The sequence below is a fragment of the Aythya marila genome (assembly GCF_965140915.1).
Source record: "Aythya marila genome assembly, chromosome: 3".
NCBI lineage: Eukaryota > Metazoa > Chordata > Aves > Anseriformes > Anatidae > Aythya > Aythya marila.
Genome location: NC_139044.1, coordinates 36,358,300 through 36,643,089, shown reverse-complemented (window position 1 = coordinate 36,643,089; position 284,790 = coordinate 36,358,300). Strand labels below are relative to the sequence as shown.

Here is a 284,790-nt window from a genome sequence, read left to right as displayed (position 1 = left end):
CAAGAGCAGCCAAATGCTTCACCACCTCTTCCAAAACTGGGGGGAGGAAAGGAAGACCTGCCTGTCCTGGGCCAGCAGCGCTGCCCCACACAGGGAGGAGCCCTCTCCTCCCAGCTCCTTGGCGCTCCTCACTGATTCAGAGTCAACATAATGGGGCCGAGATGGCGCCATTGATCCTGCTGGGCAGGCGGATCCGCTGCACGGGAGGGATTACTGACGGCTTCTTCCCCAATGGCACCAGGTCACAGGATTCGGCCCCTTGTACGGCCCTGTGGTGGAAATGGTTCTCCACCACCACCACCAGGAACATGTCCATGGAGCAACAGTGGAAGCGGCACTGGGAAATTAAGAGTTGGTGTCAAGTGAAAAAAAAAAACAAAAAAAAAAAAAACACAAAAACAAACAGGGACAGCCACCACAGGTAGAGGACAGACCTACCCAGCCACAGCAGCCAACCATACTCTCCAAAGCCATGTTCTGGGAGGGTCCATGCCGCCACAGACCTCCTACATTCATGCTGTGTCTTGGGGTCTGTGGGCTGCCAAAACCCTTACTGCACAGCTCCTTCTGCTCCGTGCCCCCACTGCACAACCTCGACCCCTGCAGCAATCAGTGGAAGGCTTGGATAGGGGTGATGGCTGCTGCAGCAAACCTTTTTCATCAGGGTGACAGGAGCAGGGAGGAGGAAGAGCACCGCTGCAGGGTGAGCACTCATCCCAGCTGCAGGTGCCAGCTGAAGAACACGCGCAGAGCCAGGGGAAGCACCTGAAGCCGATGTTTTGAAGGCGTCACTCTCCTTTCCTATTCCTTCCCTTTCACCACAGACAGTGTCACAGACAGATCTTCATTTCCTCAGCTGCCAGAAGTGCAGAAGGTAATTAGATACCAGTATGGCCTCAGAACATTGCTCAGAGTAGAGATTTAATCACAGTCCTCGTGGCTCATAAACACAACACTGAATTGGAGACTAGAAAAGGCAGCTAACATCTCCCATCACCCCCATGACCTGTAGCAGGCAGGGAGGAGCAGAGGATTGCAGCTCAGTTCTCATCAGCCCAGGACGAAGGCTACGGAGGCCAGCTCCTGCTGCGAGAGGCATTGCCTATGACTGGTGCCCTAAGCCCTGGCTTTGAGAGGTCGGAGCAGGGCTGTGCTTTACGAACTTGGTAAAATGTACCTTTCTGCCCATGTTAGAGCATCCAGCACTTGAATAACCAGAGCTCCTCAAAGGAAAAACCCTGACTTATTTCTTCCTTCTGCCCAAAACAAACATTGTGTCCTGCCGCGGATGCTCACATCAATAACCCCCAGCAGCAGTGTGTGTCATCTCTGGGAGACGCTGATGAATGCTGCTGAGCCTGGGAGCCCAGTTAGGGTTACAGAAAGGGGGCGAGGAGACCAGAGGGAGCGTGCACACTCAGCTGATGGAGTCTGCCTGACCCACGCACCCACCTAAGCTCACCGGTTGTAGATCCAAGTTTACCTTTCCAGGAAACTTGAAAAACTTATTCCTGAGAGAGGAAAAAAAGTATGAGAGCCCACAAAAGGCAAATAGGCAACGGGTACTGGCACTGCCTATGAGCTTGCAGAGTTGTACAGTCATTTGTGGGATGCAGGCTGTAGATTACAGCCATGTAAGGCCTGTCTCCCTCTCTTCCCCCACACTAGTCTGTGGAACAGAGCATGCAAAATAAAAAGAGAAATCTGAGACTCACACTGTGGCATGCCGAACAGTTTACATTCTTGTCTGCCATGATATCCTCCTCCCAGCCTAGTTCTTATCTGTTTGACCTCACATAACCAGTATCAGTAAAGCTGATATTTAGTACAGAGGAATTCTATAGTTCAAATGCGATAATGCTGCAGAAGGGAAAAGAAATATGCTTGCAATACAGAACTTCTGGGCTACATCAAGGCAAAAGCAGAAACGCAGAATGCTTGAGGATGGCGGGCACCTCTGGAGATTTGTCTAGTCCAGCCCTCTGCTCATGCAGGGCCACCTACAGCAGGTTGCTCAGAGCCACGTCCACCTACGTTTTGAGTATCTCTGAGGAGGGAGACTCCGTGACCTCCCTGGGAGCTTTGTCCTTTCTTCTTCGAGGAAAATCTTCCTGAGGTGTCTTAGATCTCACTGCACTGGAACACACATTAAAAACCTTCTTTTAAACCTCAGCCTTATGAGAGCGTGCCAGCAGCTTCCACACAGGTTGATACCCTATCTCCTGATGCTAACAGTGGCCAAACACAGCTGGATGGGGGCCTCTCATGCCACATGAGGCAGAGCAGAAAACACTGCACTGTTGCAATGGAACTCGAGAACTTGTTATGACGAAATGAAACTTCAGGAGGATCAGGTCACAGTCATCAGTAGGAGTAGGACCATAAGGTATTTTTTTCCTTTTTCTTTTCTTTAAAAAAAAAAAAAAGAAGTATCATTTGTTCCACTTCAGTGTATCTGATGCAATAACCATGTCACAGTTTTCCTCTGTCACATCCTTCCCACATGACAGTGGAAACATCACTTCAAACCAGCATTCTGGATGTTCTCCTTTCCCCCACACTCCCACTCCAGCTCCACTTGCCATTAAGCTTTCTTAAAGTTTAGCACAGACTTATTCTTTCCATTGGCTGCAGAATTTCTGCAGTGTTCCTGTAGCTGCTCATGCAGATTCTAGACCAAATTAAAGAAGAGGATGGAAAAAAAATAAAAAATAAAATAAAACCACCACCAAAAAACCTTCCTGTGACACCTTGCTGCCTCTGGTGTAATACATTCAGGTCACACTTCTGGGATTGTTTTTGCCACAAAAGACCTAACCCAGATAGGGTCTCCCCTCCATCAGAGAGCAGCAGAAAGCACAAGGTTAACTACGCTAGAGCTGTGGAAAGAAACTTCTGAATGTGCAAGAAGACCAGGCTGCCCTCACGTGCTGCCCAGGGAGATGAAACGCTTCTTGGAACTTCACTAAGAAATGTGACCGTGAGGAAAAATCAGGGATGAGTCTAGCATGTTAGGGAATGGACAGGTAAAAGAGAACAGGGAGCCTCTCTTAATTCACATACTCCTTAAAAATGCCATCCGGGCACCAACTGATCACAACCCAGCTGTTGGCACAGATGGTTTTGCATCCTTTCCTTGCAAAAGGAACAGGCAACCTCCCCTCCAGCACGACTCCGCTGGGGAGCAAACACTCTCCCCGTGATAACAACCAGATCCCTCACTTGCACAACAAGATCTGAGCATGGCAGGGTGGGGGGAGGCGAGCCTGTTTAAGAGGGAGGGGGAATTCCCTACATGAAGTGGAGATCTAAACCAAGATGGGGATGTCGGGAAAAACACAATTTCCATGTCAATGTGGTAGAATTCAGCCTCCCACAGCTAGAAGACTGGTGGGAAGCAGTTTGCTCAGCTGTGTAATTTCATCTTTCAAAACCAAATGATGGTAACCGGTGCGGACATTCCAGCACCTGTGAGCTAATGGTGACAAAAGACAGTCGCGACCAGTCGGTGCTGGAAGGAAATCAGGTGGGAGGCCCGGCCTTGCAACCAGCATTTGCAGTCAAACATCGTTAACCCCTTTTTTCAAAGGGCTCTGCCAGCTTTCGGGAGCTCAGGGAGCACTTGAGGGTGGCAGCAGGCACACAAGGACATATCCTTCTGTTAGCCATTTTTTGGGAGGGGGTGGGAAAGGGGAGATGCTGCCAGAGGAGCTGGTTTTACAGACTTGGGGCTGGACGCCTCTGTGCATCAGTGTGATGGGAAAGCCCTTAGTGAGGCAGGAAACCCTTGAGGCACTCCCCTTCAGGAAAGGTTACGTGTAGTAGGAGATAAAATGGAGACTCCCCCATGCCTGAGGCTCTGAGGAGATAGACATTAAAAGATGGATCCTTCAGCATATTTCCTTCTAATTGCCACTCCCCCAAGAATAACTTCAGCCCTACCAGGACAAGTATATTTGGAAAAAGCCTCCCAAAGGCTGTCCTTCACTGCATCATCCTCAGCACCATGGGGCACCCCAAAGCTGGCTCCAGCTCTACAGCCTGCACCGACCCATGCCAGCTTCATCTCAGCTTTCCTACAACATGGATTCCTGACTGCTGAGCTCACTTCACGCAGGCGTGTGCACGTATTCCCCATTCTGGTGACTGATACCTTCAGCATTCCCCATGACTTCACAGGTATTTTCAAGCACAAGCCACATAAGTCACACCGACATCTCTCATCACCTTCCCCTATGGCACTGTGAGAACACAGGGGTTAAAAAAAAAAAAAAGAGAGAGAGAGAGAGAGAGAGAGGACAGGGACAGGGACCAGCAGGAAGCCAAAGTAGACATTACTGCTAAGGAAACCCATGAGTAACAAGCAGCTTGGCCTGACGCCAGCTTGGCTAACCATGACTCACCTACCATCTCCTCCCCACCACTGTATTTTTACTTGAATACGACATCGTCCACTCCTAACCTGGCGTGTCTGGGTTCCTTCCACTCCAGAGGCTGCAGCTTTTCCCAGGAGAGCCAGGCAATTGCATATTAACTTCCTGCTCACTGCCAGTGAAGCAGCCGTGGTGTCCACCCCACCCCAAGCTTTCAGAGCAGAAGCTTTGACTCCTTCTGGCTGAAGCAGTGGATTAAAAAAAAATAATAATTAAAATAATAAGGTCACCTCAGCATGCATTTTCTAGTTCTATCCCTTTCTTTTTGAAGCAAAGATGAAAGGATTAATGCATTATTTGCCTTTTAGCCCAGGTGGTCTGTTCTGCTAGCCTCTGCCCCATTTACCATTGTTGCCACTAACAGCTGTCTGGATTGCAGCTGCTCTAATGAAAGAAGCCCTGAAATGTGCTACAGTCGGGCACCTGGCAATGCTGTACCCATTTGTTCATATTGAAGGAACATGCAAGCTTTTAATTGTTCATGGCAAAGGGAGCTTTTTAATGACTTCAATTAACAGAGAGAGAAGAACTCCAGTTAGCTCTTGCTATACAAAAGAGTGTCCACAATGTCATTAAAACAAGATTTACAAGTGTCATAACTCTCAGCAGCATAGTCAACAATACAGCCAATCATTACAACTGAGCACCAAAGGAGAAGGGGAGGGGGGAAACCATCACACCACCTAGGGACGGGAAAGAAAGAAAGGAGTATGGGGGAGGGAGTGCAGAGGAAAAAAGAAAAGTCATTTTTCTTTTCAATCTAAATCGATTTTATTCTACAAAATGCTACTCAGTTAAAATTGTAAAAGCAAAACCATTTTAATATGTTCTTTCTTTCATAGCAGCAAGCTTTCTCTAACAAGCTTTTTGTTTTAGTGCAAATACTGTAGGCCTGTATTACAGTAAAATAACAAGAACAGAGAAGAGACAACACCAGAGAGAACACCTCAGAGCTGAGATTCTCCAGGACTGCAAGAACGATACCAAGATCACAACGAGCAAAGAAGGGTCCCAATTCAGCAGTCACCTTTAAGAACCTCCTTGGCAGAAACTATTTCACTGCAGACAAAAAAAGAAAAACCATGAGCTAAAACTTTTGAGGAAAAAAAGATAATGGTGCCCCCAAACCTTCAATTATCCTCATGGTCAGATACTAATCGCTGAGGCTTGATTCCACCTCTGACACTCGCTTTGCAGCAGCGAAATGCTGCTGATGCTTTCAGCTTCCACAGGAAAGTGGAATCAGAATCAGGCCCTTTCTATATCTGAGGATCTTAAAGTAGACTTTAGTGACACTAGTAACTTATCGCTCTAATAAAGATGCACTATCCCTTATTGATGTTACTTTGAACTACACAGTATATCAAGATATATACAACATTTTATCCTCTCACTGAGCAAAAACAATTGGATACCTATTTTCTACACATTTTAATATGGTTTTAATATCAAGTAACCACAAACAAGAAAGTGGAATAACCCTTTAATCATACAGGATAGGAGGGGAACAATTAAGTAAAACAGGATGGGATTTTATTATTATCTTGTATTCTGAGATTTGTCCTCAACTCCACCTACTGTTCACAGAGGAATGATAATGCATCTTTAGAAACATATCTCTTTTTACATTTTATACAGACAACAAAACCCAGAATCTTTTATTTAAAGAATAGGAAAAAAATATTATCCTAAAAAAAAGAAGAAGATGGGAGTACTTTTAATGCTTTCTTTATTATATCCAAGTCTCGAACAGAAAAAAAAAAAAAAGATGTAAACATGATAAATAAATAAGAAATAAAAGTAGATTGTTCCCCCCACCTCTTAAAATGTTTGACTTGGCCTTCCTAATGAAAATGAACTTGTAAGTGTCAAAATAATAAGGTTTCTTACATTTCAGAAGTCTGTTTTAGAATGAGAAAAAAAAATCAACAACAAAAAAGCAAAAAAGCAACAACCAAACACCAGGAATGTGAGTCGGGAGGATGTTAAATTAATGGCGGGCAGATCTGCTGGAGCAGGCACAAAATGGCTGCCTGCCAATAAATAATAAGATACCAGGGAGGGGGGGTGTCTTAGGTTTGTTTTTGTTTTTGTTATTCATTTAGGATGAAGGCCAGGTGGATCCTACATACAGTAAGCAGCAAAATTAAAGGTTCAGATGAACTAAATAGATCATTTAAATAATAATTATAAAAACACAACAGAGAGCTACTGTCCCCAGCAGGTTGGTCCCAAATCCCGTCACACCACAAGCAGTTTGAGACTTACCCAGTCTCCACACCTACAAGAAAGGAATAGATGAAAGCAATGCCACAACCAGGGAGGGGGAAGGAACAACGAGGGCAAAACTGGAATGGCAAATATCACCTAGAAGCTGAATGTTTCCTTCAGTGCGGCTGCTACTGCTCCTCCCAGTTGGGCATTGATTAACTTCAGGTGTCGTTAGATGCTTCACTGGGCCAGTCTCTAGAGGGTCAGCCTAACACCAGCTGAAATTCCCTGGGCCTTTTGCTATTGACTTCAACAACTTTTGGTTAGATGCTGGTTACAACAGCTCCCGCATCCCCAGAGCATGCAGAAGAACGTGGAGGCACATTTAGGAAATTCCTGTACGTTTAGGAAGCGTCAGGTAAGGTACTCAAGGAAAATACCATTTCAAGGGTGGGGAAGATTCCCAAAAGCACACCAGCAAACCTGAAGAGAAGTGTGCAGAGCCAGATCAAAACAGCAGGAGACTTCAAGCTGTACCTGTCTGCCAACAGCTAAAAAAAGTTAAGGCTGATCCACAAAATACAGAAGGCAGGAGACCAGCGGTCCTGACACAGACATCCTCAAAGAGGCTTGAGGGAGAAAACGGGGAGGCACAAGGTGTTCAGGGCTCTTTCAGACAGCACAGTGATTCCCTTTTCTCGGCAGTTTGAAATCACTCCCATCAGTCTCACGGGACAGGAAAGGGGATGCTCCTGTCCCATCTCTGAGAAGGTCCATGACAAGTCAACAGGGAGTGGGCAAGGGCCAGCAGCAGCTCCTTTTGGCAACAATTCAGTGAGCAGAAGCAAAGGTAGGAATCACAGCCTTCCTTGGGATGCACGCCTCTCTCAAAGGGGTGAGGAGAGGGTATGGGTGAGTGGCAAGGCCCTTTATTTGAAACCTTCCTGTCTAGGATGAGAACTTTCTATCTGGGGAGGGAAAAAAAAAAAAAAAAAAGCTGAAGAAACTTGTAGAGACCAATCTGGGGCTATCACAGAGGACTGGGCCAAATGTGAAAACAAACATCTCTGCCGGGATGGCGTTTGGAGGCTGGCAGATACGGGGCTTGCGTGCAGGGAAGGCCACACCTATGGATTTTTTCAGAAATGCAATTGGATTATGCCACCTGCCTACTTGTCAGAGCTAGATAAACCTTTTCCTTTCCAAGAAACTTGCAATCACACCTCTAAAAGTGCTTGTTTGCCCAGCAGACAGATACGCAGCTGACAAGATGGTCAACACACCTGAACTGCAAGCAAAAAGGGGACAAGCAGTATATTAAAAGATATTTGTTACGGAGGATCAACGGTATTTCAGAAGATGTTTTCATTGTCCCCCTAGGAGTTAGGCTTACCTAGGTCTGAGGAGGCAGCTGACTTCCTAAAGCCCCTAGCAGGAATGCTCCTGACCTGCCAGCAGTCCTGATCAGCTGGCCTCAAAAATGTCTGTGTCACTTTAGGATTCACCATTTGTCTGTGCTGCTTTCTGCCCACAATGGGTGGAAATGACATGTAGAGACATTTTATTGAAACACATTCCCAATGCAGACTGGCCCAAACAAGCACCTGGCAGAACGGAGACAATTAGAGAAACAGTGGCTTCACCTAAAGTGACATCATCTACATAAAACCCCGTGAGAACTGGATCCTCTGTGCTAACTACTGAAATTTTAATGTCTACTTTATTTAAAAAAAAAAAAAAAAAAAAAGCTTTGATTATCATTTAAGGACAAACAGACTCCTGTATCAATTTTACTTATTAAGCTCAATTTGAAACCTCTAGCACTGGTTTAAAGATGGAAATGTTTAAGCGAGAAAGGAAAAGCCTGAATTACTGAATAAGTTTTACAAAGGAAAAAGATCGCTCATATCTTTATATTTCTGGCAGCTCTGGCAAATACCTGGGTTTAAAATTAATAATAATTTGGGGGGGGAGGGGTGGAAGAAAAAGAAAACAAAGTCTACCTTTACAGCCAAAGTAGTGTCACTTTGAAATGACTCAAGGAATAGGCATTGGCCAGGGTTTGAGGGAATCCAGCCCTGCTGAGCAAAGGTCTTGCTCTGCAAGACTGAGCCCTATTAATTCCCAGCGGAGTTGGCAGGGACTGCAGCAGTTTAGCATCTCACAGCACTGGCCCTGTCATTGCATATTGCATTTCTCCAGGTCCAGCCTGACCAAGAAATACCCAAGTTTCAGCCAATTAAAAAAACGGAAAAGAAATAAAGAAAAAAAGAAAAGCTCACATCAGAATAAATAGCTGCCACCACAGCTTCAACAGCCTCGACTAAAGAGCTATCCCGTAAGCAGCTTAGCTGGCAAGCTGAGCAGTCCTCGTGTGCACAAGGTCATGGTTCATCAGTGCCTTGACATCGCCAGGGCCTGAGCTTGGCTCCAGGCAGGAACAGGTCACGCACGGGACCGCTCTCAGTAGCAAACATCAGCGCTAAGCCCAGAGGTGGCTGGAGAAGACAGGGACCCAAAGCTGAAGGAAGAGCCCCCTGGTTGGCTTCGGACCTTCAGGCCAGTCAACCCCAACAAAACCAGATCAATTACATGGCAAAACAGAAAAGAGGCCAATGACCGAGGTGCAAATAATGGTAATTGATTTCCTTCCAGTGTCAATTTGCCAGTCGCACCAGATGTTATCAGAAGCTCTGGTTTTGCTTGAGCAGGCCATCGGATCAGCTATGCCACCGCTGCCTGGTCAGGAGCTCCTTGAGGCCCGTGCTGGAGGCTGGACCCCTGCCTTCGCCCCAGCTTCAGAGACTGAGGAGCTCTGAGCAAACACCACCCGCCCGTACCAGCTGTGTGGATCTGCGCCGCCTTGTTTCCCAACGAGGAAAAACTCAGTGAGGGCACAACCAGGTGGTTTCACCTCCTTATCCGCTGCCAGTCTCCTGGATTTCAGCACATGGTGCCACTTTTTTGGTAGCATGGTCTGCGAATATGGCCAAGGGGAGGCGAGGATTTTACTGACAGAAAGAGATCAGCATCTGAGTCAGGAGCCCTGACGGGGAGAAAGATGCAATGCTCTCGAGAGAGCAGGCAGCCCAGGAAAAGTAAACAATGAGTCCAGCAGCAGATTTGGTATCTACCAAGTTGGGGTTAAAACCCTGCCAAAGACACTGGTAAGTGCCAACCCAGCAGCTTTTCTGGTGCTACTTTGGCCCTGAGATGCTAACTTGGTTTTTGAGGAGCCCAGGGGACAGATATATCTACTTTTTAAGAAAAAAAGGCTTCCACACGAGCCTCCTGCTCTCTCTGTTCACTGTGTCTGTGCCACAGGGCACAGTTATGAGCTCTGCCCTTGCCGCTGAGCCCTTGGGCTCCTCTTGGTCCCCCCACCAGCTCCTGGCCATCCCCCTCCCGCCCGGGCAAAGTTTCCCACAGCCTGTCCCAAGAGGAAAGATCCTAACAAGCCTTTAGACTTCAAAGCAACTGGATGAAATGTCATGGGATCGACAACATTGGAAATGATAAGCAGAGAGAGAGAGAGAGAGGGGGAAAGAAGAACTTGTAAGGTCAACTAACCAGAATGATCTAAGCACAGAGCATAACCGATCAGATCAATTCACAAAGGAAAGGGACGACTAGCAACTGTCTGCAGCTCGCCTTCCGTCCTGGCCAGGAGTGTTCCCCAAGTCCATTACGGTTGAGAAGAGGTTTCCATAGGCAGTCCCTACAGAGGGGACGTCGCCCTCTCCAAACAGTCCCGGTGCGTCAGTCCCACCCTTGCCGTTTCCTGCCTCCAGGGAGCTGACGTTGGTCCTCACTCTCCTTCCTGGAGCTGCAGCATTTCCCCATCCTTGTTCTTGCTGCCCTTGTGCTTGAACGATCCTGTGCCTGTCTCTAATCCCATGGAGAGGGGCTCCCCCCATGGAGCTGGGCGGGGGGTGTAACACACTGGCAATGGGGGGCCACGGGGGGATTACAATGCCAGCAAGGTGGGAGAGTTCAAGGAATCCGAGGACTGGTCACCGCTGCTGCTGCTCCTCCGGTGAGCTTTGGAGCAGGACTCGGACGGGGAGAGAGGAGACTCCTGATCCAAGACGTTGGGGTAGGTGAACACCAAGTTGGAGGAGCCAGGAGTGATGGCTGGTGTCGAGGTCACCACGATGGGAGTGTTGAGTGCCTCCTCCCCATAAAAACCTCCAGCAATGCTGATGGGCTTAATGACAGACCTCTGGGCTTTGTCAAGGACCAAAGAGGAAGATGGGATCTCTTCCTCCACGGGCTCCTGCTTCACCACCACCGCTCCGCTCGCTCCAGTCCGAACGCTCTGGAGGCTGCTGGAGGGTGGGCTCCGGCGCTCCTCAGGGCTGATTTTGCACACAGGGCTGTGAGCCACCAGCATGAACTCCAGTTTCTCCTTCTCCTTCTGGAGCTCAGCGATCTCTTTTTGCAGCACTGACTTCTCCTCCTCCAGCACCTCAGTTTCCTGCAGACAAAAGGGGAAATAAGTCAGTATCAGAGGCTCTGGCACCGTTCCTCACCTAGAACAGGGCCACCAAGCCCAGTTCCCAGCTGGCATGGGCAGATACGCCCCAGCCTTGTCATGAACCAAGCAAGCACCAGGTCATTGCTAGCTGAGTATTTTGAATTTCCTCTGTCTACCAGGAGGCTATTCCCAAGCTTCACCAATCTAAGGGTTACAAATGGTCTTCTCAAGAGCCCGCCCTAGTTTTCTCACAGCCAGCCTCTACAACTCTGTCTTGTTCTGTGGCTTAAACACTGCTTTGCCCTTGCTGTCTGCCTGCCAGACACTTTAGCAGAGAGGACTCAGATCCCTTCTCATCATATTTTGTTAGAGTTAGGTCATGTTCTTCTCATTTCCTAGACAGAGGTAGTATACAGTAATCTCTAAACTGTTTCCATTTTTCTTTCTGTAGCTCGTATTCCAGATGAGGTCTTGCCTGCGACTCGTACAAAGGACTAAAACTTTCATTTCTGCTGCATCATCATCCCTCGATGCATCCTAGGATTATTCTATTTACCTTTCCCACGGTCACATCCCACTGGTGGCTCATCGTCAATCTGTGAGCAATTAGTATCTTCCTGTGTGAGGAGCTCACAGAAATACTCACCCTCGGTCCTTCAGGATATGACCTCCCAGTTCGTACTCCTCTCACTTGCATTAGTTTAGTCATGAGAATCCTTAAATTCTTACTATACGCTGTCCTGCCTCCTCTACACAGAGAGGACCTCCCAGATTTGAGTCAGCAGCACAGCTGAGTGCTGTGCTTTCACTCCTGTGATTCTTAATACCATCATCAAACACAACCAACCCTGGGCTGCTTCTCAGAGGAGTACTGGAGTCTTCCCTACCGACTCTTTCAACACAACCCATCCTTGCCTCCTCTTCAGTCAGTCCATTACCCGTGCCACAGTTCTCGCAGTCATCCCCACCTCCTCTAGCATAATAAGTTATTCCCCTACGGCACCAAGCCATACATCTCTGCAGAGCTTCCTTTGGGCAGAAGATCAATTACCCCCTCCAGAGAGAGGTTAGCCTAAATGACACGGCTTTGAGAGGTGCACATAACACTGCCTCCTTTCACTCTGCTTTCAGATGATCCTGAAGTCTTGTGTGCTTTTGTCCTCAAGGCTTTCATCTGAGGCATGCAGCGTCTATATTTTCACATACAGAGGGAGACCAGAGGTAGGAAGATGCGTGCTAAATGGCAGGCTACACAGCAAGAGAGTTCCTGAGATGCTCTGGGCAGCCAGCAGTAGGAATTTAGGCTGCTGAGCCCTCACCACCACTGCTGTATAGGAGCAACATCACTAGGCAGCCTTGGAAGGGGAAGGCAGCGTGAGTTTTGCAGCATCTTCCCCAAACAGGCTAGAAGAGGGAGAGCAAAGCCCTGCGAGCTGGTCCGAAGGGCGAGCGACAAGGAGGGAGAAATGCATGCAGAGCACGTACCGCCTGGAGTTTCTCTGTTAGCTCTCGACGCCTGTTACGACACTTAGCAGCTGCCAGCTTGTTCCTCTCTCTCCGGATCCTTCGCTTCTCTTCTTCCTCGGGCGACAGCTGTGGGCAAGTGCCAAGAAAACCCACAATCAGATCTGAGCAAGGCATTCCTTGAAGTTTGTGAGGATTTAACCGCACCACACAGAAAAAAGGCCTGATCCAGCAGGATGCTCAGCACTCCCCCTCTGCACTGGTGTCAGCAGAAGATGAAAGCGCACGGTATCTCTGCGAGCACCGGGTCTCAGCAGAAGGGTGAGGAGATGGCAGAGCGGGGAGCAGGGGGAAGATTGTGTAAGAGGACAGTGAATCTGCACCAAGGCCAAACAGATAAAAGATGCTCTGATTGTTTCACAACTTGGGTGGTACATTAAGCAAAACCAGAGCGCGATGTTGTAAGTGCCTCGTTCTTGAAAGAAAATATCTGCTGCTTCCCACACAAAAATAGTTGTTAGCTTGAAGGTCGGGGATGGGGTGGGGGAAGAGGGAGAGAGAGAGATCAGCAGAACTCTCAAGAAGTCAGTGAAGCAACAATTATTTGTACCACCCCAAAATCTGACCTCAGATTTTGGAGCACTCAGTGAGATAACAGGCTGCGCTTCTCACATCAGCAGGCAAGGCTCCAGCGATACCAAGGGCTTCCTGAGGCCAGCTGACATCCTCTCTGATGTAAATCGGGAGCAATTCCACAGAAACCCATAGAGTTACATTCTTGCGACACCAGAGGAAGTGAGCAGGAGCCCACAAGACCTAGTGAGGTCAGGCCTAGCTTCTGGGCCTGGAGACAAGGTCTGATAAATCCCAGCAGCAGCAAGCAGCGTGCCCCACGCCACGGCCTCCTCTGACCGGGGCCGGCCCCTTCAGCCTCCTCAGGCAGGCCAGCAGAGCATTTGTCAATAGAGAAGGGGAAGAAAACACCTCTTTTCATAAAAGCTTTCTGTTTTAGTATCTTCGGGGATGTCAAAATTGCAAGAAGATATTCAACCCTTTCTACCGTCTTTTCTTTTCAGTGTTAGTTTTACTCTAACTCTGGTTTGTTTTGGTTTGCTTCATTTCCCTCATTTCAATCTTTGCAGTTTCAGGGAGTTTACTTCAGCCCCTGGGCATTCCCCTCACTCTGTTCTGCTTTTTTTTCCTGGGCCCCTGTGCACGGTGGCAATGATTTCACCGGCAGGTACCCCTGCACGGCTCTGTGCACCCGATTCCCTGTAGGTGTGTGGGGTTAGAGCGTATTTGTGCACCAGTATGTGCAGGGAAAAATATTAGGCATACACACACAGACTCTGGGCTGACTTGAAGCCTCTTCTGCAGACAGTTTTCAGGAGTGTTTTCGTGGTTTAGAAGCACAGGTCTCACTGAAATACAGTGGGACCAAAATTAGCCCTCACGGGGCCTTCAGTCATTTCCAAGTTACCTATCTCAGAGGCTCTGCTGTTTAAAGATGGGGCTGAAGACGCTAATTTGGTCATGCAGAACAGCATGAATGTGTCTAAAAGGGAATATTGTGGAAGTGGTGCTGGATTTGTTTGCAAGCAGCTCGCTGTGGCACTGCCGGTGCCCCTGCTGCACGCGCTGGCTGTAGCTTGTCCCAGCCCCACGCGTGCAGCCGCTGGCAGGAGCGTTCGTCAAGATGGGCCCTTTTCCTACAAGGCCTTCCAAAAAGGCACTCGGGCTCGGCACTCACGAGCACCAGCAGTGGAAACCTGAGCCAAGGCGTCACGGTGAAGCGCCCAGGTCCTGCCGTAGCACGTGTCTGATCAAAAGGACTTGGATGTGAATGACCCGCAATGAGCGGCTTGCAAACAAGCCACAGGCCAGGAATTGCTTGGCAGGCATCCTCCCGCAAATAACTCCCAACAACAAATAAACCCGAGAATATGGTGATCTCTTCACAGCCAATTTGTGAGCACAGAAGCAGCATTTGTCAAACAAATTAGCCGTTGCTAATTATTCCCCCAGTTCTCATGAGAGCTTCCCCGGCCTTGGACACCGGCCCTGGAAGGCCGGCACCTCACCCAGCCCTCGTGGGGCTCAGGCTTGTCCTGCCTGGCACAAGCAGGACTTCAGGGGACCTCTAGGTGCCCTACATACAACAGAATCGGGCTGTGGATCAAAACAGACCTAAAAACCTAAAAGTAGGGCCAACGTCTCATTAGGAACAGGCCTCACGCAGCAGCTTGTTCGTGCACAGAGCGTGCGTGGCACGTCCTGTTACATTCCTCTGTGGTGACCCACATAACTGCTGCTTGGGGATGATTTGGGGAGATCTAAATCACTCAGAGTTTCTTTGAAAGGGCACGGGCAGCAGTGGGAGCAGCCACCCCACCCAGCTCTGAGAACACTACCAGGATGGCAGCGCCTGTGGGCTGCCCGCATCACTGCTGTAAAGAGGTCAGGAGATCGCATGCTTGTGGTGGGAGGCTGGATGTAGATCCTGGACATCCTGGAGGCTTTCTGTGAGACTGGAAGGGCTCTGGGGGAGCTGTTTGATGCTGGTTGGCACTGGTGGTTGGCGCTGGGGGAGCTGCACGATGCTGGTTGGCACCCAAAGCGGGACTGGAGCAGCACAGGTGGCCAGAGCTCTGACACAAAACACCGTCTGATGTAATTCGGGCATTGGTTTTGTAAGTGACCTAAGTAAAGCTCAGGGGTTTCCTTCTGCCTGGAGCGGCAGAGACACTCAAACTGAAACCCAAGGCTCGACTTGAGAGTTTCACCTGCTTTTGAAACCGAGCCGCAACGCGGCCCCGCGGTGTGAAGCCTTTGATGGAGATTGGTGAAGTCGTGCCGCACGCTGAGGAAGCAGTGAGAAAGCCACCCTCCAGCTCACGCCGTGCATCACCCTGAGAAACCCTCACGCACGTACAGAGCAGGGGACAGACCTTGGCTCTCCCCATGGGGCCGGGAGATGCTGTGAGAAGGCAGCAGGGGACTCCCCTGGCGCAGAGGGGAATCTTCACGCCTGCTGCTGACGTGCCCTGTGTCATCCTCCCCGTTGTGCTTACCTGCTCGTCCCTTCGTCTCCGTCCCACGGTGGTGCCGATGGTTTTAATCACGCCTGGCCGCTGCAGGGCCGTGTGCCCGGCCACCGAGGACAGCGGGGGCAGCGGGTGGCTGTAGGGGTGCGAGCGGGAGTAGGGGCTGGACATGGAGGTGATGACGGTGGGCTGCACCATCCACTGCAGGTCTTGGCTGGTCGTGATGGCGTTGATCGTGGGGATGAAAGCACTGCCTGAGCCTGGCATATCTACCCGAAATTTCTAGGAGGAAAGGCAGGGGAGAGAGAAAAGAAGAAACCGTCAGAGAAAGCAGAACATGGCACGTACTCAGAAACCAGACAGGCCCTCAGGAGCAGCACCGGTGAGGGTCAGAGCACTGCCTGAAGCAAAGGCACCGCTGCTGGTGCCTGTGCAGCACCCCGAGCTGCCCCCACCACAGCCCTCAGGCCGTTGACCTCCCCCAGCCCCATCCTTGTCTCCCCCAGCATCCCCAAAGCTGCCTCCCGTGCGGGCCCACCGCTCCTTCCGGCGTGGGGCGAAAGGGGAATTAAGGAGTTTCTAGAAAAACACTTCTCTGCCAGTCCAAAGAAAAGGAAGAGAAACTTGGGCTCCAAAATGCTGTTACCCAGCGGAGAGCAAAGCCTTCCACCCAAGGATTCCCCCAAAATTCGGGCTTGGTATGGGCAGTGGGGCCGCTTGCTTCTCGCTTGGTGGCTCCGTGCTCACCGCGAGGAAGCCAGCCCGGGGATGGTTACGTGCAGGGATATGTATTTTAATAGCAGCCTATAAAATAGGTCTCGGGATGGAGATCGGACAAGTTCCCTGCAGCTCTCTGCACTGTCTAGACAAAACAAGGCAGCAGTAAAACCAAGGCAGTAGGTAATGATCGCCTCCCAAATATGCGTACACCTTGTTTCAGACAGAGGTAAATCCATCTGGATAATGTGCTGGCACTGCACTGCCAGGAAAACAATTGCTTGTCCCCGGAGGGGGAAGCAGGGGAGCAGGAATGCTTTTGTCTGCGAAGAACTCCCTTCAGGAGACTTCCAATGGTTAGAGTAGGCTTTACAGCCAGCCATGCCTCGCTCGCCCTGCGAGGGATGGGACTCGTAGGGCCCGCAGCGTGTGAGCCCTGCCGCGATCCCGTGAGGAACGCGCGCTCTGGGGTCAGCACAGCGGCTTCCCGGGGACGCGAGGGGCCTTGCATCAGCCTGACCTCAGCCCAGGTAAGCGTCCCCGATAAGGGACAGCTCTCCCAACACAGATTTCCTTTTCAGGGTGTGCCTGGCCAAGCACCTTGCCCAAGCGCTTTGTTAAAGCGAGGCTACGGCAAACAGAGCTCCACGCGCTGATAGCCACAGCGCCGGGGCCAGCCTCAGCCACAAGTCCAGCTGCCAAGGCCCAGAGAAGAGCAGATCCAGTCTGCACGCAGACAGATGCCAGTTCACAGCTTTGGACAGCCCTAAACCTAGACAGGAAGGACAAGAGAAGGCAGGGATGCACCCAGCGAGGTGGGAGGGGGGAAGGATGCAGGCAGGGTGGCAGCGGCACCAAGACCGTGGCAGAAACCCCACCAGAACCTGAGGTTCACCTGGAGCTGGACTCTGGCACGGCCTCAGCTCACCCCATGCCTCTGTAAATGCCATCCTTGGGCCTCTCCCAGCTGGCTCTGGAGGCCTGGGGCCGCCAGCTGTAAACACCGCAGAGGAATTTCCTGGTGAAAACCCCCTTCTTTGCGCTGCCCAGCGTTGGCCGTGCCCCCATGGCACAGGAGAGGGAGCCCCGGTGCCTCCACAGCCACGACACCCTTGCAGAGGGACCTGAGCCTCGCAGGAGGAAGGAAACACGCAGCTAGTTAAACCACAGGTGCTCAAGTCGAGAGATGCAAGTTCTGCTTCCAGCTCCACGAGTCACTTTTTTTTTTCTTCTTCTTTTTTTTTCAAACCTACCTGCGCCATCAGCCCTCCTGCACCCAAAAAGCAGAGAAGGGCGAGCCCTGCCTTCTTGGCAGCGACACCCGAGAGCTGTGGCTGGCTGCACAACGCACCCAGGTGCTTTGCTGGGCACAGACACGGCTCCAGAGGAGCCCTCCATGGCGGCACCACCTCACCGGAGCCTCCAGCACCCTGCTGCAAATTCCCAGCAGGGGCCAGGCGAGTCAGCCCCATCACCGAGGCAGGCACACGAGACAAATGTCTGACACAAACACCAGGCTCCACGCTCTTAATAAAGCGGCTACTCCACAGGCAATCACTCCTGCGTTTGACCTGGGACTCTCCTACCCCTAGCACAAGTCTCCAGCCACATCCCTCTGCAGCTCCGCGGGCTTGCTTTCAGGCCCGGGGCTGAGAGCAGGGCAGGATGCAGCCCCTGCCTGTGCCATGCCCCATCGCTGCCACCAGCTTCCTTCCTAATCCCTCAAAATATCCCACGGAGTTCCCCCAAACACTCCAAGGGCCGTATTTTTCCCTGATAACTATAGGGCACGCTGCTGTGACGGGTTAAGTCTTCAGATGCAGGCACTTTGGGCTACAGCTGGATTTTCCCCGCACCGCTCCCTGACCGGCCAGGCTTTCCCCACACAGCTGCCCTGCAAGGACACCACGCCGCCACCCCAAAAGGCTGCTGCCCTCAGCTTTTCCTGCTCTGGCACAGGAGAGGCTGCCAGAGGCACGGCTCCGCTCTCCGTGTCAACAGCGCCACGGGACAGACGCAGCACACAGACGGAAGAAGGAATCCTTAAAAAAAAGCAGCAGCTGGACGAAGACCGAGGAGGAGTCCTGTTGATAAGGGGGCAAGAGCCTGAGCTCAGCCCCAGCTCTGCATCAGGACGTGGGGCTGGAGAGGAGCCGACCCCGAGGAGGCTCCAGCGAGGCAGGGCAGGGCCAGGCGGCAGGGGCACGTCCCAGCTCAGAAGCAGCCAAGGGAAAAAAAAAAAAAAAAAAAAAAAAAAAACACCCCAAAAATACCAGAAAAGTCCACCCAGAGGGACTTCAACAAACACTCGATGATCAAATCCGGAGCGTATGGGACATATCCCATAACAAATAAAAGGCCCCCCAACAGCCCGCCCGTGTTGACCGTCTCCTGGAAGGAGAACCGGACACCACACGGGGGTATTTCAGGGGAAAGTCGGCCCGTCTGGAAAAGCACACCAATTATTCCTATTCAAGTCTATGTTTAGCACACGGCAAGTCGGCGATTAGGGATACAGCATGACACGCAACTTGAAAGCAAAATGTTCCAGCGCTGCGTTTTATGGGAAAAATAATTAAAAAGCATCAAAGTTTTGGCTCCGAGTCACAGTTTCCACTCAGACATGTCACTGATGCATCTCTCCTTGCTTTGGGGAAAAAAAAAAAAAAAAGAAAAAAAGAGAGAGACAAGAAAAAAATTTCTACAATGCATATTTTCTGTGGCGATAAAGTCCTGCAGATCCCCCTAGCCCAGGATCAGCAGAGCAGCCCGGTTCCTAGGGTAAAGGCAACGCTCGCATTTGATCCTAATCTACAACATCTGCAGGGATCAGGGGAAAGACGGGGGCCTTGAGAAACTGCCCAGGCTCTTAGGGAAAGCAGCGCTGAGCCGGTGTCCCGCGCCGAGCCCCGGAGTGGGCAGCAACCCTGGAAACTGGGCTCTGGTGCCCACACTCCAGCTGCCTGGAGAGGACGCGCAGCACCAGAAAATAAGAGGGAAAAGCAAAAAGAAGTAAAATAAAATTAAAATAAAATCAACTAACAGCCGTCAGTGCCTTTGGCCGGCTCGGGGCTGGGTGCCTCCAGCCTCTCCAAGCCTCCTGGAGCAAGTGCCGGACCCCGGTGCCGGGGCTGAGCGGGCAGAGGGGAAAGCGAGCCCCGACTTTCCAGCTTTTTTCGGCTTTTTCCTCCCCGCTCGCCCACCTCGTCCCGGAGCCGGCGGGGAAGAGCTGGGGGCAGCCCCTGGAAGCCGCCATCCTCGGCGCAGCCCGCAGAGGGCACCCACGAGATGCGCTGGGAGGCGGCTGGGAACGGCGGCGAGTCATTTCTGGTAAAACTTCTTTAATGCGAGGAATGTCACGGGCTGGTACGGTTGGCAAACTTTAGTGCCGGAGTTTTTTTTTTTTTATTATTATTTTTTATTTATTTTTTATTTTTATTTTTTAACCGATCCTATGACTTGTGGATACGGATGCGGAGCCGCGCCGGGGCTGCTCGCACAGCAACAGCACCGGGAGAAATGGGGTATGGGGGGGGGGGGAGAGCAACTCTTCCCCCCCCCCCAAAAAAAAAAAAGAGCCCCGGAGTGGGGATAGGCCGGCTGATGTAAACAAGTTATGAAATGGGCCGCGTTTGTATAACCGGCCCCGTTGTGTAACGCCTGTGAGGCACAGCCAGCCGCTTTTGGGGCGTTTTCGGCGAAAACACCCCAAAAAGCGGCTGGGTAAAGGAGAGGGAGGGGAGGCAGAGAGAGTGGAGCCGCGCCTCGCAGCCCTGCTCCGCCTGGGGCACAGCGCAGCCCCCCGGCCGGGATTTGGGGCGGCGAGGGCGAAAATCGGGGTCCCCCCCGCCCCAGCCCCTAACCCTAACCCTAACCCCAGCCCCGGCCCTACCTGTTGGGCTGCGCCGCCGGAGTAGGTCTCGGGGTGTCCCGGGGAGCCGCTGCTGCCTCTGGAGGAGGTGTCGAAGTTGCCGGGGTAGTCCTGGTACATGGTCCGAGGTCGGGCCGGGGGGAGCCGCGTCCCCGCCTTCCCGCACCGCCAGCCGCCGCTCCCTCCGCCGTCTCCCCGCCCCCTGGCCGCGGGTTTGGCGTGGCTGGGTGCGAGTGTGCGAGTGAGTGCGTGTGCCCCTGATGGGGAACGGGGCTGGAAAGGGCTTCTTTTGGGGCGGGAGGCGGAAAAAAAAAAAAAAAAAAAAAAAAAAAAGGGAAAGGGAAAAAACAAAAAAAAAAGTGGGAAAAGGGAATAAAGGGGAAAGGAAGGGGGGAAAGGGGAAAAAAAAGGGGAAAAAGGAAAGGAAAAGAAAAAGAAAAGAAAAAGAAGGAAAATTAAAAGAAAAAGGAAAAAAGAAATAAAAGGAAAAAATAAAAAATTAAAAGAAAAAAATAAAAGGAAAAAAAAAAGAAAAAATTTAAAAAGAGATTAAAGGGAAGAAAATAAAAGGGCAAAAAAAAAAGAAAAGAGAGGTGAAAAGGCGAGAAAAAATAGGAAAACGAGAGAAGTTCAAAAACGACAAGAAGAAGGGGGAACCGACGAGGGGCGAAGGGAGAAAAAAGGCAAAACCCCCAAAATCAAGCGCTCTGCGGAGCGGCTCCCCGGAGCGGCGCGGGGAGGAGGCGGCAGGGGAGCGCCGTGCCGCTGCTGCCGGAGCGCTGCCGAGCCGAGCCGAGCCGAGCCGAGCCCCCTATGTCCCGCTCCCTGCGCGCCGCCCGGCCACTGCCGCCCCTCCGGCGGCGCGGCGCGGCCCCGGGCGGAGCGGGCGGAGCGGGCGGAGCGAGCTGCCCGCCCCCGGCCGCCCCTTTATAACCGCGGCCGCTCCGCTCTGCCCCGCTCCGCTCCGCTCCAGCGGCGCGGCCCCGCTCCGTCCCCTATTATCCGGCCGCGCCGCGCCGCCGCCGCCGCACCATGTGCACCGCGCACGTCAAACCCGCGGCGCTGCCGCCCCGCCCCGCCCCGCCCGCGCGGAGCCTCCCACCGCGCCCCGCTGAGGGGGGGGGGGAGGAATAAACGCTGAGGTGCCGCGGGGTGGCGGCGGCTCGGGGAAGGGTTTCGCGCTGCTCTCCCCCCCCCCCCGCTGGAGGTGCGGCTTGGTACGCGCCGCTGTCGCACGTTGCCAAAAATGGGCATTTGCGTCGCGCTACGCCAGCGCGGGGTTCCGTGCCGCGGGTGACGCGCGCCGAGAGGGATTCCCTGGCTCCGCGCGGCCGGGATTTAAAGGGGCCGCGCCCGCGCGGGGAGAAAGAGGGGGGGGAAGGTGGAAGGGGGTGGTCCCGGGGGGGGGTGTCCCGGCACCCCAAAACCACACCGCTGCCCCAACGTCCTGCCCCACGCGGAGCCTGATCCCCGAACGGCCTGGCGAGGAGTGACCGCCTGGCGCTGCCCGGTGTGGGAGCGGCTGGGGGATTTTGGGGTATTTGGGGGGTATTGGGGACATTTAGGGACGCTTGGAGGACGTTTAGGGGCGTTTGGGACATTTGGAGGCACTTGGGGCGTTTGGGACATTTTGGGGCACTTGAGACATTTGGGGACACCTGGGGGCATTTGGGGCTATTTGAGGGCGTTTGGGACATCTGGGGACATCTGGGGCTATATGGGGACACCTGGGGGCATTTGGGTCCATTTAGGGGCATTTGGAAGCATTTGAGGCCATTTGGGGCCATCTGGGACATCTGGGGGCATTTGGGATATTTGGGGATATCTGGGGGCATGTGGGGCTGTTTAGAGGCATTTGGGGACTTTGAGGACATCTGGCGCCATTTGGGGGCATTTGGGACACTTGGGGCCATTTAGGGAAATTTGGGGGCATTTGGTGCCATTTGGAGACATTTGGGGGACTTTGGGGCCATTTGGGATATTTAGGGGCATTCAGGACATTTGGGGGCATTTGGGACATTCGGAGGCACTTGGGGCATTTGGGCCATTTAGGGGGAGGGGGACTTTGGGACCATTTGGGGCCATTTGAGACTTTGGGGCCATTTTGGACTTTGGGGCCATTTGGGGGTATTTGGGACCCCCCGTAACACCTTCCCCGGGCTCGGGGCGCCCCGACACGCGCGTGTCCAACCCGCGCAGCCCCAGCCGCGTTGCACAACGCGCGCCCTGCTCCCGGAGCAAGAGGCAACACGCTCGCCGGCCCCGTCCGTTCTTGCCCGAGCCGTAGACGAACGGAGCCCAGCCCAGGTGCCAGGGCAGGCCGGGATGGTTGCGAGGCAAACGAGGCTCTGGCTGCTTGGATTCCGGCAGCAATTAGGAGGCTGAAAGCCCCAGCTGGGAATGCTCTCCGCGGTGTTTTTCCAGGAGCAGGGGGTAAGGGAGCCTCCCGGCCCGGCGTTAGGGGGTCACCGTCGGCCGCCCCCCGCCGCCTGCCCGAGGGGCAGGAGCAGACGTGAGGCTGGAAGGGAAACTCATCTCCCCCCGGCCTGGCCTTCGTTAAAAGCGCTGTAATTGCATAAGCGGCCGTGACACTTCCCGAGACCTTTCTCCTCCTGAAGGGCCAGCGCGCACGTTTCCAGGGCTCGTCGGCACTTCCCGACACCTGCACTTCCATCAAGTTTGCTTTCCTACCGTCTCCCCAAGTGCTAAGAGCAAGTGTTTCGATGTTAACTTCTGGGAACGGGCTCCCGAGCTACCACCTCACGCTTAATTACGGCTATTTATTAAGTACCCCAGCGTATCCCAGCCAGAGCGGAGGCTTTCTGCTCCACAGCGGCTCCGGACACAGCCGGGCACGCACCTCTCACCGGCTGGTGCTGTCCCAGCCATGTGGCCGGCGGTCCTGCTGTGCCCTGCTGGCCCTTTACGGCCTGGCGTAGCCAGAAGGACCCCATCCCCAGTCCCTCAGGCAGCGTGGGCACTCCTTGAGGTGACCCCAGGCAAAGCCAAGCTCTGCTTCAAAGCAGAAGCAGCCTCAGCCCTCGGAGTGCTCCAGAGCAAAGGTGCTCCCAGCCACAGGTGCAAGAAGCAGATTGGGACCGAGGGGTCAGTAAGAGCGGCCAGCAGCGCTCCCAGGGCTCAAACAGCCGGAGGCGCGCAGAGCATCGGCTCCAGCCCCGGCAGCTTGACCTTTCTGCGGGTGAGCCTCCCTCCAGCTGACGTGAGCGAGGTTGACACGAGCACTCAGGGCACTGTGTGGCCGAGGAGTGAGACTTCCTTTCTCGAGCGAGCAATATCGATCAGCGCATCGCCCCGGCCGTGCCTCGCAGTGGTGGCAGGGTTTCGGTGCAGCCCGATCGGGAAGCGAGCAGAAGAGGCGGCTGAACACAAAGGTAAAACTAACCTGTTGGCTGACCCCGTGCAGTGTCCCTTCTGCCTCTTCCTGCAGAGGCCCTTGCGCTGCTGGCAGCGCTGGAGGGAGGCGAAGCCGTGCGGCGTGTGCCGGGAGCTGGCTGTGCCCTAGGTGGGTGTCCCGGTGCCATCACCCCGCCAGCTGCCCCCGGACAGCTCACACCGCAGAGGGGCTGCCTGAATCCATGAGCGGGGCTATTTGCTTCCTTTTAAACACCCTGCTCCTTGTTTTCTACGCTTACAGAGCACGAGCTGTGCAGGAGGCAGGGCGATGCTCTTTGCCCGTGCCCAGGGGCAGCCCTGGAGTGTCAGAGCAGCAACATGTGAGCCAGCCCCATCTGCTTGGCGCTGCGTTTATCCTGATGACACATAAGTAGCAGAGATGCCGGCCACATTGTCTGGGACACGAGGCGGAGACTGTTATTATGTACTATTTCTTAAATGCCCCGGTCTGAACACCTCCCATAATAAACTCCTGGTGTGCTCACCGTGAGCACAGACGGGCATTTTTGAACGCAGCAGTGACCTAGAAGCACAGGTTACACCTCATCTACACGCAAAAGCAGTCCAAGTTCTTTCAAAGCGGTGCAGAGCATTACACCAGCACAAACACGGGCAGCAGCAAAACATCCCGAGTGCTTCCACTGCCGGGCAAGCTTTGAGAGGGCTACGAGGATGCTCTCGCCGGGATGTTGTTGCATCTTTGCACCACGGCCTGCGCTTCTCTGTCCCCCGCCTTCTCTCCCTTGCTGCTATGTTTGGAAACAGGAAGAGAGCAGAGCTGTCTGTCTGTGGTCTGAGGGGATGTCCAGGAGGTGGCTGCTCCAGACAAGGGCAGTCCCTGTCCAGCGGGTGCATGCTGGCGTTTGTGGCACCGCTGTTTACCCACCTGCCTTCCCACTGCCCAGGAGCTGTTCCAGAAAAAAAAAAAAAAAAAAAAAAAAAAAAAAAAAAAAAAAAAAAAAAAAAACTTGTTGCTTTTTCCTTTTCCACAGCAGGTTTCCCATTTGGCTCCTCCTTGGCCCAGTGGCAACAGAACTGTCTGGAGGCACAGGCTCCGTGCTGCCTGCCTCCCTGCCTAAATCCTGCCTAAATTCCACCTGCATCCCTGCCTGCATCCTGCCTGCAGTCCTGGCTGCAGCAAACCCACCCCGCAGCTCAGCCCGCCCGCTTCCCACGCGGGTTTAATAACACGCATTAAAATACCAGGAGGATTCACAGCGAGAGACGGTGTTTGTGGGTGCAAGTCGGTCTGAAGAGAAATAATACGCGGTAACCTGCACCGGCAGGCCCCGGGTCTTGGCAGACACCTGCTGCCTTGCCGCGGGGGAGCGCCGGGGGGAGGCCGCCCACCGTCTCACCAGCTCTTCTGCTGTCACTCCGAGTGGGGATTTGGGGGCCCCACGCTCCTGGGCTCCCCGGGTCCAGGCCGGCCCCGTCGGGCACATCCAGCCCTTGGGGTGCTGAGGCTCCGCCAAGCCCCCCAGGAGCGAGGGCTCCTGCTCTCTGCCGTGCCGCCGTCTGCTAGATCGTGCTGTGCTGGCAGTTTGCAAAGCTGTCTATTATCAACACGTTAATAACCTTTCACAATGTTTAATTACTTGGAAAGGTAATCAGTCCTGTGGTAGCTATTTGAAAAGCATGCCCATTTCACTTGCTCTTGGCAAAGACTTGTGTTTTTTTGTCTTTCATTCTCGCAATAAATATGTTACAACTGATCCTGCTTCAAAAGGCTATACCTATTTGTAAAACAAAGAGGAAGATTGCTCAGTGGCCTTCTGGCTCGGCAGCGGAGTGGCGTGCCACAGATCTCTGCTGCTGACATCGTTGTGTATGGATTACAGGAGACTACCTGTTTTTGGTTTATTGGTTTTTTTAATGGCTTCTCACTTAAGGGGCCTGGTTTGACACCCACGGACAGGTATTCAGGGGTAGGCTCTTAAACCTGCAAGAGCAAAGAGGTCCAAGCAGGGGAGGTGGCTCCTGCCACTGACTGCTTAGAAATAAATAGCCAGGAAGCCATAAACACATAGCCCAGCCCCACAGAAGCACCCCCACTTACTCTGTCACCGACACTGACGGAGGTGCAGGTTGGGACAAGTGACAGCCACGATGCTGGGGACAAGAGGAGGGAGCAGGAGGACTTGGTGGCTGCAGGAAGGGGACAGGCCACCAGGCTGAGTGCCACCAACCTCTCCTGAGGACAGCCAGCCACGGCACCCCACAGAGGTGGCAGGTCACTCTCCTTCCACACAAGGATGCTGCCACTCATGACACGAGTGGGCTCATACACGTCACCCGTGGGCTCATGACCCATGCATATGTGCAGCCCGTGGGGACCTGCTGCGACCCCCATGCTGGGGCAGGGTGGGCACGAGAGGTATTAAGAACAGGGTGACTAAAGTTGTCCTTTTCCACTGATGAGCCGTGTCCTACCAGCCAGCACGTTCCACTTCAGTCAGCGAGGTGCTCACTTTGGGGAGAAAAACATGAAACACTTTCAGAGCAAAACATTATTCACGGTGGCAGCGAAAGCCTCTGGCAATTTTTCCTCCTTTTTCCGTAAGTACAAGCATGTCCAAAAAAAAACAAAAAAAAAAAACCAAAACGCCAACAACCAACAACAACAGCAACAAAAACCCACAGCGAAAAGCCCCCAGCAGCTTTCAAAGGACTGAGCTTTCAGCCTGCAGCTTTCCCCTCGTGTAGGCACATTCAGAAATCTGGTCCGAGTCCTGAAAAAAAAAAAAAAAAAAAAAAAAAAAAAAAAAAAAAAAGCTTTTAACAGCCCTGGGGCAAAAGGCTCTCACTTGCTAAATCACAAGGTTTGCCACATTGAAATGTAGGGACGTGCCCACAAATGAGAACTGGCTGTCTTAGCTCTTGTTCTTGAACATTTGCCAGAACCCTTCCAACAACACGAGTAGGTTCAGCCACCTAAGCATCCCCGGGCTCGGGGAGCCTACTGACATGCCCAGGAACACACCGGGGGACCGTCGGTGCATTTGGCAGCCGTGTGGGCTGCCCTACCACATGGGGCTGGGTGGTCGCAGCTCGAGGAGGGGGTGCAGCCAGGCTGGGGGTGCTGGCAGGGAGTGAAGGGCAGGGAACGGGACGTGGGTGAGGTTTTGAAGCCCCTCGGCACCACAGCAAAGGTCCTGCCACTCGGGAAGGGTGTTTGTGAACCTGCTGTGGAGTGTGGACTTTGCCTCCGATGGCCAGGACGCCAAAACTACATTTATCCTCGCCTTTAGGCACAGGCAAATGACAGTCCCCACACTGCCCCACCAGGAAGCTGCTGAGAAGAATCGGAGTCGTATCCACAAGATGAGTGACCACTTCTCTTTTTCCCCCCCCAGCTTGCTTAAAGAGCGGTGGTCAGAAGGGCAGTGAGGGGCCAGCACTCACGGAGCTGAAGAGAGGAGTAGGAAAACGCCGCCCTGACAGATCCTAAAAGCAACCTACAGCACAGCCAACAGCAATAGGTGCTTCCTCAGCGCAGGCCTGCCAGCGAGCAGGAGACCCAGCCCAGAGCTCTCCACGCCATTCCCGGGCTGTGTATCCTTATTTAACTTGGACAGCACAGCTCAGTCCTCAACTGCAGATATATTTAGACTTTTATTTCAGTCACAGACTTGGAGAGAGACCAGATGTACACCTCAGACCTTGCCTGTAGTCATTCCTTGGCCACCTCGCTCTTCTGCTAATGTTTATTTAAACAGATGAGGGGTGGAGCCTGACCTGGTAAGGGGTTGAGAAGCTCTCTGAAGGCCTGTCCCTGTCCCGGGCTCTGGTCGGCCACCGCATGGCGATGGTTTGACCTGGGAGGTCTGGAGCGGCACTGTGTCCCTGTCCTGCCTCTCCTCAGGGAGCTCACAGCCTCCATTTCCCTTCTGCTGCCCCTGTCCCTTCCTTCCCATCCTGAGGGGCCAGATCTCATACCTCAGAGGGGTCTGGCGTTTCAACCAGGTGTTCTTCTCACCCCAAGCTCCAGCAGGTGTGGACCCTACAGCAAGGCTGCCCCAGCCTTTACCTGCAGCTCCTGGTACCAGCTTTCCCTCTGGCTCTCCTCCACAGGGCAGCTGTGAACCACAAGCCCATCTCTCTTGTTGGGAACTACATGTTATCCTTTCTGTGGGTTTTAAATCCCATTTAGGTCTCTCTCAGCAAAGTGGCTGTGCTGGAGCTCAGCTCCCACAGCACCTAGACCCTTCCTCTGCTCTCCCTGACCATTTCCTCCTGACCTTCCTCCCTCCCCTGGCAGCTGAAGGCCTTCATGTGCCTGCTGTGCCCTTCCCCAGGAGGACATCCCTGCTCTGGAGGAGGCTCCTCGCTCTGCATCACCTGAGCCTCATCACTGCCCCAAGTCCCACCACCTGGGGAACACCAAGGAAGAAGCACAGGTGGGCTGGGACACCCCAGGAGCTCCTCCGAGGCTCGGCCCACCCCGTGACAACCTCCGAGGTACATCCCGAGTTTCCAGGTCAAAGTCCCGGAGAGGAGCGGGCTCTTCCCTCCCGACGTCATGGCGCTGGGTTACGAAGTTCAGCGTGCAAGTAACAGTCCCACCCACGGCTTCTTTCCACATAATTATGGTTCACTAGATACCAGGAAAAGGAGAGCCCCTGCCTGGGCTGCTGACGTCTTTTTCCTTTCAGGTTCAATGGCTGCTTTATTGTGGTTGAGTTTTCTTCCTTTCTGCTGCCCGGTCTTTCTCTGACTGGAATCGTTCCCCTCTGAAAAACTTGGTGACTTTTGCTGAAAAGCAGTTCTGCCACTTCTGTGGAGAGGCAGCTCGTACAAACGACGCAGTGGTAGTTACGGGATGTGTGGTTTACCTCAAGACGTCACATCTCCTCCCCCAGAGAAATCAGGAGGGTTATTGCTCAAATTCGGCTTCGATTGTATAAAGGAAAAAAGCCCTGTGACTTTCACTACTACTTTTAATGTTCTAAGAAACCCTCATGCTCCTTCCCCGGGCTACTTCAAAGGGCAGCTAGCTGGGGCACGAGATGCTGCCCTTTGGCAAACCTAGGCACACAAAGTGTGGTATAAAACCCCATGAGTCAGATTTCAGTATTTCCTACCTGGGGAAAGGAGCTATTGATTTTGGTGGGGTTTTTTCCTGATCAAAGGCTGGACAGAAAACACGCAGCCCTCTGAGAACAAGGTTTGCCCTTTTCTGTCTTGCTGTTGGGCAGTTTTGGGGACCAGAAATACCACGATGTGTCTCTCTTGGAGGTGCAGCGCTGCTGGGCTTGGAGAGCGAGTTCTGCACAGCGAAGGAGGCTGCGAGGGCTGGGGCTGCCGAGCAGATCCCCGTGCTCTGCCACAGCAAGAACCAGCACGGCAAAACCCCGGGATCAGCTCTGCGATGGGATTGCTGCAAAGTGAGGGGTAGGCAGGCCGGCCGTGCCGGACACGCACACACAGCGCAGAGTCAGATAGAGAGCTGGGAGAGGAAGCTGGCAAACCAGATCTCCCCGTCCGGCTGAAAAAACACACGCTCAGAAGGTAAACAAATATTACAGCCAGTGGGAACACGCTCACTGCCACCTTCCTCACACAGGCAGCGTCCCTGTCGCCAGACCGACAGGCCACCGGCATGCGGGGACGGGCACCCAATGCAGCGATGTGCCCCGGGATGCTCCTCTCGCCCCTTCTGCTGGCAAGGACAGCAGCTCCTGCCTCAGAAGCCACCCCCCAGGTTTTAACAAATTTTACCCTCTGCAGACCCGTGCCAAGATGAACTGGTATGAGCACAGCGCTGTGAAAACCCGAGGTGCAAGGTTTTACTCATCAGTTGGATGGTGCGCTCTCTGTGGGCTGTTGTAGCCCCAGCAAGCGTTGCCCTTGGCCGCTGTGATCTGGAGGAGGGTAAAGGGTGAAAAACTGTGCTGTGGCCTTTTGCTCATGCCAGTTCTGAGAGTAAACCCCTAGCATTTGACCAAAACCATGACCGAGTTCCCCTTAGACAAAGCCGTCGGTTCTGATTTCCAGCGCAAGTGTCTGAGGGTGGGGTCCCCAGGCGAGGGGCAGACTTCCCTTAGGTTGATACAAGGAGGCTGTGTTGCGTACGATGAGCGCAGGGTTTGCTCAGCAGTGTCTTCCCCCCCCACATGAAGTATGAAGTATGGTGCTCTGGACCTGCCCAGGAAACGCAGCTGGTTTCCTGTCGGCAAGCCCGGCAGGGCTGCGTTAGCTGAAGACCTCCCTCACCTGCAGGTCGCTCCAGTGCAATAACATCTAGTGTTGGCACAGCAAACGTCCAGCGGTCCCCACTGGCCACAGTGCAGATACTGCAGCTGGGTGCGGTGCCGGCGGGCAGGGGAGGTGGGAAACGCACGGGGGAAAAGGAAACCATTGCGACACAGCCAGACGGAAGAGGCAGGCGTGTAAGTGTGATGCAAGGACATCGTCTCGTAATGCTGAGGTGTGAGCGTGGAAGGAGTTCCCCTTTCCGGGGACGGGCTCTGCGGCCCAGCATGCTCACCCCAGGCGCCCTGTGCTGCTGGGGCTGGCAGGCTCCACCGGTTGGCTCCCTAAACCTTCCCTCGCTGAGGAAGTGCAGGGGACACCAATTTGACAGTCACGGTGGAAATATTCTGTCTGTCAACATTGCCTTTCATCCGAGCATCTCAAAGGCCTCTCCAAGTATTAATTAAGCTCACCTCCCCCCTGCCCCCAAGGTAAGTATGAATAATTATCGTCATGAGTAGGATGGAAAGCTGAGGTCACGCTTGCCCAAGAGCATGCAGCCGGCCACAGAAGAAGAGCCATTTCAAGCGGCAGTCACCAGACAGCAAACCCTCCTTGGGCACCAGCCTCTGCCTGCAAACCAGCCCAGCCTGGCAGGCTCGGCTCAAGGGCTTCTTCCCCTTGAAGGTCATGGAAAAGCAAAAGGTTATTTTCATTCTAGGATGCAATGAGATCAATCGTACCGTACAGAATTTAGGTTAAAATGGCATGAAAATATGAACCCCTCATATTCATGTGAAAGCTTTCTGCACAACGGGAAAGGCATATTGTCTCATGTACCCCATCTGCTGTGTTCAGCTCTTCTGCTGTTTTCTGCGAGATCAATAGCTTCTCAGAGGAATGAATAGTAAATCAGGTGTCAAGGAATTAGGGGCAGAACTTCAGGAATATTTTAAACCAAAAGTGATCAAAACCGCGGTTATACAACTGTGCTTATGAGTTATTTTACTATTACCAACTTCAGGGCTTGGGGTGCTTTCATTTTCCTATGCCTCCAACCATTCTGTATCAAGGCGTCCCAGGTCAGGACTGCTTAGGTTGCAAGTTGAGGTTTACTTTAAAGTGATAAAAACTCACTGTCATCATCTAGCCTGAACTCTTGCATGGCCCAGCCCAGAGGAACTGAGGTAGTTGCCCTGTAGATAGCCCAACCACTTCCATCACATTATTTGGTTAATTTCCCTGGATGTATCTGTAGCTGCTGAAGGGACTCTGAAGTTTCTCCGCCTTCCAAACGCTGCTCCACGCGGCACGGAGAGGCTCCGATATTGGGCTTCTTGTTTGCAAATTCCTTACCTACAGGAATGTTGTGGGAATGAATATACAAATATTGTGAGATTCAAAGATATCGGAGTAATGTGGAGGGGAGTCATAAATATACCTCATGCAGATAATAGGAGCTATAAATTCTGCTGCCTTGATCTGGCTTGGCATCGCTGCTTTGCAGAACTACTTGCTGTGCTAGTTCCTCCATCCGTGGCAAGCTTCACTGTTTATTACTGATACATGGCCATATCATTATGGTCTTCTTGGGGACGGTTCGGGATAAAAGCAGCCTTTAGAGTTTGAGTTAGGCCCTTTCCAAAGCAATGGCAGCTGGGCAGAAGAACACGTGTACGAGGCCTGTCAGCAAGTTAAATTCACCATCTGTCTTGTGCCAGCCCTGCTTTCCGGGAAGTATCTTTTAGGCAGCTGTGTGGCCTCCGAGTCCAAACCACACTTGACACCTTAGCCACCACAGATAGGGCCCCGAGGAACAAACGCTAACGAGAGTGAAGAAACCCAGTAACTGACTCTTTGTCGAGGAGGACGAAGCGATGGGGGGGGAGGTTCTGGGGCCCCTCTCCCTTCCTCTGCCTCCCCTCGCAGAGCTCCCCCAGCCTGGGTGCTGCAGGCTTTCAGCTGTGGGGCCGCCAGGTGGGACATGAAAACCCCAACTCCAAGCCTCTTTGTCAAGCCTCTGGTCACTCGAGCATGGCCAGAGCCATGCAAAAAGCCATGTACACCCCACTTGCCATCAGGTGGACATGGCCAAGCTCTGTTCTCCTGGCCGGTCCCTCGCACCTGCCGGGGCAGGGACTGTCCCTCCTGGCTCCTCACGAACATTACGTGCTGCAGAGCTGCCAGCTGGGTAATGGGGAGGGGGGGCCCTGGGGACCTCCTCGCCCCAGCCATCACCGGCCCAGCTCCGTGAAGTGTTTCAGATCGGTGCTGTCTGTTTCCAATTACGTCCAAGAGTGTTGATGTACTGAAAAGCCAAAGCTTTGATTTACGGGCTCTTGGACAAGGGAATGCAGTGTTTTCTATTATCTTTATCTCTAGATCTGCTCTTGTTGCTTGCAACGAACTTGCAGAGTCTAACACGAAGGTCTTTCACTAGGTTTTCCTATACACTCGGATGCTGAAATCCCGCATTAAGAAGCGGGACAATTGCTTCTGCATCAGATGGAGAGGTCTGCTTGGCGCACCCTTGGGAGGAGGACGCACCCACAGAAATGTCAGGATGGTTTCCCCTCAGAGGATGGCCAGAGCCAGCCCCCGGCCCGCTGTACCCAGCTGTGCCACTGCTCAGCCCAGTCCTCAGCGAGGGCCTCGCTGGCGGCTGTGCCGAAGGTGGGACCGGGAGCCAGCCCGCTCCCGCGTCACTCTGCACCAGACATTCCTCTGGCTGAAGTTTTTGCTGCATTGGCTTCCCACATATTTATCCTGACATCACATGGGCTGGGGCCCTTCCCGCTTCTGCCCAGTGTGAGCTTACTGTACAAAAATCGCTTTTAGAAAACGATGCCTTCCGTGGAAGGAAAAGGCTCAGATGCCGTGGAGAGGACTTTTATGAGCTTTGCCTCAATACTCGTTGTGCAACATCCTTGCAGGATTTCATTATTTATGATTTTATCTAGCTACGTTCTATGCCTAATAGCTCGGAGGTGCTGTTGATTAATTTTTTCCAGCCCTTTGATGTACCGGCAATAACTTGTCCACATTGCCCTGTGTCAGTAAAGTGGAAATTGCCACGGCAGAGTTGAGGTGTGGTGTCATGCGGTGGCCAGAGCTGGAACCACTGCCCGCTCCCGCTGCGGGATGAGGCTCCCCCGGCCGCGCTTCTGCCACTTGCGTTGCTCCAGTGCTTGGCTGATGGCACTGCATGCTGAGTCAACTCCTTGAAATGGGAAAAACCAAACCCAAACAAAAAAAAAACCCTTTGGTTTCTCATTTCTTTTTTTGCTAGGCTAGTGAGTTGAACTCGCTTTCCATGCACGCAGGTATGTACCAGAGCTGGTGCCGAGGGAGACGCAAGGGATCAGGCAGTGAGGAGTGGCGGGAGGAAGAAAAGGGAGAAGCAAGAGGAAGAGGAGGGAGCAGGGCAAGCGGGGGCAGGCTGCGAGATCTTCTCTCTGAGCCACACCCTGCGTATGGACACTGCCAGTCTCATTCCTACTGTACTGGTTCCGACCTCGATGTTGTAACCCATTTCTGTGAATCTTTTCAATTAGGCAGTGATTTATTGGTTAGTGGGGTGTGTTTGGACAACCTCCAACGACAGACACGAAATGCATTACCATGCTGAGCTCTGTCCTACTGCTTGCAAACTAAGGCATGAATTTTTTACTCCAGGAAATGAATCTTTTTCAAAATGATTATAAGATTATATGACTAGGCTATCAAGTGATATAAACCTGTCCATTTCCAAGAGCTTCACTGCAGTTACACCGCTTACAAAAGGATTTGCTTCAACATTTTTAGCTACCCCAGCACATTAGTTGCTGATGAACTGGAGGTCTTCCTGAAAAGAGTGCATTTATCAGCATAAATGGACCTCTTTGTTCCCTTATGTAGAGGTTTTCAGCCTGCTCAAACTAAAGTGTTTGCCAGTTCAAAATTTATTATTTCTTGTCATCACTTCTCTTACAGTCATCACCTCTCTGGTATCGGTCCAATTCTGTGGATTTGTCAATCACCACCACAAAGAAACCCTGAGCCAAAATAAACCTGGCATGACTTGATTTCTGTATTACAGATGTACTGGCACAACTGTTGTCCACAAAATCTCCCATTTCAGCAAAGTGCTTGAAATCCCATTGACTTCAATTAATAAGTTAAGCAAGTGTTTAAACACTGTGTTTGAACTTGGGCCTGATGACCATACCTTGGCCAACTGCACTCACTGTGTTTTCTTTTTTTCTTTTCTTTCCTTCTTTTTTTTTTTTTTTTTTTTTTTTTTTTTTTTTTAATAGTTACACAGCTTTTAGAGGAATTTCCACATTTCACTTCTGTCAAGACATCAAAAAATTTGGTGAGATCAAGGAGAAATGAAACCAGATACTATATTATCTTCTGACATTTTTTCCTTGAGCAGCTGACTGTAGTAGATTAAGCATTAAGGATCCAAGGACAGTGAATGAAACAGTGAGGTCGCCTTCTAGGACACTTCCCTCTTCTTCAAGTTTTGGGGTCAAATCTTGAACAAAAAATATTACTCAAGCAAAACTACCCGAGGAAGGGAATTTCAGATGAGGAAAAAACCTGCAGATTCTGGACCACTACGAATATACTTTACTTCATGGTTGTTGGTGATGTCTGGCACTTTTATATTACATGCTACTCCTGTTTTCCCTGTATGCAATTACATAGGCATATCAGTGTAATGCATGGTTATTACAAAATAACCACAACATGCTGGGAACAGCAATTTATGCCTCTCAGTTGGACAAGGCTCATCTGGCCTTAATCTGATCTTTTTTTTCTCTTTCTTAAGGAACATCTTCTATTTTAAGGCCTTCTCTGTTTAACCAGTGGAATCTATGTTAATTTGACCCATATTAAATCAAATATTTTTCCATTATTCTCTTGCTGATCAAAGAGCTTTCAGGCAGTTTCCTGAGACACCGGCATACCTTACGGCTCCAGCAGGAAGCCAGCGTACCGGCATGCAAATGCTCCCCCGCCTTCCTCCTCTTGTGAAAGTGGCTGCGAGCCCCAGCCCCGCTGCCTCCCAAGCGGGGCTCAGCTGCTTCCCTCTCCCCTTCCTTCCCGTCTCAGGCACACACGAGGGCACTGCCGGGAAATTTCGCAGTGTGGGAGGAAAAGCCATTTGGTGCTGCTCCTTATGGGTGCTGGGCACTAGGCTAGGTCCTGCTGCAGCTCCTAACTTTGGGAATACGTTCCCTGCAGTACAAGCCGTAGAGCTAAGTGAGGTGCGGGTTATGGTGTGTGGGGTGGGCTGGTGCCCTGGGAAGGGGTCACAGCAGGCTCCCCACCAAGCAGGGAACCAGCATGACGACTCAAGAGAATAACGGAGGAGTGTGCCTCACATCTCTATTTTTTTCTCTTTTTCCATTAGGCTTGGTCCCTTTGCCCACTGTTGATGGAAAACACTTGCTTTCATCCCCCAGACCCACCACAGGGACCCCTCTCCTGCGCTGTGTGCCCAGCCTCTCACCCCGCAGCCCAGGGAATGCTCGCCGTCCCTGCTGGCACTGTGCTGGAGGCGATGGGCCCCGCGGTGCCCAGCCCTGGCGTAACTGCGCAGCTACTGAACAAAAGGGAGGCGGCACCACCTCCTCCTCCTCCTCCTCCTCTTTGTTTCCAAGCAGGCTGCCCTGGAGGAGCTGGCTCCCGCAGGCGAGAGCTGTTGGCTCTGCCTTATCAGACCTCGCCTCTCAGGAGGCTGGCGGTCCCGGCAGGTGGCGGGTGATGCCGGGCGTGCCCGCGAGCAGCCCCGCAGGCCCTGGGGAAGCTCAGGCACTTCCCCGTGAGCGATGGAGGCCTCAGGTCTTGAGCCTCGGTGGCTGAGGCCTGGGGATGGGCATGGCCTCCAGCCTGGCCTCACCTGCACGAGGACGAGGCCTGGTCCGGCTCGCATGGCCGTGGCCGGGGCTACCTCAGAAGGGCGCGGGGAAACCTGATGAGCTAGCGCCTGCAGCGCACTTTGATGTCCTCGGATGAAAAGTGCTACGCCAACTACAAAGCCTTTTTAATGTTATAAAGCCAGAACTTCTTGCTACCTTGACTTGGCAAAGACGCCGATTAGATGTTATCGGTCTCGCTGTTTACACTTAGAGAAGCTGCTGCAGTCGGCTGTGGTCGTGTTTTGTTTTTAGAGTACCCGGGTGAAATGACAGAACAGTTAATTTGGGGGGCTGTTCCTTCTAACTTCAGGGAGCGGACAGAAGTGACCTTATATTTACTGTCAGTGAAGTGTGTAATAAACAAAACAGTCCTTCAGCAACAACAACAAAAAAATAAAGAAACAAACCCAAACAACAAGCTAATCTATTTGGGCATACCAGTGTGTCCTGACTACACCTGCAGTAACTGCACGGAAAGGCTTTCCTGCCCGGGCCCGAGGAAAAAGCATTACAACAGCCTGTGCTTAAATAACTGAGCATGGCTTACGTTTCATAGACACCAGCCGACTCCCAAATTAGAGCCTGTTTGGGCCGGGTCTCGTTAACTGCTGTTGTCTCACCCGCCACTAAGCCTTTCCCCACACAGCTTCGCTTGATGAAGCAGCAAAGCCCACCTTGCAGCCGGGCTGAGGAGCGCGGTGGTGTCACACCAGTGGGCATGACACCGAGCCCATGCTCCAGCCTACAGCCATCCGACGACTGATGCCGAAATACAGGATGAAAATGTGCTTCAGGGCCACTCACACCGTGGGCACAGCGATGTGCATGGCGGAGTGAGGCAGGCACAGTTTGGCCCCCTGCCTTCAGATGTTAAATCTCCCCAGCAGGCCTACCCAGCGCTGTGTCTACAGAGACACTAGTAAGTTAATTGCAAAACACAAATTACTCCTGTAATTTAGGAAACTGGAGCCAAAGGAGGTTCCATAACTCAGCTGTTCTCTCCCAGTTAACACCGTTTGCTCTCTGCGTTTCCTTGCCCCTGCAGCCCCACCTCGCTTCCACCTTCAGTCTCTCAAGTGCAAACACAGCACTCAGGAGGCATGCTGCTCCAGCTGTCTCACACTTGGTTTGCGTTGGATTATAAAACTAGAAAAGGCTTCGTATAAACATTTGCTCCACATTTACAAGCCGTATTTTGCAGTCAGCCTCCCAGGATGGGAGAGTTTCACCACACTCAGCAGTATCGCTTCCCGGCCAACAGCAGCACAGCTGCCCCCCCTTCTCCTTCCAGCTGCCATGGCTTGCCTGCTTTCTCTTCCTTCAAATCCAGATTTGGCCACGAACTTGGACATGATCACCTTGATAGCAGGAATAAGCAGATGCACACATAAAGCACTCTACAGAGTGCTCGTCGGGCTCTTTGCATGCTGTCATCATTCCTGCAGCTGCCTCCAAGTTTGGGGATGCCCTGAATTGCCTGCTGGCAACAACCAATTGCTTGTAAGCACATTTTGGGTCTTTCTCACTGACAGCTTCTCCCCATGCTCACCTGGATGATGTTCAGAGGGCTTCAGGAGCCTGTGTGTGTGGCACCAGGCACCCTCAGCCTCTCTGGGCTGAGCAGGAGTGGGGAGAGCTGCAGCCGTGCTCAGGTGCAAGCAGCTGAAGGCAGGACTCTGCACAATGAAAGGAAACTGGGTACAGTGCCTTTGCAAAACCAAATAAACAACACATTTGGAGAAAAAAAAAAAAAAGGTGCTCGAGAAACAGCTCGCAGCAAAATGGACAAAATCCTTCCCTTCCCCCAGCAATAGTGGGTTGTACAGGCTGGAGTGTTTTCACACTGAAAGCATGGCAGCGTTTGGGAGATTTCTCTACAGTCTACAAATAAACAAAACCCAGGGAGTGTTTTGCATTCAATAGTTAATCACAGTTGGCTGAGTGTTTATATTTTTCTTCACTGTAAAGGCATTCTTGGTCCGCCTCCCAAACAGCTTGTTTTGTCTGCGAGATTTAATCTTGAGTGGCAGGACCAGGCGCAAAGACAAACCTCAAAACAATCCTTATTTTTCTATAGCAAGATGTCAGACGTAAAATGCAAACTTCCCTGCAAACAGGCCCCTCAGGTGTGCGCGTGTACAGACTCCTGCTGGCTTCCAGTCAGAGCCTGATCCTGCGGCCCACCAAGCCGCTCATTGCACTCAGTTTTAACTCGTCCCTGCTTGTGAAATGCTCTTTAAACAGAACAAAAGACCCCAAACAATAAGAATTCAATGCATATTGGACCAGTTTCCAGCCTGAGACCCTTGCTGAAGAAGTGGCTTGTTTGTTTGTACCCAGAGCATTGGCTCCAAATGCCCAGCTGACTTTCAAATCCAAGCACAGCTTTTTTTCAAGGCAACATCAAGGTACCTTTCATAAAGTTAAAAAAGAAGGGATGATGCAATATGACCATAGCACTTAAGTACTCAAGCTACTCTGCTCAGAACCAGCTCAGGCAGTTATTTAGAGCACCGCATTATAGACACCAGCTACGTTTTTGCAGTGGTCCCTACTGACACCGAACAAGCGACTGAAAAAGTACTGAATGTATGTCTTTGCACTTCTAAGATCTGAATGAAAATGGTAAGAAACAGTGAACTTCTGAAATCTCACTTTTTTTTTTTTTTTCTTGTTTCCTTTTCCATTTGCCATTGACTCTGAACTAGCTTTTAAGTTAGATAATATCATGTTGTGCTTAGATCTCTATCTGAGGTTTTAAAAAAGATCACATGGAAGTTGCCTGAGACACGTCTGCAGGTCATTTAGTCCAGCCTTTCCCTTGAAGCAGGGCTACCCCCAGCACCAGGACTGCCACGGGTTTGCCTGCTTATATCTCAAAATTCCCCAAGAAGATTCCCCAAGCTCTTGGGGGAAATGCTCTCTTACCCCAGGCTGGATATCCTGGAGATTTTTAGCTATGATGATGTTGCTTTTGGAAGAAGGATTTTTGACAAGACTTCCCTGTAAACATAACCTGACAGAGCCTGATATAAGGAGCCATGAAACTCCCTGTGAATTCATTTTAGCAGCTTCTTGCAGCTCCTCATAGCCTGTGAATACAGCACTAGACGTGTGTATACCCTTGTTACTTCTTTCCTGCAAACGCTTTAAAATCGGTAGTTGTTGTTGTTAGCAAAGATCAGGTCTGTACAAATAATGCTTGAGGTGATGCTGCTGATCTCCAGTGTTCTCACATTTTTTCTTCTGTGCTGCCTTCAAGTATATGGGCTGCTTCTTGAGTCTCCTTCACAGCACCTCTGGAGCAGAGAGAATGAATAACACTTCATACAATGGAGGGAGTGTGCGGACCTTGCTGCCAGAGTATGCCACAGGGATGAGTACACTGCTTAATATTATAAAGGGCCAAATACGTGATCCATTTCTAAAGCATCACAATAAAAAACATGCTAAATGCAACAAAATGGCCATTACAAACACAGACGAAGCACTCCATGAAACCAGTCCAATGGATTATTGAAGCCCCCAGCTCCAGCTGATACCATAGGCAGAGAATGAGGCTCGCATGAGCCACGTCCCGACAGACAAAGCCCCCTCTTCCAACCAGGCACCCACGGGAGGTTTGGAGCCTGTCTTTGCACAGCCCCTTCCCCACGAGCAGGCATTTATTTGCCCAGCTTTCAGTGAGCAATCCACCTCGGTGCCGAGTCCCCAGCCAGGGGAAGCGAGGCCGGCAGGGTCAGGCTTGGGGGGTTTAACGCAACTTGCCCATAATTAGCCTCAAGCAGCGGCTGAGTCACTCCTGTACAAGAGTCCAGGGCGCTATTAGAAGCCGACACGCCACGGCCCAGCGTATAATTATGCAGCCAGCACCGTGCGGATACTGCTCCATTAAGCTATCTGACCCCATTAGACAGGAGCTGTTATTTCTTCTTGGCTACAAGTGCTGCTGGTGCTCAGAAGATGAGTTCAGCTCTCACAGCACAAACTCGTTCGCCCAAGCTCCCCTCTTTCTTGCTGAAAGCAGAAAACGCCATCCTGTTCCCTGCTTCACCCCTGGGCCACCTCAGCTCACGTCCACAGCCCTGAGGGAAGCGGAGGTGCTGGGATGCAGCACCTGCTGCACACAGGGGATGGAGGGATGTGTGCAGCAAATGCCGTGTACTACGGTGTCCTTTTCACTAGAAAGCAATACCAAAACAACAGTGGAAGCAAACCAAGGGGCTAAGAAATGCCCGAAACAAACTCTTTCTGCAACACAGGTTTTCATTTCAACATTTTGCTTCCCCTTCTCACAGTGAGGATAGAAGAGTTCAGCTGGGAAGCTGATTGTGAACAGCTCCGAGCCTTTTATGTTCCTCTAGGGCTGGAGATGCAAGGAGAAAGTCTTTTGCCCCATCTGCCCTCCGGAGGCATTAAGGCAGCAGAAGACAGAGCAGTCTCAGTAGGCCAAAACACACAAGAAATCACCATTAGCTGGAAGGGCTGTTCTTGAGCTGCCGCTGAATTCTGCAGCTGCCTTTTCCTATCAAGGCTCAAGAGGCAATGCCCTGCTTCAGCAGTGGCAGCGGGGCGCAATTCCCCTCTGGCACAGCTTCCCTGTTGGGTGCAGAAACTAGGACTCCAGTAACCCAAGCAGTAACCCAAGCAGGGCACCTTACAGTCAGCACCTCTCCAACAGGGGTCCTGTCCCTGGTAGCAGATGAAGCTACGTACAGCAACCAGATGAGCACCGGGCGTTTCGTGAGCAGTCTGAGGAGCAGCAAAAGTTTTGTTTTGTGCTTTTTTTTTTTTTTCCACTCCTGGCTGTCCTCCCGTCAGAAGAAGCTCACGTGAGGTTTGCCGGGAGGGGTGCGCGATGCTCCTGCTGTTGCTGCTGACTGCGCAGTTCAGAGAACGAACTGAAGGCTCCAACCTCGAGCTGCTGCTCCGGCACCAGCGCTAAATTCCCTTTGAAAGGCACAAATAACCTCGACGGCTCTGATTTCTAAAGAAATACTAAAAACAAAATATCCTTTGCTGTGAGGGGGGACAGTGGGGTAAAGGAAATAAGATGTCAAATTATAATCAGCTTGAAGCATTTTGAATAAACACCGAGGAAATAAAATGTACCCTGCTTGCTGGCAGGCTAGATGGCTTACAAAGTGCTCGCTCCACCCAAATCAAGCGCTTGAGATGGGGTAGCGGTGGAATAGAAACCCCTGATAGCCTAAGATTTGCTTTTCACTGGTACGGTGTTGCCATCCTTGGGGACAGAAAAAGCATCATTAGCGTTTAAATAGAGTTTGATGAAAACATGTAGCACCCCAAGGATCAATTTTCACCACAGGCAGCTGTAGCAAGAAGCATTAATCCTTCACCCTCTCTGGTGACAAGAGAAATCCAGGGAGCTGTAGGAACAAATAACATTAGGCTTCTAGTGTGAATTTTGCTTTTCATGCCCGCAATTAAATGCTTGCTTTACTTCCTGTTGTTTAATATTGTATTTATTCTTTATCACTGCAAGAAAAAAAAATAGCATTTTTTTTTTCTAATTTGCACTGGGGACACATTTGAAGGCCCATATTGTAGACTCAGCAAGTGGCAGGGCAGCGGCCAAACCTCGCTTCCTTTGTTGATTTCTTGATGATTTAAGACCTATTTTCAGCAGCCGATCCCAGTCTCCCCCCTGCCTTTTTTTGCTTGGTAACTACCACTTTAGCAGAATGGTGTTTGTGCAGTGCCTTGGAACCAAGAACCGTGCTTTTCAATGTAAGACGGGAAACAGAATAGGAAAAGCAGGACTAAAATCACCCACACGCCATGATTTTTTTCAGGCCATGTGCTTCAAAATATTATTCTGCAAGAATTCAACAATCCTACAGTATATTAGACAGCTAGCCTTTTATTTCATTTATTTCATACAAAGCTAAAATTGCTTGCATGTTTCTGATATTTGCATTGCTTTCCCCCAGTACAAAGTTTGAAATTACGCTCTGAATCTACACGAGTCAGTGGAAAAAAATGAGAACCCCCCTGTACTGATGATGTGCATTGTTCAGACTGCTACTGGCTTTGCCCACCAACGGGACAAAATCTATTGTTTCAAAGTGCAAACAGGAAAAGATACAACCCGATCAATGGTTTACGGCGGTGCAGGCTTCCTTCGGAATACCCTTTCCCCCTGCTGCCGCTAAGATGTGCATTAAACTAAGATTCAGTGCAAAAAATGCATGCGATGCCATCAACGTGACTGTCGGCTCCTTCCTGGCAAGCACTGGAGTGTTTCCTCACAATGATTCTGTTGTGGAGAATACAATGCTAAGCTTAATAAATAAAAACACTCCCTACAGTCAGGCTGATGTTTTTTACAGCAAACCATCCCACATTTCATGTAGGCCCAGAAGACACTGGCAAACACCAGCGTGCTTTGTTAAAAAGAAAAACCCTGCGCTTGCTAAAAATAGCAGCAACTAGGAAGAAGAAAACAAGACTGTCCCGGAACATCAGACACCGGGAGATGGAAACTGCAAAGGAGATGACTTAAGGGATTTTCAGCACCATTTAAGACATTCAAAACAGTGTTACCTTCGGGTTAACGAGCATTACACTACACCCGCTGCAGAGAGGTAAGTAATTTAAGGGAAGAGCATTCACCTGCCGTCTGTTCTGTCACAGATTTCATTTGCTTCACAGGGCAAGGACGGCAGCCTGTAATTAAGCCGTGGCCAGGAGCTGTGTCCGAAGCTTGGTACCTTCCTGCAGCACGCCTGTCTCACAAAGCTGGAAGGGCAAGAAATTAGATAGAGGGCTCCACGCAGCGCTGCCCTTTCATCTTCACTTACGGCTGCCACTCAGACTCGGTATTAGAAATGGATTTCGGTCCAGCAGGAGCGGCCGTCATGTGCTCCTGCAGGTTCCTACCACCTCCCCTCGCTCAGGCTGCTGATGCAGACAGAGCTGGCTAAGCAGCAGCCCCTACTTACTACCTGAGCAGGTTTTTGACCTCTGTTAAAAGCCCAGTCCTGTAGCAGGGAGCTCTGCTGGAGGGAGACTGACCAGCCCCATTCCATCCCTTCCTGCATGAGAAGTCTCCTCGTGTGAAATCACCTGAAGAAGGACTCATGGCACCGCGCTTCAGCGCAGACTTCAGTCTCCTGACTGATTCACCAGGGATGCTGATTGCCGTAAGTGCCAGACAGGATGAGAGCAAGAAAATACACAGAAAAAAACATGCTTAGTAAGGCTTTAACAATGCGTAGGAGATCTCTGCTAATTCTAGCAATGATTTTTTTTTTTCTGAAAAACTGAGTCAAGTTTACTCCATATATGAATGGGATGATGTTCAAGGATGCAGATGATGCTGGAAATGTTGCTGAATCAGCAAACAAAGCATGCTGATCAACAAAGCAATGACCAGCGCGACAGAAAGATCAATGAAGGCCAAACCACACACAATATTGTTAACTTTTATTTATTCTTCCAGCTGCTTGTCCAGTCTTTTCAGCAAGTTCACAAAAAAAAAACTAACTCAGAATCCAAAAGTTTTGGTATTACCTCTAGCACAGTGGATGCAATGCATACAGAGGAATAAAGGCTCGACCCTTACATCTACACTTTGAAAGACTGTCAGAAAGTTGTACACTGATGGGGAAGAGTAAATACAGGCTTACTGCATTTTATCAATTAAAACCATGGCAGAGTAGAAATGAGGCTTTCCATATGCTCGTAACATTGCTATTTTTCTCCTGTTTTGTTGTCCTAAGAAACCACAGGAATCAGTTCAGGTCCAACTGCTCCTTTTAATTGCATATATCACATTATAGGAGAGAAAGAGCTGAAAGTTTCATCTCCGTTAGAGTGGCCATCATGGCTATTATCAGAAAACAGAATGTAACAGAGTTAACTCCACCTTATCAGATTACAGCTCCTGTGGCTAACTTAAATTGCTTCAACCCATATTTGATTTGGTATGAAATTATTCAGACTAACTCTCCTTTCTGATTTAGCATTTATACATAATCTTCCTTCTGAAGAGAAGAGCTCACTCGTTTCCATGTCCTTCCTCCTAACGCCCCACGTATCTTGGTCTAACACCCACAAACCAACCTGAGAACGATCAGGAAGGGCTCCATACACTACTACTGGATGTGTCAAAGAGTGCAGGTTGGTTTTGAAATAAATAAAATGTTCATTCAGAGCAAGCAAAATGCCTTTTTTTTCTAACCTGAAAATTGTTAGGCTTGCAGACTTTATCTCAAACACAAACAGACCAGTTTCTCAACCCTTCTACCTCATTTTTTTTTGGCCAAATAGTACCAGTTGCAAGAGGCAAAATTAAAACTGAAACCATTGGCTCATTTCCATACATGCTAGTGAAAAGTTGGTATCACGCTATTGAATAACATGAGGAATCATTGATTTAGGCTTTTTATATCCTCAAAGTCCCCTCTTACGTGGCTTTTGGAACATGCAGACCTCAGTACTAAAGTAGTCTGGAATTCTGAGGATTGAGGTGAAGGATGCATTTTTGGTTGAAAATGTGCACTCACTCTGAAGAGTGCAACTCCTTTTGCATCATTTTGGAACTGCTAGCCTTTGAAAGATATAGAGGAAACACCATGTTCATGGGGCAGTCTGAATCCAAGAAAGTGCAGTAAAACGTAAGGTTCCAGGGATCTACTGATGCAACTTAAGTTTGTTTTTTGTTTTTGTTTTTGTTTTTTTTTCCTTTTGAAGGTACTAGAGATTGTTACTATAAGACTGTGAATGCTTTTCCTTAGCTGTCCTCCTTTTCCCTCCCAATTCACAAGAGTTAGCTTATTCTTGAGTGAGAGGCTTTGATTTTTACCTGAAGAAATGCAGATTTGAGATTGTCCCAATACACTAAACAATGCCAGTTTTCAGTCATTTGAGGTTGTTCAGCTATGTCTTTGCTCAACACACGAAGCCATTACCCTCCACATCTGCTGTAAGACTTGGTTTGCATGCAAAAGCCTAATGCAATGCCTCCACAGGGAGAATTCAGCCTCAGACCTTTGGTGCTGTTTATAGCCCTCAGATAATGCAGCAGCAGTCACATGGAGATGGGTCACAGGACAGAACATGAACATGTCCCCTTTCTCAGTAGATTTGCAGAAACAACTCTGATTTTTTTTTGCAGCTTAATTTCCAGCCAAGAAGTTCAGTATTAAACATATACTACAATTTTGCCTATAAACTAGCTAAAAAAACCTGTAGTTTCTAGAGGCAACTAATTTGCATAATTTTTAATTATTAAGCTTCACTGCTCAAGACCCTTCCATATCCCCTAGGTGGACATTCCACTGGAAAACACTAATTCTGATGTGAAATAACAAGTTTTAGAAAGGGTAGAACACTGCCAATCAATTAATTTGATGAGATTTCATTACATGAGCAGATAGCAGTGATATGGTGAATAATTTCAAATTAAATGTTTTTCAGTGCCACTGTATCATCTGCATCCTATTCGTGTAGTTCCTTATATTTAGCAGAAGTGGGGCACATTTTCCATGTGCCATTTATAAGCAATGCAGACCGTTAACTTCATTCCTTACTGGAAAGTCCCCTGGTCTATTTACAAATTAATTCGGGAAAGTGACACCGTGACCGTTAGCCCTAACTGGTGCGCCTGACACAAGCATGAAAGAAAGGATGAATAGGTGGAATTTTGCTTTTGGCATTTCAGAAATAGGGAAGGTAATGTTTCCAGTTATATACACTTAAAGTTATTTCTGAGAAGACATGCTGAACTTAAGCATTAAGCTAAATATCTGTAACCCTACATTATTTCATTAGTTATTTTCCAAGACATCATTCACTCGTTTGTTGAAAGTTTTCTTCTTAGCAGTATTTATCTTACTTGGAAAAATTATAGGTCTATGAAAGCATTATTTTGTTATACCAATTTATATAACCAGCTCTATGAGCATTTGTACTAGAGCACTAAAACTTTTTCATAAAAGCAATGGGAGTTCATTAGTAAAACACTGAAAGTGTGCAACTGGAAATAAAAACAAAGCATAAAAGCACAGCATTTAATATAAGATGAGCTTTCAACTGAAATAATAATAATAAAAAAAAAACCAGCTCCAAACCCGTGCCATATTAATATCAGACTAACTTGAAAGGCACTGAAAATTGAACTGTGCAACTCGTATTCATACCTGTGAGAGTAACAACCACAGTGAGATGCCAACATCCAAGGCAGAATACGGCACTGTACAGTCCATTAGGCATTTCTGGTACATACGGCAGTTTTAGATTTTCTCAGGATAAGCTGGAAATGTTAACTAAATATACAAATTTCACAAATTTCTGTGAAAAAAAAGTAATAATCCAATTAATACCCTCTGAAGACAAGCAAACAAGGCATGACATACAGGACACTGTTGGCACCAGAAAATGTTATCACATCAAAACACGTGCTTTTAAATTTAATCCAGTAGATACATGAAGGAATGGCAGTGGCAGAGGCAAAGGGATGGGATGAATATCAAACACTCAGTTTTGAGCGTGCTAGCTGAGGTCATCAATTCATAAATCTGACAAAAACTGAAGCCAGCAAATCCATTTCAGAGGCTAGAAAGTAGCAAGCCAGTCCAGCCCGTTTCCAGGAATTCTTCTTGTGTGCTGATACGTGTAGACTGAAGAGCTCTGTCCAGTATCATCTCAATGCCCGAGGCTACCTAAAGCTTTCCATTAGCGAACGCTGCCTCCTGGAACTGAGGGACAAATGTCTTGAAATAGGCCCTAGTGAGAAAAAAAAAAAAAAAAAAAGAGAGAAAATTCATGGTTAGGAGGGAGTGTATGGTGTATGTAGGTAGCCAAAGTTTTAACAAAGAGAAGCATGAAGTTGCAGTGTTCAGCCCGTTATTAGAACTCATAAACAGGTAGCGCTTTTCTCACAAGTGTTCAGCTCAGAGCAGACCCATATACTGCAGCTTTCTCCATCCAACAGTACTTTGTTCTTCAGTGGCCTCACCACAAACAACACATCACACCTCTTAGTGTGGTCGCCATCGCAACTTTAGGCTGCCAGGACAGCCTGATCCAGCGCCCATAGTTCATCCAGTGCAAAGTTCCAGAAATAAACTCTGCTATGCACTGGAAAATATACCTTTGAAAGGCTGTAGAGGTGAGAAATTCTTGGAGAAGTCCTAAGTGTGGTTATGCCTGCAGCATTTTATATCAGCTTTTTTGATACAGTTGATGTTTATCATGCTTCTAGGATAATAATGTCATTTTCTGTGTTAAAAAGAAAGCTTCACATATGGCAACAAAGGCCCAAAGACAGCCAAGTCAGAGGAGCAGCAGAAACATGAGGAAAAGTCAGAATACATACAGAAGATAAGCTCTTCATCTGTCTCCGTACAGCAACCTCGACGCAATACAGAGTCATCGCTGATGCCAGTAGTTTATATAAGATGTAGAGAATAAATACTAACACTTTGGAGGAACTCTAATTCCTTTCAGTAGACACTGAAATTCAGAACATTACTCTAAAAATTAAGATGTGCTTTGTATGCTTTGGATCTCGGTCTATCTTCTTTACTAATAATTGAGTGACTCATAAGCCCATAAAATGAGCTGATCTGAAGTATCCAAAATTGAGTTTGAATTGTACTTTTGAGTTTATTGCACTGAAGTACTCAGCTGTGTACTGAACATATTTGTATGCCTCCACGATGCCCTTTACTTGCACGTTGTATTAGAAGCTGCTTCACCTTGCTGCCTTTGCTTTTAGCCTACTGCTTCTGCACTGAACTTTCACTTTCTCTATTTTTTTCTCATTTGGTTTTCTGTTCATATCACTGATCTTTATAAATTTCTGCACAAGAAGAACCTCCTCCCATTCACCCCACCAAAAAAGAAACATCTGAAGCGAGGATAGCTGCAGCCATTCAGCTGCATGTTCATTATGTTACTGATTTTTCTGCTTTCATACCTCCTGAAGCAAACATACGCTGATCATCTTCACTATCAATCACAATCTGCATTTCATAATCTGGGTAAAGTTCTGGCAAATCACTGAACACCAGTCATACCTCCTCACATCTCAAAATGTTGCAAGATCACAAAAGAGAACGCTTCCCTCTCTTTGTGATGTTGTGCCTCACAAATTAATTTAAAAAAATAGCTACAGTCAGCTTTTGTACAAAAGCTGTAAACACACAAGAAATGCCGTCCAAAGGTTAAAGAGCAATATAAAGTAAAAGCAATTCTGGACTGAGGAGTTGAGACTGGAAATGGAAAAGGAAAGAGGGACAACCAGTACACAAATTTTATAGCATACCCAGATTGTTATGTGTATTTATAGAATACACTTTGATTTATGGAATCAAAGTTCAGAAAGCAGCCCTCGTAAATTATGCCCACAGAAGTGATTGTTCATACAGGCACACGCATACATAAACCAGTTAAGATGGTAATCTGATCTTAACAATTGAATGCAAAATCTGTATTTGTGTTCTTACAGCATACGTTTGAAACTGTAGCCTTTGTATGGCCCGGTCAGCTCTACATCATTTTGCCAGCTCAAGGAGCATCGCTTGCGCAACGTCAACCACAGGATCTATCATCCTTTTATTTCTCCTTGCATTATCTGTCCTAGCATTTAATTATATTTCCTCTGCTTGCTTATTTTAACTAGCTTCTTCCTTCCCCTTTGAGTGCTTCTTTGCAGACTCTTCTTCCATGCACATGTTCTTCTCACTGCCTCAGTAAATGTTACTTAAATCTTCCCTCTTACATTTTCCTAAACTGTAAAAATTCTTAATCATTAAATGGGATATTAGCTGGAGTATTTGCCTACCTTTTCTTTCTTCTCTGAAACACATCATTTATAGCATTTTGGTGCTTTGCATTAATTTACTGTGTTGTATTTCAATCACCTTTCTCTTAGATAAATTCCAAAAATGAATACCACATCATACACACTCCCACACCATCATTATCTATACCAATATCCTCTCTGTTCACTGGTTCCTGCAGTAGAGCTTGTATCCTTTGCTGCAATACTAAATCAAACACCTCCTTACATTCTGATCAAATGTACTATTTCAAGGAGAGTGTTACTTCACTGGTAGTTTGTATGAACTTCTTGGAGATGTTATATATACTGCAAAAATTACTTCAGTACTTCATAATTTGTAAATGTCTACTTTTTTCTTTCCATACTCTAAAGTATATGCTTGAGTTTCTCTTATTTGTGGTCTTTTCCAGACTGAAACAAGTGTAGTATCAAATGCTTAGCTGGGATATGTTCCTCCACTTCTGCCCCTCTCGAGTGCTGCCCAGGTATCTGAGATTAAAGAAATTTTGGAAAAAAAACATTTGGATAATTATAGTTCATCACGCACACAAAGAAAAAAGAAGAAGAACCTGTAAAGAGATCCAAAAGAACAAAATACTTCATAGAATTGTATTAGCTATGGCATATTTAATCAGCTGAAGGGGAAAGAAGGGGAAGTACGAGAAAGGAGGTTAAACTGCTTTGGTATTAACGATGGCTGTATACAGGGAAGGAACGGCAAATGTTGCAGCGTATAAAAGTAACAAGACTTATTTTGAGTACATACGATGGAGTGGAACAGGCAACAGGGACATTACTTACTATTAGAGTTCACTGGGATTTTCTTTAAATCACATGGCTTTTTCAATGGAAAATTGCATTTTTGCCCAGTTGAGAGCATTTTTGTGGAAATGCTACTGACATTTCATCAGGAGAAGAAAGAAAAGAATGAGGTACTTCGGTTTGGGTTGACCTGAGAAGAGATATCCTGGTTTGTAGAACTAAGCCTAAACATTGAATCAGTTTGATGTTAACCTGCTTATCTGCAATTCAGCATCTCACAGATGATGCACCTAGTCACACAGACAAGGCCCCCGTGCATCAGAAGAGACAGAAGTATGAAGATATTAGCAGAAGTAATCTCTTCAAAGGACCCAGTCCACGGCAAGAATGATGGGATAAATCATCAGTATTTCCGCTTCCAGGAGGCATTGTGCTAGTGCTAGGAGATGAAGTAGTGTCACAACTGCATTTTCTTTACATGTTCCAGGCAATTTTTTATTATTTTTTTTTTTTAAGAACTTTTTCCTTTCATCTTAAGTTTGGCAGAAATATATACTAAAACATTATAATTTCCAGTAAAATGGAAACGCTGACTGCAGAAATTCCTAGTAAATAGGACCAGAACAAACACCTCTTACTTCCTGACAATGGCCAAGTTTCATTTGCCAATCAACTGGTTCTGAGGTCAAAGCGTACACATTTCCACACAAACGTGAACTTATTATTTCACACAGCCACGGACATATTATTTCACAGTTGATTACGAAATATCATTTTAAAAAACATTTTCAAAAGGACAATACACTAACAGACTGTATGACAAGGGCCTCTCTCACATGGACTACTGTTCCTTTTATAAAGGTTTATGCTTTAAAATGGTAAGAACATTTATACTCTAGCATCCTGTGGATATAGGCAAAGAGAAACTGGGAATGTAAATGCAAACTTTGGAAAAAGATTCATTTCTCATATCCTACTCACACAAATTTATACCCTCAGTAACTTTCATCTGTGCCATATCACAGGAATTTACATACAAATCTCTTATTTATTTATTTATTTTGTTTCAGACACATTGCTACAAGATACTTTCAAGTACTTCAGAAGTGTTTCAAAATTATTATTTTTACATCCGCTAGTACAGTTTGCCATTTCTAGACAAGAGCTATTAAAAATAATTCAGTAATTTGTGTACCTGTTGAATCACACTGGAGATGGAGAAAGCAAGCTTTGCTTCATGATCTATGGTTCCTCTGGGCTGTCTCATATGGCAGAAAACAGCTTTTGATCAATGCTTTTTCTCCTTTTCAGGAAACACTGAGCTCCTTGTTTCTCCTACTTTACTCTACCATATTCTCAGTGGGTCTGCATCGCAATGACCTTACACCAAGCTAAGAACAACTGCATAAAATGCTCCTTCAAGTACAGAGAAACTGATTTGCACTAAACCCACAGGTATTTTATACACAAGTGTTGAGTACAATGGTTCTGTATCCCTCTCATAATGGTTTAGATCTTAGCTTAAACAGTGTTTAAAGTGTTGTTTTCTTTTCAGCTTAAAGTGGGTGCCAATCTTCATACGCATACAGGCACACGTCTAACTCTTTGTCGAATGTCTTACTGTAAGAAGCCATTGTTTTTTGTCTATTTGTTTCTGTTCCCTCAAATGGTCATTTTCCAAGTTCAAGGTAGTAAGTTATGGGGTTTCTATGGAAATTTCTCTTTGGCACTCCAGAAAACAACACGTTTTGCTGTAGTTAACCACTATATACACTTGATACGGTACGTTGAATTTCAGGTGCTATGCTCAAGGACATCTGCTGAGAGTAAAGCACTTATCTTTTCTTCACCTTATTATCCAGTAGAAAGAAAGTCTTGCTATTGTAAATGGTAAGTATCTAAAAGAGGCGAGAATTGGATCACTTGTTGTTTACTTGTTTCTAGTGATATAAAACACTGACTGTGGTGCAAGGTCTCCAGAAGCCCATGTGTATGTCTAAATCTAAGGGTAAGGGCTTGCAGTGCTTAAGACATACTTGACTCAGAATTCACATTGCTTTTGTGAAATTTCCCTCTAATTGTAATGTTTTTCCAGCATAACTTAGTGCTGGATTTTTAAAATTTAGTTGGTAGTTTTTTAGTTCATTGACCATTTGATAATACTTTTTGCCTTCAGATTCCTGAAGAAAATCTTCCTTTAAGATTTTTAAGTTATGCAGTTGTGATCTTCTACCAAACACATCCCTTTATTGTGAAAGCGTTGTACCACGGTAATGCACTGCTTTCCTTCTGCTACTGTTTTTGTTTGACTGGTGTTATATAACAATAGAAAAGTTGTCTGTGTGTTTCTGTTTCTCTTAAAACCGTCAGGTGGGAAATTCTGAGTCGATTCAAACACAGATTCAAACTCAGTGAGGGAAAAATAGCACACAAAATGCCATACCAATGAGATTTCTGCCTTTTTTTTTTTTTTTTTTGGTCTAGGAAGGATGTTCATCATGGGGCGATGAATCATCTTCCTAAGTCATTCACAAAATAGACTCCCCTTAAACTCCCCGTTTTAAGTGTGCCAAATTTTCCAAGCAAGCTGGTTTCAAATTCATCCATGCTAGCACTACTGACTCTCATATGTCTTATATATTTCGGCTCAGGATGTGGGAGTTTCAAGTGCCTTTTCCACCAAGGGATGATTTGAGGAAAAGGAGGAGGGTGAAGTAATCCTGATGGTCCATATCAAGTACAGACTCAGTTGTAAAGCAACATCTACTACCGGCACAACGTATTCCGTCCTTGCACATTCTTCACTGGCAAGTGAAAACCCTTGAGCCAAAATCTTGGGTCTTTTCACAAAGACACATGGGCTGCTATTACTTTGTCTCACCATATCAAGTGTATGCATTGCATTCCTTCTCATCAGAAGAGAGCCTCAAGTTGTTATACTTGGGAGTTGTCCAATTATTGTTTTTGAGAACAAACTTTATTCTTAAATACTATCCATTATTTCAATATTTTAATTCATTCTTGTACAATGTTTTAGTGTCTCCTGTGACTATGGTTTAATTCTGAAAGCATTAGGCTCTGCTTACAGTACAACCTTAGTATACTTAAAAATCATCATAGCCATTACATTTAATAAATACATCACCTTTCTCCTACTCTAAGCAAGGAATACAGGAAAAAAGTGAGATTCTTCTCCTTAACCTCTTCAAGATTCTGTATCTGATTGGGGCAGCTACTCCATAGTCAGGCGGATCTTGGAGTAGTTGTACATAACCCTTTTGGGTCTTCTTCAGGTCTGTAGTGAGGACACCCTTCTCCTCAGCAATCCTCTGCTGTCTGAGTTGTTCAGTAAGGTTAACAGTGAATTTATGTTAGAATATTCTGCAAAAGCAATTATTTGCCCTGGGACTGAGGCGAGGACTAAATTGTAACCCTCTCAGCTGTAGTAGATACAGTTGAGACTCCCAGGCATTTACCTCAGCTATTGCCCATTTCTTTTGGAGGAGTTGCAACTCCATGATTTGCATCATTTTGCATCTCGTATTTCTTTCCTTCTGCACCGTAAAGGAACTGCTGCAAGACATCTGCAAGTTTCTTCAAAGCCACAGAACCCTGACAGAAGAACAATCCAGTCCAAAGACAACTGATCTCCATAAATTAGTTAGAACAGCATCGTTCTACCCTCTTCCAACTGAACTGGGTGAAAACAGGAACTAAGAAGGGCGTAGGTCAGAGTAAGGGACAGCCTGAGGCACACCGATGTCTTTGACCTATTCCTCCCAGACTAGTATTATTATGCTGACACTTTGCAATAAAATCTTGTTATATAAATTATTTCTACAGCACAGCCATATTAGAATTATAAAAGAGCTTCTCCAGGCTTTATCGTCGTCACCTGATTATTCACTTTTTGAAGTACAAAGTGTTTGCACAGAGTACACATGCATATGTAGCGTGCCTTTGTATTTTTATGTTCCTGTTGCAACTTGTTTTGACACAATGAAAACTTGTTTTGAAAATACTGAACACCTACAACAATCCCTTCTGGGTGCCAGACAACAGGATTTCTTCTCCCGTGACTACACAGGCACAGCCAGCTGGTTTGTTTCATGGAACCTCTAATAATTAATCTCCCGTGTAGAAGACGTTTCCTACAGCTCACCAAATACTAGGATTTGCTGTTTGTTTATAATAGAACAAAGTCAGAGTTGCTAACATTTTTTTTTTTCATCTATTTAGAATGCTCTCCTTTAAAATTCCATTTGTCAGGAGCTACCTAATTCAACATCTTTAGTACTAATTAACAAAAGGAACTTAAATTAATAAATTGCTACCTTAATTCCACCAGTGGGTTTGTATTTAGGTCATATTTCATTTGAGTGCTTATTAGATCCTCAACAGGTGGTTATATTCCTCCTCCTGCATCTCTGTGCCTTGCGTTTAACACTGACTGGAAACCAGTGTTGAAATCTTCTGCAAGACCATTCTTTTAAAAGGCCTCGTACCAATATCATGGCGTAGTTTTGTCTCCTATAAAACTCAGATGCGAGATGTTTAAGCATCTCTGCTGTTTTTACTTTACATAATGCATTAAAAACACATTTTTATTGGGTGAAGCATGTTATGTTGTCTGTTTATTCATGGGTTCTTCCACAGCATTCCTCACAAGGCTAAAGATACATCAGCACTCACAACAGATCAGCACAACGCAAGTCTCCTTGCTCTCTTATGACAGTGGGATAACAGATGATTAATTCTATGCTAGACACTTTATGACACAATCATTACAAGAAAATGGTTGTTCAAACAAATGATCTGACTCTGCAGATCTAAGATACTAAAACAATTTAAGCGGCAGATACTTCTCAGCACAATACCTTTTGGTTGCGTAGTTTGAATCACGCTGTAACAGCCAGACCCACACAATGGATACTCTCCAAGTGGCAAAGGCTCAGGAACTAATCAAAGCCAGGCCTATCGTGGCATGCAGTAGACATCCAAAAAGCAACCGAAATCCTAAATCATCATTTGAATATGAACATCACAAAAATTTATCCAAGCAGAGCCGCAGAACAATAAAGATACCTTCCAGGATTTCTTTATCACTCCAAATGTACATAACGATACTTGGCCTGGGTTCATATTTCATATTGAACAAAGCTTCTCGATGCCGTGCTCTTTGGGTTGTGGTTTATAATTTCCTTACTAGGCAGCTTTATCTATAGCAAATATTTTGCTTTTATGTGAAACAATGTTTACAGTTCTCCATTTTATACATCTCCAAAACTGGCGATGCCAAGCAAACATCTGAAGTGTTTATACAACAGCAAAACAATAGCTCAAATTACTGCTACTGGGACTGGCTAAACTCACAAATGCACAAAGGATTCAGCACAGTGCCATTACGCTGCTAGCAATTCTTTCCTGGGTGCCAAAAAAATCATCAAATAATCTCTCTTCCTCTTACAATATTTCCATATTTCTGCCTTTTTTTTTTTTTTTTTTTTTTTTTTTCCCCCAGTCTACTTCCTTTTCCTGTGATTTACCTACACAGACTTTAGTAAACATCTGTGGCCACTTCTACCTGGCAGTCTACACAAAGGCACTGACCATGCATGTAGTTTGAAGGACTGGGCAGTAATCAAGAGCCAACAGAGCTGGAGATCTGCAGTGGGCAGCTGTCAAAACACTGATTTTTAAAGAAATACTGTTGCCTTCAGCTTGGTTCGTAGTACTATATGACAGAAATTTGTCTGCAAAACTGCAAACAAAACAAAACATGTGTGACTAAAACCATAACAGGAAATCGAAGTAGTAGAACTAGTGAAACTAAATGCGTACCTAAACTTCAAGCATTAAACTTCACTCCAGAAAGCTGTTTTTCTGTGTTTTACTAACAATGCCTATTGCCACTAGAATTTCTTGGGGTTACTGGCATTTTTAATTCAAGTAGCACAGAAAGGTGCAGGAAATAGTTATATTTAGACATATTTTTCAATGGTTTGCTGATTACAGAAATAACAGGTGGGTTTACTCCATATGAAGCAAACAGAAATAAAAATTAAACATTAATTTGGTTGTACATTCCATTTGTGTCTCTGTTCCAAAAAACTATATTGATTTCATAAATAAAGTCAAGAATTCAACATAGCTCTGCTATAAAAATTAAGATGACTCTGCTGCCTAACTTAGCATAAAGCAAAATGAATCTTGACAATCTGTTCGAATAACAAAATCACCATAAATATAACAACCTGACTAAAGGCAAAATATAAAGGAAGGGAGTTTTAGGGAACTGCTGTGGAGCCAGGACTGTAGACCATTATGTAGGCTGGCAATTAATGTTTAGCTTAAAGAAACAGCCTAAGTAGGGCTGCCATTTAGCAAAAGATAACTTTAGTTCCAAGAATGTACATGTTCCTGAAGGCATGAAACCCTACTGGCAATTACAGATGAAAATTAAGGCTACTGGACATAATCAACTGAATTCGTTAACAAAACTAGCAATTTTCTGAATCATCTGGAAATCAAGATTTTGGGGTTTATTCCCTTACTGGTTTCTGACAGATATATATTTGGGAATTTACAGAAACGTATGGCATAGAATCATCCCACAGACAGAGTCCCGAGCCACATACAGCAAAACAAATCTCTGCTTTAAACCAGTTTTATCAATGCCTTCTGCTTGCCAGTTCAAGAGATAAACATTTCACTTCCTTCACCTTCTCCACAATGTATATAAATAGCCTTGCTTCAGTCAGATGAAGGCTCGTGGTCTTAGATCATAGCAACTTTGCTTCTGCTTTCTCAACTTCCATTTTCCCTGCGGGGATTACTCAGTGCTTGGGGTACCAAGTGTCTGTGGAGATGGGAGATGCTGGAATCTTTCTGTCACAGACAGCCCAGTCACCCCGTTTCCTTGCCTGTGGATCATGAGAACAATATTCCAAGGACATCATGGAAAAATTCAATCTTTGTAGAGTCTTTCTAAACATAGTGCAAATTCATGTGAAATTTCCAGTCCTATGAGCTACTATGTGATAAGCCTGCTCTATTTTTCCTATTTGCTGAAGAGCCATAGGCTTATTGTTCCGTTCCAGGTAAAGGTTAACTTCTTACTGAAACACTGTTTAAGACACCTCCTATTTCCTCCTATATAGGTTACATAAATGCACACGGAGCAACACTGCTGCAGAACAATTATTTAGTAAATTATTTAGTGTTGATGCCAGACCGTGCAACTAAGAACCTCTTCTAAATATAAAAGGCAGGGTGAAGAACAAGATGGAAAAAGGAGGGTGAAAAGCAGGGAAAGTGTTAGTAGCAGCAGAGAGCAGAAAAGACTGGGCAAAACCCCCACTCAGGAGTGAGGCTTGTAAGGCAAGACAACAAATAGAAAGATTCAAGAAGTGAGGAGGTCACAGAAATAATAAGAGAACTTGAATGATCCGTAAGAGGATCCCTCACTTTTAATTCAGCAGCAGAAATGAAGGGTTACACCACAGATGTATCTGTAAGGAGTCTGACAACTAGCATCCCTGAAAACAAAGTTTGCTGGCAGGTGAAAGTTGCGATTTCATCATGCTATGCACTTTGCTTTGCCAGATCGCTTATCAAAAGGGGCCGAAGGCAACATACCAAAACATAAAAGAATCCTCCCTGGATATTCATTAGGACAAACCAGTCAGAAGGAAAGGGAGATGCCGAACAGCTGTGATTATAAAAAATATATTTAAAATAAAAGCTATTTCTGTTCTTCGCTTAAAAGACACACACTTGACTATTAGAAGTCAGAGAAAACTATCAAAAGGTCAGAGATCTCTCTGAATTGGGAAAACAGGCAGGAAAAAACTCTTAACACTTGTATATAAAAGTAGAATAATGCCAACCAAAAATGAAGTTGAAGGACAAATTAGCTGAGCCCCCTCCAAATAAAAAATAGTCAAATACTACAAAAGTCATTCAGGAAAAAAAAAATGCTCAGAAGAAATGAAGTCACAAAGAATAAATGAAACTATTTTTGCATCTAAGTTCACCACAGAGGCGCTTAAAGAGTTTACCACACTAGAATCCTTCTTTACAAGGGACATACTGAAAGATTTGACTCATGCAGAAATGTCAGCCAAAAAGGTAAAGAACAAAGCAACAAAATACACACACGGAAATCAGCAGACCCAGATGATATTCACACCCAACAGTTCTAAAGAAATTCAAGTGTGAGAAAGTTAAACTCTCAAATAGCTTAAAACCTCCTGCTTAAAACAGCTTGGTACCAGAGAAGTGTGATGTCAATTAAAAATAAGGTCTGAGATAAGGAGTTGCCTTATGAATTAGTAGAAAATATTTTAAAGAAACTATAAAATTATAAGAAGTCGAGAATTAGTGGACTTAAATAAATATGATACATTGGATAGGAGTCAAATTCATACTTCACAAATCTCTGATCTTCTTAAGGTATGAAAAACACGTGGACAAGTGATATACACTGCTTGGCTTTCCAACAGGCATGTGGGAAGGTTTTTCAATGTTTTTTAAAAAAGTGAATTGCTGCAGCAGGAGAAAAGATCCATGAGTGGATAAACAGCAGGCCAAGATAAGGAAAAAAAAGATAGGAATGAATGATGAGTTCTCTCAGGGTAAAGTCACCTGAGAACTACACCAGAAAGGGGTGTTTTCACCTGTGTTGTTCAACATATTCCTAGCATGACCTGCAAAATTGAGCAAAAGAAGATGGCAAAGTTTGCTAATGGTAACAATTCCATCAGGGAAGGAAAAATGAGAGCTAATTATGAGGAGCTACAGATGGTTCACACAATAATGGGAGACTGGGCGATAAAATACCAGGCAAAAAGTGAATACTTACAAACATTACAGGCAGATATGTGAGGAAAAAACCTTAGTTTTACATACACAAAAACCAGAGTCTCTCAAATACAGATAATAAGGAGATCTTGGTGTTAAAATGTCAGCATAATGCTCTGTGCACAGAAAAGCAAGGCAAACATTAGAACTGGGATAAATAGTAAACCAGCCAATACCACTACATCATCATATAAATGTATGGTGAACATACCATGAGTCACATGCAGTCCTCTATCTCAGACAGAATACAACAAAGAGTAAAGTTATAAGGATGTAGAACAAGGGCAATCAGAAATATGGGGAAAAGTGAACAGATTAGGAGAAATGACAACACAAAAGATGTGAAAAGGCTCATAAAACATAAACAGTATGAAGGGGATCAGTGGAGATTAATTTTTTGCTGCCTCTTTTGGTACAAGAGCTAAGGGTTAACAACTGGGCCTACCAGGAGGCAGGAACATAAGAAGCTGACAAAGCTAGTCCTTCACACAATACCTTGCTTGCCTGTTCCAACAGAGTTTTATGACGATAAAAACTCACTTGGGCTCAAAAAGCTGTTAGACAAACAGAAGACAAATTAGGCAGGGCTGTTAAAACAAACAAACAAACAAAAAACAACAACTCTGGATGTAGAAATCCTAGAGTATGGTAGAATATGCAATAAAAATATCACTACATGCTTTTCCACACACTTTCACGGGCATCTTCCACCAACTGTTGATAGAAACATGGTACTAGGTTAAATAAATATTGAGTTTGACTCAGTACGACTGTTCTTTGTGTTTAACAGAGCAATTACAAATATTACTCAAAAGACAAGACAATAAGGCTCACCTGCTATTTCTACTTAGTTGTTTACTTTGTAGTTGATCAAATAACAGTATTTATCTGGGCTATAAAACCTCTGCTCCTTTTCAAAACCACATATTTCTTTCTACCCATTTCTCTAAAGCAAGGAAGGACTTTTTTTTTTTTTTTTTTTTTTGTATCAGGTCCTAACTATAATTCCAGGATCTGATACAGATTTAGTAGCTTTTCTAAATGTATAAAGGAGCTCTCTAAAGAAGCCAAAGCAGTCAGCTGATCATAGTTGTAGAACAACTCCCAACCCTGGTTATCTAAGAACCACCTACATTAAATTCTGGCCTTTAATTCCTACAGAGCAGTTGTCTTCCAACAAGATGCTGATATTTTCTACTTCTGTCAAGCAAACTCCTCCAATCTATTCTGTGCACTTCTCTTGTCAATATAGGAGAGGTTTATTTTTTTCATACTTAGTTTGTATCAAAACACACATACGTACAGTTCACGTGCACATATACATAATGTCTATATGAAAACAGAAAAATGAGTTGCCTAACAGATTTAATTTCTATGCATTCCCTATAGTACCTATACTTTTCAACTTCAAATAGTTATTTGTCTTCTCCCACAGCCAAGGCTTTAATGAGAAGTGACCAGAAACAAATACCCAGGCCCTTCTGTCTTGGCGGAAATCCACATAATGCATGACAGCACTGAAGATCCCTGGCAGGCACCTGTCAGAAACTAACATACCATATCTTAAGAGTCAGACTTAATTATCCAAGGAGACATTTAAAGAAAAGTACATGAAAAATATGACTCAATAAGTGTGACTATCATGTACACGCACTATACAGTGTAGTGTATGCAGAAGAACAATGTAAAAATAAAACAATATCCCGGAAAAAAATCTAATTAAAAACTCTAGTAATTTTGCCTTTATATCTTGCAATCAAAATCATGTTATTATTGAGGTTTGCTGGTAAATCAGCTGGGAACATGTCACAAGGACAACTGCAACCATTAAATATTTTAACACAACAGTTTTCTGCATTTGCCTTTACGCTTTTCATTTATAATTCTGATGAACTGACACTGCCACAGAAAATAAGAGTTTTGATTTAATGGTCTATAAAATCAAATTAACTTCTTTGTAAACTTCACATGGCTGGGTCACCACATCTCTTCTCGCTGTGGCTGTCACAGCATATTGGCCCTTTTGCATTCTGAGAAAGAGTCCACCTGAGGCAACAAAATCTCTGCCCTATTGGATTTCAGGCGAGGAAATCACTTTTGTACTGTTTCCGATGCAAGACTCTATCGAAAACCAAAGAGTTAAACAAGTGACCCAGCTCAGTACCTGCTCCATTCATTTGTACCCCACTAGTCTTCTCTGTAAAGAACCCTCTGAACCGTTCAAACATTCAGACACGAACACACACACGCACAGAGCAAAGGATAGGTCCCAATGTTTTGCGCTTCTTTCGCCTACTTCCTTATTTTTTTCCTGATTTTTTTTTTCTAAGTTGAAGGTAAAGCAGAACAGAGACAAGGAAAAAGCTTTCTGAGGAGCATATACATGAATGCAAACAAGTCAATTTTTAGAAATCTGCTCTTTCAAGATCCCTACTGTGTATGAAACAATCATGTAATACATGCAAATAAAATGTGTTACTTTTACAAATAACGAGGGAATATACTGAAATGCCAAACAAATAACAACAAATGATTTATTACCTTAATTACACCTATCAAGCAGAGATTACAAAAACGCTGCAGTATTTACATGTAAACTTTAGAGTGAGATCCAAGGCATCATAGGTGGAAAACAAAAATTTAAAGGAAAGAGAGAAACCTCTTACCTTAACAGAATGCAAAATGTATCAGAAGATATTCTACCCAAAATGCGTAAGAACTTTCAGCTAATAGAAAATGGATGAATTGAAAACTGGGTTAATGTCAATACAAAAAAAATCATTAGGGCACTCAAAATACAATGAATGCAACAGCAAGCCCTTGAAATATTACAATTTGAGATTGTCTAAACAGCTATATGATGACGGGTCCCAAGGCCCCCAAACTGTCCCCCTTTTTTTTAAATATCCTTTTGTTTGACCAAAAGATATATTTCTGTCTCCATACAAGGCAAGTTTAATGCTTAAAGCAACCATTCCAGCCCAACAACCACTGGCACCTTCACGTGACGCACATCTCACTTCACGATATTCAAGGAAAGCGTATTGGTGAGGCTGAAAATGCTACGGCCCAGTGCACCAGCCTGACACGTTCAGATCATAGCACGGTTGTGCTGAGCACAAACCATAGCTCCAGCAGTGCTGAGGATGCATATGAAGCTCGCACAAGATGCGCCTGCATATAATCTTAAGCTGCACTTGACCTTATGGCACAGCAAAAGCCAATATACAGTTGAGAGCACTTGAGCCCTTTTAAGCTTTTACCCTGCCAGAGCACTGAGTGAGATGTAAAATTAACACCACAATCAGCAAACATCAGTGAATGGCCAGTGACAACAGTCATTCAGCAAGTAGTTTTAGCAGCCAAGCTGGAAAAAAGAATACGAACCCTTGGGATGACTTTTTATTTTGATACCAGCTTTCTGCCTCCTGCTATGTTTAATGATGAGTAGGTAGATTTATGTAGGATAAAACAGTAAACTGAGTCCTAACTTGCTCTCCCTGAAGTGTAACCTAAGTCTCCAGAGCAGCACTGGATCAGACAGGAATTGGGCCTGAGTGCATCTACGGACTGAACTTAATTTGTATAAACAAACGAGCTTTATTTACAGTATCCCTTCATAAAATCCCAGACTCGGAGTCTGCATGCTCTTTAAAGACTCCATTTATGTACTCCTGAATGCCTATTTAAGCAAAAAACAAGAGAGCTTTCCCATGGAAACTGCACAGAGATGGTTTACTTCACACGTACACCACAAACAAGGCTGCTAACTTTCTATAATTCACTGTATTTTCTTAGGCTTGCCATTGTACTTCAGGACAAAATCTTTTGGAGAAACTGCTTCCACAGGAGGCCACAGCCAGAAAAATAAATGACCTACAAGAGGCAGAGCCTGAGATGGGAACTGAGAAGAAAGAGTCTCTTGTCAGCTTGTAGGAGAATTTTAATATTTTTGGGATTGCTGCTTCTAGCTGGAGGAACAGGTTAAATTTTTGTGTTAAGTTGAGAAATGAGAAATCTGGAGGCATCTGGAACCACATTATTTAAACAGTTCTTGATTCATCCTTTAGGATTAAATCAAGCCAGAGGGCAATCCTTTGGCTAAGACAATAGCAAAATTCAGTCACCAGATGCTATCTCTCAGTGAGGAATACAAGCCAGTGGGCATCAAAGGAGACAGCTGATGTTAAAAGCTGCTTACTAGGAGACAGAAAGAGAAACCCAAATACATGAAGTTTATCAGACAAGCACAAATTGGTCCAATTATTTCAGAAAAGAAAACAAGCAGTTTTTCCCTGTGAATGAAAAAGATTCTGCTAAACTGATACTCTGAGCATTTGCCTTTCAGATTTAGGTGATGTGTGTCTAAGTGTGAATGCATACAATCTACATCTATATGTATATATTTTAGGGGAGTAATTTTGCTCCTACTTGTAATTACTACTGATTGTCTCAAGGCTACAACAAAGGGTTAAGTCCCAACTTCAAAAGAGATGCCTACATCTGCTCAGGGGCCAGAGAGATAAGCAAGGATACCAAGAATTTCGAGTTTGGCCCTCGAGTTGAAGGAATTGCATGGGCTCACCTGTTTGAAAAAAACTGAGAAGGCTGGCCACAGAATCAAAGTCCCTTTGGCGTGAACTTATGACAGCTGTGCCCATGGACAAGCAGGCTGCATGCAGTTGCTGAAAAGAGGGGCTGCCAACTGAGGACAAGGAAATCTCTGAGAGATTGGTGGTGCTCCTGCATCCTGCAAAGCGGTGTGGTACGCATGCTTCAGTACATGACTGGACAGCTAATGAACTCAGGACAAGAGCAACTAAAACTAATCCTTGACGGTGTCTTAGGCTGTGGTGAGGAATACAGTGTAAACCGACCCCTCAAGTGTCTGAGAATAAGGGTGGAGAATTTGGTCAGATACCAGAACATCAAGTGGTATATCCTGTGGACCTAGAACAGTAGGGCCAGAAAAATAAACAGAGATCTTTTTCTGTCTCAAATGATGCCAAGCACTTGGGAAACCATTTGGCTAAGAGGAAAAAAGACTACATGTATGCAGAACGTAATGGACAGCATTTATAAACACAAGAAAGACGTCCCTGATATATCCAGGGCTAAATTTACTTCAGTTGAGCAGAGTTACATTACATTGATTCTAGAGGCTGCGTCACATATCCTTCTTTTCTTTTTTACTGGGGATGAATTGAGTTGGTGTTGGAACTAATGTGTTTAATTAGAACACTATCCTATACACGCCTACATATATTCCCATATACTTGGTCTGTAATGTGGCTATGGTAAAAATAAAATAGAATGAAAAATTATTTGGTTGTGTTGAAACATGCTAGCCTATTCTAAGAAGCCCTAGAAAATATTTTAAACAATATTTACATAAGTACTCAATTGTGTTAAAAATACTCCTTAAAATATGCTAACATGCATCATAACATCATAGTTTTCTTGCTGTATATTTATTTCTGGTACCTGCTCAGGATTCACTAGCTGTTCCTGCAAGCAAAGCGCTTTTAACTAGAGCAGCCTCTCTGTCTCTTTGCAGCTCAATGATAGTTATTTCAGACACTGCAGCATGCTTTCTTCCCCCGCTTCTCATCATCTTTCTCATATTACGTATCCAGTGTAAAACTTAGATGCAAAGGCTCAAACATAAGAGTGAATAACCTCAAAAAACGTACATGTGATAGTAAGTGTACACATTTACTGCTTTTAAAAGTACTGTTATAATACTTCTAAATTTCAAGTGCAGGGCACAGAAGTCCATTTGTATACACCCACTCATAAATGAATGCACTTAGCAGACAGAACATAGGTACTTGTAAGCTTCCAGCTGCAAAATAAGTGCATTTTTTTTGACTACACAAATATTTTTTTGCAATACAGTTATATAAAAAAAAAAAAAAAACAACACACAGTGATGCTTTTAGTTATTGTTTCATTTCAAGACAAAAAAAAAGTCATCAACAACAACAACAAACCAAAATACATATACTGCTCTGCTAGAAAAAAAAGAAACAAGTCCACAAAACCAAATCATACTTGATCAGGAAATATCTCCCCTGAACACTACAGTATTAAAACCAAATGCTAGCAGAAAAAAAAAAAAAAAAGCTACTACAATGCATCAAAATCCAAAATCAAATGTTACTTGATGTTCTCCATACTATTTATTATAAAATCTGCAAATGCTTCAATCATTTACTGTCTGCTTCCATCACTTCCAAATTAGAATCAGACTCTGACCTTGCCATTCATTTGATTTACTCAGCTTCAACTATTTTCATTTGACTCTTATTTATGCATCTTTGCTAATTTGATTTAATGTTCCGATTGTCATTCAAAATGTTAATTCCAATATGCCTTATTATTTATGCACTTTGAGGCCTTATGTGATGAACGACTGATAATCAGTGTGCTTAGATTTGTTGCCGTTCTTACATTTTTATATTTTGCAAAAGCCAAATACAGAAGCAAGGCCACTACCCTTACTGCTCCATCCAGGTGAAATCTGTTCTGCTTCATTAGAAGACAGGGATAGCACACAGTATACAAAAGGAGCACCACTGCCCATGCTAGCTTACCCTTGCAACACAATCACTCTGGGAAGGCTGTCCTGTCAACTTAAATTAAAGGGGATACTAGGACTGAAGTGATATTTACCCATGCTGAAATCAAGGCTTGCAGAAAAACTGCAGAGGAAACAGTCAGAGATTCTCTGTTTCAGCCAACATAGAAAGCAGTTAAAAAGAAAGAAAAAAAAAAGAGAGCTCTTCAGACTTTCAGATAACTTTCTCAAGCTCTGGTAGGACTACCTACTCTGCTGGATTAGGGGTTTGCTCTACCTCCTCCTGTACTTTCGTGCCTTTTTATTACAGCATTATTCCATATCTTTCAGGTTTTTCTTCCTATTTTTTTTCCAACTCACATGTTTCCCTTCAGGGTCCCCCATACACCCACACAAAACCAAGGAATTACTTTGACTGACTGCTATTATGCAGATTACTCCTGCTGGGGGCTATCTCGTCTATTTGGTTTGGAAGCTTCTTGCAGCAGAGACTGTCACTACTCTGTATCATGCCTTGCAGAAATGCTCTTGTTTTGATCACTCCTCTGGCACTAGTGTTACAGGCATGATTAATACGGTATGTCTGTACCCATACAGGGGAATACTAAGACTCTATGAGAACACAAACAGTTTTAGCTTGCAGAACATTGGAAAGGTACAGTTACATCTGTGAAGCTTCTAGCACCGGAATACCGTGTAACAAATAGCAGGCTGACTTACTTTGCTCTCTTGGCCATTTCATTGCCATCCCAGCGTGGGCTGTAAGGGTAATTCTTCTGGGCCTGGGAGTACAGCTGTCCACTGTTAGTGAAGTGGTAGACTGACTGAAATGTTAGGGTTGGCTGGTCTCGAGGAAAGTACAGGGGAAGGTCAACTGAAATAAATAAAAAAAAAAAAGTAGTAAAATATACCATTGTGGTTTTTTTCCCTTTTTTTTTTTTTTTTTTCAGGTAATAAATCATTCTTTTCTGTTGATTCAAAGGTGATAGGAAAGCAGCAATTGATGATTACTTCTAACATATACTTCTACATTTCTTAACAATAATGAATCCATCATATTGCTTAATCTATACAATTTTGTAAAATATTGTTAAAAAATTGCTTAGCTACTGTATTTCTATGTTAATCATAACACTTACATCATGATATTGTTCCAGAAAAAAAAAAGCAGTACTTTATAGTGAAATTTTCCCTTTAAAAAATACAGAAAATAAATTCTGATTATGCTTTCCATTCAATAAACAAATTTCTTTTTATCAGCTCAGCTGTAGCCAATTCATTCTAGTGCCCTCATGGACATCAAAAGCATCATAATTCTCATTTTTAAAGTGGTTAAGTGATTTGATAAAGGATGTAAGAAGGTTCGATCACATGAGTTAAAATAAATCTCAATTAGCAGTCATCTGTTAGACAAAAAAAAAAACCACAAAACCAAGAACACACTGCAAAGTCATTAATACCAAAAATACCTCACTAAAAATAAAAATCAGAACCTCTTAGTTCCCTTTGCTTCACTGTCTCATGATCAGCTAGCTCTGGCAGAACAATAAAATAGTCTGCAACAGTTAATAATATGGTCAGAAATGTTTCTTTAGCTTAACTTCTGCATTGCTAGATATGTACTTAAGATTTTCTTGGTCTACTTTTAATTTCAGGAGGTTTCAGAAACCTGTAATTAAAGTGAGTTATCAAGAGACTGAAATAATTTATATTAGAGGTCTAATTTAACACCAAAATTAAGAGAAGAATGAGCATTTTTAAAGGTACATAGACTTGCTTTGCAAAGCACCTCTGACTGTACTCTTATCCTCCCCACTGCAATACTTGAAGTCAACAGGATGAAAGAATATTCCAATGGAACGGTAATTCCCTGTAAATCTTCAGTTGTTTTTCCTATTTGGCATAGAGATGAGTTAAATAAATTCATAATGTTATAATTCATGCAAATAAGCCTGGTTACTCAGTTTTCTCTATTTGCCTCTTCATAGTCCTGCTTAAAGAGAAGGGAAGAACCCTGAGTTAATAATAAGTAGGTTGTAACAACCCAAGTAGGAACAAAAAAGGGTGTCAAAAATCACTATAAACAACAGATTTTAAGAAAAAGAAAGGAACATTACAGGACTGAACCCATCCACATCCACAACAAGATCTCCTCTCCAATGCATTTGGTAATTCATTACATTTTCTCCTCCTAAATACGTCATGGAACAGAGATCCCAACACTTCTTTCGAAATTGCTGCTCATGGATTGAGATATCAGTGCAAGAAAGATTTTTTTTTTTTTAATTCCATGCTATCATCTTACTAGGTTCTTTATTTTTCTATTATTTTTCTAATCATGTCTGCATATTTGGATGTGCATCAGCAAAACCAGAACTCCCTTTCCTCTAGATTTCCGTCCAAGCTCAACAAGTAAATACGTTCGTAGTAATGAAGTACACGAAAGTGAATGTGGTATCCCAGCTGTAGTCTCAAAATAAAACAAATCACTTAAGATCACAGTGTTTGCTCAGTTCGTGACCTGGTGTCTGAGCTACACGTGATAACTCCCCAAGTCCTGGTGATTCAGCTCACACAGCAGCTTCCAGCAGACATTTAAATGGTAATGACATGGGCAGAGCTCTGCTAAATTGAGGGCAGATCACTGATGTAACAAAGGTTAGACGCCACGATTCCTTTGTCAAATTCCTCTTTATAACATGATTATTAAGTTGTATCACTGAAAAATATTGGCATATCGAGGCCATCTACCAGAAGGCAAGCTGTCTCCTCCCCTCACAGATGGGATGTGCATGCCTCAGAGTCTCAAGGACTTCACTGCAGAAAGAAATATGAAGCAAGGCTCTCTGTTTCCACATGATAAATATGCTGCTTTAGCTCGGAGTGCTTAAACTCTGTACCTCCAGTGCCTCTTCTCTTTCTTAAGCACCAGCTCCTTAAAGGAAAACTACTCTGTATATTGGTGTTTTATTCCTGTGTAAAAGGAATAAAGGAATAACAATATTTAGTAACACACTCAAGTAATAATTTAAGCCTTTTTTTTTTTTTTTTTTTTTTTTTTTTGAGAATTTCTGAATTCATTGTCTTTCCTCTGAAAATCTCTGTCCACATGAAGGGGGACAAGTAGAAGCATTTTTGTCCCTGTTAATTAAAATATAAGGTTTGCACTTAAGAGAAAGCATCTAGCATTAGAAACACTGTTTAAATGGATAATCGAGACATTGATACCATTAGTTTCTTTGCTTCCATTTGTTATGACAAGCCTTTCATTTTTACAAATATTTTTTCAACAACAGTATCACCAAAACGCAGAAGAAAACATTTTATTCTTTTATTAACCAAAAGCTGTATAGGAGTTTTCAGGACTCAACTACATTATAAGCTGTTAAATCATACAATCATATTAGAATTAAAATTGTGCATCCCACACCTGGCCAACAGCAGTATTATTCTGAACTGCAAGGAGAGTTTTGAATAATTTGATCTGCCTTTGATTTCTACAACTGCTGTTCACCTAAAATTGCCAAACTCCTGTTTTTCTAACTCAAGTGTTTCTTTAATACAAGGTGTGAGCGGAGTTCAGACCAAGCAAAAAAACCTGTCCCTAATTTTGGAACACAACCACACCTAAAAGACGAGTAAACAGGAAATAGCCTTGAGCTGTAAAGCATTATACGTATCTCAAGGTAGCCAGCTATTATTTCAGAAGTAGGAAATAAAGGCAAGAACTTACTTCTAGCACAGTGGATGCAAGTGCATTGACATTGCAAGAGTACAAAATGCTTGGATTTGGTGTTGTTTTACTTATATATGAAAAATAAGCAAATAACATTAATAATCAACATTAGCAAGGTGCATTGAAGATGAGAGGTCAAATTCTACACATAGTCACACTTACATTTTTATGAAGTGGCACAGACTGATAAAGTTTCTTTTTATCTGGCTGCATATGCAATCTGACTCCACATCTGTGCATTAATACAAACTAAGATCTGTCTTCATGGGATACGTACGGTGGCACAGGTAAGCGTTACCATAATTACATCCCAGGCAACATTCAGACTTTATCATGAAAAACACAGCACAGTTGAAAACGACACACTACTTCTGTACATCCACACCTGAGCTACGAAAACTATAAAAGCATGCTTTGGTTTGGCATGGTAGTTACTTAAGACCTTAAGAACCACAAAAACGTATTCAACATGAATACAAGTACTATTTCCAAATAACAGCTGACTCACAAAGTACCCTGGTGATATGTCTGCAGAAAATAAGCAGATGACTCATGTCTGTAAATTCCTGAAAGTACCAATAGTCCCTTTGCTTAGTCATCTTTTGCTTGGATGCTGGGTTCACGAGCTTTGTAAACTGTAATGAGGGATCTAGCTCTTAGTAGGACTCTCTCTTTTTTTCCTCTCTTCTAAACAGTGCAAATTATCTCTCTAAAAATAACTTCATCTACGTAAGTGAGTCACTTCAGCTAGCAAGCTTACACAAGTCATGCAGTTAAGCAGTAATATTTGGTTATGAAGGTAAAAATCTTGCTGTCAAACTCAGTTTTAAAATGAAAATTATGTCAGAGGAAGTCCCATTTACCCCTTCTCTCACAGAAATAGAAACATTTCCTTTGGAAAATGTAAACAATTATCTCATTCAGGAAAGTAAAGCTTTCTAATTCAGTTTCATGCTCAAAGTAATTTAATCATTATGATTTCTTACTTTGGCTTTCCTAAGCATCACGTTATTAATATAAGAAGAGCTCAAAGAAGCAGGCTGGGGAAAGAAGCCAATACTATAGCAAAACACTTACTTTCTCCTTTGTTACAATTTACAGACCATGTTTTAAGAGTCAAGTTCTAGAGATCCATACTGTTGGGAAAATCACATCTTTATGAAAGCTCTATATGAGGGCTGTTTTGGGTAATTAAGCATTGAGTAAATTCTTCAGTGATTGAACCCTAATTTTCCCACACAGTTCATAAGAAAGCAAAAGAACAAGGATTTGCTTGTTGAGAATGAGTCATGTTGTAAAGAAACTTAATTACAGTTTATAAATAGTTGAAGTTGCTCTCTTTTTGAAACAGAAGAAACTATCGAGAGAGAGAAGACAAATTTGCTCGTCTTAGAATTCAGTGCATACGTATATTCAAAACAGAGTTATCTTAAAGTCAAAATCCTGATTCATTAATAGCTGAAAACCTGTGCAAGGAACCAGGAAGGTTTAACTGTTCATTCTCTTACAGACCAATCATACGGCGATCTGGAACAGGTTACCCAGTTTGTCAAGCTTTTGTCAACAACGACAGGGTTGATTGAGACAGACTTATTAACTCTGAAGTAATGTTTTTAGCATCTTATTTAGAGCTTTTTAAACAGCACAGGAAATGTGGAAGGGATGTCTCGGCAAAAAAATACTCCAGTGCTGCTATAGAGTTTCTGAAGGAAAAATGTTCAGAAAAAAAAAGGCAGCTTTATCCGTGTTCCCTTCTCTCCCTTCAAGTACTGCAGAGAATAGAAGGAAAAACAAATTCATGTTTGAAATGCATGCTGACCATACAAATATTTCGAAGTATTCAGATGGCAACATTTACAGACAATTTCCCGTATACAGTTCCCCTGTTCTACAGAAGCTGTTTGCCCACCCTTTGTGAGACAATGGGTAAAATCCAGACATTTGTTTTCACAGAAGTCAACATTTACTCTGGATGTTACGTACTGTTTAATGCCTGGATGATCTTACAGTGGTTATCTTATTAACCTTCTGGCTGCTTGAATCTGCTGCAGTTTATTGCACCTGTAATTTGTTTCACACCCATAAACAACGGCTGATCTGGATATTTTACTGCCGAGCTTTCTACTTCTACAGGCTCTCATTGCCTGCACAACCTTAATTCAATCTAGACTTGCTTGAGGAGACAGCCTTCAAATACTGGACAACAGACTATTCCTTCCAATTCAGTTCCTAGGCTGGCCAGAATGCACCAAACTTAATTCAGTTTTCCATCCCACTGGACAGGTTTTACCCCTGTACACAATATTGAAGCCTTGCTCTTAATGAATGTGTATTCATCTCTTCATTAGTTTTTTCATGTGATGACTCTAATCCTCATAAGATGACAGCTATGTAAAACAGTAAAAAAAATAAAATTGTTTCACAGCATCTTTGTGAGCTGAGAGGCTATTTAACAATTCCAGATGGGGAATGAAGGAACTAAGAAAGGATGGCCAGTGTGCCCACTGACTGCTGAGTGCCAACATGTGGCACCCAAACGTCTGAGACTTCCTAACAGCTCATACCTCACACAGCCAAACACAACCCTTCCTGACTGCCATAGCAGGTACATCAGAATAAACCATTAGTGGACATGTGAAAAGTTTTAAATGATTTCACCAGAAAAACAAGAAGGGTACAGGAAAGATGGGCTAAAACTAAATCTCCAGAGAACCCTGAACAGTCACAACTCTTCCTGAAATCCCCTGACTCACTCCTTGCTTATCATCCAACTTCGGCCAGAAACTGCCTCTGCATTCAAGTATTTCTGATGAAATCAGTCATGAAAACAGGAAATACATATTCCAGGCTCCAGAATTATCTCTGGATAGTACATATTCATCATCGTTTTGCTTCTTTTTTCAGTTCACTGAATTTCAACATCCTCTCTGCTAGCCCAGACCTCTGCTTGCCCAGCTCATGATGCTGGGAAGAAGCACTTGTGGATTTGAAGGAAGGGCCTCAGCCTGAGAAGTTCCCTGAACTCACACCTCTCCAGTTTTTATGAGGTGTTAATGTGGATGAGACCCACATAAATTCACAGTGCAACTTGTTGGTAACACAGATACCACGCTATATAATAATGTTCTTGATACATCTATCAAGGTCTCTGTCAAAAAGATTTTGGCTGGTGAATTTTCTGACATGGCTTCTCCTATGGGAAAGCTGGTCCAGACAGCCTGTACGCTGGGTGAAAGATCTTCCATCTAGCTTCAAGGGAGGACAGCTACCTCCATTTTTTTTAACACAGAAATTCCAGTATAGGAAGCCTTACAGGAATCATACTGGTCACTGTACCTATGGACTAACCTGAACAGGTTCAGCCATGAGCATTCTGGGGACCGTAATGGCTTAGCACAGATCTCTGCAGCAGCAGATTTCAGGCTACTTTGCCTAATGAATCTTTCCTCAACTCTTTCATGCTGAAGGCCTTTAGCCTACATTCTACTAGAAAAATAAATAAATAAAATAAAAAATGAAAGGGTCAATTTGGCTCGAAATACACACAATTACAAAATACCACAGCTATCCTGCTTTGGTGCATAATGATGTAGCCTTACAAGAATGAGAGTAAGGATGACAAATAACATAACAATGCTATTAGTGTGGAACTTTAGGTTAACAGAGCACAGTCATACAAGTTTGATTCTGTTAATAGATGAGAGCAAACATCCTTCCTGGAGAAAAACAGGTTCTTTGCAGGAAAACGCTATTTTGAAAGCAACATTTCAAAATTTCAAGTGTAAAATGAAAAGCTGTTTGTGGAATTTTAGCTGAGACACTTAGGGCACTTTGGGTGTGTTGATAATCACAGCTGTTTTCAAAATAATTAAGTCTGCCATTGCTATGTGAAATATCCTCACCATCAGCAAAGTGAACGCTTAGAGAGTAAATAAGATGACTTATATACAAAATGCTTCCAAATATGAAAATACTATGGAAAAAAAAAAGTGACAACATTTTTTCCTTAGCTGCATCGGTTATATATTAACTGAATGCACTTCAGTAAAAAAAAAAAAAAAAAGATAGATAAACATTGGAATGTGACGGGTTCTTTGTGGTTACGGAGCAAGGGCAGTATCTGGAATTATAACAATTTCGATTTCGGTGAGTACATGAAATTGACAGCTCCTTCTTTTGTACTAGGAAATGGATCTGGCAAAAGAACAGCTCACTAAGGAGCCAGTCGTGTAACAGCATTTGTATAATGATTGATCCTTGTAACTCCACAAAATTTCCTGACCCTGACAAATCAGCACAATATTTAGGAATGGGAAGGAAGTTAGGACCCCAGTGAGATGTTTAGAAGTTAACATTATTAGCTAGTCATTTGGAAGAATTCAGCTGGGATAAGGAAGGAGGAAAAGCGCTGAGGAACCTTTTCTTGAGAACTGCTTTAATGTGTTACCTCCAGAACGCAAGGCTGTTACTGGAAGTGCTGGCAAATACCCAGTTTGCAGTTACTTTGGCAATGTTCATTGTGACATCAAGGAATGCTTAAAGGAATATAATCTTCTTTTTTTCCTATTTTTTTTTTCTAGTTGGATGGGAATGACTTTCAGCTATTATCAGTCTGGGTGAGATTCGAAATAAGAATTGGTGCTTTTTTCAAAATTTTTGCACCATCAATACGTCCTATCCCCTAATGTATTTTATAATAACATAACATCTTTTACAGAAATAGCTATCTTCAGAGTTGAAAACACAGAAATCATTATTTCTAACTCCACTGCTCTTAGATAGCTCTTCAATCTTTCTGAATAATGGAGACAATGACTTGTGATGGATTAAACAGTTCTGACACATTACAGAGAGTAGATTTGTTTACTTTGTGAATTTCTATGAATCTGAAATAAATGTACCGTTTAGATTTTATTTTTTGTTTTTAAATGAAGTACAAAACCCTTTCTTATTTAAAGAGGACTGCCTAACATTGCTGTATCTATCTTGTGGTTCTCATTGCATTGATAATGGGAACTGCAATACAGTCGAGGCACCAATGGCAACCAGATTTCATTTTATGATTACTATTGTTTCTATTTTCTTTTGATATAGACAGATGATATGGTTGTACGAATATGTCATGTCTTTGTCACAACCAGTATCTCCTTTTTAAAGCACCCCATCCTTCATTCAAAAATAGCATTTTAAAAAAAATGTGACCTTGAGTTGTTTAAATACCTTAAGTTTCAGTGTCCTACAAACAAGACTATCAAATTCTTTGTTTAGTCTTACAGAGGAACTAAGTAACAGATCAAAGCAAGAGATTCTTCAAACAGTTCTCAGTTACATTTTTAGACCATGAAAAAGTGATGTAGCAACCTGAAAACTGCTTTTTAATGTCCTCTCTCTTCAGAGTGTCATCTCTCACCTCAACAAAATACTCTTGGACTTTAACAGCAAGACCGGACTACCTGCTAAAAATATCCCATGGCATATCTCATAATCCTATTCTGAGCCCAAATAAATGGCACAGTGACCTCACAGGTCTTTCCTTCTCTAATTCAAGTAACCATGATTACTTTAATTAAGACAAAGGCTTTTTATTTTTACCTCATTAGCTTCAGCCAGTGACATCTATTTTGCTTTATTTTTACCTCAAATTCTCAAAGATCTTCTTTCCCTCCCCTTCCGTTTTTATTTCCTTTTATTGTTTCTGCTGTAACAGTTTCTATAGTAACTTCTCCAAGTGGTGATGAGATTGATGCTACTAAAAGCTGCCTCTCCTCTATGTGAATTGCATGAAGATTATATTTTAAATACAGTTGCAGTTGCTATCAGTGTAAAAAGCAACCTGTGGCCTTCTCTTGGCCCTTTTCTTCCTATTCCAGGCTGGTGGTCATCGCGTGTTACTGTTGGAGAAAAGGTGAAAACTTTTCTTCTTTTTTTTCCACAGTAAAGGCATGATGCTAAATGCTGAGAAGTTCTACATTACTTTCCAACAGGGCATGAAGACTTTATACTTTTTTTTTTTTTTTACCAGAAAAGCACCTGTACAAAAACATTGGCTTCCCTCGCTAATACTTTATGAAGCTTACAAGGCTTGCAAGTAAGTTCTTTTTCCTGTTTTCAATGCTGCCTGGGATTTGAAAGGAAACTGATTTATTTCATTCTCATTTGTGATCAGCATGGTGCTATCCTGCAGGCCAAGGATAACCTTTTCTGACACACTCTCTGTCCTCTTCTTTCAAACTTAGCTCCATTCAGTCTTAGACCTTTCAAATCAGATCTGTTGTAGTGGGTTTACGTGGCAAGGTTTTGGTAGCAGGGAGCCATAGGGGTGGTTTCTGTGAGAAAGATCTAGAAGCTGCCCCATGTTTGGGAAGGGCCCCATTGTTTTCCAGATCCGAGCCAATAAGCGATGTTGTTTTGCGCCTCTGTGAGAGCATATTTAAGACAGGGAAAAAACGCTGCGCCACACAGCAGCCGGGAGAGTCAAGGGAGTGGGAGAACAGCCTTGCACCAAGGTCAGTGTAGAAGGAGGGGGAGAGGTGCTCCAGGCGCCGGAGCAGAAGTCCCCTGCGGCCTGTGGTGAGGACCATGGTGAAGCAGGATGTCCCCCTGCAGCCCATGGAGTACCACGGTGGAGCAGGGTTCCACGCTGCAGCCCGTGGAGGAGACCACGGTGGAGCAGGTGGCCCTGCACCGACGGAGGCTGCCGCCTGTGGAAGACCCCTGCCGGAGCAGATTCCGGGCCGGACCTGTAGCCCGTGGAGAGGAGCCCACGCAGGAGCAGGTGACCCGGCAGGAGCTGCTGCCCGTAGGGGAGCCAGGTTGGAGCAGTTTTCTCCTGAGGGATGGACCCCGTGGTACGGACCCATATCTGGAGCAGTTCTGGAAGAGCTGCTGCCTGTGGGAAGCCCACGCCGGATCAGTTCATCAAGGACTGCATCCCGTGGGTGGGACCCCACAGCACAGGGGACGAGAGTGACCGAGAAGGAGCGGCAGAGAAGAAGTGCTGTAGACTGACCATAACCCCCATTCCCCGTTCCCCTGCGCCGCTCGGGGGGAGGAGGTGGAAAAGGGTGGATGGGGGGGGGAAGGTGCTTTTGGTTTTTTTTCCTTTGTTTTCTCACTTCTCTCGCTTGTTAGTTGTAGGCAATAAATCTTACTATCTCCTTATGCCGAGTCTGTTTTGCCCGTTACAATAATTATTGCGTGATTTTCTCGTCCTTATCTCAATCCTTGAGCCCTTTTCACATATTTTCTCCCCATTCCTCTTTGAGGAGGGGGAGTGAGAGAGCGGCTGTGGTGGAGCTCGGCTGCCCACTCGAGCGGAACCACGACATCTGTTTAACCTGCCCAGCTTAAGTGTCTTCCTATTCCAGTCCAGAAACTTCCGTCAACTCAAGCCTGCATAGCCAATCGTCAACTTTATCTTCAGAACTTTAGTTCTGTGGAAGACAGCAAATGCATTACACAAGGTCTAGCTCTACAACAAAACATTTGAATACATAATTCCATTGCCAATGTAAAACCCAATTTGGTTTTCTAAAGGCTACAAAATAAGATTTCTGTTTTATTTCTAGAAATTTTACACCTCTAAAAATTCCATGGTGTTCTCTAGCACCTTGATTTTTTCTCTGACAGCATTGCCTACTACTAAACCCATGGAAGATCCCTGTGAAACCCATGCTGATCCTCTCCTATTTGTTTTCTACTTGCTACTATGAACAATTTTCAGTTTGCTATATCTCACTCCTTTAATGTAATTCTCACCTTAGAGAAAAATTTCCTGTATGGATGCCATGTGAGATATCAGAATGTGTAGAAACAAGACATAGGCATGGAGAAAGAAGAAAAAGTACCAAGATCTGTACTCAAGTCCCAGCTCTGTCAATGACTTTTTGTGACCTAATTATATTTTTGCCCAAAATTAAGTATATAAAAGAGGATTATATCACTTTGCTATCTCAGGTATCTCTTGTAAGACTTTATTAGTTGTCTGCCACATACTTAGATATGCAGTAGTACTCTACATAGATCTACTAGATAAGAAAAAGCAATATTTCACTTTTTAGAACAGTGCGATTTGAAAGAATTTATTACAAAACCTTTCAGTCCATTTGTTAAAGTACTTGTAGTTCCTGGGAAAACATCAATTAGTGCCTACAGCAATACACTACTGTTTGAAAGGTATGTCAGATATATGTGTCTCTCAGAAATTAAAAAGATACTATCCACAGCAAAGCGACATTTAAAAATACTTTTGCACTCCACCCACGTAACAGGCCACCATAAAATACCTGTACACCCCAGTTCAGTTGTTTCCTGTTTGCTTCTGTCATACTAATTTATGAATCATCCTTGTGACCACTTTTCCTTTTTTTTTTTTTTTTTTTAGCAGATTTTAAAATATGAACCTAAAACTAAATTATACTGATTACAAAACAAATACAGAAAAACAGGAAAAGAAGAAAATAAGACCTGTTTTCAGGTTAACTTGCTTTGATTATGAATACCCAAATACAAAAATGCTCGTTCAGCTCATGCAAAAGTAAATACCCCAGATGGAATCAAAGGAACATGATGTTTAGAGTACTCTTAATGACAAACATTAAATTATCAGCTTTCAATACAAATTTCAAACTAAAACTAGTTGGCAGTGCCCTGTAGGGAAAAAAAAAAAAAAAAAGATCAGTAAAAGGTTAATTAATTTACCAAATGCTGCAATGCAGCTCTGGGATTAGCCCCTGACTATGCCTAGTTAGGCGTAGAACTGTGTGCTCATGACTCGCGATACTGTTCCATCACTCTGCCCAATCCACAGCTCTGCAGGGGATCTGCAACTTTCTTTGAATTCAGTTAAGTGATACACACCTCACTACACAGAGAATGTCACAGAATGCTTTATTTTGTTGGCATTCGAACAATGTACAAAGTTTTGAAGAGACCCTCCCTCTGCTCAGGGAATATTTTGCTGTAGACAGAATGATGCACTCAGGAACTTTCAAGACCAGATTCAAAGAACTACTGTTATTGACTAGAAGTACTGAGAGTCACAGGAAAAAACTGTCTCATGAGAGACACGTAGCAAACAGACAAAAAATTACTCTCAAGCATAACATTAGAATGGTTCTTGACTTCTAAGAAGCCAGGTTTGCATCACTGGGACTTCGTTAATCTTCAGTTTCTCCAGTTTCATTTCATTTAAGAAAGAAATGACATTCCTATTATCTTTGCAGACTTTTGATTTATTTTTCTTTGATCAGTATTCAATTTCTCTTACCGACTCCTGAAACGTTTATTTTGTTATGCTTGACATCTCTGTTGAGCCATCTTGCTTTCCTGAAACTACCAGATGTTACCCCATTTCCCTGTATCTTATTTGTCATGTTCTCCCTTTTATCCTTTTCCCTAAGTTTTCACAGTGTCATTTTTTCACCCATGGAACAATGAGAAGAATATAATAAAAGCACTATATCGTAAACCAAAGCACTTCAATTACATAAAAGCTCACAAAGCCATCAAAACATGTAGAAGCTATTTAATGAAATATTCCACTCAACACTTTCCCCTTCCTCAGAAAACAGCTGGGGCAAACAACAGTTTATTTTCCCATACCTTTTCTTGAAGAGGCTTCTCTTTCACAATCAGACTAGCTTCCCTGAAGAAGCAGAGCCAATGCAATCTTTATTCCCTCCACAGCTTATTTTTCCTGAATTTTAAGTGTTAATTGTGATCACTGCCATGCACTGATATTGATGAAGAGGAGCAACTCTTACAGACTATCTTCCTTTCAGCTTCCAAAAGCTATGTGAGCAAGTTTTACATGACAGAAAAAAGAAAAAAATAATAATTCTCAGGAACTACCAAACCCACTCAAATGATTATTCATACTCTAGCAGCACACAGGAGTCATTGAGCATGTTCCAACTGCATTGAACTCTGTATCAAAACAACATACACTAGCTACTTTTACATTTAACATTTGTATTATTGCAGTGATATTTACATTTACATTTACCAAGACCTGTAAGTCCTACACAACGAGAGAGCTCTACGGCCAAAACTACAAGCAGATTTAGAGGAATGTTTACAGGGAACAGTCTTCGGTTCTGGGTTCCAAATTACTCAGATAAACAAGTATTTCTTGAACATTTTTATTATCTCAGTGACTGTGGAGTTACTGTGTCAGGCATGTGATTTTTCAAATAAGAATCTGCAGAAGCGATTTCAAAAAGAGGAGTAAGATCTTAGATGAAAGAAAATACTTTTGCCTTGTCACGTAAGCTCTTCTAAACCCTCATAGCAAACAGCAAGTGATCAGAAACACGCTCATTTAGGAAACATCTTTCATTTAAGACTTTATCAAACCTCCTTACTAGCCATTTACTACCACGGAATCTAACTTGTTTATTTAAACAGCTGCTGGAGGAATAGATGAAGGGGCTGATGAATGCTCATTAGCCCTGTTCTGTTGACTATCCAGGAGAGGGACCGTCTTGTTTAAAGGGCAGTATCATCTTAAACTACACCAGCTGCCTGAAAAATTAACACTTATCTAAATTCTAAGGACTATTGCTGCTCTACTGAGTGATTAAAACGGTATCTGAAGCCTACTGAGTTATTTCTGCTTTGAGAGGGAATTGATAGAATAAATTACTTACTTCTTCAATGCAATTTTGTGTATTTACAGGGAGTGGGCATACATTCTTCTTTCTCTGAACACTGCTGGAATAAATTGCACTTTTTTTGCAGTGTACTGTAAACCTGTCTTGCAACTACTAGCACTTTTTCCCTATGTTTTTTTCCTCTCCCAAGCTCCATTTGACAATGACGGCTACCAAAAATTCTTTGCCTTCACTCTTCAATCTGCCTCCTGTTTACTTTCTTAGGCTGTGGACAGATGTGCTAATCCAAATCCAAAGAAAGCTTATGTGAGGAAACCCCAGTTATTTAGCTCGGCCCATCACATAAGCTGAGCCCATTTTGTCTCAGCTGCACTGGCACAAGCTGCTCTGCTGACACACGTCTGCTGATAGCAATAACTAATCAGGAATGCATCAGAAGCTGGCACTGATGACTTCTCCCAAAACAGTGAATGCAGAACAGGGTGTCTGTCCACAGCCTGATACTCCCAGTACAACCTTCTATACCCCAATTAATGCTCTAGGCCTTAAGATGGCTTCTCCCTCCCTAGAGAAAATCCTCATTCCAGCTGAGATGCTCCCTGTTCCTGTTGTATTCTCTGACAGTGGTCACTGCAGAAGTGAACAGACAGCTAAGAGGGTATACAAAACACTACTTCAGTTGGCACTCTCATGGCAAGAAAGCTGCTTAATTAGACTTTCACCTTGCATTTGATCAGCTTTGTGAACCTAACAGGTCGCTGGTATTACCCAGCATGGAAGCTGCAATCCTTTAAAGTAAGCCAAGATCAGTGGCAGCAAGTGTTCCCACCAACTTCAGCTAGGTCTGAGGTCGCATACAAACACTGGCAGTTTCCAACATTCTCCATCCCCCACCATATTGCTCAAAGAAACAAAAACTAGTTTAATATCTGTCCTTTTCAAGACATCTTAAACAAATAACCACTAAGACAAGAAGTTTCATTTGCTATTGCAGTTGTACCAACTTCTGTCAATGCTATTTGTGCTGATAACCTAAAAATCTCCTAAGATAAAAATAAATCTTTGAAAAGCCTACATACATATTGGTTTGGAGTCTTACTCTTGTGTCCATACCAATAAGACTGCTTAATTACGCACAGATGTGACTTGTATTTAGATACAGTATAAATACACAGAATGGATGCAGGTATACGTATGAAGAAATATCTACCTCCAGAAACTAATCATAGCTGACTTATAAATAACTAGAGAAAGAAATCAGCAGTACATTGACATTTACTTACAAAGCTTCATTCTGAGGCTTACTCAAAACAGATATCAATATCAAAAGCATTAACCCTGATTAATGATTTCCTCTTCCATGTGGAGGCATGAACTTCTCTGAACATTAATTTCTCCTGTCATATATTTGAAAGCACTTGGTTCTTACAAGTAAACCACTAAAACAACAGTTCATTTCACCACTCTTTGATCTAATATACCGACTTTAGCAGCTACATTAATCTAGTGATTAAGTTAGCTGTTAGACAGTTGTGTGTTTTAATGTATAATGGCCAGACTTCACTGTTCATTCCATAATTACTGCACAAATCTGTATTTTTAGCAAGTGAAACTGTTTTAAAGTTATTGGTCTTTTTGCACTCCAGAATGATTTTCCAGTTTCTCTCCTCCTTTTCTTAAACTAGGTTTACTCAGTAAAACTACTCCGAATGATTTCATTTCTAGTGTGTTTTACTTCCTAGTTTCCAAGTACATTTGTAACTCTGAATGACCATATTGGCAAAAGTCACCAAACAAAGTTATTTTTGAAAGATCTGGTTGCATCTTCTAAAGGAAATACAACTCACTGTAGGGTTTATACATCTTAAAACCTCAATTAAACCTAAAACTTTAACAAAAAATAAGATGCCAGTAAAATTTACTATGGTTCCTTTCATTTGATTTGCCACAGTACTTGCCGTATACTGACCTATTTATTTCTCTCTGAACGCTTCCGCTACATACTACAGTAAATATAAAAGGTAGAACAGTTTTCATCTTATGGCTATCTCTCCCAGACATTTTATTAGACGCTTGCTAAATATTCAACCATAATATACATAGTTATGTCAGTGGTTAAGAGATGAAAGCCTACATTACTTCACTCAGGAAATGAAGTGCAGGTTTCAGTCCTTTCATTGCAATATCCTTTAGTGCATGGAACATAAATGTTTTTGCAGTGGATTGTTCAGCAAGCAAGTGATGCAATGACTTACACAGCTAAGCCACTGTATGATTTCTAAGGCCACAGGGTTAATGCATAGTGATAAACTATTCAGTTATAATTGTAGCTTTCATGCCAGTTAAATTGAGCACTCTGAATATTACTTCACAGTTAAAACTTACTCTGTTATTTAACAGAAATTTGAATTTTGATTACTCTGAAATCTAACTGATTCAACATTTAAGTTATATTATCCCAAGGCAAAAATCAGATCCACAGCATAGTGTGTGGTTGAAGAGTAAGTTAAGATCTTATAAGGACAATTTTTCCAACTACATCAAGTTTTATTTTGTGTTTCCCCCCATGTAAATCATATTAATATAATGGGGTTCTTTTAATTTCAGGTTTGCTGTTTCCAGACCACTTACAATCAGAATTCTTTGATGCCTAGAAATTTTATGTGATGATGAAAAAGGCATAAATGAGGCCAATAGCAATGATCTCCAATACAACACAAAGTGAAGGATTTCTCTAAACAATATCAATCCCCACTTCTTCCTTTAAAAGACCTGGATAAATTCAGATGTCTTTCAGACATCATTAGTTTTCCACATGAAAAGCTAGCCCACAATCACAACCAATGTAAACTGAAATACCGCAAAGCTAAAGTGTTAACAAACACCAACGTTGCAGCTGCTCAGAGTATGTGGTAATTAAAAAACAAAACAAAACAAAAAAGACAAGAAGCATATTAATAAAAAACAAAGTATAAGATGACTGAATTTTTCCACACGAAAATATCTTTCATACCAATGAACCCCACTTTATAAGGAAAATAATAATTTCTGGTTACCATGTATAATGCAGCAATAGAGCCACACTCACTAATTTCTCCATAAAGTAATTCCTATATATTTAATTATAAACATCTTTTTGAAAGTGATACAATCTTTATTAAAAAAATCCAAATAATAATAAATCTAACTACATACTGCATCAAACTATTGGGCATTTCATCGAGCAGAGCTTCATTCTAGGAGTAAGTTTTGGCTCTTAACCACGGTATCTTATTATTTTTCTTTTGTAATGTATTTTCACTGCACTAAAGTGTCATTACTATCACCATCATTTCAGTAATTCCTGACAGTTATACAAGATTTTAGGTATTCCCAGGTTATGTATAGTATTGGTCCTCATTACTGACATGTTATTGACATTTCGGTCAGGAGGCGTTACATCTGTGAGCTCAGCCTTGAGTCAAGTTACCAGCACATCTTCCCCGAATGCTTTTGGTGCTCTGTAAGGCCAGCAGTACACCTCATGAAAGCAGATCCTCCCTCTTTCTCCAAGTATGATCAGGACTTTGTGTTTTCAATACGCCATGGTCACATCAAAAATACATTAAGCATTGGGTAAAAATAGCTAAAACTTTTAGATTGTTTCCTGTAATTGTACTTTTTCCCTTTTGAACTCGTATCTTCAAGAGGATAGACATTTGTGCCTGAGGCAAAAAGTTACTCACTGTGAACAAGGAAGCAAAAATCTTTCCACATCAGCAACAGAGTAAGCTTTGTGAAGCCTTCTGCATCATATTCCACCACGCCACTATCAACAAGAAATACAAAAAAGAACACAATTTTTATCTAGCATTCATTCTAATACTGAGTAAGAAATATAAATCTGGAATTACAGGATTTTTTTTTTTTTTTTCATTTGTTCAGAAGGTTCCAATACTTGTTTTATTTCTTAACAATTACAAATTTCTAGATAAATTTATGCTGTGTTACTGGAGATTCTTACCCAAATAAAGGCCATATTCATAAATACATTTTAAAATAAAATAAGACCCGGTAACGCGTCTAAATTGACAATAACTGTACACACACAAAATCCCTGCATGTTATTCAGTTTAAGAGAATTTATTAATACACTATTAATGGACATGGTAAAGTTGAAACTGTACAGGCCGAGAAAAGTTTAAATTTGAAAATTAAAAAGAGTACATATAAAGCATCACAGCATGACAGTATAAAATATATGTGTGTATATATATATATGTATATATATATATATATATATATATATATATATAATGCTTGTTGTATAGACATTAAAAGTCTCAACCACCAAAAGAAGACATTTGCTAAGTCTGAAGCAGTATCAAGACTCATGAACCATGTCGCAAGTGAAATAAAATCACAGGCATAACTGGTCCATTTCTGTACTGTAGTTTGGATCAAATAATTCTCAGAAGAAAAAAAACAACACGCTTTCATATGGATTAAGCCTACATCATCTCTGTCTGCTCACATGTCCAAATCAAGTCGCTGTTATCTATCTACAGTTGTATAAAATTTGGGTGCATACTAAAAGTCACCTGTCTTCCTACCCTCACTTAAGAGACCAGAGATTTGAAAGGCTCCTAAATATCCATGTTATTTGGAATCACCACACAGAAGCAAAACTCCCCTCCTCACAATGAGGCAAAGCACTGCTGATCAGGCACTTGCTGTCACATCAGCTCCTGGACTTCTGTTCAAGCCAGAATTTAAGTGGAAGACCGAAGTGTCTACCTTTCACAGTGCTGAAACACCCCAGATTCATTGATTTATGAATCGCATGTCTCATCACATCAGTCCACGAACCTCTAAACTGCAGGAATTCAAGACGACTGAAAGCCCTTTCTCTCATGAGACACGCTACAGCTCCATGGTGGGAGCAGATGGTTTCCCAGTCTTGCCTTTATGTCAAGCAGTGGTTTCTGGCAACTGCATGGCTTGGAACCGTACCCCACTTTCCCCTTCCTCCCATTTATGTCACTGCCTATTACTGTATGACCCCCTGAGCCCTATATTCAGCAACAAGAACATTTCTTTTGCACAGGGAGAAAATCCCTACTGTCCTTTTCCCATAATCAGTTGTTTTCTGAGTAAAATCAGATTGGCAACATGCACTGAGCACTGAACTTCATTCCAGTATTTCCCTGGAGGGCAAATTTATATACATCACTATGCAGAAATGACCAGATTTCATCTGGATATCAGTTACAAAAACAAAGACCACATGCAGAGAACAACACTTTCACGATGCTCCATAAAACAACACGTCAACAGAAAACTTACGTTCCGAAGTGACTCAGGAAGGCTGCGATGTACTCTCTTCTCTTATGGTATCCCTGAATAACGTATTGTACCTCAAAAAAAAAAAGGGGGTGGGGGAAGAAATCAATAGCTAAAAAAACATTAAAAAAATTTAATGTTGCTTATTTGTCATTTATTCCTTGTTAACGAAGATTTACATGGTTCTGAATCTGAATTCCTACATTTAATTTGCATGATTTTCCTGAAGAAACCTGAAATGCCTTTAAGAGAAGAGTGGATTCTGGCACACAGAAAATCTTGTAAAGAAATTTCTTTACTCACTTCCAAGTAAAACTTAGTATTTCACAATATCCTGAAGCACTGCTCAAGTACGCAAGGTAAAGAGTGAAGAAAAATGCACGACCTTGCCTTGCTGAAGTTTAAGCACGAAGCTGCATTAGGCAAAACATAATTACTTGATGTGACAGTTGGCTAAGTGTCAAAATCAAATTCAGGTTATAAAAAAATACAAATAATTTCACATTGGATCTTGGGTGTTTTCTGAAGACTGTGCCTCAAAGAAAATCTTAACACTAAACTCTCTCAGTGGTTTCATGCTGACTCAGGGAACCACCTACTCAATTGCAAGTATCAATTTCTGAGGCATTCTAGGTTTTGAAAGGCTTCCATCCTGGCACAGACAAAATTGAACAATGCTAAACTAGGAAGACCACAGGCAAAATTCTCTTGCATCATGTACGTTTTCTTATTGATTTGAATGGCATTACTTAGCAGAACAGTGTGAACAGAGTTTGACCCATGACAGAAACAACGCTATGTTGCCAGGCTGAAAGAGCACCTGGTTTACAACTGGTTGCTTGAGTAGCTACACTGTGGTTCCATATGTGATTCCTTATGTAAAGTCAAAGGGTTGACTTCCAGAATGAAAACTAAAGCTTCATAAGTCTTTTTTTCCTTACCAAACAGGCAAAGAATAGGAAGAATACTTCTCTTGACCATGGCAATATTAGAATGGCTTGGCTGGTAAATGCTCTCCTAAATTTTTTTAAGAGACCCTGATACAATCATTGCTGTGAGCTATCTTGTACCCCTTAAACTATTTTGTTTATATTGAGACTTATTTCTTTTTATAAAAAATATGATTATTTTGAAGGCTTTGTGTGGGATCTGAAATGTTATTTTGGGAAAAGGAAAACATACAATAAGTTTGCTTAATGGAGTTTGTTTAAAAAGGAATAAAAACAGTCCTGGGTACTTGAAGATTTTAAAAACAGAATTTTAACAAACAAAAACACAACAAAAACAATTCCAAAGATAGATTACGATAAGTTAAGGAAAAATATTTTGAAGAACTTCTTCTAAAAGATAAAATTATCTTCCTCCTTTGGACAAAGGTAAAAATCATGTGGAAATATAGATAGGAAGTCTGCAATGAGCAGATTCCTACATGTTTACTGAAAATTACACACAAAAAAATGAGAAGCTTTCAAAATATTGTACTCAGTCTTTTTTGTTTAAACACTAAGCTAGCCAGAACACAACCTTTTCAGTACATGCAACCTTAAGTAGCTACTAGTGCACGAATATCCAAGTAGACAGCTAATTCTGTTCATTTGGATGAGAAGAAAAATCACTGAATCCTCTCTAAGGCATTCAAAATCTACAGCGATGACTATGGTATGAGAACTTTGATTCTTCTGACTAGAAAAATAATATGCAAACTACACGCTCGTAGTTAATAGCTAAATTGTATGTTACACTGCAATATATAATACAACAGCATTTTATCCTAAGCTGCAGAATATCACAAGAAATCCCACCCCAATATCTGATCCCAAACGCGCTCATTTATTTAACAGATTCATTATCTTCAACATGTTGCTTAGCTGCTCAACTTCTATCAAGAAGTTATCCATTGTATAGTTCATGTCAAATAGGTTCTGTTTGAACTACCTGGCAGAAGAAAAATGACATCTACAGAAACACTACAGTGTGTTACTGTAAACAGTACAACACATGAGGGAAAGGGAAGTTGAGTTCTCTTCAGTAATTTACCTTGTTTGTTAGTAGCTGGCATACTTGGGGTACGTAGTCAATAAGACAACCTCCACCAGGAAAGGCTGGGATGTGAAGGGCAGATGATCCTCCAAGTGCACTAGAAAGAGAAGTTAATTTAGAAGTACATCATACGTGCAGTTCCTGGGATTTGAAAGCGATTTTTACACTGGCCTCTTGCCCTAAATTTAAAGACAGAGGGCTATAATGAGGAAATGCATTTTATGCTGTGGTGATATAAAAAGCATTAAGCGATACCATCTATAAAACCAGGTTATACCACTAGGCATTGTAATTCAACACCTTTAATCAAGAATATCACTAACACAAAGCACTGTATAAGGAAATAGTTTTTTTTTTTTTCATCATAAACAGTTACATTTCTTAACCCTCTTCAATCAGATGCACCACATTGCAGTTAAGATATCTTGCCATAGATGGATGAGACCATTTTGGGTCTTGAAATACTGAAAAAGCCACCTTCAGTCAGAACAGCTAAGAACAAACGCAGTAATTTGGACTGACGAGTAATAGATGTCCAGACACAACGTCAGTCATGCCATTTATTCCAGTTTTTGGCCCCTCCAATACAAGACAGATGTTAAGCTAATTGAAGGCATACCAATGCCTTCAAGTATGTAATGGAAAATAAAGAGAAGACAGAAAATCTTCTCAGAAGTGCACAGTGATAGGATGAAAGGCAACGCAGACATGTAGCAACAAAGGAAGGTCTGGTTAGCTATCAGGAAATAACCAAAGAGTGGAAGAGGGGCCCTGAGGGCCTCAGGAATCTCCATCTTCAAGGTGCTCCAAAGCTCGGCTGAATGACTGCCATGAACAACCTATCTAAACTGGTCCTGCTCTGAGGAAGGAGTTGGCTCAGCTAACCTCTGTAAGTTCTCTCCGACCTAAATTGTTTTATGGCTATATTATACGATTCTATGGTTATGTTCATCCCCCAAGAGAAGCAATGGGAACAAAGATATTCTCTATTCATGCACAATATACCAACTGGAAATCTGAATGATGGAGATCCACAGAAATAAGATTATTTCAGAGATGTATTTACGCTGCTCAATTAATTGCCTTTGTCATAGGATGGAAAACTGAAGCATGCCTGCTACTGCTGAGGATCTAAGCTCCTTCAGCGTGGAAAGATCTAGCACTTTTTAGTTAACTTGGGTTGCATAAGGCAACAACCAGCTGAAGTCCATGGTACTTTCTTTTGGCAGCATTGACCTAAATCTTTCTTATAGTCTTTTACCAATCAAAAGGGATATGAATTTCCATTACGCACTGTGGCTTACATCATGCACTAAACATCCAGAACCTTGTTGGGTACAATTAAAAAGCTTCAAACGCTAAATTACTTTGTGGCCTTCTGTTTACATGCTGCTTCCATGAAAGATTAAACTGGCTGGAAACAAGGATCTTCTCTGCAAAACAAGGCTCTTGTTCTCCAGTGGGACCTGCCCTTCTATTTTCCTCAGTACTTGATAACGTATCACTTTGGTAGGTATAAAGGTCTGCAATCATACATCCCTTTGAAGGAACAGAGCCTAAATAAATAAAACTTGTAATGAGGTATATGGAAATCTGCTACTCAGGCAAAACAGTCTGGGTTCAGCAGACTGTTCACCACATGGAACAGTTCTGCAGGTCTGGATTTTGCATATGCAATGATGAAAGAAAAAAGCCTTGAGTACACCACAGCTACACGAAAAAAAAACAAACACTTTTCTAGCAGAAGTCAGACTTGAATGGGATTTTTTTTAAAAAATTCAGTTTCCTTGCTGCTATTCCCTTACAAAAAGTACTCACATGGGAATGTGATTTTGCTGCTTGCAGATGTCAAAAACAGCAAAGCATGACTACTAGATTATTAAGAAATTAGAACACATCTGAAAGGGTTGTTTGCTCTTAGGAAACTGGAAGCATAATGGGTCCATGAGTCTTTTATGTTGGAGAACGAAAGACTTGTCCCTCCTGACATATTACCAGGGGGTGAACCTTACTTTAAGATTCTGGCTTTGAGCTTATCAGGTATGTCCATGAAAGACTCTAATCTCATACTCAGAGCAAATGGTACTGTCCATTTTGCATCCTGCCTTGTTTCATTCGCAACTATGTCCAAGCTCGCCCTCTGAGCTCAGACTCCATAGGAGATGCTCAGATGACTACAGAAGAAATTACAGGCTCCTCTCTTAATTACAATAGCAGGCATGAAATTAGAAGAAATTTCTACCAGATTTCACATGCAAATAGAATCCAAACCCTCTATCACCAGTTTCCAATACATCTTCCAGACTGAATTATCGATTTGTGACTATGGGCTTCCCATTTTACCTTCACCCATATTCTGAAAGTAGTCAATTTACAAAAACATGTTGACATAAACAGGGATTCAACCCTTCCTAAATGAAAAAATAGACTGGTACTAGGTGTGGCTTCTGAGAGAGAGAACCCTACACAGAGAGAAGGCTGGAATTTCTAGTATAATTATCCTGTGAAAACAGAATAAAGCCGTACAAAATGTAATTTGTGTTCTGTAGAAATAATTATGGGTAGGGAAAATTAAGAGTGGACAGGCATCTTTGTTCCCTCTATTGGGTCAGAGAATTTGCTTATTAAATACTTTAATAAAATACTGCATTTGCACAGGACTTTGCCTCTGACAAACTCAAAACTTTCTATAAACACATAATAATTAAGCTTCAACTGCCTTATGAAGTTGATGTTTATCTTTTATTTTTGAACATGTAAGGAAGCTACTGCTCGGTATTGGATTTGACCATGTCTGTGCCATGTCAAAGGGACACACCTTCAGTACCTCAAGTGTGAGGCACAGCAAGAGGCTATCCTTCTCATGACCTTATAATAAACCTGCATCTGAAGAAAGAAGTGATTTAATGTCAAATAAGAAGCAGCTGTAAAATGTGCAAGGAAATATGTAAAACAGAGAAAACCAGGCAAGTGTAGCTCAGTATTTAACGTTCCTCAAGCCTAATCAGAAGAAAGAATATAAGAAAAAATTTTGTTAGAAGCCTTTTAGAGTCAAGGGCATTGTTTGCCAAAAGATTCCACCAGTGCACGCTAAAGATTCCTGCACTTCAGACCTACTTTTCAGATAGCAGAGCCTCTTAGAGGATAAATCTTACGTAGTCTGTGATTAAGCTTTCCTTCTTCGTATCACTGTCATACACACTTCCCACAAATAAAACACATTTTTATACCCAAGAATAAAAACAACTTCAGTATCAGGTTTCATAACATTCGTTTTATCAAGATGACTGAAAAAACATCAAGAGTTATAAAGAACAAATGATTTTGTTTTTTAACACAAGTAATTAATATTGCTCCTCTACAGCTGCCAGAGTAAGTCCAGTTTCAGAACAACCAAACAGAATTGTTTGTTATTTACACTTTTTTTTTTTTTTCCAAGTAACCTGGTACTTTTTAAAGGCCAGAATTCTGATTCTGACTTTCTCTAATTTACTATCATTTTGAAGCAACTGTCTTAGTGGATGCTATTTCATTAGGACTGGTACCGGATGAAGATAAATACATGGTAGATCTACCTATCTATGAGATAAAGATGCATAAACATGTTGGAAGGCAGAGACAAAGATCTGTTGGCCTTGTCATTTTTATAACTTGCTGCTACGCTAAACCTACTGAGCTCTGCAAACCAACTTTGTACATCTGATCTGTACATCTTTGTACATCCTCATACATCTGACAGACCAGAGACTCCACTGCAGCAAGTTCCTGCTTTCTTGGGTTTCCAGTGTCAGATGCAATGTGATTCTGATCCACCTTCAGTGAATTAAACAGGATTTTGTGATGGACTCCATACTGAATTCAACAAGAGCAGCAGTCAGCCTACATTAATAGCAGTTCTGTTCTGAGACACACTGAAATGCAAGAACAGATAGCGTAGCTGGAGTATGTTTACATTTCTGCTGTTGACTTGTGCATTCCAAGTGAATTGCTCTGTCTGTCTCTCAATGGATCTATTTATTCAAGCCCGCATTTAAAATGCAAAATTCTTTCCCATTTGTTGATAGCTTATAATTACATTAAATGGTCTTTCTCAAGAAATGATCCTTGAAAAAAAAAAAAAGATAAAAAGACATAGCATTATTTCACAGGTTTATGGAAGTGCCTGTTCTTGTTCCTGAGTATTTAGCTGTAAAGAACCATTTAGTTCCCATTCCTTAAAAAGGCCACCTACATGGGAAGACAAAAATTGCTTCTAAGTCCCAAGCTCAGAAAAGTTAATGGTTAGGCAAGGCAGACTTAAAGGCATGATGGAAGATGCTCCTACTCCCATCCCTAGCCTACCTCTTTCCCTGCAGTTCTGCCCCATTCTCTCTTGGGCCTGCTGAGCTCCCCTATACTCCTTTCCTTATCTCACCTCTTCCCTGCAATCCATTTTGCTGCCCCTTTTCTTGGAGCAGAAAAATGTATGCAAGTATTTTTCTACATCACTGGGACATTATGAGCTGAGTCTGAAAATAAGGATTATTTCAGACTATTCCTTACATCTTGCAGCGTCCTGCAAGAATACCAGTATCACAGTTTATAAAGTTATGTGCTGACACAGGTTATGGTGCTGCAGATAAGCACCCATGTGCATTTCGTACTCTCCATATGTTTTGCTCTAATGGCTTTTATCTGTTACCATTCTCTGTGCCTAAAATTCCATAAGCTTTTCTTTGAAAGACGTATCACAAACAACAGAACATCTAAGGAGATTTTTCAGGCTCTGAAAAGAAGATATCTGGCACAATGGTATTTATTTTCGCTCCAAGAGGGGACTAAAAACCATGCATTTGTGAAGGTGATCCAGAATCGTAAGAAGTATATTCCTGCATACAGTGTTAACATATTAAATAGATTTATTTCAGAACAAAGTGGTACATAATACTGATTGCATTCAATGATGCTTATAATCCAATGTATTCTTTCTACAGATAAAATAAGAAAATGACAACTTCAATGGATATGAAGTTGAAGATTTGCCTAGCTTTGAAAATATAAATACACAAAAAACTTGCCTCTGCATGGAAAGACTTTTTATACTGGTTCAAAATAACTAAGAGCTTTTCTCTCAGTGTGGCCAATGTTAAAACATGTCATATCTACTTACTAGTGATGGAAGGTAGACTTTAGACTCTATAGACTATAGCCCTTTCTTTTACAAGGATACACCCTTCTTAACTCTCTGTAAGTTTTCACCTGCTTTATTTTGAAACTGAAGTACGTTTCAGACCTACACAAGCATTTAAGGTTTTATTACTCATGATGGGTATAAGCAAGAATAGCCTGAAGCAGGTGGAAAGAAATTCCCTTCTTTTTGCTCTTTTTTCCTGATTTGAGACTCTCATATTATGGGCTTTGATCTCCTTCCCTGTTCTCTTTCTCCTTTGTTGCTAAAGTAAATAGTTCACTTTTTTTTTTTTTCTTTTGCAGCTTCATCATTTTAGTACATTACACCATTTGGCACAGGAGACACAAAGAACCACATCAAATAAAAGCACGTGACCACAAAAGCCTTAAGAACCATGATCCCAGATTCGTTGTCAGTTTACCATTTTTCAGACTTGCTCGACCATCAAATCCTCCCTATCACATTAACAACGTGGTGCTTTGCAGGAGATCTGGAATAGTGCTTCAATCAGCAATACAGAGATTAACAATAAAATAACAGAACATTACTCTTACTGCTGAGAAATCAGTCAGTCTAGACTTGTGACAGTGCTTTCTCCCCTTTCTAGTAATACTCAATTTAAAGCAAATATAATTAACATATTGTTTGTCCAGTCATATCTGCTACAAGGTAAAGTGTATCCCCCCAGAAATTCCTACCTTAATTTTACAGGAACGACTTAGAGACACAACATGCTTCTATTTTTACAGGAATACAGGAGACTTTTAAATTAACTATTAACTATTTATACTTCAACTCAGGTAAAATGAAAATGTATGTTTCCAGCTAACTTGATATAATATGACGTAATGATGTTATTGAGGGTAAAGAAAAAACACAATCACAAGTAAGTCCTGGAGGAAAAACTACACAAAAACTATTTATTTGGACAGAGAATCCTGGTCAAACACTAAAAGTCTGGCCAAGTAGAGCCAAAAGGATAAATAACATCTTTCTTTCCTTGACCTACTAAAGGTTCAGAGTAAATACTTCTGAGTTCCTCCTGACTGGTGACTGGAAAAAAATACAAAACAATCACTGTAAAAAAAGTGGATACTAAGAACAAAATGTATTTTAGCTTCACAGACTGTGCAGAAAACTGCAACTCAGGCTTTTTGAGCTCTGTTTGCACCTCTTCTGCTGACTTTGTATGTTCTAGCACGTCATTGCAAACCACTTCACTTGCCCACTTACAATGGTCGGATGCTTACACTGAAGTAGACTGAAGTTTCATAATCTTCATCAAATAGTATAAAGCTGTGGGATGAAGTCATCTTTAAGTGCTAATGAATACTGCTTTGCTTGGGTTATTCCAACTTTGGTATTCTGATATAGGTAGAAATTGTTAAAGAACAGTTTTCAGTCCTATATATTCCGTTTTAGACAAAGTGGGTATACCAACAAAAGAATTAGATTAACTGTATAGAGTTTGGGTTCTAGTAAACTTTAACAGGTTTACACACAAACCATAGCTCAGGTGATGCAGAACTGAAAGACTTAACGGGATAGGAACTCTGTCCCCAGGATTTTACTACTCCTGAGGAAAAAAAGAAACACAAAGCATGAGACGAATAGATAGTTAACCCTATAATTAAATTAGAATATGTCTCTTCCCTTCCTTTATTCAGATTCAGAGCCGGGAGGGGAAAGAACAGTATAAAGCTTTGCAGCATAAAGCTTTCCCTACTGTTGATAGTATGAAAGCCTAAAACCACCAGTATTTCCTCTGCATCAGCTAAACTGGGACTGGAGCGATTTCCTTTACTTAATGGGTTTTTATACACGGAAATCAACCCAAAGGTTCTGCATAAATAGGACCAAAAGGTTTCTGCTGGTCTGTTAAGCAACAGCAAGCCTGGGCTGAAGGCGATGGAGCTCTCCGCAGGCCTCAGCCATCACCTTCTCTGAAGACACAAACCCATGCTAGGATAACATTTATTGCCCAGCTGATCAGCCCCACATGTCACACAGCTCTAGTTGTGCACACACGCTGTATACAAAGCCTACAACATTCATAATCCCATTTTCTTCTCAGTGTAACAGGACCCACTTTTATAGATTAATGTCAAACCTACAGGAGCCCTGTCTAGGCTGAGAGTCCAGCAAATCTGACAGCCCTCTGGGAACTGCACTGTGCCTTGAAACACAAACTTTTGGACAGCTGGACAGGAGAAGTCCACCTGAATGCAACAGAAATGATCAGAAAGGCTCCAATGTGTGCAGGGGTTTAAAATACAGGCTTATTTAACGGCTGTTAACAATAGCAATCTATAAAGCAATGCTCAGTGCAAAGATTTTGGTCGCCATTCATTCTGATAATATAAATACAAAGGCACAAATAAAAAAGCAATATATTTAAGACTGAGTTAAAATATTATGAAATCCCTCATGCTTAATATGTGGAATTATTTTTCAGAATAAACAGGTGAAAAAAGAGAATATGAGAAGTTTCAGAGGCTATAAAAAGTGTGCTTGGCTCTTACAGGGCCCAAAAATTCTGACAAAAGTCACTTTTGTTTTGAAACTTACTACACTTAAGCCCCTCTCAGTTTTTCCACACACACACGCAGAAAAGCAAGGTATATTACAAATTTAACATACTTACCAATTTCACAGCAGCTTACTTTTAGAAAGGTTACAAATAAGGAGATATTCATAACAAATAATGTAAGGACTGAATTTAACGGCATTTCTTATGGTCTCAAGCAGAGTTTTTTTTTCTTTTTCTTTTTCTTTTTTTTTTTTTTTTTCCCGAAAGCATTAGTTACTAATATCAATTCTTCATCAGCACAGCATTATTCAAGCCAAATCGCTATAAGAGCACCTGAGCAAGTTGCTAGGTGCCTCAGGGTTTAACCAGGAAGGCCTGGTTCCTGTCCCAGGGAACTTGCACAGCCCGGCATTTCGCACCATGCAACGCAATAAGGAACTAAGCAGCAGGGACTCAACGGTGGGGAAGGAACAGCATGGGCTGCAATACGGAGACTTAAATATTTACAATGGAGGAAGATGTATTTCCAAAGCATTTTGCTTATTTCTTAAAGGAATCTTGGCAGAAAATTAATAGAAGTTTCAGTGAGAAGTGAAGGAAAATTAAGAGTTTCACCACAGAGAATTAAATGCAAAGAGGAAATAACAGCCAAAGCAAAAACAAACAAAAAAGCAAACAAACAAATAAATAAATAAAAACAACAAACAAAAAAAAAACACACACACACACACACAAAAAGTTGTAGGAAGAGGGCAGACAAATGAAGCAGCAGCAAAAATAACTGACCTAACAAAAACATACAGATACGATAAAAAACATGGGCAGATAAGAAAAGAAAGAGAACACTATGCAATCTTATGAAAAAAAAAAAAAAAAAAAAAAAAAAGAGAGAGAGCAGAAAATTAAGCTTAGAGAAATGATTCAAGACACCGGCAGAAAGACCCTCTAACATAACCTCCTGTGATCATATTTGGTATGGACCTCAGGAAGAAGAGTAAGCGTGCAAGAGGCTGGAGACTTGTCACACTAGTGCAGTACAAGAGTTAGACTGAAAGACAAGGTGGATGGATGTTAGCCCAGGTACAAGACTTGCTCATCCTGCATTGATTTGAAATGCCATCACAAGTGGTTTAGAATGCCACACTATCCCCATCCATTTCTCCTTTGCATGGAGAAGAGGGAAACGTCTCATCTGTAATCTGAAAATTTACTTTTGAATTCCCTACTCTCCAGAAGTATACTTTTAAAGGTATTACCTGTTTTGCAGACATATATACACCACCTTAACTGTGAATATATTGAGAGTCTTCTAAATAGCAGGAAAAAAAAAATACTGGGCATTGACTCTTTGCCTTAAGGGAAAAATGTTTCTAACTCCTAACTCAAAAGAACTAAAAATGGCTTACATGTAGCATGAAGATAGAAGCTGGAATTGTAAACTTTTGCATAAACAAGGAAAAAAAGACCAGAGCACTAGTATACTGTGAGCAGTATTCTCCTCTGGAACAGTAGAACTTAATAAATTAATGAAAGGATTGAGGATTTATTTATGGTGAGGATCACTGGAAATTCCTCTGCACTGAAACATGGGTGGTATGTTACACAATGCTTGTCATTGTTTAAAATACTGATCTGCTGTTTTATAATCCACTCTGCTTTAGTGATGGAGATCTCCCAAACAATCCCATTGAACAGAATATTTATCACAAATGTGTGTGCATCACCTATCTATCCATAAAATGGATGATATAAATGAATAACCGATCTAAGATGGGTATCAGTTATTTTTTATTTTACAAACATGTGCCCTATATACCTACTGTTTATCAATCTTTGGCCCTGCACTCAGTATCACTGAGCGCATGTACTATGTATTACGATTGTTCATATGGCAGGTGTTTTCCTAGTGCTTTTACTAAGCTCACCTAACCAGCAGTGTCTCTATCACGAAGCAGAAAAATAAGTCTCAAAGCAGTTTACAATTCCATTGCCTTTCTTACCAGCTTCACTCACCTTTTCCTGAAGAACAACATTCATTTCCTATAATTTGCAGCCTTTTTATGTTTTATGACTGCACTTGCTTATATGGTTCCTTATTTTATGTTCCCTAATCTATTAGTCAGATTACAGTAATTATCTCTTATTGTTAATCTTTTCCAGATATTGCTTAATGCCTAACGCTTTCAGGGACACAGTCATTTTGTAAGCATGCTATTTTTCTGCCTCTCTACCAAAATAGTACTGTCTGTAAACTTAAACATATTAACAAAGCTTGTGGATCTCTTCTGGAGAAACGTTTAGTGTAAGCAACATAACGTCTCCTGCATCATCAGCATCAGATTTGATTAGCTTTGACGAAGAACAAGAAATACAAAGCACTGAAAGGACAGAAAATCTTGCAGAAAATTCTCAGAAATGAAATGAAAGCAACATGCTGGAAAACTTCTGGATATGAAGTTGAGCATTTGGGTCATCTATAAGAATGCCTGAGGGAGGCAGAAAAAAGGGAAAAAAATGTTTTTCTTTCATACATCTGGCTTCTGATGCTGATTTCCATGTGTATGCAGCATGATTAAGGGGCATTCTTGCTCAGATCTTGAAATTGGCTTTATCTTATGTTCACAAATGATGTGGAATGCTACAAGTCTGGTCTGGTGTTCCAGCTACATTCTCCAAGACGTCTAGTGAATTCAGGTTTTATGTAAGCCAAATATGTTCACATGTGGACGCAAGGCAAGAGAACATAAGTTTTTCATGTAAACACAGCCACTGTGGTTTGACAAACTAATAAGAACCATGTTAAACCCTATTCATTTAACAAGATGATATGAATCTGCTTGGATGGTTTTTACAACCCCTTTCAGAATCTTTACCACAGGCATTTGTGTAAGTGTGTTTTGTTCCTATGAACATAAATAATTCAATATTCATCTTAACATACCCTCCTTCCAAACTGAGGGAAGCAGGACTATGCAGCGCATAACACAAAGGCAGCCTTTGGTAGATGGGAAGAGTGGGAATAATGCTCAGATGAAAATATTTGCAGTTTTAAACCCTGCTTTACATCAGATGTAACAAGGGCTCCTTCTGCAACAAGACCGACGTGGATCTACTTTAAAAACAAGAAAAGAAAAGGCAGAAAATAGAAACCTAGATGTTCATTGTGTTAAAATGAAGACAAGGTCCCCATTTACACACAAGAAACTGGAAACTATCTTTGTAGCTTAGAGCTGCACTTCGCTTGTCAAAAGGGGAATATCAAGGTTTTTGTTTTCATTGATGCCTCTTCTGTTCATGAAGCAGCTTCATTAATGTACATATTGCAAGACAAAGACTGGGATGAAAATCCTTTTCATGAATCTTCCCTTGTTACTAGAATACATTATGAATGCATATAGTGAATAAATCAGTCCTTAGGCAAATGTAAACACTTGCACCCCATAAACTTCCTTCAATGCATACTCTCTTTCCTTAGAAACTGGAAATACTCATACGGTCACTGAAAGACACAAATTCCAACTCTACATTAGTACACCTTAACATCTTTTAAGGGCTTGATTAACGTTACTTAAATGTTTCAGGGCTCGAGTGTCTTTCCAAATTAAGTACTGAGATAATGGAGTGGCCTAACCTGTGTCTTGAAGTAGATATATTTACAAATAAATATAGAATTTGAAAAAATTACCCTTTTTAATTGAAGAATGACATTTTCAGAAAGCTTCTCAGTTTTTAAATCATTACCATTCTGTCTTTCAATAAGAACGAAGATCCAGCTATTCTACATCTAGAATAGCTTCCTAATATAAAGCTATTCCAGAACAGGTTTTTTTTGGGGGGAAAATATATTAAGGCTTTGGAGTCCTATAGATACCGAAAAAGAATAGTTCAAATCAAACATATTGTTATATTTCCTCAACCACCAGTCAGAGAAGTTTTCAATATGAATAACAAAGAAATAGATTAAAATATGAAACAGCACAAACATTGTTCTCCTTGTCCTTCATCCTGGAACACATTTTCTGTTTTCTTTCTTTGCCAGTTCTTCCTTCCTCCTTTCCTTTCAAAAATCAAAAGCACCAAGTACTATTCATACCTGTACTAGATGCATCAACGATGACATTATAAAACCAAATCTGCTGCGAATACTCTCTAAAATAAATGAAGAATGTAAACTAAGTAACTGAATGAGGCACATTCTGTGAACTAAAATAAAAACTCACAATAGACGAGAACTACTTCAAAGAATCCATTCTGTCAATGGTGGCTTATTTCCAAGTCAAAGATCTACCACTTGCTACTAAAGATTTATTTATCAAAATGAATTATATAACATATTCCATTATCCTCACATTTTATTTACACCAACATTTTGACACCTAACAATGTAATGTTAATGTTATTGTACTGAGACTTCTAGATCATAGCCTGATAAAAACTCACTCAATCTGATGGGGACTATGATGTCTTGCCAGTATTTGTATGTGCTGTCTTTTTTCTATAAACAAATTATTTTATAAAGGAATACATATACATTTTAAAAACTTTATTGTATGCAATGATCTCCTAAACATTAGCTTTTAATTGACTAGAGTTAGGTGAACCTCAACAGAATTCTCCCTTCATTTAAATGACTTCAACAATTTAGCGACTTTTTCCCCATTACACAATATACGCAACTAAACATTATTTATTCAGTCATAAGCAGAGTGGCTGTGAACGCTGTTCTGTAAGTGCCCAAGATTAGGAAGCTGTTATAATTATCTTGCATGGCTAAACAACAGAATGTTTACCTTATTACTTAATCTAATTTTACCTATCAGCATCTTACAAAAGAAAATTTATGTCCAAAGTGAAAATATTCCAAGTTTTGGCTGAGAGTGCTTATATTCTTAACTGCTTTTGGCAGTTTTTACCAGTAATAAATATCCAGTAAATACATATCCAGTAATAAATAGACTCCAGCATTCGAGTCTTCTGTGTTATACATGCATGTGTTTCTATATCCTGTATTTTTATTTCTCCAAAGTTTTTTAAAGTTTATTTCTTTAAAGTCTTTAATGTAAGAAAGAAGATATGCCACCAAACAGCTTGATTTTGCTCACCATCTCCTTACCTGTCACTGAATGGCATAACTAGCAACCTCAGCTTGCAGGAAGAACTCTTTCAAAGTTGTGTTAATGCCATTTGATAAATCACCACAAAATAATTATGATAACATATTTATTGCAATTTATCGTGTACTAATTAAAATTAGTACCTCTTCTTTTCTACATCTCTTTCTCACATGTGCATGCTTGAAGTTTATGGTCTTCCACTTTAATATCAAGTCACTAAATACACTGCAATGGAAACTACAAATTCTGTTTTATTCCAATTCTGTCAATGGTTTCTAGAGTAAATGAAGAGAACAGCCTCAACCACTGTTTATCAGTCTTTGCAGAGTAAGATATGTACATAGAGGTCTTGGACTTACAGAGGCCATGCTAGAAAAACAACATCATCCTTGACCTCTTCAAGGCACTTATAAAACACAACAAAAAATACCTTACAACTGCCAGCACCTCATAATTTTAGTTTAACTCTGAAGGCTACATCTCTTTATGATATAACTCATAATTCAATGTTTGCTATTTCCTCCTGATGATTGAGTATGAATCTGATGTTCTTCTTCAAGCCAGGAAAGAGATGGCTAAGGGTGACAGAAAAACATGGGGGATCAGAGGACTGTTTAAAAATACAAACATCAGAGTAGTACTACGTCTCCCTAAAATACCTTTTGTCCCACAGGCTGTGAAGTGTTTTAATAATGTATAACAGAATTCATGTATAGCGCAAAGACTGCTGCAAATCCATACCTATACAATCCATAATGCAATTTATGTCAGGGAATTAATACTTTATGTTAATAAAAGTAGAACTCACACCTACTTTAGAAGTTGAGTATGACCAGAATATCACAATATGAATATCTCAGCATCTTTGAAGGTAAGCTTTACTAGTGAGTCATTTCAGCTCACCCAGAATTTTTCCTCCTAACACATTGTCAACAAAATCCCTTAGATTCGAGTTGCCATGGTAGGTTACCTGTTTTCTCACTTTAAAAAATGTAAAGAAGCCACTGCACACTGTGTACACCATTTATCTGTAATTATAGAGGCTTGTGATTTTGAACGTAGACAATTTTGCAAGGATTTTTTTTTTTTTTTACTATGAAGATTTGTCACTCAAGTTATTTTTGAATTGACTAAAGAATGTCAAAAATGAAACCTTCAGTATTATTTAAACCTATAAATAGTATTTTAAAATTCTAGTTTGTCTTCTAGGTCTGGGGCAGGAATAGCTGATTTGGGGCTTCTACATGCTGAGGTTACTATTTTGTTGTGAAGACTGAAGTTCTCAGAAACCATAGGCTCTTTGCTTTTTCTCCTGCTTCCTGTCTTCAACATACAGGCCATCATTGGACGTTTTTAAGTGAATTATAATGAATGCGTTAGCTCATGAAGATTTTAGGTCTGCTGCAAAGCTGGAGTAAAAAGGAACATAAACTGACCCTATAAGAACAACAAAATACAGTTCCGAAATTAAATCTAAACCTTCCTGTAAATAGCCTCTGTTCATTTGGCTTCTTCCAAATGCCTGTAGGTCTTGCCTTTCATGACTACTACTATAGTTAGTGTTTCTTTGGCTGCTGGTGGGTTTTCAATTTCCTTAAAAACTGCAGAGGTTACATTTGTACCAGAGCATGATTTTAACAATCTCCCACTTTCACATTTCCCATCTCTCACTGAGCTCACAGTGAAGATACAGTCCCAGGCAATTTCACTTCAGATTAAGAGTCAGCCATAGGATTAAACAAACAAAAAAAGATCAGTTGTTTGATCTTCTTCTACTCAGGCAGATTCTTATCCACCTAGATTTAAAATAAAAATTTGCTTAGAACAACAAGATTGGGAACCACTGTATGTATTATATTATTTCCTTGCATGGAAAACAAACAAACAAACAAACAAAAATATGTCTGTCCTCAGGAAGGACAGTAAATCCAAGAATTGCTCTTATTTTGTTCTTTTTCTTTAAATATGGCAGTTCAAACTTGGCCACTTGGCATGTGTGTAGTTGACAGCTTGCACTACATACAGATTTCCAGTTATTATAATCTTGAATGCAAAAGTCCTTATCTGAACGTCTATTTGAATTCAATGAAAGCAAGGGATATCACCTTCACCAATATAATCATCGGCATCCATATGAACCTCATACACGCATTCATATACGAAGTACGTAACAGTAAATCAAATATGTTGTTTCCAAAAAGTCAGAAGAATTAGGAAATTCAAAGCTTTATCTCCCACATCAGTATTAAATTCATCCTCTTCTGCACATGTGGTATAACAGTGTTATGAATATTAATGTCATAACAACATATGGAAATAACTTATGAAAGGTTGATGAATTATTGCCTTAAAATGCATGAGTTTTATGTGTCTAAATAATATCTATAATATTCCAAGGATGTAGTCCCTATATTTCATTTATTCCTGAATACCTACTTGTCAATGTTTACCTAAATAATAACATAAATAACATAAGCAGCATAAATAACAAAGTTGTTCATGGACAACACAACTAACAAAGTTTGGTTTCCAATGGACTACTGTACTGCATAAGATTGATTTTTTAACTGAGCTGTGTTAACACACAGTACGAGTTCACTCTTTATTAAACATCAGAAAAACCACACAGGAAAGATGTTCTAAATGTCTTTGCCAAAGGAAAAGCTTCAAATGGTGTTCATGCCTTGTAAGACATCAGAGAAAACATTCAGGACACAAATCTTGACTGAAGAGAGGTTTTTTCTGATGTTTAACAAGGCATGAATTCCGACTGAAGCACTTCCTGGGATTAGAATATTCATGATTTATTTCAACTATGTTGATTCTCTATTCATAAAATAGTTATACAGGAGCTTCAGCCTTTCCTTTAGGTGGCAGTAACAGAATCTGCCTCTTCTAACTGGTTATATTTAAGAAATTACAGGAACTTTGTATTTTCAAGCCTTCTATCCTCCTACTACATTCTTCTGAAATTAGCCAACAGGCTCAAGAGCAGATTGTAGGGCAGAAATAACAGAAACCTACCTGTGTGCACAGACAACATGGATCATACTAATTTACAGGAAAGAGAACTAATTTTCCTAGGAAGTCAGATTAAAAAACTACCACAGCTTCCCACCACATCAAGTATCTAGGGAGGAATTACAGTTCCATGGAAGCTCTTGGCATTCCTTGCCAACTGGACTGGAGCCAAGCTTTCACCCTCAGTCTGGGCAGAAAACTACAGCGATTCCCCCTAAAAACCCCAACCCTCAACACTAAGTAACCTGAAAACTTAAAAAACAACCAAACAAAACCCAACAACTGGTTAAACTCACATTGCACAAGCAATTCAGATAGACAAACAGTTTTTCATCAGATGCTTCCTGAATAAAAAAAAAAAACAAAACACCATAAATAACTTCATCCCATTAGGTAAATCATTTGTCAAAGCCACTGTTGCAAGAGCTTCAACAAATGCCTTCTTAACCACAGCCTCAGGACTGCTAATATAATACTAATAATCTACTTTCTTTACCATGAGAGTACACAGGTGCATACTCAAAGAAACGTTTCACAACATGTTCATTAAACCTGGGATGCCAGAGCACAGGCACAGAAAAAACACATTGATACCTCTGATGAAGGGAAATTTCCACCAGTGAGACAAATATGTCAAAACCAGTACTCGTTTTAAGCAGTTATCACATATGGAAAACCTCAAAAAAAATTCTAAATAAAAGAAACAAAAGAAAAATATTTATAATGGAAAAGATGAGGCAATTTCCAACTGCAGCAAATTTCAAAGGTTCTGAGTTCTCCCAGCTTCCAGCTTTACTGGAAAGCAGGAGTTGCTTAATAGCGCTGAAAATATCTCACAAACTCTTTTTAGTCTAAGTTTAGAGATATGACCTTTTTTTTCCAAAGATTCAAAGCAGGAATCTATTAGTCTTTTAGTACAGTTTGGGACACATTGTGTATTTATTCATCACTTCTTGGGCAGGACTCACACTGTAAAATTTAAAAGTGTCCATCAGCCACCTCTGCTCCTTTTTTTTTTTTTTTTTTTTTTGAGCTGGGAGCTTGCAATGGAGAAAAAGCTTCAGGAATTTTGTGTAGTTTCACAGTAAGTTTATTAATCTTGCTCAGTGGGTGGGAAAAGAAAGCAAATGATTCAACACAGGGACAAGAATGGCCCAAATACCAGAAGGTGGTGTGGAACTTACCCATGTCCGTTGTGTACAGTGGAAAATATGGAAGTTTTAACACCGTTTCTTAAATTAGAACAGGTTTTTGTACTTTGCCCATCTCATCCAGTTTGAACTTAGAAAAACAAATACAAAATGTGTGTCTCGCGGAAGGGTCCTGTTTTGCCAAACAACCAGCTCTCCTTATGAAAAATGCAAACCCAATGCAATATAAAAAACATCATACAAAGAAATAAAGATTGGCACATGTCCTCGCTGTTCTTGCTTCTTGCACCACATGACTCTTCAGAAAACTCTGAGCAGATTTTTCTGTAGTTCTACACTGAAGAGGGGAGGAAAAAAAAAAAAGGAAAAAAGGATCTGCTCTTGGAAATTTCTGTCCAGCAAGATTTTCTAGTAAAAGCTACTCATTATTCAATTTGCTACCTATCTACTGTAAAACAATTGCCTGTTACGCAAGGATAGTTATCTGTTACAGGACAAAAACTCTCCAACAAAGCACAAATGCTGTTGTTCACACTTACTTAGGTTTAAACTGCTACCACTTTGATGAGTCTACTGAATAGTCCTGAGAGTAGTTCTACAACTTAGGTTTTTTTTTTTGCTTGGTTTGTGGGTCTTTTGCCTTAAAAAAAAAAAAAAATCTCATTTGAATTTTTCACAGCGAGGCTCAAAAGCCTGGTCGGTCCAGTGCTGGTCATCTCCAGCACTGTGTTCCCTGTTGCAATGATGATGGGTACCACAAGGAAAAAGTCACTGGAAATTTGACATTAACAAACATTATCCTGAGAGCCACCTGTGTGGGGATTTCCACTACAGTTTTGAAGCACAGCAGAGGTAAGGTCTTCCACTCAGAGAAACCATGTTAAAGGAGTTGGCCACAAAAATGCCAAATATATGATGGAAGATGAGGCCAAAACAAGCTAGTACAAGCCAATGCACGAAGAAAACAGAGGCTAACAAATAGCTCCTTAGTAAGGACAGAAACCACAAGACTCTGGTAAGATCTCAGTGCTCACACAGCCTGACCCATAAACCATAGCCCTGACAAGTGGAAAAACAGGAACAGTTCTCTAACATTCACTTCCATCAAAATGTCTCCTTTTGGACCCAGGTCTTGGTACTAACTTTACCTACTGGTGATACTGGAGTGCCAGGGTGGGAAGGCTTACACAAAACAGGACAGGGGTCGTACTGCGTTATTCTGGAGTCTGAGAAGGTGGTTACCAAGAACTGGCTGCATGATCTGCCACCACACACACTGCATCCTCCCAGCAAAGTCCTCAGAAGTGCTTTACTCCTGTGAGGGCCTCCCTAAATTTTGGGCAAACGACTAACATCCCCATTTCAAAACCCTCCACCCAGTGTATATGGACACATACAGTATATAAAAGCTGTATTTATTTTCTCAGTAAGGGGTAACCTGTCTCAGAAATATACTGCAGGTCTTTGAAAGAGTCACTCTGAAGTCTGAGAAAATAATATGCTCAGATGGTGGTGTTAAGTCAGCTGGAGAACTCAGCAGTGACTTCTTCTGTTGTTCAAAAACATTCATAAATGACCTGGTAAACAGGTGAGCCATCAGGTGATACGCTATTTAGGGTACTGAAAACAAGTTCCAACCATGAAGAGTAATAAAAAGACTTTGAAGCAGAATGATCAGGTGATAGCAAGAAATATGAGATTTAACACAGAAGAACATGAAGTGATGCACAGAACAATCGTAACTGGAAACATAAAATGATGGTCTCCAAGCTGAACATTCAGCTGATCTTGGGACTGACAATTCAATTAAAATGTCACCTCAGCACCACATAAAAAGACAAAAGAAAAAAAAAAAGTTGGGAATTATGGGGAAAGAGAAAACAAAAGGAAGAGCCGGATTATGGCCTTCATTAAGCTGTGTTTTGTCCACACCTACACGGTGCTATGAGTTTCAGACTCCCCTCTACAAAAAATATATATATAGCCACCCGAAAAGTTTCAGAGAAGAAAACAATTAACAAAGATATGGAATGGCTTTCAGGTAAAGAATAGCTTAGAAGAGGACTCCTCAGTCTGGAAAACAGAAAACAAACACAGGAACAGGATGAGAACTATAAGATTATGAGTGATGGGGAGAATGTAAGCATTGGCTAGTTGCATCTCTTGCAACACAAGTGGAAGGGCTCTGCATTAAATCATGCTAATAGGAGCTAGGTTCAAAACCAAAAGGAGGAAGAATACTGTGTTCACTTTTCAGACCCTCCCTTCAAAGACATTGAGGTGCTGGAGTGCGTCCAAAGAAGAGCAACGAAGCTGGTGAAGGGTCTAAAGAACAAGTCTTAAGAGGAGCAGCTGAGAGAGCTGGAGTTGCTTAGCCTAGAGAAAGGGAGGCTCAGGGGAGACCTTATCACTCGCTAAAAACACCTCAGAGGAGGCTGTAGCAGAGTAGGGGTTGGTCTCTTCTCGCAAGCAACAAACAAGGACAAGAGGACATGGTCTTAAGATGTGCCAGGGGAGGTTTAGGTGGGATATGAAAAAAAATTATTCACTGAAAGGGTTGTGAAGCACTGGAACAGGCTGCCCAGGGAAGTGGTTGATACAGATGTGGTGCTTAGGTACATGGTTTAGTGGTAGATTTGGCAGTGCCAGGTTAATGGTTGGGCTTGATCTTAAAGGTCTTTTCCAGATTAAATGACTCTACGATTCTAAGATCTTCACACAAGAGGCAGTGGGGCTGTGGAATTCCCTCCTGCAGTATGTTCAAAGGGTGGAGTGGATGAGACCATGGAAGAAAAATTCATTCAGGATTACTGAATACTTATCAAAGTCCTGGAGCCACAAATGGCTGAGGGCTGGAAAATGATTATGACAAAATATTGTCTATAATAGCCCTGTTTTTATAAAATTTGCTATTATCTTCACTTGCAACTCACTGGGTTGAGAATTCAGCGTGTGCATGTGTTCTTCTATTTGGGCACCATATTGATATTTGGATGCTATTGCAAAATAATTTATGCTGATAAATTTTAATCATAAACATATATCTATATAAACAAAAAGATAAAATGATTGTCACAGTATGATTATTATATGATTAAAACAGATACTAATAATTTAACTGAGGTTTCCTTAAAAATGCAATGGAAGCGTAACCTGAATTAATTGTCGAAAAAAAAGCAAAACCAGTTCTCTCTTCTGTTCCCCCACAGATAGTTGTAAATTAACTAATTTTGTGAACAGTGAATTGAAAGGTATTATATCTTCAAAGATGTTATTGCCTTAGATTTGGTAAAAAGAATGAAATAGTGAAATAAATAAAGCTCCTCCCTTGAATACCTCAATAGCAGTGAAATAATGACCTGACTTGTCTGACATGAACTCAGGCTGGGTGGAACACCTGAAAAAGCACCCGATCTGAAGGTGCAGGACCCTGCCCTCTTCTGCAAGTACAAGTGATATGCCAGGGATCATGATGATGTTTTAAAAAAATGCACAGCTCTGCAAAATGTACTGTGCTAGCATCCCCACCCCAGCTTAAAATACAATCCCTCTAACAATATCAACAGTTGCCTAACATTACATTTCACATACCACCGTGATTTGGGTGGCATGTGCATGTTTGAAAGAGAATTTGAAACACTAACAGTTACCGTGATGAGGGAGAGAGGTGTTTCAGGAGAGTGAAGGAAGTAAGCTGAGAATCGAGGTTACAAAATGGCTCTATTCATTCCTTTGTAGGGATGAAACAGTACAAACAAAACAACCAAACCCAAAACACTATTTACTTTGGGAAACAGAGTACGTCAAAGCTTCTCGGAGTAGGTGGAGTCAAATAAGGACGCGCTTGGCCCAAAGACTGCAACAGCCAGATCCCATGCAACCCTACAGGCTGTTTGAAGCTGCTCCCCAGTCTGGCAAGGCCACTTGCTCACTGCATAACGGTATCGCTCTGCACAGGTACAGCTGGCTCTCAGAGCAGGGGAGGGGAGGGCAAGCTGATTATATCCCCGAAAGACAGTGGTTATTTAGGGATACAGTCCTACTGTAACAAATGCCAACCTACAGGCAATGCCAGAGCTGTGATGAGAAGACCAATTACAAACATTGCTGTTGAAGCCTCTTAGGTGAATATGTTTTGTAATTAGCCAGTGCTGCTGCTTGATTCTAGTTACACAGTTTGCTTTCAAACCACCGCAGTACGTAGCAGAGCTGTGGGTGATCAGAGATACAGCTAGCTCTGCTTAACATTTCTCAGAGGTGTGGGGAGAGGGAGGGAAACAAATACAAACCTTTCACTTGAGGTAACATTCTTCTCTTCTGTTTGTTCTTTGGGAGAGTTATAATGCAAACCTGAGTTGGTACTCAAGGCATTTTAAGTTAGCACCCTTCAATATTGAAACCCACAGTGTATGGGACAATTTTTGATAAGGCAAGCAGTAACAATAACATGTCCAATGTGAGCTATCCAAACTCAGGATAAAAACTCATGGAATCCTCTCCAAGCGTGGGAGATAAATTCAGTAGCTAGAGTCAAAGTCACTCCTTGGCTATTTCACCGGACGTTCAAAGAAGACTTGTGAGAATTACAGCATGGAAAAGACTAACAGACTGAAGAACTGGACACTAGAAATTAAAGACTATGACCTCACTTCCCGTTTTCCATTCAGATTATTTGCTACATTAAAATTGGATAAAAAACAATCATCTATCAGTTTCCCAGCCTTTTCTATCTTACTTGCTACCAACTTGCTACCAACTTGAACACTGTAAAAAGTTAGGGAACTGATACTGTCTTGTAAGAGACAGCAAAAGCTCCAACAGCAAGTCACCAGAAATTTCCTGCCGTGGAAGAATATAGGCTGCATATTTAAGTACAAACAACCTCATACAAAATACCAATGTAAAAAAAGAAAAAAAAAAGAAAAAAAAGGGCATTATAAGTTTACAATAAAGACAACACCTGAAGGTTGATGCTATTCTAGAGTTGCTTAAGTCAGAAGCAAGAGGATTCACCACCCATGACACCTTACATCTGCAATTACCATGAAATCCAATTCTGAAAGGTTCAAGGAACACAAGCAGAAAGTAGTGTAGAAGAATGGGACTATTTCATTCTTTTCTGAGAAGCAGGCTTCCAAAAAAATTGCTTAGCCTGTTTGAGGCACCTGAGACACACAAGCAAAGACACACTTCTCAAACATAAAGGAAGTGATGAATGATTTGCATCGCCATTCTGACTGACCTGACAGAGTAGCTTTTTGTTAGCAATCAATGATTGCAATAGTTATTACTGAAAAGACTGAAGGTCATGGTTATGCACATCAAACTTTTCAAGTACTGCATACTAACATCTAGATTATTCCTTGTAACTAACTCATAACATTATATTAAAATCTGCCAAACCTGTGACATGGAACTGTTAACTGATTTAGAGTATCCATAAGATTCAAGAATCATTAATATTTTCAGTATTTTCAGAGCATTAAAGATAAAATTGTTTGGAGGGAACACCTAATTCTCATCTTTCAACTTGATAATACAGAAAAAGAAGTGAAATGCACAAATTTAGTACCTACTTCAAATTCAATGTATTAGTTGTGGGGGAAAAAAAACGTCACCCAGGTCTTTACATGTCCAACTTTTTCTCTTTTGGTTTATGCAACACCTGTTCCAAATGTCCTATTCTTTGGAGATCTACTTTGGAAGGAGACCTATCTAAAGCAGTGGTCAATACTTGGAAAAGCTGTCTTCCCTTCAAGGAACCATGTACTTATTCAGTGTCTAATTAGTGTCAACCTGAAGAACATTTATGCAGACGAACTTGGTCACGACTAAAAATAACTAATTGCAGCTCATCTAGCCAAATGTTGGGTAAGGTTAGAATTTATGTCCAATACATGGTATGATTTTTCTAACTTTGCAAGAAGAAATAAAATGCAGAAAATGTGAAAGCAAGCCAAGTCTGGAGAATGGCTGACAGCAAACTATTATTTATCAAGAACAAAAGTCAGGGTAGACGTTTCAAGATCCCAAAGTTAAAAAATAAAATGCTTTGTTTAAAATTCAATACTTTGCCTTCAAAATCTAGTACTGTATCATCTGTCTATCAGGGAATCCTCAAAATTAATCAATTTTATTGACCGATCTTCAATATAAGGCATATTCGTCTTTCCTTCCATGTAAATCTCTGTTAAAGAGGGTGATGAAGGACAGACAACTCCAAAGGAAGGAGGAGAGGGGGAATAAAAGAGCAAAGGTTCTAGCTGGAAAAAAAAAAAAAAAAAAAAAGAGCTCTGTATTAAAAAAAAAAAGTCTACTAATTAAAAGAATTAGGAAGAGACTTCTGGACAAAGTCTGGCAAAAGGAGGAAAGTATGCTGCTTGAACAAAGTAACAGAGAAGACAATCACAAAAGCATCTTCAGAACAACAGCTATGAGAATTTGGAGTGTGAAAGGGTGGAAAACAGAGGAGGGGCAAGGAGGGAAAGAAAAGGTTGCTGGATACACTGGAGAAATTACGAGAGGACATGAATATTAAAAATATGCTCATAAAATACAAATCATGGTATTTTTCTTCATTTTTAATTTCCCTTTGAATTTTGTAAACAGACAAATAACTTTGTATTGCTCTTTTTTTTTTCTTTCAAAAGTTATCAAGATCTACATAATTCAAGAGATGTTTCTCCTCCAACAGGTAATTCACGTACGTACTATATTTTAACAACTCTTTTGGATACCTTTATACCTTCAACATAAACCAGCATTTGAAATAGCTACAGGTTGTGACATTTCAAGAATCAGTCTGGGGTACTGGTATCCTAATAGAGGTCAAAGTCTCTTTAGCAGGTACAACATCAAGCTTTCCACACACTGGAGTAATTCCAAAGGATCAAATTCATTTCCAAAAGATGTTTGCCTTTTTTCTTTCCTGAGAATTTAGGTCTCAAGCTGCATAAGAAAATTTATCAGTTGAACCTACAAAGGTCTACTTCAGCACTCAGAAGAGAACTGAAGACAAATTCATGCCATTTTTGTAGATATAAGAAGTACAAATAAACAAAAGCTTTGAACAACATCTTTTTTTTTTTTTTCTTTCTTTCCCAAATTGCCTTTCCCATATGCTCAGTATTTGCTCTCTGTGAGCTCCTAGAATGTAACTCTGCCCTCTCAAATATTAGCTATTATTATCATTTCAACACAACTACAAAGGCACAGAAAAGTAAATTTAGGTTACAGATTTTCCCATGTGTTCAATTTAATGGTACAACCCAAAATACAGATGCTACTACCATAAAGATGCTACTTAAGCTTTTTGCAAAGTTATGACAAGGGGACAATCTGAGGTCATTTCTCCTAGCAACACACAACAAACTTATAACTTTCCGTTTGAACATCAAATTTAAGATTAAAGAAATGTATCAAAAAACCTTTATTAACTTATCAGTTCTATGCTCTCACAGGTGTGAGCACAGTAATTGGAAAATGTATGCTTCCTCAAACTAATTAATTCTTTTTTTTAAAAAAAAAAAAAAAAAAAAGACATTTAGGGAGACTGGAAATGCCACACAAGCAAAAGTGATAGTGTTTAAAAAGAACTCCCCCAAACTCAGCGTAGTGGAAGCCACCTCTGAATCACTACTGCCTATCAGGTTTCCAGATACTCATTCTCACCTCCTTTAGCAGATTTCCTTTCTGCTAAGCCTGAAAACGGGAAACAGATTCTCCTTTTGTCCTTTAGGATTCAAAAGTTATTCACCTATCTATCTGCTGGTCTAATAAAATCCAAATCTGTGTTGAGAAACTTACCACAAGACCAACTTTAAAATATTCCTTCGGAGGCTAGCAACAGTTTCTATGTTATTAATCCAATCAGACAGGTTTATGCCTGTCATCTTTGCCCAGATTTGAACTCCTGTTGCCCAAGAGAACAGAAATTGGTGATGCAGGAAGAAATGCTTAACTGTACAGTATTATTTACTTGTGGCTCAGCAATCAGTTAACCACATGTGAAGCTTTGCCAAGATGTCCTCCTACAACAAAGGAACTTTAAAAAATCTACAAAAAATCAAACATAATCACCAGTAATTGACATGGTTTGGATGGAACACTATTTACCTATGATTGGTTCTTAAAATAGAATCAAGTATTTTTACAGGTTTTTAAAGACTGAATTAAATTAAAAGACTCTTCTGCTTGCCTTAACGTACAATTATAATCAGTTTGCCAATTGCAGTATCTATTTATCTTTATGTTACTGAGATATTCTGGCAGGGGTCAAGGCCTCAAGATATACCCAACTATTATGAATATATTTTTCATGGTGGAAAGAAATGTACTTCTGCTTGTATTGAATATTTTATTTCATTCTCTTTAGAGCACACTGCTTGAATGACAACAGTGGAGATGCTAGAGGAACCTGTATCACATGTCGCTGCACATAAATGAGCATAGCCTCAAGACAGCCTACATAGCTAATGTAGGGCACTGATTAATGAGGATCAATAAGCAGGAAGACATCTTAGGTATAAAATTTGATCATGAAAGAAAGACCACACTTCTAAACCTAGCCACATTTATCTGTCACAGACTAAGATTATCAAAGGGAGTCTCTATTTGGTTCTAGTTTCCCAGTAATGCAATCTTTCTGAAATACATGAATATATTCACACATGAATACATTCATATGAATACATTCACATGACAGTATTTGGTAATAAGTAGTCTCAGAGAGGTACCAAAACAAAAATTCATTACAATTTATGAAAAAGATTATATAGATACTCAGATCAAAAGACAATAAAGGGCTGCAAACCATTTTTATGAGTGGAACAGCACTAAGACAATGGTGTATATTGTATTACTTGAATCATTTCAAGTCAAGCTTGGACAAAACATGTAAAGATCTAACAAAAAATCCCTGGCGGTATAGTTGTAATTGAGACATTTGAGGGATGTCTCGTCAAAAAAAAAGAAAAAATATTTACAGTTTCAACACTCACTAGCCACAGCTAAGGATTTGACCACTTTAAACATGCAAGTTCTCCTTTACTCCCGAAAGAACAGCAACAGGTTACTGTTGTAGGAGACTTTCCCACAGGTCTTCTCAAGTTCATTCTGTTGATCAAGAAAATCATTTCATGGATCCCAGTATTAAATGACCATGCACATTCAGTACAAACGTAACTTGTCCAAGGTAGCTGAAGAAGAATATAAGAAAACACATACATATCAAAATGAAAAAAAAAAAAAACAACACAAACCAACCAACCCCCAAAGCATCTCCTTTAATGGGCCACTTGCACAAAACACACTGTTCCTACAAGGCCTTAGCACAGCGTGCCTATAAATTCTGAACACCCCTACATTCTTGACTTTAAAGGGAGTCAGCTGGAGGACCTTGTTAGATATTAATTAACAAAAAACAGGGCGTTGCCTTGGTGAAAAGTAAACAACATTCCAGTTGCACGCAGTCTGATGTAACATGGGTGGTTGCATCTAGACGCTACCATTAAACTATTAAATGAAATATGCTGAACAGGTTGGGAGATGAACAAAAATAGAACGATAGACTTTCAAAGCATTAGTATAATGAACAAACCCAAGGTAATTCTACCTTTTTTTCTACCATTTTAAGTCTGTTCTGTCGTACATAGAAAATACTCAGCAATGTGAGTTACACTGCCACAATCCTTCACTGCTCGTTACTAGTGGTCATATTTTTTTTTTTACTTTTATTTTTACTATAGTACATGAAATTTTAGAAAGGAAAATACAAATCAGTAGTTGTGTACCGAGAAGAGATTATAAGCCTTTAGTATACAGTGTTAAAAAAAAAAGATGAAGTAAAACAGATTTTCCTGTGTTGCATGCCTTGCTATGGCAAGACATAACAATATCCACAATATTGACCCAAATTATTTGATTTTTGGCCCCATAGTGCCCTATATCACTCTGAATTATGTCAAGCAGCAGCTGGTCTCAAAGGACCATGCATTGGTGACACTTTCCAGAGGGCAGCCAGTTCCTCATGCCAACACTCTTCATTGTGTCAGCAGTGAGATGGGAACTCAATTTAACTTTATACCAGCTCACCACAACCTCCAGCCAGAGCAAACCCCAGTCAGCAAGATGTCCTTAAATGTGAGCCTTCCATGTGGCTGGAGAAGCAAGACGTGACTAACTCGAGAAGCTAGAATTTATGAGAAAAGGAAGTGATGTTAAAAGAGCTTCAGCTGCTGATCTGAGTCAGAATGGATGAACGGTAGCTCACAGGTGAAGGGAAGAAAGGTTGTCGCATGACAACATCGCGGTAAATGGCCGTGTTATGACACCACATGGCACTGTGACCACAGACCCAGCCAGCTCCAAACCAGAGGGACCTGTACGGTGTTAAGGACTGGGCCAGCTGAAGCCTTGGGATGCTGAGACTGGGTTTCCGGAGGAACGTCTCCCCTGCAGAGGGCAGGCACAGCAGAGAAGGCTCCTCAGCGAGGCTGTGGGATCTCCTCTGTGGGAAGCGCTCGGGACTCGGCTAGACAAAGGCCCGGCTATTCAAAACCTGACCTAGTGCTGGCAACAGTCCCATGCCAAGCAGGAAGCTGGGCTCAATGATTCAGAGTTCATTTTAAAGAGAAATAACGTTCAAAAAAAAAAAAGAGGAAAATAAACATTTTAAAGTGTTATAAAATAATGTTACTGCTTTCAAACAAACAGAGAACAAAGGCACTGCAGTCTGAGACAACGCAACGTTACTGTTGTGACCGTGCTCTGATTCTACGTATCAGACCATTAAAAGGGCTGTTAGGTTCTCATTGATCAAAGAGTGCCTAAACTTTAGATAAGGCTTCCTTTGTCCTGAGGTACCTCCATCACTCAACTCTCTTCGCAGTTTCTCTGTCAATAGCAGGAAAAACTGCTACCTGACGTGCAAAACTACAGAGGTTTACTTCTTAAAAAAAATAATAATAAAAAATATTTTCAGAGATCTGGGTAGAGTTAAAAACAAACAGCCAGAACAGAAAACAGAATATGGAGACAGAACTTAAAGAATTAAAAAAAAATAACAAAAAAAAAACAGCAGCAAGAGAAACTTCAATAGTAGGTATGTGAACGAAAACAGAGCGTGAACTGAAAACAAAAGCATTGGAGGTGGTCGGGAATCAAGTTAAAATCTTCATTACAACTCCAAGAGGAGTACAGGCAATCTTTGAGCAGTGGAACAAATTAACAGGATCGCTATGTAATTACATGTACATGCCATCTAACCACTATGGAGCACAAGAAAAACAAAAAAATATCTGGGAAGCCAACCAAAAACATGGCCTAAAAGAATTACCTCCACAAAATATCACAGCAAGCGCTACTTTCTCTAGAAAGGCTGAAGAGCAGTGGGTTGCTACCGAGGTAAGCAACCTTCCAAGACAGACAAATGTTGCGCAGCTGTTTGGGTTATTATCAAATGCAAAAACAAAGCAAGGAAAGGAAAGAGAACAGCAGCCCCACTAAAAAGCCGAATTGCTTTGCACGCAGTACTTAACATATGGAATAAACAGTACTGAGGCAACACAAGGGAACAATTAGTATAAACGGTTTTGTAAATATCTTGGACAAATCCCAGAAGAGAATAATACCGAGGAAGACACTGACTAATTCAGAGAAGGGAAGGGGCCTAGATGGCTTTTCTGGCCTCCTTATGTCCTTATGTGCCCTGTATTTATATTTGTATGCTTGCATTACCCAGCATATAGGCTATTTAAGGTCAGAAAAGCATTGCAGTAGCACAGCTGCCTCCAGCAAGCAGAGCTTGACATCACTAAACCACACAGAAGAGCACAGCCCTTTTATTGGCTTCAACAGCAAATATCTGCAAGCAGAATTGTTTCGCTCTATTTGTACAGGTTTTTCCACAGTCGTATGGTGTATCCAACTTTGGTACTAACAGAGTCTTGTTCACTTAAACTGTTAAATGGCTGAAGTTTCCCCCTCATGTACTATCAGTGGCCCCTGACCAGAAACCAGCTCCGAGAACTTAGCTTTAATATCCAACAAAAAAGAGAAACTACATTTTCATATACTCAAGTTGCAACTCCTGCCAAAATTTAATTTGGCTTTCTCTGTAGGAAGTTTGACACATACTGCATACACATATCAAATACCACACATGAGATCTGCGACACAAATCCTACGATATTCTTTGTTGACACACATGTATGTTCTCCAAGCTATACATAAAATATTCCAGACTTTTTCCATTAACACACTGGCTACACAAATTGCCAAAGTAATGAAAGGCTGAAGTGGTTTAGAAAACCCACTGAAATGGAAGGGTTTCAAAACACTGTTACTCCACAACATGGTTGATGATTGCCTTTAAAGAAGCATTTACGGGTATTTTCCAGAATTAGGCAGACATTTCAATGACTGCACCAACCTCCCAACAACACCACCACCACATACACAAACAAACATGCAAGGAAGGTGTGCCTTGCAGCCTACACCAGAGGTTTGACTCTCACCATCCACATCAAAGGTCTGGTGGAGTACCCAAGTCCCTCCCCCTCCAAAGGCTCCAGGCTTCTTGCAGTGGAAATCAGGGTGGGATGTGGCATGTCGAACATCCAGGTCTTGCCCTGACACCAACTTTTATTTGACCAGGGTGCAGAGGTGGGCCCCATAGTGTAGCTGTAGCCTGTGACAACTCAGAGATAGCCAGAGAAGTCTCTGATATACAGTGAAAACAAGCAGGGAGTGGCTATACTATTTTTTGGTACAGAAGAGGACTACGTGTACAAGAACGTAGTATTTTTCTCCTCAATTGCTAAAGAACACTTCTCTACACGTACAAGGAGTATACAACTCTTTGGATGTAAGGTGGCCCACAGGCCACGTCTAACTACCTCTCTGTTTCTTCCACGTTGCAGATGAATTAGGTCCAGCTGGTGCCCAAGAAGTGCTGGCTGTAGAGAAAGGAAAGATAAAACGTACAGGACTCATCGCATGAAGCCCTGCTCTGCACCAGTTATGTTTTTTGCCATCTCTGCCTTCTATAAAAATCAGCTTACATGTTTTTTTTTAGAAAGTGAACCTACTAAATACAGAAACTCTACTCCATTTAAAGGACGACTATTCTGAGTTCCCTGAAATCTGAACTCTTATTTAAAGAAAGCTGAAGTTTAGGATGCCGGTGTTGGGTTTCTCACTCAATGAAGTCTTGTTACTTGATAGGGGGATTCCCCAAAGGAAAGCTCTTAGGAAAAAAGTTCTCAATATTTCTGAAGGAGGATCTGTTATATATAGGAAAAGATTATTCAACACAAAGTTTCATAGGCAGGAACACGCTTTTTATACATACTTTCCATGCAGGTCCAATGTACAAGCACAGAAAGCAATCAGAGGGCTTCTGCTAACACTCACATGAGTGGAGTAGCTCCTGTAGTTACAAGGAGGAGCAGTAGGATATACATGTATATATATATCCTATATATCTATAAAGAGAGAGAGAGAGAAGGATATAGCATGTCTAACATGCCTTAAATGTAATCAGCAATAGAATGAATCACATTCTTGACAACAACCTGGGAAAAGAAAACCCCCAGAAACCCAGTAGTCATGTTGTAAAAATCAACCACAATTTATTTTGTGGAAATGGCATCTTCCTACAACAGATAATTAAGAAGATATTAAAACTCATTTAAAGCAGACCTTAAGCTCAAAATGCCATTGATTATTGGCACAAGATAGGGACGTGGAAAGCAATGAAAACAGAGGTGGTACTTAGTGTTGCTGGGGGGTGGAGAAGTTTACAGACAAAAAGCTGGATGGGGATGGTTGGATTCTGGCGTTAGGCTGGAGCAGAACCTAAGAGAATGCAGAGGGAAAGGAGGAAGCATGACACATGAGATGCTAGTTGCATGGAAAAATGGTGTCTGAGGGAAGAGAAAAGAACAGGGAAGATGAAGATTGTGAAAACGGCTTCTCAGAGGTTCATAAATGCTCTCCTTCCTAGCCACATGTGCTGGAATATGCATTTTCATCCAAGCCAAGCTTATCGGATAGGATTAGATAGACCAACCAGGGTCCAGTACAGGAAGCTGTGGACTATGAAACAAGAGACTTGGATTCTGCTACTGCCTCCTCTATTGATTTTCTGGGTGACAGCAATTACATTGCCTATCTCACTTTTGCTCTTAAAAGTACAACGGTAATGACCTCTGCTGTAACGTATAGTATACATTATATTCATTATTAACTAGACACTCTAGCTAACTGAAGACACATTAGCTATTTAATTGCCAGGTAAGTCTCACATTGTACTCCCATACTGCCAACTGCCATGGCCCAAAACCACTCGGCACTGAAACGAGGCCTTGTGGTAATCTTGAAGGATATATTTCCTTTTTTTTTTTTTTTGATCACAGGATAAGGAGGACATGAGGCTGAGATCCCTTCACCACTGGTGTTCCTCCTTTCCCAGTTTCCTTCCTCTCAGTGCTCCTTGATCCCCACTTCCCGTGCCATCAAGTTACCCACTGAAATGGCAGCAGCTGGAATATGATCTCCAGTGGCTCCTGCCAGCTCTCCACAATTTGGGGAAAGAAAAAGACAACAGCGGCAATCAAAACTGATGTGCTTTACATATCTTAATTCTATGCTTCACGTGTTTTAGAAGTTTATGTCTGAAAACCCTTAACTCTTCAGTTCCAAGTGTTCGTAAGTTTGTCCTTACTGAACATTAGCATCTGGAAGGAAGCACTAAAAGTAGCTAACTTTTTGTTAACTGTTTCAAATAATAGAATAGGAAGAGTCTGAAGATAGAACACTATAAATGTGCAGATTGCAATTACAGTGAAGTTCTCTGAACACAAATGACTTAGTCACCATATTCAGAAAGCAAGCCACATATCCCCAATATGCAAAAATCCTGCTTCAGTGAAGCATATTCTGTTAGGAGATAATGTCACATTCTGTAGCAGTGGGTTTTGATTTACATCAAGAACTGGGAGAAATACACACATGGCAACAATAGCAGGTTTAAAAAATACTTGAGGAAACTTGAGTCCAGGAAACTGTAGAGTAAATGTACCTTTCTGTACTCAATAGCATTTGCTGCCAAGAAAAATTGTAATTAACTTATTGTAGCCCATTTCTCAGGTTTGGTCATTAATGTGCAGCTTGAACTGATACAGTTGAAAAGCAAAAGCTCAACTTTTATCTTCAAGAAAGATCCTCCACGACCTGCTCATGTGATGACATTTAAGGATAAATTGGCAAGAGCCTCTGACATGTCAGATAATTTTTAAATCTGATGCAGTCAGGAGCTAGCTTCAACTTCTAAAAGGAGAGTTATTTAATTCCAAAGAGACAGTTTGTGGAATTAAGCACACTTAACAGAGAAACTTCACTGCTTCATTGTTATTTCCCTGCAATTCCTTATTTCATTTTTTTTTCTTTTTTTTTTTTAAAGGAAATATTTTACAATCATACGCTATAACTTAGTCCTAAACAAACTCAAAGTTAAGTTTCCCTACATACAAATTTCACAAATCTTGTAAGAGCTGTTTTTTTCATCACTTTATAAAGAAACACCTAGTAAAGTACTATCTAGTGTAACATTTAACCTCAGTTAACAGACCCTCCTGTTTCCTCTGCTACTGCCATATTCACAAGCCATAAGGTAAAAAGAAATGGCACTTCTTTCAAAGTTCTCTGGTCAGCCTAACTAATTTTACAAAAATGATTTCAGGGCATTCATGCTGCCCCCAGAATTGGCCTGCACAGTTCTTTAGAACAAAAGGCCATACATAAAATAACAAACAAAATGTTCCTATTAATGTGTAGGTAAGAAAAAAAAATCCTGCCACCTGTTTCAGACATTTTAGTACTACCATGGATACGTTCTGCTCAGCAGGCTTCCTTTCTCCTATAAAAATATTTCAGGAAACGATGAATTCTGCTATGCATGCTCTAATGGGCTGGGGAAATATCTAAGAAAGACACTTAAGGAAAGACACCAAGGATGTGAGAATGGCAATGAAATACCCCCCAAATCAGAAGATCAATTTAGGCAATAGAAAAGCCACAGAATCACAGAATCACAGAATCACAGCCAAAAGCATTTGATGTTTCAAGAGAAAAATAAGTGCCTTTGTAAAACTAAAATGAATTTCAGTATCAAAGTAAAGGCCACACAATCTAAACAACACCTAGAAAATAATTTAAAAAATTATTCCAATTTTAAATACAGGTTAAGATTTCAAACCTCCAAAATACTGGCCAAGCTAGTAACTGAGACAGCAGTAATTTTCAATGTCATCGCTGAAATTAGTCTTGACTAATTAAAAGTGCTTCTGACAATCTCACTGTACAAAGCTACAAGTCTAAAGATATGGGCAACAGTAAAGAACCAGGAACACCTTTATGAATAATACTGTGTGATGCCCAAAAGAAAAATTACTTTGTTCTTTTTTCTCCCCTTCATTATCACTCTTAGTAGGAGATAAAAACACCTAGCCACAGCGATCCCACAGTAAAAATGCTGAGGAGGATATTTTAGAAGAATAGAGTTTTATAACAGTACTTAGAAATGCCTGTCTTAACAGGGATTATTACAATGAAATATGTTATAGCATATGACAATGTAACATGAAATAGAACTGTAGGTTTAATTAGAGTATCCTGAAAGAAACTATATTTATACTGGTGAAGAAAAAAAAAAAAAAAAGAAAAAAAAGGCAACATCTTAGTGGAAAGGTTTTGTATCCAAAGAAAACAAGTGTATTAATGGAAATTTCTGTAGAACGTTCCACTCTAGACAGAAGAACGTAGAAAAAGGGAGATGGGAGGGTTGTCTTAAAAACATAGTTCTGTTTTCTTCTAAAAATTCTTAATTTTTTATACATATTTTTCTGCTTTACAATTTATTTCTTTAAGATAATTAATATATCATGGAAAAACACACAGATACACACCTGTCAGGTTACAGAGCCTTATGCATAAAGGTCGACATTCCAAGAGAAACCTAACCAAACCCCTAGAATGAGAAAAACCTGTGAAAGTCTGCATAATCTGAGCCTCATTAGGGGACCTGCAATTCCACAGTTATCATATAAACAAACTAGTAGTGTAGTATTAGTACAATACTACATCGTATATTAGTATATTAATACAGGAGCCCTGTTTCATACTGCTGAAAAAAATAATTAAAAAAGTCAACCTATAACTTCAAACACATCAATGAAATATTTCTTTGAATCTTCCTCACAGCACAGAACTGAATCCTCTTCCTAACATCCATCTCCAAAGCCTTGCTCTGAGAATACTGAGCACTGGCTTGTCGTACAGCATACAACAGACCCCAAACCACCCGGTATCTCTTATTCAAAGAAACTGGGTACTTCATTACCTAGCAACAAAATCAATCCACAGAACTGCCTCAAGTATTTCATACTTCAATGATTAGGTCTAATTGCTCAGTCTCTAACTGAAAGAAAACCATCTTAAAAATCTCACTATCTGAAACGTTTAAGAACAGCATTAACATATCCAGTATTAAAGTGCCATTTAGATGATGGAAACAAAATCTTAATTCTTCTACAGTTATTTTCACTAATTGTTCTTTGTCAGCTGGTACAGCTGAACACCTGGGACAGAAGTACAACTCAATCTGTTTTGACTGTCAATCCCAGTCTACCCTGATCTCTTCTGAAATGTCAACGGGCCATCAAGGGGAGGCTGCAGCAAAACAGAAGGATTTTTAGGACACAGGAGGAGGTGCAAAGCAGAGCTAGGCAGGAAATCAAGTTGCTGTACTGGCTACAGTTAAAGAAGATTTGGATGATGGCAAAGTAGCTGGCAGGAGATCTTACTGTCTCGCTGGTCAGCCGTTACATGGAGAGGCACAACAAAGCTAGGCTTAATGGAAGATGAAGCCCTGCAAAGGCAACAGTCATTCTGGCCTCCTCTATTTGCAAAGATGCTCTGGGATTTGAAGAAGTCATGAGCTGACTGCCTTGGCTGTCTGCTACCAATTCTATAGAAATCATGAACTTGGATGAGCAAACATTTTAACATGCCAAACAGAAGATCTCGCTTCTGTCTTCTACAGACAGATAAAAACGACACAACCAATCATTTAGAGACTGTGAGTTCCTACATGTTTTAAAACAGTAGGCTTCAGCCAGCGACGTGCACTCACCCTTAGTAAGGCAAGGCACACCGGCGTTGGAGGAGAAGCCCTTCGCAGTAGCCCTACATCTCCAATGCAGCAAGGGGCAGCCCTGGGCAGCACCGTAAGTGGAGCCCACCACATGCCCTTCCTCCTCCATCCCCCAGCATCCACAGTAGAAAGGATAGCTAAGAGCTGGGAAACACTTTAAAGCAAATGCACATGCTTAATTTTCTCTTCATTTTTTTTTTCTTTCATCAGGGAAAAACAGGCAGAAATGTTCAAAGTCGAAGAGTTCAGACTAGGTTCTTGTTATTTTTCCCCGTCCGTATGAGAAGGTTAAGCGCAGTCACCGAACTTTGAATTCCAGCCTCAGTCACGAAGAAGCCTCTGGCACGGCTCCCAGACTAGTAAAAAATGACCATTTCAGCCCCTAAAGCATGGAGCCTGATCCATTAAAGCAAAACAAGTTCTCCTGACAGCTGGTTTTCTTAGCATATTCACGTCCGTGTATTTATCAGAGAAAAGCCCTCCAGGACAACAGTGTTTATTACGGGATTATTTCTGTGAATCCAGGGAACACAGAATTCACTGAGCAACACTGCTTCTACTCTGCTTTCTTTTTTTTCTTAAAACGTGAACCCAGACAAACCCATTTTTATTTTATTTTTTTAAATACGGACTAATCATGAAGAAAAAAGACATAACACAAAGAAAAAAGACATAACAAAAATCAATAAATTTGATTTTTATCAAATAAGAACCCCTGAAATCCCCTTTAATGTGTAGTACACTGACAAACATTTTAAGCATTAATATAGAAATTAGCTGTTTGATCTCTTAATGATTCCTTTGATTTAGAGTCTGGTGACTTTTAGCAAATGGAAAACAAAGATATGACAGATATTTTTTTAATCATAAATTTCCTTCCCATATGAGTCTCTAGTATGCTTTCACAGAGAAAGATGATTTTGAATGATACTTACTACTGAGAGGTTTAGAGACTTTATGACAAATGTATAGAAGTATGGCAGAGGCATAACGTGCAAATAGCCCAGCAGTTCCTCATGGTGCAGAGGAAGACTCGGTATACTCCTGTGCCTACCTAGCAGGAGGAAGAGAGGTCAAGAGGAGGCATGTGAGGGGCCTCTGGTATTGACACTGCTCAGCTCCAACCTTCTTCCCAAAGCACAGCAGCTGAGACCTGGGGATGAACAGCATCCTGCGAGTGCTTCTGCTCCCTGAGGAGGGAGGAGGAGGAGGACTGGCTGGGGACACACACTCGGGGATGCTGACAAGCACCATCCGCTCAAGTTGGGTGGCCTGTCTGTGGGGTTTCCCAGCTCACCATTTCCTCCAGAAGTGTGCAGAAACTTGTTTTTATGATGGTACAGTTGTGCTGGGAGGACTTAACAAAACGTATCATAAATATCCCTTGTTCCATTTTAACTTAATCTGATTTATGAAATTAAAAGCAACTGTTACTGGCACTGTACCTGTTTGCTGATACAGTGCAAATAAAGAGTAAGAATTCTTAAAGAAAATTATAAAATGAAAGATTCTGTAAATCTTCCCTTAATTTGGAATCATTAACAAGAAATTGCTGTTAATGCGTTTTAAAAAACTGGTAACTAAAAGAATGGTTTTGAATTTAAAAGTTTTAATGAAAGAATTAAACTGTGCACAGTTATGATCAGCTATTGTTGAGATTTTTATAAACCAACATGCTTCCCATCCCTGAGAGATGGTTTTGAGGTGGTCCTTTTGTTTGTTTTTAACTGTAAGGTCTGGACTTTATTCTCTTACAGACACACACTGCATCACAGAAGTCAACTGAACACTGATAAGGACCCGAAAATGCAACAATACTTTTTCACTGCATTGCTACCTCTTACTAATAGATGACCTTTTCTAAGCCTAGCATCTTAGCCCCAAACCATAAAAAATGGGCATTTCCCTGAATTTCCCTGATTTAGCAGATCTCTTTGAGAGTCTGACAAAGAACAGTCAGTCTTACCAGTATTATATTTACCATCCACCTAAAAATAGCACTTCACAATAGCACTTCAAAGCAAAAATACTATATTCACATTGCTAGGACTCAAATTCGCTGACAAGATCTGTGGGTAAGTATCATTTTTAGAAAATGCTATGTGGGAACACATGTTTATATGGCAGAACACAAAAGCAACGAAAGCTCTTGGGAAAGCTGGAGATAACTCACATTACACAAACAGACCCTTTACTCTTATTTCTCTCTAAAGCCGAAGCATTTATATCTGAAAATGCCTTTTTCATACATCAGGACAAAGCCATTCCTGATTGCTTGTTCTTCATAAGGTGAAGAGAGTCATTATTAACAAAATAATTGTGGGAATTTTATTTTTTTCCTGCCTTATTGAACGCTTGGGAATGTTATGTAGACAACTGTCAACTACTACTTACTCCACCTCAAAATCTGCTGCATAAAAAAAATACACCAGTAACTTGCTTACATGGTGCTTGTAGATGCAATTATTGTTAGCAGCAGGAAAGAACTTTTATAAGCAGAACACAATTCAAATGTAACATGTCATGGCCTCAAGTCATTAAAACTAATCCTCAGGGCTTGTTGAGGCTTTTTGTACTTTTGGCAAAAAGTATAAAGAAGTACGCATTGTTGCTTTAGTTCCCAAACACTGGAAAGTTAAATATCTAGACTGTCAGCCTCTGCTAAACAGAACAGAGATTGGTTTTGGGAAAGAACAAAAGACAAATACATCTTTGTTATTATAGCTCATTCAAGCAAACGCTGAAAACATACCTATACATTGTCTCATGGCACAAAACATAGCCAGAAGAGTAAAGGAAGGCGCAGCAGCTCACAACAGAGTAAACGAACTTGCATTGAAAACAAGAGACATTATGCCGTTAAACAACAAAAAACTAAGTTAACTCTGTGTTAGGTTACTCCAAAAAGTAACACAGTGAATCCAAACCATAAGCAATCCATCTCTCTCCCTCTCAACTCTTGGGTACTATGGGTATCTAGATATCATGATGAATACTTTACAAATCCACAAGGACAGACTGAGGTAGGAAGAGCTATGCTTTCTAAGTGAAGTATCTCAAGGTTGATAAAGAGATAACGTGAAGAGGTATGTCATAGAACTTAGGTTTTACTGGTATGATTTTAAAATGACTACATAAGCTATAAAAGACAAAGCAGTTACTATGTCATCAGACATGTATAGGTATGCACTAACACCATCCAAATACCCTTATGTTTTATTGCTGTACATCACATGTTTAAAATCAAGTATTTTTTATGGCACTGAAAGAAAATGCAATATTTTTAGGAAAGCAAAGTGTGCTTTTTGTATTGCTACTCTGCTTTGCTACTCAAGAGGTTAACATCTTTCTAAAGACACTTGAAAAATGAGAGAATCAGCAATGCATTCATTAGCACATGGGTCACCTACATATACCTGGGTGGCCTGCAATACACTTAAGAGTCAACATGTGACTACAGCTAAAAATACAATGGAAACTAATGACAGCCCATTTGCTTTTAACAGTAGCTGAGCAGAAGAATCCTTGGGAACACGGACGGATAATTACACGTTTGACTAGAATTATGCCCTCAACTAACGTTGATAAAAGTGAACTGATAAACTATGAAAAACTAAAAGCTGCTAAATACATTATTCATGTGTGTGTACCTTTGCATGTGCGTGTGCAACCTGCATTTTCTTAAATAAAAAAACAGGGAAGTCTTCTGTTTTTATCTTAATCAAATCTTGATCTTTGTTTTTTAAACGGCATCCACCAGATTATCCAGACCAATACTCTGTTGAGTAAAATGTCAACATACCACGTCCCTTCACACACACTAAGTTTATCACTAACTTGTACTAAACTGTGTCAGACAGCATTTCCTATCTGCTCCCTACCCAGAAGTGTTATGACCAGTTCAAAAGAAAGTCATTGCGGTACCAACCAGAAAAACAAAGCATCACTGAAACAGTGCTAGATTAGCTTGACTACTGAATAGTTGAAAAGCCTTACATTTTTACTTTTTTTGAAACAGACACTATGAAACTGAAATACTAAAGAGAAGGACGAGCATTAAGACATTCTTACTTCCAAAAACAAGAGAAAAGCAGTTTAATGAAAACAGACTCATTTCTGATCCTCACCCTTCCTTTTCAGGAGCTCCTCAGCAATCACGTTTGCCAAGTGCATTGTCCAACAACCTTAAAATTAAGTATTTAGATATTTCTCTGGAAAAAATAAAGTAGTAAAGCTGCAAATTCCTAAAACACAGTTAATAAAGCCCTTCAGCTTCTACAACTCTATATTTAGAAGTGCTATGTATATACAGAGAACTTACCTATACGCGTATGTATACACCATCGCCAAAAGAAAAAATAAGTAAATATTGCCCCACAATAATAAAAAAAAAATGGTATCTGTGTGCTGTAATGTAGGACACACTCAAAAATACACTGCTGCAGGAAAACACAACATACTTTTCATGGATTAATATGGTACTACATGTGGCCAATGATGACGTTTCTTCATCCATATGTGATCCAGCCACAGATACAGAACTAACAGAAAGAAGATCTGTCATTCCTCCACCACACACACGCTTGCAGTAATCATTATGACTTTAAGCAATTTAAAGCAATATGACCTTATCACCTAGCCAACATTTTTTACATAAATGAAGAAAAACATGAAGGGTTCAAAGATGAAGTTGAAAGAACACTGCAGAACAAACTGTTTCACTTACTGTTCAATACGTGGGGAGAGATACAGCTTAGGAAAAACCTGAGTAGCTTCTGCATCCTCAAAACTAACGGAGAGAAGTGCAACATCTTCTCCAGGATCTTCATTCACATCCTGTACATTAAAAATAATAAAGCAACACATTAAAAACTAAGTACTTACAAACTTGCAGACAAAAACTAAAAATGTTAAATACCAATTTAAGAGATGCTTAAGTGGGGAATCTAAACAGCGACCACCAAAAAATAGGGTGAAAATTAATATTCTTCATGTATTAGTACTTTGAAGACATTCTGTAGTGCTTAATTTCAGGCATCAAAATACAATTAGTGTGTTAGCAAGTGTATACTAATGTAGCTCCTCTTTGGCTGAAATACATATTTCAGTAAAGATGCAGACTTCATTTTTAACAATTCTCAGTTAAATGCTAACAACAGACATAAATGCCAAGGATTTATTTTTTACATTATAGTAGCATTGAATTACAACCACAGATTTTGTATTTGTTATTTTTCAAAGTATATGGTACAAAATTTCTGCTGTACTCAACTCCTATTTCTGTTGTAGACAAAGAAGTTTTTTGAAATTTATATCTAAAAGTCATCGTCCCTGAGTTTCCCACAAATTAGATCCCTGCATTACTTTCAGAAGGCTACACACACCGTAAAAACTACCGTAAAAAGAAGTCTTGTTAAGACCTGACATTTCTCTGATTCATGAGTCACAGACAGTACAAACAAGTGAATTTCTGCTCAACATTTGAGCTCCTGACCTCTGGTTAGGGCCATGAGTTGGCAGTACCATTGCCTTCATGTGCAACAGGTAGTAAATACTGTGCCACTTGCTGCTCAGAAACAGAAGTCCTTTAACACGTTTGTGCATATGCACACAGTGACTTGCCAAGATGCATTTGTTTTTATCCGTTCTGGAAAACTATGAGAGGAAACAGATAACCCAACAGATCTGCACTCGGAGCAGGATCACGGTGGTGCAGAGTGCCCTGGTCTGGTCTGTCACACACACATCTGGGAGGAAGGAACATGCAAACCACTTAAACATTGTTCGGAGACCCTGCCCTATCTGGGGGAAAAAAGCAGCTGCTGAGTGGTTTCAGGAAGATGATCTTGTGCCATTTGAAGCTTTGGCAGGACTGAAACTGTTAACGTCCAGAGAGACTAGCTGCGTCTTAGCTGTTACGTGCAGAACACAACATGCCAAGAAACTTAGTGATAAGCTGCAGGGAAGAATGGGTCTTAAAAAAGCCTAATTGTCTTGCATGAAAAATGAGACAGAGCTGACAGTGTTTTCTTAAATTCTGCCTTGGTGTGCTGCTCACTTCTGACAGCTGAAGGAAGAGTGTACTCCTATAAAATGGTCACAGGTGCACTTAGGCTGGGAAGGAAAACATGCTTTTAAACTGGAGTTGCAGGGTAATGCTCCACATGAGTAGTGAGGATGAGAATTAACTGCATTCCTCTTGAGGCATGATCAGGTTATGGATGGGACTATGCGACACGATGCCTGCACAAGCAATGGACAGGACCTCGCGGCCTACATTGCTCCTTTCAGCATTGTGCTTCCAGCAGCCTACAGCAGAAGAACCCCCACAGATGAGAAGGGTTTTTTCAGAAAGTGAAACAACCACCACCCAAACAGTGCAACTCCTCCCTAGTCATTTCCCTGGTGTTTCATGCATTTTCATCGTTAAGGAATTTTTTTCAATAAGGAACAGCTTTCACTCCTGAAGCTGGCTATGGCATTAATTGGCCTTTTTCTGATTAATTTGCTAATTGTCAATCAAATGAAAAGAACTATTAAGACATATTATACAGTAATGCTAATGATTAAAAATATTTTACTATAAGGGGCATTCTTCAAGAGATGACAAATATGCATACTACATTCACCTGCGTATGCATACAGCTCTGTCAAGACCACATTCCTTTGTTTCTATTTTTTTTTGTTTGTTTGTTTTTTAATACCTTGTTTTTATGTTTTTACAGAAGAGATCCTACATTACATGCTTTTGCCAAACTATATGGACAAACCCAAATGTACTTAATCTTGCATTTAGTGTTAACGCTTAAGTTGACGTGCACACCCACTTTACTATCATGCATATGACCAGTTTCTAGAATACCGCTCAGGTGCCTCCTGATCAAAGAGAATCAAAATGAGGAAACAAACAAAATCAGGTCAACACCACTACAGCATCCATTACCCTATACACCATCATTACACTCTATTCCTGCACTCACTAATGGCTACTTTAATATGGAGACTCATTCCAGAAAAATAAAAGATACATAAATAAACATGACATTTTTGCGTGTTAAGCTGCAACAAGCTAATGTGTGCATTACCAGCAATAAATTGAGGTGTAGTATTTTTCATTTACAAAAGCAATACACAAAATAAAACTACTGTTGCCAGCACAGCACTGCACTACATTCATATAGCTACTGTCCCATCTAAATAAAGAAATTAGCATTCTTCTCTAAGTGCCACTTTTCACGTCAATGTATATTTTTGGCCCACAAACCTGAAAAGTTAAAATTGTAGCTTAAAAAAAGGGTGACACAAAACCAGTAAGTGTTCCTATAGGTTTTAAAAGGATGCAATGCAGTAACACCATGAAGTTGCTTGACCTGGTTTCTGAGATGGCCACAGATTTACAATGAAATCCCTTTGTATTTGCTACGATAGAGATTATCACTTTAAGACTTTGTTCCTTTTATTTATGCAAGGATCGGCTCAGTAGAACTGCATTCAACCTTAGTACGTCTGTTACAACTGCCATTTACAGAAGTAAATTGAAAACACATGTCCCACAGATAAACTATGGAAAGCCTTTTAAATTAATAGGCCTTTTTGATGTTGTCTGTGCCAGTCACAGCTTAACTCCTTCAGCGTTATCTCTTCTGGTCATCTCTACAAACCTGCTAACGCTAGGCGAGATGATGCATCTTTGTATCAATAGGCAATGACACTGCCCCAGAACAGGGGCTGATATCCTTCCCTCAGACCAAAGAGTCCAAAGGCAAAGGCTGTTTTCACACATCATCAAATTCCAAACAGGCAGAGTCTCCCCTTTCCCATCTCTGCATGCTGATTTCTCTCAAGAAATAGGCAACGTTTCAATAAAGCAGCAAAGCAAGATTGCCCCTGTTTTATTTTTCAGTTAGCTTCAAAAGAAATAGTGACATTCAATTGCTTCTTCAAGACTAATCCCTTTTACGAAAAAAGAGGCTGTTGAACTCACGTCACAATATGTTTTTAATATTAAAGTAGCTCTATTCATTTTCATAAGTTGCATTTAACCCACAACAGTTACTGTTAAAAGATTTTTATCAAAACAACTAATTTTACATTTTTAAAGAAAAAATGATTTTATAAAAATGAAGAATGGCAATGTCATATAAAAATTAGCATTCAACACAAGAACTGCCATGTTACAGTACCAGTTCTTACTCATACATCTTTTTCCACACAAGACTTTACAGAAGGCATTATTAAATTGAACTTTCACAGAATGCAGCATACATTCTGGGCCACAGGAATTTTGAGGTTTAAAAATTGAATGTTGCTAAAAAATATATCTGAGATCATTAGCTAAGCATGTGATAATTGCACACCTATTAGATTTTCCACAACAGTCCCATGATTACCAGTAAAAAAAAATAAATCTAGCCCACTACAATATAAAAGATCCAACATTGATTTTCACAGTGTCTTTCTGCCATCTTGCTATCCCGTTTTACTAGGTAGTCCAAAATAATCTTTTCCTCATTTCAGAAGAGACCTATTCAAATCAAAGAGGAAAAAAACCTGATGCACCATTTAACATCAAAAATAAATACTTTTCTGTTTCAAGAACTGCAAGTGTTTTCCTATGTTTACACAATATTTGCACAGTGTAGGTTGATTTTTTTTAACTAAAAGTTCCTGCAAAAGTAACTGCAAAAAAGTAGTAAAGCACTGTGGGTAAGGGATCAAATAATACCAACAATAAAAAAAGACTTTCAACTCATGTTTTGTTATTTTTATTTATTTATTTCTTTATTTTGGCTATTGCAGAGAACCGTTAGCAACAACTTACAACAATAAATAGTACTTTTAACAAAGACAAATGTAAAGAGAAAAGTCATGGTATTTCATTCTAATTTACCCTTTCTCTACTCAGCCAGTGCAGGTGAAATGTTCATTAAACATAAATGTTGGCACTGCAGGACAAAAGGCCATGTGAAAATACAGATACAGAGCAAATGAAAACAGAAGTTATAAGAACTTTAGTTTTTTTTTCTTCCAGAAACTTGAGGAAAAGACTTCAGGTATCACCAGACTTGAAAATAAAACTTTTAAATCCTATTTCTAATTGTGCCAGCCCTGTCTAAAGAACCACTTTCATTCATATCAAAATGAGTTCACATTCAAAAGCCGGCTTCTTTGTTTACAGCTGCTCCCTCTGCAAAATCCTTCATCTTTTCATAAAGTTCATATGAGTCGTGTATGAAAATTATTATCAAAAACACCAAGTACAACATCTAAATGGCATTGTTTTCTCATATCCTACCTACTGTAATTGAAAACTGGGAATTTACTGGAACTGACAATTTATTATGAGTCAGATGCTTGATAGCCAGTCCAACCAAAACATCTGCTCCGCACAGTCACAACTGCTATAACCCATTTCCTCTTGTGCCTGGAGTCTAACCAACTTGTACATTAGAGTTCCTTTTCCTTAAAGATGCAGATTCTGGAAAATCAGTTATTACCTTTTTTTAGTTATCAGCAGAAAAAATCACCTTGCAACCTTTTATTAGGGCATTCTTTCAAGCAGAGGTATTTTTATTTGTGGTACGGAAGTGTGCTTGCCTGCACCAAACTGCAACGCAAAGCGGTTGGAGGCTGCATCTGCAGCAGCTCTCCCAGGGGAAGGACAACTTGCTCTTGATGGGCAAGGACAATTCACAGCCTTGGGACTTATTTTTCAATGCAAGTGTAAGACTTGAGAGCTACGGGGCATGACCCTGGGGGACAAGAGTATGCAGTGGGCTGGTGTATAAACCTAGGATTAGGAGCAATTAGGAGCATGGTGTGACCAGATCAACTCTAAAGTACAAATGAGGAAAAGAAAAAAACTGAGAATTTGGTAGAAAGAATGGGAAAGAATGTGCAGGAAGAGAGTATTGACTGGCTTTGGGAAGGACAAGCCGTTTCTGGCCCAAAGGCTGCTTAGAAATGAGGGAAGAGAGCAGGGCTTCTGGTAGGGCTGCTAAAATTGTACCTTGAGCACAAATGGTAATTGGTCTGAGGATAAAAGCAAGGTAATGAAAAGCACACCAAGTGCCCAGCCCACCGCATGTTCCCTGAGGTAAAGAGGGGCCACACAGATGGCTGATATTGCAGAAGCCTCCAGGAACAGATAAGCTAGCTAAAATCCAAACTGTATGGGTCAGGCCAAATCTGCTTCAGGAGGTTCCCAGCCCCAGCTCACGATTGCAACCTCTTCCTGGAGGTTTCTGACCTCTCAGCTCAGACAAACGCTGAATAATCATCCTTGTGGTATGACTCTAACCGAGGGGACGGAAATCTCCAGCCGATGGGGAGAGGATAGGATCGCTTAAAATAATATAAGCGAGGAATGCACTCAATTTACAACTTGTGTGATGTGATGGAGCTGGAGGAAGGTGGAATAGAAAGGCTGAATGTGGATGAGAAGGTGGAGGAGTGTGGAGCTGTTGATCCTAACATCCGCAGCCAGCTTATGACAAGCTGAAGTCTCAACTTACTTTGTGGTACCTGTCAACCCTACCATGTCAGTCAGTATCACAGAGCATGCAATTTATATACTAGGATCTCTTCTGGAGAAAAGGTCTCAAGAGGAGAAATATGTGAGAATAGAAAGATATCGCAAAGGTAATTTATCTTAACCCGTGTGATTTTGCATGGCACGTGCCTATATTGGAACCGTACTTACTAACAACTGAGAAATGAACAACAGAATTTGTTTTTGAAATCAAAATACAAATTGCATCAGAGAAGAACACATAATGCTATTTGCTTTATTAGTACCAATGGGCTACTTGCATCACACTGCTTCGCAAAGTTTGGCCTTTTCCCTCCAAATGACAGCATGTGATATGATAAAAAACAATTATCAAACAAACCACAAGCAACTTGTACCCTTAATGCGTCGTAACTTCATTAGCCAGCCTTGATACAAGTAGTTACATGTTCTCCAAACCTTTTTATGTATTTATTGTTTTTTAAAAAAATAAAACATGCTAGGGGAAAGTAGGCAAAGGAATGTGAAGTGGCAAATGAGACTTAAGAAGTCTGCTTCACTCTGGGGAAAATATGTAATTATTCCAGGAAATTCTTTCTCCTGTCTTCCAGGAAATCCACCAGGTCTGATCAAGGAGTGCTGATTCTTTAAATAGGATCTTTAATGAAAACAAAGGCAGTCACCTTGCATGCACTGTCCACTGTATTGAAATGTTCCAAAAACAGTCCCTCTCCCAAGGTAATACAACAAAACATTTGCCTAACTCAGGCAAAGAACATGTTTAAAGCCAGAGTAATTCCTGTTTTAAAAGTTACATGAAAATCATAGTCTATGAACAACACTGCAGAATCTCAAGAGATATTTCTAACACATTAGATATTTTTTTTACTGGATTTTTTTCATTAAAATGAAATCAAATAAAGATCTTCTGAACATTGAGCAATACCTCTAAGTATACCACTGGGCATCAATAACAACATGTAAATAAAAAGATTTTTCTAGAAGTGTGAGTGACATCCCAAATATTTTGTTTTGTTTGTTTGTTTGTTTTTGCTGGTGTTTTTTTGTTTGTGTTCAGACTTTTATATAAAAGTATATTGTACTCCTCTAAGACAAGAATTTGAGGTGTGTTTTGCCTATACCATTTTCTTTTATTATGGTCATGGAAATTTACCACTACTCACCATATGAATGACTGTCAGAGTTTGGTAAAGAATGCTGTTAGGAAAGGCTTAAGAAAAAACAAAGGTTAAATAGAATAACATTCTTGACCATTAAAATTCACAACTTTCAAGATTCATGCTGTTTAAGTGAATAAAAGTTAAGTTGTTTTGACAGCACAAGAAGTTGTGGTGACACTTCCATTGCAGTAGAAACTGTTCGCTTAGGTCTGAAAAACAATGTCAAAAATAACATGAATGCCTTTAAAGGTCAAAAATATGCTTTGGTAAGGGCTAGACTCAAACAGAATAAATAAAAATTGTGGCACAGTCTCAAAACAATATTGGGGTGTCCTTTCTGATGTGTAAATACCACTGATTTCAAGAGAGCAAAAAAAGTTGCTAAATATTCATTTTATAAACAAGAAACACAAACTACATGGGAGAATCATTTTATATTGGCTGAATTACATTTATTAGCTATCCTTTAATGACACTTGAGTAGCGGATACTTTTTCATTTTAGGAGAGACACAAGATGCCAGTGATCTTAAATTTCAGTTAATTCACTGAAATGTAACTACAAACACATTAGCTCTATCAGCTCTAATATCAGATATCACATTCATCTTAAAATAAGATTAAAACCAACAACATTTACACAGCTAGGAATGTCCATGCAATTAGAATGAATTAGAATAAAAATAACAAAATGGGGAGAAACAATACTAGGAATCTAGATTACTGGGACCTGACTTTTCCTACATTCATGAATCACTGCTTTTGTTTGCTAGGACTTCAATTTATCCATCATTATAGAAGGGCGCCTAACCTTCTAATTTTTGTTTTGTTTACTTCTAACCTAATTTATAAACATATTGGCCAAAACAATAGAGTATTATCATTAAAAAAGTACCTTATCCCAAAAGATCTCCCAATGACTGATGAAGTTTTATAGGCAGGATACAGATACAAACAGAACCATATCTTTCCTAAGACGTAAAGCAAAGCAATGATGCATCTCTGCCATCACCAGCTAATAATGGGCTGCACAAAGTGCTCAGAGATTCCAAAGCTCACTTTTTATAGAGGTCACCCTGCCTCCTCTTAATCGGTGCGCAGCAGTGGCAGCCACTCAGACCAAGCTCATTTTGCCACATCTTGGCAAAAAACTTTTCCTTTTAAAACCAAGAGCAGCACAAAAATGGTTCTCCGAAATGAAGATGTTATTTCTTCTACCAATAAACATACCAATAAGCTGCTTTGCTGGCATCAGTGGTGCTACTGGCAGAATAAAGAACAGCACAACCTGAGCCACAGTGTGAGAATCTGGCTGAAGGCACAAGACTGAAAATGTAAATGTGTCCTTATAAGAACATATCCTAGAAAAATAACTGTTTAAAACTTGTTGTAAATAGTTACTGACATTTTTTTACAAAAAGGTTTTATGTCTGGTAAACATGCCCTTGAATGCCTTAAAAAGCCATGTTTAGATAGAAAGTCCTGGGTAAGCATCAAACAGAGGACAAGTGGTATTAAAATTAATACTTGCACTAATAACATCTGTATCCTAAATCAGGAATCATTAGAGGATAGCAAGGTAGCAAGACAGGAACAGAAGACAGCAAGAAAGAGGAAAAGAAGCTCTACTTTGTTCCTTTGGGCACTGCGTGTTAGTGACAGACATGCTGATTTTGTGCAAGTGTTAAGTTCAGTCATATGTATTACATATGTCATCCATGTTTGTGTATGTGTTTACATCGTATGGAGGACTCATTTTCATTACTGTTTTAGATGTTATCTACTAAATCGTTCATCTGAAATGATCAATATTGAAGAGTTCGGATTTATGTAATGATACAACTAATTCCAGGACTGTCACGGTTCAGGGACTTTCTGGACTACCTTGCCACATGACAAGGCATTTCCTTGCTAAAATCAGACACTACAAAACATTTATTTCACACCTATCCTTGCATTGCAATCCCGTCTTCACACTTTGAATACCAGGGAAGAACCGTATTAGGAACCAAAAATGCAGATCTACACACACCTTTAAACTACCCTCACGTTCAAAGGCGAAGAAACAAGATGTATTACACATACATAGAGTTAGGCTGAAATACTTGGAACGACATCAGTTAAAAATAAAGTACATTTACAATATTTCTAAATGTGAAAAATACACTTTCAATGCTCTTAAGAAGCAAATAGCAACAAAAAGAATACACAAAACACTGTTCATTTAGATGACTTATAGCAGGTCACCGCCATGTGGTTTGTTTCTTTATAAATCTCCCAAAACTATCTGGCCGTTTCCTCATTATGTAGAAAGGACCCATTTTTTACCATAAACCCTGTGTTTTTAAGTTTGCTTTCAGAGATAAATATCTGGGGACATGTACAACTTGGAATTCAAATCCTTCACTAGGATTCAAATCTCTCCGGCTCAGTTCTTGAAACGACTGGACTACAACTTATTCAGCAAGCAACATTCACATTCTTGTCCCCCATACTACTGATTTCCCACCTCTTTAAAAATAGTCATGTCCCTGCAGAGGCCAAAAAGCAGTCATCTCAGGTCCCAGTGGAAAACAAGATCTGCTAATAAATGCCCGTGTACTTAACTAGAGTGCAAACAGATCATTAATTTTTGAAATAATCTTCCTGTCAAGACAACTTTCAAATTTTCCAGTACAGCCTTTCTAGACATGAACATTCATGTTTTCTCTATGTAAATTAACAAAACAAACATATTAATGGCTCTGCACAGGGCCCACGATTGAAAGAAGATTCAGACGCTCTAATCACATGGGGGAAGAATGGCATTTCTGGAACCATGTTGCGGTTCAAGGTCAGAATAAGACTTTTTGTTTTTAAAATCAATTCCTTTTAATAAAAGCTTTTTCTCGATCTCCACATATTCTTATATGTTCCTGGTTCAGTGATTTTTGCTCTGTAGAATCAGAAATACTATAGATTACATGGGTCATGACAAAAATGCCAGTGTAAAGCCATATTCTGAGACATATCTTCAGTGAACCAGGAAGTACCAAGAAGATTTCACAGATGAAAAAGTGAATAATCAAAGTGCAAGGTAAAAGCAAGCAAAGTTACACGTGCTCAATACTCTTTCACTGCTGCAGCCTAGTAATGCTGACCTGATTTAAAAATATGAAACATTTCTTTTTAAGAGAAGGTGCAAATATTAAAAATAATAACTGCTAGGAGTTGTTTGGACTATTGTTTCCTGACAAGAACAGAAATGTTTCATATTAAAATCCATAGTACTTTTAATTTGCAAGATATTTATTATGCATTCTTATTTCAAGTGTACAATATTATATTTCTTTTCATGAGAAATCTATTATCGCTTTGTCCCCATATTACTCACACGCCTACAGGATCTGAAAAGAGAGGGGTAAGGTTGGTTGGGGGGCATATTCTGCTTTGTACAAAAAAAAAGTGTAAGTTGGAGCATCCTGTTCCCTTGAGCCCGATTCGCATTCATCATTCCAGCAAACAACGTGCATGGTGTAATCATGCACACAAGGGTGTAAGTGTATGGATGTCATGAACAACATCTTGTAAGAACTAGTTACTGGAAAAAAAAAAAAAAAGTTTATCCAGTATAGAAGAGAAACACAGCTTTTTTCCTTGCATTTGTGTGAAGGTAGATCCTGTTATAGGTGATAAGCAGGATGCTTGAATGAGCAATAAAAACTGTCTTAGTAAAAAATTGTTTGTAAATTGTTAAATAACGTGAGGAAAAAAATCACAGAATTATTCTGTTATATATATAATGTCACATTCTGTTCTATATTCACAGCTTTTATACATTGCTACCTTTGTAAGCAGGTAGTACAGGATCCCATCAATGTCATGCAGAATGAGTCCTAACAGTCAGTGGGACATGGGTACCAGTCAGCTGGTAGCATGGAGCAGCAGGTACACTGCAGTATTGTCTGAGATATCCCCTACATTTGAAATGGTCTGACCTCTCTCAACAGCTGGCTATAGTCAGAAGGAACCATGGTGCTGAGGATTTGGGGTAGTAAGTGGAAATACTTTGTATAGCACAGAATCTGTAGATATATAAAAAAAGGTTCTGAAAACATCCAGCACATGCTGATTTTTTCTGTTGATCCCTAACATGCAGCCAGAAAGAAAACAGGTTCAAATGATGAGCGTGGATGGAACTTTTATATTATGGGGATGAACCTAGAATTGTATTTTGGTATCACCTTTCCCTGTAAAAGGTCATGTAAGGCAGATTACCCATTAAGTGCTAAGTATACTCTTACCTTTCTAGCTGAAGTTCTAACAGACAGAAAAAAAAAAGTTCAGATTAAGATGAAGGAAAAAAAAAATTGTAAATCTAATCCAACGTTCTCACAAAGACTGACATTATTTGCACACATGCAACAGCACAGCATCCCAACATGTGGAAATCAACAGATCAGAACCCCCCTGTTCTCGGTCAGATATTCAGCTTTCTGACCATAAATCTGAGCTTCATGTTCTTCAGTAAGGAGGATGACATGGCCGTACAAAAAGAAGAGCTGGATCACGACAACGGTTTGAACTGGAAGTTTTTTTTACCCTGTCCTATAGAAGAGAGGATTCAACACTTTTGTTTTCCTTTTGTAGTTTTGAGCAGAGAATTTCAGAAATTAAAGCCTAAACACTTCACAGAAGTTTCCAAAATTCATGCATGTTTGCTGTTCAATCTCAACAAACTAATAAGATTTGTTGGGTGATTTCCCACCCCACTGTTACAAACACAGTGGACTGACAAATCACTGTAACTGCTCTACTCACTTCTTCACAAACCTCAGTTCCCCTCCTGGCATCAGTTTCAAAACAATGTAGTCCTTAGTTTGTGTGGTGGATGTCTACCTATAGTGGGATACATTATGACATTTCCTCAGGGAAAAAAAACGTGGAGTTTAAAAAAATAGCTTAATAAAAGTGCAGATTTGGAAGTCACGTTAAAAATAAAATTGAATAAGAAAAATTCTTTGCTAGCAGAAGGACATGCCAGAAAAAAAAAAAAAAAAAAAAAGAGCCAATAAGTAAGATGTCACGGTAAAAAACAAAAACCACTAAAACCACGATGTTAAATAGCAATATTTAAATTTCTATGTACATTAGCAAGCTGCAAGTCTGAAACCATTGAGCCTTTCCTACTCGGCAGCTACTGACAGAACAGTTGTTTTTATCAGTGACAAAACTGTAGCCAACAGCATTTTAAGGATCAAGAGAAAGGGGAGATTTAAGTCACGTGCATTCTGGGATTTCTCTACAACTGCCAAATTCAGGTCAATTCTTCTAATTAATCTTTTTACCATCAGCAACTTGCTTTTTTAGAATTGCTTCTACTGTTTTAGTATCTCAAGCATAGATTTTTTTTATGTTATTTTTTTTTAATTTTATAGTGTTTATCTAGAAATAAAATATTTATCATCTTTTATTTCTGGGGTGCAAGTATGTTAGAAGCCCATACTATCTTGCTATTCTCTGCACATTAAGAACAGCTGAAATGTTGACCCGCTCTTTTAATTCTGCATGCTGCAACTCCAGGGCAGTTGCAAAAGGAAAACCATGTGGGACACGCACACATTTCCCAAACCTGTGCTGCCTTCCAATACATAAATTTCTGCTTCTATGTAAATTGAGAGAAATACTAGGGAATGAGCAGGGTTGATGATATTTTAAGTTAGACAACACATCTAGTTTCAAGTGAAAAGGTTGTGAAAAAACACTTCAGCCATAAAACATAGTTCACGTTTTGGCCATGAGATAAAGCTGTATAAAAGTCCATGCTAATTAAAAATGAATATATTCAACAATACAACTAATAGCAGCAATACATTTTTACTGTTTAAATTCTAACAGGAGGATTTCATTCTTTGTAAAGTCATAGATGAAAAAGCATACAATGAATCATCACCTATAGAATCCCAGGAACAGTCCTAAAGCAAGGTCCATTTTTGCAAAACATTATTGAATATGAAAACTTGCTAAGTAAAACTGTAAATAGTTAACAGAAATAGGTTGTGTACATCAACAAAAATTTTAGGAGCTGTCCATGGAGTATGTGAATATTGTTCATGTCATCCAAATAAAATGAACTGCTAGGCATTGATAACAAAAACCAACATCACTTAGTACTTTACTTTTCCTTTACTGCTGTGCAGACAACTGACCTTCCTTTGTATTAGCCTCACGGTGCTGCAGACTATGTAGCCATGGGATTAAACTACAGCAGTTCTGCTAGCAAAGCAATTGACATATGTTTCTGTTATGTGCAGTTCATTAGCAACGTAACAACTCATGTTTGAATGACAATTATAATAAATCTGATTTCTTCAAAAAATGTATCTATCTGCATTTTTACTGGTATCTGTAAAATCAAGGACAAACGGTCATTTTCACAATGTACTTCAAAATCTGTTATGAATTTATGGTTACTCGATACTTACCTAGGCTTCTAGATTAGATACATTTCATTGTAATCCTAGCACCACTGAAAACAATAAATCATCCCACACTTGTCTGTAAATTGGAGAGACGTGGATCTGACAGATGGACTGCTTCAGTGGATAAGGAATTGGATAGGTGGTTGCACTCAAACACTGGGCCTGTGTGAACCTCATGGTTCCACGAGGCAAAGTGCAAGGTCCTGCACCTGGGTCAGGGCAATCCCTAGCACAAATACAGGCTGGGAAGAGAATGGATTAGGATCAGCTCCAAGGAGAAGGATCTGGGGGTGTTGGTTGACAAGAAGCTCAATATGAGCTGGAGATGCAAGCCTCTCCTTTTTTTTTTTTTTTTTGCTGCTTCCTTTAGGACGTGCAATAAAATCTCACCAACTCTGACCTTGCAGCCCAGACAGTTATTCATGTCATGAACAAGAACTTCCTACTAACCACAAAACTTGAGACCCATAACAAAACTTCCTCTCCAAAGAGCAGAGCGTTTGATTGACTGGTCCACAGCAGAAACTGCTCCTTGCTCTACTTAGACTTTGTGCAAAACTCTATCTAGATCAAACCTCCAGTTCTCTTGATAGGTCCCCAGACTCTTTGAGAGCATGTTTTTAGCCCTTATGTTGTCTCCTTAAGACAACCAGTATCAAAACTTCTAGGCTCTTCCAGTTTTCCAACAGTTGTACATATACTTCTGAAATGGCTTTTCATCTGGGCACTAACGCTCTCCCAATTTTATTGATGACATAGACATGAAAAGAAGGTTTCAATATTTTCCTTCTCTTCTCTGAAGAAATTATATCATTCCCTTCTCTCCTCCTTCACACTCAATTCATCACTATTCCAAGCTAACTGAAGCAAGTTGTAATGTGTTTTATTTCTTTATTAGTTTTCATGGCATATCTGATCGTTCTGGCATCAGATATTTCCACTGTTTGAGTCTCTTCCAGGCTGAAATATAAGCTGATGTTTTAAACACATCTGTCTTGGTTTCTAACTCAGAAGAACTGCACTTGACACCAGCCTGTCTTAAAACTACCCTGTATCCAAATATATGTGCTTATGGTAAATGGTTGTCTGTCTGTTTTTAATAAATATCAAACATATCCTTTTTCACTAGGACTATTCAACATCTACAGAGTTGTATCTATTTTCCTACCCCCAATACTTTTATTTCATTCATTCTGAGAGAAGATCAACCCCCACTCCATTAATCAAGGATAGAGTGTTCCCAAATCAAGAAATACACTCTGCAGGTATTTTCCTATCTATGAAATTGGCTTCCAAGATGCTTTACATTAAAACTTTAATCTTCACAAGATTACTATAATTATTAGTTGCACTATAATAACTGGTTTTGTGGTGACCACATGTTTGATGGTCTATTGTTAAAAGAGGAGCAGTCCCTTTTAGAAGTCTTTACTATCTGGAAGGCAGATGTACAAAGATACCTGGGGAAAGTCCAGAGACAAAACTAAACATCCTTTTTTTTTTTTTTCTTTCCCTTATGTTTATTTGCTTTGGATTGTAATTAACTAATTTCTGTAGATCTCACAACAAGTTATCCTAGAACAAAAGGAGCTACCTGAAGACCGTTCTATACCATAGCCAGTTTCACTCTGGAACACACTAATATACCTGTGGTATTGTACCACCCAAATCCTAACTGTTTTGCACACACAAAGGGTTTCTCTGGGATAACAATATTTATGAAGAACTGCTTTAGGTTGTTTAGTAGAGTAGAAGATTTGGTGCTAGGATGACAGTAGTAATGAATTTAAACAGTTCAATGCAGTTATGAATTGTTGTGAATTTTAGATCTTTTAAAGATAAATCTACAAGTTGGAGGACTAAAAATGAAAGGAGGATAGATTTGAGAACATTCTGCCAAGAAGGTCTAGGACATGGAAATGAATCAACAAGGAACTGAAAGAAAAATACGAGGGGGATTCTCATTCTTGGCAGAAAGGAAGAATTTTAAAAACTGTTCCAAAGATATATAAGTAAAGTCATGAAAATTACTTCAAGAAACCACTTAACCACATACTCAAGTCTTACGGACAGCACCAGGACCAACAAGCTTCAGTACAAGGTATGGTTTTAAATCAGGACTCAGTGTTTAAAGCCTTGCCTAAATAGTGCATTTTTACTTAAAACTTTAGATATGCTGCAGCAGTCCACTAGATAGCAGAAGGATGTGTACCTTGATTCCCTGAACTCTTAGCCAGGTGACAGTGTTTCACAAAGCATCTCGTTAGTTAGACAAAAGAAACATTTCACTAACAATGTAAGAAATACACATTGCTTAGTAGCTAATACTTTCTGATATACTCCTAATGAATATACGCAATGTCAGTGCGTACATACATGTATTTGATGCACTCGAGCAAGTCCTCCCTGTTAACACCTACTGTGACAACATGCACCTTGGGTTGTTTCCCTAACATCAGACTGGATGGAGCCATACCCATGACCTATTACCACAAGTTTGTAGCAGTCAAGATTCAGTTTTAGAAAAAAAATAGGATGCATACTGTTGAATATATTGTGAATTACACATACAGCCACTATACCTCTAAGATTTTAATTATTATACATAAAAGATCCAGTCTAGATGATTTTTAACCACCAACAACTGATGGAAGATGAACAGACCTGTCCTATTTCTGATCATAACACCTCTTTGTCAAGGTTTACATCTTCTGTGGAAGGCTGGACAATAGCACAGTGTCACATGAAGAGAAACCCTCCTTAAAAAGCCTTTGCAAAAAGCCCTAGGACAGAGCAATCTTTTGGTGGGTGAACATTATTTTATTAAGTTGAACTTCAAATCAGTGTATCTGCTGATGAAATCCAAAGATGAAGATTCTCTCTAGTAAAATAGCCTCAAAGACTTTCTTTTTGTAAACCACAAACTGCCTAGATTTTTCAGCATTGCTTAATTCCATTATGATGTGTTCAACGTATACACCCAAGGACTTCAGTTTTTTTGTTCTCTTTTTTCAGACTTGCAGACAATTTGGTCTGCAGCAGCAGAACAAAAAGTCTGTTTTCCTTCTTGTGTGTTTTTTGTTCTCTAACCAAGCTATAAAGTAATCCCACTTCTTTCTAATGCTCTCAATGACACACTTTCATTGGGCGAGCGAATTACTGACTTTCACTTTTTCTTGACTGTGCTGAAGATGCATGCAACTGGCAAAAGCAGCTATGCAACCAAACCAAGTACGTGAAACAACTGGTTTTTGTTTGCTGTTAAGTGGAGGTGCTATTTTTCGTATCTCTTTCCGTAAAAGCTTGATTATTTAACACTGTATGTCTTCCAGAATTGGTTAGCCAATGGATTAAAACTTATTGGAGAAAAGGGGAGATCATAACAGACACTCAATAAAATCACTTATGTCTCATTTCCTTTGGAAACTGAGCTAAAATTACAGCTAAATAAACAAATTAAGTTATCTGAAATTCTGAAACACTGAAGGTAAACTTTTGATGTAATAATTTATGAAGAGTTCCTTTGCAGAAACGCATACAGAGTATCTATTAGTAGTCCTCTACTACTTCTAGAAGCTGCTGCCTCCAATTGAAAAGCCATTCCTGAGGAGGAAAGATGAAAATCTGCATGTCGTTGCACAGGCAGATAGATGGCTGAGATGACTATGAGGGGTACACGCAGCAAGTCCACGGTAAGTTGTTCTTGAGGTTCAGTAAGCTTAGAAAGTGGAGATTTAAGACAGATGGTGAAATGAGTGTTGTTTGTATAGCTCCACAGAAAAAGTCATTCGTTCAGTTTCCGAGATACAGCGAAAACAGTTTAAGACAAAATGTTGCCTTGATTTACAGAAAGGTTAAAAACAGAACAGGAGGTAAGTCTGAACTGTAAGGGCTCAAAGTCTGTAAACACTGCAGTCATCATGCAGGGAGGATGGGAATAAAATTCAGATAATATCATTCCTTGATTTTTAATTGCCTTTGAAAACACAAAAACGGGAGCAATTAGGGGAAGGAGAAACAGAAGAAAGATAAGAGTGGGCATAGACATTGCTAATTTTCATGAGGCTATAATATTTGTTCAATCATTTTTAATTTTTTGAACAAAGCAAGTTAGGTCTTCTCTTACTGCTTGCTGAAGAAAACTATGATGCTGCTATTGAAAATCATCCTTCATGGCTTAGTTATGTTGGTGAACACCTACCCCCTTAGAATGTACACTACCAGGCTGCAGCAAAATGTTCTGCTTTAAATAATTTTCAGAGAAAAAAATATGTTTGGTTCAAATAAAAAATATTTCAGTGCAGCGTCTGCTAACATGAATAACACAATCTTTTCTTCAATTCTGAGAAACTGTTCACTTTCACAATGTTGCTGTGAAAAGACTTTTCTATAAATGTTCATACATCGTCACCTGCTAATTTCATCATAGAAAACACACTGGTGGACTAATTGGTTGGAACATAGAAATATGTTTCCTTTGAAGATTACTGATAATGTATCAGATTAGATTTTGAGACAGACTGATAAAAAGCAATATATTCTTGAGACTTCATGCTACAGAAATTTATTTCTAATATGCATTACCAGGACAATGAATGGGACCACAACTTACATTTGTGATTTGGGAGATAACTGACATAATGCACTGACTACTAAGAGAGGCTCTTACAAAGATTTTTGGCACATTCTGTGATGCTCATGATCAATTTTTTCAGATAAAGAAAGGTTTACTCTTTGAGAAATACACACCTTACCAGTCACCTGAACACTGTTCTTTACTCTTACATAGTGATAATTACTGTATTACTATATACACTGTAAAATAATCCCACACAGTAATAATTTTACGTAGTAATAATGCAAAGTCTAATAGGAGATCCTTTTTCTTAGCTGTAATTCTTTAGGGAACTTAAGCAATAAAATGAAAAACCTGGGCTTCATAGACATGCTGACACAAACCTAGCTCCAGTAAGTAGAGCAACCTCATGCAATATGGGTACCTGGTGTCTGTTCACAAGGCTGGACTCAAATGTCTTTTTAGAAGCCTATGGCAGCTCCTCATTGTACCTTTACATTAATTCCCAGTTAATGAAGTTGGATTTAGCTAAACAGACCTAGGATGTTAGAATCCTCACCTGCAGAACTGAGACGGAATATTACTCTGACAAAGAAGTTCAGTAATACTTCCCAACCTTGACAAAATCCCTTGCTATTGACTATTGACAATAAAATGCAGTTCTTCAATTTCATGTGTTATCAATGATGCCACTTCATACATTTTGAAGCACAGCAAAAACTTCTGTCCATCTATATATATGTACGGATTTTATATCAAGCCCTAACATTTAAAACAAACAAACAAAAAACATCAAACAAACAAAAACCCAGAATGTTAGGTATTTTTCATATTTCAGCACCTGCAAACCTAATGATGATGTGGTCAAAGGTTTCGAGTTCTGTGCTGAAAAACTTTGGTGAATGCAGAAGAAATCACAACGTTTTGCAGCCTTGCCAGAGTTGATGCTGAAGCTGTCAGAAATCTACACGATGGTAACTGGCAGTTCACACAGACAATATCATTGCTCATGTACTGGATAGCTGGCATCATAACATTTCTTCAAAACTTCTTTTGAGGAGTGCTGGATTATACACAGGGCAGCTAGAGGAAGACAAAAAACTGGGGCCATTCCTACATTCAGGTTTGATTCGATCAACCTGACACCACAGCAGCTTACGCTGCCATTTCCATCTCAAGGCCTGAGTGCTTACTTGCCAACAAGGCCAAGAAAAGAAAGACAAATCTGACCACTGAAAGTCTACTTAATTTTAGTGTTGTGTGAATTTGATGCATGCCATTGCTCATGTGGAATGATGGTATAATTTCCCCTATCTTCTGCTTCATTTTGACATATCAGACTGACATTAAATGTTGTGGGTTTTTTTTTTTTGTTTTGTTTTGTTTTTTTAAGTAAAGCAGCATAAAAGCATTTGCAGAGTCCTTATCATGCAAAATGCTTATAAGTTTAAATTCACACATACACAATTTAACGGTAGCAATTCAAACGATGCTTAAAATGGGTTAAAACAGTATTTTAAAGGTATCCCTATGCTAAAAACAAACGTAATGCTTGAAACAATTCTTTTGAGTCTTTTTAGTTTGGCTGAAATGATTAAAACTGCTCAATTTCTCCCTCCCTCCAACACTGCGGCATCAAAGAATGTTACTTAAAGATTTAAAAACATCTACTGAATGACAGCTCTTTAAATTGTGGAAAGTTCAACCATGATAAACAAATACTCAAATGGACAAAGACTAGCGCACAGAACAGCCTGTACTCACCTATTAATAAGTAATGTACTAAATTTAGGTCGACAGCCACAACAAAAATTAGCAGATAAAGCAATAATTGTATCTGATACTCCATGGGTTCAAGGTCACAACGACCAACATCTATTTCTGTTCTGTCACTCGAGCAAAATTTCATTAATCAGTATTCCTACTTCAAAAAGTGGATATTAATGTATCTCATCAGTGACAGCAGTGTTATCGTGCTTAAGTCAGTATTTTTCAGCTGTTTGATCCCAAGTGCAAAGTTCTGAATCGCTGCCGAAAAGCGAAAGCACATTAATACTATTCCCTTGAACTACCAGCAACCGGTTCCCAAAAACACTCCCCCCAGACAAAATTACAAGTTGCAGAGGCATTCCCAGTATGAGCCAGCTTTCGCTGATATTTCAGCCTGATACTTTTACAGGAGTAATATAACCCTGAAAATAGGATTCATAATATTGATGCAGCAATATTGAGACAAACTGAAAACTATTAATGGTGAAAAAGACACCACTTCAAATGCTTTTACCTGTCTGAACCAGTTTTGCTGCTTTGACACACCCTCAATTTTTGTATATATTTATCCCTCTGAAACACAGAACAAGCATATAACACAAAGAAGCCTTTATATATAATGCCATATAATTACCCTTCGTATTTCAGATGGTTTGAAAATCTATGTTTATGAATATAGTTCTCTGATCATGTTCCTATTGACTTCAATGAGAGCAGAACACAGCTCTCAGAGAATAAAGAACTCAGTCATCTCTTGACTGGCCAAGCCTCCACAAACTGAGCCATTAGAACAGTTTTTCTAGAAAGGCATCTGAAATATTTGGTTTTAAAAAATTGCTTGCAACTGGTTTCATAACAGGAGTCATAATACTTCTTGCCTTGATCACTTTCCAGGACCAGAAACCTCTTCTTTTTTCTAACACAAACACAGGGAAATTAATCTACTAGCTAGTCCTTTCCCACAGCATGAAGTGTAATGAATATTTCTTTGCAAAACAAGAAGGAAAACCCACCAACCATAATGTAGACACTTGCCTGACACTCCAGACAAAATGTCATTTTAAAGCCAAAAATCAGATAACTTTTGAATCACAGATGAGCAGGGCCTCCCTCCTTATTTCCAAATTAAGGTGACCTGATTATCATTACTGAAAAAAAAAAATAATGCAAATGTCTGATTACGACTATTCTCTGTATTTGTGCAAGAAAAACTGTGGAGGTATACCCAATGAAGCCATATCATCATTCCAAAAAGTTACATGGCAATATACACGCCTTATTTTGTACTTATTTATAAGCACACTGCTTTGTAGACATTTTATTGCTCAAAATCTACATATTAGATCTCCTATTCAGACCATAGTAACTTTCTACAAAGCACATTTCTACAAATGGTAGTAAAATACAGCTGAAATAAGAAAGCTTTACTCTTGTAAAAACGACAAGCACTCTTCTGAATTCTTTCACTGCTCTTAAATTACAAGCACATATTACAAACACACTTACTGGAAAGTTGTCTAAATAAGCACGCAAATACCTCCAAATAACTGAAATGATTATACAACCAATAACATGTTCTGGGAAGAAATTTTAAAAATGCAATAAAGAAACAAAACATTACATTAATATGAAATTGTATGTCACACATTTTGCCAGTTTTTTGATTTTCTAGAAGCATGTACATGAAAATCAGAGATTATGTTATTTGTCCTGTGTACAGCATCCTGAACCTCCTTCTAATTCCCTGTGGAAATCAAAACAGAATATAAATTTTGTGCTTCTCATTGCTTCAGATTGAGCTGCAGTAGCTTCATCCCTTTGAGATATGGGAAGAGAAGACACTGACACTCACCCTGCAGTAGAGGCTTTAAAAATACTAATAGTCTTTGGGCTTCTGCAGAGGGTCTCACTAAGATCTAAGTCCTTATGGTTAATGACGCGTGATATATGTATACCATACCAACCAGCCATATCACCCATGGAAACAGAAGGGAGCAGACTTTCTTTCGTATTCACAATGCTTTTGATCCCTTAAGGATAAGCTTGAGAATTTTGTTAATGTTGATAAAATTAGAAAAGAAAGGCACTGTAAATGAAGTAAATGAAATTTAAAGACTGTAGAAGTGATTATACAGTTTTAAACTTTTTTTTTTTAAAACAATTTCATTATTTCTCAAAACAAAAATGTATTATTTTCCCACCCTAAATAACATCAATATCCAGGATTATTTTTTTAACCAACTTAAAATTTACAATTACCTCTGTCCACCACCATCGGTGGAAGCACCCTGAAAAACTCCTCTCTCCATCTGCAGATTCCAGGAAACACCCAGTGCAACGCTATGTACCTTTACTCTTTCCACTTTACAGATAAGCTGCTAACCACTTACAATTGATAGCAACCTCCAGGTATGGGGAAACAAAACAAAAAAATCATGGTGGTCACAGAAAGATTAACACAAACAGATAAAAACAAGTAACTGTCTAAAAATTAACTTTTTTTTTTTTTTTAAATCATGTTTCTGCAGTTGGCCAAACTTGAACTTTAAATATGTTCTTCACCTATGGCTAACATTCATCAGCAACAACATGTAGTTCACACTACCGCTTCCCCCTGCCAACAACATCTTTTTTCAGGCATGCTATTCCTTCATGTACTGTTTGGAGGGAAATAGTTCCCAGTAATAAAAATTCCTTCTGTATTTTTTTCCACTCCCTTCCAACTTATACAAAACAAGAAAGCATAACACACAGCCTTTTATGGTTAAAAAGATCCTGACCAAGGTTCTTAATGTTCTTGGACAAGTGATGCCCACATTACCACAACGTTTTCTTGACTTAACACAGTTTGAAGATGGGGACGAAGCCTTACATGCTCCAGGCTTAAGAGATTTGTTAGGAAGACAAGTCCTGACAGTCATGCTTAAGAGAATAAGGTCATTGATTAATCAGGGAAGGAGTCCATTAAAATCAAGGAATTAATATATTTGCAGATGGTTACTTAACAGGATGCTGCTGAGGTTTTGAAACATTCCTTTCTCAGTCAGCACTGATAAATGATTTGCTGTACATTTACAGAGCTTTGAGCATCTTAGAAGCTGGTTTGCAACTAACGGCCACATCAAAAGTGAACATTCCTTAAAAAAAAAAAAAAAAAAAAAAAACCTTAGAAATAATAAAATGAACATTTTCAGATAAATTATTCTCCATGTGATAGTTTTGTAATGATCTGAATGCATACATCCACAGGAGAAATACGTAAATATGCATAGACAATATTGTGAAAGTTTCAAACTAGTGTTTTTTAAAGTTTACATGCACTAAACCGCCACAAACTTAACCACAGTAAGAATCTCGCTGCATTTTTCAAAGACTTTAAAATTAGAATACGAACAGATAAAATTTGTTACCACTTTCTGTGATTCAGAAAGCACCCTAATGTATTTTGTGTAGCTGTAAATATTTTAATTGATAGTACCTTCCAAAATTACGCCTTAAAACGATAACACAGATTACTCATCTTTCTTTACAAATTCAGACTCTTGCTTTTTCTGTCCACCCAGTATCTTTTCCATACCAAAATGAGCTGTTAAGCTCTCTTCATGCGGAAAACACTTTGGATTCTCTTTGCTTATGTGAAGGGAGAGCCACTGCCATCGCAGTAACAGCAATGAACAACTCTGGAGGAAGGAGAGAAGGTACTTACTGCACCTTGACCTACCACAGCTGTTCTTGCTCCGATGGCCTGACTCGAGATGTGCTTTTAAGTGTGCCCTTGGATGGGCGTTCTTGAAGTGATTTAAACAAAGCTGATAGAAGAGGAGGTTGCACAAAGGGGTTTACAAACAAATTCAACCAATTTGCTCAGTGCTAATCAAGTAAATATTCTGCTTAGGCAATCATCCCACTCCAGCAACATTTTTGAGATGATGAAAAACTTTCCAATGTCAGCAAGATTTTTATTCCAATCTACGCATACTGGAACGTTTGTTGTTGTTGTTTGCCTTTTTAAAAAAAAAAAAATAAAAAATTAATTTGTTTTCAGATGCAGTGTGTGACTGCATTTTCAGATGCGCCTCCAATCACCTTCTCCACCACCTTTCCCCATCCCGTTTTCAAAGCTAAATAAAGTTGACAGAGGCTATAAGAAGATCAGCAGTCAGGTGGAGGACACAGACAAGTGCTTACCTGGACAAATACAGAGACAGCTAAGTGCAGCTTGCCGTGAATGTTGGCAACTGGGGGGCCAACCAGCTAAAACACTTATCTCACATGTCAGATGGCTACATGAGGAACAGGGGAAAACCAAAGGAGATGAGGGATTAAACCCGTATGAAATGGAGCTTCTCTATTTCTACTGCTCACAAACCAGGCCGTTTTACTTAAAACATACATCTGTGTTTGTCAGGAAACTGTACACATCACCCTGCTCTGTAAGTGTAGTCCTACTAAGCACACACTCACCTTTTTTCTTGCTGAACTATGAAGCAAAATTGTTATTTTAAAATCCTATTTATGCTTACCCTTCAAACCTATGAGACTGATTATATAAGGTTCTTCAAACCTACAAGGCTGCCGTTTTTCAGTCTTACATGCATCTTTTTTCTTACTAGGCTTCTAATGATTCTCAGTTCTTTTCTGTTGTATTAGCTTTGTAGTTTTATTCCTCTTTTTTATTCAGTAATGAAGGATTTTATTAATACATTGTTTAATACACAGTTACCTCAGTCAACATTTTTGTGTTGCTCATGTAACATTTTTCTAGGTAAGGGCTATTTAACTACTTTCAGAAGTTTTATAGATAAAGTAGCCAAGGAAAAATAACTCTGCAGACTGCAATACTGCCTTCCATGAGTCATATGATAATATATGCCTCCACATTGCTTTAACAGGTATAGTCTCCCAAATCTGATACTATCATTGCCTCAAGGCCTATAAACTGGGCTGCAGTTTGATCACACATCTTTTCAAGAAGGGACTGGCAACATGTGGTAAATAAGAAAAAGAATGTCTTAGGTTGCTGCCGTACGGTAAAACCAATGCTGCAAGAACACGATCCTGAAATGCCAGCCTTGTTTATTACATGTTCAGTTGCACAGCTTCTCATGGAACATTTGCTATTGCAACCAGAAGATTCCCTCTGGTAATTGTGCTCCGACATTTCTTTTGTTTTGGAGAGCCCATAAAGCATGCAGTTTTAGAGTCTCATGTTATTAGCACCATAGCTCTTTCAGCCTACCAAACAAGTTGCAAAAATCCTGGTCGTTCATTTTTCTTCCAAGTACACTGCCTGTTCTAAATGAGCCTTCTTTTATTACCCAGTATCCATCTACTTATTTCCCAGTCTTGAAATAACGTTTCAACAGTGGTTTCATATTTTAAATGCAAAAATAAAAATTTGCAAAAGCAGCTTAAGTTACCATTCTAGAAATGATCATTTAATGCAAGATAAACAGATATTCTGTTCATTAGCTCTTGTGAAGTTGAGGTTAATTACACAGAACGAGGTCTAAACATTACCACCTTTTCAACTGCATTTTACGTACACTGTCAAAATACATGATACGCATAAAAACAGAATGGACATACACAAAGCTATATTCTGCCTAGAAAGCAAGTGTTCTATTTGCAAGCAAAGATGAAGACTGTAAAAATCAAATTAAAAATTTATCTTAGTTACTTCTGGCTCAGAGAGGACTATCAGACAGCAAGTCAAATTTCACATACTGTCAATATTCGCTCTGTCATTTGTTTCTTTTTTTTTTTTTATCAGTAAAACATTTATTGTGTTTTTCTGGAATGCAGAACACTGCTGTGCTTTCTGAAGTTTGGAAGGAAGGTATTGTGGCAGTCCTAAGCATCATAAGAGACACGGAGCTTGATGAAATTGAATGCAACCTTAACAAGAGCCTGGTAAGATGTAATTGTTCAGTGTCACTCAGGCCAGTGGCACACAGGGAGCGAGCATCTCATCCCTTTTAGAAATTGAAACTGAATGCTTTTTATTGCTTAGACCAATAGCTAGAATGTTGAGCCCTAGTTTTTTAATGCCAAGACTTTTTGGTGTTGCTTCAATTATATAATTTGGTAGAAAGAGAAAACGCACTGTACAGTTTTGCAATGGAAAAGGTGAAAGAGTCAATATTATATCTTTTAAGTTATTGTCCAATGACAATAGGTGTCCATGATAACTAAAATCAACAAGAACTTAAGACTGTCAAGCTCCTGAAAGAACAGTAAAGAATTTTAAGGAGAGAGAAATAAAACAACTTATCAGTAGTAAAATGGCCTATGAGGAAAAACTTCAGACGACTCTCAAGTCATACAATTCTCCTTGCTGAGAGCATTAGTTTGTTTTCTTCAAGAAAAGTGTGCACAAATGCAAAGGACCTGAATCATTGCTCATTTGAATTGTGATGAATTGCTAGGTTTATGACAAGAGAGGGGAGAAGGACACCATTCCAGCTACGGCCTTGGACAAGGTCTCTATTCACAGCTCAGGATCCTGTGGTAAATTTGGGTACGTTTTGTTCCTCTGTGCTTCAAGTCCTGTCTAAAAAATAGAGTGTTTTTCCCCCCATATGTCACAATTACTGTTACAATACAGAAAATAGTCCTTTATATGTTCAGTTGCTATTTTATTCTAGCCTATGTAGATAAAGAGACAATACTTCTATGTGTGTGGCAAAATGGTAATCTGTGTAATTTGGCCTCCATTTGAAGAGCTCATCTAATCATTTTACAATATTAAGATGAAAATCAAGTAACATCTATTACTTTCAAAAAGTAATGAGTCTAAGTGAAATGAGATAGAATTAATGATTTTATCTAGGACACACTATAAATGCTAAACAATGAAAATAATAATTTGGAACAAGTGTGTTTATTCTTTGTTAACCAACACATTGTCCTTAGGGTTCTTGCAAATGAGGAGCTGATTATTTACATACCATCAGTCAGTCATCAGTTTTAGTCAAGACATCAGTCACATTCGTCTAACATTTTTTTCTAGACACAAAAAAGATGTTACAGTAAAACACAGAATATCTGCTATCTCCAAATCCATAAACAAGTTGAGATCTATAAAAAGGTACGTATTTCAGCAGTGTATTACCAAAGCTTACATGAGAAATCATTGAAAAGAAAGGTGAGCTGAAGGATTATGGTTAGTTTAACTTCATTCATTTTCCTTTAGCAGAAGTACTTCCTAACTATATTACGTGGGTATACTTAAATATTGTATGTGCACTCCATGCAGTGCGTTATGTAACTGAAAACCAACATTTAATTCATGTACATCTTTTTGCCTGAACTTTGATGTCATGGTAACTGTTAATACCTATGCAGTGCACCTAATTGCCTACAATAATGCCAAATTAATCCTCCTCCCCACTGCCCCATCTCTCCCATGGACAGGCTGCTTGCAATGATTACAGGTCCCAGCACATAAAAGACATACAAGTTCTAGCATGAAAACTTAAATTATTGAAACAAAGAAATAGAGTCAACAGGTCTGAGCTTTATTTATCTTTCTTTCACTGTCTCACTGAGAAGCTGCTGGACAAGGAAGTCTTTCCTTTAGCTTTCCCCATCAAAAGTCTCCTTCTAAACCAGAAAATATCAAAGTGTATCTTACATAAAGAAGCAACAACATTCTTAGACAGAAGTTACTGCAGAAATTGCAAAGCTTGATAGTGACATAAAGCACATTTTTCATTAGCAATTAGTGGAGAATATGCTGTACATTCTTCTGGTAACATGGAGAACAACATGATGGATTTTCTTTACCTTATGCTTCATGATATTATAATCAATTAAACGGAAATGTATGTGATGGATCATCCAACCTCAGAATGTTTACTGCTGAGAGTAAATGATTCAACAGTCAAGCTTTCATATTTTTGGCTTAATCCTTTAAACCTATGAAACCAAATAAAAGTGAGTAGTGTAATACAGTGTGCTACAGCTATTTTTCTAATACATATTAAACAACAACAAAAACGTAGACTGAGAGTCATCACAGTAGTTGGGTGTATTTTTTTGGAAAGAAGTTAACCAGTGCAAATTACGGAGGCCAAAACAAGAATGACTAAGCATCATATGAAATCATCATACATGCATATATTCATGTTAGCACTATTCTTTCTTAAGAAGACAGACATACTTTAGTAACTTGAGCCAGAAAAAAAATCACTATAGCAGTAAATAACATTTGTATGTAAAATTGACTTTAAAAACTCAAAACATGAGCTTCTGTAGGATGTAAGCTCTGATCTGAAGCTTAAGGAAGACACCTACTAGTAGAAAGAGGCTGTGGGCTCAGCACTGAAATAACATTAACACCCTACCATCGTGCTGTATGTACTTCTATATTTGCAAACGTGATTTGCCAGTTAATGTCTTCAAAAAACATTGCTATGCTCATATCCTATATTCTACAACTTCTTAAATATTTTTCCTTTAAAGAATCAGCAGCAACTGGGAACTGAAGAAAAAATTATTAATTCCAAATCCTCTATCCAGTTTCAGAACAGTGTATAGGGCTTGTTTTACATAGTATGGGTGGACCATGACAGATGAAACAAGCACCACCATTATGTAATAACCTGCAATTATTTTTATGGCTATTGAATTCCATTCTTCCTATGCAATACATATAATGCTAATGTCAAGCAATAGTATAAATTACAAGCCCTAACAAGGCAGTAAACCTGAACCAAGTCACGCAACATAACGTATCTACAAAATTTCCCACCATATGCAAAAAAGGCTTTTCAACTTCAGAAGCTTTTTTTGTAAACTTTGAAAAAAAAAAAAAAAAAAGCAAAAAACTGTTCCTACTCATCTCAAAATAGCAAATTAATAGTTTTATTACAGTAGGAAAAAAAAAACAGAAATGTATATGAACATCATAAGACTTAATGCAACAATAGATATTGTAGCCCTTGCCTTTACTACTGCATTATAAAAATAAAATGTTTAAATATAACTGTCATCAGAAATACAGTTGATTGGAGATTGTGATTCACATTAAGATCATAACCTATAAAAATCATCAGCTGTGCAGAATGAGCTGTTCCAGTTGACAGATCCTATTAGCAAAATCTGCCAATAAATTACAGAAAAAGATTTTTAAAAAATTGCTTTTGGCTTCCAACATATGGAGCTTAAGGTGCTCCTGACTCTAACACGTTTTATGTGGTTTTAGTAACTGCTTACTCCAAAACAAATCACATTGTTGTGAAAAACTTAGTAGTAATAAGATTTAGTGAGAACAAAGGGAACTGATCAGTTTATAAAAATCAAATATAACCTGTTCTGATTATAAAATATACTTTTATAGGGTTTTGCTTCCCTTGATTTGTGTGCAAAAGATATTAGAATAAATTCATTAAAGGATGACTAATTAAATTGTAGTTTCTGTAAATATTTTGGAGCTTCACTGAATTATAGCAGTAACATTTTACTTTTAACCTTCCAGTGCTAGAAATAGTCCAGAATCTGTAGATTTCGTGGCAAAGCCAAGAGGGCAGAATTATTCAGCAAAACTCTGCAAGGTTAGTAATTAGGCTGCAGTAATAAGAGTAGCAAAGAAGAATAATGCTTCTATACAGTGGAATAGGTAAGATCTTACAGTTTTACCTACAGTGAACACTGAAACTTCCCAATAAATATAAAAAGAAAAACTTTACAACTAACATATTTGATGTTTTTAAGCTACTATGAACTAACACACTTAAAAATATTTTATCGCCAAAAAGTCACTCTCTTTCTGGCAGTTTATGATGTTTTTGAGTCAGAAACACTCCAAGATATGGATAACTTCAAAAATATATTTGACTTCACATACTATTTAAGCTCCCCTGTTTGGAGTTTGCTTGCTTCTGGCAACAGGACGGTAACTCTGATGCTGGCCAGAATATGGAGGAAAAGCACTTCGTTGATGGTATTCCATTAAGCATGTTTTGATGAAAAAAATGGACAGCAAAACTGCAGATTTTGGGGTGCAGGCTACAATGAAGGATTCTTAGAGACAAGTATCAACGATATCTCTTCTTGATAGATGTCTTCCACACACGGGTTACATTTATTTTCATGGCCTCAAGATTGTACGATTTACTGGCTTCAGCTACTACAAACTGTTCTGTTTCAAATGCTGCCAGTACTAACTTGCACAGACCTATTTCTAATCTAAAATCTCAATGGCTCATTATAATTGCATGCTATAAAGTTTGCCTTTAAACTATTAACAGAAGAAATCCAAACAATCTTTGACGTTTCAATATTCTGTAAGTAATTTAATGCTGGTACAATAAGTAATTTACTGAATATCATACTGACATCTACTTGTATAATTTAAAGTATTTGTTCAGAGTGCTTACATATGTCCTAAGACTAGGAATGCAATTCAGGAAGTTAACTTCATGCCTCTGTCACAAAGTCTTTAGTAGTAAAAGATTAATAGTAATCTAGGTACTAGCTTAAAAGATCCCCATGGAACGCATGGTCAAAGTATTGTGAACTGTAGCTATGTACTACTTCAGAATTACCTACGAGTCTTATCAACTGTCAGTTCCTTATTTGTAAAAGAGGTAAAATGACAGCTGACACCACAGGCACGACAAGTTTCAAAAGACATACAGGTCCATCACTCTATCCAATACAAAAGACATACGCACTGTATGGGAAGATATATTAATGGTTATTTACTGCATAACATTCAATGCTATTTTGAGAATCAGCTGCTCAGCACAGTATAAAAACAGGGTAGCGTAAAACGGTGAGGTCAAGTTCTGGTCTCTAATTTCTTCTTGCCATTGACTCTGTGACTTTAGGACGCTAAACATTAAGTTTTAATAAGCCAGCTAGCAACAAAATTAAGTTTAGAAGCAGGAGGAAGTTTTCAGTACAGGCTAATATACTTTTTCAGAATATTTAGTTAAAAACTTTGAGTTAATTAGCAGAGGTATTTTTTAAAAAAAAAACAAATGTATTTGTATTTTGGTATTTGCAGCAATTTAACACAAACCTTGAAGGATGTCAATTGAATCAAAACTGCTAACTTGCAACAGTAAAAAAACTGGCCTGAAAGTCTCCTCTGACCCTTCTGTTTGTCGTTTGCTACAGTTGATTTCTCAAACATACACAAGTAATATGGTCTTTTCACTGTACCTGGAATTTGGTCTACTTCGTAAACAGAAGTTGTCCTGAAGTCTTTAACAGACTTCCAAATGATGAAATCACAATAAGGAAAAACACAAATATGTGCTCTTATCTTTCAATTTGAACTTCAGGATAAACCTTTTCCATTGACAGTCTTAACAAACAACTGTTTTGCCCCTGGCAATGTGTCTAGACAATGTTTATTATTTGTTTCAGTTCTGAAAGATATGCGTCGAACACAATGGTCATCACAAAAATCTCTTTAGAAAAAAAGTCTAAGATTAAAAAAAAGCCTTCTAAAAAAACCTGTCTGCTTTGTGTATTTCCTTTACACTCAAAAAGCACAATTGGTCCAGAAATTAACTATTCACCAGGGCACAAGAAGCAGGTATGTAAAGACAGGACATCAATACATTAAAAGTTTCATATAGGAAGGAGGTGGCAATCAGGCTACTTACTATTTAACCAAAACCTAAAAAAAAGTGAATAAAAAGTATCTACGTGTCTTGTTTTCAACAGTGTAACTGGCAACATGCTCTACAGTCCATTCACTCTGTGCAGTTATGCTACAGGCACATAATCCAGCACAATTTGCTAATTACTCAGATGGAGATGTTTAATGAGTTATCGTTGATAACTCATGATAACACAAGTCCCTCTGATTAAAACTACAAAGAATAAAAATAAAGTTGGATGAGGTATTTTAGATGCTAAGGCTATTACCTTCATTATTACTCTGGCATATGTGTTACCTGTAAAGAGACAGATGTGAAGTACCAACTGACTTTCAGAAATTGTATATACAGTAAAGACTTCCATTTATCAGTGTTGTCTCAAAATGAAAAATTGTGCAGTGAACAGAAAGGAACTTAAGCCAAAATGAATGTGCTGATTAAAAATCCAACTAAAAAAAAAAAAAACGAAAGGGAAAGTATACTAGTAAACAGATACAGATGCAAATATTTTCCTGAACCAAAGCCAGGTTCTTCTCAAGTATGAGAACCTTAAGGAAAGATTAACTGGTAATGAACCTTGCAATAGTCGGAGCCACCAACTTGATTCTGCAGTTGTTAAATGCTTAAAGGTTTCACTTATGTCAAACAGGTTTGCATAAGAGAAGTAAAAGTTGAAACAAAAGGTCCACATTCAACTCAAAACCTTTTATGAAAGCGTAATTTTTAAACTGAAAAAGATACAAAAGGGTGTCTTTTCCTAGATGTACATTTTCACTGTAAACCAACATTTCTTTCTCATCAGTTGTTCAGCATGAAAAATAAAGCATGATACGTTTTCTTTCAAATATGAAGGAGTGCACCACAGAAACTTATGAAAAGATTGATCTGCTGCAGTCATCATTACAACCAGCATTTTGCTTCCTAATAAATTAAATCTGAAGAACACTGAGCAGAATTTAAGAATTCAAAGCTAGAGGCTGTGCACTCTGCACTGCTCTTTTAATCATTTTTGTACTTTTTCATATACTCAGCTACTTTCCTTAAAACATATGCACACTTGAAGCGAATTTTAAATTTAATGCAGCAAATGCCTTTAAATAACCTGGTAAATCAGCTTTTCCAGTACGTAACAGCCCAACTTGTGTTACGCCTTCAGTTTTTATTCATCATAAGGAAAATATTCTCAACAACATCAGTACAAAGTTGACAGAGCAAGATCTAACAAATGAGTGTATTATCAGGTTCAAAGATTCTGTAACACTACTGAACATTCTCACAGCTTACAATCTCTAACTCGAATATTATCTTATTATACAAAGCCTTACAGTTATATTCTAATGTGACTACCTAATGAAATAAATAAAAAATTCAGATGAATATTACAAACCATTGGGGTGCTATGAATGATCAATGAGGCAAGAATGATGGTCTTTAAGTATTTCACCAGATTTTAATCCAGGGAGTATTAATTAAACATTAAAAAAAAATCCCATGACAGGGGAAGTATAACACAGGTCTGAACTTTGTAAATCATTACAGAGAAGCTACTGCACATTATGAGACTGGCTACAGACTGGAACATAATTCAAGCACAGCATTCAGTTCTGCACTCCTAACATTAATACAGTAACAGCCTTCAGTTACTGACTGCTCTTCCACCTTTCAGGATAATATATTGACAATTACTTCCTCCACATTAATGGATGCTCCATCATGTGCCATAATTCAACAAGCAGCATTGAAGCCAACATAACTGGCAAATTATGATTGCAAAGAAATTCCTATTTTATTACAAAAATCAGATCTAGTTATGTCAAAAGTATCATCCAAAAAATACATGCAGATAGCTTAAAAAACATTTTTTTAAATGCCTTTGTAAATTTGGAATAGTTGGAGCATAATTATCTCAACAACAATCTCTATCTGCATTTATATTGTTGCCACATGAGATGACATTGATACAGCTAATAATGTCAGAATACAAGGAGCTAAAGGCAACAGGGGCAAAAGATCCATGCCTGCTACAGTGTACTCTGTCACAGTCCATGCTGGAGCCTGAGTCAAACCATTCTTTGTTGTCAACAAACACTGCTGGAATAAAACTGTATTTCTTCTCCTGTGGCTGTTCATCCAGACTAAACATCAGCCTCCTACCACAGACAGTTAACCTGTTAGTTTGCATATCAGAAGTCTGTGTAAGAAATCTAGGGATTTCGCCAGTACACTGTCCACCAAAAAGGACCTGCCATTTAAAAAATCCAGGATATTACATACAAAAAAAACCCCAAACATTAATTTTAAAACTGTAACACTAAGACACTGAGATTTTAGAAATGTTAAAATAAAGGCAGACTGGGAAACTTTGATTCTGCGTCCTTCTGTGCATGCCTCCTCACATCAAACAATCTACATACGCATGCAAATAAACACATTCTCCTTCAGACTAGTGAATCATTCAGCACTCAGGGTGAATAATGCTCTAGGAAGCAGTGGTGGAGCGCTGCTATCTACCCACAGGATATCATCCTTGCTTAGAGCAGGTGGAAGATGGTTAGTGAACATGATAGGGGATTATAGTAAGAAACAGTGTACTGACATGCATTAAAATGTTACTGTAAGAAACACAAGTAGCAACTGTTTCTATCACAGGATTTCTACATGATGACAGTTACTTACATAAATCATACACCACCTTTCCATCCCAAGTCTTGTAATTTTCTTAGAGGCTGAACAAAGGTGACAGACAGCCCTATGACTGAAGCTATGGAATATACTGGCTATGCACATCCTAAAATTCTTCACCAATTTAAAAACTGTTCCTGGAAAATACAGCACCCTGGACCTCAGGAAGGAACGTGATGATAAGGAACAGGCATAGTTCATGATAGCCCTACACAGCCTCCTTTTTTCCACAGTGTCTTTCAGAAACCTATCCCAAAAACGCTGCAGTCCAGGTGAACTGTTGCTGCATCCTCCTCCTAAGTGCCACCATTCCTGAAAAGCCCACGGCCAACCCTCTTACCTCTGACTTTGCCCCATCAAGTGAGTAGAGAAGTCCCTGATGAAAGACAGATGCTGCAACAGACTGAAAATATCTGGAGGCTTTTGAGAAAGGCAGGAACAGGTCATTACTCACACAGTGAGCAGTCTATAGAAGTTAGATCACAGGATCCTGAGCTCAGATTGCAATCAAAAATTTCAGTTATAGAATAGTTGTGCCTGCCTTTATTTTCATGGTTCTTAGCTTGAGACTCTATTTGGAGAAACACTCAGGATTCACACTTGCAGTTGTGACCTAACAGTTGAAGACTTGTAACAAAAAGATGAGGAAGAGGTCATTGGATCTACACTGACATTTTCATCTCAACACATTACTTGCTAAACATTAAGTAGCTGCTCTCCTTAACAAATATTTAAAAGTAAAAAGCTGAGTAAGCAGTCAGACGTAGTTGAAAGGGAAGATGGGTGTTGGTAGCATCAGCTGACTCAAATCTTGTCTGCAGTAAGAGTTCTGGCACTTTAATCTGACGTTAATGTTAGACACATCTTTCACTGTGTACTCTCAATATAGTAACATTGGCCTTGCGATGGGCTTCCACAGTAACTGACTGAAAGAGTGACTGCCCACCTGCTGTGAAAACAACTCATTTCAAATTATTCCATGTTGGTAGTTTCTCAGTTTTTTCATTCCCAGCAAAGACAGAAATACTTTTTTCCAACTTATGCCAATACTCTACTCTCCTACATCCTTGTGAAAATGATGTAAAGTGTCTGGTCAACGTAGTGTTTATTTTAAAAATAATGAAGTGAAGTTATCATCAAAACCTTTAGTTTTTGTCAGGAGCATTTGCTTTCATTCCCTGTTAAGAACTGGTACATTTAGTTTACTTTTCTGCATACGCTGTCAAGACTACTGGTGCAATTTGGCTGTTGAAAAAAGCCGCAGAACACAGGTATTCCATGCAATCTTCTACAAGGCCCTTTAGCATGACAAGTGTATGTTTACTATCCAGTAAAGTGGCATTAAAACAACAGTATGTCCAATACCACATTTCCAAATCAGCATCTAATCTAATCAGGTTTAGACATGGTGCACCGGCAAACTCTTGGAGAAGAGGGCAGGAAAGTAAAAATAGTTACTAAGAACATTTCAATAATTCATTCTCTCCCAACAGACACTGTCAACTTAGACATTCATTTTACCTTGAGAAGGTATGTAGGAATATTGCTGAAATCTACAGGCAACTTCAAGAGGAAGCGAGCTGAGAATTCACCGGTCTGTGGAAAAAGCATAAAGCTAATGAGAGCTAGTGTCTAAAACAGAATCATAAATTGAATGCACTAAGGATGAAATATTAACCAAAAAATGTGTAAGAGCTCATACCAAACAGAAGGGCTGAATTAAAAGAACATTTCTCAATGGAATTACTGAAGATGAAAAGAAATAATTTACAGATTCCACAGGTATTATATGATGAAACATTTTAAAACCATAAAACATCACTGCCATGAAGCCTACAGCAACAAGTAGCTAGAGTGCAACAATGTGAATGACAAAAATTAGACTACACTTTGTTAGGCCCTAAGTACAGTTCTATCTTGTCTGTATTCATTTGTGGACAAAGGATCGGTGAGACCTACAAACGATCTGAAAGCAAAGTTAAAAACTTGACAAAGTTGTACGAGCAGTCAAAATACATGCATTTTCCCAAACACTGCAGGTATACATAACAGAATAAACTTTGAGTTGGGTAAGGTAAAAATGTATCAAAGCGTCTGTATTTTTTTTTTTTCAGAAGACACAAAGAACTGAGCTAGAATGCTCTCTGCGATTTCTTTTCAGAAATATGCAATTCTTAACACTGAGAAAACAGTTTATTGAAAATTTGCCAAGCGTCCCCTACACTCTGCTGAATTTTACGCATAAAGTGTATGCAAAGGAAATGGAAAGGATTTCCTTTCTGTTTCATACACTTCCTTAAAGCCAGACTTTGTCCACCTGGTTATGAAGCAATGAAGTTGGCTCTTTTTGAAAAACAAATGCTTGTCTGATTTCCTCCGTATTAATTTTTTGTCATCCCTATTTTATAATTCAATAAAATAGCCATAAAGCAGCTATTTTTGTCACACTGAATTGGCAGCACGAAAAGCATTAAACACGACTTTTTTTTTGCAATTGAACATAAAATCTTGAGACAAGTTCGCTTTTTCACTTTAATACTGCCCTATTTTGGCATATACATGCCACTTAGTTACATAGTTATTTGTTGGTGAATTTCATCTTAGTATTTTAAATGCTTTGCATTGCCAGAGAAATCAACAAGAAAAATCTTGTTACAAGAAATATGCGGTTAACAGATTTAAACATGCGTACATACATAATATATAATGCAATTCTCATTAGAAGTGTAAATGTAAATACTGCAGTAGATTTATACAGGATCATCTTTATTGTATATATAGCTATACCTTTGTTGCAGGCAAAAACCTGCAACGTATTTGAAATAATGGAAGTATCCTTTCCAAAAAAGGCAGCAGCAACCTGAAGAAGCAATCACTGACTTTTTGTGTATGCGACACAGACTGCTTTGATGACAGCTAGGGCACTTGCTTTTTAATCAGATTTAAACAGATATTACAGATAATGCTTCTTGTCTGGGCTTAACTTTCAAAGAAAAGATGTCATCCATCACTGGCCACAAAATCCAGAAAATGATTTCTAGTAAAATAGCAGCTCAAATGGTCTGTTTATGGCCATTGGACATATAAATGGCCTCTGATCAAAATATCAACTGCTCTGAGATGTGGAAGAAGGTAAGAACTTGCAGGCTAGATTTTTTATATCATTCAATTAAGATTATTTTGTAATGTACTACTGCCAAAGAGGTCCAGGACCCACAGAGTGCAGTCCCTGCCCACGTTGCTCAACTATCCAAATCCAGCCAGCAGCTGACCTGACATTTCAGGTAGAATCAGATGTAACTTCTGGCCACAGAACTGAGAGATCAGATTCAGGTAGTTAATGGGCATCTGTATCAGTGGGTACTCTGCCAACATGGAGCTACTATACTAAATAACAGTTTTTCTCTTTGTCATAATTCTTGGAGATACTGGTATAAAGGTACCCAAGCAGATCTGTTCCATTTTGGGACACAGCACTGAACTCAGGCCTTTTCTTCAATGTCTTTTATTTATGTATTAACTCATGTACTTAAGATATGTTTTCATAACACTGTGCAAAGTTCATTCACAAGTGATTATTTCACAAGTCTGCTGAGCCACTACCTATTCTTTAGAGACAACAGCAACATGAGGTTCAATGAGTTCCAGAAAGAGGAGGTAACATGCAGTTCCTCTTGATTTTCAGAGAAACGCTGTTATTGCACTGATTGTCAAGACTTAACAAGAGAAGACAGTTGTAAAGGATAGAAAGGAGAAGCACAGGTTAATGTCATAGTTTCGTGTTTTAGATACTCATAAACAAGCCTCTGTCATGTAAGTACCGTGTTCACAGAATCTCCAGATTAGACCCCAGGAGGTCATCTTAATAGAGAATATACTTTGGAAACAAAGCAGACTCTACAGAAACCTCACATAGCTCTGCAATGATTACCAGGAGTTGCCTCAAAATGTCTTTAAGATTTGATTGAAGTATTTTTTGTTAAGATAACATTTCAAACACCAAAAAAAAAAAAATCTTTACTCATTCAACAAGGACTTACAAAGAAATCCAAAGGCTTCAGTAGATATGACTTTTCCATAAAAAAAAAAAAAGGAGAAAAAAAGTAGTTTTCTACAGTCCCAAGTACAATTTTGGCAGCTGCCAAAAGTTAGATAAAATCTGAGTATGGTACAGAAAGCCTTCTTCACTTCAGTAAAGCAGTTTGTTATTTACAGATGTGGCGAGTTGTTATTCTCTATAGCTGTTATCACAAACATTTAAGAACAAATATACTGATTTATAAATAAAGATATGAAATTCTCTCAAACAAAATTTTACTTGGCTTAAAATAAAAAGAAGCTTAGATGGCTTATCTTGAGACAAAAGAAAAAAATATAAGCACTGTCAGTTGTAAATATCTTCATGCCACCTGTAACTTAAAGGCAATAAAAGTGACAAAGCTTAATTGTATGCCCTGAAAAAAGGCTTTGAGAATTCCAATTTCAGATGACATCTATTTCAGAAGATATTATTTCTGAAGGCTAGTATACGTTGAGACTACACTGTTGCTGTGAGAAAGAGGAGTACATGTTCAGCATAAACACAATTATGTATTTCCTGATATACCTTACTCCAAAAACTCCATGATAAATACATTACCAGTGGGAAAAACTGATTTTTACAAAGCTTGCTCCATGCCAGAGAGATCAGTTTAAAAAATAAAATAAAATCACACACTAACCAATATGCTTACACTGCCAATAGCCTCAGTTTAGAAGGCTGAGATGCTATACATGGAATATTTCTACGTAGCATGGCACATCGCCCAGGCAAAGGATGCAGTTTCAGGAAGCAGATAAGCCCGTTTAATGTCTGATTGTCATGTGAAGACATGGCACTACAAAGTCACTGCTCTTGCCCGTATTACCTCCTCCCGTCGTTCTGCAGGAAATCAGTTTTTTTTTTTTCCCATCTCTTTAGGTTCCTGGAACAACGTATCTCAGCTTAGACAAGTCCCAGAGAAATACAGACAACTGCAGCTACCTATTAAATCAGCTCAACCTTAACATGGAACCAGGCTCTAATATGTCCTACCTCTAAGCAGGGTGTCCTACCCATGCAGCTACTCTGCCTCTCAAATCTTCACAGAGGTAAACCTTCCATGTAGCATTGTATCGTACCCTGTAAATGCTGCACAGGCTTTTCAGGAATTTATCATTTTTTCTATAAATCAGATGAACTAAGAGATCACGTTGAAAAGCCAGTTGCTCACCTGAAAACCTGGTTCAAGCAAGGTAGGGGAATGACAGCAATGGACAAAACAGAGAGCACTGAGAGTAAGCTGGAGTCAAACAAGATTTATTCACCAGAAACATATAGCAAGGAGATGCACACAAACTTGGTTTTCCAAGGCTGTTATTTATTAAAATAAATAAGGCTGTTATTTATTAAAACAAGAAGATCACTAAAAGCATTTTAGTAGCAACATTCTTACCCAGTTATTCTTTTTGCCAGCATAGATTTCCATGTTTTCTCCATACTGGGGCTCTTCCAGTAAAGTCTGATATTCAAACATGAGACGCGAGCTCTCACGCAATCGGCTGCACTGAAATTGGTGATACTGCTGCACGAGCTCTTTCACAACAAGCAGGAGGCATTCAGGATTTGAAGGATTCCAAGAAGCTAAATTCTGTTGAATTATAAAAGAAAAGAGACTGTATTCATTTCCAGCAATAACAAGATCAATACTCTCCCTTCCATATTGATACCAGAGGCGAGTATGCATGTGGAAGCTTGGTGACGAAGCTAAAACAGTATTAAATGCAAAGGTTATAACATGCTTTGGAAGGAAAACAGGTCAAGCAGCAAATGCAAGCCCTAACGTGAAATGAGAATCTATATAGGGACCTACCATAGAACAGGTAACTGGGTTAGTACCAGGCATAAGTTGCCTCAAATCTCTATTCCATTCTTTCCTGAAATTACTGTTGCATCTGAGGACTTGAAAAGTCTGAATTCAAAGAACTAAAACTGATATGAAATATAAATGTATCAGAAGTGCAACCCTATGCAGTATCTGACTCCAAAAGTGGTCAGCCAATTGAATATGCCAAATTGATGCCAACTAGGGAAACTAATTATTCAAATAGTTGATACAGTATTTTTACAGTGACACAGCAAAGGAACTCAACCTTGTGTTTACTTCACCTTGACTGTGTCTTTACTGCCTTGTTTCATTCCCTTAATACAAACACTGTCCATACAGAAGTCTCTTCCATCTGCCTGGCAGAAGTTTTTCTTGCCAGTTGAACAAATATCAAGAAACACAGGTAACAGAAAAAAAATGTGTTAATACAATTGAAAGTGACTTTTTCAGTAGCAATCTCTCAGTGTAACTACTTTAACATCAACTTTGACCAGTCTTCTATGCAAAACAAGCTTTAGTTGTGAAGGTTTTCTGTGTTACAAGACATAGCTAACGTAATGAGTGTTGCACACCTACTTCTAATTGACCTAGAATGGGTCTCTGTTAATGGCAAATGAGAGCTCATCCTGTACTCCATGCTGATAAAAGATAAGACAGTTCTGATGGAAAAAAAAAAACAAAACACAAAAGACAACTCCAGACTGCAGCAAAGCCCCTGTGCTTTATACCTAGGTTCTCAACAGGTCTTGATGTAATCTCAGGACATGTTAAGAGTGATGCAGCTTTTTGTCAGCTGTGAGCACAAGCAAAATTATTCTGTATTTCAGTAGATCAGACATGTGACAACAAACTAGTTGCAATGGGACTTTAAATTGCATGGATTCTACAACCAACATGAAGATGCTTAGAGATGGTAAAGATGTCTATTTTACAACTGTGTTCAGATAAAATATAGTATTTTCAAGTAACATTATGTATCAGTACCCAAACTCAAACATGGTTACTTTTCCCTTGGAAATAGGAGACATTTCAGATACAAATTATATGCATGATATACATTCTTCAGCAATGATAAAAAAAAAAACATTCCTTTTAAAAAATCTTCAGTAGAAATACTGCTTTGGTATGTAGCATTTTCTACCACAAGGGCAGAAAATATTTCTGTATTTTCAAGTATTTATCATACGACTGCTTTGTATAAAAAGATATACATGTTTCCTAACCTAGGTTAAGTAAAGGGAAGAGGCTGGATAAAAATGTGTCCCCTAAAATTTAAAAGCTATTCATAATTTGCATGGCACAGGCTGCCCGGAGAGGTCATTGAGTTTCTATCCTTGCATATACTCAAAACCCAACTGGATACAGTCCTGGACAACTTGCTTTATCTGATCCTGCCCAAGCTGGTTCCTCCCAGCCTCTGCTATTTTGTGATTCTGTGTAGTGGTTTACAAAAAGCTCATCAACTGAAACAGAGGATGTTATCGAAATATGACTGCATAGTTCTGACTTGAAAAAGAAGAGTTATGCACAAATTTTATCTTCTCCTACTTTCCACCATGCACCTTCAGGTCTAGAATGAAAAATACCTGTACCCTAATAGCTCCTGATGTGGTTATTTCCTTTCCAAAAGCTTACATTTTTTCTTATCACAATTCATACCATAACCCTTTGCAATGGTGTTGTACAGACTTCAGTATATGTGCATGATGAAAATACTTTCTCTTCCTTTATCTTTCCACAACTTTATATTTGTTTTCCTCTGATGTCGTATGTTATGCTGTTATCAACATAAGTTTCATTTTCAGCATGCAATTTGTAATGTTCACAAATCCAATTTGTAAAAGCACACTGTCTTCTTCCTCGTAGATGGTAAGAGCATCTATAAAATGGGAATATTAATACTGCCATAGACCTGAAAAGGTGTAGTATCTTCTACAGTAACTGGTGAATGGGTGAGATAGTAACAAGGTTTCTGTAAGCTTCCCATGTCCATACTAACAAATGATCAGAAGCCTTGTTCTATCACATCTTCCATCTGCAGCTGATAAAACTTTACTCCTGCCTGGAATCTGTTTAAGCTTATCCAATTCTACAAAACACTAGAGAAAATCTGTCAGGTAGGTTTCTAGGAAACACATTTTTGTATCATGCAGTCTGAAACCAGACTGTGTATAACCTTAAATTTCCTGTTCCCAAGCTCCTGCTCAAATAAAGCATTTCCAGAAAGCCAGAGGATGTAATATGCCAGTATGTATTGATATCAGCCAGACAAGTGGGAATAACCTTTCCTCCTAATGACACTGCTATAACACAATAGAAATGTTCTGTCAAAGGAAATGACCAACAATATTTTAATAACTGACCTAAATGCAACTGTACCTTTTGTTTTTTAAATAACATTACACTACAGACCAAAAAAAGAGCAAGAGGAAATCCATTGTCATTTGTCCAGCGTGGAGCTGCAGCATTGCTCTCTTTAAAGAGTTCAAGAACGCCGCATTAAAAACAGTGTTTATGTTGTACTGTTTTACAGCTACAGGAATTAAAATGAACGATTTGACTCTAGGATCTTTACTAAATACTTTCCATTCAGCAACTGAAGAGTTCAAGTACGAACTGGTTATAAATAAAGGTTGCCTGGAGAAAAACCTAACTACCCACCTCATACATGCAGCAATTCCAATGCATTCTCACTGATGCAAGAGTAAATACTGTGTCTACACAAGTTTTCTGCAACAAAGATTCTGCTTTAAATATATGCTATTTTTTAACTTTATAGTTATATCATTGTAGTACTTGCTACCTGGCAATTGGCCACAACATTTCTAGTCTGTTTGTTAACTTTTCAGAAGTACTATTCCTTTCAGAAGACCTAAATTTATGATTTTTAATCAAAAACTCCTCAGAATACAATGACATGCTTATATGTGAAATCTTTTTAAATATCTTTAAGTGTTATTTGCCCTAAGCACTGCTCCTTCATCTGAAAAGTCTTTAACCATTTCACTGTTATCCAATTTCAACAGCATGGCAAAAACACATGCTATATTGTTCTTTCACAGCTTCAAACAGTGCCTTCTTTAATCTTTTTGTTTTTGAAATCAAAGAAAGTAAGCAACCACCTATAACATACGATGTAGAAACATAACTGAAGCAGAATTTGATGTTTATCAAGCTGATCCCTTGTAGAGTATCCTAATCACTACAGCTTCAACATCAGGATTATCATGAGAACATACAAAGATTTGTCACTTAAGTCACTGAGAGCAGTGTCCCTGCAATGGTAAACTGGCCCTTTTCTTTAGAGATAAAAGATGTTCTACATAACATTTTATTTAGCAATATAGTATTTTATAGTAGCATTTGGAAGTTGTTTAAGTAAAACCTTAAACTAAAGGCTTCAGAGAAGATGAAAAAAAGAAGCAGCGTTTCCTTCATTCTGCCTGATTGTTTGCCTTAAGCCTGTTTTCCAACCATGGCAAACAGTTTTCATAAGAAACAATATTTTAAAATACTTAACGCATGAGAAGAACAAAGTGAGCTTCCAGTGTTTCTGTGTTCCACGGCTCCAAGTTTTGCCACAAAGAATTGCATAAGAACTATGCTCTGAACGCAAATTCAAAATTATGAGAGTTTTAGTCATTGCTGCTTCAGAAAAATCCTGGAAATACAGAAACACACACAACCTCATTTTCTACAGCCAGACTGCTAAAGCCTGTCAGGTATGAAAAACCCAATTAAATAAATAACCAGAAAATATGTACACAGCAGAAGACATGTTATTTTCTATGGTTTTTATCTATACCTTCTGTTTTGCTCACCAGGACCTTTAATTTTGTCTCTGACAAAATGTATGTGTTCATATCATTTTACCCAAATCTCACATATACTGGAAAGAGAAACATTTTTAAACTGACGTTGCTATAAAATAGCAATACAAATCAATTTTTTATCAAAGAATTGAGCACGCTGACTGGAGTATTGACAGTATTCTAAATTACATATTTCACTCAATAAATCTTTTCTAATTTGAAATGAGATTTCTGCAGACTTTCCAGAGAGTTAATCAAATTTTACAGAACAATCAGTAATGCATTTAAAATAAAGAAATCCAGACTTGGATCCAGTTCCTTATTCTTTTTGCCAAGAGATATTTTTAAATGAACCCTGCAGTGAAAACTCCAACTTACTCAAAAGTTAGCCAGTAAAACAATATACAGCCATGAATCAACTCACACGGTGCATCCACCACTAGTTCTGTGTTCACGCCCATGCCCACTCATAGATGCACATCTCAGAGTGGTTACAACCATTTTTAGTATTAGTATCTTTTTTTTTTTTTTTTTTTAAACCATATCGTACAAGCATTTGCCTCTCTTCTGAGCCCCTGGATGAGGTGCAATTGAACAATTCTCTTCTGTCTAGGCACCACTCACACTTCTATCTATAATTTCCACTACAGCTAGGAACACCACCACACTTTAAATCTCAACTTCAACCTTCTAATGGGCTTTCAGCTTGCAAGACTACAACTTGTATAACTTTAATTTTCTAAAAGGGGAAATTGTTACCTCATCCTGAGCAGTTTATTTACTATAGTAGCAGATTAAAAGAGTGAGAAGATGACTACCTATTTTTTGTGGAGCCTGAAACTTGGTAATGTCTTCTGTGATGGCTAATCCCAATTTTTCCAGTTGGTGAATTAGTTCAAAATAGTGGGATTACACTGCTTCATCTTCCATATGATGGAGAATGGACTCCAGAAACTTCACTACCAACCCACATAGCTACGGTCATACAGATGCTGGCCACTAACTACCTATCCATAATTAAGTATCTTGCCAGAAGGATGGGGGATATTCTATGGTCACAGAAGCTTCCCCTGCAATTTGTTGGGGACCAAAAGTCCATCTTCAAATTCCCTTGCTCTTGATCCTGTCTACTGACAGAAACTGACTGCATTATAAGCCAGCAGTTTGATAGGAAGAGGTTTTTGGACCATGAGGCAAGAAGACCAAAGAGTTGGGAAAAATCGATTTGCTTTAAATGTACATAAAGAGGCAGAGTTAAGATATTATAAGGCCACCCACAGAGAATGCAATCTAAGCCATTTCAACAGCAATTCGTTTGAATAAATACCAGGGATACCAACTGGATTTCAAAAAGAGACAAAATTTGCAGCCAGACAATATCACTTTTAATGAGATCTTCTTAGAGGTAAGACAGGTGAAATAAAGAAAAAAAACAAAAAAACAACAAAAAAAAAACAGAGTAGCTTCTCAGCCCTTCTAGGAAAGCCATGCAACATTTAGCTTTCCAAGGTAGCCACAATGTTAAATGGGGTTACTTTGCCAGAAGTTGAAGTTTTGTTTTGGAACATTTTGTGCTTTGCAGTCCTTCCTGTGTCCTTTCAAAAAGCTAATCAAGAACCTATGCAAACTACTCAGTGTCAGTGATTACCCTTTCCCCCTTTTCTTCAACATCTCAAGTGCCTACTTTTCAGTAAGCCGCTATTTCACAGCCACTGTCACAAGTTATTGCTTATTTCATAACTTCAGGCAATGTCTGCAGCAAACTATAATTCTACACTATCAGAAAATACGATAATTTCTAATCGATCTGAAGTTGTTTTTCTTTGAAATGTGTTTAAATATCCAGGTTGCCAGAATTTCTTCCAGGAATGTGATTTTAAAGAAGACAGATTGTAACTGTTTTTCCTGGCTATACTACAGGAAACAACAGCAAGATCTTATTTTAAGTTGGTGTACTTTTATATTTCTAAGCAAGAAATTAAGTTTCACAAGAAAATGTCAGTAAACAAAACCTCCCAGGCCCATAACAGCGGTAACGCATTTCTATAGCATCTTCCATCTAGAATTACCATAAAGAATAATGTAAGTACAGATTTGCATTTTGTTTATATCTCTGCACACCACACACACACGCAACTTGTATCCCATGGTGGCCTAAAAGCAATACCCGTGGTAAGTTTTTACCTGAAATGAGAAAGATCACGCTGATACCAGTGCTTACACTCCATGTAATTACAGAGGAGATATAGGTCCAGTGGTTACAGTATTAGCCTACAAACTGGGGTATCTGGTTTCAGTTCCTGCTCTGCTACAGTCTTCATGGGCCACCACGGGGAAATTGCTCACAGAAAAAGGCACAGGATAATTATCTGCCATATGCTCACATCTTTCTATCAACAGATATTTTTCACAGTATTCGCAGGGCTGGAGTGTTATAACAACTTTAAAGGCTTCAGTTTCTTAGCAGCCAGCACTTAAACATCCTACAGGCTGCAGTTTCAAATCAATCACTGTAAACCTACATGCCATCTACTTGTCATCCTATTTTCACAGGTTCTTCTTATCCCCCTCCCGCAAAGCACCACTGGTACAACTTTCTGGAGTGATATACTTGAAATGATCATTTTTGGGCATAAGCAAACATCAAAGACTTAACATTGCATGAAAACAGTTCAACTCAGGAGCACTTCTGTCATGGTAAATACCACTGAAGAAATTACAGACCTGGTGTGCTCGACTTGCTGTTATGTACAACAGATAAAAAGTTTGCATAAAGCAACACTTGGGATGGTCTTTTTTTTAGTGAGAGGCTGTAAAAACTGGATGCACAGATTATACTAGCCTGTAGATGCTTCGCCAAAATCTCAAATACCTGAAGGCCTTGAATTAGCATGAAGGTACACCGCAAGTGAACAACATATGAATAGAATATTTAGAATTCAATTCTGCTTTTCATAAAGTACCTTACCTTTGATATACCCAATTGATTTTTCATCTTATCTTCTGCTGGACAGACTGTGATTCTTGATTAATGATTACATACCCAATGCAATTCTAAAATAACACTTGGAAAATTTGACAAACAGAACACTCTTCAGAATGCACTGAGAATAAATGCATCGCTTCCTCTCAAGTACCACTCACCAGAAATAGGAGAGAACACAACTTCCAAAGGTTACTACAAATTACTCCTATGCCTTGCTGTGGAAGGCTGCTCTAGAGATGTAGGAACTGTGACACTGAGCCCAGAAGAGTATTTTGAAGTTGTGTACTCTTCCTGAAAGTCTGCTTCTGCCACAGAGCACTCTTACAAGATAATCAGACACTCAGAAGCTACTACTGCCTACCATCACAGGAGAGAGAGCACAATACTGTCTAACTAATCTTCTGAAGACTTGGCATGCAAGACATTTCTCATCCTATTTTGCTACGGGAGGGATTACAGCAAAATCTGTTCCTTTCCAGATCTCCCGGTGGAGCTCTCCCAGACTGGGCCTTTACCCGCTCTGAGAAGTGATTTCTTAATTCCCTCAACAATGCAGATCCTGGGATAGGGACTCCAATCTGCTCATCATCAGTTAACCCAAGTCAGCAACAGCCTTTGTCCCCCCTGGGAGTCTGTTACCAGAGGTGGACGTGTCTAACCAGCACAGCAAGTAAAAGAACAAAGCATTAAGAAAAAAGTTTCAAAACAAGACACACGCACGCACATCTTTTACCTAAAGATCTACTCATCATGCATGGACAGTAGCATGAACGGGCCCAAGCTGTCAGACCCTGAGTGCACCAGAGAACAGCCCACTGTCACAAAATTCAAGCTTCACCTCCAGAGGCCCTTTTAAAATAGCAAGTTTTTCACTCTTATCAGTTCTTGGGCTCTTCCTTTCCTGTGAAAACCACTAATTTTAGCTACAGCAGGTAGGCAGAAACTTTACAGCTAACATTTTTGGTATGGTCCACTAACACCCCTTGAGCTTTTATTTGTGGGTGGTATATACAGAACTGTTCCTTCTAACCATTCCACCTCCCATCCCCTCCCCAAATCCCATAAATTAAAATCAATATATCATATTGTGGATCTCACTGGCGAAGCTAACACGAAGCATTTTCGTTTTTTCTTCCATATTTGTATTACAAGAGAACTTAGAAAGCATTGAAAGTACAGTCCCTGAAAAAAACGCCATTGTGTAAATGATAAGACACTGGAAATTATTTTTTTTTCCAGTATTATATTGGACAGATTAACACAAATGAGTGTTCTCTTCCTGAAAAGCAGTATAACACAAAACCCCACTCATTTGCTTCCATCGTGCAAGTAAAAGCTGCATCCCTGGAAAGACAGGTATATATGGCAAAATTCACGTAAGATGATAATAACACTAACACTGCAAATAAAAATTAACATGACATTAACTTAATTGCAAATAGATTTCTGTAGTTATCTTAAAAAAAAAAAAAAAAAAAAAAGAGCAGATAAAAAGAGCCTGAGGAACTGAGATGGAAGGTAGGGAGGAAACACAGGCATGCAAGCATGTAAAGAATGAGTAAAACAGAGAGGTTTTGAAACAAATACAAGCTGAAACTTAGACCAGCAAAAAGTAAGCAAAATATCATTTTAATCTTCCTCCACATAGGGAAATAATAGCTCCTTTGAAAATAGCCTTGTGTGCCAAGACATTTCTTTGCCTCAGTGGTATCTTGTGAACGGAAGAACCTGCAGGGTCTTAACTATTCCCATGGGTAAAAAAAAAAAAAAAAAAAAATGAGTTTTAACAGAATTCACAGCCTAGAACTTAATCAAATCTAAACCAGCATTATCAGAGAATACTTCTTTTGCACTGACCTTCTGTAATCAGTTAATTTGAAAGTCTGTTCCGCTTGCATATTCATAAGCAATGACTGACTGTCTCTACTGAAAAATGAAACATGGCTCAACAATTTGAATTCAATAGGCATATCACGTTGAATTTAAATGTACACTCAATTCAGGAAGACTGGCCTAGATATGATTTTTTTCTTCTTCCTTTGAAAAAAATAAAACCCTGAAGATGTGTTTCTAGAAAACTAACAAGCTGTTGCCTTCAAGCCAAGCCATTTCTTATATTCTGGAGTTCTTGTGAGAAAGTGGAGTGTACTGTGCCAGTAACATTACACACCAGGGCCAGAATCCTTTAATTTTTGCCAACTTCTCTAATACTGGCTTTGTTTTCCAAATTTTATTACAACATTGTTCAAGGCAAGTACAATTACATTTCAATTAAGTGAAGCAAAAAAAAAAAAAAAAAGTTGTAACTCTATTGATTTTATCAGTTGGACATTTGATAGAAGAATTATCAATACAAAAACTATTATTTTACTAACAAACTTCCAAAAAAAAAAGAAAGTATTTTGCTTTCTTACAACCAGCTTGGGATATCCAACCTTGTATTTTTGATTTAAACTAACAACAATCTGAAAATCACTGAGATTAACCAGGATTTATTGTATTACCCTTACCAATAGCAAGGTCTTTATTTTCTGCAAAGCAGATGTATTATATATTCACACATATAAGTACATAACCATATTTAGCTGTATCACCCACCAAAGAAATGAGCCTCTCTAAATTAAAACGAATTCAAGATGAGATCCAGAAACTCAAGAGTCCAATGCTCTGGGTTCTAGTCTAAACTAAACAGACAAATTGAAAGAAACATAAGCCTCAATATGTGTTTCAGCCTTTAAGATTTAAGCATCTTGCTATTCCGGTCCAAGCTTCTGGCCTATAGATCTGTATGATCAAGGAAAAGAAAGTGAGGTGAATGCACACAATAATTCTACATGAGTAGAATAGGACAGAGAATTATAAGGTATCTAAGTCCTTTCAGACTCATAAATACTAACAATTTTGGACAGAACGAAGGAACAAAAGGAAAAGACTAGCAAATAAATTCAGAAGACTAAACCAAGGAGAGAAAAAGGAATAATTTACCAACATAAAAAGACCTTGCAGGAAGAGGAGTGGGAAAAGCAGCAGGGAAAACATGTTTGCTGTCATCTCTCTTGAATTCTTTGTCGACCCCACCTCAGCTTCCCAAGGAGTCCACCAGCCTTCCCAGTACAATCCTCCTGGGGGATTTCTCATTTTTAAACCACCCAGTACAACTACAGCAAGTAAGAGTCAGAAAACCTATGCCTGGTTTATGATACACCTCTCTAGTCGGGTCAAGGAAACAAATTAAGATTCTTTGGGGGAACTGCGTGGAGCTCAGACACCAAAACCAGACTGAAATACATTCAAAATAAGGGTCTTCCAGGTCTGGCCCATGCAGGAACACTGTAATGGCATAGTTCCTTCTTACCATAAAAAAAAAAAAAAAAAAAAAAGGCTAAAATACATACCATAAATGCCAACAATAATACCACCACCAGCAAAAAGGTTGTGGTGCTGGGAGAGTTCCTGAACAAAAGTACTCTTCTGATCATATAAAATGTGTACAAGAAGGAAAGGAATAAACATGTTTTAGAATTCCCATTTGCTGTAGGAAAATCAACAGTAAATAGCACTGGATTATAAATAATCAAAACACATCTTGATGTATGAAGTATGAAAAGTAAACAAAAAAAGTGAATAGAAAAGAATTTCAAAATAAGAAGAAAGCTTCAACGGAAATCCAGAACCCAGTCCTGTGTTCCATCTCACTTAAACTCCCTGTGATCAATTAAAACCAGGGTAACTTAGGGCTTTCAGTGCAAGAGCAGTAGGCTAGTGGTCCAAGAACGGAATCCTCTGCTGACATCCCCAATACAACAAGCAGAAGGGATGGCAATGCTAAAGCAGCTCGAACTCACCCACACATTTCCCAGACAAATCAAAGAACTCTCCCAACCCCACCTTTACAGTCATATTCTGAAAACCATCATACTCCTTTGCCCTTATGTAGGGGCTTTCATACTAAGGTAACGAGCATCTGCACCTTTGCCAACAACACAAACAGCCAGGCCTTTTAGAACAAAATAGTTCAAATCTCATTAGCTAATACAAGGTGTTTTGTGTTTGTTTTTTTTTAGCCACTGAGCATAGGAACAATTGATGCTGTCCAACATCTGTCTCATGCACCTGATGTTGAAAGAAGAGCAGCTACAGAAGGGGAAGATATTTAAAGGAATCACTTAATTACCTATTAAAAGTTAGCTCAACAAGAAGGCAGTAACAACGATTACGATTTTGAGCACAGCCAGAGAAGCAATACAGCTTTCCTGACAGTCGTCATACGGCCGTATGATAAATACCACGGAGCCTAATAAATCCAAACGCAAGAACTTAAAATAAACATTGCTCTGTACAAGATACATAGCATGACAGCTAATGCACTCAAGTAGCACAATTAGCTGAATCAACTGTACAACGAGTGAAATCTGTACCCACTATTAACAATTAGACGAGGGGAAACTATTTGCAATGCTAGCTACTGGGCTGAGAGCAGCAGTGGCCCATTTTCTGGAGTGCTGTGATGGCAACGCCCTCCTCCCACGTGAACACAGCATAAGTATTCCCACACACACTAGCCCATAAGGACACATTTGGCACTTACTGGGCTTCAGGAAACATTAATGTCCCCTTGCCTCCATCCCCACTAAGGCTAATGAAGCCTTTTCAATAGCAATGGGTGGGCAGAACCTTTCTGGGGTGACCAGCTGGAGACCTGATGTAGGATGCTAAAAAAACAAATCCTTAAACTAACTGCTAGCTTGCATCTACTGCCCTGTCTCCTCTTTGCCAAACAGAATATACTTCAAAATCACTGGAAAAATGGGGTTAACATTTTGCATAAGCACTTCAGTTATTAACTGGCTCACATTAACAATCAACTGGGCTAACATAACAAACAATTCTTGTTACTCAAACTGGCGTCATTGTAATGAGCTCCAAATTAATCTCATCCGTACACAATCACTAATCTTGTTTTGTGCCAACTGAATTTTTAATCAGAACAGAGTGAATCATAGGTTGTTTTTAAAATACATTTCTAATACTTGTCATCCAAAATGAATAAACACTAGAGCAGGGAAGAACTTTTCTATTTACACTCTGAGAAGCTGATTTTATTTATGCATGCTATACACAGAAGTATCAAGTGCATACTATAGCTGAGGATATTTTTAATAAAAATGAAAAGTAAAAGTTTATTTTTAATAATGCCTGAAGTGTGCATAGCATCACTAACCTAAATAATTTAGCTCTTGCTGTAATTAAAACAGTATGACAAACTAAAATAAAAGGAAGTTGCCCTTCTAAAGTATAACACCGACCTCTACATCATTCTAGAAGATCAAAATACACAGAAACCATGCCCTCTGACCAGCTGAGTAACTACTTCTGGAAGGCACACAACGAAGCACAGATTTTGCAGTGCTGAACTGAGACTCAGCCTGAGATTCACAGTGAAGTGATTTTAATATTTATTGGAGATAGAGAAGCAAAGCAGAGTTTCAGCAAGCATTTTGACTTTTGTAACTGTAATACTATTTCAACAAAAGAGTTGATTAGCTCTGCATATAAAGAAAAGAGTGCTCAATGTATTTCCTCACTACTAGAGCACAAGCCCACCTATTCAGGTATTCTTTGAAAAAGACAACACGAAGTAGAGCATTTGCTTTTCAAAACGCCATACTTCTGGAATCTTGGTGTAGCTGTCTAACAGCTGCTTAACTGAACACACACCTGTTATGGCATTTAGATGAAAATGTAACTTGAAGGTCTGCCTACGGGCATGGAAAGCACACAAGGGACTGATGTGATCTGCAGTACAGCCATTCACGTTTCGGTGGGGAAGTCTCCTGACAGCATCTATGAGAGCCATACAAGCTTGAAGAATCTAGAGCACCTGGTTCTCATTTCAAGTTGAACATAAGGCCTGACTCAAGCCGTGGAACAACACATGATGACTTCTGCTTGACAAACAAGATATTCAGGCAGACGAGAGCAGCGCAGGAAGGCCCCACGTCAGAATTCCCACACACCCCGCTGCACGTACTTTTCACTTAGAAACTCCCTGGACTTGGTCCTCATTTAACACCATCTATGTGCGTTGTGGATTGTAGATTCTGTTTTGATTACCAAGAACTGGTGCGTCAAAAATACTTGTAGATTGCTCAAGATTAGGAGTGCAGAATTACATTCAACATGCTAATCTATTTTTACTTATAGTTAGTAGAAAGGTATGTTAATACATTAACAAATCTCCTGATATCTTCAATTAAAATCATCTTCATTGAACAGCTCTGAGATATGTGGAAAAAGGGAAGTCATTAAAATACTGAGCACAATAAATGGGTTACTGTTAATGTAATATTCTCGAGAAAACAAGTCTGCAAACCACAGTGAACATAAAAAGGCAAATGCAAAAGCAAAGGATACACCATAGCTGCAAAGTGGAGATAACTTGTTCATCAGGACAGACTGGAGCAGAATGACCAAGGACCTTATCAAAAAAGGTTACATTAACATAGTGAATACTATAGCAAGGCATAATGACCAAAGAAATGCTGTTGGATTGCCCCTTTCTTTTCTTTTGCTTTGTTTTTAATTTTAGTATAGGCTAGTAAATATCTTATTACGCATCACGGAGTAAATGGGTCTTCAAGCTGCTTTCAAACAAAAAGGGTGAGAAGTTTTTCTGTACTTGAGCAGAAGAAAAGCAATGCTCTCAAAAGACAGACTTCATGAACAATGTAAGAAAGAAAGAAAACTAGGGATGTTTTTGTCCTTACAGGTCTGCCGATGGATCACTAGTACTAGTGGCTTCTCTTCACATGAGAAACACGGCACCATATCACACCTGGCAAGCTTCTCCACCTGCACAGTATTTCTGCAAGATGCCCCAAATTCTCTCTGAACATTTAGTATCTCTTCTGCTATTTGTTATCCATTAAAAAGTGCTCCTCTTTCCTTAACAACAACTGGATAAATATTCATAGAAGCAGCAGTTTCTCCAAAGTTTTAACTTTGTGAAACAATAACATTGGAAAAAGGAGAAAGAGTAGAACTGGTAAATCCAAGACTGTGAAAACAGTTCTAGAATTGTCATATGAAGTAACACCTGTCCTAAAAATGAGCCTAATTAGACAGTTATTCAGCAGCACCAGGCCCCTTCCCAAAGGAGTTTGCAAGCGTCACAGGAAATTGATCAGGGGAGAAGGGAAATAAGACATTCACCTTATAAAAATGAGAGTAAATAAAAAAACACCTTCTGTGTCAAAAATACCTCAAAACAAGCCGTTAGTAACTACTAGTAACTTCTAAGTGGGAGAAGCACTTTAGATGCATAACCAAGGCTAGCTTCTTTAAACACTGGTTTACCAGTTTGGACTGGCAGTGAACAGCACATATGAATAGTGAACAGTATATTTGGCTTCAAGCTGCCATGTATTTTCTTCCATAGTAGTACGATTGCATAAAAATATTTTCTAATTAAGTTAATTTTTGACCCTCCCACCTTTAAGTGCATTTCTTTGTATTTATGGTAGCCCTACTGAACCCATATGAGCAGATAGCTCTGTCTCTGCCCCAGTGCTTCCAACAACATACATGCTGGTTTTACTATTCCTCATGGAAAAACAGAATCAACATTACTGTACGACATTATGCTACTTTTTCTGCAACTAAATGCTTTTAAAAGACACAATTGATGTTCAATCTTCTTTGCTACAAGATCTTTTAAGATGGTCAGATATTAAATAGATGTTTTTTTAAAGAAACAAGTTTTTGTAAATGTAATCATCTTGATTAAAATACTTTAAAATAAAAAAACACATTTGTGCATTCAACTTTAAATCACATTAGAAGTCAACTTGTTTATATTCACATGACAAGGAGATAAAAGTTTTTTTTTTTCTTTATTCTGCATTATTAGCAAATTCCTGTTGCTGAAGCTATTCTACAAGTCTCGTTGCAGGGTATAAAGTTCTCAAACAGTGAAGTACTTACATGCAAGGCTGAAGGATCTGGCAAAAATTCAGCATCCTCTCCAAAGATAAAATCCGGTGGCAGGTCAGGATAGTGAGCATTGAAAATTATATCCCCTGAAAAGCAGTAAATGAAAATACTGTTTGCACCCGTATGTATGTGCTTATAAATAAAATATCACATATGGGACACACATTCTATATAAAATTTGATAACGACATTTCAGGTACACATCCCTGCAATTTTTACAAAAAGATTACATGCAAGACAAGTATCAGATGTTTTGGGGGATGAAGTCAAATTCTTGAAGCACTGCTTCTTCCTCCTCTGCAAGCACTGTAACACGAAATACATAATTGCTTCATATTTCAAATGGCAATTCAAAGGACTACTGATCATAGCCTCAAAACACTGAGTTAAAACTTTTCTTAAAGGTACCATATTTAGATTGCTCTGTTTTGCATATTGAGTAAAACTCAGATGTAAACTACTGAGATTAGGATTTTCAAAATACTGGAGCTTTTACAGTTTAGTAGCACTTACTCCCTCTTTTTGTCTCCATCCCCAGCTTTGCGGAAGAAAAACAAGCAGTTCAACAGAGGTCATTCCAATTACCCAAATTCTGGCCAAGAATAATGTAGTATTGTGCATTTAACCCGAGAGGCTGAAATTAACAAAAAAATAAAAAAAAACTTCATCACAGCTTAGCACCGAGTTCTCATCATGCTGGTGTCACAAGATACATAATTAACTACCGATGTGATAGTTCAAAAAAAAAAAATTCGGTTGAATTATTTCACTAGTAAACACACTTCAGAGTTTAGATAGGTCAAAAAGAGGTCACTTTCAGGTGTGCTAAAAAAAATACCACCCACGATTCAAGAAAAGCTATATCTAGCATCACTTCTCTACCTCTGAATCACTCTTTCCTCTTTAAGAAGACATGAATGAAGAACTGTGAGCTTTTGCATAAAGCAGAGTGGTGATGTATCACAAAGAGCAGGCATTAAAAGGAGGAAGTCAATACCTACTATGTGGTAACTTGTTCAAAATCTATACAGAAAGGTAAAATCACTCATTGTGGTAACCCTTATAAATGATTCTGTTCAGAGTAATTACAAACACTTTTTTTTTTTTCTAACAAATATAAATACAGAAGTGGAGAAAAGCATTGAATTAACAAGTCTGACACAGCCACATTGCCTGCTCAGTAATGTCACCCTCTCAAGATCCTCAATGTGACAGCTTTAATTGCCAATATTCTGTTAACATCCATCTTGGCTCTAGCTGGAAGCAAGGATGCTATAAAGATTAATTTGCAGAGGGTGAGGGCTCATGACCAAGAAGCCAATAGTCAGTCTGGGCAAGGTATGCTTCACTGCATCATTCCGAAACCAAAAACTCACTGATCATGGGACTCAGTAGAGCATGGCGTGGGTTTCTCCTGTCTGCACTCCCACCTGCCTTTCACAAGCATCAGGAGCACAGGTAAGCATAGGATGCGTGAAAGAGTAGAGATCTGTCAGTTAAAATACCCTATACAGTCAACATAAAATCACTCGTATTTAAAATAAGAACAAAATAGACACCAATCCTAGAGGAAGCTACATAAATTTGTAACAGGAAATACACCTAGACTGAGAGAAAATAATTACTACACTGCCTAAACTGTAAAACAGCAATGAAGAATTCAGTAAAGTTACTGGTCACTAGACTGGATTTTCCTACACCACCACAACTCAGTCCTTTTCTTTGTATTTTTTTCTTTGTATTTAGGTAGCCCAGTGCCACTCTGAAGGAAAGGATTGTACATATATTTTCAACCTGATGTTCTTATGTGATGCTAAGTAATTCATTTAACAGAAACTTTTGGTATTCAGTTGGTAGTTGTACGGTTTTTGCTCTCTGGATGTTTCCTTTAAGAGAGGTGAGGGAACCAAGTGCACATAGCTACCACTCAGCTCACCAGGAGCTGCACTCCAAGTATATAAATATTACAAAAAGCTGCTTAGAATAAGAAAAGGACCAAAATAACTCCCTATTTTTATGTAATACCTCCATATTTGATTAGTGAAAAAGTATTAAAGAACCTTACATCATAAGGTGGCTCTGGGACTCTGCTCAGAGTAGTGAGACTAGGCACACACTGCATTCACCTCTGCAAGCTCCAAAGGACAGGTAAACCCCAAGGAAGCTATGGCAGGTGGTGCAATGTGAAGGTTCAAGCAGGTACAAGCTCTTTTTTCCCCCCGTGCTTTCAGTTCTCCAGCAATAACACATGAAGAGAACTCATAATAGCTTCCGCCGCATCAGTGCTCAGGTATGACACTCGCTGAAAGCTGGCGCTAACAGTCTGATGTGGTGGTGGTGGATTTACACAATTGGTAGTTCGGGACAGCTGCATACTGTGTGCAGAGACTCCTGCTGTGGGAGCAGGTCCAGCAGCTGGGGAGGGCACCCTCTGTGACCCCCTGAGGTGTGATGCATGGCCACAGCAAGAACCAGCACCAAGGTCAGGCACATCATGGTTGTAACTGGCCAAACGTGTCTACTACCTCTCTCGTATGTTCATAGCTGCTCTTGGCTACCTTCTTCTGTCACACCCCCTCTTCCATTGAGAATTAGTGGCATATCACCCTGTATCAGCAGAGGAGTGACTACCTGTGCAGATATTTTAATTTAAAAAAAAAAACAAAAAACTGTGACCTATTGACATCAAAGAGCTATTCAGTATAAATTCTGTATCTGAGTTCTGCTCTTGTTAAATAAAAGAATTCTGCAGTTATCAGCTTGCTTGGCTAGGCTATCACACGTAAATAAAAATATCACGCATCTTTATAGTCAAATAAGAGGTATTTAAGCAATCACAATGGCCAACTCAACAGCAAATATGGTTTTACTTCACATAAACGTTCACACCAGTCTCTACAGTGAGAATGCAAAATGTAATGTGTTTAGTGTTTTGAATCACCAGTTCCCAGTTTGTCCTGGCCTGGTAGAAACATTTCTAAACTACTTTATTTAATACTTACGTGGTATTACCTGTGGCTTACCATCCTATAATATAATTGTGCTGGGGTAAGAACGTAGCATTTTCAACCAATAAAGCCATTTGCAAAATGATTGTGCTCAGAGTTTGAGAATGGCTACCATTTTGTTTTTGAAATCATAAATACCAAGAATCAAAGTAGCCCTGCATTCTCCCCGTTTTGTCTAAACAAAACAAACACACCTCTCCTTGCACCCCCAGCTCCTGAGAATGTACTTCCTCCCAAGTTTCAACTCTATTTGCTGTTATTCCCTTGACAGAAGGCAAACGTGTAGCATTTCAGGACGTCAGTGACCACGTCCATTCCAGTTTAAGAACTATGCAGCAAAACCTTCACACTCAGACCAGTTATCTCAGTTTTATAGATACGCTAGCCAATGATTACTTCAATGGAATTATATTTCCAATTAAATAGTACTACAGAATTTAAAATTAATTCAGTAAAGTTAAAGCCATGAAGTTGAAGATAAATTAGAAGGAAAAGGATGTTTTATACATCTTTTTGCTTCTCGCTATCCAAAATCCACTTCTCACTATCCACTATTCTTCATATTCTCTCCTCAGGCAAATAGCATTAAATTTTGAAATATTTTACTTCACAGGATTTCAAAGGAAAAGTTAATGTACTCCCAACAGACAAAAAGATAAAAATATTAATACTTAAATCTATCATTTTCTTTTAACACACGCATGGAGTTCTTTTCTCATCTGTTCAGCCAAAACACACAAGTCTAACAAAGGGGTTAGAAACTCAGAAGTTTCTTAGATGCTTACAGTTGCTTTCCACTGGCCTATCCTATATGCAGTTTTTCCTTTCCTGATAACTTTAAAAAAAAAAAGAAGCAGAAAAGGTAAACTGTGCTGTAAATTTAGTAGTACAGAAAGATGACACACTGCTACTACCACAGCTTTTACATCTCTCTACCTAAAGAAGGCAAAAATTAGGAAGCAACATTCCAGCTATTGACCTAGAAATCCACAGACTTTACTTTTGAAGGGATACCTACATTCTTCAGAAATTCTTGGGGTCAGAAAAAACTAAGTCAGCTCTAAATATGTAGAATGAATGCATCCCCGCTGCAGCCTGGAATAAGACCAATTTGGATATAATTTGGATGTTGGATATCAATCCTTTTGGTATTTAAAAAATGAAAAAAATCCAAGTGTAATTCGATCACAAAATGCATTCACAGGGAACAACGTTGAAGCAAGAGACCAATCCTACATGGAGAATCAGGAACTGTTCTTGTTGAATATTAAGAAGACTGTAAGTAGAATGACATTATTCATGTATGCAGCATGCTAATCTATCTCCTTCAGTGGCCACACAGATTCTGCACAGAAACCCTGATCCATCACTTCTACAAACAAATTCTTACCAAAAGCAGCCCTTGGCAACTGTTTTTACATGTAGAAAAGGAATCAGTTATTCACTATGATCTGTGATCAAGATAGTCAGGAAAGGATCTAAATGAACCACTGGAGACCTACTGACTTGTCACTGGATTTTACCCTAAAGGTTTTTGTTCTACAGGCTTTAAGTCAAACATAGTAATAAACTACCCATAAAGCCAATTATTAATTTTTTGACAAAGACAAATAGCTCCTGAAATGACAATTCAACTTGAGTAAACACAGAACTACTAGTGGAAGAAGAAATAGGAACAACTCTATTTTTGCTGTGGTGTTACCGCTGCCACGCCATTCGCTGCCAAGTAGAGTAAGATGATTATACCCCAGAAGCTCCTCTGAAAATGATCTGTTCAATGAGGAGTTTGGCCCACACAGGAGGGCAGCTACCCTCAAGTGGTGTCTGGGAATACTGTGGGACTGCTGATCATCTGGCCATATAATACAACCTTACTACAGTAAACAATGCGTACCTTAAATTTCTTAGTTTTTCTTCTTTTAAGCAAGAAGTCAGAACTATTCCAGAAGTTTAGAGACATTTGATAGCAAGGAACTGTGATGCTCTTAAGCTTAATTTCTGACTTTTTATGTGAATCAACATACCAGCTGAAGGGCACAGGAATCAGCATTAAAGTCTCAACAGCATTTCTTAAAACAAAAACAATTTAAAAATATTTGTATATAAAAAACCACCTTTCTTCTCTGTACTGCTATTCCACCACATGCAAAGCTGCCAAGCAGCCTGGTTCAGCTGTCTAACCATGTTGCTTAGGGCCATTTGATATGCCTTAGGGTGTCTGAGACATCTATGGCAGATATAAGGTGTTTTTTTAATGAGATCAGTGCCCTGTGGGTCAGCGGCTGAAAAGGCCAGGCAAGATACTCTCAGGCACTTTGGACAGCATTAGACGCCTCTACTTAGGCAACTGAATCAAGTCCCACTTCTTCAATCAAGGTATTGTAAGAAAAAAGATACGGGAAGGACTTGTGGGATGGTTATTTGGTTCTTAGGGGTTGGCGGGTGGCAAAGGCTTGTGGATATTTTTATTTCTTTAATTTCAACTGACAAATACAGCTAGAAGGAGGGGAAAAAAGTTTAAGCCAATGTACAGAGAGACATAAAGGGATGTCATAAAGGGCTGAAGGTGAGCAAATCTGCAAAGCTGAAGTAAATGAGCTAGATCCCAGGCTGAACAAGAAAGCAGCTTGTTCTACAAACAATCTGAGCTACTTGCAGCTAGGTAGCTGGGCAACTGCCTTCCCGAAAAGGTTAGTGCTAGAATTGAGGAGGACAAAAGAGAGCAACAGATAATACAAGAAGAGATAGGACGCTGGTAGAAATTAAAGACAAACGACAAAGGAGTTGTCGGTAGAAATTAAAGACAGGCAACACCGGAGTTGTAACAGACACCAGGTAGCTGAAAAAAGGGAAAGGGAAAATGAAGGCCAAAAATACCTGGGAGCAAACAGACTGCAGGATCATCAGTAACTGAAGCCCAAACAGGAGTAGAAAAGAGACGAGAGCAAAGGAGAAAGGCACTCCCACAACACAAATATGGGGGCCTAGCCTGCCTGAGCCTTAAGCCTCCCTAATGCCACACTTGTAGGTATATAATGTGAGGTCATTTCTTTTGATGAAGAAATATACCATTTAAGACTTTTACCTGCAAATAAAGTTCTGCCCATTACGCTCTCAAGGGAAGTCCAAAACACAAGAAGTGTCAATAAGAGTAATAGTGCTAGACATGAAAGTGATTATTTAAAAGTATGAAGTATTTAAAGCTTTGTAGTCTAAGAGGAAATAACTTTAAAAAAAAAAAAAAAACAACACTAGATTATCTCTTGATGTTTCCCACTAGTAACATTCATTTGACATTCATTAGCAGGTTCCCAAAGAAAGAATATTCATTACCCTTACCACGTAAATTAAGACTCAACAATTCTTTAGAAAACACATTGCCAGGGAGAATCTCTGGTACCTGGGATGACCCAACAAAAAGACACTCACCATGCAAATAATGATAGCACCTAAGTACAATCTAAGTATTTTATTAGTATAAAAAAGTTCTTCCTGTAAGAGCCTCAACTAAACCACAACCTGAGCTAACGACCCAGTGCTGCACAGAAGGCTGACACACACTGCAGCAACCTGGTTATGCAAATCTTAACTCTTAAGATTACTTGCAAAATCATTTTTCCAACTGTTTGCTGGCACAATAAACAAGTGTTTAGCAAATAAAATTAGCAAAGCAGCTTTTAGAAGGGCAACAAGGTCGGGTACTCCTCTATATTTTTCATTTTCTGTTCTTCTTATTACTTCCTTAAAGCTGAAAGCCACAGGAAGACTAGATAAACTTACTGAGATACTGCCATCAAAGGAAGAAAACCAATTGCCATTCTACAAAGCGCATTATGGGGAATATGTTAGACCAGCTAGTGAGGCTGCAAGACTGATTTTTCACTATAAGGATTATTACTAAAATTCGTAAGAAGCTAAGAAAAAGAAATCAGGAGCAAAAAAGAAGAAACAAGAAAATACAAAGAAAACTAAGCTTCAAATGAGACAAAAGAAACATTCTTCAGGATGAAGGAAACCTAACAAAGTAGTAGCAGCAGAACTGTGAGTTGCAGTCTACTCACAAAAACAATGAAAATCAGACAGAAGACAAAAATACTACAGTTCAAGAGGCCACAGAAAACAGTAGCATCACAAGGGCAACACATTGTTTAATCACCGTTAAATTCCAGATGACAGCACTCAAGGACAGAGAGAGAGGGAGGCATCAGCGCCTGAAAAAGAAGATGTGAAGAACACAAGAGGAGGAAGGGGGGGGGAGGGAAAGGGTCAGGTTCTCTTAGCAGCAAGAAGCAGCAAAATCTTGAGTGCAAAATTAAAACCAAAAGCAAGAGATTCCAGGGTTCATTGGAACAAAATTGCAGCGACCAAGCAACTAATTCTTAATGATGAATTTTAATTACAAATAATTGTTTAATAAAGACTATGAGAGCTTATAATCCAGAAGAAATTCTCAGGATAAGCAATGACATCTGCCTTGATTTTTCAGCAACGAAGACCACTATGTCTAAGAAGTACAGAACACTTCACATCAAAATATGCACATACTTCTCCAGAAATACCAAACTTTACTCAGCAGATATTCAGTTTGCAATAAAGGACATACTAGGATACCACTTACTCTAAGTTTTGTCCTTGGAACACAGATTCAACCTTACTATGCCTTACACTCATTACAGAGTATCATGCACACTTAGTCTTCTTAGAATTTAAATTCTTACCAAGAACTTTAAAAAAAATAATAATATCAAATATAAAGAAAGCAATGAGTTTAATGCAGCAGCACTGAGTCCTGGATGGCTTCATTAAAATACTAACATTGCTGTCTGAAATCTACCAAGAAGCAGCTCAATTTTTCAACCATCCTGGCCATAAAAACACAATTTTCTTCAGTAAGGTATCTCTGAAAACATAATTTGAAAATTTTTGAAGTGTGATGGAAGACTAATTTAATAACCTAATTTATCTCCAACACTGACGTAACATTTTATCAAGCATAAATAAAACTGTGGATAACCCCAAGCTCTTATTCCTCACTGGAGCTAAGTAACTGGTAATAACATTCCAGAAACTCAGAATAAATGCACAAGTGAAGTGAACATGATATCTGAAAAAAAAAAAAAAAAAAAAAAGACTACTTAGCTAACTGGTGCTCTACGTAGAGTCAGGAGTTCAACTCAATTACCCTCATGGGTCCCTTCCAACTCTGCATATTCGAGGATTCTGTGGATCTCAAGAAATTATATTAATTGCCAGCAAGGCACCTTAAGTCACTGGATATTTGACGTTACTAAAGCTCAAAAAACCAATTGTTTTATACTACAGGTGGTCAGCCACTGCATTGCTTGCATGTACACTTTCCCCTTTTTCAAAAAAAAACAAAAAAAACAACAGTGAACTGCCTGGCCTTTTGGAAAACAGGCCTGTGACTGTGCAATTACACTTCCCTAAAGCAGCATACCAACAGTTTTCAACATGCTGGGATTAATACTTGGGTACTTGTACAGTGGCAGCGGTTATGATTGATGATATGCAAAGATCTGATCTGTTGCAAAGAGGATGCAAGACAAACCACAAAGGAACTACACACTTCAGCCTGTATTTGGCACCGCATAATGAAGGCCATACACTGAAGCTTCTGAACATTTTCAGCCAATCTTTTTATTCTAGCAGATTTCGCAACTTTCCTTTGCAGAAATATTCTGCCCTTAAAAGATAACGTATCTAGCAACAGCCTACAACAAAGTATCTACAAATCTTTGGTTACACACCACGGCAGTCTTCCCCTACCATCACTAGCGATCTGAACATACAATTCTTAAAAGCTTTCTTGAACCTGCTGGTATCAGTTTACTCCACATGCTATGAGACCGAATGATGCACAGCATTTTCAAACATGTAAAGCTGAAATGAGGAGAATCATTATCCATCGAATTCATTGCTATTATTAGGTACCTGTGAAAGAGACACTTGGTTATGCCTCTTTCTACATTCAGCTGGCCATAATGGTGAAATATGTAGCATGGTAAAATTGTGCTTTTTATTTTTTTGGGAAGGTGAAGACCACTAGCATTACAGTTGTTTTATTTAATTGCTTCTGTGATGTTCAAAATACAAGAACTGTGAGAAAAGAGGATTTCTAAATACTGAAGTTTAATGTATAGTCCATAATCATATTTCCAAACACTGTAACTGCAATATAGTCATTAGGTATATTGGTATCGTCTGTATGCCCATGTCCTTGCCTATGTGCATTTTAATCTGCTCATTCTCTCTTAGAAATCAAGAACAATTCTAGCCACTACTTCAAAGCAAGTAGAGACTTGAAGCTTTCAGAATATAATAACAGGTCCCTGTAAAATGATAAATTAGAGGGTTACTAGTCTCATAGAAAATGCGGTAGCATTCTCTATAGCAACGTCATGCAATAAAGTTTCTTCACTGCATCTTGATTGTAGCCATGAAGCAAGTCTCAGGTAGAATCTACTACACGTTGTATGCATCAAGATTGAACAGATTCAGTCTGACATTCAAATTATTTTTAAGTTTAAAATAGGGACAAAAATTCCACTTGCTACATTAGTAGCTTCAAATAATATGGCCAGAATAGTGTCATCGCCCATGTTTCATACCCCCACCCCCTCTTTTTTTTTTTTGTAATAATTGCTAGCTAGGGCTTAATATGCCATTTTTCTCTTTTGGAAAAGAATTAGATCCCCTGAGACATAACTTTGGACTTTTAGAATAGAAAACATATTCATAGTAGACTGATAAAGGAACCTAGCTCATCTATCTCACAAACATATGCACATTTCCAGACCAACTTCTGAGAAGGACAACTTTACTTATGGGTGACAACTGGAAGCTTTAACATAGTTGTAATGATAAGAAGTTTAACTGCATTGATTTCCATTCATAAAGCAGAAGGGTTTATTTCTAGTGCACTGTGTAATGAGAAGAAAAACTACCACAGAAGAAATACAACATCCTTAATATTTAAAATGTCTTAGAGAGCTATAGCATGTGTATAATGCAGGCTAAATGGGTTTTATCAAAGCAGTAAGAGTTTTATATGTTTAACATTTCTGTTTACATTAAGTACTTACTCCTCCAGAGAGCAGCTTTTCACAGACTCGCAGGATACCTGAGGGTGGCAGACGCCTCTGGAGGCTGTGTAGTTCAATCCCCTCTGCTCAGACATAGGTCAACTACAGCAGGTTGCTAAGGGTCATGTCCAGTTGGGTTGTGAGTACCTCCAAGGACGGAGACATACAAGCTACACAAGCTCTCAGCTCCACTTCTACTGTTGAACCACACTCACAAGTAAACTTTTTCCTAATATTTGGATGGGACCTTCTGTGTTTCAGCTTGTGACCATTTCCTCTGGTCCTTTCAGTGGCCATCCATGAGAAGAGTCTGGTTCTGCCTCCCCACTCCACTCCACTCCACCCCCCACAATCAGGTATTTATACCCATTGATAATATCTACCCTAAGCCTTCTCTTCTGGAGACAAAGCAGCTCCAGCTCTCCTGGTACAACAGATGCAGCAGTCCCTCTATTGTCTTCATGGTCTTTTGCTGGACTTACTCCAATACGCCCATGCCTTTCTGGTACTGAGGAGACCAGAACTGGACACAGTACTCCAGATATGGTTTCACCACTGCTGTCCTAAATCTAAACATACCAAGCTTCACGTTTTACTTTATCTGAAATTCTTCATCCCTCCTATTCCAGTTTTTAGACACAAACAGCACAACTTTACCATTTTCCATATGCATATTATCAACAACTCGGGTATTCAGAATATAATTTTCTATCTTCTAAAACAACAAAACCCCCAAAACACATAAAGCAAATATTATTCTAATCCTTTGAACCAAAACACAGACTAATTGAAGATTGAGCAAATAAGCCAGCACAAGCAGCCCCTCCAAGAGTAAGGCAGATTTAAACAGAACACTAAATCAAAAAGGTGAGTGACATTTCTCTAATCTGGTAAAACATAGCAGTTACTATTTAGAGATAACCTAATAAAACACCAGACTGTCTTTTGCTGTATCTTACTAGAGAATTCTTATGAAAGAAAGAAATAACACCAAACATATATGAGTGAGACTAAAAATGGCCACTGTATTGTATTAGTCATAACATTTATTAGAAAAATTTGGGAGGAGCTTGTGGCTTCTGACTTTTGGGATTCATGTTTTCAACTTCGTTACTGTATTAAGGAAGGCTGTAAACTTATCTTAAAAATATATTCTTACAGTTACATTTTGTTTTCTTAGAGATGAAGCTTTTTATAAAAAAAAAAACAAAAAACAAAAAACAACTATCTCAAAATTAATAAAATTAGTTACAGACATGGTAAAATTTGACAGAGAAGAAATTGCTGAAAGAAAGGCCAAGATGCAGTAACAGTAGTTTTAAACTTACATTTGAGTGTTTCTCCAGCATAAGGGATATGCAGCTTAAACCGATCACAGCTAGGTCCAGGAGTCAAGGACGTACAGCTAAAATGAAGATAAGAAAAGAATGTTTTAAGCTATTACAGATGGCAGCGGATGCTAATGTTACTCTGCAGCAAACCAATGACTGACGAGGTAATGATTTTGTGAAGCCTAAAAATCTTCATCCTTACAATTTGGGAAAAAAGAAAAGGTAGGAAGGATGCGAAAGGCCCATTCACTCCTGAACAGCAGTTCTCACAACATCACGAGAAAGTTTAGGATCAGTGCCGCCAGTCCTCTTTCCCATTTTAACACAAAACACACATAAAAATGCCATTTTGAGAATGTTATTAGAACATCTGCTGATCAAAGCCATCAAATTTTCTACATTGTATACCGTTTTGCAGTTGACAAGTCTTTACACATACCACAGTAACATGGTTGCATGCTCCCTATCCTGCCATCCGGGATAAATCTTACTTTTAACACATCAACAATTCAGTCATTTTTACCTATTTTAACCTTTAGTTTTTCTATCCTGCAAAGTCTCACAGGAAGCCTCCAGGTAAGCGTGTTGCAGAACCTGGTTGGCTCTGACAACCAGGCACAGAGGTGATAACAGAGCTGATAACTCCTGTGTACCTGAATACTGCAATGGCAGTCAGGTCCCACAGTGATGTGCAAGCGTTTTACCAGCAGAAGAATGACTGAAACTGTTTAGGGTCTAGGCTAGAGATAACTATTGCATACCTTACAAGTCACATACCAAAATCAAAAATTCCAGCTGCACTGAGAAAAACGACGACATGAATTGTTTCACTGGCAGGAATGGCAATGGTCCCTGGAGCTCTCACCACTGGAGGCCACTGGGCACGGGACAGGTTCTTGTAGCATAACTGTTAGAAGCCCTTAGAAGTCCATTGCTTTCCATACCCAGACATCCTGCTTATCAGCAGTCTTCTTGCTGGTCTAATAACATTGAGAGTTGTTTGTAGCCCCAGCATAAGAGTGACACTTGTTACAAGCCACATAAAGCTCACAATGAAAGAGAGGCCTACTAGACAAAATAAACTGTGAAAAGAAGTTAGACAAAGGTAAAACAACTTCCCTAAGCTCAAGTATCAGATCACTGGCAGAGCTGTAATACAAACCACTGACATCGTGAACCAAACGATGTGTTTACTGGGCCACACACACAGCCAAAGCAAAAAGAAAGGAGTATGTCAGAAAGCACAGAAAAAAATCAGATCCTACACCTGCAGACACAACCCAGTAACTCCTGCAGCTGTACCTGCCTTAGTGCAGAAGAAGCAGAAGGACAAACAAGGTATTGCTCATTTGCACTAATACACTCGATGTGCCGTTTTCAGCAGACACCGCCGGTACAGTCTCTTCTCTCTTTCAGCTTCCAAGCTAGGGAAACTACATGCAATGCCTTCGGATTGTTTGTATTCAGTAAGCTATATTGACAATTTAATCAAATTTGTGCTCACACATAGCTTCATCAAAGAGGAAGCCACAAAACTACAGATAATTAATTTCACTTGTATTTCTATAAAAATAGACAGAACATCAGCAATTCACTGGTGTGTACCTTGAATCTAACATGGGTACAACTCACAGCCTGGATTGGTTCGGCAAGAATACACTGTGCTATTTCAGTATCATCACAGACACAAGATAACTGTCCTTGCGAAGGGAAGCAACAGATAGATGTCCTATCTTCACCCTAGGAAGGCTTTTGCAACATCTTGTGAGCGCACTGTGCTAAACAATCTACAGAAACATGATTCAGATACAACTATCAGAAGTGTACAGAGCTGGCTGAAAGGCAAGTTTCATGAGAGATTAGTTCACATCTTGCTTCATGCAAAACGCGCTGGGGGGGTTTCTTCTGGCAGAACACCATTCAGCATGTCATTGAAAAGCTCTGACAATGGAAAAGAGATGTTTTTTAAACCTGCAAATGATGCCAATGTGAAAGGGAATGCAGCATGCTGGATGACAGGACCAGAGCTGAAAAATATTTTGATCTACACTAATACTTTTTGAATTACATTTAAATAGGGCTTAGCCAGAACAAAAAGTATCATTGCCCTCACTGGGAGTAAAATTAGCTTCTGTTTAAGAACACGCAAGACTGGAGACAACACAACAGAAGTAAGGGAGCCACGTTTTTTCAAAGATGCATTTTATTAGCAGGTGAGAACAGCAATAAAGGAATGCCCACTGTTCGAGTAGATTCATCCATAGGCATGAAAACAACAGCTCTAAGTATGAGAGTTATTATCTACTTTCAAGTCATTCCTAAGGCTCACATCACATAAGGCCAATTCTAGGAAGCATACAAAATAAATCATTTACAAGTTCCAAACTATATCTGCAACATCACTTAATATTTCATGGCAGTTTGTTTCCCAGTATCACAGGCCACAGTTATTTTTTCCAAAATAACATTGTTATTAGCTTTTCAGCAGAAAAAAAAAAAAAAAAAAAAATCAGATCCTGCAAATATTCTACAATCTTTTCTTTCAGCACAATGGGCCATTTGGAAATACTTAAGGAAAGTACAATGTTCTTTAATTTTAAAATAAAATAAGCTTGATTTAATGGTAAACATCCCTACAAGCAATACTAAGATTTTTTCCTAGATTATAATCTACTAGAGATGTTTTAAATTTTACAGGTCCAGAAGTGATGAAAAATATGACAGTATTCAGGTGTTTGATGGTTTTATTTTATTTTTGCTGTTGTTGGTGATGTGTTTTTTTTTTTGTTTTGTTGTTTGTTGTTTTTTATGTGTGTGTTTTTGTGGTTTTTTTTTTTTTTTTTTTTTTTTGACAAATTACACGTTTGTGTAATTTTGACTAGGCTATGAAAGAGACTTCAAAAATTGCAACAGTCTGAGCAACCAAGCATAAAATCTTACATACATCCATTTGGAAAGAGGCAGCTACTTTGTAGTATAAACAGTAAAAGAACAAAACTCTTCAGGCAAATCAAAATTTTGGTACAACTAGCAGCCTGTCTGTGGCCATATCTTTACTGAGAGTCAGAAATAATGCCATGGATATGGGCATCTCCTCTTGCCTGAATTTCCTTAATGTGCAGAACCTCACACATTACCTGACCCAGAAGCTCAGCCTCTATCCTCTCTAAAATGTAAAATTTCACATTTGATGATCCTTTTACTTAATATGGCCTCCCCAAAAGTGACGCTGAAGAAGAATGATACGACAAGGTCTTTGTTGTTGTCCCATCTTCAGAGGAAATTGATAGAACAACAATATCTGGTGTTGAAAATGAATTTCAGAAGCTGACTTCATCTCATGATGAATAGACATGCTGCCTATTCATGGAAAACATTACATTGATTTGCATACCTTCATCTAAGTACTTAATGCTTTACATAAGAAAGCCTTGAAGCAGAGCAGTAATTAATGTTCTGATGCTCAGAGCAGGGATATGAATGTCTTCTTCCCAGAGTATTTCAAAAGCATCTAGAAAGGCAGTTCTGGTTGAGCTTAACAACAAGATTCTCTTACACCAGTATATCAGTAATTAACTATTTATCATTTCTGTTTTGTTAAATATAAATAAAGGTTATTCCCCAGCTTTTTGGGCTACTTTAACGTTTTACAAGATTGAAGCCACAATAAGCCACTCCGATATCCCCAGATTTCAGTGAGATTCTCCCATCAACTAGCCACCTACACCCATCACCGGAAAGCGTTCTCAAGATGAGCAGTTTTATAGCACCTTACCTGGGCCCTAGTAAAACCTTATCCAAAAATAAGTTCTATACCACATCACAACGAAACAAAAGCTCAACTACTTACCACCTTAATCCTTAAAGTCTGGAGATGACTGGTTATTCTATCAAAAAAAATAAAAAACACTCCTTTTATCCCTAAATATTATATTCCAGTCTGAAGCTCGCTTTTAAAATCAATCCTGAAACCCTGCTGTTTAGAATCATGTAATCCACAGCAAATGTTCAGAATCATCAACAGAAGTACAACAGCTCTATCAAAGAAATAAAATCTTTTTTTTAAACTGGTGATAGAAGTCTATGAGTCAATAGTCATGCCAGATTTATTTGATGACTATCAAACTTCTTGATTAGAAAGGTATGCGATGTGTTTAGTGATTCAAGTCTTTGTTTTCCAATCATACAGAAGCTTTTATGTCGTTACCACCTGAAGATAAATCATCAATGAATTTCACTGTGCAACAGCAAAGAAAATTAGACTAAGAATCTGAGCCACTATGACTTCAGGAACTTGATATTGAGGCTGCCTAACCTGAATAGCCAGAGATGCAAAACCTCCTTTAATGTCACAATGCTCAGGTTGTTACAGCTGCTGTTCCTGAGGATCAGTATTTGTTTATCTAAAGGACAGCATTCGTTATCCACTGGGCTATTGATTTGAAAGCCAAGGCTTCACACAGCAGTAGAGGCGGCAAACACTGCTAAAACACACAAATTGGGAGCAGCAAGGCAAAGGAAATTCTGGCCCCTGGCTGTACTCCTAACCATTCCCAGCTCCAACACACCTAATGTAAGTTTCAGATAGCTTCTGTATATGGCATAGAAAGACACTGTTAGGGAAAAAGGAGGTCAACTTACTCACAAGACTCTTTCTGGCTACAGTTATCAAGAAGCAACCACCTTCAGTAGCCAGCCAGAAGCCTGAGCAGAAACCCCAGCACCCTGGCATACAAGCTAGCTGCCATGGATAGAAATTTCTGAGCAATAAAGCATGAGTGTCCCTGATAACAGGTGAACTGCCATGATTTAAATAGCAGCAAAGGAACTCTGGAGCTCGACCACGTGTGTCCCCCTAGTGAAGGGGGAAAGAAGAAAGCATTGGTTGTTTTATTTTATTTTTTTTTTTTTTTCTCTCCATAGGCAAAGTCAGAAGTCCACCAAAAGCTTGTATTCCAGCATTTGCCAAGAAAAAAAAAATCAATGTTAAGCTTCTGTAGAACAGCCTTCGTAGAAGCCTTTAGATTCCTTCTTCCCATCTCTGTAGATGGGGATCTGCTCCAGTGTTCCTTCCTTGAAGACATAATATTTCATCCCATTTAATTAAGAATTAATTGCAGAACTCACAACAGATGGGTAAGTCATCTACAGAACCATTACGAATAATTACAAGTGGGAAGGAGAGTGAAAGGAAGGCCAGCAGCAGGTGACAGTTTTAGTTTTATTTTTTAAAGGGATCGGAAAACAGAAAATTGGTGGAAATCACAATTTAGAAAGCTGACACGAATGGGAAAAACCTCTGTCAAGTCCAACTCCCTATCACACACAGGGTACAAACCTTTACAGAGTTCTACAGATACACAAGAGTAACACCAAGCAGCTGCTGCTGAAAAAGAACAGATCTAACAAAAATTCAGTCAATTGGGCAAAATTTGAAATGGGGGAGATATTCTAATCAACTAATGCTCACCTTCAGTTCCCCTTTTTTTATACAGGCATACATACGATATAACATGGCAGAAAGGGACTTCCGTTTAAATGGTAAAACTGTACACCATCGCTTCTGAGAAATATAAAGACCCAGCCACATTTAGAGTGATTGCTACTTACACGTATATTTTCTTTAAAATATGGAAATCACGAACCCAAATCTATTATTCCAAACTTTTTAGGATTTAGAGCCACTGTTTTCATAAGACTCATTTGTACCCTAGCTGGTTTGCTCAAACGTAGTATAAAAATTAAGCTATACAAGAGGTCTACTCTTGGTATTGCAAAATAGATGATGATGATGTTGATTTTCAGTCCCATTAGCATGGGTGATGCCCCATAATTGCAATAGCATTTAAATTCATAGTTGGGAAAGTCCAACGTGTCACCAGATACACCAAACATATTCCCAACAAGACCTTCACCTCCTGTAAGTGCTGATTTTCCTATAGATACATATTAATGTTTTCTTGTATGCATTGAATCTTAATTGGGACTTTCAGAAAGGAGTGGGATACAAGGCAGAATGCACAGCCTAGGAAAACCACCCCTCACCTTCCCACTGCACCCATGGGCATATTCACCTTTTATAAAGAATAAAGTTCAAAGAACTATTTAAAATTAATTCAGCTGCCAGCAACCTGTTTTCACTAAAAACAATAGACAAAGGCATCTAATGACTACTGTCATTAATAAAACAAATTATAGCAGCTCTATCTTAGCAGTAGATGCAGATTGGCTTAATGTGAATGGGGTCTTTGCCAAAACAGATGTTGCAGGCAGGGAAAGCTTTGGGCCTGTTTCTAGAACTTCAAACCTTTCACATCTGCCACGATCTTGCAGTAGCTGCCTCACAATCTCCCAAAGTACGGCTGCCTCTGCCAGAAGACATTCAGCCTAGCCTCTACAAGGGAGATGAGCATGCACACCTATATACATTTTGATATCATCTCAGAGAACTTCTACGTTAAATGAAAGCATGCACAAAGCCCAAGACTGTGATTCGGTTAGTACTACAAGCTCCTGTTCGTTTTGCCTAGGAAGGCTGCTTTTAGTACATTTTTTTTCCACTCACAGTACAGGTTGGAAATGGCCACTGCAAAAAAGACTAACGAAGACCGAGTTGCTAACCAGCACCAAATTTAATATACTTGCAAGTTTACTTGCAAGAAAAGCTCTGAAGAGCAAACTATCTCAAAAGTCTGCATTCATAAAATCCCCAAAGTTTAGGGTTGGAGCTCTCTATTGTTGGGAGCCAATTATGATACAAATTGAGAATAATAATTAACAAGTGACAACGGAAAGACGCCAACAAAATGTGCTTTAGAAACATCTATTACCATCAAACTCATTATTTTTGTAAGCAGGATCTTTTCTACTCTGGTAATTGACTGCAACTCCCCTTAAAAACTACACACAGTGCACATACTCCCCCAAAAGAATGGTAGACACCAGAAAAGGGAAAATGAAATGAACAAGCAACTGAAAAAGTAACAGGAACTAGCGAATTGCAATGGGATAACACTTGTAATGCATACTCCAGTGGACTAATGTTTTGGTAAATAAACCAGCAAATTCACAGCATCATAAACTATCCTTCTGCTAAAAGTTCAGGCAAAGAAAAGACACTACTTTATTGTACTTTAAGAACAGCTGTATCCCAAATTCTTGGAATTCATAAGCAAAGTTTTAGAGAAGAGCATGAAAGAAGATGAACCCTTTGGATTTACTTTATCTTCTTTCCCTCCTGTCAAACTCAAACTCTTGTTTCATATTTCCACAAGTGCCATTTGATTGTTACATTTTAATGAACTAGAACTTAATCATCTCTCATGTTCTACTGCTCAGTAATGCGAATTCGGTTTCTGAATAAAGAAAAAAAAAAATCATACAAGGTGTTTTTATTTTATATTACTCAAAGAAAACAATTCTTTGCCAAGTATGAAATTACAGTCTACCACCTGGAGTTTCATATCTTTTCAGTGTTCACAGAAAGCATATTCATACAGCAAGTCTCAAAAGCCAAGCTATTATAAACCTAAGTTTTATTAAGTCAATTAGTATTGCTCCCAATACTGCCTGTAGTAGCCATAAATGACTTAAGAAAAAAGAATCTGCAAGTCTTTATTTCACATCACAGAACTGTTTGGTTTACTGGAAAATACTAAGCACAAGGACTAAGAGCATGGTTCATGTATATTTATTTCCCCCTTTAACTAACCAGACATTACTAGGAGGGGTTCAGTGATCCTATATCCTTTCTTTTCACGTTGTTTTTCAAAGTTCACATCCAACTGCATATTGTCACAGCTTCCTGGTCACAGATCTCTAATTACGTCATTTGCTAATTTTATAAAAACCCTGAGAAGAAATTACTTTAATGCAGCAGCCAAAAATTCAGTTCTTTGGATATGAAACTTAGGCTAAGCAAGGACCACCGCATTTTGAAATTCGTAACTCCACAGCTTTCAGCTGCATATACATTCAATGGGGCAACTTTAAAGTGCATCTAGAGGACCTAATATTAATATGAAATATTGCAGAACTGAAGACAGCTGAAAGTCTGTTTTCCATTGAACAAAGAAGTGACCATCCACAATACAGCAACAAGTACTTTGTACTTGGAACTTTGGTACCTTGAACACATTTTTTTTCTTTTTAGGGAAATATACTTTTTTTTTTTTTTTGCATCTTTTCCATAATAGAATTCTATGATATCCTTTAGTTAGTTAAATTTCATTGGGATTCTTTTATTTTGCAGTAATAAGAACACCCAATCCTAGTGGTCTAGTTTTCTTCTTTCACTCCTGTACCACATATTAGGAAGATGAAAAACTGTGATTTATATTTCCATGTGAATTCATATCAATTCCTTTCTCTCAGGAAAGACAAAAAATATAATTCCTTGTTATCATTTTTTCTTTTCTATGGATTACTGCGGAAATTGACCTTTATCTCAAGACTGAAATCAGTACCTTCAATAAATATATCAATTTCAAGAGCAACAGAAACTCTTTTCACTTAATATTAGTAACTTCAAGTATTCTTTTCAGATGTTTACTTCCAGTTAGATACTAATTGCTTCAAGGTATGTCTACACTGTGCAATGCAATGCCAAGTAAATGCCCAAGCTACATATCTCAAGAAGCAGTGTAAAATACCTTAGGCATAACACTGCATTGGTGTTGTTATTCTATTTCCAGTTGAACTTAAGATATTACACCAACTTGCAAAGCCAGTGCTGACCAGTTACTTGAACCGAAAGAACTGAAGCAGGAAGACCTGGACAGACTTACAGCATGTAAACAAGAGCCCTGGCTTTCAAAAAGTGTTCCATGAGTTACCAAGGTACAGACAGTCATAACATACATTTAAATAAATTGCTAAGGTACTTCTTTGCAAATGTATTTGGCACATACATTAGTATTAAAACACATCAAGCTCTCTTTAAACAAATTATAAAAGAAACAGTTGGCACCCGTACCAAAGAGTTTCTTCTCTTTGTTACCAAAGCACAGAACTGGTAGAAACTATGTTCAGTTTCTGCTAGGTCACACAAGAGGAAGTCACTCATTGTCCCAGCCTAATAATACCAGCAAAGACATACCGTGCAGAATTTGAACGGAACAAATCTGAAAAAAATGTCTCAAGTCCAAGTTGCCCAATTCACTAATACTATCTTTGCTTTTTAAAATCATGTATTTACTCGTAACACTGAAACTGACAAGCACTTATTTTATTTCCTGTGAACAACTTCCAAGCACCTTGTTTAAAATTGATATTAAGGATGCTAATATTTTTGGAGAACATTTGCAAAAACATTAGGAAATTTATATGAAACACTGAAAACTAAATTAAGACATTTACTTTTTGTTCTCTCAACATTCAGAAACAAATGCAGAAGACAGCAGTCCTGTAAACAGTACATCTTTTTGGCCCAGCACAGAAAAATTCCCAACCCTCTCGTATTGTCCCATCAGAACAATAGAACAGGCTTCAGCCTGCTCAATTTCACTTGAAAACCAAAACTGATAGTAGTACAAACTACTAGTAATCAGATTCCTTGTAGTGAAGAAATACACTTGCTATAAGAAGATGTGATGAAACAACCTACTCTGTAAAAAAGTTTGATTTACCCAATATAGCAGTAAAGAACATAAAGACCATACATTCCCCAGAATCACAGAATGGTTTGCGTTGGAAGGGACCCCAAAGCCCATCTACTTCCAACCCCCTGCCATGGGCAGGGACACCTCCCACCAGACCAGACTGCCCAAAGCCCCATCCAGCCTGGCCTTGAACACCTCCAGGAACTGGGAATCAACACCTTCTCTGGACAACCTGTGCCAGTGCCTCACCACCCTCTGAGTGAAGAATTTCTTCCAAATATCTAAATATACCCTCTTCCACTTGAAAACTGTTACCCCTTGTCCTACCACCCTGGAGTCCCTCCCCAGCTTTTCTGCAGGCCCCCTTTAGGCACTGGAAGGCCGCTATAACATGTCCCTGGAGCTTTCCCATCTCCAGGTTGAAGAACTCCAACTCTATGAAGACTCCTGTCTTCATAGGAGAGATGCTCCAGCTGTTTAACACCCTGGTGGTGCCCCTCTGGACTTGCTTTAATACGTCCACGTCTTTCTTGTGCTGAACCCCAGGGCTGCACTCAGGACTCCAGGTGGGGTCTCAGAAGAGCAGAGGGGGAGAATCCCCTCCCTCGTCCTGCTGGCCACACTGCTTCTAATGCAGCCCAGGACACGGCTGGCTTTCTGGGCTGCAAGCACACATTGCTTGTGTTGAGCCAGGAACCAACATCAACCAGCATCCCCAGGTCCTTCTCCTCAGGGCTGCTCTCAGTCACTCACTACCCAGCCTGTGTTCAGGTTTGGGATTGCCCTGACCCAGGTGCAGGACCTTGCACTTGGCCTTGTTGAACTGCACGTTTTTTTGCATGGGCCCACCACTTGTGCTATCAAGTCACCAAATCCCTTCAAGTATACATTTTACTCACAACATAATTATCTTAAAAACTTTTCAGGGTAATCGCATTCAAAAGAGTCAGACTTGTTAAACTTGGTAAGCAAACAGAATGCACATGAAAAACCTTCCTATAGATATACATGGGAATGATGGACTAAGAATTTTCTTTAATTAATGGAAGTAGAAACTTTCAGTTTAAATTAATCAAAGGCAAATGATAAAGTGAAAGCTTTAAATAACTGCTACAGTACTGTAATAGTATTTCGCAACTTAAAAATAGCATTAAATATGCATTTTACATGAGTATTTTATGAAATACATTGAAAAGGGAAATGCCCAAAAGAAAGGGAAATACCAAAACATATTGCAGTCTACTTGATAACACAAAAAGGCAAATCTAAATATCGCTGGGAAGCGGGGCAATAAAGTTAAAAATACCTTATATTACGCTTGACAGTGAATGCCCATGTTAAAATTTACGTCAGGTAGTACAACACTGTTTTTGACCCCTCCTCATGTAGATTTCTTTCAATAATATAACTATTTGTAAACATAGCTCAGCATCAGGAAAAGAGGCAGAGATCAATGGAGAGTCAGACAGATGTCAGGAACAAAGTACCAAGATGACTTACTACAAACCAGTTACATAAAAATTCCACAACTACTTTCATCACAAATGTGGAAGAATTAAGTATAACCAAACACGTACACAAATTACAACTTTGTTATGAGTAGATATCTACAAAAATAGAATCTTAACATCTAGAATTGTAAATCATTACATTCATTTTGAAATTCCACCTGGCACAACACATCCAAGTAATTAAAAAAAAAAGTTTGTTGAGTAAAAATAGGCTTGCAGTGTAATTTAAGGCTCTACCATGGGCTCTCAAACAGCTGTATGGAAAAAAAAGTTCTCAGAGGCAACCACCACCACAGATATGTCTTGCACCACTGTAACAAGCCATAGGAAAAGCAGATGCATCTTAAATAATCGGATTCTACATTATACAATAATTAAACAGCCTTTAGATAGGAAAATGTCTTCTATTTCTGAATTACTTAATAAGCACTTTTCCCTATTCAACCTCTTTCCCATGATTAATGTATGTATGTATAAACGCAAAGAAAAATGCCCTAGCCATAATCCAGCTGGTTATGTGCAGATTTTAATATCTAATTAAGATGGGTTTCAAGGAGACACCAACAGAGTTTAACTGAACGATGCAGTCTATGGCATTGACTCAATTGGCAGCAATATTTTCTTTGGGTCTAGAACAAGGTAATATCCTATGCAAGAGTCAAATGCTTTGATCCATTCTGACATCTCAAAGAATGTCTTTTATTAACGCAACCGAGATGCCTGCCAGGGTTTTCTTATCATCAGAATCAATGCAGCTAAAGGTGCTGTATTTCACGTGTGATCTAACACTAAGCTTCTATTTCTGTTCACCATGGAGCCCTTTTGACAAGAAAAAAAGATAATAACCCTGCAGACTTGATAAAATTCTACTTCAGGTAACTATGCACCACCTAACTTTTCAATGGAAACAGTAATAAAAAAGTCTCTTTCCTGGCATGCCATTTTGCTGAGCCCAATAAAGGTGTACTCTTATTTCTTTACTCACCGTGCACCAGCAGTGTGTAATTCATGTGAACAGAACTCAATCCTGAAGGCCCTACTCATAGATGTAAATATGTGTGTCTGATGAGACTAGTACTGTCTAACGAGTTTGTAAAACACACAGACATTACGGAACCGTAACATGTTATTATAAATTATTTACATACCCAAAGACTGCAAAACAATAGGATTTCCTTACTATGATCTATTTCTGTCCCACACACTCCAAGCAAAGCAAATTATCATATCATAATTCATGCTTTTAATCTAACATCAGCTCTTTAATACAATTTATAACACACAAGTCAGTCTTAGCAATAAGTTAGAACATGCGCAAAGTAAGTTCCTTACTAAAAGCATCTGGCACATAGATTGGCTCTTCAAATAATTAAAGACTTATATATAATTTTTGCCTTTTACAAAAATCAAATGACGTGATAGGCTGTAAACTCCGAATGCAATCTTGCACCAAGGGCAATTCCTTCCACTTTTGAGTTGAGAATGAAGGAAACAGAGCACTGAATAGGCAAGGGGCTGGAGATGCTACTGTATTCAATATGTTGCCATTGTTGTGAACCAGAGTGCCAGTTGCAATTGTTGCCATTATTCTTGTGAACCACAGTGCCAGTTTCTAAAACTTAAGAATTGAGAACGGATGGATCTTTGGTCTGTATATTTTGCTACACATTGTGAAGCCCTGGGTGGTCAGGGAAGCGGAGTACCACATTAACCCTTATTCTGCTAATCATTGTAACAGTGTAGCACATGCAGTGAAGCAGTGAAGCAGTTCCTTGCCTCAGCTTTCTCATCAGTATCACTGCACCCAGAAGCTTCCAGAAATCTTTGTTTTCAAAGTTAAAAGCTGTTAAGATGACTACTTCAGAGATTTTATCATCTTAAGGTTATATCAATTGTTTTTTAATCTTCCACACAACCCGAGAGTTAAATCATAAAATATCTGCGCATTCTGTGGTAAGGTTGAGCTAGCCTGTGGGGAGATGTTCCTTTCATATGTCAGTAAACCTAGCCACCATTCCAGGGAAGTTTACACACTGACAGCACTTACAAATGGTCACATTCATGTCAAGTCAAGAATTGCTTTTTATTTAATTTCAAACATTTCATCTAGTGCCTCTTCTCACCATCCAGTCCTGCTTTTCAAGTGCAAAGCCTGATTCAGCACCATTGAAACTGAAGGGCGTTTTGCAGTTACAATTCTGAACCTCAATCCCATTACTCTAACATAACTGCTCCAACCTGTACGTTCTTACACTTCTGTTTCTTCATGCCATTATCACCTACATTTATGTCTGCTTCCTGCTTCCTCAAAATTGTCATTTTTCTTTTTCCAAAAAGCTTAAAGTAGAAGTACACAGGAGTTTGAATAACTGCATTAAGACAGGATAGGAGAATAGAGTAGACTACTGGTTTTCAATCTTCAGACACTCAGAGACCTACAAAATTCTCCTTTAGAAGCAACACCCAATAGCAAATTTAGATTTCTCAACTTGGGTGAGTTTGGGAGTTTTGTTGTTAATCTTGAGCATCTCAGAAGGTCTGTGGATTTCCAAGGCTCCTACACCAAAGGCTAAAGACCACTGAAGTAGATATTGAGTTATGCATGGGACTTCTCCAATTCTGTGATGCACCCATGTTACATTCTTTAAGTAATTTTACACTGCTCATGTGCTAAGTGACATCATTAAGGAATAAATCACATGGAACTACCACAGTGATACATAAATTCAAAACATTCTACTACAAATAAGTCATAATTTCTTTTTGACAAATAAAAACCTTTCCTAAAACTGCACATACGTGAAATTTTACATTTTAAAGAAATTTCAATGAATTGTTTGCTAATGAACCATGCTTCAGAATAGCAGTTTAGATAAACTTAGTTGCACAAGAAATAACACCTTAAAATATTCTCACATAAATGTAAAATCTTGATTATGCTAACTTCAGCTCCTAGCAACATCAAGCTACACAGAAACCTCAGTGTAAAAATGAGGTGTATTTCTGTATTCCAGAAAAAGAAAAAAAATATTTCTAGCACTTGCATATAGCAGAGCCCATGCCTTTAAACAAGATGTGGGACAATCTATCTCAGGGGCTGCTCTACATTCCATATTCAATACAGTTACTGTAGAATTTGAATCACTGGGTTTGGCTGACAGGCACAGCTGGGGGCAGGTTTTTAGTTTAAGTTAAAGAATAAACCCTTGGAAAACATTCAACAGTTAGAAAAGCAAACTCAAGATCACTGGCTGAAAACTTCAGACACTTACTAAAAACCTCGGAAAAGTCAGCTAGAAAACACTGCTTTATTTTTATCTATTATTTTAAAGGCAACATAAGCAGTCAGTGGGCACTGAGCAAAACCCTTATCTATGTCATGACAAGCTGATGCCTTCATTACCAGATTACAGCCGTGCTTTCTCTCTATTTTTTTTTTTTTTTGTATTCCTTTTTCACAGATTCAATGTAAGCATGTAAGATAGCTCCCATCTCAGCCTTCTGAGATCAATTCAAAGGAAACTAAGGCCGAGTGTGAAGCAAGACCTGAGGACACATAACTGCTCAGTCTGCCTTGCATAATTTGCGAGCCTAAATGCCAAACCAGACAACACAAAAAGTCAGAGCTTCTTAGACCTCCAAGCAAACCTGCACTCTGTTACAGCACGCTCAAGAAGAGGGAATGATTCTTTTCAAACTAACCATAGAACTCAGACCTTCCTGAAAAGGCATTGCAACTACTGGAAAAGCACCTCCCAGACTGCCCATGGAACCCTAACAAGGCAGACTACAGAAGCGCATTAAACTGTTTCAGGAGAACTAAATTCTAAACGATAGTGATTTACGGTGGTTCTCAAGATCTATTGGACTAAGCTATCGTTCAAAATGATACACAAACAGCTAGCTTGCATCAAAGTGGTGATTTAGACACCTTACAAAGCCAAAATAAGTTCAGGCTTTGTACTCCAGTCTCAAGGAAGTACCTCAGTCAGGGATGTGGTTTGATGCCCAGCTCTGGAAGAATAAAGCAATTTCTGATACCTCTCATCTGAACAATTACCAGCCACCTTGAGAGTCTCCCCTCTCTGCACAACATCCAAAGTAAAGTCTACATTTAACATGTCACTTCCCCCATGTATTACTCACAGAGGTTACACATCAGAGTCCCTTCCCACATGTGGGCCCCAAACTTCATCATCTTCTGAGACCCACCATGCATCCTTCTAGAATTAAAGCTAAAAATAGTAGCGTGGCCTGTTTCAAACCCTACAGCCACTTGACGTACTGATCTCAATGAAGGTCAGATAAAGGTGGTTTTTTGTTGTTGTTGTTTTCTTATTTGCCATATTCATGACTGTGGTAAGGTCATAAAAATTTATCTTTGAGATTTTAATTTACAGGAAAGATTGAGTAAGCAAGTGATAAACAAAAGAAAAAAGTGTTTATAACTATCTTGCTGCTGAAAACCAGCACTATCAAGTGGCAGTGATGGAAGTGTCTTAACAAGATTATTATTGCCAACAATATGACAAATTAAATTCCACAAAATACAAAATGGTAATGAGGAAAAAAAAAAAAAACAATCCAGAAAGTATGCCACTTCCAGATATATTGGAAATGTTTAAATACTTGTTGACCTAATAAAAATGAGTCCTGAAAAGACATCTGAACTGTTATTAGGGGTTGGATGTTCTTTTTGGATAGGGAACTCAAACACTTACCCAGATTTCAAGTCTGTAATGCGTAAACAATTAGTAGCATCCAAGCCCACTTTCCCATTTCTGACCACACTGGAAATGAAGGGTGAAAGAGCCGGAGAAATTCTGTTCAAGGCAACTTCAGGTGACATTTTAGGGCGTTCCTCTTTCCTCTTGTCTTGAGCTGTATAGGAATAAGGGAGAAAAAAGTTACTGAGTGCTATGGGACCAAGGGCTTCACGTTCTCTCCATATTCTCATTTGTAACATCGAATGCAACTACGATGAGTAGAACCATAATCGGTATTACTTCTACAGTACTCCACTAGGTTGCTACTCACAGCATTTCAGGTTTCCTTCAAAGGCTTGCACTACCTTTCTTTCAGTGATATCACCACGCTCTGAAAGGCATCCTCAGGCACAAAACTCATCAAGAGACCCATATATGCAAATTTTAAGCACAGCTTTTTCAGAGGTGCTTGCAAGTGCATGGCCTTATGCTAAATCACTTGGGCCACTAACCACACTTTAAGAACCTGCTGCTTTTTAGATGAAATGCAGACACTGAGCACTCTGGTAATTTAACCCAGTCCCATGCAGAAAGGCTAGACACTGTGGACTACAACAGGCTGTGGCAGGCAAAGTCGAAGAAGAAAAGGGTAAGCAACCTATCAAAATGCAAATTTAATACACTTGATCAAGTTCTTGGGCACACAGATCCATCTGAAAATTAACTGAACTTTGCAGTTTTACAAAAATACAACCATAACCACAAACAACTGAGTGTAATGTCACAATGACAGTGAAAAGTTGGGCAGAAGACCCGATACTCAGACTCTGTTAGTGGATTTTTTTTAAACCCATTCAATTGAAAAACAGCCCTCCAGACTGTATTTACTTCCTTACAAAATTAGAGACATGACCCACTAGTGGGTGGCACCCATGCCCATAGCAGGGGGTTGGTACTAGATGACCTTTAAGGTCTCTTCCACCCCAAACTATTCCGTGATTCTATTCTATGACTTGACAACCTCTTAATTACTCATCTGCATTCATAAATAACACTGCATATGGAGTGCTGTACTCACAATATTTCTCTGTTGTTTCTAATGCTCCATTTACAAGCATTAGTTGGTAACTAGTGGATATTTTTTTGCAAACTGATCATTCCCTGTAACTGGCAGCAACATTAAACATTAGAGTTACGTGTTTTGTTCTTATGAAAGCCATTCACACTGAAGTATGAATGAACGCTCAACAAAGAGGAATCCTGAATAAAGCAAAGGCCAGGCTCTTTCAGCACAAAAATAACAAGAATTGCCTAAAAATAATTGCCTTTAATACACTGTATTTTACATCTTATGGCAGCTAAAGAAGCTGAAGAGTGAACATCCACGTACTAATGTACAACTAGCTCTCTTCACGCACATGATTTACCCTCACAATGGGTAAAAACTGAAGCTTCCCTGGCAAACATCTATGGCAATTCAAGACATTACTTCATGGTTGTTATTCCTCTGCCCCAAACGACTGCCTACTCACCTTTATCCTTACCTAGGGAAGCTGAGAACACAAGCCCAGACTTGACCTATTTCAATGCAAAGTCCAACAGCTTAGCTCGAACAGGTAATGAGCTTAAACTAAAACGCTAGATTTTGTGCAAGGCTGGCTAAAACTGGGCACGTTTTGTTCCATCAGCTCTAGTGTAGGGAGAGTAACTTCAGGCAGAGGGGCCAGCTGGACTGCTGAAGGTTTTGGAAGCCATGAAAAGCGTGCTGAAAGACAAGTTATCTTCCTAGCATTTTATGCACAAAGGTCTCACAGGTGGTTCTGCTTATGTGACACGTTTTGAGGGAACTGGGAATGTTATGAGGGTAAGGCCATGGGACGAAGAGAAACGTGGGGAAAAGAGACACCTTCCAGAATGAATTACAGGATGAGGCTCTTTATCTTCCCATTAACAAAACCTGCAGATACCATCAAAACAAGCTGCCAGTGTCACGGCTCCTGGCTTTATTGCGCTGTTTCTCCGGATCCGTAACACTTCCTATGCAACGAGCCCGTTAACACCCAGCACTCACAGGCTCGCTCGGCGTTCACCTCACGCGTTTATTTAGCAAACAGCGGGCTTTACACCCCACAACACCACACCGCAACTCCTGCGAGGCTCAGCCCCCACGCACACCACTCCCCCCCCCCCCCCCCCCCCCCCAGCGCTACGGGGGCGAGCGCACACACCAAACGAACCTAGAAAGATAAAAATAAAACAATAAATAAATAAATAAATAAATAAATAAATAAATAAATAAATAAATAAATAAATAAGTTAAAGCTCTCCAGGCTGCTCCCCTCCCGCAGCCCATCCCGCTGCGGGTGAAGCCCTGCGGCCTGCCCTGCCTCACAGCAGGCCGGGGGCGCCCCTCTCAGCCTCCCCACCGCCCCCTGGGGGCTTTTACCCCCCGGAGGGGCACGACACGAGCCCGGTGCCGGGGCCCCCTCCCTGCTTCCCCGGGGGCCGTCGGAGGCGCTGCGGGCCGCCCGCTCCCCCCGCCCCGGCCCCGCCATTACCTACGGCCCCTTAGCAACGGCCGCGCCCGGCGTGCGCGCCCCCGCGCCCGCCCCGCCGCCCGGCGTGCGCGCCCCCGCCGCCGCCGCCGCCACCCGCCCCCCGCAACCGGGCCGGAGGGGGCCTCGCCGCCGAGCCGCCGCCGCGCTGCCGGGCTGGGGTTTGCCCGCCGCCAGCAGGCGTTCGCGCAGGGCAGCCCTGCTGGAGGAAGGCCCCCCGGCGTTGCTATGGTGACGGGGGAAGCGCGGCGCGGCCTGCTGCGGCCTTGAGGATAGGGGGCAAGGGGCAAGGGGCAGGGCCCGGCCCCATGGCTGCCCCGGTGGCGGTGGCGGTGGTGGGATCCTGCGTCACCGACCTCGTCAGGTCAGTACCCGCCGCAGGGACGCGCCACGGGCCCGGGTTGGGGGAGAAGGGGGGTCCCGGCCTCGGTGCTGCGCGGCCGGGGGGCTGCGAGGCGGGAGGGAGGCAGGAGGCAGGCCCCAAGCCCCAGGCCCCCAGCGCAGCTCGCCAGGCCGAAGCGGTTTGTGGAGGTAACCGAAGGAGTTCGGCTGGGGCAGCTCGGCCCCAAGCGCTTGGGGCCGCCAGGAAAGCGAGGAAGGAGGCTTCATGTCGGAAAAGAAACTTCCCGTGAAAAACAACAAACAAACAAACAAACAAAGCAGGTCAGAAGTTGATTATTTACAGGCTTCGTTTCATGGGACAGCGAGAAAGAAAGGCCGCCGAGCTGCTCGCAGCCATTCAGACCAAGAAACAGAAGTGAGCCCTCAAGAAACCAAGCACCTCTGCTTCTTGAACTGATTATTTATTTATTTATTTATTTAGTTCAAGGAATGTCTTCGTGCCTTTTGATTCATCTTCTGGGCGTTTTGCTCTCAGGAGGAGGCACTTGGGCCTCGCTGTCATTCTTTTTTAGCGCGTAGGTAAGGTTTAGAAAACTTCTTAAAAAATAAAGCAAAGTTTTGGTTTGAGCAGCCTTGGTTTTGTAATGAATACCGAATATCGGAAGAATTCAAACAAAACTGTGAGACTTGGCAATGGTGCAAATGCTTACCTAAACGGCCTGACCTTGTCAGCCCCAGTAAACTTGCAAACCAGTTCTTTATTTGCACTACATTAAACACATCTGGTTTCAAACTATGTACGCAGACTTGGTTAACATAGGATTTAAAAGTGTATGTGTCTGGACCGCATCAGCTCGCTCTGCTGGGAATTCTGCAGTAAAAAAATAAAAATAAATCAATTCCTCAATGTGAATCAGCAGACAATCAAAGCCTGTGGGTCAAGAAAGTGTAGAAGACATGATCAGAAGGTTATGCTGGGGAGTGAGTGCAATGTAGTCATAGACATGCACTGTAAAAACACTTTAAAAATCATAGAACCTATGTCAGAAAGATGTAATGCTTTATGTAATCTGCAGCACGCACTGGCGGTTTTCCAAGAGGAATAGTTGTGTTGTAAGTCAGAGAAAGATATTGGAGAACCGATCTTGACGTTACGTGTGTGTGAGTGATCAGATGCTTGTGACGTTACGTTGAAACACAAGGCATGGTGCTCTACTCTCAAGAAATTCCTTTTCCTTTCTCTCTAAAATATGGAAAAAAACTTCAAAAATTGCCTACAGCTTCAAGCGCTACTGACAACCGTGCGCCTGGGTTTTTTCTTGACAGTTAACAAAACAAAACAAACAAGGCCAACAAATGGAAAGCTCCTGTGTGTTTTTTTTTTTAGCTTCAAGTTTGCTGTGATGGAAATGCAGGCACTTATCTGAAGGCTCATTAACTGGCTGTACTGTAACTAGAGATTAAACCGTGGGTTGTAGCCATAGATGCTGTAACACTGAGATTAAGTGCTTGAAAAAAAAAAAAAAAAAGCTCTTTCACTCTTCAGTCAGCTGAGAGTTTCTTAAACTGCACAAATGCTATCACAAGAATGTATCTGACTCACCGGCATTAGCCTCTACTTAAGGAGCAGCGAAGGGCTTTTTATTAGTGATAAGCTAATTTGATTCAACTGGGAAAGAACGGCCAGCCTCATTCCCGGTTATGAGCACAGGATTTCAGGCACTTCATAAACTTGGGAAAGGAATGGGTTTAAATTTAGCTGGCAAGTGTTCAGTCAGACTGAAATCTCCGTTTGGTACCCATGTAGACATAGTTTGGATGTATCCAGTGTTACAAAAATCTTGGTAAAATGACCTGAAAGCGTTAAGCTGTGGGCAGGGATGCCTCTAAGTGGGGAGCAAAGGAGTGAAATGGAGAATGATAAGCAAGCTTTATTAAAAAACTGCCGGATTAGGGTTGATGCCAGGAGGGTTTTTCTTTACTGTTTGTATGCCTGCAGTGTAGGGAGGTTGCATATTCTAGGTTTAAAGCTAGGGTTCATTTCAGAGGGGACAAAAGAGCACCAGATTTTCATGAATTTGTTATTTATGCTGAGGTTTTAGCTAGGAGAAGATGTGGAGAGCGAGGCGAGCGTGTTAACTGCCTGTCTGTCATCTGCTGGAAGAGAGTGAGTAAACCTCATTAGGAGGGAGAGTGGTGTGAAGGAGGTCAGGCACATTTATGGCCATGTTGCGTTTGATGGGCTTATTCACTGCTCGGGACTGAAGCCTGTTTTTCCTAGAAGATAAGCGCGTTGCCAGCGGTTAAATGCTGTGTTACAACTCGAGCTGGTGGGGTGCAACGCTGGCTCTCCAGAACACTGACTTCGCCCTAATTCTGGAGAGCCAGAACCTAAGGGTGGCAGGCATTAACTGATGAATATCCCCAGGTCTTCAGGGGCAAGGTACCGACAATCCGAAAGATCAGCCCGAAGCTGCCAGCGGCCACGTGGCAGCCAGACTGACCGAGCACAAGAAGTTACCGTCGAATGTTTTTACTCAGCGCAGTAAACCAATGATTTGAAGAAGCGTAATGTCTGGGTGCCACGGGAATGTGCAATTTGAAATTTGCTACGCCTTACATAATGAACGAGAAGGGAAAGAAAGGGGACCTTCTGCTGAAGACAGCATTCGCTTGTCATTGTGAGAAATAATCAAATTCAGAAGAAAGGGTAGTGTGCCTTAACGTCCTTTTACAGGGAAGGGGCCCAGCGGTTTGCTTTTAAAATACTGTTCTCATTGGAAATTCTTCTCTCATTGTCCTGTAGCGCTGCAGTGGCAGAGTGTGGGTTTTCTAAAGTGAACTTCGTATAATCAAAACAGCCTCACGTACATACACGCAGTAAACCACACTCTTTTGGCTTAATAGGACCAGGAACAAAACATACTTGTGGTCACAATCACAATCAACACTTCATTGGCAATACCAGGCAATAGTAGTAGACAACAAAACCAGCATTATTCTATAGGATCAAGATATCAAACCAGGCGGGTGCCGTCCATAGTATTATTGAAATAGTTTCTCTTCTGACTCATGTTTGCAGACTGGTCGTGGCAGTGGCATTTTAATTCATATTAAATCAGGACAAGACTAAACATATAAACCAATGAGAGTCAGACACGCTAAAACAATTAGAATAAACAGGAGAAACTTTGGCATGGCAACTGAAAACAGCAGAAGCAAAGAACAAAATGTAAGATGGAAAAAAAGGCCTTGGACAGTCACAACAGCAACAGTTTTTCACTTGAATTCAAGAGAATGAGACCACAGCCCGAATACTGGAAAACTATGTTTGTTAGGATGTTCAAGATTTGAAATCTTAGTTTTTGGTGGACCTCTTCCCTCCTCTCAGATTGCTTTCTTGCCTCTAGGGAATTAAAAGTTTTGGCTTCCAGCCCCCTGTTGTGACCACTGCCCTTAATAACTTCTACAAAAAGCACACTGAGTGACTGAAGGTGCTCAGTGAGAGAAGCAAGAGATGGCAGAGAAAGCACCAAGCTGGAAAGTAGCGTGTTGCCAGACTGGCCAGTAGTGACAAATGCAGCCAGAATTATTAATATCCCGGAGCAGCCAACGGCTGTGTCGAGTCATCTTCCCTAAGAGCCCGATCTCTGCTTGTGCACAGTGGCAAAGGTACCTCTGCGGGGAGATCCTGCATCTTAAGCCTCTAGTGGTGGCTACTGTCAGCCAAGTGCTGAAGTAAAGGACTCACTGGCTCCTTGGAAATCCCTCATCCTAAGTTTTTACATATTTTCTTGCTTGAAATGCAGTATCGGGGACAATGATTTCAGGCTTCTGCGGGAAAGCGAAAAGGAATTTTCATATGTTTCTTTCAAGGTAGCAGGCAAAGTCTCACGTGTGCCTTCATTTTCTCCTTTGCTTTGTTTCCAGGTCTTTCACACATGTTCTCATTTCCACCATTTCTCAGGCATGCACAGTCACCACATTTTAATGTTTTTATTCTTGCTTTCATGGTTTTTTTTTTGTTTTTTTTTTCTCTGCTCTTCTGCTTCTCCTAGCAGCAGAGAAGTGTTCTAGAATCCTTCAAATCCATTTCGTTTGTGTTTTTGTTTTTATCTGTAATGCTTCCCCTGCAGCAGCCACTCCTCATTCTAGTCAATCTGCCGTTGCCAGCAGCATGGGAAAGCACAACTGTGAAGGAATACAAGCTTAGTCCAGTTGAGGAAATTAATCTTTTGGATCCAGAGAAAGGCATCAAGGCATGAGAGAATGTGTCATCTGTGAATTGTTTGGTTTATGTAATAGTGAAAAATCTGGGCTTGATTTCAGCGCCTTCATTCCCTCCTCTTCTTCTCTGACCTAGCAAAGTTTGCCTGTACAGCACATGCAGGATGCTCAGGCTCTCTGCTTTGGTGTTCTGCCCTGCTTTTAGAGGAGCTAAAGTGTGCTTTGGGGCAGCTCCCCTTTGCCTTCTCTTCCCTGGCAAAAAGAAAGCTGTATCTTGGGGTCTGAAAAGAAAAATGCGGTAAAAATCAAGTTGATGAAATCCTTAATAATGGACTTCAAGAAGAAAATTGTTCTAATCATGTGCAGGTTTGAATACCAGGAATGGCTCAGACGTTGCTCATCTGATGCAGGGCCCGATCGATCCTAAGCTCATTCGTGTCAGAAGAGGCTTTTCAGTAAATTGTAGTGTGACATTAACTAAATTGCCCCCTAAAATCTAAGTGATCGGTTTATTCTAGGGTGCAACACGGCTTAATGTTTTACTCTGCTAAAAGTATTGGGTAACACGGCACAGACATGGAAAGGTTCCAGCAAAGTGCTTCTTCCAAAACAATAACAAAATATTAAAGAGGTGAAGCAGGGTGGGGAGGAAAAAGTCTGGGTGGATTTCACTCAAATTAACACGAGATATCTGGGCTAAGGCCACCGAGGGCTGTTTTTAACCCGTTAGAAGAGCCGCGTTGGCAGCCAAGTTTATGAACCACAAGGAAGAGACAGAGCACCACTGAGCAGAGCTGGCACTTTCTGAAAGAAACGGCTGTTTGTGTAGCAGAGGATGCTGGCTGAGGAGGGCCGGTCGTGTTAGAACACCTGCTCGACACTTGTCTTTGGCTATTTTCCAGGAAAACTTTTTTTTTTTTTTTTTTTTCCCCCTTCTTAAATGGAGACGTGGAGTTTTAAAAGCCTTGGGAAATTGAGCTGTTCAGCTGATCACACAATGTCTTTTAACTGAAGTGGCACTGAAGTGTCGCTTTCTGGATTCCATGGAAGTGCAACCTCCCTCCTTTTATTTGGCATCACCGTTTCGAGCACCGATCTCCTGCGTGCTGCAGGTGGGTGCTGCCTTTCCCTCCGAAAGCGACCCCATATCAGCAGCCACTAATGAGACTCTCATGTTTTCGACTTCCCTAGTTCAGTTTTAATAGTATGTATCTACTGGTGCCTTTGAGCTAAAGAACACCCCTTGTGCTACTGCAGTCAGGCCTGCACGACATAAATGCTGTAGCTGAAGTCATTTCTTCCCATTACTTGTCCTCCTGCTCATTTGGAAAACATTTTGGAGTTTGGGGAGCAAGATTGGGTGGAGTTGCCTTTGCAGAGGGGTAGGAAAAAGGTTTTGAACGGGCAGAAATGGCAGGCGAGGCATGAGGTTTTGCTGCAGGAGGCGTGAAGAAGCTGTGGAGCTGGGGCTGAGACACCAGGCAGGGAAGCTGCAAGGCCAACAGTGACAGCTCCCCAGCTATCCAGAGGGTCCCTGTTTTTCTGCTTCTCTTTCTGCCAGCCCTGGCTGCCTGCTTGCTTTCTGCAGCTTTCTCACAGGGCTGCTTGGCAAGGTGTGGGGAAAAGCTCTGCTCTAGCCCTGCTATCTTCTCCCAGCAACAGCGTTTTGGAAGATCCAGCACCCAGCAAGGCCTCTGTTACCTCCTCCTTCCCATGAATGAGTTCCCAGATGTCTGCTTCTGCTCTTACCAGCTGCAGTGTCTGGTCTGGTTAAGTTTGTAAATTGCTTTGAGATCCTTCAAGATGAAAGGTTCTCCTTAAGTGAGATCATTATCGCCTTCTACATTTCTCCACTCCCTGTTCCCAGCTCAAGCTCTTTTCTCATCCCAGCTCAGGGTCCTGCAGGGTCCTCAGCATTTCCAGCTCACGGCGATGTGGAGCTCACCCCCAGGTTGCAGCTTCCAATCCATCAGTTGTTTGACGCCTCTCTGGTTACTTCAGAGCTGAAGGTTAAATATATGGATTTTCCTGAGCTGCTGCCAAAATGCTTAGCACTTGCCACCCTGAGATTGTGCTTCTGAATTTGCGTCTGACTTCATGTTATTTTGTGTGCTTCAAGAGACTGTATGGTTCTCTTCCTCCCACTTCTGAGGCACTTACTCATTCTAGGAAGCGTTCCAGCTCCAGTGTTGTTCTGTGATCCTGCCCTGCGTTCCCAGAGCCATGCTTTGTTCACACTCATGTGGTTACCCTGTAAGCCTGTCAGGGCAGGGATTTCACTCCTGTCTGCAGTGGGTTGATGGAGAGGAACCCTGACATGAGTTCAGAGGGCTCTGTGCTCGAAAATCCAGAGGCAGCGATACGGTGCTCGGACAGGAGAGCTCCCACGCTGCCCTCCTCGCTGTCATCTTCCTCTTCTGTACTTACCCAGCTAGTAAGAGAGTGTTTTCACTGCATAGTATCTCTGGGTGTTTATTCCCAATGCCATTCACATTCCTCTGAAATTTCCCTCTTTCCTACTAAAGTGAGGTCATCTTAAACCTGTGTTTATGGTACTGCAGTCATTTCCATGGCAGTAGACTATGATATCATCAGCGGAGGATTATGCCCTTCCTATGTGTGTTAGCAATTAAAAATTATGGTTTGTGAGATAAAGCTAATGTTTACCAAGCTTTTAGGTTTAGTCCATATGAGGCAAGGAAACTATTGCTTAATTCTCTAGAGAGTTCACTTGGGTAATGGAGTAAATGAATCCAGAAACATTTTGATCCTAGCAGGTGATAAGTTTTTGGGGGTGTATTTTCCAAGTGGGAGAAGAAAATCAGCTACTCCATCTTGTGTTCTCTCGCCACGCAAAGAGCACTTGTCTGAAACACTCTGGCACTCCTCCTTGGTTTATGTTATTCAGAGCCACTTCTTGGCTTCGCTCACAGCGCCGCCAATTCCCAGTCTCATGTGACTGGCATTTTTCCCCCGTGGAGGTCAGTAAACTATTAGATGCTACCCACAAAAGTAGAACAATGTGCCTATCGGCCTTCTCATCTCTTTAATGTGTGCCCTATTTGCCGGCTATCGGTAGCTGAATCTCTTTGTTGAGCCTTCCTCAGTGTGTGCGTGCTTGCTCGTGGTTTGGTGACAGCAGAGGCTGGTTGCACCACCGCGATGGCAAAATAAAATTCATTCGTTTCAAATGAGTCCAGAGCTGGAGCAGTCGCTCCTGCTGCAAGCTGAACGTGGTGGGTTCACAGCACTACTGGCTTCGTCCCTTCAAATACTTAGGGATTCTTAAGCCAAGGAGGTAGAATTTCCTAAACAAGTGCGAAGAGAGAGGGAGAAGAGATTAGATAAAAGTTCACAGAGAAAGGAGGTATTGCAACGTGAGGCAAAATTGGTAGCTGTTTCTTTGGTTGTGTACTTTAATTACAGAAGCCTACTTCTCCTGAGCGCATTTTGTCCTGCCCTCTTTCCCACATAATAGAATTGAACTCTCATAAAATACCTGCTTAAATAAGCTGGGGCAGAGCGTTACAAGAAAATCTCAAAATGCTGTGCCCTAATTGCATCCAAGATTTGCTGGTGTCCATTTTCTCTGAACATCCAGGATGTGAAAAAGTTCTCCCTGAAATTATTACCACGTTAGATGCTGCAGTACAAAAAAGCTTCCTTTCCCCCTGCAGATCATGGAGACAGAACCAGGCGATGCCAGGCTGGAACGGAATAAAGAGAAAAGGAAAGAGAGAGAGAATTATTGTATGCAGTTTTTTTGGAGCCTGAAGTGCCACAGCGGACCTGGCACGTATTTACTGGGCATACAGTGAGGTGGTGAACACTGGGGCTGCTGTACCCGCTTCCCCATCACTCTGCATTCGTGCTGAGGCTCCACCTGCCTCTGGAGAACCCAGAGCGATCCCTCTGTATGAAGACAATGAAAGCCAGAAAGTAATAACCTTACGATCAGGGAAAGAGGTTGCTGGGATAAAAGCTTTTTTGCCACTTGTCCAATATCAGCACCAGGAGTGAAGGGTCTGTTTTAATTTCTGCTACAGGAATTTTGTCTCAGCACTGTGCAAATAGCACGTGGCCATTGCTTCCCATTATAACAGCCTCCTTCACAGACAGCACAGCTCTGTGGTCTTCTGCTTTTGGTAGAGTCCCTGGATGCTGTGCAGTTGCAAATAATTAAATGTAAACCAGCAATGCACTGGATGTTGGTGTTCTCAGTACTTGAGGGTGTTCCTTGGGCTTCTGCTGTACTCTCATGACACAGATTGGATATTAGGTTGTTAGCGTATCTCTAATTTCTTGCCCTGCTCTTTTACCATATAAGTTGCACAGGTTTTTATTGTTTTGGGGATTTTCCACGCTCTTACGGGAAATCGTCTTTTTGACTATTAAAAATAATGCATCTCTTGCCTTTTCAGTCTGGAGCTGTTTGCCATACAAGAATTACTGCAGTCAAAGGGGAGATTTTCTAAAGAAACTCCTTTGAAAATGTTTGCCACAATAAATACAATTGTTATGTATTGCATTTTAACACCCAGCACTGAGGCTATTGTATTTTCTCCCCCCTTAATGAGCCACAGAATGATATGATTAATACTTCTCTTCTGTCTTGTTAACGAATTACTTGCTGGCTGTTCTCTTAATGCAAATAGCTGTTTTCCTAGATGCGTTTTGAGACATAAATGTCTTTGGGTAAATTTTAGTACTCCTGACGCTAAAGAGCTGCTGGCACAAATCAAAAGCTGCAAGAAAAATCGTATGGAGTCGTTGGTAACAAATTTGTGTAAAACCACTCTGGGCTGGCATATATATGCTGTTGCCTCTAGGAGCTGTCTGAGCTGTTCTTTCTGTAGGAGTTTGCTAGTAAGGTTTTGTTTGCTTCTTTTATAAGGCTCCGGTTGTTAGCCCCTATATCAGGCTCCGGTAAGTTATCTGATGCTGCCATCCCCGGTTCCTTCCCAGCCCAGTAACATCCACCTGGAGCCTGGAGAAAAGGCAGGAAGATTTTTCACCGCTGTGTTGCCTAAGTAGGTGCAGCTTTAGAGAACACGTTGATCTTTGTGACAACTAATTATAAAATAAGAAGGTGGTAATGTTCCCGAATGCATCGGTTGTGTGCTCTCTTATGGGTTTCATTATTTCTGCTTTCCATTTCTGACTTTAGTCCGTTTTTCTCCCTTTTTTCCCCTGTACTAGATCAATAGCATGTCATCCCTGAACCATGTATGGTTTCCTCTTATTTGCCTCCACCTCTTGTTCTTATCTTTCTGCATCATGTTCTTACCGTGCACTTGTTTTTCATACTGCTCTTTTCCTGCCTCTCATCTTTCCAAAAATAACATTGCTTCCAAAGAATCATAACTCCCTTTTGCTAATTTACTCTATCCATCACTTTCTGTACTTCTATCCTCTCTCAGGTCCCTGTTTATATAAAATGCATAAAACTTTATAGTATACACAGCAGAAAGAAAGCAAAAGATGCATTGCTCAGAGCTGAAAACAAAGGATGGAAATGAAAAGAAAAGAGATCAAGTTCAGTACTCGGGTGGAAAGACAGGCGTTTTCCAAGTTCTTATCAGTGAGGAGAGTGAATGTACCTTCTTCCTTCTAACTGCTTGATCCCGTTAGTATTATTCATTGGGAATATCCTGCTAGTATTATTCAATCTTTTTTTTATTTATTTTTTTTGGCCAGGCAGAAGGAGAAAATGACCTGTTGGGGAAAAGCAGCTGCTGGAGCTCATTAGTGCTCCACATCGAGGCAGCGAAAAGGAGCAGATATTCCTTCAGTTTTCATTCCCCATTACTCATGAAATTCTGGGCGTTACTGGAGACGTGAGAGTTGTCTGCTGGCAGGTGTAACAAGCCAGGGGTATGCAGATTGACATCCGTCTGATATTTAGGCATCTGTCTTTCTCGAGGGAACTTAAATGGGACAAAAGGTGAAGGCAGTTAGGTAGAGAGGGTGCCTGCGTGCCCTGGCTGAGGTAAGCACTGACAGCAAAGCCCCAGCACCCCCTTCACACTGCAGATTCTCATATTTGCCCCACAACCTTCATGTTATTGTAATCCAAGGCTGTAGGAGATGCCTTTATAGTTAGATAGAATTTCAGGTACAGCTTTTTATTGGTAAATCAAGGGTAAGCTAGTTTCAAAGTAAAAACTTGTCTAGTGAAAGCATGAGAATTTGGCATATTCCCTTTACCTATATGGATTGCCTTTTTTATCTGTGACAAATTGGGTCAGCACATGTAAGCTAAGTATTCTTTTGTTTATACTTTTCATTTGTGACCCATCTGGATTCTGTGGGAGGCACTGTACTTAGAAAATTGATGAAAAACTTCTTATTTGTCCAAATTATTCTCTTGGGTACAAGCTTTTAGAGCAGCTTCTTACTGGAGAAAATGAATAGCATTTGGACTGTGCTGTTCTGTGTCTTGATGACTGTGTAGTGAAAACACATCCATAATGTTGCTTTTAATATTGTAGCTCCTAAAGCACAACATGCTCGTGCACAAAATGCCAATACATAATCGGGAGGGCAGCAGGGAGCAGGGAAGGGTTTTTATTTTTACCTAGAAAAGACAGAGGACCGGATTTGTAAGGGGGTCAGCAGGCAATCTTTATTCTGCATGAGTGAAACAGGCTGTTCTCCAGCCTGCCGTCCCCCTGTCTGTACGTATATCCGGGATATCCATATATCTAAACCCATCCTTGGACATGTAAAGATTGCCCTTTGCTTGGGTTGCAAAGGTTATTTTGTTTTGTGTGTTTTTTTTTTTTTTTTTTTTTTTTTTTTCTCCTGCTTTAAGCCTGGTATTTCATCATGATATGATGTTCTGCTCAGCGTAGGAACCGTAGGCAGCCTTCTTCAGTCCTGGGTGAGTACAGTATGTTTCAGACAGCCTATTCTAACATCACCATCACATTGCCTTGAAAATAATTATGTAACTGCAGTTCCAAAAATAATGTAATCGAGAGACATCAATGAAGAACAACGTGGGAGGGAAACAAAGTTAGCGAGTAGTAATTTTGAAAATTTCCACAATCTTTCCTAAACACAAAACAGATGTTTGGTTTGAATGATGGAATGTTTGTTGAACTTAAATATCTGAAGATACATTCCTGCTTGGTTTGGGGTTTTGAATCTCTTCAGAGCTTCAAGTTCAGAATCACACATTCCACAGATTACGGAAGCATCAGTGTGCCCACCTTTTCCCAAAAAGCTAACTGCTAGAGATGTGAGGAAAAGCTAATTGTTCCATGAGAAAACTTTTTACTTTTGGCAGTTAGTCCAATAAATAATTATTTTGTGCTGAAGTTTTCATACTCCTAACATAATTTAGGAATTTTGATCTCTTGGTGATATCATTTCAGTGATGTGCACCACAGCGTGCTACCGCAAATGCTTCAGGATATTCATCTGGGTGCCTTCTTCGTTACATCTTTTAAGGTCTAGTGGGGTAAAATTTCCTTCTGTGCAGTGGGTCAGCAGAAATATTCATCGAAGTTCTTGTTGAAGAGCCATGGACATCCGTTCTCATTGTGCAGGTTATATGTTAAAATATATAAAAATATGTATTTGATAAAATATCTCTTTTCCATAATTGAAAAGATTCCTGCTGCTCTGCACCAATTCATCATTCACTTGTTTGCACTGCAGTGACAGATTGGAGTTGTGAAAAATCAAAGAAGTTTTTAAAAAACCCTCAGCTGGACGATGGGGTAACGTTTTTGCAACTCACACTGCCACGGACCATCAGCACTGAAGGGATTATTCTTTAACCCTCAATTATTTTGCCAGGTAACAGTTTGGGTGGTATTTTTCCACTGTTTTTCCACTCTTCATTACTGTGTGCTGGAGCAGGTACCAGACCATCAAACATACAGGAAATGATAACCAATAATACAAAATGTCTGAAAAGTTACCTTTTGTTAAGGAAAGACTTGTCACATTCAGGGAAATGGTGGGAAGAATACATAGAATATTTCCTATTATTTCTAATTGTCTCCAAATGATTTTTTCAATCATTAGAGATGTGAAGTGAGGTTAAGAACCTAGAACCTGATAGCCCCGTAGTTAAATCAAGCTGAAGTTAACTAAGTTCCTGAGGTAGTCTCTCCATAAATCCTGAAAAGATTCTACCTTCTAATAAGTTTTAGTGGATTATTAAAAGGGATAAAAGCACGACCAAGTCAAGACCATCAGATTTTGAAAAGAACTGTGGTCTTTTTGTTTCAGCGTTATGGATACTTTCCCATAGAACATGTTCAAATCTTTAAAAATTATGCGAGACAAAAGAGACCAAGGCTAAACCAAAATGTTAAGCCAGATCCAAAAGAGGTCAGAGGCTTTTTCACCACAATGATGTACTAATATTCCTAGTTAGAGGCAAGAACTGTTCTTTCCTTTGTATTTGTCAGCTCAGAGGATCATGAAAGCCCAGCAAATTGTATGTACTAGACAGAGGCTAGTTACACCTACTCTAATCTCACAGGGATTTTCCCCATTCCAGGGAATTCCCAGGAGGGGAGAAGGAGCCAGTTTTGTTCAGGGATTCAAAGAGAACAGAATCAAAGCTAAATTCTAGGCCTTCTGCATTGTGTTCTGTTTTATTACGATACTTTTACATGCAGCATTTATGCTACTATTTTGATATCCGGGATTATCTTCACCTTTCTTCAGGAGAAAAATAAAGTTTGAATTTTTCTTTTGCTGCTATGCACATGACAATCATCTTAGATAACGTGACAGCCCATCTGACATACAAATTCTCTTCCCCTCTGAATTGCCTGATGAGAGCATTGTTTTCCTTTTCCTATTTTTTCGAAAGAGAAATGCCAATGTAGGTTTTTTTCTTGTGGTTTTTTTTTTTTTTTTTTTTCACTTATTTTCCTTTCTCATGCACACCAAAACCACGTCCTTTCTCAGGAACACACTGATGCTTTCTGCTCTTCTCCAACATACCTGCTGAGCTGAGCATACCGTACTCGTCACGCAAACCCTCGTTAGGTGGCATCTAACTCGTTTAGGTAGCACCTCACTCACCTCCTCCTCTGTCCCAGCCCACCCTGCCTGCTCTACACCAGATTCATTCAGTTTGCTGATCCTAATTAAAATGACCTGGGGGGAAAACCACAGATTTTGCATTAGTAAGCTCCCTGAGCAATAAGGGCGCTGGAAGATACACATTGGGAAAATGCTACTGTAGCAGCCTGGTTTTGCAGCAGCTTAGGCTGGTGGTAAAAATGCATCTTCGTGGTACTTTCATGTGTTGAAAACACTGAACAGACACCGGTGAGGTGTCAGGAATCGGAAGCAAACCACGATTAATTTCAGGATTAGTTTATGCAAATGCTGCTTCTGTACATCTTTCCCTTTCCCTTCCTCCTTCCCTCAGACTCTTTCTCTGATTACGATCTAGTCACTGCTTAGATGGGAACTGTTCAAGAAAACCCAGAATACCATGGAAAGTGGCATTAATGACTCAGTGAGTTGCACTTTCACCTCTGATTCAGTGCTTCAACAAGGTACTAAAGGGCTCTGTTCTTTTTCTAGTGCTGCCCTCCTTAAGGGACATGTGTCTAAAAATACATGTGCTAACCTGCTCTAGCCTTTAAGAGCACTCGTGGCACACACTGGACAAAGGGTTGAAGTTATTGCAGTGGCAGAATTCTTACTTGGGTGCTTTTATTTACCCCAACCCCCTGAAGCATGACTGGATGTAAGATCCTTCATTTCCCACGAAAACCTGTGGGTAGTGTTGCCATGTGCTTCCTACATTTGGATACTGTTTTGTAAAAGCTTTTGAAATGTTGTTGACTATATTCCTTTATTTGTAACGTCCGAAGCCTTTCAGGATGTTCCAGTCTAAAGTTCCTCTGTAAATACGATTCAGTAGCACCATGCACAACTTCCAAAACATTATGCAGTTATTTCATGTCCCATCTAGTAAGTGTCAGGGGATTTCAGGTTTACTTTCTGGTTACTGCCAAGATAGGAGATCGATATTCTTCATGCCGCTCAGCCTCTCAAAGCTGAGCAGGATTTGTCACACGAGCTGAGAGCAGGCTGTTGGCTAGTAACTTAAATTTAGTTTTTCAGGTCAGCGTTTTCAAATTATGTCGAAGTTGTAAATAGCTTTACAAAACATTTTATGTAACGATTCTGAAAACCAGCGTGACAGTTTTTCTAATTAACTTATTTAGCCTGGTTTTGGAGTAACATTAGCTGTTTCATCATTTTTAGGCCATTATGAGTATTCTTTGTGGTACCATCAATAAGCCAAGAATTTATAAGGTTCCTTAATCATACAGATTACTCATCATTGCCTGCTCATAACAGAAGCCTGAAATGCTCATTAAAATTGTCTGATGTGAATCGAAAGTTAGTGCAGTTGCAGAATTAAATGACAAGAGAACAACATTGGGGGGGGGGGGGGGAGGGGGAAGAAAGAAACTTGAATACCTGTGTTAGTGAAAGTGAAACCTCCAGGCTATATATAGAGATCAGGGCTTTGAATTTGTTTAATATGGAAGATGCAAAACAGGCTTCTGGAGAGGAGAATCGCTCTGAAAGAATGGGCGATCACGCCAGAAATGCAGTGAGGTGGGGTTTTTTGTTTACAGGGAGCTACAGGAGCTTGCTGCGTGTTCGTGCCTAGTCTGTTAGCCTATTTTTAAAACGGGTTAATTACAAATCGCTGTTCCAACTTGATCCTTTGCCCTTTGCCTTGTACCTTTTCATCAAAACAATAAAAAAGGTGACCTTCCTGTCTTCGGCAAGCTGTTGGATTCCCACAGGCAGTTGTTTTGCTGTCCTACTTGAAACACCGAGGCCCGGATCCTCATCTCACCAAGCCTGTTTTTTCACCAGTGTAATTACGTTGCCTTCGTTGGAGTTGCGTGTCGATGCCAACATAACTGAGAGAAGAATCAAGTCGTGGTCTAGCCACTGTTAAAACGAGAATATGTATGGCTGAACATGCTTCTTGAAAATGCATATGAACTCAGAGCAGCACTATTAGCAGATGCCTGCTGGGATGTCACAATTGTTAATCTTTGTCTAAAAATATATTGGCTTTTTGTGGAAACAAATTCTATTTAGAATAAGCTGTAATCTCCTAAAACACCCTAAGGAAGGAAGATGAATTGAGACTTGATACCATTCTACTTACTGTAGAATTTAAATGAGAAGACAGCGTGTGCTCGTGGATTGAGCTGATCTCTATTTTTGGGTTTGCCACTGGCTTCTTGGCTGACCCGAGGCGAAAAAAAAGGCAAAATGACTTGCCTAAGTTTCACACCCACAAAACAGGAATAACAATGTTCTGCTTTTTAAAGTGTAGTGAGATCTGTGGATAAAACGAATTATACAAGAGCTGCTCTTACTGTTTCTTACCAAGGCTGAGGGAAACACCTCTCCTTGGCTGACTGGCACACGATTCTGGAAGCACACATGCAATGGCCTGGCACTGACTGCACGGGAGCTTCCCCCTCTGAGTTTTGTGGCCCTCCTTCCTTCTCTGGTCCCCAGCCACCGCTATTTTGGCTTCCGATGGCACACGAGCTGATGAAAACAGCACTAAATTATAGATGGTGCTATTAGTAAACATTACTTAGCCGCCCTCATTACACCTCATTCCCTGACACCTTAGTTGCTGACTGTTGTAAACAAGCTGCCAGATGCTGCTGTGGGCAAAATGTTTTAACTTAGCAGCCCTTTCCACCTATACAAGGCACTTACACGTCTACTTTTAAAAGGCTGTTACATTTTCATTTAAAAAGGCTTTAATATTTACTAGCAGAGTGTTACCTGGCTCTGCATCTCTGGAAATGAAATGAGTGCCACTAGCTGTACTTGGGAGTGCTGCTGGGCTCCCCGTCATTGCACCAAATGGGTTCAGTTCTCTCCAGAAAGAATTCTGGTTTTAGACCTTGTCCCTGGAACGTATGGCTTGAAGAGGCAGAAACTTGGGGAATCCAAGTGTTGCAAACACAGCTTTGAGTTACGTATTTTTAATAGAAGTGGCAAAAGTAAGCTTGCCTTTTGCATTCAGAGAACTTCTTCCCCGTAGGTTCGTGGTGTCTTGTCTTTCTTTCAGCTTCTGCTGGAGATAGCAAAACATCTGGTAGCATTAACAAAATTACAGTTCTGTTTTGTTTTGTTTTGTTTTCCAAAACGGGAATGAAACCAGACTGCCTTGAATACACCCCTGGTGGGTCTCCACTTGTATTAGTGCATCTGGTTCGGGGCACCCGTCCCCGGAAAAATGTAAATGCAATTGGAGCGAGTTCAAAAACCACCAAAATGGTAAGAAGTTGCAAAGTTCGATCTAAAAACAAGAAAAGTTGAATATGTACAGTGGCCTGAGTGGCAGCAGAGGGGAGGAAGGTTTTGATAATGATCTACGATTTTCAGGGCTGTAAACACCAACAAAGTGAAAAATTACTTCGGGTGGTTCAAGAAGGTATAATTAGCTGTAATGAAATTAAATGAACAATATGTAAAGTTGCGCTGAATGTTACAGAAAAACAACGTGAACAGCGAGACCTATAGATTTATTATTTATCTGTATTGTGTTAGCGCTGGGGAATCCCAGGCAGGGCTCAAGAGCTTCTTTTCCTGTAGAAACATGAAACACAGACAACAGAAATGCAATCCCTCTCCTGAGTAATAAACGAGAAGCTTGACGGGGTGGCATGCAAGGGATAAACTTAAACTGGTGGTTTGTGGAACAGAGACCCTGAAGGGTCTTTCTAGTCTTTTTTCTAGTCTTTTTTAATTTTTATTGACGGCCTGTCGGAGCCTTTAGGATTGTAAGAATGTAACTCTTACTTTGAAGATGCTTGCTATTTTCAGTCGTTAACGCATGTAAATATTGCTTTAAATTGGAACAGCCTTACCACGCGATTGCCAAGAGCTGGAGAAACTGTCCTCGGACAGAAGTTTTTCATTGGTTTTGGTGGGAAAGGAGCCAATCAATGCGTCCAGTCTGCTCGACTCGGGGCCAAGACCTCGCTGATCTGCAAGGTAAGCACTGGCTTGCTCTTGGGTTACAGCTGAACTAAATGTTCGTGCAAACTCCTGTCAACCTTTAGGTGTCTTACAGAAATGGTGTTTCTTTTCTTTTCTTTTCTTTTCTTTTCTTTTCTTTTCTTTTCTTTTCTTTTCTTTTCTTTTCTTTTCTTTTCTTTTCTTTTCTTTTCTTTTCTTTTCTTTTCTTTTCTTTTCTTTTCTTTTCTTTTCTTTTCTTTTCTTTTAATACTGCTCTAATTCCCCTTTCTTCTCCTTATTTCAGCTGTAAATTTAAGCATGAAATGTGACCAGGAGGCTGTTCTGAAAGCGCTGCCAGAACCAAAGAGTAGTTGGCTAGAGATCTGGCAGAAATTGCACAGAAAGAAAGACTGCAAAACTGAGATTGATAGATACACCATGGAAAAGAGAGTTGGGGAGAATTTGAGATATTCAAAATTTGAGTGCTAGCCCCTCCTCTTTATGCTCCCCAGCATTACAACTATCAGGGCTTCAGTGATGACGTTCGGGTGCTAGGCACTGTAGTCAATCAGCAGTTTACTTTGCAGCTGATTATGAAAATCGAATATTGATGAGGTAGTAACAAATTCAGGAAGAAATATAAAATATTGTGCTTCAAGAGTTAAATCGTTGTCTAATTACTTGAGATTAGGATGGGATATTGATATACAAACTACCACCTTTGCATGCTATGGGAATTTTTTGCTCACTCCTCTGAAACTTTTGATGTACAATGGTTCTCAAGATTGGCTTACGGACCGTCAGGCTGATCCAGCCTGACAGATGCTATATATTTACAGGGCTTTTCTTTGATTTTTGCCATTAAATGCTATCGGTTTTGAGTGATCATCACTAAGGTTAATACTAAATTTTCTCTCTCTGTAGCCCTATTGTCTATCCAGTACTAACCAGATGAAAATTTAGATCGACTGGACACACTTTGTTATTGCTATAGCTGGGGGAAGATGCTAAATTTGTTGGATCATTGTCTGCCAGGGATTTTTTTGAGGAATACTGGAGACATCAAGGAAGCCTTTCTTACTGGTTTCCGTTCCAATATTTAGGCTAAAGAATGGTACCTATCAATCTAAATTATACCTTCAGGCATTCCTGTGGGTCATTATCACTAGTTGCTGTTCTACAGTGTTGTTTTTTTTTTGTTTGTTTTGTTTTTTCTTTTTAAAAAATGTATACTGGGGATGTTTATGCTTCTGTAATACTGAGTATAAATTTGATCATCTTTGCATTCAAAAATGATCAGATTCAAATACAAGATGAATTGGCAATGAATTCTCTGCTAACATTTCCTGATAAATGTTAAAGGTTTTTTTTCCTACTGAAAGTGTGAATTTTGTTTTATTTTTTAATGGTCTAAGCTATCTCAGTGAATACATGTTTCTGGAACCATTTGCATTCCTAATAAAATTTAGCAGTTAGTATAATTTCCAGTTACTTTCCAAACTCATATTTATGCTATTTCAGAAAAATGTAGTTGTCTCTTTCTTTTTCTTTCTTTCTTTCTTTCTTTCTTTCTTTCTTTCTTTCTTTCTTTCTTTCTTTCTTTCTTTCTTTCTTTCTTTCTTTCTTTCTTTCTTTCTTTCCATTGTGTATTTATGGGAGAAAAGACTTAGTAGAGAAGGACAGATTTCTCATATAAACTTTAGCCTTTTTTATTTTTTATTTAGAAGTTAATATTTACTTTTTAAATTAAAAATGCAGTTAATAGCCTGGCAAAACAGCCTCATCTCAGAGTGGTAGAGTCTTTTATCTGCACAGCTCAATAGGACACTGTATAAAGTCGTTTGCTGAATATAACTGAGAAGAGTCAGGTAATAATGTGACGTTACAATTCAATTTTTACTTTAAGAAGTCATCTTAAGTATGTGGTGGTTCTTAAAGCCAGGTTGCCTTTCACACGCACTCTGTTTTCAGTACATGTTTATGTTTTGGTCATAATTCCCAACATGAAGCAATTGCTTCTGCAGTCTAAAGTTGTGGGAATGGAATCAGTATTAGTACCAGAGGGACATTCCACTGGAGTGTGGCATCCTCCTACAAGGGCTGTAATTTAGACAGAGGATCTAATCAACAAGAGGAGACATAAGCATCTCAGGTCAAGTGAAAAAACGTTCTCATACCTGAGAGCTTTAAAGCATAAAAGAGAGACAGTGACTATCTGTTGATGGTTTGAGAAAGGGAGTTTTAGGATGACTTGTAGGTATAACCAGAGATGCCACAGAATGGTGTAGATTTTAATTTAAAATCCAAATACTGGGTTTGGCTAGTGGAAATGCAAACGCTATTCAATTTCCTGCCTGGAAGCCAATGGAAGTGACTGCTGTTACTCTGGGTTATCAATATCTATCACAGTATCGGTCTTAAACTCCCTCACTCAGTTTGCTCAGTACGGTAAAACACCATATTGGTGGAATAGATGCCACTTCAAACGACAAGAAAGACAGTGGTTCCGAGAAGTGTGCAAGGTTGCAGTCAGGAAACTAAAGGATCTAAGAGAACAAGTGGGTCATTCGTGTTCAGACAAGAACCCTGTTGCAGTGCTGAAAAATGCACAGAGGTTTTGACGGGGGTCCAAACTCCCCATTGTAGTGGCAATTACCAAAAAATCTGCTAAGTATCCTAGATAAAGAGCGTGGAAGAAGGTTGACATTGCATGTACTGAAAAATGTCCCATTTTTCTTCTGACAAACAATTTGGGATGATTCTCACTGGACATTGGTATCACCAGCCTGATAAGTGCGTATACTAAATTCTACTTAATCCCTGGCTGCATTTGATTCCTACTCAGAAATAGGAAGTGCTGGACTATGATGCTGTGTTGTCTCCTCCTGTCTTTAGATGATCTGTAAGCCAAATTTAAGAAAAAGTGCTGTAAACCCGAAACCTCACTTAATTGTAAGGTCTTAGACATATCTAAGACACAGCCCGGAGTGTAATGGTTATCTCCAATTGATTTTTCCTTTTGTATTAGTCTTACTTTTGTGTTTAGTACCTGTTTAATTCTCAAAACAAGAGAAAGAGTAAACTCTCAGAAAACGTGTATATAGAATAGATGAAAAAATTGTTAAGAGGTACGTTTTTGTTGTAATTAATTTTCAGGTGCAGATGAGTTTGATTCTCTTAAGCTGCTAGCATTTTAGCTGTTACGATACCAGTCAGCTTTCCTAACTGCATATGGAAAACATGATGGTAAGCAAGGAAACGCCAGGTTGAAAAATATTGACGTAATTCTACTTTTCTAATGTGCAAACCATGTGACCCTCATGCTTGTACAAACTGCTAAGAAATCAAGAAGGAAGAAATGCTACTTCAGCACGTGTAATGTTCTGTGGTCAGCAGACTAAGACGTTTAGTTTTCTGTTCATCCAATAGTCCATCTAGGAGGGTCTGAGCAAAAGCAGAAAATATTTAAAACACTGTTAAGTAATTTGATATGGTCAGTAAATATGCCTTTAATCTAAAATGAGTCTGATGCCCAATACTCTGCTTTCCTTGAGGGTAAAGCCTGAATGGAAAGATAAACCCTTCAAAGGCACTAGGATTAACTGGGTCAGGTGCTGATGAGCTAACATGGAGAAAAGTTTCCAGAGGAAAAGGGCCTCCCTGGAGACCCCTCCAAGGGCCTTCCTCCAGCACTGAGATCCCTTGCTGTGAGCAGAAGTATCGTGGCTGTTCTCAGTTGTTACGACAGTTGAACAATAAGGGGTGTCTGTCTGTCAATTATGTAGGACCCAGAGCTGAAGGAAGCACTTTTCAGTTGAGCTTCTGGGAAACAGTTACGAAATACTTCATTTCTGAAATAACTGAGCAAATCCTGAGCTTTGGTGCAGAAGCTTGGTAGCAGATAGGGAGGGAGAAGATGATACCATCAGGTGGAACGCATTCCAACAGCACATCTGTCAGGCTGCAAAGGTGAGCACAATTCAGGTTTAAATTGCAGATGGCTGCAGTCAGCCAGACAAAAGCAGTCCGAAGATGCAGCTTCTGACAACCCGCCCTGTCTGGCAAACTGGGAGTAGTCAGAAATACAGACATATTCTAATGTGCAAACAATGAATAGCACAGTGACCAAAGAAAATGTTTATGTTGTTTTTTTTCCCCCTCCATTTATTAGAGGAATGTTCCATCTGGATAGACTGTTTTAACCTACATTGCTGTCCTCCTTTGGTAAAAGACCGGGACCATCCCTAATAATGCTTTATAAAAATCCCATATAGAGGTTGTAGGAAATGGAAATATGTTTCAAAACATGGATATGCAATAGAGTAAGTGGGGGGGAAGGATCAGCTATCTGTGACACTTTCTGTTTTACAATTTTGTAGGGTTTGTGGAATTTTGTAGGGTTTGATTTGTGTGGTCACTAGTTAGTACTCAGGTCTTCTCAGAGCTTTCCATAAGACTGAACTCATAAACAGACAGATTTCTAAGCAGGCTTTAGAGGCAGCTGCTTTGTACTTCCTAGCAACTCAAATACAACGTTAGCTATTAGTGTTGTTTTATGAGAAGGCAAGTCATTATTTATCATGCAATTCCTTTGCTGTCTAGACCATGACCAGGATCTTGATCTGGCTCCTTATCTGAAAGATGACTTTTTTTCTCTTGCAAATATGCTTCCTATAGCATTGGTCAGTTGTTGATACTGATCAGATGGACTACTTGCTCTTGGAAATGGGAGCACAAACTGTGAATGCTGAAGACATAGGCTAAGGCTGGTGAACTAAAAACTGTGTTGGCTTTATATACTAAATGCTATTTGGGTGTTGTTAGACCTTTTTTTTTTTTTTTTTCCTCTCTCTCCATATACCTCACCTTCTTTTTTCAGCTTGTGTAATGAAACAAACCCAAATGTTTATTACCCTGAATAAACAGCAAGCAGAATTCTGTTCAGCTAAAAGGATTAGTGGAACTGAAATTACAAGCTTTTTAACTTGCTGTTAGAAAAACAATAGAGCATAACTTGACTCTGTAACTCAACTGGGTCTGGTGTTGCTGGATAAAACAAACAAAAACATGTTGAATTCATAAACAGTACATTTAGTACTGAGAAATTGTAGAAATCAGCAATGCTGAGTTTATAGTCACTTTCTAGAGCACAGCCACTGATGTTTTTCCACCAAGAAAACTTTGAGGTAGAAAATCCAAAACATGAACTGCAGTTAAGAGGGACACTTAGGTTCCTTTCAGTTTAAAATTGACTAGTGGCCCAGGAGTACAAGATTCCGCATACTTCCAGATTTTACAGTCCCCAGAAAGCTTCAGTTTCAAGGGAACATAGTGGTTGCATGCGAATGAAACTTGAATATAGGGACATGGGTGGAGGCAGTGCGTAACAGAGGTGGGGAGATCTGCAGAACTGTGTTCCAAAAAATAAAGCAAAGTGCTTCAAAATAGAAAGTGTTGTATTCAAATTGCATTAGAGCATTAAGCTGCCTAAAGACGATCTCACCTTTCTGTAGATAAAACCTGTCCATTTATCTTTTGTATAGGTTGGGAATGATTCCTTTGGCAATGATTACATTGAAAATTTGAAGAAGAATGGTGTTTCTACAGGTAAAAATTTACTTTAAATAAGCCTTTTGAATTATTTCTAAGCTTTAAACATTGGTAGTGGAGGATTTCGTATTTTATTGCTTTATTGGATGTGTCTGTAGTCAAAATCAAAACTACAAATAATTGTTTTGACATAAATGGGAGGAATGAATGAATATGGGTTAGAATGCGGGGACTTCTAAAGATTGCTGTACCACTAAAAGTAACATCTAATGTTATTACCTCTAAATCTCAGGTGATTACATCAGTGCAAGTCACTTGAAGATAACTTGCTGTTATGTGAGTGTTTAGGTTGGCACTGATGATGATAATGCCTGGTGAGAAACTGACAAAATCCAGTCTGATAATCCAGTCTGATTATCCTTTATTTCATGTTGGGAGAGGAAGGGTAAAGTGGAAACGCATTTGTCAACTCCATACATTTCATCCCTGCTCTGTTTTTTAAAATGATGTCCAAACATTCTACAGAATGCAGATGATGTTTGTTTATACACGTATACACAAAAGTCAATGTTAAAAGGCTTTCAGGAAAAAGAAGAGTTAAGCATTCACAATATTCTATCATATTTGCACCTTTGTAACCCTAATTCTTTCTCTTGTGAAAATGGATTATTGTGTGCTGCTTAGCTACATGATCTTTTGCCTGCAAGCCCCTTGTTTCTGTCAGTGTGGACAGAGTGGACAGATAAAATCACTAAGTGGCAATTCAATGTTCTGTTCAAGTTTTCTGTTTAAAGTGCAGCCACAACTTTCATTTGCTGCATTATTCAAATCCTGCTTTAAAGAGAGAATCACTAGTATTTTGTGGGCTTTTTATTATGCTTGTCAGTATAGCATCTAAATATTTCACAAATATATAGAGAGGTTTATTCATTACCTGTCTTCCAACTTAGACAAGCAACCAGGCAAGGATACCATAAAAACTAGTGTCTGTTAGTGTCTGCTCTAAATCTCTCTAAAACGGGCCTACCTCGTGAATAAAGTCTTTGATCATGTAAGTAAAGTTATTATGATGCATAGCACTTAATGAAAATGTACATTCCGCAGACAACCTTAAATCTCATATTTCCTGGTTTAAATGATTGATCTTGCAATCTTAACGTAAATTTGTAAATAGTCTTTGCGGCAGGAAAAGGGAAGTGAAGGAAAAATCTTCAGAAATGTCATTGTATTGTACTTCATTCATACCTACATAGATCAACTGGGGGTTGTTGGTCTGAAGTAAAGATTTCTGCTGGTTGAGTTAGAAATATCTCAGAATTGTTAGATTGGCATCTGCATTGGTGATCAGCCCTGGAGGATGAAAGGATGTTCTGCTGGTGAGGCTGGTCTGGGGTCTCAGCTTGCATTCCAAGACTTGGAGGCAAGGGTGATTCAGTGCACACAGACGTTTTCACATAGGACTGTCATATGTCTGTCCCTGGCTTTTCATCCCCATTTAATCCTTGTCTAACCTCTCCCTGTTATTTTCCATCACGATACTGGGTACTGGCTGAAAATCCTTGCCATAATGCCACTTTTGTCCACTTCATGTCCTGGATCCTTGTTGTATGGCTTCTTCATTTATGTTGCTCTTCTGTTTCTTAACATACCACCTGATCCCTTTTCTTTCCAATTCCAGTCTGTTCCATAATTTTCCCCTTTCCCAGTCTTCTGTCTGCACAACCTATCAGCTACCACCAGTGCTACGCAGACCATTTAGACCTTTCCTGATGTTACTCCCTCCCTCTCCAACTCTAGCTCCTCCCCTACATTTGAATTGGGTAGCTTACTGCTCACGCTGCATATTTGCTGCATGAAGAGTATTGACAGCACAAAAGACACAAATTCTCTGCTTTCAACTCCAGTGTGCAAACCTAGGTCACAGTGAAAAGAAGCTATAATTGCAAGGAAAGTTCTGCTCTGATCCTTGTAACTCTGAGCTAGAGAAGGGAACCTTCAGGGCAGGTAACTGCAATACTTGAGCAAATCTGCATAAGCATGATGTTGTTTTTTTTTTCATCCTTGTTCGAATTTGAACTGTTTTTTAAATATTCCACAAATAGAAAGAAGCCAACCCTTGCCCAGCCTCAAGTCCACACTCTAAAATACTCTAAACAAAAGGTCACTAGTATTTACCTCAAATAAAATAGTAGATTTTTTCTCAGATAGAGTACTTGGGAGAAGAAAACTGAACTTTTCTGACAGTTTTTTACCACTTTATATCTGAATAAACCCACTGTTGTAGAAAGCTTTGGATCACTGGTTAATATTTGACAAATTATCTGACAGCTGAAAACAGGTTCTTATACTAGTAAATATTGAACAATCTTTATAATAGACAGTGCTGCCAGCCTCACTTCTAGTTGTCTGAATAATAATCCCACGAGGAAACATATAGCCTCACAACTGCCTTCATGATACATGTTAATACTTCTCCTGAAATGCAAATCTCCAGAGAATTAAATGCTGTGTTATGTTAATATTTTAGGTTTCTCCAGCCTTGACTCTATTGTTTTATTGGATAAAAGAAATACTTCCATGTAGGAGTAGAGAGTGCCTGAGAAAGCTGTATAAATAACATGCTTTCTCTAACGCAGAGATGTAGCCAAATTAAAGAATGTTGGACTCGCATTTCTGTTTTGTGGGTGTAAATTAACACTTTTTGTTGTTGTTAGCTTCTCTGGCATTGTTGCACATGAAAGAGTAATTAGCATTTTTAAATTGCTGGAGGTTATGGGTTCATTTCAGATTTAATTCAATTAAATTGAATCACATGCTATTGGTTGAAAGTAATGTATTGAACTAATGCATGCTCTAACTTTTCCCTTTCTAAGCATTTGTAGGTCAGACTACAGAAGCTGCTACTGGAACTGCTTCAATAATTGTCAACAGCGAAGGTACATTCTTTCTACTCTGAATTGTCTACTTGGTTTTGCCTCTACAGCCATAAAAACAACAAAACAACAACAACCTTTCCCACGTCACAGTTAACTATAGAAATATTTTTCTACATCTTTTGTCTTTTTCATGATCTTATTCGTATTTTGTTGCATTTAGTATTATTACAGGCAACTTTGTAGAGTGAGGTGCCTAAAGGCAGCAGAATCAGACCCTTAGACTAGCAATGTAACAGCCAGGATTCAGCCAGCCAGCTGATCTGTCCAGTTTCACACTGGCCAGCCCACAGCATATCAGAAGGTTAAAGCCCTCCTTTTCCACCACAACTTACTTTGCACTTTTACTGTGAGGAATAGGTTTGCCTCCTGCATGAGTCATTACGCCTTGAATCAGAAAATGTAATTGTCCTTAGTATAAGTAGAAATATTTACATTGTTTATATAATATTACAACAGTGCTTGATCCTAGGTTGCATCTGCAATGATGAATACACGATGAGATGGCATATTTGTTTTTTTTTTTCTGTGTTATTTTTCCTTAGCCTGTGCCTCTACTCCTATGTTGCAGAGTAAGAAGAAAACAAGAGTTAGTTTGTTTCATGTTCATCTTCAAGATAGCTAAATTATCTTCTGAAAACTTTCTGTTTATCTTTTCTTCAAGCAAACTCTTAGGAGAAGCACTTGTGTCCAGATCAAAATTTTAGTGCTTAGGACCAATAATGTTTATGCATACATAACAGATGAAGTGTGATTGAATTAGTTCACTTTTGGTGCAGCTAACAACCTTCATTTGAATAGTTACCGCAACTTAGCTGACACATCAATTTCACAAATTCCTATGTAAGTTGATGGTGCATTGGGCTACAGCTAAAGATGGGAAAGGAAACATGATTGTTCACTCCAGGAGCAAACCTGGGAAGGAACTGTGACTAAAAGCAAGTCTACACAGGAACATTCAGGAAAATTAAGCAAATTAGTTGGAGATGTGAGTTTAATTTTCTCTAAATTAGATTAATCAAATGCATGACAGCTTTACTTCAAAAATAAAGTAGCTGTAATACACCAAATAAACTTGATACCTGCCTTCTCTTCCTTTGGGTCAGCAGGTAAATTACCATATCAGCTCTTAAGATGTTCTTTCTTGTGCTGCATGTGGTCACTACTGTGACCATCATAAACAGGAAAGACAGTGAGAATCCAGGAGAACACATTGCCAGGCCTCACCGCTTTGTACATGTACATGTAGACATGTTTGGCACTAGATTTGCTGTCCAGAATAGTTGAATAAGAAACAGTCTTATTACTTCCTAATTCATATGCATGGCCAAATAAGGTAACCGTGGTTCAAATCTGAACAAGCAGAGGATGACCTGTTAAAATGGATTTCTGAAGGATAAGGAACAAAACCATCTGGTTGATATAAAACCTTTGTAACCATTAGGAAAGGGAAACTGAATTTTCAATACCATTAGGTTAACCTTACCTGTTAGTGTCAGCGTGAGTGGCCTCCGATAGTCCTGTGATTCACATAGTGAACAAAATAATGCATAATGTCATGCAGTCTGTTTCTTTCAGAAACGGAAAAAATCCTAAATTAAGTTACCACTGGCCTCAGATTTAATTTAAAATCTAGTAGAAGAGCAAACCTGGTCAGAACTATGCTGTAAAGCAAACAGATGCACAGAATTGGTAATGGTTCTGGTTGTTACTTCTATCTAAAACCATCTGGCGCCTGAATTGACTAAATTGTAATAAAATAGCAGTACTTATGTGCTTTGCTGTTGCAAGAGACACCTTTTTTTTTTTTTTTTTTTCTTGTAGAAACCTGGCTGATTTGACCTAAACAGGTTTTACAGCACTTTTCAAAGGGCTTGTCCACACATGCATGTTTTACCACAGTAGTTGTGCTGGCATAGCTGAAACACCACAGCATTCAATGCAGATACTGGTGTAAAGCAGTTTCTGCTAGTTCAAATTATACCTAAAAGAGAAGCATTTGAAAGGGGTGTGTGCGTGTTGGTTTGTGTTAAGATAATGAGGCACAAATAACAACAAATAAAATTGTTATCTCTTTACATTGTGAAGTTTTAATTGCTCTGTTTTCATGCACCTAACCTGCACTTCATCTTATTGATACTTGGGAAAAATACCAGCTCCAGTCAACTCGGTAATATCACAGGCAGAGGATCCTCAAGTAGAAGGAGCATACTGCAATGAATGAGGGAAGGCAGAGGACAAGAAAGCTATGGAGAGCAAAGTCAGAAGAGGCCCTGAAGTTCCCCTTTTATTATCTGTGGCTATCTAGCTGGCACTGCTGCTGAATTTCTGGGAAGAGTTTTACTGGTTACTGAATTACACAGGTGTAACTCTACTATTATTTTAATTGGCGAAGTAATAAAAATTTGAAATTATCAGGTGCATTTGATATTCTCAAAATTGCATTATATTCTGAGACAAAGTGTAGTTTCAGTAAAAAAAAAAAAAAAAAAAAAAAAAAAGTTAAATCCCTGCTTTAGTGCAGAATGGTAGGGAGATAGTTAACAAGTCCATAGTGCTGTGCTGGTAAACATGCAACCCAGAGATGCTGCAAAGGTTCCGCCTGGACAGGTCTCAAAAATTTGTGCAGAATTTCTTTTCTGGAACCTGGTACACCACTTTGAACCCCAGCTTGGGCTTCCTCTTTCAGCCTGCCTTCTTTCCACTGCCTCGGCCACTTACCACACCTTCTGCTACTGGTGTTACAGTATGGCTAGATCTCTATAAAATGATGATGTACGTTGTGCTTCTGTGTACACACACGGAGAGGAACAAAACCTCTTTATGGATATTTTTTTTTAACATAATTCCCTCTAAAGTTTATTGCAGCTTTGTCCGTATCTGGTACTGACTGCTGACGGTGCCATTAAGCTGGCCTGACTGGGCCAGTAGTTTGAACCAGTCTGACAACTTGCATATTCATTGCAAAAATTCAGCGGAGGGACAACAGAGATTGGCAGGTCATGATTAAAGTGCTCTTGATTACTGCAAGTTAGAACTAAAGCTCACCTACACAGAACACTGCGAGATAACCCGCACTCGAGATAGGCATTATGCTGACTTGACGATAAAGTTATTAATCATTCATGAACAGTAAATAGGCATTTTTCTGTAAGTGTACTTTCAATACCAAAGCTCCAGTAGTATAAAAACATTCAAAATATGTGTTTAGATAAGGCTAAATAAACACGGCAAACTTAGAATATATATTCCAGCTTGATTGAATTATACTTTCCAAAGAGGTGATCTTTGTTTTGAACCTTCAAGGTTATGAAGAAATATCACCTGAATTTTTATAGAATTTCTATGTGTGGGCATTCATCACGAACGTGAATGTGTTGTGTACAAGACTATTCAATGCATCTACCAAGTAATTGCATAGAAATTATTTTACTATGACACACCCAAAACTTGCCCTCGTATTCATGAACTGTGTGATTTGGCAGCAAATGGTTTCCTTGTAGCATTCTTTTCTGGTCACCAATATCATCTTTTTTTTCCCCTATGAATTATTATGCAGAAGCTCTATAGCTATTGTTGTACTCGTATTGTTTGAGACTATGGTGAACTCTAAGCACTACTGGTGGCTTACAGGCTCTTCATCCTGCTTTGAAAAATAAAGTGAGGATTATCGCACTGTGGGGTTTACTGGTTTGCTTTTGATTTTACGACTGCCAGTTCTCATCTGGTGGCATATGTAAAATGATCCTTGTAAGAAAAATGTAGCTTGAGTTATCCATCCCTCTAAGAAGTGACAGCAGCAGGTTTAGAAGCCCAGCCGAGAATGGTATTTACATAGACAGCATTCATGCTGTTGAAAGCATTGGTTGGACCCAATCCCCATCTGGTGTAAGCTTGCATAAGTTTATCGGCTTTTTGTAGCTATTCTGGCTTACAGCAGCTGTGAGCATGGCCCTTAATATTTTAGCTGACATCTGCAAAACTTAGAATTCTATAGATGCTCCCATCAAAACAGAGAACCTTTAGTCTAAGTCAAGGCATTTTAGAATTAACTGTAACACAGTGAATATATTTTCCTCATTTTCAGTGTGGGCAACATTTACCTCAGTTCAGAGTTAGGTGTATGGCTGAAGCCTTCGTCTACAGTTAACAGAGACACACACAGGTGTTTCCAGACAACAGTTTGTGTCCTCCTCAAACAGATATCTAAGATACCTATGAAAATACTCGTCCTTCCGTCTTGTTGAAGGCAGCCAGAAAACTCTACTCCTTAGAAATTAGTTTTCTTGGAATTTTCTGGAATGTAGAATTTTTTGGAAATCTTCAGAAATTAGTAAATGTTGGACAAGATGAATCCCTCCCCTATTTGCCATCTGTCTTTAACTCTGTTGTCCCTGGTGCTGATTTCCCATCTGATTTCCCTGGCAAGAAATAATTGCTTTCGACAAAATGGGTGCTGCTGATACAGGCTCCTGGGTTGAGTCGCTAGCGCATGGGTCCAGATTCTGCTTTCGTGCGCGCTCGTCTAAATTTCTGGGGACGGTTGCCATTCGCAGCCAGCGTGGTGCATTGAGCTAAGAACAAAACGTGGCTTTTCCCCTACAGCTTGAGTTGAGCCAGTCCGGGCTGTTACACCGCAGTAGGTACGGCACTTCTCTGGCAGGTAGGGTGTGCTTGGAAGCAGACTGTAAGTCTCTGACCTTTTGTTGTTGCAAAGAAAAGCTCCTGACTGTGATCCAGAGCAGCATGGACTACCTTGAATTTGCACATATAGGTTTAAGCAAACAGCCTTCCTTATCGCCCGAGGCCATTAGCTCTAAAGTCTAATAATAATATACATGTCAGTACAGCTAAATAGTTCAGCAAGATAATGCAGAGAGACATGTAGATAAAGTCTGAGATTCTAAGTAGCACAGAGTCCAGGCAGAAATTAAATATATTTTTGTTCCACTGGTTTCCTGTGTTTTACTGTTTGTACTGCTGTACCCTAGAAGCTTTCAGCATATATGCTTGGCAAAATAGGTGCAATTTGCCTTTGAACGTTTCCCCAGCAGGATTCAGATATCTTTGATAGCATTTACTTGTTGCAGAAGATTTTTTTTTCTTCCTTTTTTTTTTTTTTTTTTTTTTTTTTTAAATTCAAGATGCCCATCATTGTCTTTTGAAAAGCAGGGCGTTGGCTTTAAATGCTGAGGTTTTGCTTTTCGAATGCAGCTGTTCTGTACCAAACCATTGACAGCAGAATTGCTTTGGAAAGCTCGGGCACCTCCCTCTGAGATCATTATATTATTCTTTCCATTGTCCTGCTTTCTTTTCAGAACACTTTTAGGGAGACAAGCTTTGCACGTTTCGTATTCAAAGGACTTTGAAGTCCTATTCAAGAAAAATAATGTATTTAAAAACATAAATATTTATTTACAGAGTAATTCAGTTCATTACAGAATTGGTAGCCTTTAATGATTGGCAGTCCTTAAAGGAATCTTCAGCGGGGGCGGGCTGAGCCTGTAAATCAAGGAACAACTGACTTATTGAATTTAATACCTGAGTGATTAATAATAAATTTTAATTTGAAGGCACCCATGCCTGAAGGTCTCTAGGTGTTGTAACAGAGATTAAAAAAAGAAACAAAGAAACTGCAATAAAAGAAGACAACTTGCATGTCTGAAGAAAAACAAAAAAACTATTTGGAACCTACGTAAATGAACCTCCTCACCTAACTGTAAAGCAAACTCTGAGGCTGTACAGGATCTTAGAAGTGCTTTGAGATACTGCCACGCTTGGCCACATACAGCTTTGCTCACAATGTTCAGCTGTCCAGTTTTGAGTTCAGACAAGTCTGTCACCAACCTTTTTTATCACTTCTGGTAAAGTTTTCTTTACTCATAGTCATTAGCTGTATAATCTTTCTTTCTTTCTTTCTTTCTTTCTTTCTTTCTTTCTTTCTTTCTTTCTTTCTTTCTTTCTTTCTTTCTTTCTTTCTTTTTTTCTTTCTTTCTTTTCTTTCTTTTCTTTCTTTCTTTTCTTTCTTTTCTTTCTTTTCTTTCTTTCTTTTCTGTTTGTTTGTTTTGTTTTTGTGATGGTTAGGGGCCCTAACTGGGAGTGTTGCAGGTAAGTGAAGCAAGCCTTTCCCCTCTGAAATTGAAGGACACGCATAATTTTCATGTGAAAATATTCTCAGTTTCCAGCTGAAGGGAAGATAAAATTTTGAGTGATCACATTAATGCCTTTCTCTTCAAATGCTACTGGAATACGTTTGGAAAATACAAATTATCAGCCTTAGTGTGTGTCCCGTATCTCCACTGTGACTAGCATAGTGCTTTCATAGGGTTCATGGGTTCAAACTAAGAGTGGGGAAAGTCCATACATGACTTTTCCTGAGGAAATATATATACTGCATTTGTTGTGTAGTGTTGGTATTGTTAATCCTTGGATCTTTTTGATTATCTTCTGAAATCATTGGATATTTGAAAATGCCAGAAGTCCAGAAGTATTGATTTTTATTTTTTATTTCTGTGGAAAGCAAATTGAAATCATCATCTCAACATATTGTAGAAAAGCGATGAACTGTTTTTCATAATATATCACAAAAACTTAATGTAAAAACACATTTTTTTTAATTTTTTTTTTTTTTTAGGGCAGAATGTTATTGTCATAGTCCCAGGAGCCAATCTGCTTTTAAATTCTGAAGACCTGAGGAGAGCTTCCGATGTCATCTGTAAAGCCAAAGTGGTTGTCTGCCAGCTAGAAATATCCCCTGCTGTTTCTCTTGAAGCACTGAAAATGGCACATGCCAGTGGAGGTAATTTAACATAAGCTATTCAGTGTCCCTCATTTGTGTTGCATGAAAAATATTCATTATCATGCTTACTAAATTAAGATCCTGTGGTCTGTTCTGGTTTCTGTCATACTAGTTGTATTTAGAAATGAAACAATAACCAATAAATTCATGCTATGCTAATGAAAACTGAATTCAGTTTTAAAATTCTGCTATGCTTACCTTGAATGGCAAATCAACCCCTATAATCTCCCCATAGATGTCTGGTACTGCCTTTTCTCTTGTTTTCGTGCTGTGACTAAAGACACCGTAATGTCATTAGGTCAGGAACTATGGGCCTGATTGGTCTTATTACAGAACAAGCGTAATGAATGCAAGTCAGTTAAGTTGCATATACAATAAAGTAATGAAATGACCTCAAAAACAGACTTATACCCTTGTTCTTGTAGCTTAGGAGTAGTTATGACTGTGTTTTTCTGTGTAGAAGTTAACATCCTTAAGCAGAACTTAACATCCTTAAAGTTAAAAAAAAAAAAAAAAAAAAAGAAAGCTTTTTCTCTTTAACCAAAATTTGTGGTGTGACAAGGCGTGCTGCCATTGAGTAGACAAAAGGTCATCGTCTCTGAAATTATCAGTAATTGTTAGTGTGCTTACTTTTAAATGTAGGCCCTTGTTCCTTCAGTGCAGCATATGTCTGGATGAAAGCTGGATTTTGCTTGAACAGGATGGGGTTTCACTCCTGATGTGATGTTTTACTTGTTTAAGTGCCTGTAATGCTTTCAGTTACTCGAGCACAATTACCACAGTATTTGAACAACGCTAAGTAAATAATTATGCAAGTGAGGCATCCGTATGAGTTTAAAAATACATTGTTCTCATCTATCCAGAAGATAAGACTGGGAGGGGACAGCTCATAGCATGGTCAGTTGTGCAGCAGGTCAGGGATGGAGCTGGGGTCAGAACTAACTGGTTCCTTGCAGCTGGGCCCAGGCTTGCTCCAGCAGATCGTAGCACCTTGGGCTTGTTGGTTCGACTGTCCTCTGCTGGTCCACTGTTGTGCACCTGTTGTGATCGCTAGTGTTCATGCACTAGTGAAGACATGAGGTGTAGCAGGACTTTATGCATTGTTTTCATGTAGTTTATGCTGATTTAAGCAGTTATGTTAGATGCAGGGCTGAGAGCGAGCTGCTCTGTAAGTGGTAATAGTCCTAAGCTTTACAAACAGAACTGTGTGCATGGGGAAAAATATTTTGCCTTCTGTTTGAAATGTCAAAACTGGATTCATACAAATCTAAATAAAAATTAAAAACTTCAGTTAACTGAGTAGCTAGCACCTGAGATGCTTAAAATATGTATGTGGAGGGGGAAATGAAGCTCGTTATGTTTTTTTCATTACATTTTTATGAAAAGGGATAAAAGCATTCTTTATCTAGTGACTAATGGAATATAGTTGAGTCATGAGTCAATACCCATGACTTACTTTGTCTACTTCTAACTCCGTGCATAGTTTTGGTACAGTTGCTTCACTTTTTTGTCATCCTCTTACGGCAAAATGCCAGCCTGTGACAAGAAATCCAAACCTGATACACAGAAGAGGCATGCAAGCATTTAGCAACTGCAGAGAGCACAGCATATTGAGGAGGCTTTGTAGTAAGTATGGGCCAGCTATAGTTCTGTGCTGTCAGCCTGCTATCATTGTGCAGCTCTCATGTCAGGAGAGTTTTAGTTGCTTCTGCTTTAAAGCAACAGGCTACACATGTTCACATGTCATGTGCAGTCAGATTTAAGTAAACAGCTGAGTTTGTAGCACTGTAAAGATCTATCCTTAGCCAACTGTAAATTGTTAGTGCAATTTCCCTTCTTTTAGCCCGCAATCCGCTCATGTATAATGCAGTACTGGATGTTAGGATGTGCACTAGACTATTTTTGTTCAACAGATGCATACCCAGATGCCTCAAACCACTGTTTCAAGTTTTCTTTTTTGCTTGTTTTTCTTCATCCTCACTGAAAGAAATAAACAAGAAGATGGAGAAAGAATGTGGATGCACAAGCAAAACCCCTTTGCTTCTATTCAGTGAACATCACCTGGGTCTGTAAGCTAGAGATGGAGACATCTCGTCTCCTGACATCCTCTTACTGTGGCACTGATTATTATTAAAGATCTTGTGACAGTCTCGAGGGGAAGAAAAGCAAAGAAGGAAGAAAGGGTTGTGAATTATATTAAGTGGGTATAAACTGTAGTGGAAATCTGACTGGAAAATTCTTTTTTTTTAAAAAAGGGCTGCATGCTGTGAAGCTGTGGTTGCTTCCAAGAGGAGGGACATTTCATAGATGGGCAAAATGTTACTGTATATTGAAGTCTGTAAAGCAGTTTTCAGTTTCTGTAAAGCCAGACTCTAGAAAAGACGTCTAATAACTCCAGCCTGTTAATATTGAAGGGAAAAATGGAAATGTATCATAACCAGGGCTGGAAGCAGCCTCAGCTAGTAAGGCTGCATGTCACTTGCAAGTAAAGGATCTATTTTTCATGTGCTTCAACTTTTTAATGTTGGGTTGCAGTTTTTCATACCAGCTGTTTTTCTGTGGTTAAATTATTTGTAAAATTTCTGCCAAAGCATAGTGGTTGCAGAAACCAGGCCATGGAAAAATGCCTCCCACTCTACACACTTTTAAAATGTGTATACTGGCTACTTTAAAACTTACTTGAGACTTGATACCAAGGGAGATTTCTTTTAAAGATAAGCCTCCACAACAGTATGGAAGTCTGCCTGGGTCATGTGCTACCTGGGTTATCTGCTACTTTTCACATAACAAAGATTTGAGAAAATATTTAGAGCTTCCCAGCTAGCTTCCCCTGAGAGTCTGTCCACACAGGGAGTTGCCCACTTGGATAGCATGACTTTCAGTGTAGTTCCTGACTCTGGTTTCAAGCAACTGACTTCTTTTATACTCGTACAGATTGCTTATAGGCCAAGGACATGCAGAGCAGAAGCTTGCTTGGTTTGAATGCAGAAGAGACAAAGCTGGGCTGGAATGGTGTGGAGGAAGAGTAAATTTCAGACAAGGGAAGCACAAGAGGAATTTGCTTGATGTTTTGGGATGGCAGGGGAAGAAACAAGAGAAACTGAAAGGGGAACCACAGAGGATCAATGAATAGGATTCGCTGAATAGAGATAGGAATATGGAGATAGAGGTAGGGAGACTAGCACTGCGGGTACTGGAAGTGGGGAAAAAGAAGGCATGTGAGAGTAAAGACGTGTGATGAAGATTGAGTGAAAAAGGTTACTTATTGCATATTATTATTATTGCATAGTGCTTATGCAAGGGTACATAAAGAATGGAAAGTAGGTGAGGAGAATGGATCCTGGCAAATGACAAAAAGGAAATTGGGTAGAAAATAATTTGGTGTTCCTAAGTGGGACCAAGCAGATTACCCTGTTCACAAGCCCTACTCTTCTTCACAGACTGAAGGACAATCTTGGGGTTCCTCCATCTCCCTCCTGCTCAGCAGATATTAAATACGGGAGTGAAATAATAGCAACGTATTTCACCCTGTTCATGATGAGTCTGCATTACTTAAAGCCCAAGCTGGAGCATTGCCAGTGCTGTTCATGACCCACGTATATGTCAGTATGATGCCAGAGAACTGATTTTGTTTTTCAGCATGTGCTGGTTCTTTCGTTTGTTTGTTTACCCAGGAAAGTATACCTTAAATATTTATGTTCCAAAAAAAAACCAACAAACTTTATTAGGGTTGCAATTCAGAAAATAGGAAATGCAAGAGTTAAGGTTGCCTGTGAAACCTTAATGTGTCTCCTTTCTGCATATGTATTATGTTGCAGTCTTTAATTATGTGATCACATGCTGTTTTTCAGTGGTATGTGGTCATATAATTAAAGAGTTTATTATAATACATACCGTATTGTAATAATATAAGGGAGCCAAATTAAGATTTTACTGGAAATCCTAATTCTGGCATTTTCTGACTTCTGAATAAATGCCTTTGTTGCTTTAATAAGACTCTTTTTAACAAGACAGGTAGAGAGGCATGATAAAGTTCTAAACTTCTCTAAACTTCTTGGTACAGAGGTGTCAGAAGCCTCTGAACATCTTTCTCTTTAGGGAGTTAAGTGGGATTGGGAAGTGTTCAGGGTGTCTGAAACTATAACTACTACTTGGTGCTATAACTTAAGTTCTAAAGAGGCATTTAGGACTGAAAATTTAGGAATCCAAATTGGAAGATTTGATCACTTACTATAAAGGAGTATTTCTAAAGTAAGAGAGTATGCATTATATGAAAACGATGGTCTTGTGGTTAAGACACAGAAATATTAATCATACAATTGGCAAAATGAGAAACCAAATCTGCAGACTTCCTGTGTGAACAGTGAGTAAGTCACTTATACTCTGTCCTCATGACAAACCTTTCCTCCTGTTGCACAGGGCCTTAGGCTACAGTTTCAAGTTAGTTAACTAACTTATTCTACTACGTCTTAAGTTAAGGTTTAGCTCTGCCAGGTAACATTAAAAATATACAGCACCGTGTCTACACTGGAGTTTTACAGTGTGGCAGTTTGAACAAGTTAGGTAACACGTTAAAAAGCATGTTTAAATCCTTGTCTGGACATGTCCTTCATTACTCTATACCCGTGTTTCTTCATGTACAGAATGCAGATAACAACACAGAAAAAGTTCTAGAAATAAATCCATTCCTGTAATACTTATTAAAATCTTGCAAGAAGTATCATTAGTTAAACAAATTGTATATACTTAAGATTTTTTTCCTTGGTATTTTTTTAATTAATAATGTCTTGCTTATTTTTCCTGTTATTCTTCTGTCATGTTCACATCGTGTCAGGTGATTGCACATTAATTAGATAGGAATTTTAATATAATAAACAAAACGTTTAGCAGTCTATAAAGGGAAGACAGAAAATGAGAGACATTTGTGCTTAATCCTAAACTCTGGGGGCTGCGAATGCAATCTTGGAAGATACTAGCCACATTGATGTTTCAGGTGATGGCCAATGAATCTAAAATACTAGAAATTTAGACCTTTTTTTTTTTCTTTTTTTTTTTTTTTTTCAGTAAAGACTTTATTTAATCCAGCTCCAGCCCTTGCTGACCTGGATCCACAATTCTATACTCATTCTGATGTCTTCTGCTGCAATGAAACTGAGGTAATGATGATATGTTGCACTAAAGAAGGAGTTTTAAGCAGTAAAATTTCAGAGGGATTCTGTTCTCAGAATGTGACATATGTGGCATAGGGAGCAGAAAAACTAAGCCGTGCTCCTCTCCCATAGACCTTTCGGAGGTGACAAGTTTAATCCCTGACATAGCGAGCAAAGAGGAGTATTCCTTTAGATTGCACTCAAAATTAAATTAATCATTTCCAGCGGGAAAGTTGTATCTGGCCTTCCTTACAAGTAGATGAGTAAAACAAACCCATAAAAGGACACTTCTAAAACGCTAGGACTGAGTGGTAAATATTAAAATAGATCCTTGTCCTTGTTCTGCGGTCCCTTGATATGATTAGCAGGAACGCGCTAGCCACAGTGTTCTGACAGTTTGAAACTCGCTTGCCAGGAGGTGATGCACGCATGCTGCACTTGATGGTAAATAGCAGCTTCGTATGCCTCTTTCTGTCAGATCTGTTTGCAGAGAATCTGTTTCTCTGGCCCTTCAACTGAATGTTTTCTCTTCTCTTTTTTCCCTCCTTTCCCTCTCTTCTCTAATTCAAGTGTGTTATTTCTCCCAAAGCAAATTATTTTTGTCACAAGAGACAAATTAAGCTCTGCTCATAAGGCCTTCGTTTGAATTTCCTATTTATTAGCATTATGCATGCTGTGTTCCTTCCTCTCACTCTCTCTTTATATAAACAGGAATGTGTGAGAAGCAACATAGTAGATAGAAGCCATGCCCTGATCATATTTCAAGTTATCTCCAGCAAACATTTCTGCAATGAGCATGATACCTGTGGGTGAGGAGGAGGGTACAGAGCTAAGAGAAAAGTGTGGCCCTGTTTTCTCTGTTGTTTTTTTTTTCTGTTTTTTTGTTTGTTTGTTTGGTTGGTTTTTTGTCTGATGACAATGTCTGTCAAGGCTCAGTTACCCTCTTTTGAAGTTTCCATTAGAACTCATTTCAAACTATATCAGAAGTCCTCAGTTCATGAGTCATGTAGCATTTAAGCGCTTAAGTAACCCAAATTGACATCTGATTTTTATTCTGGAACAGTTCAGTACGTGTCTCCAATTTCTCATACCCCAGAGTGTTCAGGAATTAGCAGAATAGCTGTTTTCCTACAAGGTGGGAGATGCTGTGGTCTCAGGTCTCTGGAAGGCAAAGTTTCCAGTATAACTGGCAGCAATAGCAGTTGTGGCTTAGACGCGAACAGCCATCGGAATTCAATTATATGTGATGGTGAGAATGATAAGGCAAAGTATTTATTCTTTTTCAGGACACCCATATGGTGTTTTCTTCAAGCTTTCAGAAAACACTTATGCCTGGACTATGCCCCTGCATTGGCTAAATGGTGCTATGGCACACATGTGGGGCTGAGAACACCCATACTCTCCCACCGATTTAGTAAATGTCATTCGTTGTTTGCTTTTTTCATAATGTCACTAGTTACTTTACTTTTTTTTTTTTTTTTCCCTGAGAAAACTTACCCCCATATGTTAGAAACAAAACTTTGTTTTTCATTACTCGTCTATTCCTGACTTTTCTCTCATTGCTCTTTGCAACACACATGTTAAAGTTTTCCCTTTGTTATTGCTAGAGGACAGTCTTGAAAGAGACATTCTTTGAGAAGTTTAGCTTGCTGGAGCCAGTGTGTATTATTACCACCACATGGAGAAAAGAAAATTACTTCTATTTGGAGAACAAGAAATACAGGTGTATAATTATAATAGATCCCTGCTTGCTCATCCACCTTTGTACTCACCTGCAGAGTTGGGGGTACAGTTTGCATTCTTTTCTGCTATTTTCTTTTAAAAAGTAATTACCATTTGCAGATGTCTGGGATCACTTTGTGCACAGGCAGGTACAGAAATACGCTCTCTACTGTTGAGGAGGTTTCTCTCTTCTGAATTTATGGAAATGGTACACCTATGAAAATTCTTGCCAACCATATCACAGGAGCGCAGACCGGCTGTGGGACTTCTACAATATATTCTGAGAACACAGAATTGCACATAATTGCACATTTACCTTTGCTTTTAACAGTAACCTTTTCAGATTTTACAATGAAATCAATTACATTACCATGACTTTTAATAATCAATTATGTTTGACTTCATCCTCTCCATGTCTGATTTATTATTGAATTGATGTTCAGGGATGAACTATTGCCATTTTTCCTTTCTTTTTGCTGAGAAAAGAGGAAAAATGAAGCATTTGTTTTTCTTATGTCACAAGACTGATTTTTTTTTCTTTTAGTAATTGTTATATATTCATGTGCCATCTGTTTTCTGTTTTCTTTCATGACTTTCTTTAATTTCAAATCACTGTAATGTATGCACTTGAGAAGTTTTATATAGAGATAAATGTTTACATACCCAAATAAAGGTTACTAGTCACATCTCTACATGGCATTTAAAAGCAATAAGTTAATCCCACAAATCTTAAAAAAATGTTGATTTTTCTTTCAAAATACATTAATTTTATCCATTCAGCCAATTACATCTGCATTTCCTTTGTCTTCTTAAATCAAGAAGTAACTAATAGTTACTTCTTGGTCCAGAACATGTACTGGGAAAAGGTTGTTATACCTTTCTTTTCTTTCCTTCAGTATCTGCTAGCAGTCACAGTCAGAAAAGAGGAATTGGATAAGATAGACCTTTGCTCTGACCTACTGTGGCCCTTCTTATTTTGTAGATTTGGCATTTGTTTTTGGTTTGGTTTGGTTTCAATTCTCTGTGGCCAAATTTATCAAATATACTGCTTACAGCTGCTCTCCTGCAATCATTGGTTCCAGCTCCATTTTCCCTCTCAAAGTCTCAAGTAACTTCCTTCTAGCCAAAGCCCTAGTTATGTTTGAGCCTTACCCCTTTTGGATGCCCTTTTTTTATTTGGTATTTTTAGGTACTATCAGAAAACAAATAGCTTATTTCTACTTCATCTTTAATAAGCCCTATAAATAGCTCTTAATTTTCTCAGGTTTAAAGATGAATTCTTTAGAGCTATTCCGGTCAGCTGTTTTTAAAACATTACTTTATAACACAGACATACGTGCTAAGACAAGATTAAATTTACACTGATTCTTATTGTTGCTTGGTATGGCTTTCTTATGCACTTAAATTTACACGTATTTATCACATATTTTTATCTAAATGCCCCTATCTTTCATGTTCATCAAGAAATACCTTTAAATGATTAAGCCCTGTACTTTGTGGATATCATGTGAATGATATGTTTGTAACAGAAGATTATGTTAGCTGCAGAACAGAAAGCTAGCCATTCAGCTTCAGACATTTCATAGACTGTGTGGAGTGTTTGTGTTGCTGAAGATGAGTAAAAGGGGATAGTCCTTGTGATTAGCTGAATTATTACTGAGTCAGAAATTTCTGTTGTCTACTTCCACATAGGTCAGCAGCTTTAATTTGCGATTCTTTTGTCACAGAATAAAAGTTTAAAAATGCCAGCTATACTTTCAGGCAATCATGGGATTTCAGGTCCTAAACATGTAAGTATCAAATGCATCACACTTTGTTCTTCATTAAATGCTTTAGGATTTAATGAAATCCCATGCAGTATCTGGTATAACAGCACAGCTTGTTCTTATGGATTTATGTGCTAGAGAGAAGCAAACAAAATTACACTATCAGTGAATTATCTACCATTAGTTTGTCTAGGAGGCTCTTCACAAGCTGTTCTTTTCACTCTTGCTTGTTGCAATAATATTTTTTTTTTTATGTCTGACACTGCTTTCTTTTTATGTGGTTCATGAACACAAAAACTCAGAACAAATCTTGCAAGGTTATCAGTTCTTTCTTTGCTTAGCCTGTAGTTCAGTTTTATCTTTTCCCAGAAAGATCAAGCTTGTTGAGACTAGTTTGTTAATTCCCAGATGCAGCACAGCCTAATCCCTGAGGTTTGTGCAGGAATGTGCTAGTTCTCCATTCCCTTAATTCTTCTAATGAAAAATAAATGTATCCAATGTCATCTAAGTGAAAACCAATGGTTGTTCTTCTCAGTCATCTATAAATGTTGAAAAAGAGACAACCCTGCACAAGACGAGCTCTTCAGAGTACTTACCATTTTTTTTTCCCATGTATTTGTGTGCTTCCTTGCTGTAGTATGGCTCTAGGCACAACCACAATGTCAATACAGTTCATGTGTTGTTTTTCTTTTTTAGTGTGTGCGTGCAATTACATAGCCCTGCAGGTTAGGAACCAAAATATATTGCATGTCAGCAATTTGAATTTGGTCCTAAATGTTTTGAAGAACAGCTGCTTCTCCGTTCAAAGAATACGAAAGAGCCCTTCAGGAGAAGGAAAACTCCTAAATGGTTGCAGCAAATGATTTAGTGTGCCGAGCTATTTTGAATGCAACACTGGGAACTGTTTTCTTCCTAATGTAAAATGGGTATCTGACTTCTGATCTAAATAAGAAAGCCCTAGCAAAGATTTAATTAAATGCTAACAGAATACTTTGGTGTTTTGATGGTAGAAAGTACATCTAAATATAAATTCATTGCAAATTTTGTTAAATGAAGCTGCAAGATACGTAAAAATAATACAAAAGAATAATAGGGTCCTATTGTTTCTTTTTAAGTGCTATTGTCTATTAGTTGAGGTTAAATAATTTCTGGAAGAAATACTAATAATGGGAATTCTTGTTAATATATCCAAAATCAGTAGGCAGCACTGACTTCTACAAGGGCCAGAGAATATCAAGCTTATAAAAATGTATCAGTTTAGGACATTTAAAATACTACTTATTAATATAGAGAGGTTAATAATAGGGATAGTATTTATTAAGAAAATAATCATTGATATCTCTACTAGTCAAAACAAAAATAGGTCCTTTAAAATTAAACTATTCCAGAACATTTCATGTGTTTGCCTTTTCTGTTTTAAGTAAAGGAAAGCTATTATTTCTTCATTACACAGAAGTTGCTAGTAATTCACAGTATATTTTAATTTGAATTCCAACTTTGTTCTAAACCCTATTTTATCAGTTTCTGGAAACTATGAAATCTCCCATATTTAGTGTAAAATGAAAGATGTTACTTTTGGGAGGGGAGGGAATAGCTTCAAGCCAATTAATTTCAATCAGTTTTTAATTATTCTAGCATAAGTTTTTTGGCATGTATGTATGTAAAAAAATTATAATTTGAAACAACTGGAATTAGCTTGGCTTGTGGCCTGATCTTGCTTACACACCAAATCTGTCTCACTACTTCGTTGGGACTCTTCATGTGTTAGAATAAATGAGATCAAGTTCTTGTTCTGGCATTTTCAAAGAAATCTCTTAAGGTACAAGCCAAGCTTGAAGCCAACTGGCTTACTGTGTTTAAATACTAAAAATTAAAAATATTTTAAATTGTTGTATGTAGTTTTAGACGAGTGAGCTTTAAAAAGTGGCGGTTTCCCTATTCTTATTTATTGTTTCTGTTCCAGTAGTACCTGGCAATGTTTGCAAAGTTGTATCGTGCTAGGTGCCATGTGGACACTAAAGAAAAAGATGGATTGCTCCCCAGAGAATTAACATTTCTTGCCATCTCAACGGTTTATATGTGTTGAGGATCACAGGAGGTCAGAACAGACATCTGGAGATCTCTAGTCCAGCACGCTGGTGAAGCAGGGCTTTGTCCAGTCAAGTTTTGAATCACCAAGGATGGGGAACCTATGACCCATTCTGGGCACCTGCTCTAGTACTGCATCACCCTGGTGGTGAGGAAGTTTTTCCTAATATTGGAATTTCCCACTTGTGCCACTTGTGTGTAGTCTTATCCCTTTGCAGCTTCAGGAAGGGTGGCTTCCTCTTCTCTCCATCCACCCATTAAGTAGTTGTAGCCAGCAATTAGCCCTCCCCTTCGCTGGAGGTTCTTGAGGCTGAACAGACCCATGTCTCCCAGCTTCTTCTCATATGTCCTGTGTGCTGGCCCCCAACTGTCTTGCTGGCCTCCCACTGGATTTGCTGTAGTATGTCAGTGTCTTACTTCTGCCAGGGATCCCAAAACTAGGCTGTGCTAAAGATTTGGTCTCACGAATGCCAAGTGGAAGATCCAGCACTTCTCCCTGAAAGCGGCTGCGTAAGCCACAGGTGGCCCCCAATGCACCACTGTTAGGAACGCTTGGCAGAGGTTCATATCATAGTTTCATTATCACTTTTAACCAGTGTAAACTAGTGCTGCCGTTGAAAGGAGTCGATTGTTTTATTTTATCTTATTTTACTTTGGGGTTAATTTTAACACAGTCCTGCCTTGCAATCCACTTTATTTCCTGGCCACACAAATAGCTGTGCTGGCAGAAGAGAATGAGCCATGTGGACAGGAGTGGAAAGGAAAGCAGCACCATTTTTTTCTGTAGCAGGGCTGGTTTGTGTCAGCTTACTGTGACTAGACTCCACAGCCCGAAGAGACAAGGAGAGTTAACGAAGAATAATGAGGAGCATGGCCAAGAACCTTTGTAACAGTTAAATGTAAAGGCTTCGGTTAAATTTTTCTTCTACTTGTGTAAATGAAATTAAGAAAACTCTCTGTAGATTAACTATGTAATAACTGTCAAAGTTTTTTTTTTTTCTGACAGCAGGTTTGTGGAATGTCCTCTTGCTTTTAGGGCCATTTAACTGAGGAGTTTTGTGAGACTAGCTACAGAAAAAATAAATTTCTTAATTTGCTGTTCTTTTGTACAGTACTATGGCAAATGTCCACACTGAGCTTTTAGTATTGTTATTTAATTTTTTCTTTACATAACTATTAGTTATTTCCTTCAATTGTACCACAGTTTGTTTGTTTTTTAAATAAGATTCTACTGAAGGGAGGAACTTAAAAGCTCACCACAGTATTTAACATCAGTTGACATTTACCGCAATCTCTAATTATTGGCACAGAATCTGTCTGGCTTCTGCTGCTTTTATGGTTCTTCCAGCTTGTTCCAGTGTTTTTGAGTTTTACCATCCTGCCGTAGATGACTTAGATGATAATGGTTTCAAGCAGCTGACGATCTACTTTTATACAGACTCTGTCTGGTTCAAAATAAATTTGTTTATTGGTATAAACAGGATAAAGACAGAAAGATTTCTGCAAAACCTTTCACGTGTCAGCCCCAAAACAACCCTTTCACTGCACAGCCAAAAAATCCTGTTGGCTTGGGATACTGCTGTCACAAAGAGGGTACAACATTGCTACTAAGCAGACAGAATGTGTGTTTCATTAGGGAGAATATTATATTCAAGTACTTCATTTATCTTGCTCACGAGCGTAGAGAAGTGTAAATACCAGCTAAGTAAACCCAAATGAGATTGACTATTTCTTTTCCATGACCAAATTCACTTTTTTTTTTTTTTCCTGAAGACTTTGCACCCTGTGTAGAAAGTTTGGAACTACTGCCCATTGTGAAGTACATTAGAAATTCATTTGGCCAGTTTCATTCAAGGATTTGTGTGTGCACTTTGTTAATGACTTTTTATTCTTGTGCTAGGTGTTGTGAATACAGGAACACACAGTTCTTGCTCCAGAGATCTTAACATTCAAAAAAAGACACAGATGTTTTAGACACTTAGGTATTAGAATAGAGTATACGTATATTAATACTATTTATTATCTAGTCCTTCCAAAGCCACTATTAGTGTACTGTTTCCTTGCAAACCTTGCAGGAAGATTTATTTAAAAAATTGTGTGAGATGTTTTTGGAAACAAATTCTCTTATGTGAAAATACTTTTATACCCTTTTAAAAACTGAAATAGATTTAATTTGCCAAAACAGTTCCTACTGCAAGAGAATTTGAGCAGTGTGGTGACATGCCAAGAAGAAAATGGGGTACGTTTAGTTCCCTACTCATAATCTAAAGCTTATTGTATTCTTGCCTGGGCTCAGTGTGGTTTAAAAGAAGTAGTTTTAGATTGTGCCTACGTGTTACCACACCTTGACCCTGCAGCATGAGTTTACCCACCAAGTCCCGCCACAGCGCGTTCTGCCTCGGAGCTATCAGACCGACAGCTCCCGAAAAGGCCTGTGTGCTTGTCTCAGTAGGGACTGCGGGCCTCGATCCTCTAAGTTTGAAAATTAAAACCAGTAAGCACTCTGTTCATGATAATATAAAGCCTAAGCCGCGTACTGGCATACGCTGGCCCTTCAGAGCCTAAGGGTGGCTTCTCTGTTCTGGGTCAGGCTGAAACACAGGAAATGACAGTGGCAAGCTGTGAGGCCTCTGACTCACAACTGGGGGCGGCTTGCTTGGGATGGCTGTAGTAGTTCCTGTCCCCAGCTGTCTGCCCGGCCTCTCCTTACATGACAGGCATGGCCCCGTACATCAGGGGGCAGTTGTTCAACCTCCACGGTTTCTAGTCCATTTGGGCAAGAAATATGTGCACCGATTTCAAGCTTCTGCAACGCAGAGCAAGGTGGTTTAAAATATGCCAGCAGCTGCTTCCCGGGAAGCTGAGCTGTCCACGCAGCAAGGTCAGGACACGGAGCTGGTGAAAAGTTTCCAAAGTTGTTCACTGAAAATAAAGCCCAAGACTGGGGAAGTTTTGCCCAGTTAATAGGCGATTATCTGAAAACACTTCAGACTCCCTTTCTCAGGAACCAGCAGCATTGTAGTGCAAGATAAAGTAGGACTTCCCTCTTCTCAAGCAAGCAGGATAAGATTTAGGAAAGACAGCAATATATAATGTGCCAGTTTACTTAAAATTGAAGGCATAGTCTAGTAGGCAGGAGGAGTACTGCCTGCTAGGCTGTTTCAGATAAAACTCACTGTATTTTTTCTTCCTTTCTTCCTGTTCCATTCTTGTCCTCCTCCCTTCACCCTTTGCCAAAAGAAGTAGTGCATGACATTGGAAAATGGGATGCCATCGAGAAAATGTACGAGGTGAAGAAAAGGATGTTTTATTCTGGAGCCTTCACTGCAGATTTTTGGGAAATTTTGCTCTTAGTTGGGTGGAACTAGAAGAGATTGATTTTAAGAGCCAACTGGGAGAAGTTGACTTAAGGTCACCATCTGTTAGACAAAGAGTTTATCTGTGTTTGTACAGAGCCAACACAAAAGAGTCTCAGCCCTGACAGAGGCCTATGGACATGTCCATAACACAAATATATAATAATCTTGGAATGGGCCTTTGCCTAAAGAGAATTTCAGATAACTTTTAGGTATTCTTATCTAAAAATACATATTAAAGTAAATACAGTGGTCAAAGTTGAGCAATTTTGTTTTTTTTTTTTCCTTAAAGAGACTTTCCCTAGTGATTTCTCACTAGCTGAGCCCTGAGAATTTTAAAAAAAAGATTTCTTATTTAGTGACAAATATCCCCCAAGAATGGTGACTGAGTTGCCATGTAGCATTTTTCACATTAGACAGCAAAATGCTTTTGCTAAGGCTATGTCATGGTGTCCATTTCACAGATGAAGAAACTGAGGCATGCGGGAGAAACGTGATTTATTCAAGGTAGCATGCCAAGCAAGTTGTAGAAGCTGGAACAGAACCCATGCCTCCTGTGTCTCTGCCTAGGCTGCTCTCTGTTATTCTGCTGTGCCTGAAGTACACGCTGATTTCAAACCAGGAGCATGACATAGCTGAATATCAGCATAGGAAGTAGTTTCATGATCATCCCATAATACACATTTTTTAAATGATATTAAATGCTGTTTTCAGATGCAACTGTTGTCCAAAAATGAATGCTGTCACATTATGATTTTCATTTGCGTGGGTTATTTTCCAGGCAGAAATTTTAACGGGCATCCCAGTTGGCAACCTTGAAGATGCTGGAAAGGTGGGACGCATGCTGTTAGAAAGAGGGTGTAAGCTTGTAGTTGTTACTCTTGGAGCAGAAGGCTGCGTGATGATATCAGTAGAAGAACCCATTCCAAAGCACGTTCCTGCTGGGAAGGTCAGAGCTGTGGACACTACGGTACGTTTTTGTGGTTTAACTGTCTTGCTTTGGAAAAGACTGCTTAAGCACTAAGGGAAAGCAATGAGTAATCAGCCAAATCTTTGGGCACTAGTACAAAGGCTAATTTATGATGTGAAATTGATATCTTGCTTCCAGCCTCTCATATATTAAATGTCAGTTCACTTGAATTTTATAGTCTGTATTGTAGATGTGCTAGAATTATTATACATACTGATAATATCTCCATTTTCCTCTTTACTGAAGTCAGTACCTGTCTCTGACTGTAATGTGTGATGCCAGTGGCTTGAACTGCAGTCCTGTTTTTTCACCTTTGCCCAGTCATATAATTCATGATGTCCAGAACTCCAGTGCTGTGGGAGAAAGGAGATATTCCTTCCCTCGCAGCCTGAAACCGAATGTTTGGCTCTTCTGACACAAGTATGAATTACTTACCAATCTAGCATAAGGTGCTTCAAAGACATGATTTTTACAGAATATAGTATAAAACCAAACAGTTCTTGCTGCTTCATGACTTAACTGTTTTATGGTGGTAGGTGAGGAATACTTGCTCAGAGACATTTTATTATTTGCCATTAGGGTATCCCCAGCAAAAAGGAAGAACAGGACAGGCAATAGTTAAGATTGTATTGCTATGAAAACCTTACCACATTGCACATATGGGGCTATTTTGTGTTCCTAGTATTATCTGACATAAATCCAAAATAATTCCAGTGGAGTTACTGAGAGCAGAGCAGGTCACGTTGTATGTACTAACTATACATTTAAATGCCTGTTACAATAACGTCATATTACATATGTTCTGTTACAATAGTTCATTAAAATCCTGGAGATTTTACCATCTGGTGCATTCCATATCTGAATTACATTAATAATAACTAGTTCTTGTAGCATGGTTTTTTATCCATGGACCTCATACTGCTTTGCAAAGGAGGAAAGCAACAGCTTAAAAGATGAGGAAACAGAGGCAAGAGGTACAGGGGACTGAAATCACCTATCTTGGTAGCGCAGTGGCAGAGCTAGGAGTAAAGTCTCTTCTCAAACAGGAAGTCACTGATAGATCCGGACTGTGATGTGTTGATACTGTGGAAGGCTTTGTTGCACTGTTAAATTTATTTAATCCTTTTCAGTTTAACCCTGAAACAGGCATACTGTGGCTTTACTCTTCTCCTTTGCCCCTTTCGTCTTTTAGAAGTTAGTGCTGATTTTGGAATGTACTAAAGCTCTGGTTAAGGGAGGCATCACCGTACTGTACTGCGCATAAGGCACTTACTTTGTAGGGGACTACAAACACCTACCCGCCTCTGGCTGCTTTTGGCCCAGAAATAGACCTGCCAAGAGAGTGAAAGGCTTTAGGATTTATTGGCTTGGGAGCAACACCTTGCAAACTTGGCCGTATGGCTTCTTGCTCAGAGTTGGTAAATCCACCCTGTCAGAGCTCAGTGTATGAGTCTTTCTTTTTAGTGTACATCACACAGAAGTGATGAAGAAAAAGCATGTGTGATCTGCTTCTTCAAAAGAAGCAGAAAATTACTGCCAGATCAACTATTGTTTGATATCTTAAGATATTTGCTGCTGTTGGATTAAAACAGCAATACTGAAACCACACACTGTGGCTGAAAAGTGCTTTTTATCTTGCCTAGCAGTTCAGAGTTTCATGACTGAACTAATTTAATGCTCCTCTTTTTTTTTTTTTTTTTTTTTTTTTTTTCCTCTCTCTCTCTCTCTTTTTTTTTTTTTTTAAGTAAAAGCAATTTCTTTGAGTTTACTGAATCCTTGCCCTGCCTCCTTGTGGCCAACAGGTTATTGGCTTTCATATAGCAGAAGATTTTCACAGTTAATTTTGTTAATCTACTTAAATACCAGTGGGTTGTTTTCAGTAAAACAGCTGTGCTCAGTTTACTCTTGCAGACTGAATGAAAAAAGATGTGTTGGCCTTCCATTATAAAAGTCTTACACTGCTTAGACTGATTATCACTTCGCCTGAAAGCAAGTGCTTTTAAAGCAGCCCTTCTGAATACCAAACAAAATAATGTCATCCTCAGCTAACCTGGATAGCTCTATAACTGAAATAAATACTAAACGTTTGAGTAGGACACATTGCTCTTCTCATATGCATGTCTGCAGTGGATCCTTTCCCAGGGGAATAAGCTCGAGCCGTAAGGTAGCAAATAAATACCCATCTAAAGAGTAGTCAGCTGGTCATGCACATGCTCTTAGCCTACCATTTAGCCCAAAACAAAAATTGCTACCTTAAACAGCCCTGCCTTCAGCATCTTGAGGGATCAGGCAGTAATTTTTTAAGCAGCCATAATTGAATCACATCTGATTCTATGTCTAATTATATCCATATTGTCATTGCTTGGATTTGCAGAAGGTAAAGTTACTGTCAGACGAGGAGTTAAATGATGTACAAAACCCATCATAGGATTTGCAAAAGGTTACGTAGCCCTTATGAAAACAGTATGCATTAAAGTGGAGTTTGCAATTTAGAGGATATATATATATATATAAGATACAGAATGAACCACAAAGGCCTATTCTACCGTAGAAAGTTTCCCATAGATACTGCCACTGGCAGAGTCATCTTTGCAGCTTATTTTCAGTCCTGATTATTTTGTCAATTGAAATTTTGAATTTTTTTCTTTTGTGAGAAAATATTTAGGTAGGTACAGCCCCAAAGATAAAGAATTTGGATTTCTTGTTGCAGGTAGTGTGCCTCCTATTTCTATGTTCATAGGTTTGTCAAAGAGACTAAGCATCAATAGACCATAGAGCTCGAATATTTCTTCTAGCCTGTGAGATGGTTAATCCAAGAGTTTATTGGCAGAACACTGGGAAAAGCTGGCTCCATCTCCCGCTCTGTGGTGGAACATGAATCTTCGAGATTGAAAATCTGGCATTTCTCACCCACACTAAATCAATACTATAAAGGAAAAAAAAAAAAAAAAAAAAAAAAGGGGGGCTTGTTGATTTTTTTTAGCACTAATTATCTTAATGTGGGCTTTACTAACGTATGCAATGCTTCCCAGGACTGTTAGCAGAGCTCTCCATGCACAGTCCAAAACATGTAGAGCACGAATAGTCGTTTAGAAGGAAGTTTTGCAAGACATGGTATTGTAAAGCTGAAACATCTGTTTCTCCTGTTATAGCTCAATAGTGCAACAAGCTTTTGTTAGGAAAATAAACTTTCCCTTCATTTTACTGGCTTCTGCTAGCTATTTATATTTGCAAATTTTGAAGAAAAATAAAAATAAGTGAATTATTGAAAAATGATCCTCAAATTTTCTGTATGAAAGAAATACTTGATTAAGCCCATTAGCAATATCAATTTGTATTTGAAACAGATTAAATACGTAAGAGACTTGACACATAACATGTAATAATATATAGATAACATAAGAAACCGAAAGCATACATTAGAATCTATTTTCATTACTTTATATAGTTGCTCTAAAATCTACTTGACTACATGAAGTTAAAAATACGCGTGTATTTTTGGTAGAAGCTATTTCTACTTTATGTGAAATTAGGTACATGAAGCTGCATTAAAATAGCCGTGAAAGAGAATTATGTAATTCCACTTATATGACGCTTCTTCTTCAGTCGGTAGCAGCAGGTTTTACAAACCATTCACAAATTTGATAAGCATTTCATGGAAATCAGTAACACCGGGCACCCAGCGGCTTGCTGCCGGAGCACGAGCACAGCTGTGGTGGAGCGTGGCAGCTGCGTGCAGGCACAGCTGTGGGACATGACCAAACACCGCTGGGGCGGAGCGGTACTTGAGGTGAAGCGGATGATCTGTGTGATGAAGCACACGATGAACCTGCATCGGGACATCTGCTGCTCCCGTAACCCTCAGCAGCGTGTCCCGGCAGTGCCCTGCTGGGGAGCGCTGCTCCGCTCCTCCTGCCCCTTCACCCCTGCGAGCCCCCTCTGCTCCTGACAATCACGCAAAGTGTAATTTACAGCACTATTTACATCTATTTACATTTACTAATTATATTCCATTGAAACTGCCAAGAAAAATTTGTCAGAAGAATGTAATTACCCCAAGCTGGCATTCGGCCAGCACTGAGATTAGTTCCCTTCCATCTTAGCGAAACAGCACGATGGGATCTTGCCAAGCCCAGCTCTTCAGGTGGTGGCTGGGGATGGAGCTGAGCCACCGAGGTGCTGCCAGGTTGCCACACTCCCTGGAGGAGCAGAGGCCCAGCTCGAGCCTGGCACATGCAGGTGGGACTGGGGAAGGCTATCGGGACATCTTGGAGCCCCGAGCACTCGGCTTGTGGGCTGCAGAGGGTCGGCCATGCCGGGCCTCCTCAGGAGGTAAGGCAGCCCGTGGCCGGGGGCTGCGCTCTCTGGGGCAGCACCCAGGGGCTCACGGCTTTGCTTTTCTCTCTGATTGCTCCCTGCAAGTGAAGGTGGGTCTCCCGTCTAGGATTCATGCTTCAATCCTCAGGGTTGGCACAGGATGGATGTCTCCTGTGCAAGGCATTAGTGGAAATGGGGTGTTCTTGGACTGCAGAGCTGCCCGTGCCAGTCCGCATTTCCAGGTTGCAGCACTGAGGTCACTCTGAGGAGGAAAGCACTCCAGGGTTTCTTTTTGTAACCCTTGGCTTGCTCCAGATCCCAGTTTGGATCAAGAAGCTGAATAACATCCATACGTGCTTGTATCAGTTGGGGTGACTTCGTAATTTCCATCCCATCCTGTCTTTATAAACACAGTGCAGTTGCTCTGCTTAAGATCTCTTCATCGGCTTCTGCTCAGCCTCTAGGTCTGCACATGCAGGTGTGTGCACAAAAGTCCTGCATTTGCATGCTTACAATCCAAAGATAAGGAATCTGTGGATCTGGCTTCGGCATAGATGTATTCTCTGTACAGGCAGATGGAGACGCTTGTGCGCACAATATTTAGATGAAAATTTGGAATCACTTTTCACAGTGGTGCCCTGGCAATCACAGCAAGTCCATGCTGTCTCTTAAATCTCGTCAAGAACTTGGGATGTTTAACTTCTCAGTGTTTCTAAGCACAACCTTGAAATTTCTTGTACTACCAGCATCTTCCCTGTCTGGCCGTGCCTTTCAGGTACAGAGGGTGCACAACCTACTGCGAAAAGCTGAGGAGATCCAGGTTGAGGTGACATGCTTATAAACAGAGAGCACATTTATGAGACGTGATAAAATTCACAGTTTAATCTACTCAGTTGTGCCTGAAATTTGACACGGGTGTATAATTCATCCTGTACAGTCCTTCTCTGTACAGCATTCTCAGAGCTGGATGATACACGTTGTTTGTCATAATCGTAAATGCTACGATTACTTTTTCATGTCAGTGCTCCAAAAGGAGGACTCATTGCTACAACGTGAATTTGTCATCAGATGTTTTATGTTCAAATGCTATTAAGTTTCTGTCTGATTTCTTATTACAATGAATTAGATCTGGCTCTTTTATGATGCGAGAGGATTAAAAAGGCTGTCTTCGAGAAGCAGAGTGCTCACTGAGCAGCTTTATGTTGAACTCTGAAGATGTTATACAATCTTTATTTTAAAAGAGCCTCATATAAGCGTACAGCTATGTAATTTTAGATATGTCACAGTATTCGGGCCTGTGCAGTAATTGTGGTCTAAAGAAGGCAGTGTGGTTTAGCGATTTGAACAAAGGACTGAGTAAGAGTTGCAGGGCTCTGCCAAAGACTTGCTGTAAATCCTTGGAAGAGTTACTTGTCTTCTTTGTATCCCAATTTATCTATCCATAAATTGGAGCTGCTATTAATGCATTGCATGTAAACCATGAGGAGTCTGTTAGAGATCAGGACAGAACCTAGGAGGCCTTTTTCCCAGCCTTGTCATTTAACCTCAGGCCACTTGTGCTTCTCTGGGGGCTTTGCAAGCTCATTGAAGTTCTTTTGCTTGAAGTTGCGAGGTCTTGTCTGTAAAAATATGGTTTACACTAAAATTCTCTGACTTAGCTGTATCTTCTGGTTTGGAGGAAGCCTGAGCCAGAGGAGTGAAGTGGACACTGAAATAAAGCCTTAGAATATAAATAAATCCAAAACAGTCCTCCCAATAACAGCAATTCTTTGTCTCCTGACTTTGTGGCCTAACGTCTGAGGCTCAAGGGGATATAAATACAACACTCCGTGCAATGACTAATTACTCAAAATTCTGTGCATCAGCAGAAGTGGGACTTGTGGTTGACTCTAATATTATCAAATGCCTTTGCTATTTAATAATCTTGTAGCCATACATTATTTAGCATGCCGTTTGCACAAAGAACAGTGATTTTATTTCAGCTATCTCTCAACAAAGTAAAAATGCAGCTGGTAGTAAATGAAGCATTTGGCAGACAATGTGTCTGATGTACAGTTCTGCAACTTGCTAAGAAGAGAAAAATGTTGTTGGGCGTTTAACCTCTTCCTACCCAAAGATGTGGTATGAAGGAGTAAAGTGGCCATAAAGGGCAAGGTCTTTTTTTCTTTCTTCTTTTTTTTTCTCTTTTCTTTTTTTTTCTTTTTCTCTTTCTTTTTCTTTTTCTCTTTCTCTTTCTTTTTTTTTTCTTTTTCTTTTTCTTTTTCTTTTTCTTTTTCTTTTTCTTTTTCTTTTTCTTTTTCTTTTTCTTTTTCTTTTTCTTTTTCTTTCTCTTTCTCTTTCTCTTTCTCTTTCTCTTTCTTCTCATTCTTTTTTCTTTTTCATCTTTTCCCTCTTCATTTTCCCTCGTCTTTCTCTTTCTTTCTTTTTTCTTTATCTTCCCTTTTCAAGGAAAAAGTTACTTTTGGGTGAAAAACTTATCTATCAGTGGGGTTTATTCACGCACCAACACAGGGTAATTATGCCCAGAGTGCCCATTAGCATCCCACAAACCAACAGCATAATAGCTTCCTTTCTTTAACGTGCAACCAAAATAGGTTAATAAATAAGCCTGGTTCCAGTCATAGCCCACTTTCTGACTTAGTCCTCTGCATTCCCTCGTTTACAAATATGGAATCCATTGAATTTTGGAACAGAAAAACCATGAGGAATAAATTAATCTGCCAGACACTCAAATCAGCAATCTGAACTGTAAATCTATTTAAAGCTGCATCTATTATGTTCTGAAGTTCAGCTGAACTGTGAAAGGGCACATGACTGAAATCACTACATTTGAGTTGACTCACAGTTAAGTGTAGATGAGAGTTGCTTGGCTCATCACAATTTTCTGCTTCTGATTCAGGCCTTCTAAGCACACTTCAGCTTTTGAAGACTTGGTCGGTGGCCTAAGTGTGTATAGGTGTCCGGTGAAAAGAGGAACTGCGTGTGTTGGGTCCATCGGCCTTGGCTGCCAAGTAGGAGGTGGAGAGCTATTCCTTTTGCAAGCTGGATGCTCTCTCTTTCCCAGTGAGAGAAGGCTTTCTTATCCCCATTTTACAGATGGGAAGGATGAGACTGGAAACATTAGCAATTAGGTGCTGTGGAGCACTGGCTAAAAATCGTTTTGCTTCAAGTTACGTAAGGAGTTGGGATGCCATAGCCAAAAATGAAGCACCAACATATATTGTCCCATGCTGCTCACTGAACATCTACACAGCATTGTCATGGGAGGAAACCCTGTTTATCTGCCTAGTAACTGTCTATTTTAATCTGTAAGTACAAACAATGTAAACAAAATGAGCAAACAGAAGCAGGCTTGTACCGAGCAATTTGCAGCCTTGTTTTCCAGTGGAAGATTCCACAGACCACCCAGGCTTTGCTCTAGTCCTTTTCTCAACCACGGAGCATCTAATTAAATCCCTCTCCATTCCTGACTCTAAGTGGAGGAGCCTACAGTCCTGTATGGTTTTCCTTCCAGATGGAAATGCATAATTTAACAGAGATACAGCTGACAGGGAGAAGTGGGCCCAAAGCAGTATTAGCATTTGCCACAAATTGCTTTAAATTACAAGGGGATACTTAATGAAGATGTAGACTAGAAAAGAAGATTAAAACCAATATTTAGTTTTCTAAGATTGCAGGGTGCCAGGCAACAAAAACCCCATAGTAAAACTGAATTTCTGTCTCAGTTACTGTAGTGATACCAAAAATTACTTGGTTTTGCTGCCAAGGAACACACCATCAGTAGCAGGTCATCACATCTTGTCCCACTGGGTCCTACAGATGTGTTCAGTATGCATGTGCACATCTACATGAAGTTGCTAAGCACCTGACATTGTTTGCTACTTCTGTACTCGCAGCACAAGGTCAAGTACTATTCTTACCTCGGTTTTGTAGATGGGGAACAAAAGCACACAGGGACTGGCCGGGCCGTGGCATGCGACCCTGCTTCCCTTGATAAAACCGTAACTTCTTGTCTGTGCTTCTCTTCAAAGGAAATCAGCCCTGGAGAAAAAAAATGTTGTCAGGATATCATCTGTCTCGTTGCTAGAACTGGATGTCATCGTGGATGTGCACATAAATGAGAAAGTGCACACTAGCTGCTTTGCATCGGATGCTTCTTGAAGAGGCTGAAGGGGGTTGTGGCAAAATACTCTGGACAGGTGCTCTGGCTCCACTGCTGTCATATTGAGAAATACTCCAGTATGGAGGTTAACCCACTGGAGAGTCTGGAAAAGAAAAAGTAGGGATACTGGCAGCAGTTGTGCACCAACCCAAACATTTGTTGTGGGGGCCGGAAGGCAGGAAGCACACAGCATCAGAACTTTGGGCCCGAGATTACATTCTGATGAGGGCTGAGGGAGCTGAATTCCAAAATGTCTTGAAGCTGTCTTTGTGCCATCTCACTTCTGGGCTGCTTTCATAAACGAAGCAGTGGTATAATTTATACGGGTTGAGAACTGATTAGGAAATCTGCTGCTGCTTCTCTCGGGCTAGCTATGGCTTGTAAGACAAGTCAAAAACATCGCAGCAGAACGCGCCACATCCCTTTTCTTGATTTGCTCTCCTCTCCTTGTCTTCATGGTGAAGCCAAGACGGGGTCTCCACCGAAAGGATGTTCTCAGGAAAATTCAGTCCTGGCCATGCAGGTCACCTTGTGCTCAGCGCAGACACTGTGCCGTCAACACCAGCACACGAGACATTGTCCATTGTAATGGCACACACCGGGCTATCTGATCTGCACAAAGAATGGAGAGGAAGGAAGACCAACCGTGTGCAGCCATCCTTTCTAATTAAATTCCTGCAGTTAAAAATAGCTGCTGGAAGCTGGCGCTTCTGGCACATCCAGAGCGTCACCTTCCCAAGTATCTTTTTCTGGCCTGTGCTGTAGGAAGTTGAAAATGTGAACCACTGTGTAATAGTGCAGCATATTCTTGGCATAACGACTCATCAGTTTTTACCTCTCGCATTTACGGTTAATCTACAAATGTCGCACTCCTCCTTGTCTTCTTTAGAGCTGCACAACCAGATATTATCCTGGTTGTAGGACATCAACTCCTCATCTTCGCAGTTTGTCCACGTTGGCTCTGACTGTCATGAGAGGGAAGACAAATCTGCCTCCAGAGCCCCCGGCCTACTTAGTTACCCAGAAGTGCCAATTGCAGCAATGTTCATACTGACCAAAGACCTGATTTCCCCCAACAGTTGTTTTTTTTTTCTCTTGAAAGTAATTTTGGTCACTCCATAAACCATAAAGGTTTGCGTTGGATTAGTGATATTGCATAATTAGGTTTTCAAAAGAACAAGAACAGAGAAATGAGAATAATGAGGAAATCGGGCTTCTTGCTTTTGCAAATTCTAACCACAGAAAATGCCGGGTTTGTTTCTTATCAAGGGTAAAGGAATCAATCCTTTGTACCCTGTCCTGGGGCCAGAATGCATGGTAGAGCTTCAGCTAGGCAAATGAAAGGAAGCTAAAAACATAAGTTTTGGTGACTGATGGCAGTAACCTATGGTAATGTGTTTAATGGACAGTTTTCAGTTGGCCATAATGATTTTGTCACTGCCCTCAGGGTTTTGTTTTGAGTTTTCTTGTGTGTAGATAGACATCTAGATACAAACTCAGCTGCTCTAGAACAACTCAGCTGTAGAAAAGCAGATTCCCAAATTCTGGCAGCAACATTTGTCACCAGCCAAAAGGGCTCTAAGGCGGGTTATTTCTATTATTTTGAAAGTAGAAACAGATACAGAAACACAGGGAAAAGGTAAGGAAAGTCTCTGGAAGTGTGTGCCTCGTTCCTGGTATCTAAGAGTTTGTTGCTGAACCTGTTAAGGGGGCGGTACATTTGTTGGAAAGACCCATGTGTTACAGGAAAGACCCAGCAGAGGTTCCTTTACAGGGAACCTACTGCTGAAGGCCATGAGCGAGCGGGGAGCCCCGTTTTCTGCCCTCATGCCCCGCACGTGCAGGACAGCAGAGTGGATAGCAGGGAGCAGAGCAGCAGCTCTGGCTTGTGGGGCACATCTTGCTGAACTTCCAGAGGGGAGATGCAACTAGAGAGCTCATCAAAAAGCTCAGGCAAACTCGGTAGGAAAAAGAATGTGGGGAGCTGGCAAGGGGACAATGCGAGAGTGAGCTCAGACAAAAAACCTCCTGAAGTTTTGGGTTTGTTTTTTTTTTTCCAGGATATGTAGTTCAGAGGTAGGCGGGAGCAGTGGCCAGCCAACAAAGGCTAGATACTGTGGTTTTGAAAGAGGCACTCGAGCATATGGAGCTTTCGTGCAAAAAAAGAATGTTTTTTTGATCAATTCCAGGCGAGATGGCAGTTGTGTCATTCTGAGTGCATCTCGTCAGATTACATGGGATCACTACGGGACTTTTGGCATTTTCCCTCAGTTTGAGAGAAAAAAAAAACACTCATGTGGCTAGTGAAATGCCCAGCAAGATTTCCCCTGTCTGACCCGGCTGTTAGGTTGTGGGGTCCCCAGGGCCCGCCAGTCCCTGATGTGACACTGGGTGACACAGCTGGTGGCAATGTGGCCGGTTCTCTCCTAGCTGGGGAGCTCGGTGGGGAAACCCACCGCCAGTCTGTGCAGCGTGCTATCAGAGCGATGTGATGTGCTCTGGGCAGGGCTTGGGCTCTGGTTCCAGGTGCTCATTAACTGAAATTGGTGAATTAACACCTAAGCGTCAGCTTTGTTGGGCGGAAATTACAAGCTGGCACGAGCGTGGTGTGGATAATGAAGGGAGGGAAGCGCTTCTCAAGGAAGTGATGTAAATGGAGCTCGTGATGAGAGCAGGAGAGCAGCCGCGCGTTGCCGAGGCTTGACAAACCAGCTGGAGAGCTACGAATCGACCTGCGTCCCGGGGAGCTGCTGTATTGAGTGCTGAGCTCCAGCTTCGGGAAAGGTACCGACAGCTCCTGCAGCACGTTCAGCCGAAAGCCCGTCTCCTTCCCGTCAGCAGCAGCGCCTGCGTGCGTCCCTGTTGTTGACACGTCTTGCTGTGTATGCTGTTCTTTGCGAGAGTGCCACTGGGGAGACTTGGATTGAGCTGACGTGTAAGGAGAGTTTCGCAGCGCTGTGTTTTATATGTCATAAGCTTCCTATATGTACTTGAGAAAAAGGAAAAAAAAAAAAAAACAACGTTCGTGGAGGGTTTCCTTTGCTGTTTTTGAGTTTCTCTGTTAGGTGCAAACTTCCAGTTCAAATGAAAGGAGGTCACAGATCATAGCTCAGCTGTGAGACCAAGGAAGAAGCAGGCACCAAGGCAAAAGCTTAACTGAGGCTTAAACTGAAACCCTACACAGAAGTGTATCCTGGATAGAAAGGGTCCTCGCCAAAATATCCGAAACACTGTGGTGTGTAGGAGTCCGAGCGGTGGTGAACTGCCGGGTTGGTGGGAACCTCACAGGGTCAGCAACACGGAGCCGCTGCTGTCAGGGCAGAGCTGAGGATCCCGGTTCGGTGCGCTTACTGCCTCGTGTAACGAAGAACTTTGTCACCTCCCATGAATGCTATCTGGAGTTGAAAGGAGTTTATACGAGCATCAGCACACTGAATTGTTTTGATGATTCAGAAAAGAGTGCTCCCTGTGGGTGAATACTCTGTTGGCTTCCTGGAGCTGGCTTGTGACACAGATTAGCTTTCTTCCCCGGTGCTGAGTGACATACCGGAATACAATTCCCTGGCACAAGGCAGCTCTCCCGTCCTCTCCCCCAGGTTTCATCGGTATGCACTAAGAGAAAGCCGGCACCTCGCAGTGTGTTTGCTGTAGGCAGCGAGGCAGGAGCTGCTCTGCTCCAGTCCTGACTGAGAGCCCAGCAGAGCTTTGGGCAGTTCAGGGAGGGAGGTCCACTTACTGGTTTTGGATGCCTCATTTTTGGGGTTTCCAGTCTGTGCCTCATTCTCAGAGGATGGGTAGATCGTGGGGCTCCTCTTACAGTCCATGCTGATGAGGACCGCCGAGTTCAGCCCACAGATGTGTCCAAGTGGGTGTCCCTAAAATTCTTGTTCTTGACTTCGGTTCGTTTCCCATCATGTGAAATGACAGCAGCATTACCTACCTCCAAAGCAGCTGCCGTACAGGGGCTTTGAACATGCCGAGTGGGACTGTCTGATGCTACCAGATCTCTCCTTTCAGCTGTGCTTTTTAGGTGGCATATAAAAATTGCAGAGTTGTGAATGTTGGGTGGTTTATTTCCAGCCTTCACCACAAACCAGATAACTTTCCAGGGGAATTCATGCATCTGTAATGCTTGCCTCTGATCTTTTTAGAAGCAGCAAATAACTAAATGGAGTAGGATGGTTCAGAAAGGGAAGAAAATGTGTGCAGGAGGCCTTGCATGGAGATTAATCTCTCAGGAATGCAGGGGGTTAACGGTCAGGCTGATTAATCACTGTTAATGAACCGTCAGGAAATCTGTCAGGAAGTGGGTAAAAATTCCTGACGGCTGATGCGAAGCATTGTGTGGTGTGCTTTGGTTTTGATGTGTCCCAACTGAGAGCCTGCAGTGGGTGCCGTTGGGTTACCTCGAAGCTCTCGAGGCCTGCAAAGGGCCCGTGCAAGCACACGGCAACATCGATGCAAGAAAGGCAGGGACTGCTCCTTCCCACGGCTTCCCAGAACAGGCTGGAAGAGGTACAGAAAGGAAACGCGATCGTTCCTCACCCCTCCAGCCTGAGCCCCAGGGCGCGGGGGGGAGCGGAGCAGGCGGCTTTCCCCGCGTGGCCGAGGAGCCAGAGCACTCCACCAGGGCTTGGATACGCGGCTGAGTTAATGAATTGCTTCGTGTTGACCCAGGGTGAGGTTTCACAGTTGGCTCGAGCTGATCCAAGAGCACGCTGCTGCTGACAGGAGTGTTTCTAACCTCTTTCTCCTTTGCTCTGGCCTGGCTGTGCTGTGGGAATCCAGCAAGGAAAGGCAGAGGGCAAGAAGACAGCACCAGGCCAGCTCCACTGCCAGGGATTCGCTCTCTGCGTTCTCCCTTGGTTTCAGGCAGCGTGTTGGAGCTCGGCTTCCTGACAAGGCTGCAGAAGCTCTCGGCTACCAGAGCACAGACTGAGCGCAGAAACACTGTCATGATCCAGACCCTAAAAGTCTGAGGCACAGAGCGCCTCTCTTTCTTTCTCTTCACTTCTTTCTCTTCAACACCAGCAGCTTTGCTGTGCTCCCAGTCTGTGCTGCTGCAGAAGCCAAGGTTAGACCTAACAAGCTGGGCCCTGCGGTGTGTTTCAATCTCATTTGTGGTTTTTTTTTTTCTGTTACAAAAGGCAGTAGCACCATTCTAAGGACTTCTTATCTCTTTGTTCTAGCTCAAAACTCCATGCACAGATGCAGGAATAACTGTGCTAGTGGATAAGCTCTCCGTAATTTCTGGCATTTCAGGCTTAAGAAGTTCGGGACTCGGGGTCTGGCCCTGTGAGCACGGCTGGACAGAACCCCACCAGCATCTGTGGGGCTCCCTACAAAGACAGGAACCCTTCCGTGTGGGTCCAGGCACCCCAGACACCACGGGAGTTGTCACCCTTGTTAGGCCTCGAGCTTGGGAGATTGGTTGACCATAGTCAAATGACTTTAATTTCAAGACAGTTTCAAGCCAGTGCAGTTAGCTTAACTTAAAGACTGTCTTAATTCAAGCTGCCAGAATATTTCTCCGGTGAAACATAAGCAAAAATCGGGGAAAAAATATTAAGCCTCCTCCCCCCAGATCAAACAAAACAGTAATGCACAGGCAAATAAATGAAAAACTCAAAAAGCAGCCAGTACTATTTCTGGAAATAGACAGATCTCCATCACACAGGTGATAAACAGAGTGTTTTAGGGAGAAGAAAATCATGGAGACCCTCCCAAAATGCCGTATAAGTGATTCAGTCACCATTACCAAGGGGTGTTTTGCTCTCTGAGCATTTCATCTGAAATTCTCTCTCTGCTGACACATAGACCCCCTTGGCACAAGAGCATCTGAACGTATCCCAAAGGCTAGAAACACTTCCCTGCTTCTACAGGTAACCATCCAAGCCCAGCCCCATGGTTCCTGTGTGGAGACAGAGGATTTCCCTGCTCCCGAGGAGATGTCTTTGCAGATGGGTATTTCTCTGTTACGTGGAGTAACTTCTAGTTTGGGACCAGGGCAGGCAACAAGGAGCCCTGAGCAGACGTGACACAAAGGGTGTCACCCTCGGCATCATCCAGTGCTGCAGCGTTGTGGACTGACAGAAAGAAAACAGGAATTCTCCAAGGCCTTCAGAGTATGGCCGTGTATTTGGGCTGCACTAAGTCAGTGTAATCCGCGGGCTGCATTTGTTTGTGCACTGCTGTGAAAGCTCCTAGGAGACTGTAAACATCATTGCAAGAAGTGAAGTTGATCCTGCGTTAGAATGCAGTTTTTGACAGCTCTTGGATTGCTGTTTTGATTTACGCACTAAATGAAGAGTTTATAGTTACAGGCGGTACAGGCTCACGGCGTCTTAAATTGAATGAATCCATTTAACATACAGAGCCCACGGACTGCGACTCCTGCAAGAATTGCCCAAGGGAGGTTTTCTGAGGTTCGGTAACAAGGTCAAGGCTTCAGGAGCCAGCCCCTGCTCCGATTCCTGCAGCGCTGCCACTGCTCTTCCCCAGGAGGACAGGCTGGGAAGGCAAGGGGTGAGCAAGAGGTCGCCCTGGAAAAAGGCAGCGCAACTGCTGCAAGACTGAGCTGGAGCTTTTGCCTCTTGGCCTCCAAATGTTTCTGGTGAACAAGTCATCTTATTGTACAAGTGAAATGCATCCTATTATGCTGGGCATGACTGCCTGAAAAACACTTGACTTGCTGGAAAGACTGGTGAACAATATAGCTTCCACTTACAAAGCACTTTCCATAAAAAGCTTTTCAGGGTAGCATCGTATAAAAATAGTTATACTAAAGTTGTGAACCAGCTTCTGACAAATCCGGGCTAACAAAAGCTAAGGTATAAATAGAAGTGTTTTCGTGGGTTTTCTCTTCTCTAGAGTCACAGAATCTCAGTCAGTGCTGGATTGTAATAAACAAAAATGCCCTTTTCCAGACACACAGGAAAACAAGGACCTTCCAGACTAGTGGCTCAGCATATAAATAGGTTTTAAAAACTGCTGCAAAACCATAAAACTTAGTCAAGACCATAATATTTGCATTTTAGAACTGGGCACACCATATCAGACCAACTTTTTTTTTGATCTAGTTCTTTATTTTATTTCATATGAACTGGCATCTCTTGCTTTACAGAAAGGTTAAGCAAGTTATATTTTTATAATTACAGAATGAATTGTCTCCAGGCACTCAAGGATATGGGGATTATCTCGAAGTCTGCAATGTGTTAGGATTCCTGGAAGACAAATGCTGAAGAATGTCAAATATTACGGATCCTGTGTTTGTAGCTTGTCAGTGGGCAGGATAAATGCGTCTTCCTGCTCATTTTCAAAATCATTGTTCTTGCAGAGTACGTTGTAATTTTTTCTTGCAGCAGGTTTTGGAACAGCTAAGTATAAACCCAGTATTTGCTAATCCAGAGTTAAGCAAGCTAATCTTGATGTTACTCCGAGCCAGTTCCGCCTGCTCTGTGTTGACCTTTTCTGAATCCACCAAACTCCACGTAGCTTAATCCGCCCTACCGAGGAGGGACGGTCTGTTTCTGTAGGCCAAAAATAGTTCTAAGTGCAGCTGAATCAGTGCTGCTGTAGCTCTCCACATCGTGTTTGATCAGTCATGTTGGCACAGACCAGAGGCAAGGCTGGACAGGGTTCCTACGTAATCGGCCGCTGTTCTCGGAGTAGGAGCTCCTCTGCTGAAACCACCCCCCACAGAAGATGCTGACTTACTAACAGCTGAATTTATGATGTCCCTGGGGTCTGTAGTAGCTGAGCTTTAGAGATACTGCTTTGGTCTGCCTATGGAAAGTAAGGATTTCAGCCAAAATTTACTTTTATCAAATCCTTTTGTATACTCTCCAGTCATCCCATAATCTTTTCTCTTGGAAAAAAAAAATACAAGGACGCCTTTTTCCGTTCTGCAGGGCAGCCTGCTGCTCGTCCCCTTCCCCATCGTTGCAGTCAGTCAGTACCACCTCACGGCCACTGCGACTTGGCCGGGGGAACCTGGGATCCCTCTCGCTGTCACCCAAACTAAGGCATGCCTACGTGCTGTTAGTTCTTCGTTGCTCCATAGCTGAGCAATTGATTGGGGTGGCGTTCAGTTATCTCTGTTAACAAAGGTGATCAAAAAGACAGGATTCCATCTCGTGCTGCCGCCACGTGTGGGTTGTGCCATCTGACACCAGATATTCAGAGCATTCCTCATTAAAATCATATTTGGCTGCTTGCATTGCCCAGTAATCAACCGTGTGAAGAGCATTTCGTGTAAAAGCGCCGAGCCCTTCCTGCCAGCCCCATGGCGTAACCGGGCTGCTTGCTGAAATTTGACTTGTGTCTGTGACAGCAGTGCCAAAGTAACTTTAATAATTAATCGTGCGCCGATTAGATTGTAAACTCCGAGATGGGCCAAAGATTTTTGTGCCATGCATCAGACAAAAGCTGCTGGCAATGCTTAACCAGCAGTCACCTGTTGCTGCTCCACCTGCCATTGTGGGAGCGCTCTGGGAAGCGGGGGAGAGACAAAGGCCCAAGAGACCTTGATAAAAGCCTGCCCCGGCTCTGCCCAGCCGCACGGGGCGTTGGAACAGCTGCTGCCACGGGAGCCTCGCTTACTGACCTGGTGTTTGTCAAGGCAAGAGTGGACAGCATCCAAAATTCAGGCCTGGAGAGTTAAACAGGGAGTTCCCCGGCTGGAGCAGCAAGGGGGCAACGCGTAGCCACACTCACCCGCTTCATCGGGGCTCCTTCGTGGCCATGCTCTGCCCCATCAGCTGCTTATAGCAGATTTCTGTGGAAAGGGTGGTGGGTTTTATGTTTTTTTGTTCTTGTTGTTGTTTTTCAGGAAAGATATTACATACAGCTGATGTTATGGTGCGCATGAGTGTAGCAGTGAGAACCACTAGAACTCCAAATTGGAAAATTACTTCCTCTCCGTAATTTCCAGTTAGAAGTTTTACTCGGCTCACTTAATTGCATTTTTCCAGGCCCTTTGCTCTTGCCCCGTGACTCTTGGGGCCTGTTGTATCCTCAGAAGTGTTTATTACAACTACAGAGGCAAAGCCCTTAGCAGAGCTAGTCCATATGCAGCTTCTCAGATGTGTGCACAGCGTAACACTTTTCCTGGTAGAAAAGTAAGATTTTAAAAAGGGCCTGAGAACAAGCTTCACCATACCACCGAGAATTGGCCTCAGAAATCAAGCCAGCTTTAGGGAAGGAGCGGGAAGGGACACTTAAGCAGAATGAAATGTGCCAGTCAAGTTAAAAGTGATTCATTTTGCCAGTTGTTCAGTGCGTAATAGAGCCCTGAGCATCGTAAAACAGGAGGTGTTGTTAAAAAACATTCGAGAGGCAAACAGTTGTCTTTCCCTGCTGGTCAGAGCACAGCTCGGGGCAGCTCTCACTGGAGACAAGATCTGGGGACCGGAGGCTCGAGAGCTGCCAGAGCCCAAGCTGAGCAGCACTGTCCTGCAGCCCCTGTGGCTAAACTCCGCACAGGTGGCAAAGCTCACCCCAGGAGTAAGAGTGGCTCACTTGATAGACACAGCGTAGACCTTCATTAGCAGGACCTTCTTAATGAGAAACAGCTAAGGTCTGGAGGCATCAAAATGTTTCATTCTGTGACTAGGAATTTACAGACACCACAAGCCACATGGCTTATTTTTCCCCTTTTCTCTCTCCCTTCTACCACTGCCCTTTATGAAAAACAGAAGTTAAATGAGAGAAAAATAGCTTTAATGAAACCTTCAGGTTGAGAAATCAAAATCGACATTCCAACAACAGGAAGTTTCAAAAGCAGCGTTTGTAGCAGCACGTTAACCAAGCTGTAGCACACTTGCCTGTCTTTTTAAGCTGTATTTTGGGTACCTTGATTGAACAGTGGGGCACAAAGATAGTATTATGGCGCTAGTTTAAAACCGCAGCGTTTCCGAGGCATGGAAAAGTGAATTGAACTCTACTCCCAAACAATTTCCTGACTCCTGGCAATCATGGCTACAACTTTTGTCTTTCCAGTAAACACATCTGAATCGTTCCCCCGCGCGAGGAGGCTTCAACTTGTTTGTTGTTTTATTCTAGGGAGCTGGCGACAGTTTTGTGGGAGCACTCGCCTTCTACCTGGCTTACTATCCCAAGCTACCCATGGAGGAAATGGTCAGGAAGTGTAACTGCATTGCCTCGGTGAGCGTCCAGGCAGCGGGGACACAATCTTCGTATCCTTACAGGAAGGACTTGCCTCAGGACCTTTTCTGATTGATATTGTCTAGCTCGATGTACTGATTTTATCTTAGCCCAGACTGCATTATTCTCCCGACTGCACAGCCGTTCCCCTCCACTGACTGGAAAGAGCAGGGAAGTCTCTTTGCTTCTTGTTTGAGGAGTCCTGTCAGCTCCTGCCCTACGGTTGTAAAGATGGGGCAGGGTGGTTATCTCAGAGATTTGGCAACCAACTTTCTCCATGTTCAGTAAAAACACAGAGGTTAAAAACCTGGCCTGCTTACCTGGCCTGAAGCAGCCCTATTAGCCCTGCTCCCGGCTTATCCGCCAGCACATCTTGTTCCACCAGGTTCCCACCTCTCCTTCCTGGCCCAGGAAGGAGCTGGCGCGGCGCTGCCCCTCCAAGGAATGACACCACATCGTGGTCACTACTGTTGAATCTGCGGCCGGTAGGTTAGAAAAACTTGCGATCCTGCCATTGAATTCCTGCTGTGGAAAATGTTAATTTTTATTGCCTTATAAAACAATGGTTCCTTTGAAGATTACAGCCTCTTTCACAATGGAAAACACAGACAATGGGATTTGCTATTTAATTTTTTTTAATTGAGCACTGTAAAAATAACTCAAAAGATAAATAAATGTTACTGTGATGATCTATGTCCAGACATGAAGAATTTTCTCTCTCTACATTGTTTTATTCACAATGGCCTTCAAATCACAGGAGACGGTGATCCCAGTTCATTTCCTCTCTTTTCAGCCCATGCTGCAGGATTTCTGAATCAGCATTCACCCGGTTCTCCCCCCGAACCATCCTCTCCTCGTGCATAAATCAAGCGCAGTCATTGTTTAGATAGAGCGGATTTTTCTCTTCTCCGTGAAGAGGACACGTTGTTTAGCTATAGAGAAGAAAGAAAAAAAAGATCTATTAAGAACCCTGAAGTGTTAAGACCCAATTCAACAAGCCCTTTCTCCTGGCTGGCTTCGCTGCTGAAATGACCGTGGAGCAAGCACGGCTGGCGCAGCGCTGCTGCTAACCAGCTCCTGAAGGAGTTGAGCAGTGCTTTCACTTTACCACATGTAATTTTTAGCTCCTAAGAGGTCCCTTGTACCTCTGTGAAAATAACCATCAGGATTTAAGTGGCTGAAAACATTCACCAGCTGCCGTGTGTGACTATTCTGAGTCACAGCTGTTTGATGGAGGTATGAAAATAGGTTCTTACGGCTTTCTACTACTCCAGCTCCAGAGCCCAAACAACTACAGGTGACAGGCTGGATCTAGGCAGTCTCTCAGATCGACTGGGAAGTGCAACAGGGCCTGCCTCCAACACCTGATGCAGATGTTAGCAAAGGCAGCTCGGCCACAGGCTAAGCACAGTGGACACGTTACTGAAAGAATCCGGCCAGAGCTTTGCAGGGCCACCTGAAAGCACCGCTGCTCCGATCCAACTTCAATGTTCATTCCTTTGAAAGTGCTGCGAGGGCCATCCACACAGTAACAAAATCGCTCCTTCCACATCAAAGTTTCGCTTTAAGAAATCCTCCAACTTAGTAACACGTTCTGCTGTTGCAGTTAGGAGGTAGTGAAACTTGGGCACTGCTGCCACTACTTCACCAAACTCATTCTGTGGAGGGCCCAGGTTTTCGAAAAGTACAAAACAGAAGGTGAAAATGCATGCCAAGTGAAAATGCTTCCTAACATATTCCTGATGTGAGGTGGTATCTAGACTCAAATTTACTTCCCTTCACACATGCAGCACTTTCTCACATCAATTTCTCACTTGTGTTCTAGTATAGGCTACAAAGATCAGAGCTTTTTTTCTTAATTACTTCCAATTTCTTGCTTCAACAACCTACTACATGTTCTGCAACAGAAGCACCACGTAGCCTGAGCTCTCCAGTCTTCACATTTCCTGCAAGTTGCGAAGCTCCTGGAGGTACATTTTGCACAGTGTTCTCGTGCAGTAAAGGGAACGCTAATTTAACATTTTCTTATTCAGGGAACAATCCCGGGGATCTCTGCTTCCCCTGTGTATGAAGTTCAGAAGGAAGGCCACGGCCTCTCTCAGCAGCAGTACTTTGATGAGTGCACACAGCTTCCCCAGTTATTTCTCTCACTTGACATAAAGCTCCTGGTCTGTTAGATCTGAGTATGAAAAGGTTAATTAACTAACAACAACAAAAGCCTGCACCACATAGCTCCTGGTCATGTATTATGTCATATACTCAGAGCTGCTCAATACATCTCTTCATGCTAGCTTTAAATAATATTTTTTTTTTTTTTTTTTTGCATCAGCTCCCCCAATTTCTAGCCTGGTCTGGTTCAGTTACTGAGTTTCCCCAAATTAATCTTTATAATTTTAGCTGCAGACTGCCTCCTCCCGCAGAAACATGACCTCTGTCACCTTTCAAAAAGCTTTGTGAGCAAAAGGCATCTTCTCAAGTGCTGTAACTCACCACCAGATCAGATTCTTAAATGGAGAAAATTTGCAAGGATCAGAGCAACACAAAAGAACCCACAAACCGTTATCTAGAGAGTGGTATCATTCGGGGAGGAGGGAAAGTGCTTCTTTCTTTAAAAGAAACAGTCCATTTTGCAAGCAATGGGCAAAATTTATTGTCTGGAGAACCCGTGGCAGCTGAACAGAACATTTCTATTGAGGCACGCTTCGTGCCTGCTTGTTGGAGGTAGCAGTCTAGCAAACCACACAAAGAAACAGAATGAAAGAACTCCTGTGTCACTTCGCTTTGCCACTGACATGCGGCATGGCTGTCATCAAAGACTCTGATGTGTTGGGCAAGTCCTTACTTTGTTTCAGTGCCACAATCTGTAAAATGAGGGTAAGGTTTACTTCCCAGTGGAATGTCACGAAGAACAGCAACTGTACAGTCATCGGAGGATCAAATGTGTTATGACATATTCTGCTCAGATGGGAAAAAGCCTGTTACTGTCAAGCTTTTACCCCCAGACAACCAGAGCGGCTTACACAGAGCGGGCTGACTTCTCCCCCAGCCCCTTACCGATGGGATCGTATCTCAGCAGGACCAGTTTGTCCTGCAGTCGCAGCCTCCTGATGTTGAAGCAGTATCCGGTCTCTGCTGCGCTCTTCATCCTCACCAGAATGTACCTGAAGTCACAAGGGAGGCGTCTGCATCAGTACACAGCACGTCTGTGCCCCCACGTGTCTGCCAGGGCACTGCCAAGTGGACAAGCATAAGCAACCTGTCACATAAGGTAATTCATTTCAATTTCACCCATGTTCTGGATCGGACCTTTAAAATAATATTCTAAAATTAACGTAACACACAAAAAGAGCCTGCTATCAACCATAAATTCCAGCATCAAAGTGGAGTAAATAACTCGAAAGTAGTACACAAGCACAGAGAGAAGTAGCTCCTCCACAAAACAGGGTGGAGGAGTAAGGGAGAAGACAAAAAAAAGGAAGAAAAAAATCAACACACAGTTGGGTCACTGCAGCTTAAACGATGATGGAATGAAAGGATGATGGTAGCTAGGCTCAGACAGTGCCGTATCTCAGGCTATCACTTCCACATGCAGAGAGGAACCGGAGCAATGGAATGGAACAGGAGGCTTCCAGAAAGGAGAAGCAGAGCTCCTCGTGCCCTCCGTCCCCGCGCAGGCACAGGACGGGAACCCCCTCCCCACTGGGTGACACCAGGCACATGGAGCAGGCTGGCAGTGGCCCCGTGCCCCTCACCCTGCAGCTGTTCCAAGGCCTGCACGACTTCCCAGAAACCCAGGGCACCTTCTGCATTTCAAAGGAAAGGTCAAAGCCATTAACCATCTGTAAACGAGGTCTTTCTCCCCCATTGCCATAAAGGTTTGGCTACATCTCCACAACTGGGCACTCGGCTCCCTTTCCAGATCCGCCTGCTTCCAGTTCGGTCACACCCCACCTTGGCGAGGCCCCATCCTCCCTCACTGGCACAGCTCTGCCCCGTGTCCTTTCCAGAGCTCTCCCTTTTCAGCTTCGCAGTGTCATTTACTGGGATGTACACATCAACAGGGAATCAATCACCAGCTTCCCTCCAGCCAACTGACCGAGCATCGTCGAGGGATCACCCCGCTGACTGCCCTCCTGCACGCTACCGCAGGTGTGATGTGCGGCGCCAGCACCACCCGGCCTCCTTCCCCTGCACCTCAGCCACTTCCCCAAAGCCTCTGCGCAGTTTCCCCTTTTGGGGGAAATCGGCGGTATCAGTATGACCAGGCATACTGGAATTCTCCACACCACATACTCCAGGCCAGGCCCTTTCTGAACAACACCCCTCGTTCGCAGAACCTGCTGCCCGATGGAGAGCTGCAGCCGGAAGCTCAGGCAGAGGAGAGCTGTGGAAAGCTCTCAGGACACGGGGATAAAAACGGGGGGAAGCACATAAGGATAAATAATGCAAGGAGATGAAATATTCCTGAGGTATACACAAGACTACACAAAGAACAGAGAAAGGAACAGCAGGAAAAAAAAGGCAAGGAAAAAGGATAGCAATTATATTAGCTATATTTTATATTATTGTTATATTAGCAATACCATTTTTCACCTCAAGGAAAAGTCCTGCTTTGCTGTGTTTGCTTCAGCAGAAAGCTAAGATGTCAACCTGCTCTCTTCCCTGTCACACACGTGCTTGGAAAGTGAGCCCTCAGTTTCAAACCCTGACAATTGTGCGAATCCTGTAACAGAACAATCTCTGCAGACCCATGCATGATACTGGATATTTTGGGGGCTGATTCTTAAAGAATTCCAAAAAGGTACCAAAAGTCAGTGTCCAAGGTTGTGTGGTACCAAATGTCATCGAGTTGTACAGAATGCAGCTTCACGGAATGACAGGACACTAACATCTCCCCTGAGCTGAACTGAAGAGCAAATCGAGGTGCCCAGAAAACCGAGTGCCTCCCTTCTGCTCCTTCATGCAACGTGCTCCGATCAGGAAGCCTCCTGTGCCCTGTCTGTGAGAAAGGTTCAGAGCACCTGCCCTGAGTCCAGCCTGCAAACAGCAGGAAGGTCCCCGTGGTACCTCAGCCGGCCCTCCCCGGCTGGAAAAGCACCAAAGGTAAGCAAGAGGAAGACCCCGTGGGTGATTTATGGCCTCTCTTTACAGCGCAACGCACTGAGGCATGCTTCTCCTGTGCAGGGCGCTTTGGGTGAGTGTCAGTAGATAGGACAACACTCACCTGTGCTGCCACTGTAGAACACAAGTGCTTTTTGTACACCACTGTACCCACCTGCGTGAAAAGCCGCGCGTGTGTACGGACAGAAGGGGCGCGGCCAGCCCCAGGGGCTGCAGCCCCGTCACGCTCAGGGTCCCCGCACGGGGCCGGGATTTGTCACCCCCCTGCTACAGGGCGCCAGCAGAACCCAGACGGGTCGGCAACACAGCACTTACTTTGATTTGCTCTTGGCTACTGCTCGTTTTCAGCATGGAGAAGAGAAGAAAAAAAAAAAAAGAAACGGTGATTACTTTATTGCTTTTTATTGCGCTTTAGATAACGAGGGACGCGCTGCCGCCGCGGCCCCCCCACAGCCCTCCCGCCCCTCAGCCCGGCCCCTCAGCCCGGCCCCTCAGCCCGCCCCGCGGCACGCCGGGAGCCGCGCGGTGCCTGCTGGGAGTTGTAGTCCCGCCGCACGGCCGGGCCGGGCACCTCACGCTGCGGCCGCGGCTCACAGCCGGGACACGGCCCCGCCCGGCACGGCCCCGCCGCCGCTCCCGGCTCCTCCCGGCCCCTCCCGGCTCCTCCCGGCCCCCCCCGCCCCGCCGCACTCACGAGCCGCCACCGTGAGGAACATGGCGCCGCCGCCACGCCGAGCCCCGGCCGCCGGGACCGCCTCCCGAGGGGCGGGGCGGGGGCGGGGGCGGGGCGGTAACGGCCCCTAACGGCCCCTAACGGCCCCTAACGGTCGGAGCGCGCGCCTGAGGCGGCCCTGGAGGAGGTAGGGGTCGGTGAAGGCGCCTGAGGAGCGCTGTGCGGGCTCGGGGGTTTCTTCTCCTCACGTCTCCAGAGCTCACGGCAGAGCCGTGGCGTCTCCGTCCCTCAGCAATTAGGCGAGCCGTTAACGAGGCAGCTCGTTAATGAGTCCTTGAATGTTATTAGCGATTGGGGCGATAAAACGGCAGCCTGACACGCTCAGGTGGAAAACAGGACTGAGCGGGTGCAGCTCGCTTGATGGCCTATGGCTTGAAAATCACAGGATCGCAACGGTTTGGGTTGGAAGGGACCCCACAGCCCACCTAATCCTATATATTATATGTCATTATCTATCAAAGAGCCACTCCATCCTTTTTTAAGTTCACTTTAAGTACTGAAAACAAGTGCCAGGCCCTACAGGAGACAGGAGCAAGACAGCACCTCAAGGTAAAGGGTGTCACTCATATCAAGCACTCACTTAATTTCCCGTTCCATGTTTCAACTCAATTATTTCCAAATACTTCCTCTTAATGATACACTTCGATCTTTTCCATTTGGCCTTCGAACATATAAATCTAGTAGTTACATAATCTGCCCGTGAATATCAGAGTGAGAACTCGCAAACAGTCAGGATGCTGAAATGTGAGCGCTGTAAGACTTCGCTCCGATCTGCGCTATTGCAGTCAGGGCGCAGACTGAAAATGGATTGGGATTGCCAACCTCCTGACTTCCCTGCCAGGAATATAAATCAACATTAAGGAAGATTTTTAAATGAAATAGCAAGTTAAACATTTGTACAAACACATCATCAAATAGAGGTTATACTGCCTCTTTTTAAACCTCTTGCCTGCTGGCAAAAATAAAACTGTTCCAGTGACATTTTCTCTGCTCTGCTGTGACAAGGGCTGCATAAATATAGACACTGTGGATGAGAATAGACTCCAGCAATCTCCAACTTCCTTTCTAACAGCCTCTTCTGCAGACAGTTTTCCATAGCTATGGGTGAAAAACAGGGAGTCTAAAACTGGTATGTATGGCACGACGGTGACAGCATAGCACGTCCCTGATGGCAGCAGTCAGAGCTAACCTTGGGGGATGAGACGTGCTGGCTAGAGAAAAGGAGAGAGAGTCAGGATTTCTGACCCCAACTCCCATACACGTTTCTTGTGTGGGCTAGGATAAGTCATGTACCTTGAGATCTTTGATGGCATATGCAAGGAAAATGCAAATTTTTCCTTCAACTTTGCCTAGAGAAAGCAAGAAGTGTGATGAACTGTAATGCCAGCCTAGATAACTCTGATGCTTGCTTAAAGAGAAGT

At 40.8% G+C, this 284,790-nt stretch overlaps 4 protein-coding genes across 4 annotated transcripts; 1 reads left to right on the top strand and 3 right to left on the bottom strand.

Moving 5' to 3' along the window:
* Positions 1–6,145: 6,145 nt before the first annotated feature.
* FOSL2 (FOS like 2, AP-1 transcription factor subunit) lies at positions 6,146–21,178 on the bottom strand. The gene is made up of 4 exons (XM_082757091.1): positions 20,239–21,178; positions 15,657–15,911; positions 12,607–12,714; positions 6,146–11,121 (listed from the first exon to the last, which is right to left on the bottom strand). Exons 1-4 carry the CDS (start codon positions 20,335–20,337, stop codon positions 10,612–10,614), a joined length of 972 nt encoding a protein of 323 aa, XP_082613217.1. The 5' UTR covers positions 20,338–21,178; the 3' UTR covers positions 6,146–10,611.
* Positions 21,179–43,167: 21,989 nt separating this feature from the next.
* Positions 43,168–211,061, bottom strand: BABAM2 (BRISC and BRCA1 A complex member 2). Its single transcript, XM_082755569.1, has 12 exons — positions 210,974–211,061; positions 208,431–208,590; positions 192,597–192,673; positions 181,149–181,243; positions 165,936–166,130; positions 161,983–162,057; positions 126,391–126,500; positions 86,462–86,561; positions 84,428–84,498; positions 82,828–82,910; positions 65,474–65,627; positions 43,168–46,487 (listed from the first exon to the last, which is right to left on the bottom strand). The coding sequence occupies exons 2-12, from the start codon at positions 208,556–208,558 to the stop codon at positions 46,424–46,426; spliced, it is 1,152 nt and encodes a 383-aa protein (XP_082611695.1). The 5' UTR covers positions 208,559–208,590; positions 210,974–211,061; the 3' UTR covers positions 43,168–46,423.
* A 36-nt stretch (positions 211,062–211,097) lies between these two features.
* On the top strand, positions 211,098–277,590 carry RBKS (ribokinase). Its single transcript, XM_082755570.1, has 8 exons — positions 211,098–211,334; positions 228,442–228,574; positions 234,082–234,145; positions 236,962–237,024; positions 243,656–243,820; positions 248,885–248,976; positions 258,684–258,872; positions 277,414–277,590. The coding sequence occupies exons 1-8, from the start codon at positions 211,279–211,281 to the stop codon at positions 277,585–277,587; spliced, it is 936 nt and encodes a 311-aa protein (XP_082611696.1). The 5' UTR covers positions 211,098–211,278; the 3' UTR covers positions 277,588–277,590.
* Positions 277,591–277,622: 32 nt separating this feature from the next.
* MRPL33 (mitochondrial ribosomal protein L33) lies at positions 277,623–283,393 on the bottom strand. Its single transcript, XM_082755571.1, has 4 exons — positions 283,331–283,393; positions 282,952–282,970; positions 280,570–280,676; positions 277,623–278,447 (listed from the first exon to the last, which is right to left on the bottom strand). Exons 1-4 carry the CDS (start codon positions 283,350–283,352, stop codon positions 278,398–278,400), a joined length of 198 nt encoding a protein of 65 aa, XP_082611697.1. The 5' UTR covers positions 283,353–283,393; the 3' UTR covers positions 277,623–278,397.
* Positions 283,394–284,790: the final 1,397 nt, after the last annotated feature.

Coding starts and splice junctions, on each gene's coding strand:
- FOSL2 (XM_082757091.1), bottom strand. CDS start 20,337: ATGTACCAGGACTACCCCGGCAACTTCGACACCTCCTCCAGAGGCAGC. Junction 15,912..20,238: donor CCGGCGGCGCAGCCCAACAG/GTAGGGCCGGGG, acceptor CTTTCCTCCTAG/AAATTTCGGGTAGATATGCC. Junction 11,122..12,606: donor TAACAGAGAAACTCCAGGCG/GTACGTGCTCTG, acceptor TTTTGTCTGCAG/GAAACTGAGGTGCTGGAGGA.
- BABAM2 (XM_082755569.1), bottom strand. CDS start 208,558: ATGTCACCTGAAGTTGCCTTGAACAGAATTTCTCCGGCTCTTTCACCC. Junction 86,562..126,390: donor CTCTCCCCACGTATTGAACA/GTAAGTGAAACA, acceptor TTCTCTTTCTAG/TGCACTTGGAGGATCATCTG. Junction 65,628..82,827: donor TTTTTGCTTCCTTGTTCACA/GTGAGTAACTTT, acceptor TATTTATTTCAG/TTGACCTTCCCCTGTACTTT.
- RBKS (XM_082755570.1), top strand. CDS start 211,279: ATGGCTGCCCCGGTGGCGGTGGCGGTGGTGGGATCCTGCGTCACCGAC. Junction 211,335..228,441: donor TGCGTCACCGACCTCGTCAG/GTCAGTACCCGC, acceptor AAATTGGAACAG/CCTTACCACGCGATTGCCAA. Junction 228,575..234,081: donor AGACCTCGCTGATCTGCAAG/GTAAGCACTGGC, acceptor TCTTTTGTATAG/GTTGGGAATGATTCCTTTGG.
- MRPL33 (XM_082755571.1), bottom strand. CDS start 283,352: ATGTTCCTCACGGTGGCGGCTC. Junction 278,448..280,569: donor GCTGAGATACGATCCCATCG/GTAAGGGGCTGG, acceptor TCTTCTCTATAG/CTAAACAACGTGTCCTCTTC.